Consider the following 237197-nt stretch of genomic DNA (forward strand, 5'->3'; position numbering starts at 1 on the left):
GAAATACTTTGAATTATTCAAATTCCCATTCGCTGCAAGCGAATAACATTGCAGCCGGTGATTTGAAATGTTGTTGAATTAATTATGACATTTTGTTAAATTCCCTTTTGTCTCGGCTTATGTCAGATTTTTATTTTGAAGGCCTCGACTAAAGCAGAGAGGAGAGATGAGTCAGATTAGTCAGCCTGAGTGGCCCCAGACTTCCCCGTGCCTGCCAGCCCCCGCGAGGCCGGGGGAAGCGATGGCGCTTGCATGCTAAATTGCTCGACGGTGGAAGCCGAAGCTTCCTTGCGAAGCCCTGTTCTTCTGACTCGCCTGCCGTAGCCTTTCGTGGGGCATCAGGGTCACGTACGCACGGCTGTGATAGATCAGCTAAAGCTAGCAACGGAGAAAAGGTAAATCCATGTAGGCAATGGGGGCGCGTCTAAAGGTGAAGTTCTTGAGACGGCTGCATCAGTCTCGTGGCTCTCCCGAAAACGGCAGACTCACGTCTCCGTCTGCTGCCTCGGCCGCCCCTCCCGTGCTGGTGGGCCAGCGTAAGGGTTCATCTGACCCCGTGGTGAGATGGTGCAGGGGGCTAAACTTGTTGCAGTGAACCAAGACATCCAGAACGGGTTTTCTGCTAAGTTAGCTCCATGAATCAGCTCCCGGTGCCAGCGTCAGGAGCCAGGAGAGAGGAAATGAAACAACTGCTGCCAAAAAAGGCAGCGCAAGCCATTACGTTGGCTCAGTCAAAGCCATGCCCTTAGCCTAAGGAGATTTATAGGAGGTCTGATGTGATGTTGCATACGCTATGAAAAGCCGAGATCCATCTGTTGCTTCAGCCTTGTAAATCTAGAGGCTCCTTAAATGTTAATAATAGCTTATTCGCTTACATAAGAACAACGTCTGAGCAATGGCGTTAGCCCTACATTTACACCCCATATATGACTTAGACACAGACGTTGTGAACGCCTGTGATATGGCCCATGCCCAAGAAGCAAACCAAACGTGCTACCCCAAGGGCTGCAGCCGTGATGGAGAATATACACTGGGAAAGGGAATTACCCCCTTTTCTGATAACAGGCCTGTCACAGCCTTTTTAGGATGCCGGATATTGGTCTGAAACATTTCAAGTCTAAGCTGAAAGCAACTTCTTCCCTTGCCTGTATCCCAAAGCTTATTTTTACGTCATCCCTCTAACTTTGTTTTTCTCTGCTGTAATTCAGAGCAAGCCGTGTATGGGAATGGAGGAGCAGTCAGCTTGGAAGAGGTACCCAGTTCCTTCCCTAGGTGATGGAGTTTGGAAGGCAAGTGGGTTGCTGTCCCAGAATGGATAGCCATATACTTACACATGGAAGGACAAAAGATTCACGTCTTCCAGTTTCTTGCCATCCCCTATTCTTGTAATGAGTAGTCCAAGTTTAATTTCAGGGGTTTGTGTTCAGTTTCTGTTTTAGTTATGCTAAGTGATACACTAACTTCAATACGCTACACGGATGCTCTTTTTTACTTGGACTACCTATGCCTAATGTTATATTTGATTAATTTTAGATTATGAGAGAGCTATTGCTCTAGTATAAATCTCCCTGAGACACTAGTTTTTATTTAAAAGGCAAATGCATTTGTTTTGTCACTGCATTCTTTTCAGCAGTTTACTACGTGGGAACAAAATTTATCTCTCACGGATCAGACAAGTGGTTCTTGCATAATTTTATATATCCTTTTATATGCCGCTCATTAAACTTGAAACACCTTTTGATGAGAGAGCAAATCAATGGGCTAAACAGTAATTATCTCCTACAAATCACTGTTCTTGACAGAATAAGGCGTGTTTACCATTTAGTCACCCATGTTTGCTGGCAGCCACTTCATGATAAAACAGAACGCTGTTTTTTTCAAGGTACAATTCAAAGATAAGCAGTTCTTTAGGCAGAACTTCAAGAGCTTGGTATGAAAGGTTTAAGCAAAAAGAAAAGTGAATTTATATTTTGGGGCTTAGAAAAAAAGGCTCAGGCTGAAACCAAGAGCAATTACAAACCTCTGCTGAAAAAATCAGTGCATGCTCATCACCTTGATGCTTGCAGGCAGATTAAATAATAATAATAATAATACTCTCAGCTCAACAGCAGGTGCCCACATGAGGGAAAAAAGCAATCTTCCCCCAGGATTTCGGTCTCCGGACTAACCGCCACCTGCCGTCTTTTGACAGAGGAGTTATCCCTGGACCACTGCGTTTGCATTGTGTCTCTCGTGTAGACGTCAAGGCATAACACAGGACAAAAACATCGTGAATTTAGCAGAAGTACCAATTCAGATAAGTACAGGCTCAGCTGCTGCTAAATTGGCAATTATAACTGGAGAGTCTCCACTCCCCCGCCATCGTCATTATCGGCGCTGCAAGTTTTGCCTCAGTTCAGCAGGAACGCGGTTGTGTAAGCTCTCATTTGTCTCCTGTCTGACAGCTTGCAGTGATTTTGCTCAGCTGTACTGGTGAACTGCAGTAAGTGGAAGAGCTCCAACCACCAGGAGCGTAAGAGAGGGATTAGCCAAAATCTCCCATTCCTATGTAGCTGGAAAATGGGAAGATAAACTATAAAAGAAGGACTGAAGCAAAACATAACATCAGATCATTTTCCCAAATACTGCACGTGTTCAGGATTGCAAATTCAGGTCCAACTATCTTTATCGCTGACCTTTAAAAATCAACTTTTCAGCACAACCAGAGCTCCTGGCAGCAGCAGTAGAAGCCGGAATGAGAAACAAAGTGCTAGCTGGTACTAGCATTTTACGGGCTGAGGGTCCTAGATCCGTTTTCAGATAATACCGAATTTCGCATTCCAGCATCCCTTCTAGGCTTACATTGCTGCCACAGCTGTGCTAAGGAGGGATGATCTCGTTTTAGCCATGATACGAACTCTGTACCTGTTTTCTCCCAGGCAGTTGGGATGGTTTTCAGGATCCTGCCATAATGCTCTCATTATTTTGCAGACTCGGCGGCTGACCTGGCCTCTGTAAAATTGTTGCGCTGCCGTCTGCCTGCATTTTGTTCTCAGAGCCTTGTAATGCACTACTAAAGATAGAGGTTTTCTTTATAAAAATACCGTACCTGCTGGAAAAAAAATGTGCATGAAAGTCGTCTTCTAGTAGAGCAGACTATATTCAACCCCATTCATCTTTGAAGCAAACAGCTAGCTCAGGTATCTGCATTTAGGTTGTGCTTTCACCGTACAGCGATGGCAGAGGGCACCCTGTGCCTTTTATGTCTTTGATGCCCCAGCATGACTCATGGGCCTTTCCTGTGTCCCAGGACAACCAGACTTGGCTTCACCCCCAGAAGGAGAGGTACAGCGCTGCCAGCCTGGCCCCAGTACAGTGTAATTACTTGCAAGCCAGCCCAAAGCTCTTTAGTTCTCCAGTGCCCCAAGAAGGGACCCAGGATGCAGGTGGGCAGTAAGCAGGCACTGTCTCAGGTCTGCACAGCTTTTTTTTTTTTTTTTTTTGGAAGTATCCCGGCACCCGGCAACCAGGTGGGAAGTGGAAGAAGGAGCAAGATGCAGGACAGTTTGAAATACCAAGTGGCACAGCCACAGCTCATGCTGGCACAGGTTGCTGTATGTGCGGTTGCTCACGCAGCAAAGACCATACATGAGCTGTGTAACTGCATTGTGAACCACCTTCACTTGGACCTGCAAAATCACCCAGCTGTGCACAGAGCTGTCAAACGTGCTCAAGAAACCGCCTCCTCCACTGGGATGGGCGGCGTATGCCATCAAGTGGCTGCTTTGTTTCTAGAGACAGAAAAGGGAGTTTGTTTGCAGTTCCTGGACTGCAAAATCAGTTTGCGCAGCCTGAGGTGACTCTGCAGTCACTGCCTCGACCATCCCTTGCACGCCAGTCGTTAGCTGGTTTTGTTTCAGCAGATGTTACTGCCTTTTCCTGAAATAGCTAAGTGGGTCTTCACACTCGCCAGGTTTTCAGCGTGCACGGCTATGCCTGCCGGGGTCAAGCGCCTGCTTGGCAGGGAGACGTGCCCCAGCCGGGTGAGAGCCCTGCGCAAGCTGACCAGAGCCGGGCTCGAAAGGCAGGACGGCTCACGCCATAGGCGCCACTCTGCTCTCTCCCTTATGTTTTGATATCAGTGTTGAGCAAAAAGGAAGACCTTTTCTTTGTGTATGTAGGGGGTTATAAACCTATTACATGTTTCCATTTTTAATGTTAATATATTTTAAAAGATTAAATAGGGAACTACATGCACTCTACAAAACATAGCACCAAGTTCAGCTGTTAAGAGTACCAGAATTTAATTTCGATGTACGCGCTCCCCATCCTTCTGCTTCCATGTGTTTTGGACAAAAGAGTATCAAGTCATGTTACTCTGTTTAGTTCCTCCTCAAGGGTTTCTATAGTCGATTAGTACAGAAAAAGACTTGACTTAAAAAAAAAAGAAAAGTTATAAAGCTCATTCAAGACCATCTAATTGCATCTCAGAAGTGCCATAATGAGGAAAGAACCTTCTCTGGGAACACAGGAAACATTAGGATGCAAAAATACACCACTCACTCTTGGAGCACCATGTGGTATATAACTGTGGCACATACTTGATTTATGCCAGTTACATTTTAATGTATTTATTTACTTTCTGAATGGAGCATAAGTGTCACATTGAATTCAGCTTGCTTAGCCTTTTGTACCTTTCCTGCAGTACACAGTGTCACAAGCCTTGTTCTTTCAAAAACAGAATGTAACTTAAAAAAAAAAAAAAAACCTAAAAAAACACCATCCAAGCTGCACCTCATGGCTGAATACACTCAGTTCCTCTTGGTCGTGCTCCTGTGTGTGCAAACATGCTTTCACATTGCACTGCCTGCCACTCATAAGAATATATTTTGGGTGCAAGAAAAGGATTACGTGGCTTCTTTCCCTTTCTAGATGATTATGCAACCACCAGAAGGGATGAATTCAAGTCTTAGGCACTGCTTTTGAAAACACACTGCTAATTTGTTCTTGAGGAATATCCAGATGCAGTTAATTATCCTGTAATGAGGCTCCTCCTAGAGCTGACCATCTCACAGGCTTTTGAAGATGCCCAGTTTATTATACAGAATGATTTGACATTCTTTAAACTCTTTATATGTGGATACCACAAATGATTGTATTCATCAATGAATAGACAGGAAGGAAAACATTGCAGGTGAGTTTTTTTGCAATTTAATTATTGTGGTAACAAGGACAAATAGGATAACTATGGAAGATGCATTTTGCTTGTCAGCTACAGGTTTTCAAATAATTATTACATGAAGTTTGAATGCCAGCTATGATAAACAAGACCTTTGGCCCCCCCATTTTGAAAGAAAGAAGCTATAAAGTTAGTTAATACCTATTTATCATGCAGTTTTGGGAGGTGTCAGCAGTATTGTTTCCCATTCTAACTCCTCCTATGGTTGTGCTATCTGCAATTGCAGTTTCCATGCAGGCATTCTTCCCTATCTCAGTGCTTTGCTTAAAAGACTGAGGCATGGAGAGCTGAGTGCTACAAGCCATATGATGTTGATCTTTGGATAAGATGTACTCTTGAGATTCATACTTGGACGAGAAAGGCCCCATGATACTCAGATTCTTAGAGGCAAAATGATCCCGAACATACGGGCCAAATTACAGGTTGTGTTGCTCAAATCCACCTCTAAAACTTCTCCATAGATTCCACTAGTAAAACTATTTTATGTTTTTCTTGGTCCTAATCTGTAGATTAGGACAAAATACGTCTGTGGGCTGCTAATGACTCTACCCTTAAGTGTAATGTGAAGGGATTCCAATACGCAGCATATGTGATTTAGCTCAGCAAGAACTTAAAAGCTTGGAGCAGGAGTTACTGCGACTGTCTGTGATCACCTATTCTGGCTATCCAAGATACCTTAAGATCTGAAGGCAGAAGGAATACGTTTTCTGTCATTTGGCATCTAAGTAGCTATGTAAAAATAAATGTATTACAAATATATATGTAATTAGTTTTGCAATGTAATAACTAGGAAAGCTCCCAATTTTGAGCCCCTTTAGGAAAGGGAACAACTCTGTTCTTTAAGAAGAGAGCTCAGCAAAGAAAGGCAAGCATGCAGACTTTTGAAACTACATGTGAATTTTCTCTATATACTGTCAGTTTGCATTTTCATCCATCCTTGAAATGAGAGTACCATGAGCAAGCAAACCTGATTAACATTAAGGTGACATGTGACTTAAATACCTAGTACATTTTCTGTATCTGTGATAGGAGACTAGGCTTGATAATGCGGGAAGTCCACATGCAGTGCATGGTGTTTAATTTATATTAAGTGGAAAGCACTTTAATTTTTATACTACCTTGAAATTTAACAGTGCTCTAGGGTAGCGAGCCCTGCAGTTAAAAGACTCGGTTGCTGTTTCAAAAGAAACCACTGACAGAATGGAAAATCATTACTTTGCATTTAAAAGACACTATGCAACCAAAAAAAAAAAAAAAACCCTGAAACCTTCGTTTAATGACGCTGAGACTGAATTATCCTCATAGGATAATTTTCTGTGCCCCTCTCAGAAACCAGAAGAAATACTACTAGCTGTTCTTAGCTTGGTAGTGAGGGAATTTGGTCCAAGTCTCAGATTCAGTGCATCAAAAAGGCATTTTTTCCTACCTCTCACATGATCCTAACATAAGTATGTATTCCTTCAGTTCCCCTCCCCCCAGCCCAAAAGGCTTTCATCATGCTTCTGCAACACTTCTCTTCCAGAGGGAGACATAATGTTATGTATACTTAACCAACATCTGTCTTGGATTAAAAAAGAAAAAAGAAATAGAAATGCAGTTGTACTGGAAGAGGAGGACTCTCCTCCTGCACTATGGTCTCATTCCTTGAAACTGAGTAATGCTGCAAACTGGTGCAAGGCACTAGCAACGTACAAACAGAGAATTACCCATGGCATCTTAATGGGGAAAGATATAAGGGAGATAAGGCTGTAGAGATTTTATCAAGTATCAAACTAATCAAATGCTTCAGAAACAGCTGGAGTTTTATCAGGGGAAAAAGTGCTTCTGATTCTGTGCTACCTTGGGGTGCATTAACTGTGCAAAGTGACTGGAAAGTTAGTACCAGAAGGCTCTTCCAGAGGTAAGAAAGGGAAGGGTGGCTCACACACTAGCCCTTTTTCTTTAATCTACCTAGTGAGTAGGGATGTTAACTTGTAATAAAGCCTGGAGAAGAAGGGCAGCTATTCACAGAATAGTCCTTAGACATATGGTAAATACTGAGATGAGTGTGTTGCTTTATCAGCTCCTGCTGGCTACAGCAAAGTGTTACTGAAGTGTATTAAGAGTGGAAGGGTAACTGAGAAAATAAAAACACCCAAAACAGCTGAGATTTTGCATGCTGTAGCACTGACAGTGGTCTGAAACTACAAGTAAGCCCCATAATAAAAAAATAATTAAAAAAATAAGCATAGTACTTTCTATGGAGGCCCACTGCCTAGGCAATTGCTTTTCCATGGCTTAGTCATCCAGTATTAAATGAGGTGCCTGCAAGATATGTTTTGACAGGTGCTGCTGAGCTGTTTAGTTGAGGCAGTTTCAAGTCATGTCTCCTATTTGCTTTTAGTGATTCTGCAATGGCATTTTTCTCCTGAACTTTGTATAGTACAACCAGAAATAACTCCTTTCTGCTCATAATACTCAGAGGTGCAAAAGCAATTAAATATCCAGAGCATACAAATAACTAACTAGCCAGAATGGATGAAAAGGCCTCAAACTTTCTTGAGCTATAAGGGCCAAGATTTAGCAGAGATTGTTCATCCCTATTTACAGAACGTTCCTTAGCACATAAAGTTTTTTTTTTACTTGCAATAATAGTCTCCTTGGACACATTCTGTAACTGTTCCCCTTCTGGGAAGTGAGCTACAGTACTCAAGCTCTTCAAAAAGCCCTGAAATGAATTAATAAAATCGACCTTGGACTTCTGCAAATCAGTAAAGCAGAAAGAATTCGAATGTGACAAAGTTGCCCAGGATTTCAACCAAATTTTTGGGTACAGTGACCATTCTAATAGAACAAGCTACTAAACAGTAATGCAGAAAAAGTCCCAGCCTCTGGAAGTAGTCAAAATGCTGCATCAATGCCTGCAGGAATTGAAAACCAACTCATTAAGGAACACTGGCTTCCGATTTCCCCAAATTATGCTAGAAATTGTGGAAACAGATTAGAAGAATCTTCCTCCAAAATCACACTAAATGCAATACTAATGGGAGAAGATGGGTCTTTTCAATCTGCAGGGTTAGAAGAAGGCAGTTCAGTTACTGAGTGGCTGTGAGAATACAAAGATGATGCACTGCCAGATGCAGTGATGGATTCTGAGAAGAGTACGTAGCGTGAGTCTCACAAAAGGAAATACCAAAGAGAAGGTGTGGTTTCTTGAAGCATTTGAAAACTTGTTCAGTTTTTCAGAAGACTCAGGTAGAAACAGAAGCATAGGTTGCCAGTAAGTCACAATAACTGAAGAGTCAAAGATCTCAGTTTAGGGAAACAAAGCTAAAAGCAAGCAAGACGGCAACAGCTGAATTTCTCAAATGTTAAAATGAAAAAAAAGAAATGAAGCCATTTAGATTAGTAAAGGAAGTAGATAATTAACATTACATTGCCTTAATGTTTTTAGGTCATTTTAAATACTGCCTGCATTAAATTCTATTGAGTTGACAATACTGTAGATGGAGCTGATCCTGTCCTGAGGCAGCAGAAGGGGTTACATTATTGCTTCAGTCCTAGCCAGAACCACTTTGAACATATTGCTATTCACATGACCTTATCTATAGCCAGGAAGACTTTTAGTAAGATTAAAAAAAAAAAAAAAAAAAAAAAAAAAAAAACTGGAATTAAACAAAGACTTCTAAAAAATCTAGGACAAAGCCTAGTTTTCCAAGAACAGTTCTTCTCCCCAGTTTTCTCAGGCACTAGTTAATGGTCACCCTCCTTGAAACTTCTTTCAATCTTACAACTGCCATCCCAATGAAGTAAGTAGCTGCGCGTGTCCCTCTCTTTTGAGAATACAGGAGGAAAATGAAGGTGGTGAACGACACTTTCATGCTAAAACAGAATCGCTTCCAATGTGATCACTATTCAAAAATAGAGAACTTTTTCCTCAAACTGTACAAGAACAAGCTGATACTGGACTACTTTTGGGGGTTTGGATAGTAAGTTTGTTTTCACGCTGTGCAGAACAGGGAAGTTACTTTGCAAGGATGTAGAGGAAAGGGGTTGTTAGTGAGAGGACAAAAACTGTCCAGATCATTTTGCAGAATTTCTTAGCTTTGACCTGTGATCAGATCTCATTTTTCTTCTCCTGAGCAACCCCCACACCCCAGCATGTTTTAAAAACAGTATCAGTATCAACAGCAGTTGCAAACTAGAAGAGAATTACAAGACCAGGCATGTTAGTGCAACTGGCATTTATACTTTAAAATGGAAAGCAGGAATTGGTAGCACTGCATTTCAATAAAACAGATAGCATGACATACTCAGTGACGCATTAAACAAGTTTGACCTAGTTCTTCAAGAAAGGAAACCCGAAGAGAGGGTGGCACGGACGTTGAACATTAAATACAAGGTTCCACAAGCAAGATTACTGGTGTACTGGGAAATGGATCAGTGACTTTTGTACTTTTGTGTCTCCCAGTTATTGCCATCAGTAAAACCATTATACAAACAACAGGACATTTTTAATGGATAAAAAGTCTTCTAAAAAGAAACTAATAAAAAGAAAAAGCTACTCCAGGAATCTGGAGCCTCAAACACCTATTCCACAAGCTAGCAGCTGTCCAAGTTGCACAGCGTGTGTTTAGGGAAAGGGAAACCTCACAGCAGCTACCGTAAGCATGATCTAAGTGAAGTTCTAGTCAAAACTGTGTCCTCAGTAAAGATAGGTAATTCTGACTGAGGTCAATGAGGTCTAAGCATATCTTTAAATACACGCACAGAACTATTCCAGCGGCTTTCCAGGAGTGAGGCCTTGAATAGCTACACAGTTTGATCCTTCCCCAATAACCAAGAGACAGCTAACTTCTGAGAAAGGACTGCAGATGAGGTAGGAGTTTGTATAATGCATACCAGGTAACTCAAGTCAAATTGTTCCAGTTAGGAGGTTTTTCAGGGGAAGAGAGGAGGAAGGAAAGAACTATCATTCAAACAAAAGTAGTTTAAAATATAAAAAATACTTAGAGCTCCATCTAAATCTAAGAGTTTAAGATGGGGGAGGGGGAGGAGGGAGGAGGGGAAGCACATCCCATCTAATTACAGAATTAGAAATCAGAGTTTGTACCTAAACGCTGATGTGATGGAAGGCTAACAGAAACCAAGTTACACGGAAGAATGTGTACTGAGAAATGCTGGAGAACATTTACTGTTCCTTGCTCTAAAAGTAGTGGGACATGAATTAACCATTAACAAACACATACTTCCTGCAGCCAGTATTATCTTCCTTGATGAAAAGGGATCCATGTACTCTCCAAGTAAATTCTGCACATCAGCCAACCCAGACATATATGCAGTAACACCCAATCCCAGCTTTGTATTATCAGAAGTTTTTCATGTTACAACAATTGTTTTGCTTTAAATGACGATGTTTGAGAAATACATTTCCCTACATCATTTACTGGTCACTAGAGGGAAAAAGTATAATATACTTAAGTGTGAGCTTAAAGCCTTAAAATATTTTCTCCTTTATCCCCAAGATATTTGGGCTATCAACATAAAATTGATTATATAAATCCTTAAATATGTGTTAAAATGAAACATTTTTCATGCAGTAGTTCTGCTTTTGTTCAACTGACAAAATACACTAAAGAATGTAAAAAATATTTATTCAACCTAATTCAACATGACTATAGTTTGCAATACTAAAAACAAGATTTACAACATAGTAATCAAAGTAATGACCTTCTGTCACCCAGTCTAAACTGTTTTATAATTCATACAGTATTTTTGTAATTATATTTCACATTAGTTTCAATTTTCAGAGAAGACAATGAGCTTTCCCATTGAACAAGTTTCAAAACCACTAATGTGCATCATTCAATTCTTCATGAGACTTTAAAAAACAGTAATAAATTGGTTGGAAATATATACAGTGAAGACCACTGAAAAGATGTTCTCCAAATGAGGAATTCTGTAAGAAAAACGTATTACATTGTTTCAAGACTATCTTACAGAAAGCAGCAACTTTCAGAGGTTGCTGCTCTATATTTAAAGATTTAATATAAAAGTCAGCCCACTCTAAGACAAATATAATCAGCAGACTTACAAGATTATCGTAATTCTTCAGTTACAGCAAGAACCTCAAAGTATTTGATATGAATGTATAATTTTCAATACTTGCAATTTTGAATACTAGTTGGCAATTATATACATTTTTATACATTTCTAAAATATTACATTGCAGTATTTAACATAAACATACCATAGAAAAGGTACCGCATTTTGAATGTCACTAACATACATTATTGCAATCAAATATGAAGTCCACTCTGCATTTACTTCATTTCTGGTCAAAAACAATATTTACTTATGAATACTTCCACTGAGATATAATTATTACCTTTCTCCATGCATCTGTCATACTATCATGAACAAGAAAGAACGAACTTTGAGAAAAACAAACAAGGTTGCTGTAAAGCATGAACTTCAAATACTAAAACTAGGTTAAGTCTGGTATGACTATTAAATAGCTACATTATGTTTGTCAAAATTTAGCTTCTTGTAGTTTATTCCTGTTGAAGTTAAGTTCATAAATGTCAAATAACTGAAGTGCTAATGTCTCTCTCAGCAGACTACTCTGCACATATTGTAACAGTAAAGCTTGTTGTATAAATAAATTAGATTATTACACATTTAACATCTATCCTTTAGTCCTTTACAGAATGGAGCCAAGTTGTTGTCTTAAACTGTCTAGCCTGCAGGAATGCACCATACTCAAATTAGGGACCTCACAGTGTAGTGTAGCCCCCTCTAGCCAATGTACCTGGATTTATTTCCTTCTCTAGCCAATGTACCTGGATTTTATTTCCTTCCAGTAGAGCTGCAGGCATAGCAGGGGAGAGTCTAGTCCCGACAGAGCTGAGTTATGCACCCAGGTCTGGAAGTTTAGAAGGACGCCCTAGTCTGTCAGTTTAAATATAGCTTTAGTGTCCACTGCTGTTTCCTCACATTTCTGCTATTTTTACTTGTACAGATATTTACACAATCAAAAGGAACAGCAAATATACCTGCAATTACAAAACAACTGCTCTAATACCAAACTAATTACAAACTGAGTGGCTGAAATTCACTGCCCCATATAATTACTTTACTGTGAATGGGGGAAAAAAAAAAAAAAGCTATCCAGTACCAGTTACAAAACAGCAAAAGAGCCATGAGAAAGTAACACTAGGCACTGGTTAAGATACAACTGGACAGTAATAAAATAATCACCTAGAAGCCATGCTAATTTCAAAACCTAGTACTTATGTGGCTGAAGTTGACATATATGGACCCTCTAGAAAGTGATCCATCTTCTGTCCCTCTGGCCTGTCATTCAAATATTTTACACTCCCTGTTTCACATCATCAAGAAAAAAAACAAGGAAATCTTTATTGGCCGATAACCTGCAATTACTTCTCCTTGGCAATGACTCATGTTTCCTTTCAAAAAATTACCTTGTGTCAAGTGATGAACTGGACTGCCTGGGTATGAAAACACAGTATAGGAAAGGCATTTGGACAGAGCCTACATTTTTAATTAACTACACAATTTAAAATATTTTTTTGTTCTCTATAGTTGATGTTTTTTTTCATTCAGCATTTTGGCTCAAAGAATAATTCAGAAGCCTGTTGCCCAGCAGAAATACCCAAAAATAATGAAAACAAGTCACATTCTTAGGTTCAGTGGTTGCTGAAAGGATTTACCCTGCCACAAGACAGTGCTTTATTTTATTTAAAGAAAAAAAAAATAAGAGCAGCAACTTATCATAATTCTCCACTACTGTGCAATAACAATGGAATCAATACAACAAGGAAATATTAGGTGAATCTGTACAACATCTGGAGATCACAGCCTTATGCTCCTTCTTGCTCAGGATAATTTAGAATTTTGCGGTGAGCTTGGCGCAAATATTGCTGCTGTTTGAAGTAAACTTTAAAAGCTCCTTTTATAGCAACAAAAGCAATTCCACCCTGAAATAAAAAGAGATTTTGAAAACCTGCAAAGTTCAGTATCCTATCATTGCAAATTATCTTTTTAAGAATATCTGGTAAAAGACTGTTTATTTTCAAGCTAATTAGGACAATTCCAAATGAGTACCCACAGGCATAACATTTTCTGTCACAATGCAATATTAGAGAGGTTCATGTTACATAAAGGGATTACATACTGGGTCTATAAATCCATTCGAAAGCTTTTACTTGCTCAGGAGTTTGACAAATATTCTAATAATCAAAATCTATCCTATCTGAAGAACAAAAGTAAAATGCAGATACATATCTGTTCTTCTCCCCTTCTCTGAACAAATATTATACAAGGCATAAATATTATTAATTACCATTATACAATCAGACTGAAAAAGTCCACTTGCCAAAGGCAAGCATGGAATAAAATAAAACCTGTTTTTGTAAACCAGAAAGCTTTCTTTAAAAAAAGTTTCACCCTTATGTTTATCTAGAGCCTTCAAAATACAAACAGATGCTAGGCCGCCTTTAGTCTGCATCAGTGGCTGTAATATCACTACTTGTTCCATGGGGAAAATACAGAGGTAAAAAATGTGTTGGTATTGAAAGAGGGGGCTGAAGTGACAGCAAGACAAGCAGCGATACCACCATACTAAACTCAGGCTACTACTTTTTGGCAAGGCTACAAGCCCAAGAGGGTATTCACAAAGGGAGAGATACTTTCTCCTCTCCTTGCTCTTCCCCCTGCATTCAAGTTCTCTGGAGAGTTCATTTTTCCCTCCTTACTAAAATAAATAAAAAAGTGGATTCTTTCAAAGATTTAGTAATCAGAAGCTAATACGAAAAGCCTAATGATATAAACCCCAAGCCTTCCCTTGCACTGGTTGTTCTTAGAAGACACTAGTTTCTCAACTTCATTATCACCCTGAAATTACTATTAAGATCTGACTAGCACAGTACCAGATGCAGGTTTTAACCTTATCTAGAACTGAGATCCGTTTCTGTCATAGGGTGAGGTCAGTCGGTCTCACACACACAACACGATGCTTGTCCACTGCCAAGATAAGGAACCTTAAAAAACCCTACCATTAATGAAATGCCACTCTAAATTCTAGTTCCATTTGTGCTCCTTTTTACTTTTGTTCCCTTAAAACACACACAAAACTTAACTTTACATTCCTATAATGTTATTATAGCCACTTATGAAACAAACAATACTGAATCTTACCAAGATTGTCCTTTGTAAATTTGAATTAACACTGCTGAACATCAGCTTGCCAACTATCGTGGCGATAGTAGGGAAAACTAGAGCTCCACATAGGATACGAGTAGCAGAGACATGATCTGCTAAAGGGTTGGCCTCCGCTGGAATACGAGGAACAGGGCATCCAATGCCTAAAGGGATGAGGGTGGGGGAAGAAAAGATTACAGAGCCACTACCTCAAACAGAATATAGAAAGCACTAAAAAAAAACTGGCTTTGCTCTATATGAATAGCCTGTTTTAGTTACTTAATTTAATCACTTTTTAAGAACTAACCCTCTCCTCAGCAAATATTCTATTTCCATTAAATGACTGTGCTCCTTTTTAGTTTCAAACAAAGCCATGATTTACAGTAGCTTGCAGCAGCTAGCTGCTCCCCAGCTGCAGGGAGGAGAGGAGAAGCCTGATGGCCTTAATTGAAGCCATGTTTATGCCCCTCTCCTCCCTGCAGCTATGTATTCTACGAACGCAATCTAAATAGGCTGAACATTAAGTAGAGAGAAGGTATTATCACCCTTACTTAATAAGGGTGGAAACAACTTGCCTATACCCACCTCCTGAAGGCACACGCCCAAACTTGATATTCCCCTTTAAGTTTAATCACATTACCTGGAAATATGCTGTTCAAAATTTGTAGCTTATTAGAATATTTGCGCCATAGTCTGAGCACGTAGTCTTCCCATCGAATCATCTTGCCCAATATTAGCATGACTGGGATGGTGGGAAGTCCAATCAAAAGAAATAAAGGATCAGCTCTCTCCATGACATCAAGACCTTCTTTATGACCCACAACCTGGTAAATATGTAAGAAGTTTGCTGGGTAATTGACAAATATAGCAGAGATCATTACCAAACAAAGAATATACTTCTAAAAGTTTCTGGTTTGATTGGGACTGATCATGCATTTTAACTTAAACTGAGTACAGCAGCTAAAACAGTATATATTTTTTTATTTTATTTTTTTCTTTTGCATTCTATCAGTTTAAAGTTGGTGAGTTACCAACCCTAATTTGCAAGTCATTAGTTGCAACACAGTTCCCTACGATTTCAAGAAAAGATTCATGTGCTTCTGTGCCACCTGTATTTATGAGTAAAAGTTCAAACATATGAAATATAAAAATAAGGTTTTCCAAAATGCTAGGAAAACTTGCAACTTTAGAATGATTAATTCTACAATCAAAAAAAAAAATACTCAGATGTTACTATTTAAAGGATTAATTGATAGCAATTATCTCAGGACATTTTAATCAAAATCAATTTAATCAATTATTTAGAAATACCTGACACAGAGATCACAGTATTAAAAAATATTAGTTCTCTAAATAACGCAAAAAGAGGTAAATTTTTTCTACTGTAGCAGAAATAATAATAGAATGTCTTTACTTGCACCTTATTTGCAAACATGGTTAGTGCTACTATTTAAAGGAAATATTAGACTAGGTGATTACTTATGTGTCTAAAACCTTTCTACTTGCATAATAAAAATCAGACTTTGCAGTTTATAAAATGTATAAATTAATTACTTCAGAACAGTGCATTTTTTTTCCTAAAAAGTACGTATTTTTCACTTTAAATAAGCACAGTGAGCTTGTATGAAGCCAAACTGAGTATTAGACTAAATTCTCTTTGGTTCTATTTCAGTAATAAGGCAGGCTTGCAGAGGGCAACATTCTAATACTGCAGAAGGCTGGATAAGTTAAAGTTAGATTCAAGCACATATTTAGACACATAGTTATATGAAGTCTCAAAAGTAAATCTGATAAGCTGAGGAAAAAAAAGGTAGATATCTTCCAGCTTTGTCTCAAGATAAGAATTACTAAATGTAAACAGTCCTTGAAGCACTTCTGGAAAGAATGGGCTCTTTCATGACTTTTCCCATAAGAATCCAGGAAGACAAAACCACTAAAATAGTAATTATTCCATTTGTCAGGCACTGGATTTCCTGATGTGTTTTAATTGTCTTTTATTGCTGCTTATCGAGATATGCAAAAAACTATGAAGTCTGCTCTTGCATAGAACTTAGAACAGATGGTAAGAACACATGACAATAGCAAGACAGACAGACAGACAGACAGACAGACAGACAGACAGACAGACAGACAGACAGACAGACAGACAGACAGACAGACAGACAGACAGACAGACAGACAGACAGACAGACAGACAGACAGACAGACAGACAGACAGACAGACAGACAGACAGACAGACAGACAGACAGACAGACAGACAGACAGACAGACAGACAGACAGACAGACAGACAGACAGACAGACAGACAGACAGACAGACAACTTGGTACCAGGAATAGGTGGGACAGTGAGAAAGCAGATGGGTGACAGACCGACAGACAGACAGACAGACAACTTGGTACCAGGAATAGGTGGGACAGTGAGAAAGCAGATGGGTGACAGACCACAATATCTTCAGCCAGTACTTTAGCCTTGTTTTAAAAAACCTTCCATCTTTTCTTCTAAAATGGGAAGATGTTATTTACCACAGTTTCTATATATGTATAACAACTGATGTTGTTGTTGCCAAAAGATTATTCCTTCAGAGACAAATATTCAGCATTTGTTTTCCAGCTTCTTCACCATCTTCCCCCTAGATTTTCATGCTTGACTGCTATCCATTTCTTCCTCATAGACCTCTTCCATCAAAAACAATCAAAAAACAAAAAACGAACCACCCCAACTGCCTTGTCTTTCCTGCTTTAGAACATCATTTCTCTCAACATTGTCAGCATTCCCATATGATTTGTTACTGGCTTAGCCTACCACTGGAGCCACAATGCCAATTTCATGTTTTGTTTTTCTCTATTTGAAACTTAACCTATAAAAATAGCTTTTGTGCTTCTCTCTGGTCCTTCAATTGAAGGAGTCTGAAATGCATCAGGAAAGAAGTATTAAATCTAGCAAACAGAGTGGCAAAGAAATGGAACAGTTTCCCTCCTCTGCTTCCCTTCCACTCCCATCACTTTCCCCTCCTGCCCCAAATAACCTCCTTCCTTTTAAGCAGAAATAAGTTATCCTCTTACCCAGACTGCCATTCATATGATCAAAAGCCACATTAAATCAGAGGAAAATAGCTAACTCATCACACCTAAGATTTAACCAGCTGTCTAAACTAATGTAGACGTGAAGTTGTAACCATGCAGTTAAGTAGATCTACAACTTGCCCTTTCAGAAAGCCAGATTCTCATTTTAAAAGCAAATTAGCTACAGAATGGAGTGCTTATGTTTGCATTTGGTTACACAGTTTTACAGAAGCTAAAAAAGTCATAAAGGTTCCTACAGAAGAGGTTCAGTATAGCAGTGAGCAAGCAGATAAAGACAAGGACTGGCATACTTTACTAAATTCTGCATTTATTGCAATGTCCCTGTAAGGGCCACAACAAGAACAAAACATCCGATAAGGAAGACTCTTATGTATGTAATTTGGAGAATCATTCACTGGAATGGAGGAGGCATTAAAAGTCATTATCTGTGATTTTTATGCAGCCTGTTGACACTGGTCGCATTACTACCAGGCAGACTGCATCAGCTCAGCTGGGCTCCAGTTTAACTGGTTATCACATGCATTTCTGCTATGAGGTCATGTACAAACAGAACGAAATTGCACAAAATCTTGAGATGGAGGACTGGGAGAAGTAAATGGATGGACTACACAATTCAAGAGAAGAAGAAGAAAAAAAGAGTTCCGTGTGACTTATATGGATAAGCACTAGGTTGCATATTTAAATTTTACAACTGTGCAGTGGAATACTTAGTAGGATACAGATGCTTTTATTAATTCTATCTATAACTGAATTAGCATCAGAAGTACTTCTGTTTATGTTTTCATATAAACCACATGTTTTGGGCTTGATATAGGGAATCACAACTAAAAATGATAACTATGGTCCTTCTGTACAATCTGCGAAAACTCTGCCATGTTGTAGCTGAAGTAAGAAAGCCATGAACAAATCCTACCACAGACAGCAGTCTAGCACCTGTCAACACTATTTTTGTATTTAAAGGTCAACTTTACAAGAACACAAGCCGGAATTTTTTTTTCTTTGCTTTCAACTGACCATACAGGCTGAAGTACTTAAAAGAAACTAACCATTAATATGCAGTGTTTTGCATTTGTTGTTTTTGCACGAGTTACACCATTCAGAGCATGCACATTTTCTTGCACATAAAGAAAAAAATGCACATAAAAACATGCGCATAAGAAAAAAATGGTAGGTTTGTGAAAAATTCACTATGTCTCGACCCTTTGAAGGTTACCAGCAACTTCTTCTTTCCTTAGGTAAAGAAGAGATAGATCTTATGTCTATTCTGAAGAATTAGACACTCCCTTGGTTAGAGGCTAGACATTAACAGTAGAGGAGGGGTAATGGTTCACCAGCTTATTACTGTTGCTGGCTGTGCTGTGTGCAGTATTGAAATTCATTAGTGTAGACCTTTTCTTAATATGGTATGATCAGTTAAAAGTAAAAAGCTTTCTATCTGCCCATCTTGCGAATTCACTTGTTAACCATACTAAAAATGCTAAAAGCAGCTAAAGCATATTTTAAACCAAAAAGGAGGCTATTAATGGACTTTTAAATAAAAAGTCTGGCTTTCAGAAGTGATGAGTCAGATCTAGAGAATGGGGGAACATGTGTACCTGCATCACTGTCACAGCTCCATATGTAACAGCTGTCCAGTAGATAGAGCCCACCATTATTCCAGCTGCAGCAAACGGACATGCCTTTGAGATCAGCCGATCTGCAAGATCCAAAACGTAAACAACTGGACCTATGATAAAGGAGAAGTAAGGTTTCAAGATGTATATACAAACATACTGAAGAAAGCTCTCAGTATGTATCACTGCTAAGAAAGCATGACCTTGGCAAAATATGAGTCTGACATCCCACATATGCTGTTTAAGCGAGAACATGCAGTTAAGAAGCTAATGGACTAAACTCTTCACTTGCTCCTGCCTATTGTTTCAGTCATTGTAACATCCTTCTGAGAGATAAATATACTGGTCACAGCACTGGCTAACTTACACCACTGAAACTGAGTGGCTTCCTTTTTTATGTGTGCAAGCAGAAGGGGCCTAATCAGGCTAATCCTAGTAATTCCTTTGTTCTAAAAAGAAATTTTAAGTTTAGTGGCTTTTTTGTTTAAGATTGTGTTAGGTATTTCAGTTTTCAAAAGGAAGAAATACTAGGAAGTTAAAACATACTCCATATGCTGACCTTTGGTAGCTTTCTCACCCGAGAGAATTCTTTCCCTAGGACTTTATTCTGCTATGCAGGTTTAAAAAAAAAAAAAAAAAAAAAAAAAAGTGCAGTTTAGATGAAAGATTCCTTCTACTAGAAAAGGCTGCATTCAGTATTTTTAAGAGGACAACCTCTCAAATACTGGGGACACACACACACTTCTCTTGATGTTATTTAGTGCCTTTGACAGCATTCTATGAGTAGAGTTTCATTGCTTTATTTATGGTCAGCTGCACTTTCTGGACTTGCACAAAGCAAGACATATTGACCAACTCTGAGATCTGAGCGAGGCCATGCTCGTATCTTTTCTTTTGTTCGAAAGAGACAGCAAGAGCACCAGCAAAGCAGAGGCCAAAAGTCCAAGTGCTGGAAAGGCATGTACCAAAGTGAACAAGGAGGTTACCACAATCACATTCCATGTTACTTTCAGGTTTGTCAAAACAAACAAACAAAACCCTTCTAAATATCAGCAGAAAAAGTAATTTTTAATGTTTTATAACAAATACTTTAGGACAAACTATTAAATACCCTGTCAGAAAATAAACAAATACAGTTGATAAATACGCTAAGAATAGTTGTCTTGCCATCATGCTGCAGACATGATTCTACATAGAGACTGTCCTCCAACTCATACATTTGCATTTATAGTTGTTGTTAGCACTCTCCTACTTTTTTCTGCCAAAATCATTAATGAAAATATTAATGAAAACTCTTCTCAAAAGCAGGGTAAAGCCTTCTTTAAGTAACTAATCCTCCAGGTTTCTCATCACAGTTTACCCACTCCAGATGAGAATTCCTATACTACTTCCTAATCTGCCCTGGAGGGGAGGGAAAAAAAAAAGAGAGAGATTGTTGAACAAAGGTATTAAATGACTTACTGAAGTTCAGATATATTAGATGCACAAGAATTCCACTATATGAATTTCAGTCACCAGATTAGTGTACCATGATCTGTTTTGTAAGCATATCCTGAGTTGTATCACACTTCCCCCTGGCCTCTAATTAATCTATCCTTCAAAACTTGTTCTGACCTTGCCCAAGAACTGAAAAGATTAAGTTCCAAAGCTTTTGTCTTTTTAACTTTCTAAAAACATAGGTACTTGTTTTTGGCATTCTTCAAATATACAAAAATCACTTGCAGTTTAGTTCCTACCTTGAATACCTAGTACGTAATATTTTTTAGTGTGGTGGTAACTTAGCACCCTGGTCCCAAGAAGATTATTAACTGCCTATTTGAACTATCACATTTAGACAAAATGAATCAAAATCTATGCATTTAACATACAATCATCAAGTTTTGAAATTCCAAGTCTTCAGAAAATTACTTGTCAGCCAAGCTGACAAAACTGCAACTCCGATTTTGTGATTTAGTCGGTCCTTCCCTTTCAAGAAACCAGCTATAGGGGGGGATACTTTCAAAACAGCCAACTCTAGCCAGTCCAAGTCAGCCAAGGAAAACAAGCAACAAGAACAACTAATGTTCATTGCCACATTTGATCAGTACTAGTGTTCTTGTAAAGTACTCCCCATTTTTTTTTACGTTTTTAAAATGGATAGTGTAGGATTTTACATTTTGTTTGAACAGTGGTAACATCCGGAGACCTTACATAAGGACTGCAGCTTTTTTTTATTGGTATTTGTGCAAATACCATACTGAAGAGGGTGCAATTTAAACACATCTATATAATTTATATGCAATCTTGACAAAAGTAGTTGTAAACATGGCTGAGTACATTATGTACAGACTGTGTTGAGCAGTCCTAAGCAACTTGGACAGAACATTGTTCAGCATAGTCTCTATTCCAACTCCGCTGGAACTTCCAGTTTTTAACTTACTATTCATGTATTTTAAATTGGTTACTTTTCTGTGCATCTTCTAGTATCATGTGCATTCTTTGTTTCAGTAAAAACTATAGTTTTAAGGGCCTGAAGCATATTTGTTTGCTGTAAGACAGTAAGCACCTCACCAGCACTTGGCTTCCAATATGCCAGCCAACATAAGTTTAAGTAACTAACAAAGCTTAATTATACAGATAATTTATTCTCAAGTATCCTATTGTTGAATAAACAAGAAAAATAAGATTTCCAAAGAGGGAACATTTTAATAAAAAAAAAAATCTTGAACAGGCTGTTCAACTGTAGTGACAGTTGTTTAACTTTCCAGACTTAAAAAGTGCTGAGATATCTATCAATACGTGGAAAGTAGCACCAAGGTCATAACTGCAAGTACTAAGTGCACAGTAGTTTGCACATCCTGAAGGGTTCTCACAGTCACTGAAAAAGTTGTTGTTTAATTGCACTACTTGGAAGAACTCAGCAGATTCTTTTGGAGAAGGTGAAGACAGAGATTCAGGAAAAAAACATCCTATTCAGTGTGCCCTGAAGGGCCTCAAAATACTGAAGCTTGCCTTATACATCTTGGTAAGGTGGTATGCCAACAGCAGAAGTCTAACACACTAAAAATAATAAAATTGCAGCTACAGATACTAATCATTAAAGGAAGCAAGCTGCAGAATTATGCATATAATCTTGAGAGAAGACTACAAAAAAGAAAGGTCCAATAACAGATTTTTAAATAATCCTTTAGAGAGAAAGCAACAAGAAAGGGGAGCAGATATAGCCTTATCTTTTAAAGCAGCATTAAGGAAAAGGCAGGAAATTAAACATCACTAATTAACACACATGTTAAAGAAGGAAATGCAAAAATATTTTTCATATGGTAAACACTATCAGGCTTTAAAAGAGTTTTCTGCCATGCTTGGTTTTCTTCCTTTCTTATTAAATTAAGTATAATGATACTTAAGTTTTAAACAGTCATTTTTAAAATGGCAATAATATTTTGTTATGCAATAAAGAGAAGTTCTCAGATTAGAAGAGAAAAACCTGTTAAGAACATAGTTACTACCAGTTTCTTAAAACTAATATCCACTATCAAATTTAAAACAGAACTGTAACTTTAAAAGGATAAGATACTTCACTAGAGGGTTTGTTTTGAATTGTTAAATAAGACATCCACTACAGCTTAAAAACATATTTGTTATTATCTCATGTTAATATTACTTTAAAACTATAATCATAAATAAAAAAGCTGTGTTATGGAGTGCTCCTTCACAAAAAGCTATTTTTAGAAAATGTTCAGCAATACAGTACAAATGTCTTAATGTAAGTAAGTTTCTGAACCACGATACCTCAGGAAAACCTGGTTAGTTGTTTCATCCTCCCTATTTAAGTACTCAATTTCTTTAATGGCACAACTAGCAATGTCTTCAAAGTATACCTGCTGCAGCATGGAGAGAGACTATTGGCAAGATTGCCTGGAAACACTTCCTTGTTCTAACTCTGCCTGAGGTGACCTTGACTGACTTGTAGCCAAGTTGCAATACGACAGTTTGCGGTTACTAAAAACTGCTACAAAAGGGACAAGACTATCTCACTTCCTTAAGGGAATGGAGCTCATGACTGAGGTTGGACAAACCGGAATTCATTTCCCTGCTCTGTTACAGGTTTCTTGTATACACTTCTACAAGTTTGATAATTTTTATGCCCCTCTCATCTGTAAAATGGAGGCAGGTGTTACGAGGGAAAAATACATCAAAAGATTCTGAGATGCCTGCACACAAGAGCTGAAGAGTTCTGTGCAAGAATTTTAGGCTTTCTCAGAAGCTAGGAATATTAGCATTTGGGAGTTTTAGCTTTGAAATAAAATAAGACACAAATTGCAAGTACAAATTAAAAATGCCTGTTGTTGTCTACGTGCTTGTATCTTCTCCAAACTACAGTTGTTGGTTCCCCTTTTGCCCTTTGCCAAAATAAAATGCATAACTTCACCTAAGACAAAAGTAAGAATTTGAAACAGCTTCAAATTTTGTGATGTGTCCAGATATCAAACCAAATTTTATCCAAAGGAAAACTAAATACTATCACTTGATGCCTTCTTTACATTTGAAATTAAGACTCCTCTCAAGCTTATCCTTACAGCAAAACTGACTTGTGGATTGCTATATGAAGTACCTTGGTAGTAAGTTAACATGCTGTTTTATATTTTCTTGAGTATCACCAATTTACTGTTCCATATTTTCTTTACCATTATTCAGTGTTCCATCCTGTTAATACGTATCACCAGCCATATAAAATTTCCTCTCACCATGATTGTGTCAGGCCTTATAGTAGAAAAGAAGGCCCCATCCCAAAGAACTGACAGTGCAAGATATTTTCAATTGTTGTATTACAGAAAATGACATGCTGTAAAAAGTCTTCTTTGAAATTCCCTAAAATGTACTCACTCGCTATACAGCACTTTAAGTGCTATTTTAGTTTTAATCAAAATTTAAGTTCCCAGCTGTTGTGGTTATGGAAAGAACCTCATGGTGTGAGCAAAATACAGTACTGATGCAAAGATGAGTCAGGAACAACATCAGTATCGGATGGGAACTGACCCATTCATCTTTACTATATTTTCTGCTTAATGTACGGTTAAGATCATCTAGGAGTTAGAATGGCAGTTATTTCATCTTATATGCAAGAAACGAGAATCAAACTACTGTATAATTTACTCGCAGCAGCATTTTATTTTCTTGACCTAATCAATACACCCTGTAGAAAATATAGATGAATTGGGGCCCCACTGGAAAAATGGCAGCCACTCCTATTTTAAATATTTGCAATGTACTGTGCAGCATCCTCCTTAGCTTCTCATCTAAGTAGACTCTGGAAGATCTCCAACTCTTCTTTCACCTTGACAAACAGAGCTAGAAACTGCCTAACGACCAAGTAGGAATATTCTTACCTCTTGAATATAGAGCAATATTCACTCTTGAATACTTGCTAAGCAAAATAAAAATATGGTTGCAGGTAATGCAACACCTTGCTCAGCAAGATTCCTTCCTCTGAATTTCCTTTGATAACAGTTTCTCTGCAGGCTCAGAAAAATTCTGGGATGTTTTAATGTGCTAATGTGTCAATTGCTGAAAGTCCCCCTCTGCTCAACAAGGAAAAAAAGAACCACAATAACCATAAATTTAAATATAGGTCAGCCACTTAAGACTTACTGATACACCTAAGAAGTGGAATAATTTTTAGGATATAATTAACAAAGGCAACACAGAAGATGTGTGCAGAACACAAATTATTTCTATTTGGAAAACAGAATGGAGAAATTTTCAACAGAACTGACACAAAAAAAGCACAGAAAAAAAGGCAGGAACCATATAAAGAAACAACTCATTATATTTTGTTTAAATTTTAAGTGATACATTTCTTACCTAGCTTTGGAAATACTATTAAATATTCTGCATTGCACTGAGGACAAGCAACTCTAGCAGTACTGTTTCCTCTTTGCTTTTCATCCACCCAGCGCTGTAGACAAGTCTGATGAACCCATTTCGTAGAGCCCCTGCACCTGCAGGGTCTCACCCACTCTGCTGTCCGATCATCCTCATCAGTAGCAAAACAAACCCAGCAGCTTCTGTAATTACAGGAAGGAAAAAAAAGTCATACATATTTGTTGCTGCTTCTAAGCATTTAAAATAAATTTTCACAGGTGAAGCCATATTTAGAAAAACTGCACCTAGATGGGATTATGCTTGTTGATTCATTCTTAACCACCACAAATACAAACACTTTGTACCACAATCTTGTTTGCATGTTTATATAATCTTACAGACAGGTAAACAACTGCTTTTAATATATTTTGAATTACTAATTTAACTTTGAGTTAAATAACATTGAGGTTATAGTATTCAGTCTCTGAATAACTCATATGAAGAATTCATAGTTTTAAATGTTTTATCAGTATCTCCTTCTACACTAGATATTTTGCTAAGTTTTTTAATTAAAAAAATACAAAATCAATCCAGTAGGGGATCGGAGTTTGTTTAGAAAACAAACTCCAACGCACCCACATGATTAGAAAAGTTAATACAAATGATAGAGTGAAACACACTGATACCAGACTTAATAAAGATATTTAATTCATTCCCTCTCCGTTCAAAGTATTTCATTTAGAGAAATCAATATTAAAATAAATAAATTAAAAAGTACTTCAAGAATATTACTATTCTACACTACAGAAGGAAAATTCTGTTCTCTGAAGTATTATCTGGATATAGAATTAAAGTGTTTGAATTTTATATAATTTATTACCCAATTATCCCTTAGAAAAGGGTAAAATACAAGCATGAGAGGCTATGTGACCTGGCCTGAAGAGAGCAAATGCTAAGAATTCCCAGATATCTGCTCTGATGATTAGGCCAGATCGTTGGAGACTTCATAGCTTACAAAAGAAAGTGAAACATGGATCGAAACTAGCAAAATACCAAACATGCTGGCCCAGGAATTATTTAATTTTACAGTGAAATAACTTCCATAAATTCTATAAACATCCATAACTTCCATAAATTCCATACTGAGTTGTGAAGTTCAGAGATTAAACTAGAATCTAATGAATAACGATCCTCTTGCAAATCTAATCTACTTCAATATATCTAAAAGATTTTATATGAACAATTTCATAATTAAATCTTTATAAAAGCATATTCCAACAGCATCCCTATAATCTATCAAAATATGCTCTAATTAGAGATCATCTAGTAAATGAAGTTCTGCAGAATTATTTTAATGCTGAAGTTTTGTTCTCAAAACTTAAGCAATGTGATTAACATCAAACAGTAAAAGGCTTCTTATGCGTAACCACTAACAGATGGCAATTCAGACAGTGCCAGAGCATTTCTCAGCTTTTTACTACTAAACAAAAGAATGTTAAGATTCAAGAATAGTGATCAGGACTGTAGTTTCTATGTGGAAATGTGTTAGTGTGTTACAGTGGTTAATGATGCTTTTCCTCTCCCTCCCCTACCATTTGTTGTCGGTTATTAACCTTCCTCCAATGCCTTAAGTCCTCCCCTACAATCAAATTCTATCCTTGTTTCAGCTTCTCAACTCCTCCTCACTCTTATTCCCTCTCTCCTCCATATCTTTTGTTTCTGTCTGCCTCTTCTGCATCCCACTTCTAACCTTTGCCAGCATCTGGGAGCAGAAATTACAGCTTAGAAGTCCTCTTCAACCCCCATCTGCCAGTTCGTCACATACTACCTCTTGCAAGAAGTCAGAGTTGTAACTAAACAGGAGCATACTCGCTGAAGAAAGCATCACAAAACTTACCTGACAAATTTATACTCAAGTGTATATGTACACTTTCCTCTCCCTCTCTACCCCCTTAAAAAAAAAAACAAAAACAAAAAAACCCAAAAAAACCCACCACCCACTAGGCAAAACTTAGACGGAAATTATGTGCACAGCAAGAGACCAGAGCCACCGCCAAAGCAACAGTTACAGTAATTTAAAGGAATTTCACTTGTAAACAGCTGGGGGCTTTGTTTCGATTTTGGTTTTTTTTAACTAAAACTCGGGGTGGAGGGGGGGGGGATCCACAATCAGAAGCTTCAGATTTGAGCCTGACAAAGTTTGAGTAATGAAAAAATACAGTTGTCTGACAGTTTCCTTTTAAGACCTCGCTATTTTAGGCAGTATTCTATTTGTTAACTAAAACATTGTTTCTACAGAAAAAAGACTAACAATGTTTTCTTTATAGGAATAACTGTGCCTACAAAATATTTGCAAAAGATTTTTTTCGAAGAACTGACTCAATTTTATGATTTAGAGCTGCAGAAATCTACTGAAATTTAGTTGTAGTTGTGTGAAGAAGCAGAACATAGCCTGTAGTGACTTATGACTGGCACCTCTGGGAAACAAAACAACTTGAGATGCAGATTCCAGAGAGGACTCAAGGAAGAGAAACTGAAAATTAAACGATATAATAGATAAAATGGACATAGCAGATGTCATGTCCACACGTCCAGTTGTAAGTACAGAGCACATGATAGTAGATGCAAACTTGTATCTTCTAGCATTTGTGCTCTGAAACAGGAACTGCATCAGTTTGCATTCAGGATGACAGTTCAGTTTGAAGACTGACATGCTGAATCAAAACTGCAATTTGTTTCATTCATCTTAATATAAATATGTAAGTGAAGCCTGACTTTGGCTCCTTCTGCCCCCCCTCCCTTTTTTTTTTAAAGTCAGAATTCTAGTGTTATGCACTCTTTTTACCTTCATGCTGCCTGGATGCATGTATTGCTGTCCTAAATGAAAGGACACATTAACCCTCCTAAGTAGGAGGGGGAAAGATGGCTTAGCCACAAGTTAGTAAGAATCCAGATGAAAATGCCAAGACCACCACTAAAACATAAAATTATTACAAAGCATGGCAGACGTTTTCATTCATTGCACTAGATCAAGGACTTCTTGAGGAACTGAAGTTCTAACAAATTCTGTTAATGTTCTGTTTACATTGAGAAAAAAAGTTTACTGTAAGAACAAGCAATACAATACACTGCTACTGATAATCTTTCATTCTTCAGTTTTGTTCTTGGCTACCTTCAAAAGTAAACTTTCACTCATTCACACCACATCCTATTTGGATCTGCAACATCTCTAAATCTGTAACTTAGTAGTTTTGTAGTTGTTTTGAACTAAGGGCTTCACAATAGAGCTAGTTAGGTCTGTGGGCTGCAATAAGGCGAGATGCCACCCAGCCACATAAGCCTAGGGTCTATTCAAATAGTGAGGGATTTAAGCATGAACAGAATCCTGCTACACTGCAATTTTAACTAGTGAATTAGTCCATGAATACCCTGCAGATTAAATTCTGTTTGAATTTTTTGTTAAGGTTAAAAAGTCAAGAAAATATGTATCTTTTCTTTAATTGATTCATCCAATTTCTTGACAGGCAACTTATATCTGAAAACCAGAAAGACCCATGAAAAGAATAACAAAATCCTTTACAGACTTATACCTTTAGCAAGTCATGAATAATGAACAGCTAATTCCTTGTATTCTGTCATCAGCTTTATCTCCTTCTATTGACAGCAGCTGTAGCAGAAAGAGCTAAATAAAACCATTTCAAAACAAGTATCTTGGCTCTTGCCAGATTTTCCATTTTCTTGTACTGAATAAAATATGACCTTGATTCTACTACTGAATCAGGTTGCTACTCAGATAACCTGAAATAGAAAAGGCTGACAAGGTAGAACAAAGCATTGTTTCTGATAGAAACTCAAACCTTTTTCCTTGATGACTTTCTACAGAGCCAAATCAAACACTAATGTATTTTTCCACACTTTCTTGGCAAAAAGAAAAAAAAAGGGAAATATCATTACTTCAGCCTTGAACTTATAACTGCCTTTTAAATTCAGCTCCCTAGCACCTAAAGCTCTCCAGTCTCAAAAATGCTATTCTCACTCTGAGAATAAGTCATTTATTGCAACTGTTTCATTCTCTATCAAAGATGAACTCTTTTCAGGGCACTGTGTGTGTTAAGAGCAAAGCGTATGGAGAAGAAGTTGTATTAATACTAAAGATCCTACACTCCGAATGTTATATGACTAATCAAAAAAGCTTGTCCCAGTATCAAGCCAAGGCCTGCCTAAAAACAAATTTCTTCAAATTATGAGTTCTTCATCATTAAGGAAGCCACATACTCCTATGCCTGCTTGGAGCTATAGCTCCTAAACACCAGTAAGATACTCCAGTACCAACAGACATATCTAGAGACAGACTGCTTTCCTTTTTATTCGGTTAAACTGTTTCTCAAGGTTACTTCTTTCTCCCAAAGCAGTCTCAGATGAGAGATGGAATGGGATCTAATTCATGCTATTTAAATCAAATCTGCCTCAGTCTGTGGGAGCTGAATTAGTCATGACACAGCTTGGTTTTCAAGCAGGCACGAATGACTCTGTAAGCAATACAAAAAACACAATTTAAAAGCAATATGTTAATTATGTATTATTAGAGAAAAAAGTTCTCAGAAATCTTTAATGCCCTATAAGCACAGTGGATATCCTGGTATCCACAACACTTAAGGGAAGATGACTTATGAGACTGGGACAGCACTGCTATTTTATAGTGCTGCAAGAGATAAGGCAAAAGGTCTTGGATTTTTTTCCAGTGCTCGGTGGCACACATGTACTGTAAGTAAAAACAGAGAATTTCTCCTCTGAGAAGAAAACTGCTTTTTACGGTATCTAACACTTCATAACCATGAGAACTGCAAATCTGAACGTGCATGAAGTCCCCTAGAACTGTGAGCCAAGAAGCATTTTTGCTCCAATTACAGATCCCTCGTAAGATACAAGATATATCTTTTTAAGCAAACTTTTCTGCATTTCACTCACATAATACACACTTTCCCTCAAAGCAGCAGGAATTTGCTAATATCAGAGTAAAGCATCACTATTTTGCTAAGTAGTAACTGACTTATGGGCTTATTGCAATTGAATTTCATATCTGAAAGTGGGGGGGAAAAAAAGCAAGTACAACTGATATCAATGATAGCATGGCAAGCCAATGCAGTGAAGCGTGAAAGCACATCTTGGAAGAAATGAACTGAAAACAAGTTCAATACCTGGCCATAAAAAGGTACTGTTCCAAAGGATGACCCACAAATCTGCTGTTTGGAAGAGGGCAAGTCTTCACGAGCTTCTGTGATTAAGTATTTTATGCATAGTCTATGCCAACAGATAAAATATCATTGATGAGAAACAGTGTTAAATTTCCACTAAATTTGCCAACTATACTCTAAACACTATAAAATCACATGCAAGTGGGAAGACTGGAGTGTCAGAAGATCAGGAGAGCTATCTAGCAGAAGACAACATAGGTTGGCTGCTTTGGAGATGGTTAGGATTTTATGTATGGGAAAATAGCAAACTTTCTGCTCAAAAAGAAGGGAAATGTTGCACTGCAAATGCTATTGCTAATGCTTCCTTTTCCAGAGTTTGAACGATTTTGCAGGAGAAAGATTCTTACGCTGGAGGGCCAGTTTCTGGTCACGAGACTGCAAGCGTAGCCTGCACGTTCCTGATAAAGGCTGTGAAGTGGGGAATACTAGCTCATGTCCTGCCTCACAGAGATTAAAGTGCTAGAAGAGAAGGACTCAGCTGCAAAGTCTAAAGCAACGTGGCAACTTCAATAACAGAACGCATACAGACCCTATCCAGCACAATGCTAGAAGCTGGTTAGCAGACAAAGGCAGCAGCAGAATTATAAAGGGAGCACCACTATTTCTCCAATATTTCTCCTGGCCATCACTCACAGCATAAAACATTTTATTTTCAACACAAGTTCTGTCTATCAAACTCAAAAAAAAGAAAGAAAAGAAAGAAAAACACTGTCCTAAGTGTGGGGATCCCCCCACCACACACACACACAAGGAGCAGATTCCAGTGGGACATCAGTGTAAAGGTGGTAGTCTCAGAAGATGTGTCATTATGATTTCTGGGGGTCCTTTTTTAAAGCACTTTGATATGGCAGCCATATGCTAACCTGGATCATTAAACTAGAAAATGTGCTGTCTCTTGAAACAAAGTCTTAAAAGGGAAGTTTCTGAAGCTCATCTGTCCCAATACCCAATTCTGCTCTGCCTGGTCACCAATGATGTAATTCCAAGTAAATAAGAAGTTGCTAAGAATCTAGAAACAACAGTAAACAGACTTGACTATACAAGTAGCACTTTCACCAAAGGCGTCAGGAAAAGGTTAAATAGAGAGTATCAGACTAATGAGGTGAGTGTATGGCCACACAGAGCATCCGCATAAAGGCTCTGACTTCCTCCAACCACAGGATGGCGTTCTTTAAACTATTTTTTTTTTTTGAAGCTGTTGATAAAAGCCCATGAATGACTAAAAGACAGTAAGCACACAGTCATCAAATGCATAAAAACAAAACATGGAATAATAGAAGGTGTACCAGAAAGATCTGGTGATTACCGAAAGTTGAACTAAATTTGCTGATATATACACTCAACTATAGCTCCAACTAAGGAGAAATATTTTGAACTTGAGCTGACTGCACTATATAAAGGCAGACATGAGTAAAGGACAGTTCACAGAATCCTGCTGGCAACTTTCTAGCTTGTGGATAAAATTAAACGTTTGACTGCCAGCCGCTATCTATGATGCTGAATCATGCCATCACAAAGCTTTATAGGCTGCAGTGCTATGTTCAGCATAGGTATGTATGTATATATGTACATTACATATATATACACACACAATCTTGCACGATCAGACACAAACAGATCCGTTTAACACAACCTAGCTGCTGATCTAACACTCCTGGCTGCATATGAAAACTAACACGCATATGAAAACTAACACTGATCTTCCTTTAAACTCCCCCTTAAAAGAGGAAAAACAAAAACAAGAAGTTTACTACTATACCTCTCCTTGCTAATGCTAGAACTCTGCTAGAGAAGCTGCAGCTGTCCAATTCTGTTCCTAATTAGGAAGGTGACATTTTAGATTTCTTTTTAAAAAGCAAATAAAATAGGATTTCTTTGTCCACAGCAATTAATCCGCTCAGAGATATAGACAGTATGACAGTAACGCACATTATCTGTTCCAAATTAATACTGACTTTTTTCAGCACTATTTTAGTTTTGAAGTTTTATGAGATTGCTTTCTTATATTTATATCCTAAAAGTGTCCTAAACCATATTTGTCTAAGCTAGATCTGCTACTGCTCTGTTAAAATGAATTCATGGTAGAAATTTAAAAAGACTATTTTAGCAGTTCTAACGAATAATCACCATTAATGTTTTTAGGGCTATAAAAAAGCCAGATCATCTAATTCTGTATAGATGATTCTTAAAGTCAAAATATCTTTCTATTCAACTTCTCTTCCACTGTATGGCTTTGTATTATAGCTACACATATCCGTTGCACCAAGTTTCAGATTAAATTCATTTCATAACTGTGACTAGTTATCAGGAACAACCACATTAAAGAATAAAGCTCTATTTCCATACTACAGAAAGCAATCACTTAACTTGTTAAACCACTGTAGTATAATCTATTACAAACTTAAAAGGACCGTGAAATTGTGGTAGCAATTCCAGTTATTGGCACAGATTCTTGCATTTTAATTCTCTTGCTGTAATCAGTTTAGCAAGTCATGGGAACTAACTACTAACTTTTCTCTAGCAGCATGAAGTTTTTGAACATTTGAATTTTTCCATATCTAAATTTTTCCTTAACGTTTATTCTACTTTGCATTTCTGTTTGCATCACACCTTTAAATATGACCACAAATAATTAAAGAGAGATAATTAAGCAGATTATTAGAAACAACTAAAATTCAACTCAGATTACACAATTCATGCTGGTCGATATTAGCTGTATTACCTATCCCAAAAGAATCTATTATGACTTAAACTTGATATTAGCATGACACTAAAAGAATAATTTTAGAAAGAATATTTCAAATAAAAATCCAATCAAAGTAGATTTTATATATAGTTTAAATTACAGCTTTCATTAGCTGACTGTTTTGGTTTACATAATCTGTTTAGACATAATGTGATACAGTCTGCTTTGGGTCAAATTTTGTCTTTTCCTTTTTCAAAAAGCCTGCAAAGATTCTGGACATTAAAGATGTCACAGTGTTAACCAGAAAGATACTAAAACAATGTCCTGGCCAAATGCTGATAGCTATTTTGTTCTTCCAAACAAGTGTTTTAGTGTGGCTACAGTATTCTTCTTCAGTATCCACTGAAGAAAGAAAACCTAATTTACCTTCTTACTTCAACAGCGGAGAATGAGTACTACACACTAGTTGTTTCATCTGCTCTCAAAAAAACATAACGCTCTTTACAAATTTAATGCAGTACTTTAGGATAAATTAAATATGCCAAAAAGTGAAAGATAACAATACATGATTTGCCAAGGCTTGAATTTAGGGTTTTATTTTCTCTTGCAACAGATGACATCATTAACACTGATGACTTATACTGCTTTTTATGCTGGAATAATTATTCTCAAGATGATTCTTCTAAGCACACCCACATCCCCTGTCTGCCTTTCTAAACTGTCATTCTGATTCATGCTCTACTGACATACACTGACTTGGGAAAGCTGTTCAGTCTCCAGTTAAGGTTACATAGAAATACGTGAGCTAATTAGAACAAGTAGTTGGAGATATCAGTGAAAAAACATGTTTTTATTTTCTATGAGTTAAAAGAAAAAGTTTCAGGATTTTTCCATTTTGTTGTAACATACTAACTAGTTTATCCTTACCTGTTTAACAGCACCAATAATCCGAAATTAAAATATTAACAAAACCACAGTAATTTACCAGAAAGCTATTAGCTTTCCCAACCTTTATCTGCCTGATTGCCAACACTTCAATCATACACAAACTTTTGTTTCAGCACACACACCCATATAGCCCTGGGCTGTCAAAGCAAAGCAAATTAACAAAACCGGTGTAATGCCAAACGGCTGCTGAGCTGAAAAGGAGCCTTTACTTCTGCCCCTCTTCATATAAGATATTCCCCACAGATTGAGATATGATATATTCAAGCACTTTTAAGTTCTCATTGGGTTTTAGTTCCTAGCTTGTCAAGCTAGACTTTTCTGGTGGGTGGGGAAGGAGGAGAAAAAACAAAAAAAACCCAAAACACCAGCAAACCCACAAACATTACCTTTCATTCTGAACAAAATGAATTGTCATAAGCAGTTATCCAGGCACAGGCCTTTTGAAACAGCCTCAAAATTCACTTTTCTGAAAGACTATTTATTATTACCATACTCTCTCACTTTTCCAAAAGGAAAATCCAGGAAATCACCAAGGCTCAGGGGCCTTGCTAGCGGCCTTTAAATATAAGAACTTTATTGTTACATATATTTGTTTTATTTCTTAAAGGGGGAAACAAAAACAGAGCTGTTCCAAAACATTTCAAGGGTAAATTAGGTAAAACTACTGCTCACATATGATAAACACCTTATTATTAAAACATTACATATTTTACTAATTATCATCTCTAATAGATAATTAGCAGCTTGTAATACAACTCTAACAATTTAAGATACTGAGTGTCAGCTAGGGAGCAGTAACACCTGATTCCTACAGTCACATTCAGGAAGAAACCTAAGTGACTAATACCAGTAAACACCACCCACCCACATACGCAAATTACTTCCAAAACTGAAATATGGCTTGAACGTTATTTGAAAAGGAAGCTGAACAAATAATATGTATACATAGCAAAGAGGGAAGAATTCTCATAGCAGTAAGTCAATTCCTTAAACATTCAATTTTTTTAATAATGCAAACAGCACGCTAATTAAGGAAAACCATTTTCCTTAGCAATGCTTGACAAAAATATTGATAATCATGAATCTAGAAAGCAACAGAGGACATAAGACAACTAGCAAATTACATTTTAGAGTGTGTTTAAAATTACTTCCTTGGATGTTCCCTTAAACATCTTAATTATGTTTTAGTAATAAATTGCCTGTAATATTCACAACGTTGTATAGAAGTATGTCTGGAAGCACTGATGACGAGGAAAACGTAAAACAGAAGAAATTCCTTTAAGTCTTGGCTTCTGTCAATGTCTAACTGCAGAGCAGCAGAGTGTCAAGGCATAAATGAAGAAGTGTGAGGCTAGATCAGTTAGAATTCATATCCAGATATATACCCTGGCTGAAGAAAGAAAAGCACCTAGTGTGTTCAGGATACTTCAAAAACTCCAGATGGCAAGAAGGCTACATGTAGCTCACGATCACTGTTAACATGACCTACTGGTAAGGCAGAACACCCCACTTCTGACTGGCTGGAGTACCTGATTTATACACAAACAAGAGATTATTTAAAGGAGAATGGATTATTACTTGAGGATAACACAATAATTCTTAGTTCTAGCAATACTGCCAGATTTAATAACAGGAAGACAGCATTACTTAAATTCTTAAACCAGTCATCATTCCCTAGGAATATCTGTATTTCACCATGTGTTAAGGTTTGCTTTTTGACCGTTTCTGTGGTTTCCGACACATCAAATACACTTGCCAGATAACAGAAGTGTAGCAAAATAAGTAATCGTGTCTGTCAAAAACTTCAATCATTTGCAGCCTCCTTGGAAAACTATCTTCAGCTATACCCTTGATCATAGTCATCATGACCTGAATTCTACTCTATTTGGGAAGGAAAGAAAAGTCAAGATCATATGAGTCATTGTTTTCAGTAGCTCAGTCAATACCCTCTCCAGTTAGACATGACATAGTAACACTTAAACTACACCAGTGCACAGAAAAAGTTGCTAGAAAAAAAAAAAAAAATCAAGGACAATGTACAGAAAATTACTTCTTTGGCTGTCCTTCCTATAATTCTAAACAAAGACAGCTGAACAGAGGGTAGAGGAAGGTTTGTGTGAAAAATATCAATGCATGCAATAAAAAAATTGATCTGAAGCTCTAAAATACTGGAGGCTGTTTCTTAGTAAAAACATATTCAAAGTATGATAAGATGCTCTACTAAGATACTACTATAACTTAATTATACACAGAAGAGGTTCCCCAGACCATGTTTCACAGAAAGCAACTTTCCAACATCACAGAATTTAAAAATATCAGCATTAAGGCTAACCATGACATCAAAACAATGCTGCTTACAGCATATAGCTTCCTTGGTAATGCTGCTCATGGACCAAGGTTAAGAATCACTGCACAGTTGTTTCATTGCTGCAGATTTCTGTTATTAGCTGTGTCATTTGATTAGCAATAACTACATCCATTTTTCCCCCTCTAATAACCAAGATGATGATCTGTAAATCAAAGCAAGTGTTAGGTTGACTTAAAGGAATTTAACTACAACCTTTATTCCTTCAAATTCTGAGCCAAGGGACAACAAATGTTAAAGTACTTCATATCTCCTGTGGAGGATTTACTTTTCCGTAACAGAAGGTTAGCATTTACTTATTAGCTTCCTTAATCAAGCACTAACCATACTTATGTTTTCAGAGATCAGTATCAACATTTATAATCTGCTGTTTTAAACTGGAATGTTAAATACAACTGCTAGTCTTTAAGAAAAAAAGATTTAGTTTCCACCGAACAAGCATTAAACTGCTGTAAAATATTCTGGTTTGCATTTGGGAGGGAAGGGAGGGGAAGAGAGTTGCATCAGAAAATACCAGTACCGGTATTTGTGGTATACGTTACAAAGTAGTTGACAGATGTTACAAACATCAGAAGCAGCATATATACAGAATAGAGCAATTCTGAGGTGTCTAAAATTGTAACCATCTTGACATTAATCTGCTCCTATGACAAGCAAAAGGTAAAAGCCAAGAAATGCAAAGCTGAATTCCATTCAGCGTGCATTACGTGAACTCAAACTCCTGCAGCAATTCTTCAGTATCACACAGGTGATGTAAAAACACAAATTAATCTTTAGGCATGATATATTTAAAAATAAATATATTAACCTTGACTTAACCAGTTTAGAAACAAAGCTTAAGGCTACTTGCTTTACATTACATTCTTAGCACTTGGGTAAGATAATCATGAAACAAGAGTTTAATTTTTCTGCACGTGTACCTACTGAGTTTCATGGTTAAACTGACCATAGAGGGTAACCAGTTTGCCTGTTACGTTCTTCCAAGGAAGAGGAGGAGAAAAATAGGAAGTGCAGCCCTACAGCTGCAGGAACTGGCAGGAAAAGCCCAAAGCAAGCAAATTGCTTTGAATTCAGAGTTTATACAATAGAGACTATTCTTCAAGTTGATTCTCAGTTTGTAACTTATTTTTATTACAAAATTTAAAATAGGAGAGAGCAAAGCAAAAAAAGCTCTACAGAAGTCAATCATCTTATATCCTAATGTTTTCTTAACTAAAAGAACCAAACAATTTGAGATGCATCAAAATAAACCCTGTAAAAAGTTTCAATTTTTAAAGTTTTTTTTTTTTTTTTAATGCCAAGAAAAGATAACGTTAGGGCACTAATAGCTAAAGAGCAACAAAAACAACCACTCAATTTTGGCAGGCAGTGAAAATTAGGAAGGCTGCAGTCCATATAAACGTGAACGGAACTCCAAGATGTCTGATGACAGCATTAAGCAACTCTCCTCTGCACTCAGCAGAGCGGGCTCTGCATGACTCACCAGCAGAACAATCACAAGCACTCAGCACATGGCTTTCTGTAATTATATCCTTCACAGAAGGCTAACTTATGTTGGCACATTTTAGTCCAATATAAAATATCTACTTCTAAACAAAGTATTCAGATCCCAGGAGAAGCCATTTATAACAGGAGGAACACAAAAGAAAGTGATCAGAAAGTTATGTAGAACACATTATGGCTTTAAAACAAAGAGTCTAATTTTTTTTTTCTAGAAAGCTGGTGAAGAAATAATAATTATTTTTAAAATAGTTTGTTTCTTAGCCACTAAAAGCCAGATAGTTTTATCTGCACTCTTACTCTCTACCTTCACACTATATTAACATTTTCTTGTAAATATATACATCTTGAAAAAGAAATGCCTGACAAAGGGAGAATAAGGCACAGATACACAAATTAAAAACACTGAACAGTCCATAATGCTCATCAGCAATCAATCAACTAACAGCTTTGAAATGCTAACCATCCTTATACAAAAATTTGGTGTACTTGGAAAAGTTGTTTCCTACAAACATAAACATATACCAACATCCCATGGTTGGTCCTTAAATCAATTGGCATTTACTTATTATAGGGAAACTGTTATAGCAGACCAGTTTAATATTCATTTTTAATCTTAGCCAGTTAGGATAATTAGGATTTAAATTTTAAACAAATGAACAGCTAATCCCAGATTCAATACAAATTCGGGACAAGGCTTTTTTAACTGGCATGTAAGAACGGCAATTTTACTTGGAATTTTTCTTGTCCTATATTAATGTAATGCAGGAGGGTGCATAATTCTGCCCCTGAATGACTGGTACAAAAACCCTGAGCCTAAGCACTTCCACTGAACTAACAGTAAGATACTAAGTGTTCGTATTAGCATTAAAATAGTGGGAGAGAGCAAGACCTTTGAGAGAAAAGAAAAAGCCAAGATCTCAATCCAACTAGAGCAAAAGTTATCTTATTTTTAGCTAGAGAGTCCAGAACAGACTCTGGGGAAAAAAAAAGTGACGATTTGCTAGAATATATTGATGGACTGTACTGGCACCCCCAGTACAGCATGCTCACATCATGCAATGCAACTGGCATCTTAAAACTGTCTTGTCTCCCTGTTTAAACTGGGGCTGCATCTAGACCTAGTATCACAGAACCATTCAGGCTGGAAGGGACCACGGGGGTCTCTACTCCGACCTCCTGCCAAAGGCAGGGACAACACTGAATTCAGACCAGATTGTCAGAGCTTTCTCCAGCTGCATCCTGAAAACCTCCATGGACAGTGATTTTGCAGCCCCCTGGGCATCCTATTCCAATGCCTGATTGTCCTCCTAGTGAGCCCTCTCCTCCTCCCCAAACCCAATATAAAGTTGAAACCTTCTGATTAAATTTATGACCCTCACTTCTCATCATCCTTCCAGGAATCTCCATAAAAAGCCAGGCTCTGTCTTCTCAGCAACCTCCTCATAGGTATTAGAGGTCACTATTAGGTGTCCTAAAACCATCTCTTCTCCAGGCCACACAACCTCTTCTAGTAAGTCACATGCTCTAGCCCCTTGACCATCCTGTGTATCCTTAATTACAGTTTCATACAGAAATATTAACCAGAAGCAGTTTACTTAAAAGAACCTAACCACTCTGGATTGAGTCTCCTGTTGTTCTGCACTGAAGATGGATTTGCAGTTTGTGGGAAAACACAAATGCCTGTAAAAAATGAGCAAGTCATGTACTCTTTGGATAAAGACAAGTATTGCATCCTATGACAAACTTGTATTCACCTAGTTCTGCTGCTGGAAAAGTTGTATCACTTGCATACAACAAGGAATTCCCCACCCACTGCAGTAGAGTAAGATTTCAAACAGGTTAAGATGTCAGAAGCACCAAACAAACAAGTCCTAAGCTGGCATATTCACTACTTTAATCTTATTTATATAGAAGAAAACTAAATTCACCCTCTTCTCTTCCAAAATTAATATTCAGACCTTTTAACTGATCTTTTCCTGTGAATTATTATATGTAATTTTCAGATTATTGAAGACATTTACATTGATTGTCAAAAGTCTGACCTTTGGCAGGCGCTGTAAGATACCATGCCAAAGGAAACAATCACACCTAAGCATTAATATGGAGGTCTGAGAACTTTTATAAAGAAAATTTTAATAAATAGTACAGCTTTTTTACATAAAGCAGATACAGTACTTGAATAATAGTTGAATGCTTTTGTAACATACGTAAAATACTAAGACTTTTAGTACAGAAGATAAATAGTCTCTCAGGAGTTTCCCCACACTTACATTGGAGGGCCAACTGTCTGTCTGCAGTTGGAAGTTAACAGTTAAGCAGCAATTAAATTTAAAACACATAAGTTTGTTCCTAAGCATATCAAAGCTGATGTCAAAGATGGAAATACAATGTATATAAAATGACAGTAAAAAGGCTAAGATATTTTAGAAATTCATGCTGATAATTTTATACAACAGATGGGCAACAGGCATTCTACAGGTCTGCTATCAGTCTTGATTAATCATCTTTACCAATAAGCCACAGAAGAACTCAATCTACGCAAAACTTTTGGTGTAAAGAGAATCTGAATAACAAGGGGCGTATCTGGGATGAAGCAATAATGAAAGCGTCGACCTATTAAAAATAAATCAGTGCTGTTTTGAAATTTCATTCTTTAAATCCATTCTCAGATATATTGCAGATAAAAGCTTCAAAATAAGACTATAAAAGGGTTTCTATTAGTTTAACAAAATAAATAAATTTACAAATAAATAAGAAGTCTCACTTCAAGGCTGGTCTCTGTAATGCATGGATATTAATAGAAAGCTCTTTTAACCAGTTGTGTTGGTTGCTTTTTAAGATGTATATGGGCAGTTTCTTCAAATATAACTTTTTTATTATGTAATCAATGTCACAATGTATTGTTTATATGAGATTTCCCTAAGCAAGATACAAACCAACTAGCAGAGAATTTAAAACAGCAGCAAGAATGGAGAGTATCAAGAATAAAGGATAGCAATAGCTTGCCTGCCCAAAAAGAAACCTTGTCCAAGATGGGGATAATCTTGCTTGTTTCCTCCCTGTATCAGCTTCAGTTTCCTATCAGCTGCAGTGGAAACCCATTTCCTTTCTAGCAGGAATGAACCCAGCACAGCCCATCCTCTGTGGATGTGGACACTTTCTAAGCATGTAGATCCTACTCTAGAGGAACAACAGAAAGTCCGATACTTCTAATTGCTCACAGACTTCAACCGGAAGCCAGGGAAAGCCCTCTCCCAACAACAGTCTTCACCTCTGTTAAACTGTTCGTACTGTGTGGAAAGAAATCAATCAATTCCTTGGGGGCATGGCAATGAAGGGAGGCATACTTGATCAGCAGAAGTAGAATAAACAGACTGAAGAACTGCAGAGATGGTAAGCACTTTGAAAAAAGTAAAAATACTACACAAATCCTGTCCTTTAAAGTGTTTTCCACAGTTTATTCTGTATATCTTCTTTAGTTGAACTCCGTTCCTACAAAGGTTTATTCACATGTCAACATTAGTCAGTGAAACTACTTAAAAAGTGTCCAAAATCCAGTAGAAGGTTAGGGAGTTCCGAATAAAGGTTTTAAACCTAGAATCAAGGGCCACACAGCATTAATTACATTGCTGGGGTGCAGTATTAAGGTCTTAATCCTAACCCGTGACTTTGGTCCTGAAGTATCAAACAGTTAATAGTGCAAATAAACCCAAATCAGTGCCCACACTTCAGAAAAGGTAAAGGAAAAGATTCATACCAACACAAACAACAACACAGATGCCAACTGGAATAAAATCAGCAACTTAAAGTGATGTATAAAACCACTGCATATGTAGTAATAATAATAACCACCATAGAATCAGACCACAGTTCTGAAAACCAAGAGAACACATAAATCTGTTTCCTCCCCCCCCCCCCAAACTTTTGGCTCTCGTGCTAGCATCTTTCTGATAAATCACTGCTCTGGCAAAGAGGAAGCTTAGCTGCAACAGTATTCTCCTCTTGAAAGTACAAGTAATTTCTTAAACTGAAGTGCCAAACTTATTTTAATTGTTTGTGAAGTCTACCTGCAATTTCAGCTGAATTGTCTCGCTTAAAAAAGCAATGGCAAGGAGAGAGGACAAAAGAGCCATATGATGCGCTCTACTTTCTATCAAGGATGGTTGCATATCAACCATGGTTGAACTATCTACTAGCCATTCAGAGAAGGAAGCATGCTAATTTGAAAGTTAAGCCATACTAAAATTACTATTATACTGATTCTTGCAGCATGTACCTATAAAAACCTTCAACAGATTGTAACATTTTGACTAACATAAATAACAAAGGCAAAAATGATTGTGTTCTGCTCAGCTAAGCACTTTTTTTTTTTTTTTTTTTTTTTAAAAAGGAGGGCAAGGAGGTTGTTTGTCTTTACCTTATATAGTATAAGGAGCACTATATATCACTAACACACAACATGCTCAAAAAAATAAAACAGCGTCCCAAACCCCTAATATAACAAAATTACAAGGGCAATCCACAAATAATCCCACTGAAGTCAAGAGACTAAAGCTTATAAATATGAATACATTTTAGCATTGCTGCTCACACCAAATTAAGGCAGAAATAGCCAATGACATAGCTAGGGAAAAGGTGGTGTGTGGTTAAGCATTCATTTTTTGGAAGACAGCAAATTGACCATTTTCATCACAGAAAATAAATCAGAGACAATCAGATGACACATTTATCATAAATGTAATGATCTTAGAAAGAAAACAGAACACTAACAGCTTCAAAGATATTACTGTATTAATCAAATATTTACAGTGTCCAGGTTTTATATCAATAGGTAGCATTCAGCTAAAATGCAAACTGCAGGTGGACAGAATGGTCTTGCCACTGTCTTCATTTAAGTATATTATTAAACATGAACTTTTCAGATGTTGTCACTTCAAAAAGCAACAGCTCAACCAAAACACAAAAAAACCTGCACAGCATCATAAAGAGTAATGGTTATCAAAACAAATACAAGAAAACAAAAACAGCAGCTATGGCAATTCCCTCAAGTGTTCTGTAAGAAGGCTTAGCGGTACAGGATCATAGCCAACGGATGCCCTGGCAGTAACATGCAAGCTATTACAGAGAGCTATAAAATAGCAAACTGATAAGATGTAGCTATAGCCATTAAAAAAAATCCTGAATGTAAGCATTATTTCTGCTTAAAAATATGACTACAAAAACAGGAAAGTCAAATTGCATTTGACAAGTAAGTGACAAAGTCATTTTTATATTGATTAACAATATACAAAAAACCCTGCCAAATAATTCCAAATTTTAATTAAAATTCCTACCATTCTGCAATTTATGTACTAAACCCCTATGAACAAAGGGATTAAAATAATAAAATCTCACTATTTACACAGACCAAAAAACACTGCCTTCAAGTGCACACACTATTCCAGGAATATAGTCTTTTACCAAAGAATTCTGCATGCAGAATAGGTCAGTGTTTTAAGGGTATTATCTTAGCCTATTATTTAAAATGTGAGCTAGAAGAGTAGGTAACAGAGGGCTGGAAATCTCAGTTTTGAAGCCAGAAAGGATGATGATAATCAAATACTGCAGACAGAACTCCAGAAAGTGGTGCAACTTGATGGCCATGTCTATTTCTCATGCCTACTGTATTTATGTTGCAGCCAATTTTTCAGGTAAGTATAAAATTATTAGCTAGATATTTCAAGTATCAAACTCAGCTAGTTCTTTTCACAGGCCCACCTTAACAACTATTTATCCTTTTGTTAATAATGTGTTGTTTATTTCAAGACTGAAATTGTGTAGTAAAAATAAAGGAAGAGGGAGCACAAGCAATGCTAAAGAATGATGAATCCTAGGCAACAATTCTGAAATGCTATCAAGATACTCCTTACACTGGAGAAATCCAAATTGCTTTATTAAAGAAAATAGAAGTCATATGCATGTACAATCTAAGAGTCAAGAGAAGAAGCCAGATGTTCTCTCACACAAATAAATAATTTGCTATGAGAGCTCCGACTCTTGCATACAAAACTCTGCATACGTTCAGATCTGCAGCAACACCTTGCTCTTGATACAACAGTACATCGCCACTCTATGTAACCACCTAGGTACTAGAAAAGAAAATGAATCTTATCCCCCCCCCATTGACTTAACTCTTGGTTAAAAAAAAAAAAAAAAGAGGAAAAAAAAGTCTTCTGACTCACTGAAAAGCTGTTTTGTGCACCCTTCACTGAGAGATCTGAATCTGCTTTAACAGTATGTGGTTTGTGTGAAATTATAATCTACTAACTGCTATTTTTAAACTTTTGCTCATCTTTTTCCTACTCAGGAAAACATCTGCCTGCCATTAGCAATAAAGGTCTACCTGTCATTAGCAATAAAGGTAACAGGATGGAGAAAGAGGCACTGCAAAACTCTCAGTAGCCCTACAGAGTATCCATCCATAGGTTAGGTCCCCTAATGGGAAATACTGAAGGTTTATCTCAATGATCATTAAGTATGACCTGAAAGCAGTTACGTATGATCTTGAGAAATACCAAATGAACGAAAACTGCTTTCTTCTAACATAATCCCTCTCCAATAAACCCAAAGGGTAACAGGAGAAAAAAAAGAAATATTTGCACTGACTGCTTTTAGAGGTCTCAGTTACTTCAAAATCCTTCTACTGGTATTGTACTGCATTCTGAATTAAATTCAAATCCTTAGTAGTTGGCTTCTTACCACTCTGTTCACTGCTTCCCACACTACTACTGCTAAAATTTCTTAAACTGAGCCCAATGAATTCTTATGTGAAAGCTCCAGTCTTTCTTTTCATACTTTCCTTCATGCTTAAAACTCTTTTTCCCCCCCCCCCCCCACTGTCGTTGTTGCCCAGGTAGTAAGGCATGCTCTCCACCTGTTGCATATTATCAACTCTGTTATTCTAAGTTTACTGGATAACGCATTTGAAAAGGTCCAGGTATATGCACTGCAGTTTTGCAGAGCTGAAAGAAAGGATTAAGAATATTAATTGCATATCCACTAGGCCTAAGAATTAAAAGTACAGTAAACTGGTTTGGCCTCTACTTAAAAAGTTTCCCTTTTTTATTAAATATTCATTCTAAGTCTTTAATGACATTGTTCTTCAATTACTTCCCACACACCACTTGGTTTTAATAATTTTTAACACAATTTACTCCAATGTTGTCAATAACAATACTTTTTCTAGTATAGGCAATGCTCTAGAACCTCTTCAAGGACAGAAAAAAATGCAAAAAAAACCAGAAAAAGATGCTTTTAAAGTGTAAAGTCAAAAAAGTTTCAAAAATATCACAGAAAATTTAGATTTTTGCAGCCTCCTGCACGTCACGGTCCCAAACACTGATGTAAGCACCAGAGAAAGGCTTCTATTTTATCAATTAGCAATAATCAAGTTAAATCAATTCGCAGTTCACAACACATTAAGAATACCATCTCACAGACAGTTCCCAACAGACTAAACTAGGACTTCATGATATAATACTATAATAATAAACAGTAGGACACCCACTCGTGATCTCCCAGGCCTCTTAAAAATTGAAAACACACATCGTCAAGAGTACAAACTTCAAAAGGAAGATGAAAATTTTGGTTGCAGAAAAGTTGATTCTACATCACTCTTCCTGATCTTTTTCAAGACGTTCTTTTTTTACTTCCTACAAAAAACAACGCTACCATCCTCCTCCCACTTCATCCCTTAATTCCCTACATTCACAGGAGATATGCCAAACTGAATACTTTCCTGATAGTATCTCCAAAAATCCACCTCCTTCCTGTTACTTCTTGCAGACATTTATAGTCTCCTGAATGCTATCCTCTTTGACAGGCATCAATCTAGATTATAATCTAAATCACCCAGTTTCTCTCATGCTACTCCAATTTTTCTAAAATACAGACAATCAATTTTCTCTCTCTCCTCCCCCCCAACTCACTTTCATCCTCTATCTACATCAGACTGAAATTCCTCATCCTCACCTTAAAGGCTGTATACAGCTCTGCCCTGCCTCACATAGTTTACATCTCCATCACTTGCCTGATGATAGTCTGTATTTCACTAAATCCTTTTTCCTTAGAGGTGACCTGGAAAGAAGAAAAACACTGGGGTTTTTGCTTCCTTATGATGAAAGCTTGACCGGTTCATCAATAGAGGTTTGAATCTTGTTGGGTCTCCGCCTTCTGAAACACCAGTCTATCATACCTCCTGCAATAACATGCCATCAACCCTTATTTGTTTTTTTATAGGGTTGGGCTTTAAGATAACTCAAAATTGTACACTGGGTATCATCAACCCTCAGCACCACAGAGTGCCACATACTCAAACAGAAGCATAAAAAGTAAGTGTAATAAAGATATTTTAAGAGCAACTAAACATCAGTCCTCGCCTAGATTTAAGTCATAGCAGTTTATCTTAGAATATATATATATATATATATGTATATATTTTAAGCTGCACTCGAAAAGGCACTTCTGGTCTTTCTCCGAAGATCGTAAAGCCAACAGCAGAACACGCAAGGCCAGTTGATCCTACCTGCTCTTTTGCTGCCTTACCCTACGCGCATCTCAACGCTGCCATGCCCACAACATCTCCCACGCCCGCAGGAGCTGCGCAGCCCTCTGCGCACCTTCACCTCCCCTGCCACAAAACCCGCTCTAGGCCAGACGCGCCGCCTCCTTCCCAACCGCCCCCCCAGCAAACCCTTCCCGCCCGTCGACGGCCGCGGCGCCCCGACGGCCCCCCCGTACCTGTCCATGGTCTGCGGCAGGGCCAGGCCCGTCTCCTCGGACATGGCCGCCGCCGCCAGGCCACGCTTCCGCGGCGGCGGGGAGGAGCGGGCCGCGCCGCGGGCCGGGGCCTGGGGCAGGAGGGGGGCCGGCGCCGGGGAAGCGGCACGCTCGGCGCGCGGCGGGGGCAGGGCAGCGCGGCCGCCCCTCCCTCGGCAGGCGGGGACGAGGCGGGCGGGGGGCCGGTCGCTCAGGCGGGACGGGACGCGACGCGACGGGACGGGGCTGCGCGCGGTTGCTTTCGGCCGGGACCGCCGCCGCCGTGAGGGGGGGTGGGGGGGGGGCGGTGACTCCTCTGTGAGGTAAGAGCCAAGCGGCGGCCGTGGCGCCTCCCCAGTCGCCCAGTGCGCCTGCGCCAGGGCACAAGCCGCGGCGCCCGCAGCACGCTGGGAAATGTAGTCCTGGCGCCTCCGGGCGATTTAAAGGTCCCCCGGGGCGCGCGCCCCCCTCCCCCTTGCTCCCCGGCCCTCCCTATGCCTCTGCTCGCTGCTGCCGCTGAGTAGTCGCTGCTGGCACCGCTCGCGCGCGGGGCAGGTAGGGGACGCGGCGGGAGGGGGAAGGTCCCCCCGGCTCCGCTCCACGCCTGCGGCGGTGGGCGGTGGAGGAGGGGGAAGCGCCCTCGCGCCGCCGCCCGCCTTCTCGCGCCGCGACCGCTGCCCTGCGCGGCCCCTCCCCCCGCGCGTGAGGGGAGGCCACGCAACGGCCGCTCGCACCTCCTCGCGCGCGCAGGGAGGGAGGGAGGGAGGGAGGCGGCGGCCGAGGCCGGGCAGGAGCAGCCCCCCGCGGCGGGCCGGCAGGTGCAGGCGGCAGCCGCGAGGGCGGAGGGGCCGCTGCAGGTGCCCGGTCGCGGCGGCCGGGCTGCCAAGGAGGGCGGTGGCTGGCGCAGCGGAAGGGAAGGGAGCCCGTTTCCGCGGGTTTGTTGGCAGCGGGGAGGTAAAACGCCCCCCTGTGCCTGGCCCTCGGCACTGGGGACGGCCTGAGCCCCTCTGGGAGCAAGCGGGGTGAGGTGCAGGACGGCAGTGCGGGGGTAACCGTAACTCGGTATTTCAGTTCGTAGGTGTGCTTCCTAATGCGGGAGGGAAAAGAAAGAAAAAAACCCAAACTTCTAAAGTGCTTTTAAAATCTGTCGTATGCTCTGAAGTTGATGTGCAGCACCACAGTGTAAGAAATTGGAAATTTAGAATCTGAAAAGCATTTTGAGAACAAAGAGGCAGGTGGTGCCTGGAGAAAAGTTACATTCCTCCATCTCCGCCATGGGCGCGCAATGTCGCTCTCCCGCTCTTCACGGTCTGAGTGTAGCTCATTTACTTGTATGTAAAGGTTCTGCGTTATCTCATGTTCCCCAGGCGAGGGGTGATGTCATACTTTCCAGAGACAGTTAAGGCATTCCAGATTCTTGGGAAGCTTCGTTAGCAAAGATCAACTGTGGCCTTTCCTTTTCAGGTTGTATGACTCGTATACATATTTTTTTTAATAACTGGGCCTTGTAATGAGTTTTGTTACATGTAGCGAGTCCCTGATACCTCATGTAAGTTATAACCTGGTTATACTGTAATTAGTGCACAAGGTGGTAGTTTACCAGGCCCACCCCAGAAACAGGCATCTGCATCAATGTGCATCTGTTCTCCGTTGAGACAAGTAGCATTTGTTTGGTGGGTATACATGGCTGTAGTGATCAGGTAAAATAGGAAGCAATCTTTATGAATATCCTGAATTCTCTGACCCTGATGCCTTAGCTACAGAAAAATCACTCTGAGAGTCTGGAGGTGTTGTAAAAACGGGTGTGAAAAAGCAAAATATTGCAACATTGTCAGATTACAGAATAATATAAATGTAGAAGTTGGTCGCACAGTTGGAGTCCCTCAACTAAGAATGCATTAGACCTCGGTTTACGTACGTTATTTTAAGCTTCTACCGTTATTTTGTGTCTGACCTTATCTTTCCCAGATATTTTCCATTTATCCTTTCACAGCCTGATTTGGACTTTTAAGCTATGCTATATGTGTAGAGTGGGTGTGGGAGGCACTGTTCGCTTGTTTTTTAATTACGCAGTATCGTAAATGGGAATGCTGAAGTGGTTTCTAAGCGTATTTTATTGGAAGTATGTATAGAAGGCAGAAGGAAGATGTCAAACTGACGTGCTAGAAAATTTATTTGGTACTTACTCTGGGGACAGTGAAATTCAATTTTGCTTGTGCTGCTGAGAAGTCTTGGGCCTGCAGTGGCCTGGATACACCATACATGGATGGCTTCCTGGAAGAGAACCCAATACGCACTTTGCTGATTAGTCATACAGCTGTTTGTGAAATAGAAGAGGAATATTAGCTATCGGAGTTCCTGGTTTCTAATCTTGGTCTGGAATAAGTGCATTAGCTATTGACCAGAGCACTGATCAGACAAATTAGCTAAATACTTACGTTTTATGTATTTGTCCTCAAGCGTTACAAACTGGACATAAACCAGGGAAGCTGGTTTTATTCCTACGGTTATATGATTTGTGTAATTTCTGTATTTCTGTTTGGGAGATGGGAAGGATGTATTAGTTGCCTGCCATCTAGGATAAACCTATGAGGTTATGATCAGTAATAATGGCGGTGAACAATACTTACACAAGGAAATGTAACCACAACCCAGGATTACTTGGCTACTATACGAGGCTGAAGAATAGTGTGTGAGAAAGAAGGCTCCTTTGCTCTACCACTGACTGACAAGACAGGACAAAACTTGAATATCAGGTCAAATGGTAAACACTTAGCAGGCTTGTACCTCATATTTTTTGCAAACATTAAGCATAAAAAGTTCAGACCCGAAAGCATCCCATAAATAGCTTAAAAATCCTGAAATCTAAAAGCTGGTTTATGCCTCTGTATTGTTCCAGGGTTTGTTGCACAGCATTTTCAATTTGTCTGCTCATTGCAGAATCAAAGTGTGATATAAGAATACATACATAAGCAACTGTTTCTGCACTTTGCGAGAGCTTTCCTCATTGCCTGACAGAGCAGGAGTTGTCATTCCATCCTCATCTCTTCCCCCTAACAAGACCGGATATGCAGCTGCTCTGCTCAAATGCTTTCTTTATTCTCCCCAACAATCTTCCCCTTCAATTCACTTTCCCCCCCCTTTTTCTCTTCCTTTTCCTTACACTTTTTATTCTTTATGCTTCCTGCTTTGCATTAGCAATTTCCATTATAAAGCTCAGGTTGCTTCTTGCTGCTTTTGCATTTTTTAAATTATTGCTTCCCCTATTATTCCCTAATAAATTCCTCTTCCTTCCTTCTTTCTGTCTCCGAGATGTTCATTGCATTGTCTCACTCTGTCCTCTCTTGTCTTCACCTCGTAGTAGCTGCATTTGAGCCTAGTTAGACACAACTCTCCTGGGAACAGACTCCCTTTTGCCAATGCGAGTGAAGGAAAATGATTGCTACTAACTGAGATTAGACTGAGCTCAGCTTCACTGATACTAACAGGACATGGCAGCTATTTTGCATTAAACAAAACTTTTCATTAGAAGGCAAGTATAGTACTTGATGAAAACCACCAAAAATAATATAAGCTATTTAGCGCTTAGCCGAATTTAGGGCTCAATTTACTATCAGATTTATAAGTTGACAGGACATCTTTTAAAATACTAAATTGTTTGGTAACAAACTTATTCAGATTTAAGTTTAATGAAGAAGTTCATAAGCAAGTAATGTAACAATAAATATGGAGATAATATTAAACGTTTACCTAATCATTTCAGCAAGGCCTGACAAAGAGGCTGAATAATAAAGTAATGGTTCCTTAATACCTTTTGATGTGACAACACTGAGAGCGCTGGAATTATTCACTGTTTTCCGCAAAGTGAAGTAACCAGGCAATATGAAAGTATTAATTCTCTCTAGGCAATACTGCATTTTAACTGCTACGATAGCAATGTATAAAATAAATGACAAGATCAGTTAGGCATTTTATATTTACTTCATTCCTTTGTGAAAAGACAAGGAGCCCTCAATGAAACTATAATGAAGCAAATCTAACCTGAGAAAAATGCTTTTGCAGTAAAACTCAGTTTTTCAATAACATAATGCTTCCTTTTTAACCTTCAAGCTAGTTGGAATGTTCACTTTCTGGTAAAAAGACTAGCATAGCTTGTTAGTCGTAGTAGGCTTAAATTACTTAATAATGAATTCAAGGAAATAAGAATACACTGAGTGGATTTCAGAAAGTGAAAATACATTGAGTTAGCTTGGCTCATTTGAGCCTTTTTTACATTTGTTTCTTTGGAACTTGCCCAGGTCAAGTAATTCAGATATCAGATTGAATGAAGCGCTTGTGTTCTGATACAGCTGTTCTTATCATCTTTTTAGCTTTCAATTACTGAAGAGTTAACTGGTAGAAATAAAAATTATTTTTCTTTGAGTGGCTACTAATATAAAAAAGCTGCCTTTATACCTTGACTTTCTTGGTTATAAAGTGCTTTTCCATTTCTGGATGTACAGTAAGCACTCTGCTTTTCTTAATGTTTGATCTACAGAGTGAAGCTGTTCCCTGCGCAGAACTGACAGCAAGGCTCTGGTCCCTTCCACATGCATCCTCAAATCACCTGAAAAGCAATAATCCAGAAATAAAAAGGGACATAAAGGAATGGTATTCAGTGAACAGAGCCAGCCCTGTACTAGCTGGGATATTTCAATAAATGAGAAATTCTCAACTGCTGTAAGAAAGCAGTTTTCCTGGCCTTTAATGATTCAGAGTAGCACAAACAAGTCAGAGCAAGTGTTGAGAAACTCTTAATTACAACATCGACTTAAGGCACGCAGGCCATACAGTCCAACATAAACAGACTGTAGAAAGCAAAGGCCTGTTTTTCAGCAACCCATTTTCAACTCCCCTAATTTCTTTTTCTCAGCTTTAGTCATCTCTCTTTCATCTGTAAAGCAAAGTATATTTCATCCTTTGAACAATCAGCATGCAATTTTACAAAACACGGATGTTTTCACACTGCTGATTTCAATTATGTAACTTCCATACAAGCATTAGCACTTGGTCCGGAATAACCAGAAACTTAGCTATTCATGTATAAGACAGCAAACACAAGTGTCTGTAAACTGAATTCTGAAAGCTACACCTGACCTATATTAATCATCAAAATGTGAATGCATGATGAGAGGAATTCCTTTCAGGCCATGTACTGAAGTGGAGGTTGGAGATATGTGGATCGTGGCTGGTGGAAGGGAGGCAGCTGAAATGAGGAACTGCAGAGTACAGGGCAAATGGAATGTTAAATAGTAAATTTTCTGCCCCCTTTTTTTTCTCAGTAGGATTGCCAGGGTATTAACAATAATTTGGTATTGAAAAACAGTAATTTGGAAATCTGAAGCTATTCATATAGCACCATTTAATGCCTATGTACTGATTTTTATTTGTTTTAAAAAATATAAATGTCCTATTTGTGTATGAGCTTTGGAGTATGTTTTTAAAAATGATACTATAACAGACTAGTATTTTCCTCAGCTAAGAATCATGACACAGTCTCATCTGTAATAGCTGTAATCTTTTAATAGCTGGTATAAGCTTATAATTAATTTCTTGTACTAGAATAGTTTGGCTAGTGATCACTGTTCCAACTAGGTAGCTATTTGATCTGGGTTTATAAATTAATTAAACTATTAGAAGCTCTTATTTTATTATTGACTTCCAGCTCAGTCTGACAGATACTTGTTTTCCCCAGAGCTAGTGATTCAGACTGCAACACTTTTCCCTGGAGAGAGAGAGTGAGTCAGTGTGTGTTTGTGTGTATATGTTTTTCTCTTCGAGCCCCCTTCCTTGCAGGACGCTTGTTCTCACCACAGACCGCAGGGAAAAGCGTGCGTAGGTAAGACTTCAAACCCCATAATTCCGTGGGAGAGCATGCGCCCTGTCCTTCCAGTTGTCAAAGCGCTCTTGCCAGAGTGGTCGCCTATTTGTCATATACCAAATCCGAAAGAGGGAAATAAACACACTGTCATTTTATTGATCTTTAAATACAGAAAATCCAAAGGTAACTGTTCCTTAAGAATTTCTGCATTGACTGCGTGGGTTACTGCATGAAACGGAGCTGGTATTGCTTTGGGGATATAGATTTCCTGTACTGGATTGTAAATTTGCACAAGTACTTACACCAGCAAATAATCAAGAGGTACTGCATATTAGTCTAACATTAGACATTGGCTGGCCTGTCTTTCAAAGTCATTTATTATCCAGTGTTTTTCCATTCAGACTGGCTTCATTCATTAAAGGTAGGTCTTGACCTTGACGAGAGGGTTGAATTATGCAGAAATTTTACCTTTAAGAAGTAATATGAAAATGAATGTGGATTGCAGTCCTCAGGATAAAGTTCAAAAACAAATAGCTAGGTCAAGATACATATTTGAAACAACTGCTGTGGTAGCAACTATAGATAACTTGGTGACTAACTGATTTAAATATACTTTATTGACAACAGAATTTTAACGTTTCAGCTGCTATGTTTTTCTCCCTAAATATATTTTTATATTGATGTCTCAGAACCTGGAGAAGGATAAACATTGCGTTTTTCTCTCTGATGTGGAATCATCAGCAATTTTATGCAGCCTTAGGACTAACAGTGATTTTGATAGAAATGCAGCTAATGGAAAGCTACACAGAGCTTGGATTATTATGGCTTACTGCAGTATTGCTTTAAACTGCCTCACAAGGCTTTCTGCACCCCCAGCAGCAGCAGTGCTGCCCTTTTCAGTTGCAATAGTTTACTCCCTTCTTCTTAGGAACTTGCCGTAATGCTGTCTCACTATATAGTCTGTTCATAAACCCCTGTTGTTAGGCTTACATATTAAACAGGGAAATAATAGACAGCATGAGCAGTAACCTAACTGATAGCAGAAACCTGTCCTGACATTCATTTTTAATTAACAAATGTGTATGGCTTAGAAGAGAGAGAAAAAAAAAGTCTTATAGATAGACGTGGACCATCTGAAAACAGTTGATGTCAGAAAGTAGAGGGTCATTGACAACTTCCTGACACCCTTCTTAATCAATTTATAGATTTGGTTTAAGTTTACTTTGTTTCATTAAACAACATCGTATGATTAGCTCGACAGAAATGTGATTAGGTATCCAGCAATGACTATCTTTGACATGGTTACTCAATTAAAGTAAGGGATTTCGGCTCATTTAAAATACTTTTAAATTTATAATGATCTCTTTAATTGACTAAAAGTCTGCAAAATTTGGAGGTGCCTGTTCTGGTTTCATGCAATTGCTGTTCCTTGACATCTGTATATGCATTAGTGCTAATGTTTTGAAATAATATTTAAGTTTTATTATCTGACCCATTTTATATGAAGTACCTTTTCTAGCAGATGTAAGACTCAATCATGCTATATGCATTTGATTCTTAAAGTTTAAATTTATGCTTATGTATTGGTTTAGCAAATAAATAGCTTTGCTAATCTTCATTTTGTGCATATAAAGATGGCTTTTGAAATGCGGCATGTCTATATTTAAAATATTTTGATTTATCCTGTTTTTATTTTTTATTGTGAAAGCATCAGAAACTTCAGTCTCTAATACTATCTCCCAGATTTGCTCATTTTGATCTTAATCTTTCTATAAACAAATTACTCTCCTTATGATAGTTCATATAGGAAGGTAGTGAGTAGAAATACACTTAAGCAAAGGACTACTTTGATGTAAAATACCATTTTAAACAGAAGGGTTGCAAGGTCACTAAAGGCAAATATAACTGCACATCGGTGTGCATGAACTATCGCTACATCTTCTTTCCCCCCACCTCATCGTTATGATTGTTTCACATGCCTCTTAAGCAAACAGCAAGCTGTCTGGCAAAAAAAAGGCCAGAAAATGATAGTGCAGCTAAGAACTGCTTCCGTAATCAGCGCAAGATTTTGTGCGTGCTTTCTCTCTGTTAAATTTAAATAATTGAAAGCTTGTTTGTTAATTAAGGAAAATAGGCATCCGGCTCCTTTAAAGGTCCCCTAATAGAAAAGGGGTGGAGAAGAGCGAAGACTGGTGTCTTTTTAACCTTGCTGAAGGACGCAGCAGTATTTATTGACGTATGCAAATAACCAGGGGGAGGAGGTGGAGGAGGAGGAGGGTGCTTGGAAAAACAGGAACCAGAATCAGTTTCTCATTGCAGGGTGAGAGCTCTGAGTTCCGGTGTAAGAGAAAAGAGACGTGGCGAAATTGCTGTATATCTCTGCCCTATAAGCACATCTCTCATTTAAACTGAAGGGAAACAAGGCATCAAAAAGGGTGAAGCATCTTACAAAATATTTTAAAGGCAATCTGGCACGATCAAACGTTACATATTCCTAAATGGGGGAGGGGGAGATTACGGGTTTGCCTTGCAACTTGCTGTAGCATAGCACTAGCAATAGGACGAGATTTTTGGCAGGCAGATGATTAAAACAGCCTGGTTTGTAGTATGAATGACAATGTTAATAATCTGTCTTTGTGGTTTTTTCCCCTACTGTTTCAGCTGCGCAAACCATGCAGGATGATTTACTGATGGACAAAAGCAAAGCCCAGCCCCAGCAGCAGCGGCAGCAGCAGCAGCAGCAGCAGCAAGATCCAAACTCAGCAGAAGCCCCCTCTACGCCCATCTCGTCGGAGACACCCAAACCAGAAGACAGCAGCCCAGTGACTAGTATCGGCACATCAGCTCCTGCCCAAAATAGCAAGGAGAAGATGCAGATGGAGTCCCCCATTTTGCCTGGCTTGAGCTTTCACCAGCCTCAACAAGAACCTGCAGCCGGCACCTCCTTGTCTCCCTCCTTCGGCAGCACCTGGTCTACAGGGACCACAAACACGGTGGATGATAGCTTTTTCCAAGGGATTACTCCAGTCAATGGGACAATGCTTTTCCAGAATTTTCCACACCACGTCAACCCTGTGTTTGGTGGCACTTTCTCGCCTCAAATTGGCCTAGCTCAGACTCAACACCACCAACATCAGCAGCAGCAGCAGCAAGCTCAGCAGCAGCAGCAGCAGCGGAGGTCACCCGTGAGCCCTAATCAGGCACCTTTTGCCCAGAGAAATGCTGCTTACAGCCATCAGCCCATCATGACCAGCAAGCCGTCTTCCTCCTCTGCCTCCTCTTCTTCCTCCTCCAGCTGGAATAACCATCAAAACGCGGCTTGGAGTACGCCTTCCAACCCTTGGGGTGGGCTGCAGGCTGGTAGGGACCCTCGAAGGGCAGTTGGAGTGGGGGTTGGCGTGGGAGTGGGGGTCGGCGTACCCTCCCCCCTCAATCCCATTTCACCCCTTAAAAAACCATTCTCCAGCAATGTCATTGCCCCTCCGAAGTTCCCACGGGCTGCACCCTTAACTCCCAAATCCTGGATGGAAGACAACGCTTTCAGGACGGATAATGGCAACAATCTGTTGCCTTTTCAGGTAAATGAAATGCTACATGCACCTTCTACATGGTGACAGCTGTCACAGAGTTATTTTTACTGCAGGGGTTTATTTCATGTTACTGTTCTACCTGAGAGGCACCTCTGTAACTTATATCTGCACTAAATAGTCCCCCCATATGAAATCACTGGGGTTGATCCTAGGGAGTGCATACACGAAGATCCCAAATTCTGGCTTAAGGTTTAGAGTCTTATTTTTCTTGTAATTTGTTCTTAAATATCACCAGGGCTTTTCATTATTATTATTGTTGTTGTTATTAGCATTAGAAAGGTAGTAACCTTCATGGAAAACAGGTTTGGCAGACTTTGTTCTATTGGTGCTCTGTTTGTATAATTTTTTTTTCCACGTTCTCTCGTATGTGAGAAACAGGAGGAGACATTAAAATTGCTGGTTTCAGTTTTCTAAGAGCATGTTAATTTTAACCAGAGATGCTTCTTGACCAGAAATCTAGTAAATTATTTTATCACCGCTGAAATAACTAACTGTCCTTATGTTGTGTTGGGTGTAAGGGGGGCTTGTTTGCATAAGGTATACATATGAAGCCCTGTATTTGTCTGATCTGTATAGCCTTGGCGTTATATTGATGGTGTATGTTTTGAATACATCTAGAAGCAGCGTGGGTGTGTATGGAAAGAGTGGCGTATCTGTCCTTTCCAGTAAGGAAATGCCTAATACAACTGACGTGATTTAGAAATGGCAGGGAGGTATTGTATAAAATAAACCATTTTATGCTGTTCAAAATATTTGCAGAGAAAAGAGACAATAGGACACGACCTTCAGAGCCATATTGCAATGGAGTCTATTTACTAGCTACATAGCTCTGAAATATTTAAAGCTGCAGTGCCCTTCACTGTTTTTTTTTTTTTTTTTAATCTATGACGACAAAGCAGATCAATTGCAGCTGAAACTAGGCCACATAGAAGATTTGCAATTTTAATGCAGAATGGAACCTATCATGGTGTTAATTCCATTTTTAGATTGAAAAAAGGAGAGCATGCACTTGCAGTTAGATCTATGCAAGGTGAAGTGAATCTCAAATGTTTTCTAGGTTAGCTTTTGTAGTCTCAGACAAATAGAAATTTTCTGTTTTGGAATATAGTGAAATTATCTATATGCTTTCTCTTTCAGTAATAGCTTTTTCAACAAAGTATGAACTGTCAAACATTTTTAACCTGTTAGTACTATAAGGATGGTATCTAGATTGACAGTGTTAGGAACAAAGTAAAAAAAAAAAATTGCTTTAAGAGTTTGTTGGAGTACGATATATGCATTCCTGTGCACTTTCCAGTCCCATTCAAAGAGGGTATCTTATACTCAGCCCTGAAATTTCATTTTGCTGCTTCATTCTGTTTAAAGGGAGAGTTGCTAATTTTTTATTGGCTACCCTAAAAGAAGGCGGAGTGGCTCCTGGTAAGCTGCTGGTCAGTGTCCCTGTAGCACTGAAGTCTGGAGAAGGACTGTTCTTTAGAAATGATATGCCTGGTGAAACTGTTATGTTGCACAGACCCTAGTAGCACAAAAAATATTACATCTAGCTCCCGGTCATTTTTAGGAGTGGAAAATGTGTTTCAGTTTATGATTATTCCTTTACTGAAGTTCTCTAAACGTAAGGCTTCATGAATTCTGGTAAAGAATTTGTATTTATAGGAAAAATAACAGTAAATGGTTTTATATTTGTGGTTTGGCATAGCTTTAATGAATACACAACTTACATATTTTTTAATTTTCACAGATCAGAGCATTATTATGCTAGAATTATCTAGCAGCGAAAGTGACTAGAAACTGCCATAAATTAAACTGGCAGATATTTAGGGAAAAAAGATGATGTTTTTAAAGAAAAGTTCATTTGATTTCAAAATTAAGATTCTGAAAATCTAAGGTGTGAGCTGATACGTAAATTTGGAAACTTGTTTTCTTTGTGAATTTAAGCTGGTATTTTCCTGTTAAACTGAAAGCAAATACTTGGACTACTCTCATTACCATCTGGAATAAGACTCTGATTTCAGAGACTTGTGAAACTTGTACACTTTTCTTCCTAGTAGGCTCTTATTAACACAAAATACCCAATTTTGCTTGAGAGATTGTCGTCTGGCTTACTGCTCGTTGCTCTTATTCCTCACAGATTGCCAAGGGAGTCCTGAAACCATGCTATTGATTGCAGATAACTGTTCAGTTCACATTTATGTTGACAGAAACAAATTCATATAAGAGCTTAATATTTGTTTCCTGGCTTGTGTTTTCTTTCTTTCTTTCTTTCTTTTTTTTTCCTCTTCTAAAAGTTGGGCAATAAGTTGACACAGTAAGTCCTGCTTGTCAGCACTATCAAGTAATTTTGGCAGGTTTATCCATGTGCATCTGCTACCTTTCATAACTGCAGGTTTTTTGATTTTTTTCAGAAGTGTCTTCCAGTAAAATTGTCATCAATATGCTAATGCACGTTAGCAAGTTTTTGTACTAGACAGTTCTTTTCTCTTTTGTTGAAATTATAAGACACTTTCTAAATTTATGAATAGCATTTAATTACTTAAATATTGAGATATTTTGAAGGTAAAAATTGATATATTGAAGCTAAAGATGTTCTGAGTAACAAGAAAAATATCAATGGATTAATTGTTTGAATTAATGTCAATGATATTTTTAAATTCAGGTTTTTGTGGTAATCAAATTTTAAGCAGAAACTTCTATAATTAACGATTGTATTCTAAATCTATAGTATTTGTAGATAGCTGGTATCAGTTTCTGATAGAGCTAGTTCTAGAAAAAGCTGATAGAATTTGAGAATACTGCTCTAAGAGATACATATAAAATAATATGCTAAATGTCCTCTTCCCCTAAGTAATTAGAGTAGTATGTCGGTGCACCTTGTTTGTCAAAACCACTAAGGCATCTGTCCTGAGGAAATGGGTTGAATTATAGCAGTGTTTAGAATATCAGTTAGTAGGAATTTTGTTGGTATCTGAATTTTGAATGGTGTTGAAAGGCAACTAAAAATGCTTTGAAGTAGAAGTTTTTCATACAGTTACTGAGAAAAATTGATTGCACTTTAAAAAAAAAATCTAAAGGTACAAAGCTGATAGTTGGAAAGGAAAACAGAAAGAGTAATTGATATAGAATGAAATACAATGTATTAAATAAGAGTTGGAGATAAGATCACAGAAATAGATGTGGAACGAGGCCAGATATGAAACATAGGAAGGTGACCAGTTTGTTCTGCTCAATATTGTTCGGCTAGTGAGTGGTTCAGGCAAAGTTCCTCTGTTATGATTATCATGTGACAAGCAGTAGTATTGTACCATTAGGCCAGGTTGTCCTCATTTCTGGCTGTAAAATGGAGGAGCCGCCAAGTGCATTGGAGGCTGTCGTTACTGATTGTCCCTGGGACCAGGGCCACAGTTCAGTCCTTTCATACAGCAGAACGGTGGGGCTCAAGGGGAGCAGTTGTCATCTGCTTCTGAGTTGCTCCCAGAATTTTCTTTTCCTTCAGTTCTCTCAGGTAAATAGTATATTTCTTTTGGCCATATGATGATACTGGGATGCATCTTGTAGGGTTAGGAGGATTGATTGTGCCTGAAATAGATCGTTGGAAGCATGGATAAGAAATTCTCTTTACTGTGGAGAAGATAGAGAAGCAATTAAATGTTTGGAGACCAGAATGTTAATTAAGGAAGTCTATAATGTAAGTATTTAATAATATCACTATAACAAATAAAGTGACAGATTTCCCAGAAATTGTTCAGGTTTTGTTAGGTATGCTGCTTTCCTAACGTTCTTTAGAAACAAACCAAAATACACAATTGCAAGTTGTAAACTTAAAAAATGCATAGCAATATCTGAAGTTTCTGGCATATATCAAGTCATTCTTATTAGCTTTACTGATATATAGCAGAAATAAAGGAGTAGGGTATGTATTCTGAATGAAGATAGTTTTAACATGCTATGCTTTCAGGGAAGGCTGTTAATGACCCAGGAATTGGTGATAACTAGGTTGAGAAAGCTTTTGCACTGGGAATTTGTCTGAGTCCAGATAGAATTATATGCTAAATTTAGAAATAATATTTATCTTTGATATTTTATAGTGATACAAAATACAAATCCAAACACATAGCCAATGTGTGTATAAAAATATGTGTACATATGCATAAATACATGCTTATAGATAGATAGGTAGATATTCATTAGTAATATATCAGCAGGCACAAGTACTTTGTCATATGTTGTACTAAACATACTGTAGCTGTTTACTAAGTGAAATGGAGGGCAAGGAAATGGTCACTGTGTAATGTTTATAATTCCACTGTAATTTTCAGTTGATTAATAGAAAGCTCCTGAAGAAGCTATTTTCTTTAAATGTTTAAAGTCCTGTGATATTAGCCCATACTTAGCTGTCTCCATTCCAGTACAACTGATATTCAAAACAAATTATGCGTATACACACACACACACATGCACATGCACTAGACTAATGCATAGAATAATTTTTCTCTTAGCTTGGATTCTGAAACATTTGTGTTGACTTCTTTACAGAACTATGACCTGAATGCAGTTTACTTGTCATAGTTCTATTTCTTACTTAACACTAGAGTAACTTTAACTGCATAACAGGATATTGTATTTATAAAGTGCTGACTGAATCAAAATGAGTTCAAATATTGAAACATTCATGAGTTACAAATAAAAAAATTTCATATTCACATATGAGTAAAGGAGTTTTGCTGGCTAATAAATTGTTTAAAAGAATAGCCAGTCTAAATCTAGATTTTGTTGCATCCAAACATAGTTGGATGCAAGAAATCTATTTTGAAATTAATTTAAAAATATTTTTCTTTATTCTAAATTTGACATTCTGGGCTGCAGCTTCTTGACAGTTTAGAAGATAACCATACATAGTATCAATAACATTACTGGTATTTTGAAAACTATTTCTTAAAGTGTAAACTAATATTAATTTTTCTTATATGTTGATACACAAATGCTGAGGGCCTGTGACTTTCTGAAATAAACATATCTAAGTGCTATAGAAATAACTTAGTCTGCTTTTCTTTTTTTCACCCCTCTTTTCTTACATAGTTCTGATGTCATTCACTATTATTGTGATAAGTAGTCTGCTTACGAGTATTAAAATGTGAGAATGTGTGTTATGGTATCCTAGTAGTCTTTAGTTTATCAGGTACAACCAATGTACTGTCTACTAGCTTTAATAATTGTGAAAGATTTTACAGTTTTTGTTTGAGGTATTTAATTTGATTGAGTTTGAAATGTCTGCATTTTCAAATTAATTAAAGCACATTAACGTGGTATAGAAGGATAAGCACATTACTGTTTCACATTTAAAGTGTGATGATTTGAATACTAGTTGTTATTGTCTTGATTTTAAGTAACCAATTGAATCATAGACAAGCTCTTTACCAAAGTTAGTGAAGGTGAAGCGAAGGTGTGAATTCAGGATACAGCTGATATTCTGAACAAACTAAACTGTCACGGCTTCCTTTAAAATGTTAAACATTGTAATATAATACAATGAATAAATAATTTTATCATGAAGATTTGGTAACAGGATTATGTGTCTTTGCTCTGAGAGGTAAGGCAGAAGGCAAGGTGAAGGGCATGGCAATTTTTTTTTGCTGTTTCCCTCCTTTGATCATCTTCCCTGGTGTAGCTTTTTGCCTAGAGGCTGCTCTTGTGAATTGAATGTAGGAGGAAGAGAGAACTGGAAAATTAATATTTCCTGTTCAAGGTGATTTTCAAGGAGAAAATGAGTTTGCAGTTTGGATGATGATCGTTTCAGTTTCTTAGGTTTGGTAAAATAGCTCTTCTGTCCTGAAGATCACTCCAGAGTACTTCCTGTATGCAGCATGCCAAAGGGGAGTAAAAGATAGTAGTGCTTAGTTTGAAGTTATAAAGTGATGTTAAACTGTTCGCATCTGAATTCTGTTTGGACTGGGTAGACTACTGTGTTTTCAAAAACTTTTAAAGTAGGCTGGAGGGAAAAACATCATAACAAAACTATCCAGTGATTAACTTTCAGAGAGATCTAAGTCTTTCTGGCCTTTATTTTTCTTTTTCTTACTGATCACTTGAGGTCTTGTTACATATTTGAAAATACTATTCATAAGTGCGAGATGCTTGTCCTAGAAATTTAATCAAAACATTATTTCAAACTGGCACAAACTCCCACAGGAAATAAAGGCCTTTACAAACTTCACTGTTTTTTCCTGAAGTAAGCACGCTTCTTTGATTTTGCTTTTGTCATAGTAATATATATAATGTTATTTAAGGAGAAGGATCTGTTCCAGTCCTTTAGCATAATGGCAGTCTGCAGATTTTAGATACTGAACAAATCTCTTTTCTCTTCATCTTTCCTATTTCTCCCCCTCTGTGTCTCACCTACCAGAGTTTGATGTTAGTAAGTTTTTCTTGTATGTTTGTTGGTTGCATTTACCTACGGAAAAGGGAGCACCATTTTCTATATACATGAAAGGATTGTTTACTCATATTCCGTGTCTTCAAAACATCATATTTTTATTGTCAGAAGATATCACAAGCTAGGTAAAGAAATTCTGTATGATCTTCAAATTGGAGGAATGATAAAAGTAGGTATAAGAGTTACTGCCCTCTGGCAGGTGGGATCAGACTGTTGTACCTTTCTACTCTGTTGCAAGCACAGTTAAGTGTTTGGTTTCACAAAATGCTGCCCTGAGTAGTTCTCACCACTTCTCATCCCAACCTACTTGTTCACTAAGGTGGGGTGGAAATAAAATTTCAGAAAGGGCAGGAAACAGAGCTTTCTAATTCCTGTTTTCTCAGCATAAGGTCAGCTAAAATGTCCCTTTGGACTTTTTCTACTGCTATTTAGACTAGTAACTTCCCTTCTATAAGGAAACTTCCTAAATGTCTACATATGGTTAGGCATCCTCCCCCCCGCCCCAGCCCAGCAACAATAAGTGGCACATGTAGTGTGAGACAACTTAACAATGCCTTTTGCAAAGCTTTAGGCAAATCTCCCGTTCATATGAAAATCAGCATTTTATATGTAAATATACATGCAGTATACATGTACACACACATGTATCAAATCTATATCCGTATGAGTATAAACAGTTCATTTTCTCCAGAAAACGTTTCTAATAATATTCAATAACATCTGCTTTAGAACAACAGTGACAAAGTATGATTTACTAGTGTTAGAATTATTTGTATTTCTTTTGTATTTAGGCTACACTTCTTTTTCCAGCAACTATGCAAGTTGAAATATAATAGCTTTCCATTCTTGTTTTCTAACAAATATGTCTGAGTAATGTTTAGACTCTTCAGCCTTTAGGCTTTTGTAGCATTTTATACATTCTGTAACTAGATTTAAGTTTCCATGTTTTCTTTCATTATTTCTTCTTTATTTAAATTTTCCTCGTTTCATTTGGTAGAAATTGAACAGGGATTTGCAAAAGCATTGCTTTTAGGCAGTTGATATTGGAATACTGCATGTAATGATAATAAGCAGTGTCCCGAGATAAAGTGGTTAGATGAATATACTATTTTGTTTTTAGAAACAGGTTTTCACTTATGTTACCTTTTATATTATTATTTGTAACTTTTAGAATTAAAAAAATTAAAGTGGGGAAATATTGGGGAATACTTTATCTGTGCATCTTCAAACTTGGTCACATCTTTCATTTGCATATTTATAAACTTCAATTACGTACTTCTATCTTTTCCCATAAGTTCCCAATATAATTTTTAAAATACAGCTAATTGATACCTTCTTTTCTCTCATTTTTTTTTATTTGCCTTTTGTCTTTTTATTGCATGATTTTTCAGGCTCATCCTGGAGATAAAACTCTTACTTATTCGAGGATCTTATAGAAGCACTGTGCTGAACAGGATAGAAAATGACCTGCTTTGTCACGATAGTGTTATGAGGAGAAGGGGTGGTATAATTCTCATTCTACCGATTTAAATACACACAGAATTTGAAGAAGATATTCTCTTCTCAATGTTCAGTCTGAGAAGCCTAAATATTTAACATATATAGCTCTTTATTCAAAGCAGAGCCTCCATTGACTGTCTCTGAATTTAATGCTTCTGTGAATCTCAAATTAGTCACCAAAAATGAAGAAAACAAACTGTCACTTGTGAAAAATTTAAAGTTGCATGCCATTTACTGTTTAGGACTTAAGAACTCTTCATTAAAGAAGAGAAAAGAAGGGAAAAAATTATTTTCCTTAATCGTGAGACCCTCTTTTTCTTTAACCATCTATATCTTTCTCTACATCCTCCAAATTCTGTGAGAAATAATGTAGAGGTTCTGTAGACAAATAATTACTCAGAAGCATCACTGAAAAGATTTTTTCCAAGTGCTGGATGTGGGAGGGGAAAATGTTTCTGATCAAATAATTAGATTGCTATATTTTATTTATGCAAGGGGGTCATATTTCACAGGCAGTCTTACTTCTCTGCTTCCTGCATTTTTAGTGTTTGGCTTTGCAAAATTTAAAGTTCTTTTGAATTCCCTAGAGCTTAAGTAAAATGCTTACGCAAAACCACAAATTCTATTGCATGTTATGATGACATTCACATGATTCATCAGCCAAGCTGGAATCTTTTGATCAACTTTGCAGATTCTTCTTGAAGTAACAGAGTCAGTGAAAGTGAGTACAGAGCACACGCTGTCAATGAGTTTCAGAGGTGGTGGAGGTTTGGGATTCCTGCCGAGGTTTTGGGTGAAGCCTGATTTTGTGGGCATAGCCCCTTTTTCTTGTTTTGTTTAGCCTTGAACTGTTCACCTCTGCTCCTTTCAAACTTCCCCTCTACTTCTTTCTGTTCCTGCTTTTTGATCTCCTTTTTACTTAGGCTTCTCATTTGAGTTATCTTCCCTATTCCATTTTGTATGTCAAAGCTTAAAGTTACAAGGGAAGTCCCAATAAACCCCTGTAGTCATAAGCTGAATCATGTTCACTTACTCCTTTGGGAATGACTCCTGTGCAAACTCATTAGCTCAAGGAGTTTTAAGAGGGTTTAAATAAATTCAGGGAAAATGGGGTCTTTGGAAATGTTAGTTAAAAGTTCTGAATTTTAGAGATTTTAACCAAGTGATAATAAATGTGCAGTTAGTCTGAACATGCTGAACTGATTTTCTTTTCTTTTCCTCCCCACACCTGACTTCCAAAAAGTGTGATTTGGGATGGATTTTCACACAAACTGAGAGAAGAACACTTCTGACATTGAAACAGTATTTCTGAAAAATGAGAAAACTATTATGTCTTTAACATGGTCATTGTTTGTTTATGCAGTCTGCTTTTTTGGCTTAATCTTTGTAAGCGGATGTTCTGGTGAAATTCACCTTTCCTGCAAGCAAGAATTATTGTGAGAGGTGCCCATCTAAAGAGTCACCCAAAAAGGTTATTTCTGGCAACACTGTAAGCAACTTAGAGCTGACCTTTTAATGGGAAATGTCAGGCGACTTTCTAAAGTGACACTATCTATAATGTAACATGTTTCTGAATTGCTCTCTTCTACCTATAAAAGCAGCTCTTCAAGACAAAGACAATCATCCACTGAAGCTTTCTTATCTGTGTTCTCAGAGTGGTAGAGGCTTTTTTGCACATAAGGCTTGTTTCCCAAAGGTAATCTGTGGAATTTTGACTTCTTACGAAAGTTACTAAAAATAAAATATAAAAGGTAACAAACATTTTATTTTAAAACACACGAATGGTAAAATATTATTTTAGATTAAATGAAAATTCTTATTTCCTGTTTGGAAGTTTCTGTGTCATTCTACTTGAAACAGTGGAAGCCTTATGCTTTTGTTGCTGTTGTTTGTTAGCTATCAGCAGGCAAAAAATAAAAAATAACACAATGAAGGAGTTGCCATATTGCCTTGAATGATTATGTAATTCCTACGTGATAGGAATTAAAAAAGACAAGCCAGTGATTTTGACTTGATTCTTAGGGATGAAGTTTAAATCTTCACTGCATCATGGCTACTGCTACATTGTCACTACTAAATCTACACTATATATGTAGATGAACTAAATTTAGGAATGGGAACTGGAACCTGGAATCTCTAACTAATTTTTTTTAATTATTTTTCAGTTATTTCTTTAACTCTCAAAGTTTTTAGTGCTTATGCTTATTTTTTATTGTCCACAAAATGAAAGAAATTTTTATGAATTTATGTATATGCTCTAAATGCCTAATACCATGTTGTGAAGTATGAATTGCAGGTTTTTCCCTTTTTACAAGGTCTTTCTTAACATTCTAAAAGATCTTGTGAGTTTTCCTTTAATCTTCAACTAATGTTTATCTCCTCTAGTAACTCCTGATTTGATCTGACTCTGTTCCTATAAAACAATTTAAATAAGATTTGATTTTTTTTTTATTTCCAGATTTTACTTAGCTTGTAAAATGAGTAGTCATCATGATTCACTAAGACGTTCTCACTGGCATCTGACTGTGAATTGTCGTTTGATTTTATTTACATGTTATACAACTTGTGTAATTAACAATTCTTACTTTCAAAGCATTTAGACCATTAAACCAAAATGGCATGGAATAAGTAAATGCTAATTTTGATCTCCACTGACGCTTGATGCAGGCGTCAAATTCTCAGCTCAGCTATGCAGCGTGTTTTACTGTATACATATATTCTTATTCTCACTTAGGATGGTGTTCTTTGACAGAATTTTAGATTTTTGTAACCTATTTGAACAAATTCCTTTTCAGATGATATTTAAAATAGTATTTTTTTTAAACTTGTGTGTGTTTAGTTTGGCTTACAAAGCTGCACTATTAAATTACAAATATCTAAGAACAGTGCATAAATATACAAGCTCTACTCTCTTGATCTATTCAGTGTTAGTTCATCTCAGTTTTTCATGACTTCCTTCTGCTGACATGATCATCCAGTCATTCCTTTCCTCTTTTCTATTAATCTTTTTCTATTTATTTCTTTAAAAATTTCTATTTCTTTTGTATTAACCTAAAAATTCACCCTTCATGTTGCATTCAATTAAGTATTAGAAAGGCAGCATTGAGTTGAAAATTTTTATCTGAAAAATTTAACCCTTATTTACAAGCAGGCACTTGTGCTTCAGTTGAAGTAACATGTTTTTCTCGTGTTCAGTAACATTTTCTATCTCATATGCAAGTATGACAACTTCTTGAATTGCAGTTTCTTGTTGTGTATTATGATAGCACATTGATTGGGGTCAAAGGCATAGACCTGTTTCCCACCTTAATAAAAAGTTTACTTATGCTGAAGGAAGCTGTTCTCCAGAAAGGAAGTGTAATATAATAGCCTTTCTCCCTGACTGCAAGGAGGTGTATACCATTAATGGTCGCAACAACAGTTGTTTGAAAGGTGATTTGAAACAGTGTTTAAAGGAAGAGAGGGTAAAGTGCTATGTTCGCTCCAAAAAAGAGCTTTAAATATCCAGATATGCTGTTGCTATATCACGAGTCATAATTATTAGCATCCTTTTAAGAATAAAGAAAGCTCTTATGTATAAACATTTTCATTTGAATGAGTGTGTCCCTTATTGCTGTTTTTTTGTTTATTTGTTTTTTTATTAAGTTTCTAATGTGTTAAACACCGGGAACATGGTAGAGAGCAGCATGTGATAAGCGATCTCCCATTGATAATCATGAGATGTTCCATTCACCTTTCAGCTGTCAACAGAAGATGCTTCAGAAACCTTAAGTCTAATATATGAAACTACTGTATTCATTGTGGTCTCATAAGGAAGTATTATCTGTTGAGTAATATTCAGAGCTTTTCTTATGCAGATCCACTAATACAGTATTTTATTTTGTGAAGAAGATTTATTAGATACATTAATGAACTAACATGTGGGTAGCTAGTGTTACTACTGTTTGCTATGTGACCTTTGCACTAATTGCACATTTGTAAAGGGTTAATAAATGATTAGTGTATTAAGCAATTGTTAGGGTCCAGCATGTTAACAGATGGCTTATTACCAAATATAATACCTTCTACCTGATGTGCCTAGTAACCATTTCAGATGCATAATATTTGAGTCTGTCAAACATTTATAACATATGTTATGGCTTTGAAATTTTCTTTAGACTATTTATAAATACATGTTTTAATTTTAAAGTATGATAAGTGTAATAATCTCACCTAATATTTTGTCCTTTCAAATGATTCAATTATTTGTATATTCTCTGTAGGCTCATATTATTTCCTTCTGTGATATTTAAAAGAAAAAAAAATCAAAATAGTTAGTGAAACCACTCAGAGTAACAGGGCTTTTCTTAAAACTCACAAAGCCCCTAGTAGCAGATAACTGTGCCCTAGGTAGACTAAAGCAGGACAAGGGGGTGAAGGAAACTGGTCAGGGGAGAAAAAGTAGGATTTTTAACATGGAAAATGAAAGTGAAGGTGTGGTATGTTTATGAGTGGTATTCCAAGATGATAGTATGCCCATTCACTTTCTGCGGATGAGAATTTCTGCAGATAAAATCTTGCAAACTATAGGCTGGATTCCACATTTCAGTAATAAGGGTCCTCAGGTTGGTGGCTCCTGCTGCTTTTGACTGTTGGTAAATGAAGCTATACCTGTGACATCCAGGTAATAAAACTGACCTTAATTGTCAGCAGAACTTATCAAAACTTCTGTGAACAGTCTTACCTCCCTTGTTTAAATGGGAACACTCTCTTCTGACATGGTTTCACAAAGTAAAAATGAGAGATTACTTTATATAACCTGTTTTTTTCTTTTTAGGCAAGGGAGAAGTGACTTGCTGTGCACTGTTTAAAACAAGTTTAAAGCAGAATATTGTAAATGATACAGTTTGTATGAAAAGGTTCCATTTTTAGAGGGATTTGGAAGTTTTCCTGACATTTCAGTTGCATACTAGCCTTATATACTTTTTTTACTGGTGTAACTAAGTGTTTCAAAATATAGCTTAGTGGGAAATATAGAGGAAGGGGGATAAATAAAAAAAACAGATACAAGGAGAGTATCTCTTTATGGATACAAATGTGAGATGGATACAAAAACCAGCGCTAACTAGAAAGGCCGTGTTTCATACAGCCTGGAAATTGTTTGCCCTTTCACACCTATGTTTATACTTGTGGTTTACAGTTATCCTGAACTTAAATAATAAGCTCTTGTCTTTCTCCTTCCTGTGTCCTCCTTTCTGGTTGATGAGGTCCCAGTTTATAATGAAAATTGAGTCCCCGATGTCATGATCTTGTAGTTTGTGCTATTAAATGTCATAGTTCTTTGCTGCATTTCTTCAAATTCATCCAGTTCTTCCTATATGGTGATCTGATCTCCTGCATATTGATGATGTCTTGCAGATATTATTAGTGTGTTCCAGCTACCAACATTCCTGATGAATTTGGTGTCCATACTGGTCCTTCAGAAACTCCATTAGTAACCTTTCTTTAGCTGATTTCTCTGTTTACTACTATCACTTCTTTCCCATTTTATCATTTGCTTTCTTACCTGAATTACACAAATTCTCGTTTTTTCTCCATTTATATAGTAACTTTCCTTGTAGTTCTTTATAAAAGTCTAGATTGAAGTCCTCGTTAGAACAGCCATATCACCTTCAAGAACCAGAAATTGTACTCTGCAGGGTATTTCATCATGAATGTATGATGCTACATTTTTACCTTTAGCTCTACTTTTTCTTTTTTAAAGAGAAACACCCTTGTATTTCAATCATAAACACTAGAAATGGTGTTTGTCATCGGTGTGATAGTTTCATATGCTGCTTCAGTCACTGCAGTTCTTTATTTTGCTGGTCAGATATCCACATCACCCACACTCTTACTTCAACTAGCTTTAGTCATTCCACTAACTGTGCCTTCCTGACTCTGGCGCCTTCTGATATTGGTGCGTTCACATTGCTGTCTGTTATTCAGCTATGTGATGTTTCTTTGTCCCTGATCATACCCTTGTTTACCTGCTTTTTCCTCTTTGTGTATGAAGACTGATTATGGAAGCTATATTAATTTCTCCTGACTTCTCCTGATATTTTTCATTTAATTCTTTTATCAGCCTTGTTAGACTTTTTCCTAGGCATTTGTTGTCCAAGGTACTCATGTAAAACATGTTACAGTTTTCTTGAATGTGCTTCAGTGGTTGAACATCTCCTAGTTCCTTCCTTATAGTAACATTTCTTAAAGTACCTGTCAATCTTTATTACGAAAAAGGAGAATTATGTTGCAAATCCCATAGGCTTTTTTCTCACTCTTTTCCCTGTTTGGAGCAATCTTTACTAAATTCACTCTGTACTGAATCAATTTCAGCTGTCATAATATAAAAGGAAAATGTTTTCCTTGCTCATATAAATATCCTTTTCAATATCTGTTAGGAGTTAACATGAAAAAGCTTTCCTTTTGGTTAATTGTCCAACTGTATATGTACTTGTATATCTTGTGTGTGATTTCTGAACTATTCTACTTTAAATCCAAGTGTGCAGCAATAACTGTACTGCATAATCCATAGTTCTGACAGCATGTATATGCCTATGGCTTCTTCTCTTCTAAGAGGAAGAAATCATATTCATGTTGGCTGTTTTGCAGGATTGTAATGTGAATATTCGGGCACCTGGTATGTGAGATAGTTGCTCTTTTCCTGTTTGCCTCAGTCTCTTAGGTAATAACAGATGCAAGTATGCAAAGTGTGATTCAGCGAATATTTTTTTTTCACTTGTGTATTAATTTAAGATTCACTATTACAATGAACTTTACCATATATGGGATAATTCAGTACTTCCACTAGAGAAAATTCCATCTGCTTACAAAACTTAATCTGACATAGCGCCACAGTTAGAAAAGGATTGTCTTGTATCCCAATGGCTACACAGTAGTCTTCAACTCAGGTTTGACTGCAAGTGCCCAACTTGAGAGTAGTCTTATCTGCTTCCTATCTCCTTTGTAGTCCTATCTCTCTCCATTGTGAAAAGTTGGCTGAGACAGCTTGAAGTTTTGTGACAGACTTTGCCCTGGATATAGCCCCAGGTTGGAGAATGTTTGCTGCCTGACCATTCTCAAATATTCTTCAGGAAGAAGGTGGCAGAATGGATTTTTGTGTTTATCTCCTCAGTTTTTTTTATTAACCATTCTTGTGCCACTATTTGTCATGTATATTAATCATGCTATGAGAATATAAAGCCAGGTCCCAAGCTGTTGTTTACTGAGTATGTTTGGGACATGTTTTAGGTAATTCTGTGGGTAAAGTAATATCAGTAAATTACCTTGCCTTTTTTTCTTCTTCTTACTGAACAACTGTTCCCACTGTACTTATTTTCTTGGTTTCCTTTTAGAAGTAAAGGACTATTTGGCATTGAAATGGAAAAATTACTGTCCTCTAAGGACAGTTTTTCAAACAGTAGGTAAAGATCTTGTCCTGTATGAACAGATAAAGTGTCTCATCCCTTTTTGATTGAAATATTTAGCTGTAGTTCTGACATCTACAAGTTGCTTCACATAGGCAGTATTTCCTGAACACTGCAGAAATGGAACAGGAGGCTGGCTTGACATATGCCAGTCAGATATTATTTTAGTCGCATTGTTTTTAAAAGCACAATGAGTTTGAATGAGAGACAATATTTTGTTTGCCATAAGGCTTAAAAATTTCAGTGATGCTGTTTTTACCTAAGCAGTATATTCCATGTCAGTAATTATTAGTGAACATACACAAAATCACTGTTTCTGTCTCAGAGAAATCCTTTAGAGTCCTTGACTGTTGTAGCCATAGTAAACAAAGATGCTGGGCAATGGTACTCAGACTTCTGTTTATGACAGTTATTACTTGTATTATTTTCTACCTCCCATTTTGTCTCATTCTTGCATAATATTATGAGACAGACTGCTCATATTGTAATTTTTTTTTGAGACAATGACTTCTTTAAGTGATATGTTCCTAGCCTCTTGTACATTATGGGGTCCGGACCGCAAAGCTTGGTCCCTTGGACCCATTCATGCAGTAGCTTCCTTCTCTTCAACTGTTCGCAGTCTTTGGTGATTTGAAGTTAGGACTTCCCTTGTACACTGATTTAGCTAGCAGGGTGAATTCTTAGGTCAATGTCAGCCTTCCTTTGCAATGGGACATGGCACTGTTCTGCTGAACGCAAGACGTAGAAGCCCAAAGGTAACTTATTAATGCCGGGCTCTTGCACAGCAGGCCAATGAACCAGTTAAATTAGGTCATTTTAATAGCTCAAGGGTATAATGAATGGCCTTGTAAATCCTACTGCTGACATCTTTTTTTCCACTTGCTTGTTTTTGTGAATTGATGATCATCTTGGGTGTAGCTACTTTAATCCTACGTTTTAAAAGTGTTAAAACCGTTTGTTCCTGGAATCAGTAACTAGAATAAAAAGTGGAGGCATCAGCTTTTTGAGATGCATTCAGCAACTGGACTGATGGGCAGATTTTTATCTAAAACATGTTAACAAAATATAATGACCCATAAATGCTGTCAGTGAGTGCTCAGTCAATTGTAATGTCTACAGATAATTCCCTATAGTAGAGTAATGGGTGTAAGAATAATAGCTGTTTTGTTGGGTTTTTCTTTTTCTTTTCTTTTTTTTTTTTCTTTGTGGACTTGCATTGTCTAATTGTTTTGGGGGCAAAAGGAAGACATTTGAAATATGGAAGTGCGTTATGTTTCTGATGGATAGAAATAGGGTTCCCCATCGGAACATTAGGCTAGGTATTTTAAGCATTTGGCTAGGTGATTTACTGTCTTTGAATTTGAGATGGAGAAATAACATAAGAGTGATGTAAGTGGTAAGTGTGGCATATTATAGAAGTATGTAATGAAAGAATAACTAAGGATGCTTCAAATAACTCAGCAGCCTATTGCTTAAAGGAGCTCTGATGAGTAGATGAAAGAAGTGAACACTATAATATAAACAAGAGATAAATTAATTTATATCCAGCAGGGCCATATTGTAGTTTGTTCCCTGCAATTCCGAAATAGGAATCACCCAAACCACGGGAACAGTTAATGTATTCCTTTTGGTCTGGGCGGTAGCTACTATCTCTATTTAGGAAAAGGCAGGGTAAATTCCATAAATTTCTTCCCCACAGTTTGCAAGCAGATATTGAATGTTCCATAACTGGTCAGGATATTCTGTTTAAGTGGTTATGATGACAAGCCTTATGCCTATAAAACCTGAATATTTTAATATATATTTTAAATAGGTATTAAATCTGTGTGAAAAGGAAATCCTAATTCCAATGTAGAGTGAATTTTAAACTGAAGAATATAATTTAATACCTTTTTTTTTTGTAATTCTGTATAATGCCTGTTGTATCTTATCTTATTTCTGGGCTTTTTAGTTCATTTGGAAATAAAAATTGCAAACACTTCACTGAAAGGTTTTAGTTTCCTTGGAACTCTTTTTTAGAACTCAGAATTTGTAAACGGTTAATATTTGAATACAACCTTTACCAGTCTTGGTGGAAAAATTGCCTGATTAGGTCAAGTTTTCATAGTTTTTGGATTCACTCTAATTTCTTGCATAGAAACTGCAAAAATTTATATAATACAATACAGATTAAATATTATTAACTAGAATTCAGAAATAGTATTGTTCAAATAATATGGTAGTCCTTCTGTAATCTGTGTACGTTTAGATATTGTTTTATATTTGTATTAAATTTTCTCTTTCTTCTTCCAATCTTTTTCAACAAGCTACAGGGGGAAAAAAATCACCTTTTGCCTAGTAAACTTCTGAACACTTGCTAAAATAAAATGTGCTACAGTTGGTAGCAAGAGAAAAGACAAATATATGAAAAGTCCATGTCTTTCTTCCATGGGCGCTCCAAGAACAAGAATAACATAAGAAAAGAATTCCTTTTTTTCCCCAAAAAGGTACCTAATGAATCCTCCTTAATTTAATGCTATCCATAATTAACTGAGAAGATCAAAAAAGAAAGAGGAATTAAAATAAATTCTACTAGTACTTAGTACCAGTACCTGTACTGTAATGTTCTTTACCATGGGTTTAGAAAAATTTACCATGTTTTTCCCTCTTACCTACATTTTATCCCTCTTTATTTTATGTTTTTAAAAATCCATCAAATGGAAAAAAAATGCTGAAATTTGTGGTTATTCTAGTTCTGCCTGCATCTGTGTTGTCAGTCATGTTGTGATTGGCAGCATTCCAGTGCCAAGCTGCAAAGGAAGTAACACTTGCTATTTTAAAGTTTTTTAGATTCTTTTGCAAAATGATCGTTTTATTTTACCGTGTGACCATATTCTCCAGATTTCCTACCTTTTAAATGATTGCTTTCAGCTTTACTGAGGGTGCAAGTACAAGCAGAATTGTTACTCTAGAGGTTTAAGAGAGCTTCACAGCTGAAGCCTGCTAGGATCTGGAAGAAAGGCTCAGGGAATATTAGGAGCTTGCTGTACATGATTGTTCGTGTGCACCATCGTGGCAGATTGAGCATGTCCCAGGCCAAACTTCCATAGTATTTTTTTTGTGGTTGCTGTTCTTGCTGTTTTGGATTGGGATGCTGGAGTGAGATCAACTTGTTTTCCTTGTGCTGTTAGTCATAACACCTCTGGCAGGTGCTAGAACAGAGAGAGAGAAAGAGAATGAGAGCAAGCGCGCATGCAAGAGGTTGAGCTCAGTTTAAAGCGATGCTGGCATTTTACACTGTATTTATTCAGTTCTGCTTCCATTGACTTCAGCTTTAGTTGGCAATGCTTAGCAATCCTGTGCAGCCAAATCCAGATTTATGTCAGGCACAGAAAAATGAAACGCAGTGACCGTGGTGAAGAAGTTTGTATTGATAGGAAAGTTGTTTAAACCGTATGTATTTTAGCCATTCTCTGGAATCTCATCTCTTTCTTCTGATCTAAACCGTAGGCGTAATGTCCATAATCTGGTGGGTAGAAAATGTTCAGACTTCTGTGGGCCTAACTGGACTTTTGGTGTACTCCTATAAGCAGGAGTTCAGTGAGTGGAGACTATCTTGCTGCTTGGCAGAGTCAGGCTGCATTGTGCAGATACTGGTGCAGGCAGCATGAAAATGTAGAACACCATGAAATAAAGTACATGAAACTGAGATACTGTTCAGAATATAGGAAGCTTAGCAGGAAGTCAGTAGGTGGACTGAAATATATAGACACAAGGAATTTTTGGACTGTGTTGTTGGAATAGTCTAGGTACCTGAGTTTTGACATACTCGCATACTACAAAATGGGCAGACTGGATGTATCTCTCAACTCAGCATGTATTTTGTGTTCCAGATGCAGATGACCATGGCAACATGAATTCAGCATATGCATAAATATATATTTAAGGATTTTGAGTATGGATGCTAGCTTCGCTTGGACAGCATGTCCAACATTATAGATCCAAGAACTGGATGTAGCTAAGTTTTCTTCAGTTGATAACCCTCCTGCACTAAGGTGTCTACCATCCCTTCATTCAAGACTGTAGTCTCAACAATATCTTTGCAGTATCTTTAAGAGGAAAGATGATTTTCTGCCCTCCCTTTTGATGAAATCATGGACAAAATAAAGTGGGATATTGGATGCCATTTAAGTTCTTAGAAAATCTGTTAAGGAGTATTCTGCTGTGATGAGGTTTTTCTGCTGTGTAGCTAACTTTTTTTTTTCTTCTATCTCTGACTCTTCCTAAAGGTACCTTTCATCTTTGTGCAACTGGAAGGGTTTAATTCTATCCTTCAGCACACATGCAAGATATCTTTGTCTTTATATCCATCTGCTTTAGATAAAGAAAAATCTCCTAACACGTTCTCAGCTTGCTGTTCTCTTTAAAGTGAAAAGGAGTGACAGTGGGGGAAGGTTTGAACAGTAGAATTTTGTTTGAGAGGGCCATTAAAACCATGTCTAGTTCTAGAGCCTGTGACTGCCAAGAGACACCCCTGGCCAGGTTGGGCTGTTTGAAGTGAATACTGGTCCTGGTGAGAACAGCTGCTGATACTAGGAAGGTATTGCTGTTGTGACAGCAACAATTTTCCTCTTTATCCTATGCATTATTAGATTCCTGTCATGTTTTCTCAGGGTCAAACTTGTCCTTTGTGACTGTAGTTTTAAAAGTGGTTCCACTGCCATAACCCACTGCAGAGGCATAGGAAGAAGAAACAGTTTCAGTTCTTGGAGCAAAGTGCATGTTCTCCCTATCTCTGGCATGGAATATGTTGGCCATTTCCTTTTCTAGATCATCACTTCCAATTACTTTGGGCTGCCTGTTCAAGGTGAATGAGCTGGTGAAGAAGCTAGGCTGTATTAAGGTCCACTTAACATCTGTTATGGCCCTAGCTGTAGAGCTGGTCTTGTTTTATGTCGTCAAAATTTTCAGAGTTCTCAAAGGGATAGTTAAAATGTCTTTGTGTTAGGCATCTAGCATGCTGCATATACTTTAACCTGATTTTACATATTCTCATGGATTTCCCTCTTTGAACCCACTCAGTTCTTTGCCCCTCTATGAAGGTGGATTTTTTCAAAGATAGTGTCTTTAAAAACACGTGCAACACTACTTCTTAAAATGATGCCTGGGTTTTACTTTATTCAAGAGATGAACATTTAGCTCGCACTTCAAAGTTGGAGTCTGTTACTCTACATTCTCTCAAGGGTTTTACCTTTAGATTACTGTTACTCAACCTTTTGGAGATCTAGGCAGTTCATGTCCATTTCTGAATGAAGCCAAGGCCTGGCCTTTTTCAAAGAACACTGCCTTGATGCAATTTATTATCTTTTTTGTTGGTTTTTTTGGCACTTGTAGGGTGGAACCTTTTATTGTGATCACGATGCGGTTTGTAAGAGCCTAAGCAAACTCCAGTAGCATTGTGAGCCATGCTTGTCTCAACCTATGGTTTCCAGCTCTGAGGAACCCCATCCTTCTGCTCGCCAGACACTATGCCATCTCTGTCCCTGAAGGCCACTAGGTCTTAAGGTGTTTGGTAGGACAGTGACCGCTGTTACTGTTTGCATGAAGAATTCCAACCCTGTCCTCTACATTAATTAGGACAGGGCAAAATTTCCTGGAAACATCTGTAGTGTAAGTACATGCATATGGGCTGTCAATTAAAAAAAATTATTATGAATAGCTATCATGCAGGTACTCATAGTCCATGTAGCTGTATGCTCTTTTCTCATCCTTTACCTGCTCAGCCCTAGTCTGTGTATCTACTGGGAGGGGACTGAAGTAGTGCTGGGTATGCTTTGCCCTTACATGCCTATGCTCTGAGTTTGATGGGTACAGGACAAAGCATACCGTATTACAGGCTATGACAAAGGGAAAAGTTATTTTGATTTCAAATGATGGGATGTACATACATGTCAATTACATATTTCAGAGAACTCCAATTACTGCTAAGTAATCTTTGTTTTGTAATTAAGTTATTGTAACCTAACTTTAAGAACATCTTTTCCCTTCCTGGAATTTGCTGACGCATTGATTACACCTCAGCCATCTCCTGGAATAAACAACACAAGCGTCTGTCCCAGGGATAAACAGACTCCTTCAAAGCACAGTTTTGATTCATTACTGGAGCAGGGTCATTATATGCATTGGATGGAGACTGGAGACTTTTGAAAAATAATTATGTTTGTGTAATTAAAGACTAGCATAATACATATGCACAAAAGTGTAAAATTTAGGCAAAATGCAAACTATTTTATTTACTCATTTTCTTTATATGTCTTGACTCTGCAGTTATTGTTTGGCAGTTACCTTTTTTATTTAATTAACAGACAGATTATAGATACTATATATCTTGTGACATTTTTAATCAGCCTTACGGGTAAGATATTTAAAGGTAGAAACTTGATAGCTAACTTCATCTGGAGGTCCAGTCTTTATGATCCTTCAAAAATCTGATCCTGCATACTCATTTGTAATTTTTCATTATGTTTAACATACACATCTTTGAAGAAGACTATGCCATGCATGAATGCATAGGTAACAGTTCTTCAACTCAGCATATGAATAGGTCAGGGCTGGGGTTAAAAGTTTTGGCACTTGTATCTTCTCTGATCTTCTCTTAGCTATTTTTCATTTGTTCAACACTAGAGTATCGTAAGAACTGCAATATGCTGCCATATATGCTAGCAACAGGAAAGTAGCTGCTGTCTGTGCAGCGCAAAAGTATGATCCAGTACTGGCAGGCTGGACTGAATCTTCTGCTAGCTTAATGATTGCTGTGTAGCCAAAGGGCCTCATAGCTGGAGCTTTCTCTTTTATCCATAATTCAGTATATCTAAGCAGGTCTAGGGATGTCTGTCTCCTCTGGGCCCCGAGCTGATTTTCCAGACTTGCTGCATTTTCAAGCTGCTTTCCCAAGTTCTTTAGTCTGCTTCACCATTCTGTCACTTATATTTTGATTTCTGATCCTGGTCCTGGTCCCAGAACTTCCTTGCAAAGTTCTCATGTGCTACTGAGGACCTTTGTGAATTGTTTCTGTTGTTCTGATTGTTTGGCAGCAGATCTGGTAGTCTGTGGAAGTGATACGAAAGGCAAAACTGGGAGATGAAGCAGTATTAGTTTAGCAAACACAGAGAACCTGTTGATGCTGAGAACTAAGGAAACATCACCCTGTGTGTGTGCACAGTAGCACCAGACTTCTCAGAAAAAATTACTAAATTTAGGAAACAATCTTCAAATATAGTAGTGTATGCTTATTTTTTGCCTTAAAACATAACATGCACATGTTAATAAAATTAAATACAATTTATAGGCTGTGAACTCTTCTGAACTCACTCTTCCCAGCCTCCAAGATGGCAATCTCAGGAATGTTTAAAACTGGAATAAACTATCATTGTGGCAAAAGAAGCAATCCTGCCCTTTTGCTCTCCTGCCAGCGTTAGTTTTGCCAGCTCAGCTCTCTGGATAGTAAACCAGATCAGGGGACCTGACTGAAAAATACTTCCTTACCGCTAACTCCCTATTTTGGGATACAAGCTGTATGTTAGCTTTCATATTTTCCCTTCTAAAACATACTGTAGTCCAGTACTGTAAAACTTGGCTTACTCACAACACAATCTTTTAGATAAATATTTTAAAAGAAACAAATAGAAAAAGACAACTAAAATTCTTGTTTTGGGGCAATAGTATAGGTACTGTTTGAGTTATTGATATATCACAAGAATGGAAATCTTTACATACAATTTATGCTTTTTTTCTTTTGAATTTAGCTTTGCATTTGTTTTAAGAAAGTGAATATGAAATAAAAGCAACTCTTCCACTCTACTACACGCTACCAAACAGTGAGCTGCTTTAACTAAAGTAGATTTTTCTTTTAGATATGCCAGAAAAAAAATCAGCTTTTTTTTTTTCTTTCCTTTTTTTTTTTTTTTTTTTTTTTTTTTGGCAAGATCTACTTTAGATTACCTGGCATAAATTTTATTTCATGTTACATATATATGATTGTATACACACAACATACGTATTGATCAGTTTGAATATATCAAGAAGTACATTTTTATACCATATACAAATGTTGGCATTTTTACCAGCTGCAGAAAGCATAAAAATCAGAAACAATAACATCTGAATTAAATGATGAAAATCAGTGAGCTCACTTGAATGTTAATGTTTAATATAGCTTCTACCAGGAAAAAAAGATTCTTTGTACATAATGTTTGACTGCCACAAAATGCTCAGTAGAGGAAATAAATGCATGAAGGCAATAGTGCTACTCCACTTTTAGAAAATACAAAATTAGCATATTGTAGAAGGAAAGTTGGATTTTGGGTTTACAGTAGACTGTGGGAACATGAGATCTTTGGGAATAGGAAGAGCTGTATTTCAGAGAGGTTTCTGTAACTGTAAACATTTTATAATTTTGTTATTATTTTATTATTAAATTTTTATTTGGATCCTTGAATAGTAATGTTAAAAAAAAATCTTAATTATACCGGTTAATTCATACTCTCCTTCTGTTTTTTTTTTTTAACATGGCGTAAGAAAAAGAGTGTTCATGAGAAATAACGTGTATGCATTAAGACAAAACTTGAGCTACATTTTCTACTGATACTGCTACTCCTTGTCTAAGGATTTTAAATTTTATTCTTGCAAGCCAGGAGACTGAAGTAAGCAGTGTGTGGAAAAGATTCTTCCAGGAATTTTCTGGGTATAAATGTGACATTGAAGGTTTCGGCTTGCCCAGTGGAATTTATTAACTGTAGCATAACATAGCATATGAAGAAAAAATGAAAACTGTCATCTTTTACCTCCTTGTCCTTTACATTTTATTGATAGAAATGAGAATAAGAAAAATAATTTTTTTTGTTGTTTTGTTTTGTTTTTTTTTTTAAATTGTCTGACTAGAATAAGGGGACCATTCTATTATACTGACTCAGCACATACAGTACTCTAGATATTAGAGATTAGTGAATTCCCTGGTCCAGATGGCACAGGTAGATTGCTCCCTCCATAATATTATCAAGAGCTCTGTTTATCTGAAGTTTGAATAATGCTGGAACAGGATTTCTAGCTTTTACTTTAGATATTTTTCTATAGTATAATTGATCATATTGCTAAAACTTTTCCCTAATGTCAATCCTAATATTCCTTTGCTTGCTTTCATTCTGTTAAGTATGCTTACTTTTTTCTCACTTCCATTTTATTAAACTGTTTGGATAATTTACTCCTGCAGTTCCTTATCTATTAGTCCCTATCAGTGAAGTCATATACATGCGTTTTATCTATTAACCTTGCATGCTGAGGGAAATGAGGGGAAGAAGAGATTTTTTGTATACTTGAAAGGATTAGAATCTTCCCTGTAAAGCTTCCTAGGTTTTGTAGTTGTCCTTTGACCTCTTAAATTCTTCTCCATACTAGGTAAAATGTTAAAAAGCAATAGACTAAATATTTCACACACTCTCTTCTGAGTAGAATCATCTCCTAATCTTGTTAACATGAACAACACTTCAGCTTTCTCAGGTTATTTGTAAATTGGTTATATCTGTTTTTACCATACAAAATATAAAGATATTTAGGTCCTTAAGAATAAAGCTGAACTTTGAAATTGTTATTTTAATAGGAGACATGTTAAAAAGTTTTAAAAACAATTAAAATAACTCAAATGCAGCAATTTAAAAATCAGAAATTCAAACTAAACAAACCCTTACTCAGGTTTTTGAGTGAAAGTGCTGCATATCCTGTCTTGTTTTTGTCTTCCTTCTAGTGTACTTTCCTTAAACCTGTGAGGCTCATGTTAGACATTTGCGGAATCAGTCAGTACTTTCTGAGACAAATATGTTTGCTGGCTTCTTCAGCATCGCTTGCTTCTGCTCAGTGTTAAGGTAGCACTGTGTCAGAAGATGGATGAAGAAGCTGTAAAACAAACAAAAATCTCTGAAATCCTAAACAATTTAACTTCATCAGCATAAACTTTTAATACTGTTTTATTTTGAAGTTGTTATTTAAATTATTTTTTAAGTATTGATTGTACATATTTTTTAGAAATACTGAAAAGCCTCTCTGCATAGCTGTATTGGTGAAAGCGGTGGCTGCAAAATAAGGACTATCATTTTAACAATTGTAGATGTGTATTTGCTAATTTATTTTCTTGTTGATAGCACTTTTTATATTTTGCATGTTGGACTCCATGCTGGAGCTTTACAAAATAAGAAATGAGCCTGTGATAGAAAATGATTACTCTGTAACAGTCTTTCTTTCCTTCCTTTTGTTTTTTTCTTTTAGGACCGGAATAGGCCCTATGACACTTTTAACTTGCACTCTTTGGAAAATTCCTTAATGGATATGATAAGGACTGATCATGAGCCTCTGAAAGGTAAACACTACCCTCCCAGTGGCCCACCAATGAGTTTCGCTGATATAATGTGGAGGAATCATTTTACAGGTTAGGAATATTCATATGTCCATGCTTGCTTGGTGTTTAAACAAAAATCAGCTTTTCAGTATTGCTATAACCTTTTTGCTAATGAATGAGTTGTCAGTTATGTAAAACTTTTTCCCCATCTTAAGATAATGTTCTCTACTCTAGGAGAGTAAGGTGAAATGTCTATACATTTATTGTAAGTGCACAATCATAGTATTATCTAATAAGTCGCATTTCTGAAACTTACTTTCATTTTGTGTATTAGCAAATTGCTCAGCTGGGTCTCCTGCTGCAGTCATCCACTTCAGAAAATGTACAGTGAAACTGGAGTCCAGTCATTCTGTTCAATATCTTGTTCAAAATTAACATTACTTTTGGTTTTGGATCTCAGCTAATTTGTGGGGTCGTAAAACAACCACTTTATCATGCTAACTCCGTACAGTTGTTTCAGATTTGTTTTTATAAATGTATCTTGATTTGGATTTCACATGGCTAGAGGAGAGCCAACAAATGTTAGATTGTGTTAAGTGCTGGGAATTTTGGATTTCTTATGCTACAGGACTGTATCTATTCCATCAGTTGCAGCATTGCAGATTAAACTATTTATAGTACTTGCCTGACACTGAATAATGAAGAGTCGGGGCAGCTTTTCAATGAATAATTATTCTTAATTGATCTACACACTCATCTGTCTTAATCTTTCATTGGTTAAATTTCAAAACAGGTACACAGTCTTGCTCACAGGCTTGCTAAGTATTTTCCTGTGAGGACTGAAGTTAATAATAAACCATCTACAAAACAAGTTCTGAGCTACATATTATTCCCAAACTCTAACAAATCAGGACACTGGGCCCAATAGAGAAGAAATATGCTTTTGTATGCACTTCTTTATGCGTATACATAATATATACTCTTCTGGTAGGAGAATTGCCTCGTCTCTCCCCATCGTCATGTATATATTACTATGAAAAAACATTTCTTCTAGTTCATATGCCTCTTTCACCATCTTTCTGGGTAGGGAGTGCTTATACCATTCCAAACTGGATTCTGTACTCTCAGCTTTTTTAACCTGTGCTTTTCACTGTTATCCTGAACTTTCCTGTGTTACAGCCTTCATACTTTCAAGTCTTTAAGCGTTACTCAGCTGTCTAAAAGTTTGACCATAGTCCTCCAACAAAGGTGTTAACCTGAAGTTCATAAAAATCAAAGTCTACAAAATCGAGGTTTCTGCTGGAAATACATTTTATATGACTGATAATTTTCATTTGTCTATCTATCAAAAAAAAAAAAATCCAAATTGCTGTTACGGAGATTTAAGCATTCACTATGTCCCATTAACTTTGTTATAATCTAGCTAAATATATTTAAATATACAATCATTTTTTAAAAGCTGAATTTCCTTATGAAGCTGAGCAATAAAAAAAGAGGAAAACAGGATTAGAAGTTGTATTACTCTAGCAAAAGACTTTAAAATCATACCAGAGCCATTTTGCCTATACTTCTATCATTGTCTCTCTTAAACCACTTTTTAAATGTTTCAGATCAGAATCTTAGAGGCACACAAAATAGTAACGGATACAACTTTCTCATTCTTTTGTGTTGTTAGCTTATCCTATCAATAATTTGCAATAGTCAGCTGAGCTGTTTTTGTTTTATGTGCTGTGAGTGGCATATATCACAGCTGCAGCTCAGTGTGTCATAACACCATTTTATATTGAAATTTTGTTGATATCTCAATGCATGAGGTAAAAATGGAGTTCTTAGTTTTATTAAAATTCATGCTTCTCAAGCAAAATATCTTTTTCCCAAAAAATATTTTTATCTCTGGTAGGTTATCAATTTATGTAGGAGACTTATTAGTCTGAAGAGATATTAGAAAGCAGTAGCAACTGTTCTCCTCCTCCTCAAAGAGGAAAAGCAAACAATTGGGTATTAATTGTAAAATTTGAGTTAGTCTTTTCCATTTGCAAGTCGGGCTGTTAGCTTAATTTTCTCTCTACCAAAGGTTTCTGTCACTTGCTGAACGTCCTCTTTCCGACTTTGAGATTGTCTCGTTCAGTGCTGCCATCAGTTTTGTCCTTCCTGCCTTGTCACCTAGCTTTTTTCCAGCCTGCTGTCCAGTAACTGTTGGAGAATCCTTGCCTGCTCTTAGTTCTCTCTCTCTATCTCTGCCCAGCTGTTGTTTTTCCATTGATAGAGTTAATTCCCTCCCTTGCTTTCTTTTCCTCCTCCATTCAGCTGCAGGGCTGACTTTGCTAGCCCCCAGCTTTGGCCTGTTTTCGCACTATGCAGCGTGACTGGCAATATTCGTAGGAGTGGCTCTTTCAGGACAGATTCATTCTCTCCTCCAAGAAGAAGTGTCGTCTTCCTCTGTGTTAAACAGATCTACCTTATTATTTTAACTTAATCCTTCTCCTAAAAAACTAACCATTTCTCTGCCAACTTTCATCCACTCACATCATTCTCCTATTGTGTTTTCTCTGTTGTCTTTTCAAAGAAAATTGATACCTTGACTCTCCCCTTATAGGTATAACTTTCTCCTTTTCCCCTACCACAGATGCAGAAGGTTTTAATCTGCTGCCCTTCTCTGTACCTTCCTCAGATTTCACTTCATCTTGTATTGTAATCTCACTTTCTTATTTATCCCGCTCTCCTCTGGCCCTCCCCCTTACAGTATCAGCACATTTTAGTCTGCAAACACCTTGAGAAAATATGTGATCGACTATGCTTGGTTTTGCTTTGTCCAGCCATTGTCACCTTCCTCATTTATTTTCTCCTGAAAGCTTTTTGAATAAACTGTTTATATACTTCGGAAACTGGATTTTCAGTTCCTCATAGACATTCCAGTATGGATGCCTCTTGTACTAAATTGAACCTGCTCTTTCTGAAATATAGTAACTTAACCAAATGTCAGAGCTAGTTATCCGTCTTCGTTCTTCTTTTATAATCAACTATGTTTTGTTTTGTTTTTCTTGAAATCTTGCCTTCTTTTGTCATCTGTGACCATGTCCTCTTGTAGTTCTGTGCAGCTTTTTCTTGTATAGATAGTAGGTAGGACTACCACTAAAAGACCCAAATAGTTGAACAGAACAAACAAAAAAAAGTAACGAGGTGGCTTTCTCTCAAATTACTTATCTTTTTAATCATTCACCTTTTGGTAAATGAGCCCTGTTTTCTCAAACAGTTTTTGCTAGGAGTACTTGCATGTCACTTGACCTTACTAGTTTTAATACTTACCATAAAAGTTTTTAAACAGAAGAGATGAACAGATGAGTAGCAATGGCCTCTGTTTTTGAAAATAGATGGAAAGATTTAATTCTAACAAAAACTATGCATGTCTTGGAACCTATAATGCATGGTACAAAGCCAGCGCAGCTATTTCAGGACTGGGCAACAAAGTTTTCCACAAATGCATATTTTTAGAAGTACTTTCTGTGTATTTATTCATTAGTGAAATATTGCCTGTAGTGTGCCTGAACTTGGATACTTTGCTTGGAGCATAGCCCTTCTTAGTGTCATATGTGCACCCCCACATCCTAACAGATACCTGAAACAAAAAATAACAACTTTGCTTATAAGACAACAGCTCTAGATTAGAATATGAATGGAAGGGTTAACTTTAAAGATTCTGATATGAAGACAAGACTGAGATGGTTCTGGGATATTTTCTTCTCATTTGGAGGTAGATAAGTTGCTTGTGCTCTGCTTTGTTCTCTGGGGGTGGGGGGAAGAGGTTTGGGGGCATGAAAGGAAGTTTGTCATCTTGTTTGTAGTAGTTGAAGCTTCATAACTGCTCTGAAGCTGATGGGTGATCAGACTTTCTGTCCTGTGGGCCGTGGAAGTTGACAGTTTGTTTCAAGGCCACTGAAGCAGGTCACTTTTTTTTCTCTAAATGCTCCACTTGGCTTTGGGAGGGCATGTGCTTCAGTGGCTTTTTTTGGTGTTGCTTTCAAGTGGGGAACAGGAGAGACTGAAGGATTGTTAGTGCAGCAGAAACAAAATGATCTTCAGTCTCACAGTACTGAATTACTTGTATTGACATAGTGCTCACTCAGTCTGATTGGCGGGCTTACTTGGTCCTCTCCACCTAGGACCATTTAGTTCTTCCTGGGTGTTTCTTGCTGTATGAGAGAATTGATACCTAACTCTGAGGTTTCTGGACTTGGATAAATTAATAGCTTACCCTTCTATGCTGCAATTTATCTTGAGACCAGTCTTGGAGAAGGTTTTCAGTGTCAGCTCTTAAACTGTCTCTATCTGAAACTGTGGGGGTTTTTTTGTTTTGGTTTGTTTTTTTGGTTTTTTCCCCCTCAGCTTTTCCTGCTACTTAGGGATATCCTGCTGTAGGTTCATCTCTTGCTGCCATCATAGTCTGGGGATTGTGTAGCTTTACAAATTATTTTACTTTCTCAAGCCTTGAGAGCTAAAGACTGTAAACTATTTGTTTCATAATAATTTTTAAAAGTCTCATTTTCTTCCACTCCCAAGACAGTTAGACATCCCTACGCCTTTTCTCTGCTGTCAAAACCAATTTCAACATTTTTTTTCCCCTTTCAGTCAATACTCATAAATCCTTTCCTCTCTCAGAGAGGAGGAAAAAAAGAGGAAAAAGTACAATAAAGGAACTGATAAGATTCTTCCTGTTAGAGATGAATTATTGCATATGGCCATGGGCATCTGGTTGATTTGTGTGTCATTCATAACCAGGCCAGGCCTTGCAGAAGTGTAAATAATTTTCTAAGATGGCTTTCCTGAACTACCTGTCTTATTTATTCTCTGGGTTGCCGATAAAGTATATCATACGTTACAAAAATATTGGAGAGATTTTTTTGTTGAGTGAGGAAAGGACATATTTGCAATATTTTATGGCCTGTTGGTACTTATTATGCACTGCTTCTACCAAATGCTGCTGGGAAACAATGAATTATGAAAATAACTATGGGTATATGCTATTTATTACTGACTAAACCATTTTCTCTTTCCTACGTCAGTGTCTCCTGTCTATGGTGCAATATGTCAGTGTTGCAACATGTTTATCAGTGTCAAACTATTGCATTAGAATGCAAACAGAGGCATTTTGATCTATAAAAAAATATTTTGATTAGTAATAATTAGCAGCTGCCTTTGTTCTATTTTAAAATAGAGTATTTCATCTGTGTTAGATCATGTGCTGTACATGTGTTACTGACCAATCATGAAACTGAATAAAAATATAAAATTGAGGTGGGAAATCATAACCATTTGAAATATTTTTTAATGTACTGTTAGAGTAGATAGCTCTGTAATATTTGTTTTTCATTCGAAGTCAGAGTGAAAACAAACTTCATAATGTGCAAATCCCCAATGAAGCAGAAATTCTTAGTTTTTATGATGTATCAATGTGGCACATCTTCACGTATGACTGTTTGGAGGCAACACATGTACAAAGAGTTTCAATAGTAGGTTTTGTTAAAATTAATTTTACTGGATGGCAAACTCTAGAAGTGATACATAATGAATTTGTGCTAAATATGTGATACCATTTCAGTAGAGTACCCACTTGCTGACTAAGCATTTGTTGATTTGAGATTGTTTGAGACTGAATACGAATGTACAACCAGAGAGAGAAATAGTGTTTACGGGGAAACTTTTGATTTTGTTTTTCAGTAGTTACTATGACTACTACTATGTAAAATTTAAGATTTGTTTTTTAAAAGTAACTGAGCTATATTTTATGAGGTTTGAAAACTGTGAAGATTGTATGTGACTTAGGGAATATTGGAATACATGTAGAATAGATGTTTACTCTTCCATCTTGATCTTCATGTGCATGGTTTTGGTTCTGTGTGCTGAAGGTTTTGCACCTTCAGTGCATGGTTTTGTTCTGCTCTAGTTGTTTGTACTTTTTTTGGTTTTGGTTTTGTTTTTTTAAGCAGAGGTGTAAGCTTGCTGCGTGACCTGAGGAAGGTGAAGGTGAATGACCATAGTTGTGTTGCTAGTCAGCAGCTGAACACAAAGGTCATGCAAATAGGACAAATGTCATCTCAGCCCTAGAAATGGTGCCACCTAGGCGCAACTCTTTGTAACACTTTTGTTAGAAAAAGTGCACTGTAACAGCAGTTCTTAAAATCTTGATGCTCATCAGACTCCTTTCCGTAAATACACAGGAAAAATAGAGTGAGTAGACACATGTGTTTGCGCATCTATTTGTGCGTAAAATTAGGCCACCCGAGCTAATCCTTTTAAAGGAAACATACTCTATTTCCTTTGCATTTTAATCACTGCTTATACAAGAAAATCCTTCTTTAATCTTTGTGTCAGGACAGAATATGACCATTAAAGGATTCATATTTTTTTTTCCTTAAATTAAAAATAATGTTTACTTCAATGAACCTGTACTATGAGCATACTTCTTAATTCTGGTGCTGACATCAAGCATGTCCTTGTCTTTGACCTTCTGAATCTGTTTTCAGGAGGATTTTTTGCTGTTTTGTTTAGGGAGCTGGTGATGCAGATATCAATTTTTCCTTCTCTTTATTTCCGTTATTTCATTATGCTGTTGAGGGCTGGCCTCACATGTACCTAAAACTCTTTTCTTCTTTTTCTCCTTTCTCACTCCCCTCCATTCCCCCCCAGTTTTGGGAGTTTCGCATTTTTTAATGTGAACTGCTGGTGGAAATGATTGCTTTCATATTGGTTGATTTTTATCCCCCTCCTTTAGATTACCAGTATTCCTCTTTCAAGTACAGTTCTAGAGCTACATGTGGAATGGGTATATGTGTACAGATATTTGTCTACACTTTATAAGTAGAGCTAGATTTCCTTTTATATTCAACAGTTAAAATACTAATATTTTGAAAATATAACTGTTTTCAAGCTAAAAAAATATTTGTGCTATTTAAAGATATATAAGACATTTGTGTTTTATTGGAGCAACATAATTTGCTTATGAAGAATGCATTTCATGGTAATGTATAATATTGCATATATTACCATATTTTATAGGTTGCTTTCTCTACCGTTTGATGGCATGTATTTTTTTATTCAATGAGAAGAAGTTAGTATCAGCAAGCTTTATTACAGATTTTCGTAACTGATGATTAGACACGTCTGTTCACATTGCCTCAATATATATTCGCACAGTAAAAGTATATACTGTGTAAGCACAATAGATGTCCATCACTTCCTTTTGACAAACTATAATATTTTTGTTCTACTGAGTATGTTAGTTTGTAAAAGATCTGGGTCACAAACAGGCATTTACATTATATGTGTGACCAAAAGGGTGATACACTTAGAAAGAAAAAATAATAATAATAAAACAATAAGACACAAACTTCTTCATGGAGTTATTTTTTTATTTTTATAATTCTCTAATCATTCGTTATGGAAATACTAACAGACCCTTACTTATATGACTGTTGTTGTGGAAATTGTTTTGGGCCTGTACATTGAAGTGGTGTGGCATCAGTGTGAAGTGTCTATTTTTATTTTTGGGCAAAGAAGAGAGGGAATGATCTGTGGTCTACTCAGGTAAAAATGACTTAAATTGTTACCCTTCACCTGCTTTCTGGCCATTTGTGAACCCTGGAGCAGGGACTCATGGTTGAGGCAACAGCATTTGTTTGCTGGGTTGTGCTGTAAACTAGACTCCCTGTTTCAGATGTTTGAGGGCAGGGTGCCCATGCTTTGATTTTTGTACTTTGCACGTCTGAACTTCACTCTATACCACACTTGCTACCTGTTCCTCCAAATAACTATTGCAATTTTATATTGACTTTTGTTGGCACCAACTTTGAAATCATACTATAGAAGAGATAAGAATTATAAATACTTACGCAAATAAGAAAAGGACGTGTAGTCGACCTAGTCCTGTTGCCAGTTCCACTTGACCTGGGCACTGGAATCTCTAGTCTTGACTTGTAATTGGCATCAACAATGATCTTAAGAACTATGTGAGAGGAAGTTCTTATTCCCAGTAAGTTCAGACAGGTCAAAAGTAGGAACTAGCTTTGCTATTTTCTGGCAAAAGTCATGCCAAATACTAGTTGCTGTGTTAATATAAATGGTCAGTCCTGGTGAAAGCCATGAGATGTAACAGAGTGCAAGAAGTTTTACTGAGTATATAATCAAAAACGTTCCCTTGGAATAGTGACATCAAAATGATGCAAATAGCTAACTGTAATCTTAAAAATCCTTGACTGAGTGAATGTTGATGTCCAATAGCTGTTTAGGGTTTCACAAGTTAAAAAGAAACAAACAAAAAGATAAAAATGCACATAATGCACTTGAGAAGACAGGATGAGTACCATTCAGAAGTCTCTTAAAGCAGAAGTGTTACTTACAGACCTGGTTGGTGATGGGCATTTCCAAGTTACATTTCAGACAAAAGGAAAAATAATAGTAATAGCAGCACAAAAATATAATGATGAAATCAAAGATCAGTTTTACAGATAGCTGTAAACAGGTCACTAAAAAGAGGATTTTAAAGCCAAGATTAACGCGACCACTGTAGGCAAGCATGGCGCTGGACACTGTTCAAAAACTGTGATAGTGGTAAACCTGTGCCTGATATCCAGGATTGTCATTTTTGGAACTACGTTCTTTCTGAAAAATATTTATGTAATTTGAAATTATCTAGACAATTCAAAAAAGATTACCTGTTTTTCAAAGATTTAATAAAAATGTTCAAATGTGGGAAAAGTAGACTTCCTCAACTTGTTGGGAAGATTTAAAAATTGTTTCAGAATTGTGGCACTTTTCTACAAAGAAAGGGATGAGTTCAAACAGCAATGATTATACACACAATATCCATCATCAGTCACTGAGGTATGCCCTCTTAATAAAGTTTCTTTAGAAACATCTGGAACAGAGTAAAAGAAATGCATGTGGCAAAGCTAAGGAAAGAGAAGGATGTGTTTTCACCTGGCAGATGTGTTGTCCTGACTTTGAAAATAGGAAAAAATAGCAAACAATATTCACTGTAAAATTTGTAGGCCAAGAAAATATGGACAATTATTCTTTTATGTCTTAAGTCTTGAAATCAAGGTATGTTGTATATAGGCTTAATCTTTAGTTTATGATTTATTATAGTGGCACCAAATAAGGACATACAGTCTTTTCTATTTATCATTGTTATTGATGTTTTGTTAGGAGGAAGGAAAACTTGTATGACAGGAGTGCCTTATGGTTAGATAGGTTAGGTTTAGGTTGTTCCGGTGACATAGCACCCCCTTTTCAACCCGTATGCAAACAAACACCAAGGTATTGCATAGAGCAGAACAGTGGAACAAATCAGCTGAGGGACCTGAAACTCCTAGCTTCAAGTACTTGAAGCTTGAGTGGGCAAAGGAAGGTAAAATGTGAGTCACTTTGGCATTATCGTGCAAATCATTTTGAATATCTAGAAAGAAATAACTTGTCTGAATTGGGAAGGCAAAAAATGTGTTTGCTATCTTAACCATATTTACTTATTGAGAATTAAATTTATCTTCTGTTGAAAGCATTTCCACCTGACTTAAGTGACAATTGTAAATTGGCCAGAAGTATAGACAGAGCTCTGAAATGACTTTGAAAGCTAATGCATTAGGAAAATAGTAGATATAAATTCATCTCATTCATCTAAGTTAATATCCTGTTATTTCCAATATAATTCAGAAAAGACGCACGTACAAATGTATGTGCTTAGAGTACTTGAGATGTCCTCTAAGAATGAAGTTGAGGTGTCTGCCATGGCAGGCATGATATTGGACATGTAGCACCTAGGCAGTCCCCCCGGGCGAATCTGTCTGAATGCTGCTAGGAGAGAGAATTCAAGGAATGAGATGGCCTAGGCATCATGCAAAGAGCAGCCTGGGTTATACAAAAATGATTGAACCCTTGTCTGTAGTCTGAAATGCTTAAAGAGTAGAAGTATGGAATGGGATTCAATTTTCTTTCTTTTTCTTTTCTTTTTCTTTTCTTTTTTTTTTTTTTTGAGTTAGCAGTTGAAAAGGCTTATGTTTAAGAGTTTTCATTGCAGCCTAAGTACAGTAATAATTAGTGTGTTATAAAAGTATATAATTGAAAATATGTTCTGTAGACAGTTATGAAACCAAGACAAGCAAACTGAAAATGGCAGATGTACACTGAATACAAATATTGGGGACGTTGTTATTGGAAGGGTTCCTACTTATGACTTCAGTGAACTGCTGGAGTCTGTAACTTCTGCGCTTTAACTTACGTGCATTTCTGCTTTTTGTGCCTAAGGTTCTTGAAGAGTAGAAATTTTATCCGGATATTTCATATTAAAGCTATAATTGGAAATGTGTACTTACGTAGACTTCGTAGAGGTCTAGGTAGCATACATGTGCTTTTCCCTTAAAATGATTGTTTACAATAGTCATGTCTATGTTTAACCCAAATATTTTCTTCAAAGTACGTGTTTCTAACTGCATTTTGCAGTTTTATGCTGCACCTTTATATAAATTAATAATTTTGGTTTTGTGCTCTCTACTTGTTCCTTAGATAATTATGCATTTCTGTCACCTGCATATGGCTTGTTTTTTCAATTGAATAATTTATAAAGTATTCAAATAATGTATTTAACATGAAAGGCTATATAATAAGGTAACTAATTCTCTTATGATTGGTGCATTACCAGCCTGTTTGAATGCTTTTGATACAAGTGTGTTTTGATAGTATTTCATTAATTTGTTGCTATGGAATTGGAGGTTCTCTGAAGATGCACAGAATTATCGTGCGCTGTCGCTTAGCTCATACGAGAACATGTGCTGCTTGTGCTGCTCTGTGTTTTCTGCTCCTCTTAAAAGATAGCGCTGACAAGAACAGTTTAAAAATAGCAGGCCAAGGGCAGGTGATAAAATGTCATGCAAGCAGCACCTGGCTCACTGACTGCCTGGAGGGAGAAAAAACCCAAGCCCAGATGTCACAGATACAGTTCTATTTCTGTAACTGGTCAAACAGCAGAATTTCAGCTTCAGCAGAAGAAGAGAGAAGAGGCAACCCCCAAGCAGTCTGCGTTCATATTTTACTCTAGTTATTTCATAGCAGTCCCCTCTTTTCTATTCCAAGTATTAATTTACAAGTATAGGTTAATCTCTAAAAATACCTGTAACCTCATACTCATTAATATGCTGTTAAGCAAGGGGAACTGCTATCAATCTGACAATGTTTTTGGGATATTTAGCACAGGCACATGCTAACTGAAATAATGGCAGTTTTAATGGTTCTGCAGTGTAAGATTAATGCAAAAATATATTGTGATCTATAGGCAATTATGTCTGTAACTAGGAATTTTGAAATACTTAATGAAAATCTCAGAAGTTTTGTCTGAGGAGTTGGAAACTAAAATGGAAATGTTATTTACCTTTCTTTTCCCGTTGCCCTGTTTTCTGGAGGTGCTGTTTCCTTTGTTATCCTCTTACTGTGGGGGCACTTTTTTCTGAAGGAATGAGAAATTCATCATATGAAGAAAATACATTAGTTTTTTTTTAAACTGCTTGTGACTTGGTTTCATAAGTGTCCTGAAACTTCTTGTTACGTCTGTTCAGAAAGAGTATTAATTGCAGCACGACAGTCACTGCGACTTCAAGTAGAAGGCTTTAATTTTTTGGTAGGAACTGAAAATATTGGACAAGAAGAAACTAGAAGATTGGCCTCAGTTCCGTTCTGTGAAAGCGTATTTGTTAAAACTTGGCTTGGTTAGAAATAGGGAAGGGATTTTATGCTAGAGGAACTTACTGGTAATATTGTTTCTTTAGTATAAGAGTGGATCTTGAGCTCCCAGGTTCAAGTGCCCATGTATTAAAAAAAAAAAAAAAAAGCCTTCTACATCCTCAGCACCCAAACTTAACCCCAAATCTAACGATAGAGACGGTATATGAAATGGATTACAACGCTTGTAAGTAACTTAAATATATAAAGGAAATAATTTTTAAGTGGCCATAATGATCCTTTTTTAATCCTTTTCCAAGCAAGGACTAATATCCATTGCAACTTTAAATTTATGTGTAGGGTTTTTAATTAAGAAATTCCTAGTTTCCTCAGGGTGTTTTTTAATACTTCAGCTTCAGTATCTAAGAAACCAAGACTAATCTGAACAGTAATAGAATTAGCTCATTTCTTGCTTTGAAAGTGAGCAGATTTTTGTGGACTAAGTCTCCTTTCAAACAAAATAACTGTATGAATTTCTTTCCATTTTCGGTTCCCGAAGTCACTAGAGATCTTTTCAGCCAACCTTTCAACAGTTAAATCTCACCTGAGAAAATTGGTGCTATTTTGCATCTCTCTAGCTCCTGGGAAACTGGTGTCAGACCAGCAGGGCTTATTTCAATTTCACGGAGAACCCTTTTTATATTATAGCCTCATGTTAAGGGTCAGGAATAAATTATTCCTAGACCCATGTGTACTTTTTCAAAGTACATATGAATGTCTGTACTCTATCAGACCAAAGCTCCCTCCAGCCCAGTATCTTGTCTCAAACAGTGAGCAACAGCAGCTTCTTAAGGACAAATATAAAAATGGAGTAAGCACTCCCAATCTCCAGTGATCTGTAACTCAAGGACTTCTGGTGTCACAGGTAGTATAGAAAATAGTGATTTATTGTTACCATTACAATTATGTATACTTTTTAATGCTGTACGCTTTATTTGAAGCCTAAAATAAATAGCAAAACTGCAGCAAGCAGAAGGTTGAGCTATGAAGCCCTATTTTGAGAGGGTAAACATACTCTTTTCCTAGTACAAAGTAAAAGGATGTACTAAAAATATTTATTTCATTGTTTATTTTGTGATTTTATCAGTATTTTAACTACGTAATATAAAAGCTACTACGGTGTTAAATATCTTAAATGTGTACTTGTGGGATGTTATCTTTTATAGATGGAAGTTTCAGCTACCCTGACCATTCATCCCTTTTGGCAGTCTTTAATATTCATGAATTTAATTTAGTCTTGAAATAAAAATATTAAAAACAACTTTTATTTACATTCCAGGGCGTATGGGAATAAACTTCCATCATCCAGGAACAGATAATATTATGGCTCTTAATAGTAAGTAGTTAATATCTAATGACTAATATTGTCATGTTAAATATTCTTTCTCATATGTATATGTATATGTAGCTGTACCGTCAAAGACAAAAATGTATATTAATAATAGTTGAAGTTTATGTGCACTATCTTAAAATAACTTTCATAAATCAATTATCTCTGATTTTGTCGTAGGACTGGTGATTGAATACTTTGTGTGGCTGTATGTGCTCCACTGGAGCCTTCGTAACATCTGCTCTAGATAGTATTGCGCAACAAGTTTCTGTTCCTTCTTTTGTGTGCACGCATGTGTGTGCGCACGCACGTGCTGAATCTGTAACTTTAATTTCCAGTCTCTCTCCAGACATACTTCTTTTTGTTGGGATGTGTTGTTACAGCTTTTGCATAAAATTGCATTGACTGATGGCATTTAGTTTCTTGGTTTCCCTTGATTTTTCCGAAGAAATTGTCATTGTCACATATTTATAATCTGAAGAAAAGATAGAGGTTTATGGAAATGTTCAGCAAACTTTTCTAGGTTTTTTTAATCTGCAGTGAGCTTACATCTCCACAAAAAAATTTCTATAAGTATTTTGAAATGTAAGTATTTGCTTAGAATGTTGTATTAGTCAGATGTATTAGCATTAGTTTACTAACTTCTTTATAATTTGCTTTTTTTAATGGTTTATAATTTCTTTTACTTTTGCACTGTCTGTATAAGTCATGCTGTGTATTGTTGAAAGCTTCAGATTTTTAGATTCTTGTAATTAGATTTTGTGTACTACCAAACAGGATTAAGAATTAATTTTATAAATTTTAAAAATAGAAAATTTCTAATAGAAATTTTCAAGGAAATAAGCAGTTGAGCAAGATTTAACTTTTAAGCTTTAGGCATTTAATGCCAGTTTTTAGAACGTATAAAACTTACTGTTAGTGCTCTTTTTCTTAGCTTTACATAGTTAATGACATGACATTTTTGCAGTTTCTCTTGTCAGAAGTATCACATATGCCATGTTTTGTTATTAGGCTCATGATATTATTTGAAGTCAGGTAATTAATTGGGAGAAATGCTCCATGTAATTAGAGATATTATTGAATGGGAAAGCTGGTCAAGTGTGTGTGGGTGTAAATAAGTTCTACACAGTACAGTCTGCTGTGCTTTGACATGAATTCTGGTCTCAGAATGTATTTTTTGTTTTTATGTGGGCATTTCAATAAGCTGATTTCAATAGTAATAGAATTGTGAAGGTGGGAGATTTTGTTTGATTTTGAGTTTTTAAAAACAATTGATCTCTGTTATAGAATATGTAGCAGTATTTCTTACAGCGTAGGGATTTTTTTGAAAGATGGGATAAAAGTGAGTTGTCCTAAAATGAAACATCTCTGATTTTATATAATATGGTAGCTTTTTGTGTGAGTTTTTCATTCCGAAGTGGATGAATGTATTCTATTCTGATTTCTTTCAGTGATAGATAAATTTTAGAAGAAGCTGCCTTTTTAATGGAAACAAAATTTAAGAAAATTGAATTTCTTACTCCCTGTCTAATCCCTTTGAAATTTTACAGGCAGCTCTGTAATTTGGTTGTAAAAATAAAGATCATTCCTCACTATAGACCTGGTATAGGGCTAAAAGAGTGGTATAAATAACCGATAGTCCTAAACAAAACACGTTTATACATTTCTAGGATGTAAAATATTATGGGATTATTGAAATATTAACTGTTTACAGACTTGGAATCATAAACATACAATTTATGCAAAATAGTAGCACTTGTTCTTTTGAGTAAAATTCAGCAGAAAGCTCTAAATAAGCACTTTTGCATTTCCCCTCTCCTGCATCTCTTCTGCCTCTCGTGCTTTACTAGATTAGGCCAAACCGTTTTTGGTCATTACTAAGAGCCCAGAAGCTAGATTTATTGTACTATGAAACCATTGTTTTTTGGTCTTAAATCTCTGATGATTTAAAGGTTTGTGAAGATTTAAGATCAAAAAGCAAGTGTTCAGGTGCATAGGCTTAGAAATTACTTGCAGTTTATCATGTAAATCTTTTATACACGGCTAAAAGTGACAAATTTAGAACTATGTAACTCCTGTGTGATCCATGTTCTTTGCCATGGTGAAATACACTAAGAGAAGGTAGCCCAAGAAGAAATATTCTTTCTGCTGCCAGCTGCAGTTTGGGTAAAGAAAATTTCCCAAAAGAGATTTCAGCCCAGTAATTTTTGGAAAAAATTAGAGAACTTACATGACTTACTCAAATGATGATAATGCTTGCAATATCTATAGGTAATTTCTATGCAACTAAACACTGGCTGCTGAATCCACAAAACCCAACCTTCACATTCTCTCCATAGTCACTACATAAGCCTTTTCCTCTTTTCCTGCTAAGAAACAGTAGTAATCCCCAAGACTTGTTGTTCAAAGCTCATTTTATCACTAATGGTGTATGCAATCTTTCTGAAGTTACATGGCAATCTAGGTTCATGCATACAGCAATACAAAACTTTACTCAACAAGTTGGGCAAGAGGGGAGGTTTTTTTAGGTGGTCTTCATCTCTTTAACTCCTTCTTATCCTTCATGGCAGCACTTCCAACTGTGCTGTAGCTGTTATTCTTATTTATTGATTACAGCCTTTTGAAACAAGGGATTTTTCTAACTGACCATGATGGCTAGAATTGTTGGGGTTGCTCTGATTGAGGGTGGGCATTACTTACTGTTTAACTGACCTTAAAATCTTGAATGCTTAGTAGACAGGGCTTAGTGCAGAGTGTACTACCACCATTTTGTTCATCACTATATGAAGCTATAAGTCATCATTATCTCAAAATACTGAGTTCTTGAAATAATAAAATCCGTGGGATAGAGAAGAGTACTTGTAAATGTGTAGATTATTATGAATGCAATTTTTGTTGTTAATAGTGTCGTGCTTGTGTGTATATACACATAAACACACACATATATGTGTATAAGCATGTTTATAGAGTAATGGTGCTTAAAGTTTGAAACGAGAATTAGGCTTTGGTTGAGGAATGTGCTGCAGAAAATATTCAGGGAGACCTGAGCCTAATCCTGAAGAGTTTATAAACAAAAGCAAGATCAGAATATTCAGATTGGAAGCACTGAGACAAAAAGCTAATGTTTTTGAATATATTAACTCTTGAAGAACTTGTTCATACCAAATCTGATTTCATTTTTGTAAATATACATGCACTACTTTGTCCTTGATTACTATTTACACAAGAAGTCTGTGTTTAATAGTAGATAACTAGTTTTAATCTTTAGAACAATTCTACTCTCTCATAAAAGAAAAGTTAACAAATAATGTCACTACTTGATTAAAAACACTATTTCAATTAATATATCATTGATCTTGAGATACAAGAATTTTTTATAAAGAGAACTTTTAGATACAGCAGCTTATTAGATGAATGCGATACTGTAATTTCTAGCAGAAATGTGGCATAAATAGCATTATTGATTTTTTTATTTGCGTAGATTTGTTACGAACTTGAAGAAACCAAGTATTGAGTGGGGCACTTTTAGTTAATATTTACAGTACTAATTAAAATGGAAAATAATTTAATTTGCTTTGCCTAAATGAACTCTATGGTTTCCTCTGTCCCTTTCCCTTCCTAGCATTTGCTCCCATTTGCAAACAAACATTTCTGTAGCTATTGCTTTTGTCATGGGACACTGGGTTTTCTTTCGAGTTAATACACGCTCTTTTAATTACATACATTATGACTAAGTGATCAGCATGAACACATAATCAGCTGTATGCCAGTTGGTGGGCTCTCTCCAGTGCTTCTTGCGAACCCCAGAAAGCCAACAGCAAACTTTAGTGGGAGGGTGGTATAAGAGGTGAAAAGGGAGAAGGGGAATAAACTAGTGTGTGTGTAATCTTCCCCAAGGAAGCACAGGACTGTGTTGCTGGGGTCTCATAGTAAAAATGAGTTTACACTAAAAGTAGATTAAAAAAACAAAACAAAACTTGTGAACTGCTAGAATGTTTTTCCTAAAGTTCCTATATGCAGTGACTTTGCATTGCTGTTGGGCTTCAAATGTTCCATCTGCTACCGCTGCTAATTCTTATCTCATCTGAAAATGTATCATCTGCGAGGCCTGATACTGTTTGCTCTCCATCTGACTGTCTTTGCTTTTTTCATAGAAGTGTCATTTAATTGTTTGTTCTGAATAAAATAGATTGAGAAATATATTAAGGTAATATTTTGGGGCACATTTTAGATGTTTGTGTAGAGATTTTGTTTTTGTTAATATAAATAATAGTTATGCAGGGAAGTGTTCATGCTGTAACGGAAAATGTAGTGTCAGGCAAACAATTTAATTTTGTATTTCCTTACTTCTGTGGCTTTTAAAATTGCTTTGTCTCCTTGAGATCTGTTGTACTTGGCTCTTCATATCTTCTGATGTATTGTTTTCAAACATATAATGTTTGGATATAACAAAGTTTCTGAAATATGATCTTGTGTTTAAATCTTTTGCCAACGTCATTGACATACCTTGAAATGAGCAGTTCTTAATAGAAAGTTTATTGAATTATTTTTGTCTTGCAAAATTTTTTATTGGCGGTGTACTAGTTGACAAAAGCATGTTTTTTGTAGTGATAATATTCTGAGTAAATGTTCAGCTAAATTGCTGGAGGCATTTATCACCTCTAATAGTTTTCTCTCTGTTTTTTTTTTTTTCTTTCTCCTGAGTAGAATTTAAGCTAGTAAAGGTTTTACTGAGTAGAGGTCCAAAAGTTCATGCCTGAATTTGTTGTAAAGTTTTGGATGAAGTCTATCTGGAATGCGTTTAGCCCTCCATCTCTGTGAAATTATTGACTGGACTTGGTACTTGATTTCTGCCCAAGGAGATTGGTACCTTCTTATTGAAATTCACTGAGGTCTTTAGCTCAGTTATCAAGTCAGGTTACTAATCTGTTGCTGATTCATTTTCACGTAGGGAATATTAGAAAGGAATAAAAGATGCTGAGAAATCTAATAAGATTTGCAAAGCCAGACCTAGTTTAACTGTGAAGAGATCAGAGTTTTTCATTGGAGGAATGGTGGAATAGCAAAGGGGTTCATGAGAGTCCCACAGTGTGTGAACTGTCACTTTATACACAGCCTTGTTAGGGTTTTCAGAGCTGGCTATACAAACCCTTGTTAGGAGTGATAGAGTTAGCACTGATCCTGCCTTGGGAGGGTAAAATGGGCTAGTTGATATCTCAGTCCCTTCTATATATGTTTAATAAAACATTAAAAAGAAAAGAAAAATATGGGGGTCAGCAATTAGACATCATTTTCTCTTCTTTCTCCCCATCAAGTTCTTATAATAGCATCTGCATTTTCTGAGGTCTGATTTGGCTGTTACTGAGAGCAATATCTCTTATTAGTGACTGCTAAAACTGCTTTTTCTAGGAGAGGAAGATTTCTTAACTTTTCTTCCTTTTAATCCCACTTTCTAGCTCTTTACTACCTTATTTGTTTTTCCACTGCTCTTCCTGCTTCACAGCCTCAGCAATGTGCATTCCTTTTTTTGTGTGTGAACCTCTCTATTGTGAGTGAGTCCCATTTGTTTCTGCAGCATTTATGATCAGGACTTGCCAAGCTTTTCCATAACCTTTATGCATGATGCTAGAAGTGGGGGGACTTGCAGTCAAGGATTAGATTCAGTAGATTGGAAGCAATATGAAGGAAGTTCCTGTCAACCTGGCTGTTAAGAGCGTGAGCTTTATCGTTAATCTACTTTTAAAACTAAAACAAAGAAATGAAAATAGATAAGCCTTCCCTCCCACACAGATCTAGACCACTAAACGTGCTGGAGGAATAAAGGCCTAAACTGTTGGAAGACAAAATAGTTTTGAGTATCAAATGTCAGAATAAAGAGATGTTTTGCAGTTCACATGTGTTGATGGAGTGTTTGAGGTCCACTGTGTGGGCCTTAAACTGCATACAGCTTGCAAGTAGATTGTGTTTTTACCAGTAATGGGATTCAGCTTGTATAACTGGTGGCATGCCAATATATACTGGCAGGGAGATTGTTGGAACGCTTGCACTGCCAGCATTGGAAAGAAGTGAACCAGAAGGGGCTGTTGAGGCTGATATCACCAAATTATCCCAACACTCATCTGCACATCCAGCCTATCTGTCAGTGGAGATTGAGAACCATCTTTTGAACCGCACAAAAATTCATCCCAATCTCCAAATTAATTCTTTCTTTCAAAAACCTCTTTTAAAAGGTGGAGGACAGAAGTCTTGTCCTTTGTGAAGTTATTCCCTGGGGCAGCTTCTCTAGCCGTACAAAAAGGGAAAGAAAGAGCAATATTTTCTTAAACAAATTGTTCTGTTGCATTGTTCATCACTAAAAGTAGCCCCCCAAATCTCCAGCACTGAAGCATGCTGAAGTAAAAATAATTTAAAATACTATCATGCACAAAGTGGAGAGGATGCTCTACAAATGACAGAAGAATATATAGGAAACCTTTTTTGGAGGCAAATAGGTTTCTGTGCACATAGAGCTCAGTACAAACACACTGATGCAAAAAACACAGAAGTTAATATACTGAACAATGTTTATTCTTTATTCCTCCAAATATAGTTCTTATTTTTCCACATGTTTACACATTTGACCTGCTCGGTTTTATCATGCTACATTCCTTTATCAGCTTGTTTCTTCTCTAGTTAAAATTCAGAAATTGTTAGCCAAAGAACAATATTTTATTTGCAGTACATTTATGCTGTTTTTATTAAGCATCTGCCTGATTTTTGTACGCGAACTGTTCTTGTCAACCTTGACTGCTATTTTAGTTGGTAAGAAATGTTGAATTGATTCTAAACTGTTTATGAACATATAATTTTATTACTTTGCAACCAAATAAGTTACCCAAGCCATTTCAACTTTGGCTACCGCCTGTCATGCGCATCCACTTTTTAAATAGAACTTTCCTTACCTATCTCTCAGTGTTTTTCTCATGTTTTGACAGTTCATTAAACAATCTTGACCATATTCAATTTTTCATATTCAAGTTTAAGAGAAGTCTAGTACTTTACAAAGATACAATATTCATATATGTAATCTCTGAAATTTATGATAACCCAAATGCAGTCTTTGAAGCAGATGACAGAAATTCTGGCTATGTTGCATGTACTTCTAGCATCTGGGTTTCTTGTTAAATACAAATACTTGTTCATGGTCTGAATATTTTAACGGTATAAAGGCAGAATTCCTAGATCGTTCTGTTCATTTGCTCTTTACTGTTAGTTTAACAAAAAGAGCTCTTCACTGAGTTCAAGTCATGTGTTACAGAGATATTGTTATAGCAAAGATACGTTGTGTAATTACACTTGGTTCTATCACCTTCTCTGAGTTCATTAATTCATTTTTCCCCGGAATTGTATTTCATTCGTAAACTTCCAGATCTCTGAAGAACTTCAGAGACTAACTATTCAAAACAAAAAGCCTGACATATTTTCCTTTCCAAATTTAGAATGTTATTGCATAACTCATACTGTCCTAAAGCAAGTATTGTTCTGAACTGCTGACTGCTTCAAGTCAAATGAGTTTTCCAAGTTAGAAATAAGATACCAGCAGTCTATAAATCAAGGAGGTTCCCAGTCTTGTCAAATAAGCTTTTCTTTAACCCTTCTAGCCCCAAATTTCAATCTTGAAATGTTGACTTTTTTTTTTCATAGAGATAATGCTATTTTATTAATATTTAAGAAGTGTCTCTAAGATTTTGGGGAAATGTGTATTTTTGATATTGTGGACATATCATTGCATGAACAAGATAAGGCTTAGTATCAACAGTGAAGAAAAATTGTTTTTAACATTCTCAAAATACTTTCTATTAAGTCTTCTATGAAATGGAACAATGTAAATAAATGATGTTCCTTATGTCTGCATTTGAATTTACCTGATCAGGTTCACTTTTAGCTTTGTTATGGAAATAGCTTAGATCTAGTTCTTTTGAGCTAGCAGTTTTTGGATTCACGAATTTATAATTCCGTTGAAATGTTAACCATCTATTTAATCATGTACAAGGTGCAGATCCAGTCCCGTATTATAATAAAGAAATGAAAAAAAAATCAGAAAAGAAGTCTCTGTGAAAACAGAAGGTTTAACTTATAGAACAGATGATTAACTTACAATTCACTATCTGCTTTAGCATATAAAGTCTTATGACTTAGACATTTTAGTTTGTCTAAAATAAACCAAATTTTTAAAGGCTGTACCTAACCAGTCAAAATTATTTTCACAGTTCAACATGCTCTAGTAGTATTATAATAAATATGTTTTCTTTTTTTAATTGACTCAGTTTCTCCAGTAAAGACCATCATGCACTGTTCAGGTTCTAGCACAAATTAAAAAAAATTAATCCTGTCCATGTCTCTGCTGAATTCTGTAAAGAGCAGCTTGCAGAGCTTGTGGGTTTTATATTGCTGTTAGAATCTGATTAAAAGACAGGTCAACAAAATTAATATGGCAATATTATCTCCTGTATGAACACACTAGAAGTACATTGGCTTGTCTACAGATTTAAGATCAGATTTTTAATAAGGTCTGATGCATTTGAAAAACCTTCTCCAGAAGGTTCTCTGTCATAAGTTATTAATATGACCATAATGAAGCTGCTGAAAGCTTTTGATCTGTTTGACATAGGTGACAAGTACTCAAGTTTCTACAGAGATAATTTTCTTAACGATAATGATTTTAACATGTTAAATAAATACCAGCTCCATGTGATTGGCTTCATTAAAAATTGTTTTAAGAATGTGCTTGTGTTTCAGTGAAACTTGTTAATTGTTTTACCAACTTTCTCCCATGTGTAGCTAGCTGTTTTCCCAGGAAAGCTCTTCCCCACAGTTTCTAATCCATAAAAATTAAACTCTTAACTAGAATTGACAAAAACAGAATGGATACTCCTTGCTTCACATGACTAACATCTGTTGTCTCCAGAAGATCTAGTAAGGTGTTTTATGTTTTACAAGTGCTTCTTAACTTAAAAGGCTTGGTTCATAGGGATATTGAGCTGTAAAATATTATTATGCCTTCTTGTACTGATGTACTGTGACAGCGTTTAATTGAGCCATGTCAGGTGACGCACAATTCTAGGTTGAATATTCATGTAGTCATCACTGCTATTTATTTTTGCCAAGTGCCACTAATTTTTATTTTCTATTGCCTTATGACTGAAATCTATTGTGAAAAATGTGTGCCACAAGCTGTATACTAGGAGATTAAAGAAGTTGAGACACTTCAGTCTGAGGAGGAGAACACTGAGGGTGGATGCGATGGAGCCTTACAAAATCATGAAGGTGGTGGGTGAGGGAAAAGTAGAACTGCTGTTCACCACAGCCCGCAGCACCAGAACTGAGACATGTTTGGTGAAACTTCTAGTAGATCCATTTAAAACCCACAAAAGAGAGTGCTTCTGTAGTTTACTTTTGGGACTTGCTGCCACAGCAACTTGTGGAAGGATGATACCAGCAGGTTCAAAAAGGCACTAGACAGATCATGAGCGAAAGGCCTTGTGGGCAGATATTAGAAGTAAGCAGGAGTGTGCCTCCTAACATCTTTAATCCAATCCCTCTGGATGCTAAGGGAATAGAGAGGAAGATACCACTGACAGTGGCCAGTCTGACATGTTCTTTCTAGTGCCACTCTTGAAGACAGAATATTTGTCTGGATGGACCCTTGGGCTTACCCAGTAAGACATTTCCTATGAGTTCTTACAGGTGTTCTAGCTGAGCTATATGGTTCGTGTCTACGTATTCTGGGTACATATGTACATACAGTAGGCACATATACATATACTAGGTAATGCCTAGTCTATGAGAATGTTTTAGTTGAAGTCCTTTCTTTTCTATAGCTATTTGCTTGGTTTTATCTCTTTCAAATAAATTGCAGAAAACCTGCCTTGCTATTAATAATTCTGGGAAATCGTTTGTGTAGTTCTGGCATTTATTTGCATGTTTTGCTTCCATCACACTGATGTCCCCTTCTGTGTTGGAACCCTCCAACTTAAGCAATATGGAAATAATCAAACTTGTTCCCAGTCTTGGTAGTGAGTTAGAAAAAAGCTGGTTTTCTGGTTAATACATGATGTGAAATGCACTGCTGCTTGACTGGGTTGTTCTTGGTTTTCAGGATATATGTACACTGAGCAAGAGTAACTTTAAACAACAGAGTAACTTCTCTCATCTACATAATTTCTTTTTTCTTGCCAACATCGTCACATGTGGATGTGCTCGTCCTCTGACTTTCCAGGACCAGGGGCCAGGGTTTGTTAGGTCACTCTTTCCTTCTGAATGCTTGAGGGCTATCTTGTGTAGATGTGTACTTCAGTGTATGTCCTGTGTTGTGCTGCTATGCCCATCTCATAAACCGCATTATCTCAAAACTCTTTGGAGGTAAAATTCATAAACTTCATAAAATCTTGCAAATGCTTTTTTATGCCAAAGATAGATCCCCTCCCTCCCTTGACTGCCAGATATGACTTTGCCAAATTCAAGCTTTTAAACTACTACTTTTTCATCAGTTTCATATAGCTTTCCTTGAGATGCAGTTAACATTGCAGCATTTCAGTTTAGTATATTTTGTTTTATTGAAACAATGGGTAATCTTAGTTGCAGACTTTTGAGAATTCCAGGATTACCAGAAGATAAAAAATGATGTATTGCACCTTTCTATTTGTGTGCATGCAATTTAGAACACGGTGGTTATGTAGCTTTATTCTACCTGTTGGAGTTGAAGAAAACTGCAGAGGGATGGAGAAATATTAACACAGTCATGATCATTCAGTGAGGTTCAGAGTTGCACAACTGATAGGTGTCTGCTTGCAACTATCAGTTTAAATGTGAAATTCTTGGTAAATACATTCATTGGTTCTTAAAGTAGCTACGTTTTCATGAACGCTATAATGTTCCCTAAGGTACCTGGGAAGGAATCACTTGTGTGTGTTGAATTTTGAAACCATTCAGGAGATGGTTTTCTGTGCAAACAGGGGTTCCTGTTTGGCACCAAAAGTAGTGGCTGTCATCAGGGGTGGGTACAATTTTGGGAGCTCCCAATCTTTTTTTCTTTTGTCTTGTTTGAATTGCCTGTGGGAAAGCAACTATTTAGATATAAAACACTTGTAATCTCACTATTTGTTAATAGTGCAATCAGTTTCTTGGTTCCCAGCTGTCTTCATTCAAGAATAATTTCTAAGTTGTTTATTTTCTAAAATATTTTCTCAAACTGGAGGTGGTATGAAATTTATCTGATGAACTATTTCTTCTATTATGTTTGTTGTGCCTTGAACTTTGAGTTACAAACTAGATGGGTGTCCTTGATTAATTTGTTGTGCATTCTATGTAAGTGACAGAAGAAAGTGCATGTTGACATTCCCAAATTGCCTTGTTGCATATCTTTTAGCTTTTTAGAAAAAGTAATATTTTAATGTAATCACAGGATAAAACTGAGTTTAGTGTTTAAATGTGACATAATGTTTTTAAATAAGCAAAAGCTGACTATGCTGTCTTCCTGTTAAAGTGGATTCCAGTATTTTTCCCCTAGAATTTACAGATGGTTGTAAATATACCTTCAGTTAAAAAGTTTTCTAGACATAAAGATTAAGTGTGTGAGTGCATGTATAACGTAAAAGTGATGGGTTATTCTAAAATTTACAGAAGTCTTTGGTAAATTTCTACCGTCATGTAGTCTAATTTTGTTCAGAGCCTAAATGCTTCCATTAAACATATGACGCTTTCTTTTCTTAATAGAAATACAGAACTCTTTTTCATATTATACTGAAATAATACTTCTAATTTGTAGATTGATAGCATTCCGTTTCAGAAACCTCTCTCAAATACATAGCTCTTGAAAGGTATAATACTTATACCTTGACGCATACTTATATTTTGGTGTATGGGCATTCAGGAAGACGACTTGCTACCTGAGGTCTAACAGTGATTCTTTGCCATCATAATAACTAACGAAATACAGCTTTAGCAATAACTGGAAAGGAGGAATATTCATTTTATTCTTGCTGCAAAGCCAACTCTCGTATTAATTCTCCGTATCACTTGTGCAAGCAGCAGAATCTGTTTCAGAGCTTACAGACTTCCTCACTGTGGCTAAATGGTTGTTCACACAGGTAAACTCCTTCCAGTGTCCTCATTTAAACAAAAACTTTAAAGCAGTTCTTTATTATAGGCCTTAAGAATCTTTTTTTAATCTTTCTAATGCAACACTTATGTAGTTGCTCTGTTGTGGCCCCACTGACAGGAGGAAAAAAAAAAAGACATAGTATGTGGTGTTTGAGACTGTATTTCTTCAGGTCTGGTGGATGAAATTATGTGGGTAGAAGAGAGGTTACTAGTGCATGTGGGGAGGGAGCCCCAGCCTTGCTCGAGGTGGCCCTCCTGGCCGCTCAGTGGTGACAGCCAGGGCGCCGGTCAGCAGATGGGCAGCTCTAAGCCACAGCTGAGCTGCTGTGCAATTGCAGGCCCGACAGAGGTAGGCAGGCAAAACCCAAGGGTATAGTGAGGCATCTCAGGACATGTGGTTGAAGGGGGAAACTAGAGATACGGGAAGGATGGAAGGTTGTACGGTAGGGGGCACTTGGTGTGTAGAAGGGGGAGAAGGAACTGGATGAAGTGGGTTGAGGGATTATAGGGGGAGCTGCAGGAATCCCAAGGAAGACCTGTTGACCTCGGCAGGTCCTGAAGGCATTGGGCTGGGTGTGGAAAGAAGAGATGGGTTTGGGAGAGGGCAGGAACACAAATGGTATTGCAGTGGGGAGAGAAGGAGCAAAACCAGGCTCTATTAGTTACTCTCTGGGCTTGCTTTCTGTTGAAAAACTCAGCATGACTCTTAGCCAGGCATTTGATTACCTGGGAAGGCCACAGATATTTTTTGTAATATTGAGGTCCCTGTGTAGTATAAATATGCTATTTTCCAGATTATTTTCTTGTATTCTAAAACTTCAGAATACAAAGTGCTGCTTTTTGCATTTCTGTTTACATCATCAAATATTTTGTTACTCTGTGGCTTACTTCTGCACTTGTACAACATTGTGGATTTTGCCATTGATGAATGTCATATTGAAATGGTATATTAATCCTGATAGTTATTAAAAAAAATTGTCAATCTGTTTTTATTAGTCTGAACATACTGGATATTGAGTTTATGATTTTGATAGGATTTTAGCGTTTACAGATGGCTAGTTATTTAACTTGAAAAATAATTGGAAAATATGTTATCCACAAGCTGATTGATAAAATGAGAAATGAATTATTTTAATTAGGATGATGGTGTTTACTGTCTATTAAAACCATAATCCTAAATTCTTTTATACTATTATAAGTCTCATGTGCCTGATTTATTTTTTTTTAATTACTTTGATATATAGAAAACTTGCACAGCAGGTATGTTCTTTTTTTTCCCCCCCCTGGCTGTGTCATCTTCAAACTTTTTCTCTTGTCTTGGGTTGTTTGAAATTCATCTTGAACTTTTGAAAATGTATTTTCTTTCTTTATGGTGGGAGGGAGAAAGAGAAGAAGTAGAAGCTACATTTTCTTTGCTTTTGGAGCTAAATCTAATGACAGCTATACCGACAATTTTCTTCTGTGTTTACATGCAGCCAGGAGCTATGGGCGGAGAAGAGGTAAAAGTATTTACTAAATGTTTTATTTGCTGAATAGTGGGAGAAATAAATATTTAGTTTTCTTATGATGTTACCAATTTTAACATTATTTGGTTGATCAATTGCTTCTTATAAATCAATCTGATATTCTTTATTTGCAAAATATCTCCATTTAATAGCAGCTTAAAACAATGATGATTTTGAACAGGTAACTTCAAATGTTTTACTATTGCTAGTGAATTGACAGATGAGTGAATGTGTAAAGATTCTTTTTCATTATACATATTTATGAGTTTAAATGTGTAGTGTTCTGAAAAGGATTGTTTTCAGACTTTTTTTTTGTAAGTGTGATGTTTAACTAGTTCATTGAACACTTCAAAAATATTTTTTTCTTAGATGAAACATCTTTTCTTTCACTGAATATTACACTCAGCTATTACATTGGATTGCCTTTGGGACATTGTGAATACCAATAATAATAATTGTCCTCAGCACTGAATATTGATAATCAAAAGGAAAAAGACATAACATTTGACTGAGCACATTTTAACTGTATTCCATCATTTAGGCAACCCTTAAAAAATAAAAACAGATTGAAAATATTTTACAAATGTAGTACAGTGCTGCATGTAAGTTTGTTTTGAGAGATTAGTGGACATGGCAATAACAAGCTTAATGACCACTAAAAAAGCTACTAATTTATCTCACTTTTAGGTACTATGTTGCAGCTTACACAGTTTTTACTGAGAAAATAACAGTGAGCATTGCAGCTTTTAATACTTAGTATTGGGCAGTACTATCCGCTTGGGTACTTTGGCATTAAATTCATTGTATCTTCTTTTTCATTTATGAAAGAAACAAATGAAAAATGTATTTTTTGTGACAGCTAAGCATATGTTTTGTATCACTTTGAAGGACTTTTTTGCCTTGTTACAGTCTAGAGCTTGCATCAAATTTGTGAGGAAGCTTGGAGACAAAATCAGCCATTCAAGCAAGTTGATAGCCTAGAAGTAGCTTGTAGTTTGCACATATATATGGATTGAGGAGTAGTAGGCTGTACAGGCTGTACTGATACAGTTTTTAATATAGAATTTGAACTATTTCTGTTCAAAACTAAATATTTGTAGTGTTTCCTCAATAGCAAAAATAATTTAAAAAACCCACCTTCTAGTATTTTTAAAATGAAGTTTTTTGTGGCCCTCCTCCCCTGCCCATCTTTTCAGAGAACAGGCTGTTGTTACAGATGTTGAAAGCATCCTAATGCTTCTACTTCTTTAGTGCTTCCGTGATACTGAAACAAATGGGAAACACTGTAGAGTATAAAATATTGTATCCTCTCCATGAATGGGAACACCGATTAATTTCATTTATAGATTGTGGCAAACATTTCCAGCTTGATCAAATGACACCAAAGTGGGGGAGAATTTGGAAATCAGTTGGACATGATTAACTTCTTGCAACTCATGTTTACTTGTAGAAGTGCAATACAGTAATGTAGCAGTAATTGTGATGGATACAAGGTAGGCTGTAAAATGAGCATCTCATGCAGATTGTAGTGATGACAAAACAGGGCAAGCAAGTTCTGAATGTGTTGGACTTTCAGTATTTTTTTACTCTGCCAAAAAGCATGTTTCGCTCCATAATAATTTTTTCTGTGTAAAATTGTCTTTTCTACAGTAACAAATAGATTTTGTTTTCTTTTTTGTGTGTTGTCATCTATGTTAGGGATTTTGTGACTTGCCCTACTCATATAATATTTGTGGTGTTCATGCTTTTTTCATTACCTTGAATTTTATAATATTGTTTTGCGCGTTCTTACCTTAGGTGTGAAATTCTACCATAGTCTGTTTAAAAAGATTTGTTTGTCAAATGGTCTCTTGTTTCCCTCTTAATTATTGTTTTTACCATTTGCGTTGTGATAATACCCAGAGTACCTGGAGGCAGATCTGGGCAGGGACTCATTTTAGTGTTTATTATAGTTGAGAATATGAGTTAGTGTTTGATTTTATCATTGTGACTAAGCATCTTCAGTGAGAAGAGGCTTTGTCAGAAGTTTCTTGTGGTTTGCAATAACCTATCTGCTCTCTACTTGATCCTGTTTTCTTTGAGTAAAGAGGTGAGCCTTTTCTTTGTAGATTTGCTGCTTAGAGCTGCTGAATCATGCTCTTTTCAGTATCTTGTTTTTAATGTTTTCAACCAGTTTATCAGGTACAGACGTATAAGCACAGCCATGGAAAAGCAGCCCAATATTTTTTCTCCTACGCTGACAACATGTACATGCCAGGGGAAGGGAGGTGGCATATAAAAAGAGGGCATTTAGTAATGCCTTCCTATAATACTCCCCAGAGATTTGTCTCTGGGGATTTTTTGAGTTGGTGTCTCAAGATTTATTGCTCCAGAATGCGTTTTTCTTCTGTTCATGCTCATTCCATTTTCTGAACCCATGTAAACTTCTTAGCATCCTAAAAAGCCTGTGGCAGGGGGTTCCACAGTCTGATTTGTGTGTTTTTTATACTTTTGAGCCTTGTCATGTACTGATCGCATTTGATGTATTTTAGTTTCTTCTTATTGGGAGAGACAGTGAACAATCATTCTGTATTCCCTTTTCTCCAGGCATTTTATTATTTTAAATACGTGTATACTTTAATTATAAAGTTTTAGATCATCTCTTGTATTTACTTAAGAGGAGTATAATGCTTGCAGACTGGCAAGCATCTTGCATAAGAGGTGGTATCTTGTTTTTGTTAGCATGTATACTTTTTTTTCTTTTTGATATGTCAACTTGTATTAATGGCTAATAACTTTTTTATTAACCCATAATTTGAAGGTAAGTTTGTGGGGAAAATAAATTAGAAGAGATTATTTAGCTTCTTAACAATGTCCTTCTCTTATGGATATTTCAAATCACCTACTTTTCAAGGGGTTTTCTGATTTGATATTCTTACCCTAATTATTTCTCTCATGCATGTGCTCTTACACTAAAATGTGTATGTGCATATATGTGCATGATGTACCCATGTGTTCCTGAGCAATTCATCAAGAATAGTCTTTCATGTTTTATGTGATAAAACTGCCATTTCTGACAACTAGTTGTTCTAGACTTTGACAAGCAGCATCTCAAAATCCTTTTTTGATTGTGGCGTTTGCCATGTTTTTATTTGGGTGCTTACAAGCACAGTAATGTAGTGCTTCAGTAGATTTTGCATCTATAATCTCTGTCAACATTGTGCACTCAATATATTCTAATCCTTTTCTCGTACCTGGTCTTTCTAAAAATTCAAGCTGGCGTTCATTGTCTGTCAGAACATCTTTCCTGCATTTTGGTTGTTCGTCTGTTCTCCATAAATAGGATTGCTGCTTCCTTTTGTAATCTGCCCTTTGCTACTGAAGACTCTATTACTGATACTCCAAGTATATGCTTTTTTTTTTTTTTTTTTTTTTTTACTATAGTGTGCCATTGCATATCTTGATTTTTCTCCTTGCTCCCATTTTTTCTTTCCTGTACTTCCATATATTATTAATACCAATATATAGCTTAACTCTTCCTTAGCTCTTGCTGGAAGTTGCTTTCATGTGGTCTGTTATCTTTGAATTTAATTATGTGCCCTGCTATTTATATTTTTAATTAAATCCACTATAAACTGTTTGTATCATTTAATTATATTTCCATCCCTGGGAGCAATCCTCCACGATATGAGGGGACAATTAGCCTTTTCAGAGTCGAGATGGGGTTTCCATCTGTACATCTTTCTATATTACAGGATTTATTTTTCAGCTCAGGTATAGGGAGTTAAATTCTGAAGTTGGCAGGTTCTACAGTACTCCTTATATAAAGCCTTTGAATACTTCTTTACTCTTCCTATCTTCTGGATTAATGAGTCTGTTCTTAAGGTAATGTGTGCGTACTTGGGCAATAACAACAAGTTAATTGCATCAGGTGATAACAAATAAATTATTTACTTTTTATCAATGAAGTGAGTAGCAGTCATTTATGTTGCTTTGTGTTTGTTCATTACTGAAAGTATGTTTTAACACTGAGTAACAGCTTAACAGTTTGTCTTAGTTAACAACTTTTTTCCTCGGGTAGAATGTAAGCTTTTGGTGTTTTTTTTAGTAAGTCTTTTAAAGATTGTATCGTATTAGCTAAGCTGCTTGCTTCACCTGCGTGTGTAGCATCAACTATACAAAGCTTCTGTATGCTTATTTTGCTGTCTGCCCCTCTGCTCTGCTCAGACTGGGCCTCTCTGATCCTGGGAGGAGGAAGCGATGCAGCCCTTGTGGCTAGGAACCTGAAAGCACTCCGAAGGAGACTGTCCCACAGTGTGCTGCAGTAGCTCGAGTGATCTGCTCTTTAAGATCATTCCTTTAAGATCTGTTCTTGAAGATTTAAATCTCAGAATTGGTTTGAAATAGAAATCTTACAAAGGTTCTCTCTGTGGCTATGGCACACAGTTTAATTGGATAATATGTTGGTTTTCATTTGTTAGCTGTTCACAAGAATTTCTATTTTAAAGCTAAATTAGGTTTGTTGTCTACTAAGGATAATATAGTTATATACTTGGAAAAATATAAGCAATACTAATGAACATCATTTGGATAACTGAGCCACTTAATTGAGCCCTTTAATGCAAATTCTGGTAAAGCAAAACAGAACTTTAAAAAAGGAAATTGTAACACTGAAGTTTTTACTGAAAGATTTATTTCTCTAGAAAATAGCTTTAACTATAGATACTACAAAATCTGTTACAGGTCGGTCTTCACTCTTTCCTTTTGAAGATGGCTTCCTAGACGACAGTCACGGTGATCAGTCTTTATCGTCGGGTCTCAGCTCTCCAACACGCTGTCAGAATGGTGAAAGAGTGGAACGCTATTCTAGAAAGGTGTTTGTTGGAGGTCTTCCTCCTGACATTGATGAAGGTACTGTGAATAAGTTACGATGGTGGTGGGAATTGGCGTTCTTATAATTACTTAGGAAAGGTCAGATTTTTATAAAACAGGTGTATTTTCCCAGGTATGTCATTTGTAGTGGTTGTGGCATTATTTAAAACAAACCAACCCCCCAGCACCTGAAAACTTACTTGATGTTCTTTTGTACTGTAGATCAGAAGAGACAAAGACAGAAGTGCCTGCACAGCAGGTCTTCTAATCTGCACAAGTGGCATGTGTGTCCGCATACATACAGTGGGAAAACTGAAAAAGGGAACTTAGTGTGTGCTGTCATTCCTCTGCAGTCTATCCCTTTTCTTTTTAAAAGTTGTGGGTACTCTAAGGACCTTGTTAATGCAGTCCTCAGCATAATAATAAATTGGGCTTTAATTAATCAGCTGTCATATCCAACAGAAGTACAGTGATTCAGTTGACAAATGCAGGCCATTTAATATAGTTACAAAATAATAACTAGCTTAGTAGGGATAGTCAGTTTTTTTTTTTCAATCTGTATCTGCTTTCGTTGTATGTGCCAACCCCCTCCCCAAGCCCTAAACTAAAATCATGACAATTTTGTTATATATTTTGCATATTATAGCAGGAATCCACCACTATCTAGCTTCAATCAGTGTATGTAGGGAATTTGAGGATGCCTAAAGGCATCTCTGTATCTGATTTTCTGCTAAATCTAAAAGCTTAAACCAGTTTTAATAAAGAAATAGCCTTAAAAGCCATGATGTATATGGTTTAGCCTTACTAAGCCTAAACGATGCACAGTTTCAATAAAGAAACAGTATGGGTTGGCCAGCCTATGGTTCACGAACAGCTCGAATGCAGTTCCCATGTCATGTAATGAGTTGCAGGGCTGTTGGAACAAGGACTGCTGCTGGGTAATCTCAATCCCCAGCTGTAGGAAGAAGCAAGCCAACAGGTACTACTGACATGAACACTGCTGGGTCACTGAAAAACAAAATACACACTCAGCCTTATCCTACAAGGAAGTAATGTGGCCACTTGGGAGTTATTACCTTCTTCCATGAGAGATCTACTCCAGTAACACCTTTTTCCTTCAGCTCCTGAGTTACAGGGTACGTGTTTTGTAGCTCTAGCCATCTGATGTGCAGCTTGTGGGGTCAGATAAATTGACCACATCTCAAATTGCAATCAAAAAGTTGGGAAACCACTTCCTTTCTCTTCAAACTTTTTTCCTGATGGTTTGTTGCTCAGATTTATCTAGCATCACCTTAGACACAACTTTAAACTGATTCTTTCTTTAAAATTCATCAACAAATGTATTTAGAAAAAAAGATTCTTTTAACAGAAGTTGAAAATGCTTTTTTCTGAAACATCTGCATGTAAAACAAAATTGTCCTGTAGAATGGTTTGAGAGGTGTTTTCCTTGGTGTTTTTAAAATGATGCTTCAAAAGCAAAGAAATAACTTGTTAGTTCAAGGCAGATTCTCAGAGGGGACTGGGGAAGCTGAAGTCACCACAGTCACGTCATCTGATGCAGCCTGTGTTCTAGGTCAGGCAACAAGGAGTGGCCATGCTGATATGTAGCTCTTCCATCAGTCCCGTGTGGCTGCATCTGACCCAGCTTCGTGGCTATTATTAGAAATAGACCACAGCTGAAGTATATTTGCTTTTGATAGATCATGTTTGCATTTAATCCTGCTGCAAACCTGCATTAATGGAAGGCAAAACCATTTTTAAGCAGCAAAATACAGCACGGAGGTGAAAGAATATTTAGACACTTTATACATATATTATTTCAGTTTTCCCTGTTCTTTAAAGATATGGAAAACCACCTGTAATGCTTTTTTTAAGTTAGAATGTTCATTTTGCCACTGTCAGTCTTTAGATTCTCTCTAAGGTGCCTCATTTGTTTTTTGTAGATGAGATCACTGCCAGCTTTCGTAGGTTTGGACCTCTTGTGGTGGACTGGCCTCACAAAGCTGAAAGCAAGTCATATTTTCCACCTAAAGGTAATTAGCTTAAAATACATTTATGCAGACTGTTCTGGTAAAAGAAAACTATTCCTGCAATGTGGTGATCCATAACAAAGAAAGGATTTGATGAATTCTTTCTCTTTAGTAAGCGTATTTTTAGGAGTTGTCATGATGGGAGAAACACAATTCAGTGAACAAGATGGGGTCTTGTGTATGCACTTTTTCAGCAGTGAGAAGAGTTCAGCCTAGAATCCATGAACTGGGCCTTAATTTATACTAGGTTTACTTTAGAAGGAAAGTTACAAACATTTCCTAATGCTGACTCTGCAGTGTGTTATTTTTGTCGAAACTATAGGAATGATAGTGTAAACAAAATTTTTTCACGGCCTGAAACTTGCTGGTGGATTGGGTACATGGTATTTTATCAGGAAACATGAGTCCACTAAGCTGTGATCCTGCTCAGAACCAAAATGTGTGTATCAGCGGTTAGCTGGGTGCTGACCTGCAGCAATGGGTTCTGCTAAGAGACAGCAGAATCCCCAAGGGCTAGCGTTACGCTCCATGATCACCGAGTTTCTAGTTTGGAGTTACTTGTTTCAGGGTGACCCAAAGCGTAGGGGGGACAATTGCATATCTGTCAGCAAAATACTATGCAGGCATGTTTTGGGTGAGGAAAAAGTAGGTTTTGGGGAAACCGTTTGGGAGAGTTGCTTGGTTAATGCCAATTGATTCTTCCATGAATTTGTAAATACTGTAGAGTATATGTTCTGTTCTCAGTCAAGCTTGCATGTTGTATACTGTTTGAGAAGTTGCTTATGATCTGAAACAGTAGCATAAAATTAGGCACAGAATTTCTGATCTGTATGTTGATATTTTTCCACTCTCACTGGTCCTGAAAACTCTTAATTGCTCCTTAGGGTCACTGCTTAATTTGGCAGAACAATGGAGTGTTCAGCCAATGAACTAGCAAATCCTACAATACTTTTATGGATATATTTTGACCATAAAAAACAACCACCAACAAAAACCCACTATATTTATCTGGAAGCTTAAGTGCCTGAGGCAAGGTAGCCTTGTAACAACTGCTTCCCCTGTAAACACTACTTAGGGCACTTCACTTGAAAACAGAACAAAAAACATACATGCGCCTTCTTTCCTGTTCCTCTCTCAAAACCCAGCCTTCCTGTCCATAGTTATTATGCAACATCTGTTCTTGAATAAATAAAACATTAGCATATATTTCCAAGCATAGTTGGTAAATTACAGTGTTTTCCTTTTTTTGTTTTTATAGTCTTTAGGGTCTTTCTGGCTAGGAAATTGTGACTGCACCTTCACTTAGAAGTTTGAAAAACAGTAATAAAAGTAGCTTCTGCTTGTCCCTAATATCTCCTAGTCCTATCCAGTTTGTTTACTTGTTCTTATTAATTTAGTAAGTAACTATATATTTATGGCAGATCAGCATGGGACTTCTAATTAGGACTGAATTTGTTCTGCATCCAACAGTGGACTAGTTAAGCCTTGCCAAACTTGTAGAAATGTTTTTGAGTAAGAGCTATTTTAGCAGAAGACAAGGGAATGCAGCCTCTCTCCTATTTTTGTCATGATTCTAATATAGGAAACAGCTTTCAAAGCCCCTGCCAGTTGCCCTGAATGTCTGTCTGAAAGTGCTAAACAACAGTCAATCCCAACTGTTCCAGATTTATTTATAACTGACTTCTGAGTTATCAATCAGGGCTTCAGCATCATACGTCCTGCATTCCTGTCTTTGAGATTCACTTACAGTCATGTTCAGCGTGGTAGGTCAAATATAGTTGATTGACTGTGATCCCATGTAGATAGTATCTGCATAGAAGATAGAAATGTTATTACTTGGAGTCAGTGGGTGAAGTCTGACCATATATTATGAATATTTTGTTCTCTTTGTTCTATGTTATATATAAGAAGAATACTTTTTTCCTAAAGTTATGGAATTACTGACAGAAATACTACAATAAAATGCCTCCATTTCTGCTTTTGATTAGAAACTCCTTTAGAACTAAAACAGACTTTTTAAAACTTTTTTTTATTTTAAGCTGTTCTGACTTATTTTTCTTTTAAAAAAAATACAGTAAAATGAAAAGGATATTTGAAATTATCCTTGGGTACAAAATTCAGTGAGACAATTTATTTGGAAGTTAAGTACCCCCCAATTAAAATGTCCTCTCCCTTCTTTTTCTCTAGTATCTTCTCTTCCATGTCACATTGCTAATGTGCAAATTCTCTGATATTTTGAATATGATTCTTTCAAATGGAATAGCTGAAAATCAGTCCAGAAAAAAAGACACATTAAATTATATAGGAGAGAAAGAGTTATCTTTTGTGCTCTAGCAATCTCAAAGGAAAACAAAAAATTGGACTGTAGGAATGCAGTGGGAAGATGCGGAGGCTAATCTTTGTTTACCCATTAATAAAGTCTGAGCTCCGAAGTTTCTCCCACTTACTTGAGCCTGCCCTACTGGCAGTAAAAGTGAACCCTGCTCTTTTCTGAAAATTTGTTCTCACCTCCAGCCAGACTTTAGTGCCCATTTGATGGGCAGCCTTTTTCATTACTCCTTTACTTCTGTGGGGTCAAGCCAGTGGATTCTTACAACAACTTCTGATTTTTGTTTGCTTTGGTAAGCATTCAGCTCCAGGTTTGGAGCAGACAGACTCAGTAGTTTATGCCAGAGGTCAGCATAGTCGGTTGAGTTTTACACTGGGTTTCTGTCTTCATAGTTGCATCCAGCTGATGTCATCCTTTACAGGCCGGAGTGTATTAATAGAGAGTCATAGTATCTACATAGGTTTTTCAAGAAAAATGCTGTGCCCTATTGGCATAACTTACTGAATTTGTGTTTACTATGGCGGTGCAATATATGAATTCCCTGTAGTTGCACTATATTGGGGACATTTTGTTGGTACTCTGCACTTGTTAGTTACTCCCAGCATACATGTGGAGCTCTCCTAGGAATGGAAAGCTGCAGGAACTTTTAGTTGTGGCTAATCCAATCAAGTATGAAATCTGAAAGATTAAAATAAAATGTTGCTTACCAGTCCAGTGACCTTTATTTTCTGTGAGTGGTTTATCTGGTTAGTTTAGTGACAAGTCAGGCCATAGGTGTGTAGTCAATCTGGATCCAGCAAGTCTTATTATCCAATTTATTAGCTGGTACGCTTGATTAACTTAACAGTGTCATATAAGCTACTTTCAGGACTAGCTGGGGTCCAGAAACGTTCCTGTGGTGTTAAGCTTGAACAAAGAAGGTTCCTGAATTCAGTGTCCTGAGCAGGATGGTGTCACTGGCCCTGTGTAGTCACCACAGCCCCACTTAGGCGCATTATCTCAAACTCACTGCTGGACCTGATGGACTTAACCTGGTTCTGTGTAAAATATGCTAGACTGCATCTCCAGCCTGGTGAGCTACACAAAGGCTTGTTTCAGTACAGCACTAAGGCTCTGATTTTTGTTTTGTGCATTTGTGGGTGCTTTTGCTGGACCTTGGTGGATTGCAGATCAACGTGGATGTGTCTGCACCATGTTCCCCAAGCACATTGCCTACTATTTTATTATCCAGGTTTTCCTGTTTTCCCAGATACCTAGCTCTTCACTACCCTGACTGTATCTTGCCTGACATGACAAAATACTTTGCTTGCATGTGTGCGTGTGCGTGCGTGTGCGTGCGTGCGTGTGTGTGTGCGTGCGTGTGTGCGTGTGTGTGAGAGGCAGAGGTCTGGCTTGGTCAATGTTAAGATTTTGGGGTATTAAAACACAAACCCCAAATCATCTGATAGCGCAAACAGCGCTTTTGGGATGCAGCTGGTTGCCAGCAAGCAGAATATTTGGATTGCTGAGAGAAGGTGGTACTGGTGACACCCAGCTGTTTTGTCACTAAAAGTGCAGATTATGCACTTGGGCAAGAGAAGTTGTTAACAGCTGACAATGTGTATAAGAGGTTGCTATTTCTAGTTCTGAGCATCTGTATTATTGCCTTATCATTTCATTTTACCCCTTCCCTTATGCACTGAAAAGCTTAGCAACATGTTTTTATGTTGGTGTCATCCATGAAGTGATGTTAGTGCTTGCTTCTGAATAAGGCCAATTTATTACGGTTGCCTTGAAGAGTCTTCAGATGACTTACTTCGGCATCTGTTTGGATATGTTAGTAACGAACTGGCAAAATTATAAATGTCATGTGCTGGTCTTGGGTAAGCAGATGCCCAGTTTATAATGTGTTTACTTGGCTTTCACCACAGAGTTTTGGGAATTAAATGTGGTTTGTGGTTAAGTATTTTTTTTCTAAGTACCTATGAAATGTCAAGAAATAATGAAATAGGCTCTAATGAGCGTTATTGAACGCAGTTACACATTACTGTGATACAGTCTTCTTAGTTTGGGCATCTCATTTCGCTCTGGCAAAATCCAGATAATTCATATTTAATTAAAATATACATTGATGTTTTTGACCATTTGCTGGTCTACTGAGCTGAGCAATGTTTATGCTAACTACAGTTAATTTTTCTTATTTTTTAATAAAAAGATGGTGCCAACTGTTTCAAAAACATTCTCCTTTTATTTTTTTAACAGATTGCAAGCTTTAAAATGTCTGTTTTTTATCTTTACTGTTTTTTTTCTTTGCAATAACTATTATTTTTCCAGAAATTATTAAGTGCATGACTCATTTTAAAACAACAAAACTATGCAGGAGTCTTCCTCTGCTCCTTTCCATTTAGAAGGACTGATTTTTTGGATAAAAATGAGATACAGAGCAAGAAAATGAAGCACAGCATTGCTTAGAGATAGGGTGCATTTGAAAAGGGAGGAATGATTTGATATTACGGCTGATTTAGATGTGAGGTGCAACAGATGGTCTGATCCTCTCATATTTACCCTGTTCTTCAGTTAGTTACTCTCTTATCTGACAAAAATAAACATACTCATCCATACTGCTCCCAAGAGGACACTAAGGGTGAAAATCAATGACAAAATCTCATGAAGAAGAAAATATCATATGTAAAATTGCACAGAATAACATTGTGAGGTTACTGTCATGCTTTAATTTAGAACAAATGGTGGGACAGACCATATAAGCATTCCTGATATTCTCTAAGGTAGCGTTAGATGGAACGACCGTTGCTGGTAGCCTTCCGACTGATCTGGATTTCATGGGTGAGCCTGATTTGCCTGGGTCATTCTGTTGTCTCCTTAGTGGGGTGGTAGCTTCTGCCAGAGGAGCAGTAGCGAACAGTTGTAAGGAGAAAGTATGGTGTTATAATTTTATCAGCTACGTTCAGTGAAGATACGTGATTTGTCCTAACAGAGCAATCTGTTTTACTGAAACTAATTATTTTGGCCTAAATGATCTAATAACATACCATTAAAATGCAGCACAAAATGCCTAGCCAATTTCTTTTTTTTCATATTTAAAAAGCTGAAGTTAGTGGTTATAGCATTTACTAGAATGGAAACTTGAAATTCCTTATCCAGAAATACACTGCATGGTAAATAGCGATGCAAAAATCTTCTTTAAACTTTGCTTACCTGTATATGTTCCACTGCACACGTGTGTATGAGATCAGTCTTTTACCCACTGCTGTCTGAGGCTGTGTACCTGATTTGCAGGCCCTGTGTCTTCCAGCACAGCAGGGCAGCATAAACCCAAAGCAACACAACTCGCAAAATGTGTGGTAGAAAACTGCAGTACATACTGATCTGCTTTCCCGTAACTGAGTAATTTGAGGGTTTTATTTTTTTTAGTACAGAATTATCTTTTAGGCTTTCGATGAATTTTCTTTAAGCCTTCCTTTGCCCAATTTTCTGTCTGTCTTGTGATAAATGATTGAGGTAGTAAGCCTTCCTGGTGAACTGATAATGATGATTTTAAAATGTCTGACTTTGAGACTGCTGTGCCAGTTATCAAAGAACAACCAAGAACCTTGTTTCATGTAGGACAATCTCTGTCCCTAATACTATGCCATTTGCTGTTTCTTTTTCTAAGGGTAAATGAGACGCTGATGAAATGAAATACAGAAATATTTGTGAGGAATCAAGCCTAGGCAGAACAAATCTGATTCGGAGGTAGCTTTGCAGAATTGGTCTCTCCCAGCTTCCATGTTTTTTTCAACAAATGCTGGTTTTTTTCAGAATTGATAGATTGCAAGAGAATTTTTTTTAACCCTGAAGAAACCACAATTTTTTGGCAAGCATTTGTTGTGCCTTCTTCGGTCAGCATCTTCTGATGCCTGAGGAAGGAATGACCAGATCTCTCCAGATGGGCTTTAGCACTCATAGTCGCCACAGGAGTTGGCAGTAAAGACTATATGACTATAGTAACCAAGCAAGTAACTAAGGCTATTTATTATGAGAACATCATGATTGTAGCCAAATATTCCTCAGGTAGTAGTTCAGGTTGTTCCTGAAAACCCTGTTTTGAGTGCCAGAATTGCGCAAATTTAGAAGGGATGGGTGCTGCTGAATTCAAGAATGGAATTTCAGTTTCTGGGCTCTAGTCACAAAACAGTAAATGCAAGTTGTAGCAACTTCCATCTTCCTTGTTAGTGTAAAGCAAATGCTCTTACTAGAGAGAAGTTTTGCTTTTCCAAAACATTTTCCCTTTTGGCCTGCTTTGCTCCTTTATGTGGCATCAGAAAGCTTTTTCCAATCAAGAGATCACAAATTTGATGCTCACAGTAATTTCATTGGTTCCTTTTCAGCACTTTTTTGGGGGGTGGGGGATGAGGTGGGAGGAGCAGGGATGGGGCTGCAAGTCTGATAGTCAGTGGCTCTCAAAAATGGTGCTTCAGGGTTTCTCATTCCTCTGATTTCTGCCAGTGTTCCTTTTTCTATAAGAAATTGTCTTGTAACACCATATGCTTGACAAGACTCCTGTCATTTTCCTGAGTGGAGTAGTCTCTTGTGAGATTTTTAGGTAATGGGACCAAAGCCCATTATTTTCTGACTATTACCCAAAAGATGGCTGTTGTCCAAATTCAGATCTCTGTTCTATCAATAAATTTGTTCTTTTTTTTTCCTCTCTCCCCCCTTGTCTGGTTCTCAAGAAATTGTGGTTGACTTTTAGTCTACAGGACACTGGCCAGAGCACTGTGCAGACTGATTTTTTTTCAAAGTTGTTAAGATGTCTCTGATCGGCTGGAATATGTCCTGAACAGATTCTTGGTTACTCACCAGTGTCCTGGCATTTTCAGCAGTTTGTCTGTTCAGATGAATAACGTTTTTAGGATCAACAATCATATCATATTGGATAATACATTGTCTGTGTACTGTACGAACAGACAAATAAAGGACTAACTTTTCCAGATTTCTAAAGAAATGTGCATTTAGGGCTAGCGAGTCATATAGCAAATAAATTTGGTAGCTTTCCATCATCTAGGTTCCTATTCGTTGCTCAAGCAGATATTTAAGCAGGAAAAGTTCTCTTGTATCCCTTGGAAGTGGGAGGTCAAGGACTGCAATATTGCTCAGTAGCTTTTTCAGAGCATGTTGTTAAAATGATTAATTTAACTGATAAACTTATTTGTTATCCACACGACAATGAAGATTTTAGTACTTGGTATCTGAAGATGATACAAGTCTACAGTTTTTTATGGCTGCAGTTCTAATTCAGTGAAGAAACTACTTGTTTTTATACTCTTCACTGCTGTGTTAGTCCCCAGAGTTTCCAGAAAGAGCTGCCAAAGCAAATCCCATGTGATGTTTGTGATTCCAGCCTAGGGTGCGCATCTGTCAAGTAACCTCTTTCCTATCTGAGCCTATCAGAAAGTGCTTTATATAGTCAAGGGACTGAATGCATTTAACCATCAAGCAGCTACATTTTTACAGCACCGGCAATAAGTTGCTAGAAAAATTTTATGGTCATCACTGTTCAGAGGTCGTTCAGAGTTTTTGATAGAGAGGAAAAATATCTTTACTAAAACACAGATGTCAATATGGAAGGCTGTTTTGCTGTATTAAAAATCGCACTTAATTCCAGACTAACTCTGTTGGATTATTTGATTAAAGATGACAGGGAATTCTGGTAACTCAGCGTTCTTCTGGCCAGTATCATCAAAAGGCCTTGAACTTCCCACAGAAAAATTTCAGGTTTCTAGGAGACCTAATCGATGTGTTTGTAGTGATTAAAGGACTTTTTGAAGTCCTTTTGACTTTTTTCAAAAAAAAATCACTTTTGAAGCCCGTGCCGTAGTGTGTAGTCTATGTGTTACTTTTCTATTAAAATGTGTTTTATGTCTCTCAGTTTCGCTGTGACTGATCTGCTACGTAATACCTTTTACGAGGAGCGAAACTCAGGCCACCAATATTGGTTCTGGCAAAGCCAGTTCTGAAGCTCATCTGCATCACATCTGCAGCTCCTGATAGTTTTTTTCATAAGCCTTATGACTCCTTGGGGAAAACTAAAGGTCACGCGTTACAGTTGCATCACTTTCTCTTTCCAGACACGGTCTTCCCACAAATCGTCTAGACTCTTCTCTGTTGGTCATATACCTAAGAGGCTTGTTTTCCTTCACTCACTGCCTGGATGGGTTAAGATTGCAATAGGATTTCTTATACTGGGACTTGTCTCAAGGGGGCTTCTGTTTCCAAAATCCAAAGAGTAGCTGGCTGTAGTTTGGTTCATGCATTTGCTAGTAACTGCTAGCGATCATAAGCTTTAAATCAGGAGGTTCTGTTTAAACAGTGATTCCAAACATCCACTTGCTGGGAAGATAAACTAACTGCTGCAGTTAAGTTTGTTTGGACAGATGCTCAAATAAGAGAATCAAATAAGAATTGACTGGGAATTTTCAATAAGACTTCTCTATATATACAGGCCTCATATATTTTACTCTATTGTTGTGAAGTTGTTACCTGCAGTAAAACTTCTTGAAATTCTGTCTTCTTTGAACATACTGCAGACCTAAATCAAATGGAAACTAGACAAGTGTTTAAGTGATGCAGTAATCTGAAGAACTGATATTGGCCAAAAAAATGTATTTCAGAGAAGTTTACTGATGTCCCTTTTGTATAGAAATAGGAAATCTTGAAGCTATTCCATATTAACAAATGTGTTCTTTTTATGTTTTTTGTTATGAATATTTTATGTACCCTTAGATTTTTCAGGGTATGTCTTGGGTGTTCAGTAGTCTGTGGTATATGGATAACTGATGCTGACTAACATGCCAATTAAGTAGTTTAATTTTTTGATTTATTGGGCAATTCATGTTAATAAAGCTAGACTTAGAGCCGATCACTGGTTCTAAATCTTAATGTTTGTAAAGATGATATCCAAGAGAGGGAGGAACCCTATGAATTTAACTTCTAGTAATAAGATGAATCAGCTACCACAATCAGGGACAGGTTTAAGTTCTGAATTTTAACTGCTTTTGCTCCTACTCTGGGAGATGAAGATCCTCTTTAGAAGAAAGATTTGTATTTAGTGAAACAGAAGTACATAGAATTTGGTGGCTGACTCCACCAGATTTCCTAAAAAGGAGCACTGAATCCAATGCTTTTGGGGGAATATGCATCTCTCTGTCATTTTTGTGGATGGTAAATAAATTTATTAGATGGTTATACGGTATACAAGTTGAATGTAATATACCAACAGTGTAGGTATACCAATTACACTGTTTATATCAAACTGAGTCATTGAGTAGTTAGTTACACATCGCCCATGGCTGCCTCTGGCAGTAAATGCTCAGTTGGGTGGGGGGTGTCTCACTGGATTTGTAGCTACTATAAGGTGTCTGTATGGGGAATGAAGAAGAAGAGGGAAGAAGGTATGAGTTCTGATTGTGAAGTCCCTTATTGATAATCTATTAAAATGATGAATGGATATGGTAGCTAAAATGAGATATATTAAATAATTCTATGTAGCTGTTTATACTGTAATTTTTCCTAGGATAATGGCTGAAAGACTTTTAGACTGAAAAATACATTTCTCCTTGACTGTTGTCACTTCATAGTACACAAATGAAAAAAAAAAAATACTGCTGATTCTGATTTTCATGACTGCCTGTTAATAATATCTGGCTAAATTCTCTTTCAAACGAGTTTCTTCATTTTCAGTTAGTCTGTGGCAGGTTCTGGCAGCAGCAGTAGTCAAATAACATTGTTCCCAACCTAAAACCATTGCTTTGGACTATGCAGGAAAAATAATGTAATATCTTGGAATGAAAAAAGTAATTTGGAAAGGAGAATGCAGATGAGATTAAAGGTGTGTAAATTCCATTCTGAGGAAACAGTGAATACATTGGTAATGTACATGGATGCATATGTGGACAAAAATGATAACTGTTTGAGATAAAGCTGTGTTCTCTTTAGTTGCTGTGAACCTTAAACTTTTTCTTGTAGTCACCTTTATTAAACAAAATCAATATAAAAGGCCTATTAATATTTAAACAGCAATGTGCATTACTTATAATGTAGTTCCCCCTTCAAACGCTTAGAAAGAAACAATGCATCAGAGGGATTCTATTATATTGTATAGCTACTCTAGATACACATTGCTTTCACAATACAGTGACAGAACTCAAGTATTCATATTAAATATTCCGTATGCAACTGGAAAGGGAATCACTGTTCAAGAAAACAAATCACTGAAACTTCCATATATTGTGGAAAATAGGTTGTGAAAAACAAAGAAAAGTCTGGAATTTATCTTTTCGTAATGTAAATGTTTATTCTTTTTTTTAATGCATGAGGGGTTGCTCAACATTGTACTAAATTCTTTGCTAGCTATTTATACAGTCTGAAATTTGTATATTTATCAAACATCTATTCTCTCCTCCCCCAAAAGCTCAAAACACAGTATTTCCCTTTCTTACTCTTAATACTTGTTTTTCAAAGCAGAAAAGGTGCATTTGTAACACTTAGTGTGTAAAATGACTATTTTTTTCAAATATTTGCTCAGGTAAATGTTACTGCTGTATGACTAGCATGCCAATATATATGCAGAACCCCAGCTCTCAACCTCCCTTAGTGTATTAATGATGTAATAAGGGATACAGAAAGCCTAACATTAGAAAAGGAGAGACATCTGACATTGACACACAATCTTTATTTTTATCGTCAGGAAAGGTCAGTAAAGCCCTTCTTAATTGAAGTCTCCCAGAAATAACCACTGATCCTACTTTAGCACAGAGATGTTTGTTGCCAAAATAGATTTTGTGGAAATTGTTTTAGATCAGCGGAATTTTAGTTCATTAAAGGAGAATAAAATCTAGGGATTTTTTGTAAATCAGGGTTTCTAGCCATTATTTGAAAACCACTAATGACCAGCAGACTAAAAAAGGTTTAAGGCTGCAAAAATACAGTGGAGATTTGGAGATATGTTCAAAGTACAGAAAAAGATACATTTCAGTCACTTATTTGTAGGAAATAACCAGACTGCTTTTGCCAAATAAAAGCAGTAAATAATTCAGCCTGATTCTCATTAACTGCTTCTAAAACCGAGTAAATTTTACTGAGAGCCTGCTTTTTTTCATAAACTTTCTTTTTTTCCCCATCAAATCTAAATTCTGCTCTTATTAAATGTTGCTTTTCTGTTTTTAAATGTGAATATAGGGGTTGATCTTCGAGTATTGTGGGCCCCAAGATAAAAATCATCCTTTGAATAGTGGTCTTGTGAGGACTTCATAATATTTTGGGCTTTGCTAATAGTTTTGTAACATTTTGTGTTTTGCTAATAATTTATGTAGCACCAAATTCTTCTTTCAAATTACTGAAATAAGTTGAAGGGAAAGATTGAGGCAAGGAGGGAGATGAGAAAGATGAGAACTGGTGTGCAATTTCCATTTAATGATGTGAAAATCCTAATGTTTTAGCGAGTTTGATAAACCCAACAGATTTTTGTAAAATGTACCATTCCGATCCCCCAGAAAGAGGCATGCTCTCACTAAACAGAAACTATTTTTTTTGAGAGAGAAATGTATGTTATGCAACTGCGAGTAATTGAGTTTTGGAAAAATCTTCCGTCATTAAGGTCTTCAAGCTGCATCTTTTCTATCTAGTTAAAAAAGACAAGCGACCTGAGCAACTAGGACATGAAAATAACCCCCCCATGAGTGACTCTCCAAGCCTGCTCCTGGCCAGGAACTCACTGAAGCAGAAGCTGACAAATTGACTATTTGATTAAAAGACAAAAAGTCAAAGCCCAGCACTGAAGCTGTGCTGTCAGCAATAAAGTCCCTTCTGTTAACAGAAACTGCTGACAGCCTATCTTTTATGGAAACAAGTAATTGCAATTTAGGGGTGTTTTACTTTAGCTAAGTCGTAAAAACAGAACCAAAAAGCCCTCCCCAAACCATTTATTTCAAAGGTTTTCAACATGGTAAGATTAGATTGTTGAAAATGCCAACATACAAAATCTACTCTGAATGCTGTAAGAGAAATACAGATATCTCTTACTCTAAGCCAAAAGTGCTTGATTCTTTCCACTGTTTTCTCTAATCCTAAATTAGACGTATGAATCTCTTTGGTTACCAGTGTGCCAGAAAAGAACAAAAATTTTCTTTCTGCTGTTTTTCATTCTTTTCAAGTCCTGAATTATTCTGCACAGTATCCTCAATTAACACTTACTAAGTTTAGGTAAAATAAAATGCAGAGACATGAAACTGAAAATCACATCTTTATCTATAACAACCTCGGAAGTTAAACTTTCTCAAACTTCGAATTGTTTCCACAGATTACTTGGTCTGAATGTGTTTGACACATTGTGGGTACGGTTTTATTTCTGCTGATACATGCCATTCCCCTGGATCTGTAGCTTTGGTGTCTGAGTATTTGTAAATGACACAGCTAAAACTGAATGGTGATCAGACTAGGGGAGAATTCAAGCAGTAAGTTCCATTCATGAAGCCTTTAACCTATCAAATGCTCAAATGTAGTATTTCTTTACATTAAGACAACTCTTACTATTTTGCAGGTATTTTTATTTCCCTAGTAATTTATCCTCGTATATAAACTATGGTGCCAGTCTCGTGTCTGTGCAAAAAGAAGCAGGAGAGACTGGTCTCGGATATGGGAGATTGATGCTTCTAATGCTGAAAAGTTGGTTACGAAGGTTCTTTAGCACAAATAAAACAAACTAGTTTCTGCTAGGTTTTTGGCCCCTAGATGAACAATGGATAAAATTCAGGGTGCTGTTTTGATGGGATTAGAATGAGTAATGCCGAGTTACCTTATAATCAAAGTCCTAGTCTTCTCTAAGGTTTGGGCTTTCGAAGCAACACTCTTATTTAGGTGAAGATAAGCCTGTAGGGTAAAGGATGTAGAACATAGCCTGTTTCAACAACTGCAGGAACAAAATGTGCTTTTCCTGTTTTTTTTCCCCTCAGAATTATCATGCCAAGCATCTGCATTCTGTCTTAAGAAATGTTTTGCAACCTCAGTTCCTCTCTAGGAACAGTCCTAAACTCCCTGTGAAGTACAGATTATCTGCTCATAGAAAGTCAGAATCACAGGAAATCAGGAAATGTCCCATGGACTTCTTAGTTGATGTAGGTGACGTTGGGTCTTAAGTTTTCATTTTTTGAATGAAGCCACTTTTTAGTACATAGCAGTACTGAGTACTGCATGTACCACTGGCTGTAATAAGGTCTGTTTCCTTTGTTCTTTAAAAAATAAAAATCTAAAAAACCATGTCATTGAAAAGGGGAGATACTGTGAAACTGAATGAAAAAATTTCTTAATTAAAAATTATTAACTTCAGCTAAAAAGCAGCCTGGATTTTTTTTCTCTTTTTTTTTTGGGGGGGGGGGGGGGATCTTTGTTTTCTTTCCCTGAAGATCACGTGATCTTTTTTTTTAATCATGCTTGACACCATGCTTGGAGGGGAAGTGGAAATCAAACTATTGATTAATATTTATCTAGAGTTCTTCTATATTAATTTTGCTTGGAGTAGAAATAGAAATTGGCTTATTTAGCAAATAAGAAAAATAAACATTTTCTTCAAACCTGAAAACTCATCTTTTTTCAACCATCTGCTCAGAGTTAAAGCAGCAGCAGCAGACCTGACCCATGTATGACGAAAATGAACTTCTTTGCCCAGAGCAGTTGCCATTTATATTGCACTTGAAAAGTGAAATTGACAAATTCAATGTTGAATTTGGTTATGCTTTGTTACTTATGTAGGTAAATGCATGTTATTTCATGCTGCTGACCCAGTAAGCTTCACAAAAATAGCTCTTGCCTCATCAAAAATTTAATCTTTGTCATATGATCGATTCATGTAACTACTATTCTAACTATAATAAACAAAACTGTATGTTATAGCATTTCTTTTATTTGTTCATACCCTTTAATTCTGATTCATACCTGCTATGGATCATGTTGCAGTCTGAAGTCCGAAGTTTTAAAATGGCTGTGACCTTTGAAAGAAGAGACAAGCCTATAAATTTGCTGTTGTGATGTTTTAAACTAGCGTAGAAGTAAAACGACAGATAACTGAAAAGACAGGCTTTAGTCCCCTTGTGGAATATTCTCCTTTCAGTAAAAACAAAACAAATCCCCTGCATTTTAATGTTTTCTTCAGTACAGGTGGGGAAGAATAGTTCTATTACTGAGCAAACTGAGATGCTATATGTATACTGTTCTTCCATAAGCAGTCAAAGTCTTCAAGTAGTGATGACTAGCTAATCCTTTCTAGTGCTTGGCATGTTATAGAATTGTTGAAAGGCCTTTGTAAATCTTGAGTTCTATATATTCACTACAGCACAACTGAAATGGTATCCTCTCCTTTCAGCACTGAAATGAAGGGAAATGTTGGGGCAGCTCTCCCCTATGTCAGAAATAATGTTTGTCATCATAGAGCAAAAAGACTTTTTTTTATTTTTCCATTTAAACTGGAGATGCGGAGGGAAAAAAATCATCTTCATAATGTTTATTACAAACAAGCAAGTTGCTATTTCCCCCCCCCCCTTTTTTTTTCTGGTGATATGGGAAGACCCAAGTTAGTTTCTGTTCTGTTGGCAATCTCAGTGATGTGGACTATTTAATAGTAAAATTGGGATTATGATATAATCACGCAATTTATTTCACAGAGGCTACTGAGACAGAACCTCAGTTTTCATTCTGTGCTCTTCCATGCGATATACTTGCTTAATAACTTTTCTTGATATGCATCTTGTCTTCCATTTAACTAAGTAAGTTCCATTTAATTGCCATATGGATTCAGGATCACAACTATTTTTCACAATTGTGGAACTGAGGATATGAACTACATACTGTTAATTAAAAACAAACAAACAACCAAACCGGTCTTTTAATGTGGCATACGGGGAATTTCTTAAATATCACATTACTCAGATTTGGTCTAGTACTCATGAAAAACATGTAAAATGAATAGGAGTCTAGCTGTCAAATGTTAAACTATTTACATTTCTTATGCATCCTTTTTTTAGACAAAGAAACCAGCTGACAGTGTCATACACTGCCACTTAAAATTAGTCTGACTAAAGAAATTCATCTTTGCAGCCCTGACTAATACATAATTTCACTGTTCTTCTGCAGTAGCTAAGTGAGATTACAGTCCTTTCTATTTTGAGGTTTCTTAAGCATTTAAAGCCTTTGATGTCTTTTGAAAATCCAGTCATGTCGCTGCAATGTTAAAAAGAAAGTCTGCATTTTTTTAATACCTTGGATTTTTATTTTTCAAACATCAATTTCATTTTTAATAGTCATTTCATCTCTGGATTTAGAAATGTGTTTTATTCATGTTCAAAGCATTTTCTAATAAGATTACTAAGGGTGACTTTGAGCAATGACCCTTTGTCATCACATTAACTGATTTAGAAATTTGGTTCAAAATGTTTCTAAGTGTTCCTTTATTGTGGGCTTTTAAAAGAAATGTATTCCAAAAGTTCTAGTAAATACAACTGTAATTCAATTCAAAATTATTTTTAAGAGTCCAGAAAAAAAATGGAGTGAAGAAAGTGTTATTTATAGTTCAAGAAAAAAAGTTAAGTCCACTTAAATCTACTTTTTGAGTATAAAACTGTATAAAAATAACTCCTCACATGGAACAAGAACGTTAATTTTCTTTGTCAGATTAACTCCCATCATATTTTTTACGTAATAATATAAGGCAGAAATATATTGAAATGTTATATATGAGATATCTTAAGTAGATGGTAGATTTATTGTAATCTCGGAACTAAGTCAGGGGCCCACAAAACACCAAGAGACGCTGTCTAAACTTTCAGAAGACAGAATGAAAGAAAATGTTCTTCAAAGGTAATTTAACTTTTTTTGAGTTTAAGTCGTCTTTTCATTTTTGTGTATGAGATTAAATATACGTGGCTATTCAAAGACTGTGCAAAGGGACGAGGGAGAAAGTCCTAATCTTCTCTGCCTTAGTTGTGCAGCTCAACAGCACTGTCATAGAAGTGATAACACAGTTATCACACAGGCCCCTTGGCATATGATTTCTGTACCTCATTTTGTAAAGTGGGCTGAATTTTGGTACAGTATGTACCTGAGTTCAGTGTAGGAAATCAATAGATGATATACAGACCTCTGACATGGATATTCAAATGTAGTCTTTGATCTTATATATAATACTTCATTACAATTTTTTTCTATATTTGAAAAGTAACCCTGATTCTAAAAGCCAGAAGTAGGTTAATCTTTCTCTACTGGTTATATAACACTGAATCCTAAAATGCTGGCTTTATATGAAAAGACACAGCTCATGGTTGACATATTTGAAAAGCAAGTTATATATTCTCTCAAATGCAAAGATTTAAAGCACTTATGAATTACTTCTAGTGTCTAGAAGCTGAGCATAAAATGGTAAACTTCTGATAATATAAAGAGATGGGACTAATTCACAATTAACTGAAATCTTTGAAACTCTTCTGACTGAATTAAATCTAAAGTTCATTTAAGCATGAGATCTGCCCGGCTTCTCTGTTGACACCTTTCTGAAATATTCCTTTATCATTAAATAACTGGAGACTGTTCACACAACCTTAGCAATTAATGACTTAAATTGAAAGGAGTATAAAAATGTTAGCACACCAAGCTTCCTTCCTACCTTGTCCCATGGATTATGAAACACAATCAATGATTTAATTTTGCTCCACCAAACTTTGTGCCTAATGATTCAGCTCTACAAGGAAGGTGTTAGCAGGTTCAAAAGAAAAAAAGAAAAGCTATATGTTTTTAACTCTTTCATTGTTGAATGTTCTGAAATGCAGTCAAAATCTTTTTCTGGTGAGCCATGAAAGGCATGAAGTAGACCATTTTAACTTTGAGAAATATTTTGGTCCAGACAAGATGACAGTCTTCTCTGATAAACTCTACCAGCTAGGGCTTGCCAAGTTCAATGATGCCTACAAGCCCCTAAGTTTATTTTCTCCCTTGCTGATATACTTAATACACATTTTACCCTAATAAAGGTTCAAGAGAAGTTCTTCTCACTTTGATTAAACTGAGCAAGTACAGGCAGAACATGATGCACTTTTTCGCTATAATTCTAAAATGGTGGCCTGTAATTTGTACCAGCACACCATTTTTATCATAAAAGTATGAATATCAAGATTCTGCCATTAAGAGAAAGGCAGAAAGAACAACCTAACTGTTCTATCTAGCGTATTGTTTTGAAGAGCTCACTGGAGTCTTACTACAAAACGTGCTATCTGTAATACAGAAAGGTTCCTATCATTAGAGAAGAGATGCCTTTGATGACAGTAAGTGAAATGCATCTTCCCGACTTTCCAGGCCAGCAAAAATACATCTTCAACAGTAATTACAGGCAGTAGTGACATCAGATGGTAGTCCCAAGCATATCTTGCCCTTCAAGGGACAATCTTATTCGAAGCTTGTGGGACACAAGTTTATGTGCCAGACTTTCCCATTTGTTCATGGCAAGGGTAAGTGAAATTAGACCACCTGGACAAAATACCCTTTCACATGGAAATTGTCACTGTTAAGATGTTGGAATGGCACGCGTACAAAGCAGCTCAGCTCTTATACTGCTTTTCATAAAATAACCAATGATCCTTGAACTCACGGATGAAAAGCTCCTAGGCCGTGCTTGAGAATGTAGGAAATTAATCTTCTCTTCATCTTCCTGCTACTGTAGCCCTTTAAAAGTTGTAGTGACTTTTTCTGCAGCTAAGAATGTAGTCTTTTTATAGTGGATTGCAAAGTGGAGTGCTTATGGTCAGCACCACAGTGTTGTGTTGTGTCAACAGCCAGGATTGTTTCTGCTGTGCCAAGAAGCCTTCATCTCTGTATACAGGATGTTCAGCCATTGTCATGTACCTTGCTTTTCTTTTCTTCTGGGGGTTCAAATATGTTGTCTCTTTAACTTTGTGGAGATCTCCATCACAGGGAATAATCCTTCGAACTCTCAAAATTTTACTGTCCAGTTGGATAAGAAAGGTTCACTGATGAACATGCTACCAGAGCATGCTTCCAAGATACTGCTGTAGAGGATTAAAAATTTGAAATACATCAATTCCCTAGGTAGAGGCCTGGGGAAATACAGAGCTGTGTTAACTTACTAAAGCTCCCAGCTGGTGCTAGCCCCAGGTTAGAAAACTGAATTCTGACTAACCCGGACTGCCCTTGTAATCTAGCAGCCAAAGAGAATTAACAAGTATTTGTTTGGTTAATTTTAACTGGCTCATGAATATGATGATCACACCATTTACTATATCCCCAAATGGCTGCCAGCTCCAACTGCTACAGCTGTAACCTTTTACTGTGACCTAAAAGACTTGACATGGGTTCACAGACGAAAGAAGAATCCCAAGCTGATGTCCAGAATTTTACTAAAGAGTTAGGTCTTAATACACATTTCCCAACTTCAATTTTATGCTAAAGGAGTTTCAGATATATTGCTGGTTTAAGATTATAAAAGTCTGAAATGGACAAACTTTTGTTTTCTAGAATTCAAATCTCAGGGCAAGTTCAGAAGAGAAAGCCTAAATCTTTAAATACATTGCAAAAATGTTCTTTTACAGTATGTATAAACATAAATGTATTCTTATTATTTGGGTTCAATAATACTTTAATGATCTGTACTGCATTTTCTATGAGTTTGTCTCACAAGACATTTATAATAAAATATATAAAAAGGATTGGCCTGAACTACAAAAAGTGATCAATTGGTTTTAGAGGTGGAGTATCATGGTGGTCTTTTCCAAGTGTCTAGTTGTCTGATTGGGGCATTTTGTAAAACTGAAAAAACAGCTAAAGAAAAGAAACTCTAATTTAAATAATAAAAGTTTTGCTCCAATGATCAAATATATTCAGAAGGGACAGTATAGAATGACAAGATAAAACAAGTGCATGGATGGAAAATAAAATGAAGCTAAAAGTGACAGTGATTGCTAGTGAATTATTTTCTTAATCTCTTAGTTAATTAAAGGTAATTAGTTTTATAAAGTCTAAAACTAAAACGCTTAAGTGTTTTTTTTAATATCTTTTGGGGACTTTTTTAAAGTATTGCGTCTCACCTTTTACTGGGACTGGCATCTTTAATCTGCTCCAACTGCAGGTATGCAAGTTGTTCCATGTTTGCTAGAGAGAGTGATGACGATTAAGCAGTTTTGTTTTCTTGGGGAGGTCAAGCTCTCTGGACTTGTTCTGGACAATAAATAACTATGTTAATGCAAACTTCTATTGGCCTCTAAAAAACAAACATAGCTCTACAGAATTTAATGTTTTTAACTCCATAGAATTTAATGTTCTTTGCAAACTCACATAGGACTAGAGATAATAGGGTAAAAGCTAATTTGTTAGACAGTAACTTGAAAGAGGAAAGCAGTTTTTCAGTATCTTGCTAAATTTTTTTTTATAAATCATAATTGTGTAGCATTTGTCTAAAAAGACAGGCTAAATAATCACTCAATACTTACTGCAAAACTTCTTGTGCCTCACTACTATTTTAACAGCAGACAGACTGTGTAAAGTTATCCCAAAGGTTGTCATAATCTGAGTACAGTATATCATGGTGTATGTGGGCAGCGAGTGTGTGTCACGAGTCTTAGGCAGATAAAGTCCAGCAGTCCCTGCTTAAACTCCAGCTGCCTCTAATTGCTGCATGCTCTGAAAAGAGGCAGCCTGTAAGACACGCAAGGGCGAAATTAAAAAGGTCAAAGCCAATAGATTCACGTTCAGGGAGAAAAATAAATTGCACTGATTATGGAGCAAGAGAGTAATGCATGCTCTATAGAAAATCCTCCCAAATGGGCAGCTGCATTTTAGACTAGCAGCCAGTCTTTAGACAGTTTTCTTAGCGTAGCCTGTGCTACATTCGTTCACTTCTGAGGCAGCAAAAACATGGATCGCTTGGGTCAAATCTTAAGTCAAACATAACATTAAGTAAAACTGAAGAAAGCTGTCTTTTGTCACCTGCATTCAGAAGAGCACCTGGATGCTACATACACTTAGTTTTACTGGCTAAATTAGAGTCTTGCTGACTTGCTTGGAGGCATTTTTACTGGATAATTTCTTTCTTTTGAACTGCTGTATTTAAATATAAATAACAACAGCAGGTCTTTGTCTCACAATAAAACACAACAAACACCATTCTTTTTTGTTCACACTTATTATTTCTTGCATTTTTTCTATACAGAGTTAAATAGATGAATATGGAAACATTCTCCTTTTTGTAAATTTAAACTAATAGCTATTTTAAGGTTTACTTTATACTGTACAAAGTTTGTCTTATTTCTTGGAGTACTCAGCGAAAGGTACCATCTGATTTAGAATGTGTGACGGGGTCTTATTAACAGCATGTCTGTAACTTGTAAGGTCAGAGGTTTCCAAATCACTGATCTCTCATTGCATGATAACCTTTGTTTGGAATTGCTTTGTTTTCAGCAGAAAGGGGAGCACATTTGCAGAATTTTTTGAATATTCTTACATGGAAAAGATTTCAGAATTTTAAAACCACCTATGAAAATGTAAAATCTTGTTATATGTGACAGATATAAAATTTCATCCTATTATATGTACTCAAGGAAACTTTGCTTAGAAATAAAATGTACTTACAAAATAAAGATGTAGTATGACTAAATAATAATAATTAATATTAATTTTATTTTGTTGTGTGTTAACAATCTATTCGTCTGTCTACCTGTCCGCTTTTTGGGTGTCAGTGTCTGAACTGTAAGATGATAGTCATTGACACCAGCACAAAAATAGCTCAGATACAGTTGGATAGTAAGAAATCCTTATTTACCAGCCTATATTCTCACTGCTTAAAATCATTATCAAATAAAGACATTCATACCCAGAAAGCATTCTCTTCTCCATTACAAAATCAATACTGCATGCACTAATTAAATAAAAATAAGTGAGGGCATGATATACTGGGTGAATTTATTTTACGAAAACAAAGCCTTAACAGTTTTTTGTAATTTTTTAGATTTTACTCACTCTTTAAGGTTGTTGTCTTTATTGAAAAAATGCTTTAAAAATTAATCTGATTTTCTTTTTTTGCCTTTGTCCTTTCCAAGGTTATGCCTTCTTGCTGTTCCAGGAGGAAAGCTCTGTACAAGCCCTGATAGATGCCTGTCTGGAAGAAGATGGGAAACTTTACCTGTGTGTGTCAAGTCCCACAATTAAGGACAAACCAGTAAGTAGCTTACGCCATGACACTTATGCTGGCTGCTAACCTACTTGCTGTTACTCCTTTCAGTTAATAAATAAATAAATAATTACTTATAGTTAATTGGCTCATCCATTTCCTGTTGCTGTCCTTTCTGTTTCATTATATTGACTTTTTGTATCAGCATAACATGGTTTTAACATTTGCTTCTTTTTGATAACTGCCATGTTCAGTTAACTTTTATATTTGGTATTTCTGGTAATGTCATAAGAGTATGCATCCTTTCACAATGTTTAGCCATAAAAGAGAATCAGATTAAGGTTTTTCCTTCTATCCTATTTGAAAGAAATGAAAACCTGACACAATAAATGTGCGAAATAAAACATAATAAAAATGCAAAATGAAGAAACTTAAACAATAAAAAATCCAGATAACTTTAGATATCCCCTGTACTTCATTAGGCTTCCTCCCCCTCCCCCTTCCTGAATTTGATGCCTAAGCAATTATAATTTAGGCAGGTCGAATTTAGCTTACATAAATTACACAGTAAAAACATGTATGGAGACACTATTGCAGAATAGAAGACATGCTAACCTGTTTCTATGTTCACATTTCTAGCTTTCTTTATTACTAGCCTTTTGGGGCTATGGATACATGCAGATTAGATAAAAACTCTGAAAAAACATAGATTAGATTAAAAAAAAAAAAAAAAATAAAAGTGCCTGTTTGGTGAAGTAGCAACTTCCTAAGAATAAGCAGTAGAGAGTAGGATAAGTAGTATCAGTATGTTAAAACTATACTTGTAATAGAATAGGTAATATTCTCCTTACCCAAATAGATATCAGGGAATAACTATACACATTTAGCAACTCCCTCATCATCTACAGGCCATATGCAAAAATATTTATCAGGATTTCCTATTTAAACATTTAATGGAAAAAACTAAAATGTTGCTGCCAGTCCTGCAAACACTTAAGTTTACTAGGATCTATTTCCTTAAGTCAGATGTGTGCTTAAAGTCTCAGTCATTTATCTAATTGTAATGATTACAACCTACTTCATATATGATCCTTTTAAAGAAACGTTGATCTGCGATGCCTTTTTAAAACACATTATTAAAGAGCTTGCATAGGTAACTGAACAGCCAATATTACAGCGCTGTGATTGTGCTTACGTGCTTTCTGGGATCAGTAAATGGAAGGACAAACAGCTTTATCCAAAAGTACTCTGAGCAGTTTTTGTTCTGTACAGTCTGAAGATACCTTCTCAACTGTGTTGCTTGCTGCTGAACAGAAGTAAGCAGGCACGCTTTTTAAAAACTCCTTTTGTATTCAAGCACAGAAATTAATTTTATCTGCTCTCCCCATTTGTATCAGTGCTTTAAAATCTGTGGATCACTGTGTGTGATTACAGGAAAGCCAGATGCCCAAACTGCACCTGTAATAGCATACAGCTGGTAAAATGTTCTGAAAGTCCTTTCACAGATTTCTTATTATAATGGCAGTTAGAGGCAGGGAATTAATAAGGTAGAAGAGTTTGCTATGATGAAATTTAACTCAAGCCTGGCCTCTAGAGGTGATAAATGAATTGTCCACCTTCTTTCAAACACTTAGACAAGCTATGTTCTTGAATTGTTTTGATGGTTATACCACCAATTTACTGCTTTTGGTTTTAATATAATTTCAATTACAGAAAGATTAGGCAGTTATTTTATCACTTCTTATTGAATTGTCAAGTTCCCCTACTAAAAACAGTTTTTATTGCTCTTTTCAGGTGCAAATTCGACCATGGAACCTAAGTGACAGTGACTTTGTGATGGATGGGTCTCAGCCTTTGGACCCAAGAAAAACTATCTTTGTTGGAGGAGTTCCGCGGCCCCTCCGAGCTGGTGAGTAGAAGAAAAATGCAGGGCATGTAATGCAGGGTTTGAGATCAAGCAGAAATGATGAGAAAAGATACAAAATATATGTAAAAGAAACAGAGCAGAAAATATACCTTGCTTTTCCAAATACCCTATCTCACCTTCTTCCAGGAAGAAGGTTGTAATCATTACAACAGCTTCCTCTGTCTACAAAATACAAAATCTGTAATAAACTTTTGGTCTTTTAAATGGATTACTGATTAGTATACTCACTAGAAACGATCCTCCCGAAGACTCAAGCTTGAGTAATGTCCAGAACTTGCCTTATTTTTCTTAATAACCCTATTCGAACCCTAACCCTGATTTTCTGGCTGAGCCATAGGTGAGTTCCCTACCCTTGGTCCAGAATACAGACTTCTCCGAGCCCCTTTGCAGCTACCTTCAACTGCAGCTCCTCCCTTTCTCTTTCTCCCAATCCTAATCTTAACCCTAATTCTCTTGGAGAGCTGTAGACAAGGTACCCAGCCATTGCTCAGAGAAAGATGTCTCCCAGCCCAGGTTTCTCAGCAACCCCTAATTTCTTCCCATCTTAAATAAGGCAAAACTGTAAGAGAGGGCAATTAAGTAAATAGTCATAATTAAACATTACCTCATTTCTAACTACAGCATTTTTAAAAAATGTGTCCCCTTTAGCCTCTCTTAGCTTGTTTATGCATTATATTTGAAAACTGATGCCTTTAAATCGTGAACTTTTTCAAGATAGACAAGGAGAGTTTCCAGTTTTTCTTTCTTTTAGCTTTCAAAATCTGATACAGGAGTTTGGTCTAAGAGTTTGAACACGGCAGTTTTGCCCCTGCAAACCATATATGTTCTTTGCCCATTGCTGAGAGTATCTTATTGGAACTAGTATTTTAAATGTTCTTGATGTGCAGTCCATAGTGTTGCTTTCTGGGACCACTACCTAAGTGATGGTTACAAATCATTAGAAAGTAAGAGAATCTACTAGTCACGAGGCTGTGTGATCATTTTCCCTTACTATCTGTTTGGAGCAGGAGTTGCATCTAGCTTGGTAGAGTGAGGCAAGACTTTCGTTTGCTCATTGCAAATGGACAAATTAGCATATGGTCTTCCTTTAATATGACACACATTTTATTTATACACACATGCATACTTAGTTTAATAACTGTGTCTGTTTTATGATTAATGAACTAATTCGGTGCTAATTACAAGGATTTAAAAATTTAGTATACTTTCTTTTTCACTTCATTTTGGATAGCTAAATTTAGACTTGCTCTACTAAAAGTGTTTTGATGCATTAACAGAACAAAAATGCTTGACTTGGCAAGGGCCTGTAGAGGTCCCAGTATCTTGTTCTGTGACGGTTTGTCCTTCACCCAACAAATTTGTCTATCAACTTCTACAGAGAACTTAGATTTGAATGCTCAGTGACTCTAAATCCTTGCACAATTTACATGCTGTATGTGAATTTGTGCATGTGTGTGCATGTATTTCTGTATATATAAAACATACAAACTATATGTTTATAGATAAATATGAGAGCATGTGTAAACTATTCCACTTCCTTCAGTTCTTTCTCTTAATCTTCCTGTATGCTTCCTCAGCCACAGTCAACTTGTTGTATTTTATGAATGTTATTTAAAGCTGCTTTAAAAGTTGCTAGTGTGAGAAAGAGCAGAAAATCATTTTAAGATTTAATGAATTAAATTTTAATCCAGTTGATGATATACAAAAATACTTAGTTAAACTGGGCCCAAAATTTAGGCTTCCTAAAGTATAACTTTTAAAGTTTCACCAAGTTTTGTTTTAAACGTAAAATACTTCCCTACTGTGTTTTCAGCCTCCTAGTATGTAAGCTAAAAGATCAGATTCTAACTGCAGGAGTATCCGTACGTGGCCTACAAGTTAGCTAGCATTATCAAGTCTGGGGTTGGGGAGTGAGGGAGACCCTGAATACCTGATCCTGAATATCACAGTTTCAATCGACCAGTTCACCCATATGATAAATTCTTCGCTTGATATTGACCTCATATATACACTGACTATCTAATATTTTCACACTTCCATCACACTAAGTTTCTTGTTACAGATTCTGTTTTTTTGCCTTTATATTTTAGTGTAATTCCGCTGGGGGATGATTCTGTCTGCTGTTAAAATCAACATTTAGGTTTAGCTATTTTATTTTGCTATTTTAGGCTTTTGCAGATAAGTACGCTAAGACAAATAGAGCTTTTTTTCTTATGCAAATGAAAAAGTATTATTTATGTTGAATACGTAATATTTAACAATTGCATTCTTGCAGTTGAATTGGCAATGATTATGGACCGTTTATATGGAGGTGTCTGCTATGCGGGCATTGATACAGACCCAGAGCTGAAGTATCCAAAAGGTGCTGGCAGAGTGGCTTTCTCCAATCAGCAGAGCTATATTGCTGCTATCAGTGCTCGCTTTGTCCAGCTCCAACATAATGACATTGATAAACGGGTAAGTAAAAAAGCATGGAATGGAATGATAGCTACTGACAAAACTGTACAGAAATGAAGAGAAATCCTTATATTAATACCATGTGAGAGGACACTGTAACCTCTGTTCTTCAGATGACGTTTGTTAACTATTTAAAAGCTTATTTAAGTGGCCAAAGCAGAGTGAAAATGATGGACCTTAAACATCTTAATTGTATAGCACTAAAACCAGAAAAGTGGGCTGTCAGCTGTTGTTTGTTCTTGTTTTGAATTCTGAAGGTCATATGTACAATTTTGCAGCTTCCTTCTCCTCTAGATGTTTGGTCATTGCATATCAAGAGCTTTTAGTTAGTGGCTGCTATACTGCTTGTGGCATTTATGCTATTATTGGGCAGCATTCTCCCTCTGCAATACATGTCTAGACTGAGGTTCCTAAATGGGAACCTCATGGGGTCGTCATTGTAACAGCCAGTGCTGACCTCGAAGGTCTTCATCATTTAACTAAAACAGATGCAGCAGATGCTTCACAGGCCAAAGAGGGGAAGAACAAGTTGTTGCTTTTCAGTCCATACAAAATCCTGGGTTCTAAACAGCTTTCCCAAGCACAGAGTGAAACTAGTATTTCATGAAATCTGAATTGAAGACATTAAAAGAAACTATTATTTATTTTCCAAGAGGTTTTTTTTTTCTTTGGACCCTCTGACTTTGCCTCTAATTGCATGTGCAAGTAACACCTTTGTTTTTGAGAACTCAGCATTTAGAATTACTTAAAAGAACACAGAGTGTGCACAGCCATTACAGATTATTAAAATAAGGATGGCTGCTGTTCTGTTTAATCTGACATAGGTTATTTATTGAAGAGGCAGCTTGACAGGTATTGGGAATGTTTGTATGTGCAATATGTATTTAAAAACACACCTGCAGAGTCTAAGCTCTTTTACTTTCTTGTTGAAAGTCTGAACTGAACAACTTCTCAAATTAGATGAGGTTATGGAGTTAGCCCTCAAACTATTTTTCTGTGGTGCCACTATACCTTATGATTTAACTAAGACAAGGCTGTTCCTAAATATTTCTTGTCCAAGGAATTGTGAAAATTTTTAATGAGAGACTGTTCTGGTGAGACTAATTTTGGATTCTAAATCAGATTGAGCCCTCTGAGATTTATATAGTATCTTCCATGATTAAAACCTTGTTTTCTTTTAAGTGTTAAAATATACCACCAAATTATGCTAGCTGTTAGTTGTTTCCATCAGCCAGTACTTTTCCCAGATGGCTAATTGACAATCTAAGCTTACCTAATTATCTTTTGTCTGTTTTCAAGGTGTTTAAAGTAGTTTTATCTGTGAGTTTGAAGTGCAAATTCTCCTAATTCTGTCCTTAAATGCTAGTTTTTAAACCTAATGGTGATTATTAAAATTCCTGAATTGTACAGCATACATTCTTAAAATTATTTTCACTAGTAATCCAAACGAGAAAAGGAGAGAGAGAGAATCTATTCCAAACCTTCACAATTCATGCTTTGGAAATGTGAGGAGGCAGGTATTTAGAGATGTGCTGGACTTTGGATCTGCTTTCTTCCAATTTTGTTTGAGACAATGCAATTTTATTTTACGTGATGCTTCTAAACCTAGTGATAGGGTATCTGATATACAGAATGGCAGTTATTCAGACTTTGTTCCACATAATACTAGTAGTACAGTGTGATTTAAAAGGTTTTTGTTTTTTTTTTTAATTTTAGCAGTTCCAGCAGTTCCATAGCCAAGAAATATAATTCATTAGATCAGCTTTACTTCAAAAGAGTAAGATTTGTTAAAATGTGATCAGGATAAGCAGGAGTAAAATTTACCGTAACGTTTTCTTGTACAATAAATACCTTTATTGTTTTTCAACTTAATATTGCATACTGTGTTTCCTAAATACTGTATGTATTTAAACTACTTGCTGGAGTAAAGTTTTCCTTGCATTATACAATTTTTCCAGAGATTAACACCTGTGCATAACAATATGTATATTCCAGCTTTTTTAGCTGTACCTAGGCCACTTTATGCATGACATCATAGACACATAAGAATTATATGTGCATAAACTACAGATTTCCCCAGAATGAATAAATAACGCTGCTCTGCAGGCTATTTGTACTTGATGGCAACCTCATAGTTGCTTATGGAGCATCTTATTCCATTTCTAGAACTAGAAAATTTTAGATAATGATTTTTGCCAGCATAATGCAGAGTATTTAATACAAACTGCATTTAATCTTGTTTAATTTGAATCTTCTGTTCAATCGTTAGTCTTGTCATGCATTTTGCAGTTCACAAAACAAAACAAAACAAAACAAAGCTCTGAAACTGCCTGCACCTCTGACCTTTAAAAATACCTTCCTACAAGCTGCTCCCTCTCCCCCACCACCATAACAACCATATTCACAGCTCTGGATGTTACTTTCAGAGCAGAAAAATTCCTTGAGACGCTGTTTTTACAGTACTTCCCTCTTAGTTCTTTCACACACCTAACTTCTCCAAGAAGTGCTGGCTAGTTATCAAAGTGCACCTTGTACCTACCACCCCTCTGGGTTATTCCAGCATCAGCTGCAAACCTTCAGCACAGTGTCCGAAGAATCACCATACCGCTCCTTCTGCTCACACTTAGCCAATCTGTGTCATCTTCTCACAGTTCTCTCTCTTCTTCCTGGTGCAGGTGGAAGTGAAGCCATATGTGCTGGATGATCAGATGTGTGATGAATGCCAGGGCACTCGCTGTGGTGGAAAATTTGCTCCATTCTTTTGTGCCAACGTTACCTGTTTGCAGTATTACTGTGAATACTGCTGGGCAAGCATACACTCTCGTGCTGGGCGAGAGTTCCACAAACCACTGGTAAAGGAGGGAGGCGACCGGCCCCGCCACGTCCCGTTCCGCTGGAGCTGAACCCCAGGCCTAACCCAGCAACACGTACTGGAGTAGATAAAATCGAGGGAAAAGAGAGCGCTGCCTCAGGGCTTAGTGTTCTGGAAATCTGTGCATTCGTCCTCGACTTTAATGAAGATATGGGTCTTTTTATTACTATTATTATTATTTACAGTCACATTACTGAACTCAGTGTCCAGTATAATACAAACCGGCAGAGTGTAACTGTACTGATTTTGCACTTTGATTCACACAAACATCTGCTTGGTACCTTAATTTCCTACACAAGACTTGTCACTAGTGACATTATGTAGACTGCCATTCTCATCAACCTTCACTGGGTTGATGTGTATGTGATGAAGATTTTTTATTATAATTATTTTTATTTTTAAACTGGAGCATGCACTTATTTTCAGAAATTTAGACTTGCCCCTAGCAGATGACTTACCAAAGGTAATATTCACAAGTAGGTGGCAGATGTAGCAAAAACTTACTTAAACAGATATTCAGCAATCATTAGTTTGGGTCATTTAGAGTAGTAATAACCCTTAAAGAAAATAAGCCTTTAGTTGCTCTCCATTTTGACTTGTAAGGATGATACCTCATAAGCTGGATCAGACTTTTTTCTTTTGTTTTGCTGAGGGTTTTTTTTTTGTTAGGTCTTTTAGTGTTATGTAAATGTATGCTGCAATAGCTTTTGCTGCTATTAAAATGGTATTACTAATACCATAATACTCTATTCAGGCTAGGGTATCAATTAAAAAATGAATATGTGATTAAAATAGTGATGGCTGCTGAAAGGAGATCAGTATAGCATACAGAAAAGCTTCCAAGGAAGGTCAATATTTTGACTGCATGTTTACTTAATCAGGTTGCTGCATGCAATAAATTTTATATATGTCTAATATAAAACCTGCCCACAATGCACAAATTATGAACCTATGTAGGCTAAAACATATTCAGTAACAAAAAAAAATTGATTACTGACTGGAGGAAGGCATGCCTCAGTAAATGTAATGCTTCTGAAATTAGGATCAGCCCATTACAGAATGACCTATATTACAACAAATATTAAAAACTAGCTGTAGGATATTCTTAAAACAAATTTGTGGATGGTAGATGAAGTACTTTGCGGTGCTCTGTTATATATTGTGCAATTTATTTTATATAGTAAAGTGATTATGTCTAGTACTGTGATCAAACTTAACTGTTAAAGCCTCTGTATCCAACATTAACACATTTTTGACAGTTCATAACAGGTACATAAACAGGAATGAGCTCTTAGTTACAATCTCTCTCCTAATGCTTGCATCCTTTACGTAGCTGCAGACCTTGTCCAGAAAACCAAAGAGCTCATACTAGCGTACATACACTACCAATTAGATAGTCTGTCAAACTAAGAAACTAGGCACATTTTAAGAAAGTTAGGAAAAAAGGGGTGCTAAAGAAATGTCTGCATATAAAAGTTAACATGAGATGTCTGCTCTGTGGATGTGGCGTTATCTCTCTAATCCCTGGATGTATCCTGTGAAGCTTGAATACAATTAAGACCTGCTAACACAGTGGACATTTTTTTAGCATGAACTATGGGGCTGCAGATAGCTTATAATTATAAACACACTTGGTATACTAATGATTGTGAGAATGTGTACACTATTTTTTTTTTCATTTTCCTCCTTTGATTTTTGCAGTTCTGGGGACAATCTGACTGGATATGACACCGCATAGTAGATTTAAATGTCTGGGTTTTGTTTGTTGTGATGTCCTTGTTTGTGTCTAATTTAGTAAGTTGTTTTTTCCCAATGTTTAGTTGCGAGTATTGGCTTTGAAAGGAACTTTTCTGTTTTTGGAAAAAAAAAAGAAAAAATAGTTTTTTACTGGTTTAAAATGCTTATTATAATTATCCCTTTCAACGTTACTTCTGGGCATTTTTGTGATATTGCTTTTCCCAGCCCAGGTGTCTTTTCTGTTTTTTTCATCTGTACAAGACATTTTGTTATGCACTACTTTTTGTATCTAGACAGTTTTCAACAGTCGGCTGATGATTTTTTTTAAAGAAAAAGGCATGCTTTCTGACTGACATGATCTTTTGCAATACCTCAATTTTGAAATATAGGAAAGAAAATGATATTTTCTAAGTAAGTTTATTCAGAAAAATATATATTAATTTAATTCTGCAAGAAAAATGATTTAACAGATGGGTAACTTTATTTTTTTCATGCTTATTTGAGTTTTTTTGAAAATGAAGAAGTTAGAGCTTTATAACTGTAATATTAAAGATCATAGCTAACCTACAGAAATCTACCTAATTATGTGAAAGAAGTAAACCTTTTTGAAGAAAACCCCCTCTTTCATGTAGAAACATACCCCCAGAGAGAAAGAGAGTGAGAGAGAGAGAGAGAAAAAACGAGCGAGAGAGAGAGAGAAGCTGGAAAATGTACAATATAGCATAATGTTGGATTAAAACTAAAACAAAGTTATCATAAAGAACAGTTGTAAACATAAACTCCATTTGGTGCTGAAAGTTGTGAATAGAAGGTGAAAAAATATTTTCCCTTAATTTGTATATTTATAATCAGTGTGATTATGCACGACTGACCAGAATTGTGAGAGTTCTTCTGTTTGTATTTTTTTAAAGAGAACTTTTTTTAGTTTATTAAATTATAACATGCTCCCTTTTGTTTTGTAAATGAATGTGCCCCTGAGTTGTTAATATGTTATATTAAAAGAGGGTCCTTCAAAAAAAGTTATTTTTTAAAATATGGAGTTCTGAACTGCAACTTGACTTAAGAAGCCCCTGGGTACAACAGGTCCTATTGTGGCCTTTTCTGATGTGAGACTTGAACTAGTCGATTTTTTTGAAGGCTAACCTAACCTCGACTATTTGTTGTTATGTGCAATACTGTTTGTACTGTTTGTATAAAAAAAAAGAAAAATGAAAAGAAAAAAGGCATAAATCTTTATTGCAGATTTATTTTCATTGCAGACTTTAGACATTGTGATTCACTAAAATCATTTTTCTACTGTCAAATATGTACCTTTTCTTCATGCTGGTATTTTTTCAATAGTAATGTAGCCTTTGTACTGAGACAAATTTTCATTGTTATTTTTAGAAAGATTTTTTGCTAAGAAAAAAATTAAACATATTTACATATTTTTCATTTTTATTTCGTATTTTCTTTAAGGAGTGCTTTCTCAACCATTAATATAGTTGTTTCTGGGAGAGACTTTCATATCTGGTCAATGTCATTAATATTATTTTGTATTTTTACTTGGAATAAATTAATTTTATGATGCTAATTCTTTAAAAGTTTATTTTTTTCATTTTCAGTTATTTTTGAAGCTAAAATCTTTGTAATATTGTTACTAAAGTGTCTAGTTTTTTGAAATGCAAAGCTTTATGTATTAACTTGCTGATGTGGTTTACAATAGTGTGGCAATGATGAAAATGGTTGGTTATGTAAAGTGATTGGAAAATTGTAACAAAGAATTGGGCAATAAAATGACAGAATGAAGCAGAAAAAAATGTGATATTTTGAAAAGCCTTTTCCTTTATCAAAATGATTTAGGGAGATAATAGGGATGTCACAGTACCAGTTCGCTGTCTAGATTTATACACCACCAGTGTTGATTAACTACTATTGCCTTTATAATGAACTAAATCTATTGAAACAATGGGTTTATGACCCTGCCCATTCAGCATAATGCTCCATTACTTTTTCTTGTCATGAACTTATATAAACTCTCTTTTCAATAGTCTTAGATTGAACCTCCTAAAATATATATTCTTCATTGTATTTTGCCACCATGTTATTTATTTAATTAAATTGACCCTTTCCTGCACAACTTCCTTCTTGCATACATTTTTCAGTGGCGGCATGGAGCAGACTATAGGTTCCCACATCATTTCCTAATGAAGTTACCACAAAGGGTGGTAGCTGCCTAGTTAATGCAAAAGTAATGTACGTCCATTTTCTGGTAGCAATGCAGTAACCCATATTGCCACCACGTCTGAACATTTGTTCAGCTTCTTTGTCTTTCTCCGTTCTTCTCTGCCTCTCTTGTGTCTTTGTCCCTTTTTTTTTTCTTTTCTATTGGCAATATCAACTGCCAGTATCAAACATCTTTCACTTCACCTCCACTTACACCACCTTTATTTCCCCATGCAGCCAGAAGAACCCCCTTCCTGAAGCCAGGCAGGCTCTGCTCTGGCACCTAAAACAATCCAGACTAAAACTGGTGTTGCGTAAACAGGGCATACAATGACTTTCTCTAGATAAAAGTTATTTCAGCAAGTTATTGATGACCTTTTAGGCTAACTTATGCTAGAGTGTTAGGGGGGGCTCATCTATAACTTGTAGAAAGAAATGTGTCCAGAGTTGGCCTATTGTGTATCCTCTGTGTGTTCAGTTCTGTAAGTAATGTATAGACTAGATCAAATAGTGAAGTAAAATTTAGACTCAAATTAGGTACTACTGGTTGGAATGTACACAAATTGCAAACAAAGGAGATTAAGGAATGAAGAGGGAATAAAAAATTCCTGCTAAGTGGTACAAAGTTTATGCTTATATTTCTGCCTACATGCTTGTATTTTATAGCCTGCTAGCAAGGCATGGGCTAAAACAAATTGTATTGCAAATATGCAGTTAGCAAATAACTTTGCTGATTTCACTATCTGTTAGAGTAGTTTAAAAAAAAAAAGGGAAAAAAGAAAAAAAAAAAAAAAAAAGAAATGGCGCCTAACTGGGAAATGCTCCCATGTTAATATTTCAGTATTGTGACATCTCTACTTGCAAGGTATGAGTGAAAGATTAGTCACAGATTTGTAGAAATGTCTCTTTTGTTTAATCTGGCTTGTATGTAGTTGCTTTTTATGCTGGTTTGTATGATGTCAGCTAACCCCCTTTTTCTTTTCCTTTCCTTTTCTTTTTTTCTAAACCAGACAAACTTTCTTCTTAATCTCTGCTGCTATAGTGTTCTATCATACCACAGAGTATTTTATATTCATGTTAGTGACTACTCTATACCCCAAATGGGTAGCTGGTCAGAAAAGTACATTGGTCACGTAATTCTGGCACACTCAAATTTACATGAGAAAAAGTTCAGCAGTAAGTAGAAAACCAGGGTGCTAATAAGAGGTAATTTCGGCTATTTTTTTTTTCTGGATGTAGTTCTGTTGGGGTATAAAGTATTAGATATTTGTAATTTTACTGTCAAAATAATGGACATAACTTTTAGAGCATTCACAGCTAAGATCTCTGTACTTGTTTTTCAACTAATTTTAAATGTACTGTATCTTTTATTACATGTTCTCTTAGATTGTTTTTGCTAGTAATTCTAACAAAGCTTCTTCCTTCTTGGCTTGGACTAATGCTTGTATGGAACTGCAGTACTGTGACTAAACATGGAGCTCAATGCTGCTATTGCTTACAACTGCTTAAACTTTGTAGTTTGGACTTTATTTTTTTTCTGTAATAACTTATTAAATATAGTTGTATGAAGTACTGATATTTGTCATCCTTTGCACATGCTAAGGAAATCTTGGGACATGCATTATCGGAATGTAAACTAGCTGCAAAAAACCCTAAATCTTGTACAGGAAAACTGTTTGTACAAGTTAAAGTTAAGCAAATATATACCTACTCACATGCACACAAACTATCTTTTCTAGTTATATTATAATATAAGTGTACAGTTCACTCATGTTCTCTTTAAAGTGGAAAGGTCACCCTTAGTTTGTTTCTTATATATAAGCTGAAGGTAAATACCAAAATATATAGTATGAAAATATTTCTGAGAATGTAGTTTTTCCCACCAAATACAGTAGCAAGTGCCTTGAAAAAAGGAACTTTGAATTGCTCTGTATTTAACAAAAGCTGCCGGCTAATTTATACTGCACTTTTTTTGTTGGCAGTTTTACAATGACTGCAGGCTAGAGGTTGGACTATTGGTTAAAAAAAACTACACCACTGGTTTCTAATGGTTTCTATTTTAAGACTAGGAGACAGTTAAAGCTCAGCAAAATAGCTGTTTGGAACAATGCAGAATACTGCCTTGAAAAACTCTGAATTCTACTCTGACTGAGGCAAGTGAAGAACATAAAAATTGTGTGCGCTGTGTCACTGCTTTCTCTCAGCATCTACATAAAAACAGCTCAACAACACTGCTGGAACTGCCAGCACTAAAAATTACAGGCTGAGTTCACTGTATGCATTTTACTTAAATGAGAACTGCCTAGGATTATTCTAGGAATTAAATGCCCTTTGGAAAGTGTCCGAGAAGCTGATGAGGTTGTGTGTGCCAACTAACTATTGTGCATGCTCCCTTACGGTATGGAGCCTTGTGGCTTGTGTTACACTGTTTCATCCTAACCCATGCAACCCTGTATGCAATAGCTCATATGCGAGAAAGCTCTTTCTTGGATGCCAGAAAACAGACAGAATACTCAGACATTAACTTGTTTGAAACAGGTAGTAAATAACCATCATTTTCAGGAGAATGGTCTACTGACTGGTCTTTCAGGAATACTAGCATAAGTGGTTTTAGGAGACAGTGTGAGCTGTAATAGGAATTCCAGGGGTAAATAAATGTATGAGAACTTTTAGGCTTCTGGGTCCTACAGAGTGAAACTTGAGAAGGGAGTCCTTCTAAAGGTCTTCCCATTAATGACTGGTAGACTGCTTGCTGTACCCTTTAACCCTACAATATTCCTGCATAAGCTGTGCATTCTGCGTCCATCTGGACACAACCTGGGTTGACCCCAGTCCCCTATTAGAGATGGCAATTCTGGGAGGAAGCACAGCCTTGCTGCAGCTTCTGATCCCCAACTCCTGCATTTCCGCAGCAGATGAAGCAAGCCCTACCACCTGTAAGGTACCAGCACTGACAACTCTTCTTCAGCTGCTGGTAGCAGTTGACACCAGCACTGACTTAATTTAAACCAATGCATTTACTTAAATCGGTACAAAAGGCTGCATGAGGCCTTCTGGTTTGTATGATGTGTTATTTTCACTAGGCTTAAACTAACCCAAAATAAATACCTATATGACTACTGCAGCTGGTGTATTAAACCTGTTTAGGCAACCTCCTAAGCTAAACCAGTAAAACTTTTTGTAGTCAAGCCCAAGCAACATGTCACCCTTTGTACAGACCTGTGGAAAGGCCAAAGCTTAGATCTTAAAAACCATAATCTGCTTTCCTCATTATTTAAATGCAAGTACTAAACATGATTCACATGAAGAACTGATGCATGGTGCATGATCCTGGAGGTCACAGGAGACTGTGGTTTAAAGTAAATAACCGAACTTGTTTATGCAAATATTACTATCTTCTTGTAAAACTCTTATACCATTCAATTCTATTATGAATTCAAGACAAAGCTGCACATACCAGCTGGCTGTTCAAATGAATTTTCTCAACTTGTAGGAAGACTTTTTTCTCCCCAACGCTAAGCTGGGTTTTGTAAAGTCCAAACATTAGGATTGGCCAAGCTGTAAAAAAAAAACAAAAAAAACCCAACCCAAAGCAAAAAAAAAAAAAGCAAAAAATAGACTGTTTTGTCTAGTTATCTTTTTCTGGTGCTGTAACTATCCTTTAGTGAATTGGTAGTTACTTTTTACTGGGGCTAGGGAAGCCATACTTTTCCAAGACATAAATCAAAGAAATAAATGTAAATTCCAATGGAAGGAAAGGTGCTCATGAGAATATGACATTCCAAGTGCTGAATGTCTTCATGGCAGTCACGTTAAAAGAAGCTGTTTACCCCTATTTCCATAGTATTTTCAAGTTAATGAAATTTAGTTTATTTTGGGATGACAAACTGTATGTTTAGCAATTTGAGAAGGAAATACGGCAAAAGCCTATAAATCTCCCCCCATCCCTTCTTTTTCTGTTTTCAAAGAAGAAATATAGTATCAGTGAGCATAAAGTCATACTGCAGGCCCTTGGCAATACTAAGGGCAGAACGGACACAGCCTGACCCACAGCATCACAGCTTACCAGCGTGACCCTGCCCATCATTACCTACCCTGCCTTGGTTTAAAAATCTCAAGCCCGTCAGTGGCATCGTAGGTAGCTGGAGGCTAAATCAGTAAAAACAGCTATCCATTTGCAACTTTTAGATACTTGTGAGTGACACTTTTTTGCTACCAACTTTCTAAAAGAAAAATCCTTGTTGAGCTACCACCTAGCACCACTTGTGCCTATGTTTTTGCAAAAAGGAATGTGTAAAACTACTTGTGTCTTAATGCTTCTGAATCGTTCAATAACCCAAGATCCATCTAGAACTGCTCCCTGTCTCTTTACCTGCAGGCCTAAACACAGAAAGCACTTGCAAACACAGTTATTGGACCAAGTTTCACATGTACTACAGTCCCATTGAAACAAATATTTGAAAAAGAGATGGAACTGATTATTTCACATGCAAAATAATTCAGCCAAATACTGCCCAAAAAATCCCCTCTACGATACAACTCATGATCTCATCTTTCCTCCAAATCTTTGTGTTTCAAAGTTACAGAAAGGTCTTTAATCTGATCCTGTCATATTAAAGGGCGACATACGCATGACTTGGGTCAAACCAAAAACACACACGAAATTCTAACGGAAGGGCAAAATCTTGTTCAGAATGTAACTAACTCCTCCAACTCTGCCTTGCATCACAGACTCACAGCATACACACGTGCCAGAAACACCCTGCTAAGCTTTCTGCCCCTACCTTTCTTATTTCTGAGTAGGCTCACATGTTATGGTTTGGGCTTTCCTCCAATTTCATCAATGGTCTCAAATCTATGAATGGCTGAGAGGCAGTGGTAACATTTCTTTGCTCCATTTCCACCAGGTTTAACCTGTCATATAGCACCAAAGTAATGTTGGAATGTCAGCTGATGTTGCACAGTGGGATAATCTACCTAAAGCAAACATTTGTCAGGGTAAAATGCAGTGTAGTTGCAACTTACTCTTGAAGGTAACAATTTCTATTTAAAACACACAGCTAAAACAGCGTATATTTCTAGGGTTTTTTTTTTCCCCCCATGATCACTACCTGTTGTATAACTTGTCACAGCTCAAGACTGGACATTTTTACTACTGAACACGTACATTTGCACCCATTGATTCTGCTGCTTGCAGTGACAGAAAGGAAGCACCAAACATAAATGAACATAAGCAAAAAAACATCTTACTACAGAAGAACTTTCTATGCATGCTACAAAATGCAAATTCCTTTAGACTTTATCCAACAAACATGTCACTGAAAAATAACAACCTCCTTATACACTGAACACATGGATATGAAATCATTCGCTAATCCAAACAGTATGCAATATCAAAGGCCAAAATAGTGCATAAAAGATAAAGGATAGAATATTGTTCCCATTAATTCAAAGATGGAAGTCTCAGACTTCAGCGGGACACCATTTCACAAGAGAAATGTCTGAACTTTCACCAATTCCCCTCTACTCTAGCTTTGGTCAAAATGTTAGTATTACTTGGGTTACTCTCTTAGGATACAATCTAGCTAAATATGCTCCAGTTCAGAAACTGCCTAAACCATTACTTTCTAGTCACTGATAAACTTACTCATTTGCATCTAAAGAGTTGCGAGCATACACTAGCAAAGGGGAGGGGAGGAAGGGTGGGGAAAGGTTGAGTTGTCCATTTTACCTCCATTTTAATTAACATTTTAACTAGAACAATTTCAGTCACTCTGGCAGAGTAAGTAGGAGTATTTGATACACACTGCAACATAAACAGATAGGGTACATCTCAGGAACAGTGTTACGGCAGAATCCAGAACCAAGAGCCCCCTCCTTCCCAAGTGAGTGTTCAAACCTCTCAATTAGGAAATCGTTTCTTTGCTCTCATTCCTTGTTCTCACCCTCTTAACCTAGTGAGTCTTGAATTGTTTTATGTTACATGGAACAGCTCCAACACGAAACAGTGAGACACGCCCCCCGCCCCCAGCCTCAAGCAGCTGCATACAAGCCAATTCCACAGCCAAGAGCACGAAACTCTGTGTGTGATAATTTACCACAAGAAGCAACTGAATTAGCCAATGTAGAACTTTATATTAAAGCATCCAGTTTGCCTCTACTGCTTGAGCTACCTTGGGTATCTCTACCCCACATTTACTGTACAGGTGCCTAACCTGGGGACACGGACTACGCTCTGGCCACCATGCACTAGGCAACGAGACATAGTGATGTTCAACTTCACAAGACCTACATAACCTTGTGGATTAAGCTTTGTGAACTTGACCCTTTTTTCCTCTTCTCAGTTGAGTGGATTTGCTTATCTGTTACAACTTTTATATTCAGGTCCTCATGTTGCTTTATTCAAAGATGTTAAGTACCGATACCTGACGACAGCAGAAATAATATACTCCAATAAGTACTCAATAAACAGCTACTACACAATGACACTGAGGCCTCAAAGTGCTGAATAAACTGCATACTATGTGCTAAAATATGAAACAAGTGATTGCAAACACCCCCCCACACACACACGAAGACCAAAAAAGCAAATCCAGAGCTAGAACACTCTAGCACTTTTCAGTCAAGAGAGTTTAAAGGCAGGGAATTTCCACTGCTTTATGGCTATGTAATGAAAGCACTGTTCCACAACACATGGGATGTAAAGATGATAAAATTTTAATAGACTCTTTTTAATTAAAACAAAGTAAAAGTCCATAATTGTGATTCTAGGACACACTTTCTCGATGATCAGCCAGCAAGAAGGAAATGTTTTGTTCTGGAAAAGTCCCTAAGGCATCAGGAAAATTCAGTGCTAAAAATCCTTCAATGGTACTACTTCACTCACTACCCTGAAAAAAGTCTAATATAGACTATGTAGCCAGAAGGCCAAAAGAGAGTCGTGAGGAGATATGAGTTGCTAAATCTGCACATTTTTACACCATTATATAACTCAATAACTGTGTCTAACTTATTGGTGTGTTAATGGCTGTTGATAGCTGATCCTCGGTGATGCTAAATGTCATATAAAACAAGAAAGAAAACGGAAAACAAATACAATCCTCTTAATTTGTCAGACCATTCAGATAGGAGATGGGGAAAAAAATCTCAAATTCACATCCATCCCATGAGTCAGGCCTCCACTGTACAGAACAGAGTAAGAGTAGTAAAGTCGGGGGGAAGATGAATTTCTCCCACAGTTAAGCCTCTTGTTGACACTAACTACCTGAGTCATCAAGAAGGAGTTTATAGAAAACATAATTCAGTAGTGTGCTTTTGACAGAGCAACTACAGCCCTGAACTGAAGTTGCCTGCTCTAGAGGACAATAATTCCTGTTAGGAAGAGAATTTTAAGGAAGACCATCAAGTCTTGTTCTTGATTTCTTGTTTCTGAATGACACATGAGGCCAGATGGGTGACAATGGCCTTTCCGCTGAGAACAAGAGTGATGCCAGAAATAGAAAAACACTAGACCATAGTCTCATTTTGTTCTTTTAAATGCTATTCAAACCCATGCTCTCCTAACCTAATTTAGGTAGAATTTAAAAGTATATTTATACAAGCTTTTCCACTCTGGAAACTGCCTTCACTTGCTGAAATTATGTTCTGCAGTAATTAAGCTGTATATTATATATTGCAGTTACTGTCTCTGAGCAAAACCAGTTTGGGCTAAGCCTGTCTGCTTTTGATCCCAGTTTCCTAATTATTATGGATCAACCTCTCCACTTGTGTGCCTGTCAAGTGTGAAGGGTTCACCGGGATTGGTTGTGTCAGGTCTTTTCACAGGAGAATTAAGCTGCACTCATAATGTTGCCGGAGCTAAGGCAGAGTCAGCAAATGGCAGTGCCTTTCTATCACCGAGTCCTCCTAAATCATGCTCAGAAGCAGGGATGCAACAGAAATAGCATTAGCTAGAAATGAGGACTTCGTATCAAATACTCAAACTGAATCTCTGCCCAATTCCTGAGCCAATCCCAAATGCATTGTCAGATTAGAAACTGTTTTGGTTTTTGTCCTCTGGTTTGGTGATTCTTGCAGAAACAGCGTTGTGTGAAACCAGCTGGCCCCAGGAAAGGCTGTCAGTGTGCTGCAGAGTCAGCTGCAATCTGCAAGTTCTGAAAAGTTTGTCCTCTCAGCTTCCCAGCGCTCAGGCTGTACATCTGAGCCAGGGCACATGTGACTGTGAATCTGCCCAGCTCCTACTAAAATGAGTTCTCCCTGGCTATCCCCAGCACACATACTGTTCTGGAAGTCTGAGGCTGTCATCACCAGCTGTACCCCTGCTTGGGCTCCTGAGGCCCTTCTGCAACTCCTCCTATTACCAAGCCTGCTATAGCCTCATCCTGTCAGTGAGACAAGGCAATCTGTGAAGATGTTGCTTCTCTCTGGATCTGAAGAGCTTAACGTATCTTCTGAGGCATCAGAAGGTGACTGATATCACCTGCAAGTTCTACCTCTCCCTATGAGCACAGCCCTATCCACGCTCTAGACCCTTACACACTTCTCTCTTTAGAGGACCTTGACTGCTAAGGGTGAAGAGGAGCCTTAACTGCAGGACTGCACAGCCGAGGAAAGGAGAGGGCAATACCAGGCTGCGCCGTGTGACCCAGCCTACAGAGCTACACGCTCACATTTATTCTACAGAAGCCATGAAAACCTGTCCGAAACTGTTCCCCAATTCTTGCTGTTTGTTTAGAGAGATTTGTGCTGCACCTGGGAACAGCAGTGGATTTTTCTGAGATGACACTAGCTGCAGCTGACAGCACTCCCCAGCTACCTGTGGCTTCTCACATTTCCTGGAGGAACAGCTGAAGCTGTGGCCTAGAGCTAGGAAGAAAGAACTAAGCTGGCTAGGGCGCAGGGGGGAAGGCGGTCCATCTAGCCAGTCCATCTCTGATCTGAAAGTGCCTTCTGTAGTTAGAGATGACTGAAAGGCCCAAGCAGTCCTGCAGGAGCTTAGGAGCTGCCTATACTGACCAGCCAGTGACCCGTATAATTCCACATCTCATCGCAGGGAGCTGCCACTCCCAAATGCCTAAGCAGGAGACAGAAGAAATCTCATTTTGGCAACTATGGAACACCACTGAGAGGACAAGAGGCAATGGGCACATACTAAAATAAAGGAAATTCCACTTGAACACAAGAAAATACTTCTTTACGGTGAGGGTGGTTGAACACTGAAGCAGGTTGCCCAGAGAGGTTGTGGAATCTCCATCCTTGGAGATATTCAAAATCCAGCTGGACACAGTCCTGGGCAGCCTCTTCTAGCTGACCCTGCCTGAGCAGGGAGAGGTTGGACCAGATGATTTCCAGAAGTTCCTTCCAACCCCAACTATTCTATGATTCTGTGAACTTGCCCCTTTGAACTTGAATAGCAGGATTTCTCTGGAATACGTTAGAAATTCAAGAAGAAAAGAGATACCACGGCTTCAATGTAACATTTCTTTCCAGATACGTGTATGAAAGTGGCATATATGGTCCATGTTTTGGAAAACCTAGCACTGGACAAGATTCTTGTGAAGAGCAGGCTTGTGTCCCAAAACTCCAATGGTACAGTCAAAACCAGTTTTGAAAACAGGATAGAGTTAAATATAAATTTAATGAAATAACAGGTAAGTTTTACCTGATGCACTTGGCTGGTAAACAGCGAAAGCACAGCCTTACAGAAAAATAGTGTTCTGTTGCTTTTGCTTCTTCCATGTTTGTCTGGGCCAGCCAGGACAGTCTGTTCTTTGAAGGAAGGATGTGGTTAAGATGGAAGAGAAAGGCCTGCACTGTAATGCACTGCTCCTTCCCTATTATAGGTTGATTCTTCCACAGCCAGGGAAGAGGTGGCAGATGGCACAGAGACATTTCCTTGTGCAAGTGAGTACAAAAAGTTATTTGATGCATCACTGTTCAGAGGAAGACACTCCCTCATTCTTCTAAATTAGCGTGTAGTAAAATGGATGACCCATTTTTAGAAAAATCAGGACAGGTTAATGGTTAGATTTAGATAAATTCTCTATATACAAATGTCCCAAACAGTCATTCCTCTCCCTGGAGAGTTGAGCTGCTACACTTTTTCCATTACAGGCCTGAACTCTATTCATCTCATGTATATCATGGAGCTGATGTAGCTTCATGTACTGTGTTAGTTTATAGGAGCTTACACATCTCTTTCTTAATCCACATGCAAAAGCAATTTCATTTTTAACATGTCTGTTTCTCCATGTTTACCAATGCACATGTGTCTGCAACTTTGTACATGGTTATGTTAGTGATAGCGGAACCCTACTCAGTTCTTATTCTGTACTGCCTCCACTTAGGCTTTATAAACTTCTGAACTTTGTGGAACAGGTATCCAATCACATAAAAGCCTTTAAAAAAACTCTGGCAAATAACCAGGTTGCACTGTCTCTCATTAGCAGGCACCATTTTGAGGGTTTGTTGTTTCCATAATGGTCTGTTTTATGCACATACTGCAATGCTAGTTTTAGAAATATATATGGCTTTGCCTCTCTAAGTTACTCATAGTGAGTTTATTCCCATCGAGTTATCTGTCCAATGAATAAGCGATAGATCCTCACAGGATGCTAGCTAAAGCAGATTTGTTGTTTCTGCTGACAGAACAAAGCTGGCTACCACCTTTCTACCACAAGAAAATAAAGCAGAAAACGCTGTTAAATCTGGAGGAAGACCCTCGGGACTCAAACTCTGAACACTTATAGGAGCTAGAAATTCCCCAGTCAGCAATGCATTTAAACATAAGCCTGACTGACTGGAACTACTTATGTGCTTAAAATTATATACACACTGAAGTAACTGCAAAATTTGGGCCAACAGCTAGATCTGACATAGCTAAGCTGAGCTATTCCCTAACCCAGTATGTACCACTGTTTCTGCTGTTGAACCTGAACAAATATCTGCACCATTAATGAGTAACTGGAGCCCTTCACCAAAATTCTGTGAAGGAGCTAGTGGTAACCATTAAACTAGACAATCGTCTACCTGTCTTGGCAGTGGACACAGATCCTGTAGGTATCCTGTCTTTGCAGTATATCAGAGCCAGATGTATCCTGCAGAAAAAGGACCTGGCCACTATTCCTTTCAGATGACTGTGTCCATGCTTCCAAAGCACACTCTCATGAGACCTGGGACAACTAGGTTCCAAACCTAACTCTGGAATGAGGATATGAACCTCAGACAGAAGAGACTTCCTCTGGCTTATTATCTGTTGAGGCAGCTAAATCCTTTCATCTGCATTTGTTCCTGGCTGATGTAGTGACACTCCATTCAAATGGTTTCTAAGAATACCTCATGAATCATTTAGAGTGCCTGCCACATAATTCAGGGCTGTGCAGCAACGCACAGGGAATTAGCCCTTCATTTCCATTTGTGGCCCTCAGAAGAGATACTCATTACTTCAGCAGTTCATTGCAGTGAAAAATCTAATATTTGCCCTTTTTTAAATCAAGTGAGTAGGTAAAAATCCACGGTTAGTGGATTAGGCAGAGTCTGCAGACAGAGTCAGGAGTTTGTCTGACATGTTCATATTTATTAACAGTGATTGTGAATTCCTCCTTCTGTCAATATGAGAGAAATAAGAGGAACGGAGACAGTTTCTGAGGTCACTGCTGCAAACGCCTTTGAAGGCAAAACTATTGGTGTGGAAAACCTTTAGTACTGTGTTAATCATATTCCACTGTAGAGCCAGATTAAAAAAATAAAAAGGGATGGAATTAAAAATTGAAGTCCAAAACCATTCCTGAAAACTCCTACTCAGCTGCCACATAACCTTGAAGCTGTGTGAACTCTGCAGCTGATTAAGTTGCCTAATGCTACCTGTGCACAGGCCCAGAACGGCCCTTGTCTTGGCAAAGCTGAGCAGGTCAGTATACAGCACAAAATCCAGACAGCAAGTGCTCTTATAGGCTTCCATTGCACACTTCCACTTTGTATTACCAAGCCAGAAGCTTCACCCTCCACCTCACAAGATATCAGAAAGAATTTTAGCTCCATTGACTTGTTCAGGAAGAAAGAAAGAAAGAAAGAAAAAAGTAGATGACTACAGGGACCCAGACGTGCAAATTCCAAGTGACATTCCTACATGCTAAAGAAGGGCAAGATCTCAGACGTATTGCTGTCTACAGCACTTCCTGCTGGCTAGCTCCAGTGACCTTACCTTGCCAAGTATGAACTGTCCTTGACATCGTGCAGGTTTCGAGTTCTCCAGCTGGCACCACGTACCTAACAACTTAATATAGATGTACCTCGCCTAATGGATTTATTAGATCTTACCTCTATCTATACACACTGTAGGCAAGTGAATAATGAACAATGCTTAAGGATTAGGAGCTCTAATGGCCTGGTAAAAAAAAATTATTTCTCAAATAATTTAAATTACTAGCAGTGCATTTTAGTGAACTAGAAGAGTAATTACAACCGTCCGCTCTGATGGTACCAACAGACTATCTAAATCTGGGCCACTCCCATGATAAAAATATTTACTATAATGATTACAGAGGATATTTTGGCAGCCACTAAGCTTCTGAGTGAACACATACACACTACAACTTTAGCATTCAATCTGTAGCTCAACTAGTGACACTCCCTATGTTAAAAGCTCTTTGTACCCAGAAGCGGGGTGAAATAAACTGTATGTGCCTTTAAATGAGCCTTTCTATGACTGTATCAGTCACACTGTCAATTTTGGTGAGGTTTCACGCCCCACTTTGGTGGGGCTTCCTTTAGTGTTTAAAACAAAGAAATTAAAGGCCAAAGTAATTCCAACAGTGACTGTCTTCGCAGGTGCTCTGCATCACAGCTTAGCACTTGCATCAGTGAGAAAGAATTTCTGAGTGCACTTAGCTTCCCTCCTCCAGGCCCATGAGATCAGGGCTGACTTATATCAGTGCATGTCCAGTTACTGTATCTTCTGCTTTGTGGCTCTGGCTGCTGCTGGTCCTGGCTAAGAGGTTTCTGCTCCCTTGATATTTAATCCTACCCTTCTGTCAGAGTTTCACCCATCTCAGGTCTGTCAGCTCAGCTCTTCATCTAATTACTACAAAATGCAGTCCGACTCTAAAAAAAGTCTGTTTTAAAAAACAGATTAAAAAGAGTAGATCAACTGGTAGAACTGAGGTGACAGGAACTTATGGAGAGAAAAAGGTTACAAGAGGCAATTAGACCAGACCTCTTAACTGACTTCAGCAGTCACCCGCACTGTGCCCTGAGACCAACTGCTCTTTGGGGGAAGAACAGCCTTTTTGTGCAGGGTTTGTGTGTTGCCTTGCTCTTCTCTATGCTGACTGGGGCTTTCAAGTGCTATTGTGATAAAAATAATAAAACCTAATATAAAGGAGGGAATGGAAGATTTATATGGTTCTTCAAAGTACAGCCTACTTTGATTTGTTGTTTTTTTACAGCCCAAGTATTACCACATTGTCACCTCCTCTCCCTCAAGGCACTTGGCAGTTAAATTCTGTAAGTAATCATCAGTCAGCATCCTGGGAGGAGGGGTTGGGAGGGGGGGAGAGGGCCTTTCCTGAACACCTCCTGTGCTTTGAGTGCTGAAGTATGTAGGTATCAATAAAGCTATTTTGATTTTCAGCCAAATGCAATCTAACTGCTCACAATCCAGCTACTTCAAGACCTGCCACAATTGTGGAAGTACTCTGAACATTTACAATATTTGTAAAAAAATCTGGTCTCCTTTCTAAGACAATATTCATTAGTTGTTGGAAAAAACAGTAAAATTTCCTCCTTCTCAGGCCAGACTATGACTTCCCATTCAAAGCCCGTGTTGCTAATTGTCTTTGAAATTATTTATGTTTCTTCAGCGTCTATGGGCCTCAACTTAAAGCAGAGCTCTACTGGGCCTGGTGTTATATAAAACACAGAAACAGACTCTGTGCTTAAGTGCTTTCAGTCTAAGTAGGCAAAAGGAAACAGAGCATGTAAGAGGAACAGAAGGACCAAAAATAAAAAGTGACTTGCCTAAGATCATACAACAAATCTGGAATTCATTGACTCTCACCTGCATATCTGTTATCCATATACTCAGCCCATTTTTCAAAAGAAAAAAACAAATCTGTCTCTGCCTTTTCTCCACTGCAGAAAACATTTGTTGGTGCCTATTAATTTTGACACTTGGCAACTACAAGGACTTAAGAAGCTTTAATTGCTAGTTCTTTCCACCGTGTGAAGAACTGAGTTTCAAAGTCTAATCTCAGTTTGGTAGGACTGTGTTGGGTTTATTTCTGTTACACTTGTTTCTTCTTTTAACCAACTCCCTATTCCCAGCACTAAATTTTAATAGGTCCATGCTTCAAAGACACAGCTATGATGTTCAATAAAGACTATAGCAACATTCAAACAAAACTTCTATTTTGTACAACACAAAAGGCTTCTTCTCAAAAATATCCCATTATATACATACTCATTTTCAGCTGAGGCTGAATTAGTCAAAACCTACTCAATGTACTTACGTTAACACTACAAACCCCTCTGGATTGCAAATCAGATTGGCAGATATAGGAAAAGGCTAGCTCAGACACTAGGAACAATTCAGGCATCCAAGCTCAAAACAGTTATGACTCAGTCTGGCTTGATTTCTGGTAGACAGATTAAAATGCATTGTTTGTACCAAATAAAGCATGAATAATAGTATGCCCTTTGTCTGACTGTTGCACTGCACTGCTGCTAGAGCTGTAGGAGACAATCCCCCCTACTGGTAATACTCACAAAGACACATTACCTTCAGTTTCCTGTTCATAACAGATTTTATGGTGGAGCAAGCCTGGATCCAATGATGCAGAAGACTGTTCAAGTAGCTCTCAGCTTCTCTTTATCTTGCCAAGTTCTAGGCTCAATATGGTGAGGTCATAGCTGGACTGTTCCTATTCTTCAAATTGCTCTGATCCAACCACTCTATTTAAGAAATGATAACAAAGTGTTGTTCTTATTAGTGCATTTGATGCATTACATTCTAAAGGATATGACTCTGACCCCTGTACTGACCTTTTTTATTCCGCTTTATTCTAACAAGAGCAGCTAACAAGGCTGGCTACCTCACTGCGGGCCAAACGGCTATAAGAGCGCATTATCATTTATTCAGTCCACTGGGCAGGATGCCGTCATCTTTCTGAAACAATAAGGATATTTTTAATTTATACTGAAAAGAAGCTAAATAGAAACTCAAGTGATGTAATTTGGGGAAAACAAACTCCTTTCTGTTTGTCTAGTTTCTGTATGCATTGGACAGTCAAGAGGAGATCTTTAAAGAACTCCAGGTAAGTAACCGGTCAGTTGCATTACCAGGACTTTTTCTGCATTTTAGCCAATGAAGGTTTTGCTTAAAAGTGCATGAAAAGTCCTTGATGAGGAGACAAAATTATAGTCTCACATATAGAGGAGCACATTAAATGCTTGACCAGAATGAGAGCAGTTACCTGATACTCTCACACACTCCCTCTCTCACATTCTCTGCTCCTTATGGAACTGCAATTGCTTTGCGCTGTGGCAGTCTCGGGATAGAGAGCAGTCCCGCACAGAAGCAAGCATAACCTGCAACTCAGAAGTGAGTTTGCATGCCTTTACATTAAAATAGCTGAGCAAGCAACCTTGTCAGTAAAAAGAAAAACAGAAGGACCAGCACTGCCATTTCCCCCTAGCTCTCAAGCTGTGCTCTACAAGAAAGACAGCAACTGTTTATCAGATATTCTTCTCCTGTCATCCTCATAGGAAGAGAAGCAACTGATTTCTGCATCCAGCTTTGGTTTAAGTGAGACAAAGATATAGAACTGTTCAGAAAGAAAGATTTACAGGCATATGGGAAAACAGAAATTAAGCAGCTAGAAAATATCAATATCGGTGCAGTGCTGGGACCAAACAAGCTAACTGAACTGCTGCTGTACTTTGTGTAGAGACCTGCTTTTTCTGAACCACGGATCAGTTAGTGTACCCTCCATTCCCTCTCAATGCAAAAAGCTGATAATTATACCACCGGTGATTGCATAAAACTGCAGCACCTCACTACACCTCCTCCTGGGACATAAAGTCTTAAACTTTCTAGCTTCCAAAGTTTTATTTTAACAGAATCCACCTACTTTTTTTTTCTAGTTATGTTTCAGAAACTCAGACTGCAAGAACACATTGTTTAGGCAATGCAGAGTACCTCCAGCAGTAACACAGCATATAGGGACTACTTCAGAAAACTTAATTATTGGGTTGGAATTTTCAATACATCTCTGAGAACATAATCTCTCACAATTTTGGTCCTGACTGTGTTGCCACCTACTAACACATAGAAAGAGTCACTGAAGTGGAACTGCTTTTTAGTCTCACCATGATTAACACCTGCCACAGGAGATGTAAATTCCCCAGCAGCTGTGTCATTAGAGCAAGGTCGATTTTTTTTCCAGCGATGACTAAAATAAGAAGCAGTAAAAGACATGGGAGGCAACATCTCTTTTCATTTTTCTCTTCTTTTTCCATTTCCCAAACACAAGAGATTTTTTTTTCTTTCAGAATTTGCTTTTGAAACTTCAATTGCTGAGGGAGAAATTTGTTGCAACAATCTTAAAGCAATCTCCGCTCCAGTGCTTCATGTGCTCTCTCAAATCTATACTACCTTAACTACAACCTCTGCATCAGTAAGTACTTCCTAAAATGTAATTCATAGCTGATGAAACGCTTGCTGGAGGTCTGCAGAGAACTGGCTGATTACATGATCCCAACAGCTTTTTGCTGCTCAGTAATTAACCTGACTAAATACATGAAAATACCTTATTTCTAGATATCACATTTCCAAGCAGGCAATGGCTGCAGTTTCCCCAAGAACTGTAATCAGTCACCCATGGGACGCAATGAGGTAGAATTCAGCATTGCCAACTTTCACATATTTAGGAGGTTGCGCCTGCTTTTTTTCCACAGTAAAGCTCTGCTAAAATCATAAAGTTTACACAAGATCCTTGAATTTCCAGCTACATTTCTAGTTCTCATACTGCCAAAAAAAAAAAAAAATTGAAAACATGATGCCGAACGTATCTGTCATTTTGTGAACTGTGCTATTTTAAAACTGACTTCTGATTCTGGGGAAGGAAGAAGTTGGGGTATTTGGGAATAACAAAACTTCATGTCCATGTTATAAAAACAAAAACTTGTATCCATGCTATAAAAAATTATTCTAGTGAATACGTTAAGGTATGAGGTTGTTGTAGTTATAGACAGATCTTGATGTTTCTCAGGTGCTTTGAACTTAAGTGCCGATGTATACAAAGTTATGACACACACAGCTACTATGCACCTGAATCCTCTCAGTATGGGAGAGGTCTTCTGTTCTTATGTCCTCAGCTTCAAACACTCCTAATTAGCAGCTGTCTCCAATCTTTTAATGAGTCTGTGACATCACTTAATTTTGAAGCCACTTGGTGTTTAGACAGCCTTTCCCATTTTAATGCGAGTTAAATTAGAGCTCAACTTTTACTCATCTCCTGAGTTTCCCAGCTGTGAATAATCCTCACAGCAGTGATTTTCCTGGTATTTGTTACCTGGGCCATGCTGCTAAATTGCTACTACCTGTCCTAACAAACCCTTCAACTGGGCAGGCTGACAACTGTCTAAACACAAAATGAAAGGGAAAACAGCAACAAACTCTCCTAAGCTTATCTGTATGGTGCTAAAAACAGGCTGCACCATCACTCCTAATAATTTTCAGGGATTAATTAAAGGATAATGTTTGCTGCAGAGGAGTTTATGAGGCAATAAATAGCTTTTGCAGCTGATTAAATGCCAAAGCAAAGCTGATCAAGACATCCGATAATTGCAAGAGCCATTTAGTGCCTAGAATACCTCTCTGCCATGGATGCGGGTCTGGCTGTACGATGTACCAACTGCAGACTAATGAAATACAGAGGAAGCCTCCCGGCCTCTAGAGACGCTGAGGGCTGGCATATGCCTCGAACAGACGAACACATGCAAATACTCTTTATCAGACATGCAACTCGGCCTCAAATCCAGGTTGATCCTCACTGTTCAAGGAACAAACAGCAACAAAATGTACGTTAAAATAACTGCGCTGCTCTCCGGACCCTTCAGCAGCGCCCAACCGCCATCGCGGGCTGCTTGTCACCAGCCGCACGTCCTCCACCGGCAGGGCCGCCAGGCCAGCAGAAACCCCCGGCAGACCGGCAACGCCAGCAGCTTCCCCTAGGCACTTTCCTGCCGGACTCGAGGCGGGGGACAGCGGCTCCTCCGGCCCGGCCCGGCGCGGCGCGCAGGCGGGCAGCGGCGCCATCTTACCCCGCTGGGCGCCGGCGCCGCTCCGCGCTCCCCGCCGCTTTCGGGAAGCCCCAAAGCAGCGTCGCCACAGCCGGGGCGGGGGACGAACTCCCCGACGGCCCCCCGCGAGCCCGCCATGCGTTCCCGGGTCTGTAAAACGTTTTTCCATCGGCGGCTCCTGAGGGGCAAAGGCAGGATGGCCCGCGCCGGCAGCCTCCAGTCCCCCCGCGGCGGGGGCGGAACCGCCGCCACCTTCTGGAAGGATCCAGGGGCTGAGCCCGGCCGGGCGGCGCGGGCAGCGTTTGCGGCCTCCTCCGAGTCACGGCGGAGGTGAAGGAATATAAGCTTTAAGCTTCAACGCCAAGAGAAAGCCGGTACACTCTGATTTTGAGGCTTTTTTTCTTTTCTTTTTGAAGGTGGAGGCAGGCAGCCCGCTGCATCCTCACCACCAGGGTCGGGCAGGGGACTCAGATCTCTTCCACAGAGGAGCTGTGGTGGCTCCAGGAGCTGTGACCACGCGTGGTCCTGCTCGGTGGAGGACCATTTTGTGGAGCAGAGAAACACCCCGGACCGAGCCAGGGAAAGTGGGGTGATGGCCTGTGCGGCTGGTGTCCCTCTCCCTTCCCCCTCCCTGACCCCAGGGGAGCCCATGTCAGCCGTCAGGGGATTTTTATACCCTTACGGCCTTGTTCGTAGTGCTGCGTTTCAGCTGGTAAGTAAGAACAGGCACAGCCAAAGTAGTGAGGTAACTGTGAGAACACGCAGTTCTGCATTTTATAAACAATAATTAATTACTGCTGAGCCAGCCAGGAGACGCCTGAAATGCTGATCACATCTTGCAGCTCTTATCAGGACAGCAAAGCAAGCGGGAGTATCGACTCTGAAATCTGCCCTGTTGTCCTCTCCGACTCTCAGATGAGCTGGTAATTTAACTGATAGGATGCCTAAACGGGTGAGCGTTGAATTAATCCTAAACAAAGGCAAACACCACTGGGCAGGGATGGGACTGTTGCTTTGGTTGGTGTGCATCATGTTCCTCTGTGCGGTCTCTTATAAATACAGTTGTTTTGACTTTATGCACAGTTAAGAACTTGGCCTATGTTTATACAGGAATCCAGCGCTCCAGAATGACCAGTAAATAGCAGTTCAGTACTTCCAGCTTGGTTGACAAGCTTGCTTTGCCGTCTTTTGTGAGCGGTGACGCTTGCAAGATAGAGGCACCGAGGGTGAACAGTTGCAAGTGTCACTGAAGTTGTTTCCTAATTTGGGCTAAGTGGAGATGTTGGCAGTGTGGAGGAATAGGTCAGACTATAGTTAAGCTTCTTCCTGAAGCCACGCTTGTTTTTGTAGCACAGGGTCAGTTTTGCTCCTCCTAACTGAAATAGGTCCAATTCTACGGAGAGACTGGAGTTAGAATGTGTTGCTAAGTGGGTTGATGTCTTTTTAATGGCCTTCTGCTCTAGCAGAGAGATCATATACAATTCAATCTTTTTTTTTCAAGCTCTGTTTACCAGCTTGTGAAAATAGTTACATTTGAACAAATGCATTAACTCTACCCATGGCTTAAAGTTACAGATTTCAATTTGAATTCTTTATTTGTAGGATGCCAGGCTGCGATAGTGAAATTGCCATAAATGCAGCATGAGTAATCCCAGACAGGGTCAGAATACGAAAATGTGCATCTGGAGAGGAAAATATTTATTCAAAAAGAAATAACATACAGAATCAGTAGCAAAAAATGTACCACAGCTAACCAGTCAATTTATTTGCTGCTGGTTACTGATAAGTATTCCTGTTTTCTTGATGGAGTATCTACACAGCCAGCCTGTGTAAGCTATGAAGTGTAATTACTCTGACATACGGGAAATCTCTGGCAGGCATAGACTTGGCATAAACAATGCAGCATCGCCCCTGCAAAGGCCCCTGGAACTGGAGCGTATTGGCGACGTGGCCAGCATGTTCCGATAGCTCAGCTATTTCTGAGTCTGTGACTGAACTGCAGATTAGTTCAATTTACAGTGTTGCTGGAACAGCCCTCTGGCAGCAGCCCGCACATTACTCTGCCTTTCTTCCCGTTCTGGCAGACCACCCTTCCTTCCTGTTCCTGCAGTTTTCATACATGAGTCTGAATTTACGGGTTTGAAGTTGCTACTCTCTGTATATATTTCCTTCCCTCACTTAGAAAGGGAAATGGAGCAATAAGTAGTATGTGGGAGTCCTTTAGTATGTAGGATTCTCCTCTTAGAACTTAGCAAATCTTGGTCTGAATTTTACTTTAGGCAATCAGTTAATGCTAAATTAATGACAGATACTCGACATTTAGCTTTGTTAGCTACCCAAATGATGTAGTGCTAAAAAATGGCCCACTATCAAAGCTTTGTATCCGTTGAATAGCACAAGTAGTCAGTCTTGGCTTGACTTACAGCTCACGATGGATAGAAGGTGTATGTGTGTTTGGGATGAGGGAAGCTGGCTATTTCCACTGTCTATACTATTGCATGGCTTACAAGATAGATGAGTTACACTTGGAAAATTAGTAATGGATTTTGCAAATTTGCAAATAGCTATTTGCAAATATTGCAAATAGCCCTGCCTAGTGAGACAACCCCACGTGAAAGAGAATACGAAGAAGTAATACAAGAATTTCTGTGGTACAAGAAGACCAAAACTATTAGGGTCTCTAATATTCTAGTGAGGAGAGAACTTTTGGGGGATTAGGACTGTGTCTCAAGTTGCCATGATTCGAGTGTGTGGCTTTTTTAAGGTGGGGGGGGAGGGAAACATAACAAAGTTTGTAAATCCATGTTTGAGTTCCCTAATATGATCTGGCTTCAAGCAGTTTGTATTTTCAGCTATTCCTTACTTCCACTGGAAATATTCAGTATTTAGCATTAGAATTTGCATGGTCTTTCACATACTCAGATACTGAAAAGGATTTAAGTGGCTATTTTTAGTCAGTGTAAATTCAGTCTTAGCCCTGCTAGAGTAAGTAGCGGATCTGCTAACTTGTTCAGAGAGTCTTGGGCTGTTCATCTAACTTCGGCCTCTGAAAACCAGCTGCTCATCCCATTCAGCTGTACATTCCCCTAGTTTATTTCAGAGAGCGATCAGTGGTGCACCAGTCTTGAGGGTTAGCTCTGGAGCCTGCCGTTGTATCTTTGATGCAGAATTACAGCGGTGTGCGAGGATGAGACGTTCTGGGTGAGGATACTTGAAGGCGGCACCTCATGCGGCTGGCATGGCAGTGATAGTGCTTGGAGAGGCAACAGGATTCATCGAACTGGAAGGGATCTAACTGATCACAGAAGAATCTGTCAGAGTCTGTAGAGATGACACTTTGTAGCTCAGTCTTTTCCCATAAAGCCCCAGGAGTAGTATTTGAAATGCCTGTTTTTGATAGTTGTCTTCTCTTTACTTGAAAGTAAGTAATTTTCAAACTTAAGTTCAGTGGCTGGTATGCTTGTTGGTTAATCAGGGTATGGGCATCTTATCCTGCCTTCATGGAAGACTGAGGAAGTAGCCTCATCATGTGACTCTAATTATTTTTGAATGGTCATAATGAAACAACCCTACCTTTAGCTTTAATATTGTGATATCCTTGCCTGGAAAGCGCTAGGTAAAAGTTGAAGAAATTATGCATGCTGTTCCTCAATAGTGTACATTCAGCTTCTTAGGTCAAGCACTCAGAGGAAAAGAAATGCCAGAAGAAAACTTAATTTGGCTCTGTTGTGCAAGTACATTATGACCACACACAGTTCCTCCTCCTTAATCCTGTTTGCTTAGTGAGATCAATGTTTTGTTTTCTTATTTGTCAAATATGGCCTTAAGCCCTTATCATTCCTCTTACTGCACAGAATTCAAACCTTCCTCTGAAGATGGAGTTCTGTTTTCTTTTAATGGCTGCTTCTAGTGCTAATCACTATAGTATCTGTTATCTTAGTTTTTATAAAGCCTTTGTGAGATGAGGAGGTGACATTACTCTGCATAGCTTAGTCTTCCTTTGTAAAAGTAGTAAAAAGACCAACCTATGAAACTTGGGTTCTTGACATAAATGGCAGTGACCTATTTGTATACTGATGACTATGAAAATTAACAAATCATTGTTCCCAAAGACTTCTGTTGTAAGTGATAGCCCTCCTCCTATGTTGCTGCTCTTCACTCCATCCAACCATGCTAATAGAGATCTTAATTTTACTGAGTCTCATGAGACTGACTGAATGATTTTCTTTAAAGCTCATTTAAACTGAAAGTACTGAATCTAATTAAAATACATTGCACAGCTCTACAGATAAGTGAAGCAATAGATTTTTAAGCGGTCAGAATGTTTTGGTTCACATATGCTATTTTGTGCAGATGAAATGTTGATTAGGTACAACTTCAGCTGAGATGTAAAGTTGCAAGTTAGGGTCCTTAGGTCTGTACAGGAAGCTGACAAAAGATGTCTTAACCTTGGCAAAGGACAGCTGTTAGAATTACTGTGTTGTCTTCTTGCATATTTATTGCAGCTTGGCATAAAAAAACCCAGGATCCTGATGGGCTTCAATAGACTTAGTAGGAAAGACCAAAAGGAGCTTTCTGAATTAATAAAAACAGAGCTGGGGGTTTTTTTTCAAAAGAAGCAGGAGCCAAAAATGAGATGCCTTAGATCACCTAAGGTTGTTTCCTACAATGGATAGCACTTGTTCTCTCTGTCTCTCTTTTTTTAAATGACAAGGTAGGTCATCTCTATCCCCTGAAGAAACTGTTTCAGAGCAAATCAGAGCACATCTCAGTAGCTAGGAGTAATTTCTGATTGGTCAACAGATTTCATTAAGTCGTGCTAGGATAGACTATGTACCTTAGGCCATATAACTACATTTCTCATGTTGAGGTGTATGTGCCTGAGTAGTCTTTGTTCATCTTCACTTATCCATGTTTAACTCTTCTATATTTCTGTAGAAAGTAAGTTTCTTTTCAAACCTTTTGCTGTGCGTTCTTCTTGCAAGCAGTGTGAAGAAAAAAGGTGCAGACAGCCATTTCAAGGTTCTGGTTGTATGTCTTACAAATACATAAATAATTGTATGTACTAAAAAACAACTATGGTTCCCTGCAGTAATTGCTGGAAGCATGTCCAGTTGTGGAGTTCATCAGAGATCATCAGGCATAAGCTTTTCATATAAAACATAGTAATAATACCTTTTAGTTGCTGAAACACTTGCACCTTAGAAGCATATTTCTCTGACCCTGACCAAGGGCAAATACAGTTCATAATTTCCTCTTTGTACAGGACTGCAGGGGCTGTTACATCCAAACTTGAACAACTGATCTTAGTATTTCAGCAGGTTCACATTGCTGATTGGACTACTGAAATGTTTTTCTTTAGAAGATAAGAGGCTTCATTAAAGAAAAATTTTACAGAAAGCCATTCTTAAGATTTTGATTGTTTCAGGGACATGCAGTTGTTACTCTCAGGGTAACCAACCTCTGATTAACTGCTAAATTTTGCATGAAACTAATAAAGAAAAGGGAGAGAGCTACAGAAATGGAGATACTTCACGGTTTCAGCATGCTATTGAGGGAGGGACTTTTTTAAAAAATATATATAAATGAGATCTATTTCAACACAGTATATTTAAGATACATAGGAGATGTATCTTAGATACATAGAAGTAAAGATACATAGGAGTCAGGCACAAATCTTCTACTGTCTCTGTTAAATCAAAGGTATTGTTAGATTTGACTTCCAAGAAACAACAAAAAATTATTTTTTATTGATCTCTGTTCATTAGGCTTAGAGAAGACTGGAGGCTTACTCTAAATCTGTGGACTCTTTTCTTGAAATGTGCTCCCATGTTGAACACCCCCCCCCACCTCCCCTCCTTATTGCCAACAAAAAGCTCTTACTATACATGCACACTGTACAAGGAAGAAATGGATCCCCCCATCTAGGGGCAGGCCCAAAATCACTGCGGAGTGCTGTCATCGTCCTGGAGGGGAATAGTTTCATCAGCCTCACACCAATGGAAATCTTCTTTGTTGGGCAGAATCCCCCCCTTCAGCCAGGTTTGCCTCTGATTTTGCCTGCCAGAGTAGCAACCAAAGCCTGATCCCTGAACAGTAGGTCAGCCTTAGAAATAAACAGCATAACTGAACAGGTATCTCCAGATCTACCGTAGAGGAGAATATTAAAGAACTAGTGAAGTCACTACAACGTAAGAGCCAGCTAATACATTTTCTCACAGGAATCCAAAGGTCAAGTCTCTTGTTAGGGAAACCTTGAAGAATGCAGATGAATCATCTCTACAACCTTGCTTATACTCAGCAAGCTGCCCTTGAAGTAACTTACTTAAACATGATTTAAAAGCTGAATTAATTTTTACTATAAACTGTCCCCATGCTTGGCTTAGACTAAAGAAAAAGCTTTTGATTACAAAGCACTTTATCACCGCTGCCAAGTCAGTTATTGCTGTGGTCTTTAAACGCTTGAAATCTCTCCCTATGCCAAAACTATATTTAGCACTGCATGCCTAGCTCTATTTAATGCTGCATTATTTGCCATTTTTGTCCAGGTTAATCAAATCTTATATGTGTGAAAGTATTTTCCTCAGAGAAGTTCTCCACCATTTCTTAAAGTTGTCCTACTTCTGCTTGAATTGAGACCATGCTATAAAGATGAGTAACCTGTAGAGCGATGTGAGGGAAGGAAAAAAAACCCACTATGTCATCACTAATGGTAAGTTTATGATTTTGGCACTGGCCATTCCCAGGTCAGGCCAAAAAGCATGATACTACTTAACTCAGTGTGGAATTATAGCTCCATCTTAAAACATTTATCCTGATTAGCTAGCATATCCTTTCTTTGAGGGCTAGGGGAATCAAATCACCAGAGCAAAATACCACACATCAACAATGTTGCACATACAAAGTGCCAGGAAAGATGCTTCCCACAACAGCACAAGACACTCCGAGCATGTCTCAGGGATTGATGATTTGGACCTACTGAAGCAAGCTTTGTTATGGGAAGAAGTTTGCAACCCAGTAAATCGTTCTAGGTTGGGTTTAATCAACCTGGAGAAGTTCTCGATGAAAATAGGAGCTTAGTAAGGTTAGCATCTTACGCTATTTAGTTTCTGCTAAACCACTGCTTATAGTGGGCTTTTTAAACAGAAAATCTTTTTCTCTTCTGATGTTGCTTTCAGAAACAAAAAGTTGCTGCCTCAAAGTACAGAACTATGACTTTTCTTATGTGAATCTCAACCCAAAAATTTTCTTCAGGAGCTGTGCACAAAGGAGAGCTTCAGTCAGTCAGTTTAGGACTTTATTCCAATTCAGGGGGAAAAAAATCCTGTAGGAATAGTAAGCAAGTCATTACTTTTAGAGCATCCTTCTTGACCCGGACACAGCAGATAGCCTTTGTTACTAGAGATCAAGCTGAAGCCATAGTATTCTCTTTTTTGGAAACAACAGCTTTTGTCTTTAAATGTGGTAGTTCTAAGATGAAACAGAAGTTTCTAGAGGCATCTAGTGTTAGGGGCTAAGGGAAAAGACTAAACAAATGAGTTAAGCTATCATGACTAAATTAAAATCACACCTAGAATCTTTAGCTTTTTATTTTGGCAAGTTTGAAATTAGTAATACCACTCTCCAAAAGCGCTGCAGAACAGGATAGAGTAGTATACTTAACTATAATAGCAGAAAGAAAGCAGCTTCTTACTGAGGTGGGCTATAAAGACAACACACATGGAAAAAGACAGACTTGTCAGATTGAATTCTCAGTTTACAAGTATGATAGACATTTCAGAAAGCATCTGTATGCAGACTTTGCAGAAAAGGGTTTTTCCATTTAGTTTCAAGTCATAGAATAAAGTCTGACTGAAAAGCAGCATTACCCATACAGTTATTTCAGAACAGTTCCTCTTGCCCAGAATGCAGCAGCTAGTAAGGGGTGCTTAGTTTTCAGAAATAAGCAAACTTTGGATCTGGGACTACATCATTTTCTGGAGGCCCAGCTTTGGTGACTGTTAGTGTTCTTTTGATGCCACTAAAGAACAGAAATAAACTAAAACTTCAAAGAAAGTTGCCTCCATTTGCCAAACTTTGGGCATACATGGTTCTGCTCACTGTACTTTTCTGGGGCCTGCAACATGATCAAAATTGCAGCTGATTCAAGGTTTAGGCTGTGTTTTCATTAGCAAATACAATACTGCAATAGGATCAGAGCTACAGGGCAAAACAATTGATGCCGAGAACCTGACATTCCGATATATTTGAATACCCATTAAACAGGCTGAGTGCATTCGGAGGCATTCTGAGTGTATCTCTTGCTTTAGTTTCATTGTAAAGGAATCCAGTTGGTGCACTGAAAATACTCTGCACTGCAAGCCAGACCAGGCTAAATCTGCTTGCTTAGAAATCACAGCTAACCTCTTAGTCAAATATTAAGATAACTAAAAGTGTTGTATATACAGACTTAGTGCTGTGTTCCTGCTGATTTCCATTTTGACAGCATTAATTCACAGAACGCTTAAGATCAGTATGTACACCTAATAATCCTGAAATGATTATTCTGTTTTTCCCCTGCTTCCCTGCACTTTCTAGGTGCAGGAGTCCTTCTAATGTCATATCTAAGAAAGCCATCACTAAGAGTATTATGGTTGCATAGCAACCTCAGTGCAGTAACTAACTACTTTAAAGCAGTCCTATGAAACTGCAGCTTAGCTGTATATTTCTTTTCCAATGGGAGCATTGCAGGAGTCAACATTTTCCAACTACTGCAACCAATAAAACTCTGGAAGAACAACATATGCAATGGTTTTATTACTAAATAAAAGCTTCTTTATTCAAATATCTTATTTCTGGGCACTATCACCAGATTACTGCACCAAGTTACCTTAAGTTACCTAGTATTCACACATGATAATTTGTCTGCTTGCAGAACAGCAAGCCCCATCCTACATCTACCCCTTGGATTATCAGAGTTGAAAGTACTACAGAAATACTCTGTGCATGAATGATGAAGGTGACATGCAGTTAAAGTGAAGTAATGTAGTGCTAGTAATCCAGCTGTAATTCCCCAAAGCATTAGTCCTTTACCTGTTCAGCTACAGGGAAAAATGTTCTCTACAGAAAAACTAACGTGGACATACACAACATACAAGTTACATACTCCCAGTTTTGTTTATTTTCATGGAATGCTAATTTAGTTACAGTATGGCAGTTCATAACTACTGAAATGTGACATGAATTCATCTCCAATGCTGCAGAACAGTCTTGATTTATATATATTTTTTGTTTTAAAACAATCTTATTTTACATAGTTGAGGTCTCTGGTGGTTTTTAAGCTCTGATGCTTAAGCACACAGCAGGCTACAAACCTTAGATTTTATATTTATACATATATTCTGTGTATTCAGACAACCGCTGTAAGTTATCTATAATTTAATATTTATAAAAGTGCATATACTGGTACATATGCACATCTAGAAACACACTTTTACTACTGCCTCCCTTTTATAAAAAGCTGCTTAATATACAGCCATATTATTCTCACTCACTGCTATAAAGTCCTTTACTATCTTTGTTACATGATTTCAACTATTGAATTCCCTCAAACTGAATGTAGGTATTTCTATGTATATGTTTTCCTAAAAAAAAATCCTCCCCATTCCTTTAAGTTTTAAATCATGCATTAGTTTAGTAAACAGTCACTTTAGCACGGATTTTAGAATCCTAGACAGTGTAAAATCTACTTCTGGAAAATGTCTGTCTCTATATTTAATTTTTTTTTTTTTAGTTACAAAAAAATATAGAATTGAAACATACTGAATACATGCATCTCTCAAAGTGGCTATACTTTAGCCTTATAGATAAATTAAAAAAGTACACCCCTGTTAACAGGATGCAAACATGGCCTCAAATAGACCATTACCTGTATAACTCATTACATTAAAAAGTTCAAGTCAACTGTTCTCTCAAGATGATGTCAAAAGACTGAAGAGCATAATGTATTTATATTTAATATACAAAGGTGGGTACACATACCTAGTGCCATTTAGTCAACATTTTCAAGGCTTCTAGGCTTTGCCTCTGGTGATGCAAGTCCTGAAATGATCTGAATGAAAGTTTAAGTTGAAACTTTTTTTTTAATACATCTTAAAAGCAAGTTTTGTTTAAAAGAAAAAAATGTACACTGGACAACCTGAAGTACTCACTGAAACATCTGTACAAAACTTCTAGATAAAGAAAGAAATAATGGTGGACTTGTTTCAAACAGAAGTAACACTTGTTAACATGTAAAAACCTGCCTTGTTTTATTCCTCTACCCAGTAAGAATTTGCAGCTGTTCAGAACAAGTAAAACTGAAACCACCTCACAATGTTTACATTTAAAGTTCTTTTATACAGTGCAAATGTTTAAGACAGAGTAACTCCCCAGTGAAACAGGTGACACTATTGAGTGCCAGTCTTTTGAAGATTCTTCTTTCAATAAGTCTATTTACACATTAAGCTAACGGTTCACTATATATGCTTTGAAGTTTGCTGAATATCAGCAGAAAAATACGTGAACTAGCAGCAGTTGTATTAAGAATATATGATGGTTACTTTAATGAATGCATAAAGTTTTCAAGACTGTATTCAGTGTCATACTGCTCTTGATCCCATAGTTCTCCAAGGTTTTCGAGTACTGATTTCATTGATGCTTTCCCAGAAGAGGTAGAGGTATCTGCTTTTTCAGTTTTTCCATCCTTCAGAAAAAAGGACAAAACACCACCAAATAAAAAACCAGCATACATATACACACAGATACATACACACACACACTTAATAAAAACTTTTTCAGAAATACTTACTGATCATGACCACTTATTCTTAGCTTCCCTTTATGTATCATTGCTACAGAATTCTCAGTCTGATGATTAATTTTGGAAAATATCACTTCCCTTCCCCCTGTTTTTCCAGGAGCTGCCTACAGTTCATCATTCCACTTCAAGTGTTCATCTGATTAAGTTTCACATCTCAAAGCAAAGCTTTTCCCTGAAGTTATTGTCTATTTTTAGGTTTTTTGGGTTTTTTTTTTGTTTTTTTTTTTTGCACAGATGGTTCTTTACCTTGTCAAGAGTGAACAGATCAAGAAGCTGTTCTGTTCCCATGCTTTGTAGGCTAGTATTTTCTTGGCTAATCACTGTATTTGCAATATTCATTTTGAACTTCTGAAGACCCATAATCTTCTCCTCCAGAGTTCCCCTAGTTATCAGGCGATATACATTAACAACACGTTTCTGGGGGGAAGAAAAAAAAGTAGTAACATTTAGAAAAAAAGCATCTTAAATATTCCAGAAGGCATAACCTTTTATTGTTCATTGCAGACAGCCCAGTAGCAGTTTGGCTTGGAGTTACCCTTCAATAAGCATACTAAGTTTGGTTGATACTAGGTAAGAAGAATGAGTATGAGACTGTGCCAGCATATGGCAGAGGCCAGCTGCAATTCTGTCTGTGCTTGAGGAGTTAGAAGTTAGCTGCCCTGTACACCTTTGGAGTGAGAGACTGTAGAAGCTGTCACTCTTCCCCTATCCAGGCAACAGTCCTGTGGGGCTTCCCTTCATTTTCTTGTCTCAGTTGCATCTCTTTCTCTATTGAAGGATTATTCTTCCTGGCCTCTCCTCAGCAGCTCAGGACATACAGAGGATGGGAGAGGCACAGGCACACCAAGTTTGGGGATCAGATAAGAAAACAGACCCTTCAACATCTGACATTTGCAGACAATAATGAAAAACCCAAAATGACACACAACCAGCAGGAATGAAAAGTAAGTGGAAACTACAGAAGGTCACTTGTATTACATGCACATAACCCTATCCAAGTTCAAAGCAGCAGGAGTTCAGTAAGAAAGCTTATGGGAAATTAAGAGTTTTTCACCTGTCCAATACGATGTGCCCGATCCATGGCTTGCAGGTCTCTCATTGGGTTCCAGTCATGTTCCACAAAGACTACTGTATCAGCCCCTGTTAAGTTAAGTCCCAATCCACCAACATGTGTGGTAAGCAAAAGAACATCTATAGATGGGTCATTATTAAACCTGCAGTTAAGAATGGAAAAGGAAGTCAAGCATGATAAAATTCATTAAATACTGTAATTTCAAAATTGCTTTGAAGTTCTCCTGTTGTAGTATTCAACAGTAGCTGATATACTAATAAAAGGTATAAAAGCATTAAGGAATTAATTACTAAGTTACTAACTCCTAAATGGACACTAGCTTGCAGCACCTCTAGGACTTCTGCCCACTAGAAGGAAAAAAATGTGATAAAAATTTTACAGTTGGTCCCAAAGTTAAATACATCTTAGTCACAAATGAACAAAGTTATACATTTCCTTAAAATTGTTTTCCAGCTTTCATCATGAAAGTTAAAATTAATGTTTATTTTCTTATATTAATACATGCCACGAACACCAAGGTTCAGATTTACTTCTTAACACAGTTAATGACAAGACAGGGCACAGGCTACAGCTGCTTGCAGTTTTGCTTTCCTGTGGGACCAAGACCTTCATAGTGTTAACTTCATAAATTATGTTGGGACCACAGTGCAATCGCCTTAGTTTTACCAGATTGCCAAGGATCCCAACCTGATGGGATCAGCCATTTTCTCTCCAGTTCTGGAGGTACTTAGAAGTGTCTGACAGGGAGGCATCCCACAGTTTGGGGCAAAAGTACAAGGGAATATGAACAGAGCATTTGGACTCTAGCAACAGAATGAAACATCCTCTCTGAATAGGCCAGCTTTCCCCTCCCCCCCCCCCCAAATGGTTTGAGGGACTCTAAGCTAGATGCCCACTGAACAGCCTGGAAAACAGATGTTTGGTTGGCCAAAGCTAGATGACATGTGCATATGAACTAGGCAAGATTCCTAGGAAAGGCACAATTACAGTTACTTTGGCCTTGTTAAATCATCACAAGAGAGCACGGTTCATAATTTTTCTATGGTTAGTGTGTCTGAATTAACCTGATCCTCAGGACATCATGAGTATGAAAAATAAAAAGTACCAAGGGGGAGAAAAAGGAGCAGTTATTGCAGCACTAAACTAACTAACTGATGGTATTTTTAGTTGTGTATGTATGCAGGTAACTCTTCCCACCTGCTGTCCACTTATTTTATACATGACTACCCAAAAGCAGCAGCACACTGAAAATGCAAAGTACCATATTTTGCCAGTTTCTTCCCTATCCTAAACCTTGGTAAGTTTTGTCTTCTCAGAAATACTACATACTATGGTCAGGGAAGAGAGACACACTATGGCAGCCTGGTTTGGTGGTTAAGGAAATCTATAGTAATTTTATGCTTCAGCTAATAACACTGCTGGTGGCATTTTGCACCAAAAACCCCTGCAAGTTCTCGGACACTTCAGTCTTCTCATTTGTTCTAGCTAAATAATGACATTTGTGTCTAATTCCTCTTTCAGTAAGAATTAAGCTTCCAAGGATCCAGGTCCACATGTCAAGGAACATACTACAGCAGAACAGTAGATATGTTCACATATCATAAGTTATTTTTATTTGCTCTGACTCATTTTTTTTTTCCTTTTTTAAAGGATTCTTCCTCCAACAAGGGATACATTGTCTTAAAAGAAAGTTAAGATCCTCTGATATAACCAGAGAGAAGAGCAAAGACTGCAAAATAAAACTGTAATCATCTCCAGGATCAGCATGATGAACAATGGATAGCACAAACACTAAGTTAATGCATTTGTCTTTTAACATAAAGCTCTTCATGTGCCAGTTGTCATAGGAGTACCCAAATATTCAAATTTTGTTTGCAATTTGGTACTGTCTTTAGTAAGTAAAGTAATACAGGAAGACCAACTACTTACTATTTTCTTCATCAACCATAACATACTATGTTTTTAAAGAGACATACTTAACTTTCAAAAACACGCAGTACTTCAGTTCTGATAGAGTCTTCTGCTAATAAGCTTTTATATATTCAAGTGATTTAAACTAAGTTACACAGTGATGATCTGACAGTCAGTCACATCAGTCTACATCAGTCATATTTACTAAATTTTGTATTTCCATATATATAAAATGTCCCATGAGACAGGAATAATTTTGTGCCATATAAGTAATATAGTTCATTATAGTTGGCCTTATATTGGCCACGAGGGGACAAGCTTACCGTGACACAATGGAATGCCTCTGACCAGCAGGTATGCTGCCGTCTAATCGTAAATATGTAACTGAGGGCAAATGAGGTTTGAGAAGGTCATGCTCCACTATATCCAGCATGCTCTTGAGCTGACAGAAGATAAGTATTCTGTGCTGGGCCACAACAGCTTCAGTGCCACTCTCTGAAGATCCACTGTTCCCCAAACCACAGTCTAGCAGCAGCTTAAAGTAGAAAAAACATTGAAGTGTGTTGTCAAAATAACAATAGCTTTCATGTAAATATTGACATTGATGGACTGTCTAAAGTCTAAAGAAAAAAAACATTAAGTTACAGGAAAAAAGTCTGTAAGTGATGGTCACTCAAAAAAGCACAGCAGGAAGTTTGACTCCACTGTCAAACTACAAAGAATTTTAAATTTGATAAAGAATTTTTTTCATCTTGTTTAATCTACAAGAGAATTTATATCTGTAATGCAATCTAACTTCATAAAGCTAATAATCTGTGTAATAAATAGGAGAAAAGTTTTCCTGTAAGGAGAGAGACGAATAAAAAACAGTAAAAAAGTTTTTGACAAGGCAGCAAAATTATGTAAACACCATCATCCCCCAAATTAGAGAGAGAAAAGCCTGTTGATGCAAGCTTGTGTCCTCCCCCACCCAGTCTGAGTTTCTTCAGATACAGGAGAATAGAAGAAAAAAGCAAGAAACTTGTACTTTGTTTCAGCTGCCACATTTTAAGGTAGGTTTTCAAATTGGTAGAGTCTTAAATAAAACCTTCCAAACCATAACATCAGTAGAGACACGCATTTATGAAGTTTAGGGTGCAACATGCAAGTCTACTTACTTGTTTTAAAGCAGACAGTTTAGGTGCATGCTGGATATCTCGAAGGGATGAATTATGGGCCGCAAGTTGTTCTGTAATTCTTTTATGTTCTGGATGCTGAGTTGTTAACACTAATGCTGGATGGTTGCATAGCTTCCGTAAATATTGCAATGCCTGCAGTTATTTAGAAAAAGACGTTCAGAGAAATGGTTAGCAACAATGTAGCTGCAGAAATGGGGAGAACAAAATTGATCCCAAGCATGGAGGCCACGTGGCCACATTCCACAAGTTAGACTTTGATTTTCATTCAAATAGAGTCATGCCTTAAAACAAAGCAGCAAAAGCCCCACCACAGTATTTCAAACTGAAAGCCAGCAACTGTTAGGATTATAATAATCTTGGTTCCTGCTGCAGGAGCTCTGCAGAGCCTTTCAGATAATTATTGCCTCCAAGTACCAAGACTTAACTTGCAAATTTTACAAGACCATGAACCTTCGTAAACTCTTCTGTTCATGCTACTTTTAGAATCTTAATTCTGCACTGTAACAACTGATACGATCAAGATTTTTTCCCTCTAGTTTTGATGTTTTGCACTTCTGATAGTCAATTCTAATTTGAGTAGTATGAGATTCACAAAACAGCTGAATGCTAGTTGAGCAGAACATATTATTAAAAAGATTTAGTAGTTTTATATCACTGTTAAGACATGAAAATATAATTTGAGCGTAATACCTCTACATCACCTTCCAGACAGGGTGATTCAAAGCCATGAGTATTTCACTTAATACAGCCACAACTGTATAAACAAGCTAATTCTTTTAGTCTTCAGTTTTAATTAAACCAAGAAATATCATTAACAGAAATAAATGAACAAAGCAGTAAAAATTACTGAAGAAGTCTACCTGAAATACATGACCAGTAGCTTTCAACTTTGGTTTTTCAGTTTCTTCAGTCAGCGAAATTGAAGAAACTGTTTCATCAATATCACATTTGGCACGAGACTTGGCAAAGTCTTCATAAAGCTGAACCTGTAGATTAGGCACCAGATAAACAATTGAGTATGTGTTTTCCCCAAGAGAAAGATAAGAGAACTAGATATTTTTAAAAATTAGTTCCAAGTTCAAATTCTGAATCATCTTAAATCAAGAAAGCTATATGTAGCACAAGATCAACTTTAATGGTAGAATCAATTGCAAGTTATTTTCTTTCAGCTTAGAGAGTATTTAAGAATTTGCAGATGACTTGTAGAAACATGCCAGAAATTAAGCCAAGGAAATGTTCTGTTACTACCATCCTGAAATTAGTTTTTAAACGAAAAAAATTTCTGTTCTGAAGCCCTGGACAATGTCAAGGCTGACATTAAATTGACCCAGGAATACACAGCTGCAAGTGGCTCCTTTGTGGTCTTAACTGTGCTGAAAAACAGCCATTTCTTACTCATACCTGTAAAGGACTGAGAATACAGTAATAGTCTTGAATAATTTTGGGTGGAAGATCTTGCAGTACATCCTCTTTCATTCTCCTTAACAGGAATGGCAGAACTTGGCGGTGCAGTGCTTCCATTGCAAGAACGCCTAGTGGAAGGAACAGAAACAGTAAGTACTTCAGAGAGAATAATTACTTTGAAATATTCAGCACAGAATATATCTGATATACTAATACTGACCACGCTTACTATATTCACTAGGAGTTCTCAATTAAAGGAAAGAGACAAGAAAAAGATTTGCAGTTTGATCCTTACCAGCCTCTTGTTCACGACTGGAGCTTCGGGCATCTCTACTTGCCAATATTGGTTTGCCATAACGAGCTGCAAACTGGCGTTCAGTACCCAAAAATCCTGGCATAAGGAAGTCAAACAATGACCACAACTCTAAGACGTTGTTCTGAACATAAAAGAAACATTTGTTAAATTATTTTCAAAACTAATTAATTGTTCCAAATCATCAGGAACATTCCCATACATTCAACACTACTTGTAAAATGCCACAGACACCAAAAAAAATTTTGAACACCTGGAACTCAGTGGGTCTTTCATCACCCTAAGTTACAGGAAGATGTGTGAACAGTAACACATAAATGGACTTTCTACTGTGTCCGATGTCTTCGGGCACACCCCAAGTTCTTCTGGACAATAAAACCCAGGAGAACTCCAGTGGGCTCAGTCCTAGATTAGACAGATACTCCAGAGACAAGTCATAATAGGAGGAAGCCCAAAAATCTAAAGTTCTTAAAAGTCAAAATTACTGCTAACTTCACTAGCGTGAAGCATAAGAAAATGCTCTCGCCCCTTCCCTGCCTGCTATTTAAAAGCAAAAAAGTGGTAGAGAAACTCTCATTTGGAACTTTTCAGCCCCATTAGCACCATGGATCCTGTACCCATTTCCCTGCATATAGGCACAGAGAGGAAGGAAAAAGACAGTTTCAAGCATTTAGTAAGGAAAGGCTTATTTTACAAGCTGTACTCTGAACAAAACAACTCTGATAAATACAATAAATTTGACTGCGAAAGACCTCCCTTGCTTGTTTTCTACTACTTGCCCAACTCCCTGGGGGAGAAAGGAAGAAAAAAAGAAGAAAAAAGGACAGCAGTTTACCTGGATTGGTGTCCCAGAAAGAATTATCCTGTAATTGGCAGTCAGCTGTTTTACTGCTTTTGACAATTTTGTCTTTCCATTTTTTATTACATGGCCTTCATCAAGAATGCAGTAATTAAACTTAATATTTCTAGAAATAAGAACATAGACTGAAGTAGCATCAAAAATTCCAAAGACTATTAAAAACCTCAGAAAACAGACCAACTCTTACCTGAAGAAATCAATGTCATTTCTCACAACATCATATGAAGCCACTATGAGATTGTGTCTTTTCACCTGGTGTTGTAATCTTAGGGGAAAAAAAAAAAAAGAGGAAAACACATAGCTGAAGTGTTCCTTACATGCATGTTTTTATTTCAGTCTTTAAAGGTATAAGTTTTACCATGCCCATAAACTATGCTTCAGTAGTGAAATGAACTGTGAAGTTGTTTGGGCGATACTTTAAGTGATAAATGCAAACTGCGTTACCTTGCTCTTTCAGTAGGAGGTCCTGTATAATGCAAAGGATTAAGATACTCTTTTGAGCAAAATTTTCCCACTTCATCCACCCAGTGTCCTGTAAGTGTGGGAGGGCACACTACCAAGGAGGGAAGAGGAACACTGTCCACCAGTTTTGTTCTTGCATATTCTTGAGCCCTTTAAGAATATTAGAACATGTTAATTTTTTTCCTCAAAAACCTGTCTTTAGAAGTTCTTAAGCTAGAATGTTATTTGTTTAAGCTTACCTGAGGCAATGATCTCCTGCAAGAATACAAATGGATTGTAAAGTTTTTCCTAAACCCATATCATCACAGAGAATTCCATGAAGTTTGTATTTATTGAGAAATGCCAACCAGTTTACTCCGTCCTGAAACAAGAGTTAAAAAAACTGTCTCAGAGGAATTAAAAACTAGTCTTCCTAGCTAAGCTTCCCTTCAAATCCATCATTGCCAAACTATGACTTCACTTCCCCCACTCCAGACTCTTCACATAACACATTCCCAAAATGCAGTTACAGGTGTACATAACTACTACTCAGGACCTGTCCATAAGTGGCAAAAATCTAAAGACTACCATAAATGCATCCACTACAGCTCATTCACTCAAATCGAAGAGGAATAAAGGGAGAAACCTAACAAATGCCAAACAGCACAACCAAGCCCGGCCCTGCAGTTGTGAAGTGCCCCAGTCAAGTAAAACACAGCCCATTGGTCATTCCCTGAGAAAAGGAGCAGAATCTAGAGAAATCGGCATAAAGGAAATTTTTACTTAACTCCTTCTTTACACAGGGAGGGTCCCCCTTTACAGAGGGAAAGGACAAATGTATACCGTTCAGATTAAAAAAGAAAACATGAACTCCTGCTCTTCCATAAAATCCCATCAGATTGGAACTTACTGTTTTTAAAATAAAAGCGCGAGTTGTTACCTGCTGATATTTTCTGAGCTCTGCTTTGATTGGTACTGGAATTTTATAGTTTTCCAGTTTTTTTCCATCCAATAATTGCTCTAGGAAGTGGCGTTCTTTAGCTTTCATTCGGATTAATTCTTCAGACATGTTTGGTGGATCTGGAATGCCAGCCTAGAATAATGTTTTTGAACAAGCAATCAGAGCTAGAGTACTTAAATCTCACACAGACAGTGCAAAGTAAAACCTCATACTAGCTTAGACCTTTTAAACAAATGGCAAAGATCTACAATCTTTTCGATTTTATAAATCAAAGTTTTGTGCTATACTTGCTTGATTCCTTGCAGATCAGTTCCTCCAGAGTTTTATCAGGCACAAGACAAATTCTGCCCCAAAGGAAGAAATGAAAAGCTTGATAAACTTGTATACAAGAGGGGAAATCCTGGTCAGGCTCATAAGATGACAAAAACTGAGCTATTCCACCTTTAGTTAGAGTTTCATCAATTGGCTAGAAGAGACTTTGACACCTGTTTCTCCTTAGCCACAATCTACTGCATGAAGTTAGCATGCATAAGAAAGAATACAAACAGCTGGAAATTCCACCTATCAGAATTGTATCTAAAAATGATACTGAAACCTAAAGAATATAAAACATACAGCTGGAGACTATTTCGGGGGGGGGGGGGGGGCAGGGGGTGGTGGGGAACAGCAAAAAACACCCCTGCCCTTGGGGTTTGTAGCAACTCATTTTGACTCCCCGGATGCTTCCCATGCCAGGCCAGAAGCCCAGAGAACCCATCTGGGGACTGAATATGCTCAGACATTCTTGCTCACTAATAACACACAGCAGCAGTGGCGGCACTGTTACAACACACATGCTCAACCTAGCTGTTTTCACGACCACCTCCATCTTTAGCTAGCTGTTCTTCAAACCTCAAGTTACTAATCCCTGAGGGAGAGCTCCCAGCTGAGAGGGAGCACTCTTAAGTCTTCACCAATTCCACCGTGTATACGGTCAAAGGAAGGGAGAACTAACTCAGGTTTCAGATGTTGGGGGTGTTCCAATAAGGTATTTAAATATATACATACACACACAACCCCCTGCCTGTTCAGCCTCTCTACCCTCCCTTCTAAAATAATTTTAGATCTTTAACTGGCACAGTATTCATGCTTATTTGCTTCAAGGTAGTTTATAAAAAGTAGTTTATAAACAAATTTTAGGTAGTTTATAGAAAGCCAGCAGCACACACAGAGCTCTAGACACCAGATACACTCTTTGTTTTGTTACTAAGCTTTAAGCCATGTTTCATGGAAAAAAATCCAAACAGAGTGGCAAGTTATTTATCATTTAATCATACAACAACAATTACTGAAAACTAAGATTTTGGTCTTTTAAAACATCTACAAGACTACTCCAACAAGTTTGCTCATTTAAAAAGGTAAAATTGCATCCATAAGTACTACTCCCAACACTCTCCTCTACGCACCGCTAAACTCTCACAATTGCATGTTAAAAATGAGACTTGAGCAGCACCATAAATAAAATACAAGAACCTAAAAGAAATACAGAAGGTGCATCTGAGCAGCCAGACTGCTGTAGACAAGTTCTCAGGTGTTTGGACTTTGTTTTTACATTCGAAGTTCTGTTTGCTCAATTCTAGCTTCACATGAACATCACATTTAATGCACAAGTCTTTATACTAAAGTGTTAATAAAGTATTAAATTCTGTCATGTTTGAAAATGCTAACAGAAAGCATTTCAAAACAAAACTGGAACAAATGCATCTCCAAACATGTCTAATGAAGCCTGCACTATTTCATTTTACTCAAGTTTTTAAAAGTGTCCTTTAATTTATTTTGTGCTTTACAAGAAAGAATTTCGTGTTTAGTCAAACTGCACGCCAAGGATACTGAATTAAACTTCATTAGTTTTCTCTTAAATGTTATCTAACTAGCATTATACTTGACCTAGGGTCGCTATACAATATTTATTAAATGATCCTATTTATGTATTTATAACCCTTATAACATAAGGTCAGACATTCAATAGATACTTGAATCTATCTTGTGTCCTTATACACACAGTCATTACATTCCCTCCAATAAAGTCAGAACAGTTTGTTCTGCATAGCAGGAAGGGGGCCAGAGAAGTGTTTGTCATTTGTATATTCTATACTTTATTACTGTATTTCCATACTTCTACTCAAGGCTAACATTTAAGAAATGAAAAGACAGTTTTATGCTGATGTATATTCTTCTCTAATGCAACCATGAGCTCATAAAACTGTAAAGTAGTACAGTACATGACACTGGGTTTAATGGGAAAGGCAGCAAGGGGAATACAGGAAGGTGGAGAGAGTGGGAGAACTCAAGTGAAATAGCCAAACTGCCAAGACAAGGACCAAAAGCAAAATATGGCAAAATTTTGTTGCATGTTTGAAGTAGCAATTTATTAAATAACCTTTTCAGGAAATTTTAGGGCCTGGAAGAAAGGATGCAAACAGTAACAGTTAAGTGACAAATGGGATCAAAAGTGTTCTTTAATAAAAGGAAGCCAAAAATTTTTTTGATAATAAGTGAGGAAAAAAATTAAAGCAGAGCATTAGTTTTGTCTATAGAAGCTTTCTAATTAATAATCTTATTCCAGTCTCAAAGAAAGACTCCATTAAAAAACAAAACAAAACAAAAACCCAAAACACCCTCCGTTAAAAAGTGTACTTCCCTAGTCCCTATCAATCTACTCCCTATTCTACGTTCACTGAGATAACTCAAACTCCTCTACAATTATTGATTTAAGTTCCTTGTTTGGCCTTGCATTTAAGTTTGCTAGCATTCGGGAGGATGCCACGCTTCTGAGAATTCTGACAGAACAAGCCTCAATTGCAGTGGTAAAAGCGTCCTTGCATCTGTGATATAAGGTGGGGTGGACTTAGGAGATGGAGAAACGTTTCTGCCAATATTTCTATCAATTGCTGAAAAATGGCTTTGTAGGTAATAGAAACAGCAAGTCGAAGTGTAGGTATTTATGAACAAAATTGGCACCCGCTAAGCGGCAACATGCATCAGCACTTTGAATGTGATCTGTTTGTACTCACCCTTCTGAATGAGGCCACAGAATAAATAACAAAAGGTTTCTGCAACTGCTGTCAGCCTGCTGTGGCTCAAAGCCTGCACTGCTGAAAGCTCCAATATTGAAGAGGGAGGTCAAACCCATGGGATCTATCCTAACATCCTAACTATCCTATCTATCCTATCTGTCCTAATTTGGAGAACTACAATTGCCTTTCACTGAAAGGAATATAACAACCTGTAGAAGGTGGTCAAGTATTTCTCTTTGAATTTTGTCTTTTATGATTAGGATCTATTTTATGATAATGGAACGGGTCTCCAGAAATGTCCAGAAAATACAGCTCTAACGAAGGACTAGTGTAATAGCAGCCTACTTTAGGAGAACCTTAGACAATCTTAGGGATGAGTTTAACTAGTTTCTTTTATATTTACACCTATAATTGAGCTCACAGTTTAAAGAGAATAAAATTGACACTAAATATAGCAATTGGAGGTGAACAAAGCAATCCAGTATGCACAAGTCCCTTAGGATAGCTCACAACAAAACCAAGTACAAGTGTATCCAAATAAGACAAGCCAATAAGTGTAAATGCCTGCACATAACATTGTGTTCAACGTGAAGCTCTAAAGCCAAAAACCTTGATCTACAGCTTCTTCCAGATTATACCATGTGATGCCTGCATCTTTTGAAAATGCTGACCTCCAACTGGAAAGTGCTTTTTAAATAGGGGTTGTCAGAATTAAGTCCCGATAGATAATACTCTCAATATATGGTTCAGGAGAAACTAGATGTAGATGACCCACGGGTTCATAGCCTCATTACAGTGGCAGTTTGGCCAAATGATTTGATCTCCATGAGAGATGGAGATAATCTCAGAAATACTTGCAACAGCCATACAAGTGGATTAAGCATTCATACAAACTACCTTTGCTGGTTAGTTTACAACACTAGTATCCCTGTACAATCCAGATATTCCACGTTCCTTCTTTCTCATTCAGTTACATGTAAGGAACCTGTAGAAACTAAGCTCTTTAGGTACTTAAGTTAGTTAGATTATGAGTTTTCACACATGCCCCCCACACACACTCTTGTGCTTAGTTCATTTTGGGGAATGCAATCAATGAGATTAAATCAAGGTAATGATACCAAGCCTACATGGGGTAAGGAAATCCTGGTAGTTATCTCCTTATCTACATACAACACCACAAATGCATTAACATATTTTCATAAGGAAGTGCTGTGCAGTATGAAAGAGTACCAAGTCAAGCAGGACCAAGGATCTCAAAACTGCAGGACAAATCCATTCAGCCTTCCTGAATGAAGATAACTGTGGTGCTCTACAAAGCTGTCTCAGTGCACATGAGATGAATGTCATTGGCAGCATAGGAATCAAGAACAATAACCTCTACTCCAAGGACAAGAGGTAAAGTCTAACAAGTGTGACATTGGTATTAAGGCTGTTGTTCATACTGTGTCAGAAGCAGTAAGCTATAACAACGTATAGATTCCAGAGTATGTTTAGGTGTGTAGTTGTCTCATACTCTATGATTTGAAGCACTAAAGATGGGGTGAAGAGAAGAAACATACATATTTCTTCACATAAAATAGGAAATAAATGTTTGTAATCATACACCAAACATGACAGCTAACCCAATGTGCATGAATGCCATGCATCTGGCAGCCCCATGAAAGCTCTGTTTTTCCCCTCAAAACATACTGGTATATTCTCTCATTTTTAATCTTTGGAGGTCCTGGTAAACAGCAAGTTGGACATGAGCCAGCAACATGCCCTTGTGGCAAAGGCAGCCAATGGCATCCTGGGCTGATTTAGGTAGAGCATTGCCAGCAGGCAGAAGGAGGTGATCCTCCCTCTCTACTCAGCACCAGTGAGGTCACATCTGGAGTGCTGGGTCCAGCGCTGGGCTCTCCAGGACAAGAGAGATATGCAGCCGCTGCAGCATGTCCAGTGAAAGGCTACTAAAATGATTAAGAGACTGGAGGACCTGTCGCATGAGGAAAAGCTGAGAGATCTGGGACTTTACAGCCTGGAGAAGAGAAGGCTTGGGGGGGGGGGGGGGAGGAGGGGGGAGCGTGGATCTCGTCCATGTGTACAAGTATCTGAAGAGACGATGTAAAGACAATGGAGCCAGACTCTTCTCAGTGGTACCCAGCGATAGGACGGGAGGCAACAGGCACAAACTGAAACACAGGAAGGTCTGTCTGAAAATACATAAAAGCTCCTTTACTGTGAGGGTGACTGAGCACTAAAACAGGTTGTCCAGAGAGGTTGTGGAGTCTCCATCCTTGGAGATGCTCAAAAGCTGTCTGGATACAGTCCTGGGCAGCCTGCTCTATGTGACCCTGTTTGAGCAGGAAGTTTGGACCAGATGATCTCCAGAGGTCCCTTCCAATCTCAACCGTTCTCTCATTTTGTATCTACTTCAGATCACTCTTGATGTGTGTGTACTTAATAGCTTAATATTTGATACTGAACTTCCTTAACAATAAATCAGTTAATATTAAGGAAATCATTGAGTAACTACTACCAAAAAAACCCATGAACTCACTCTGCATGTGTATGCAATTAATAAAGCAAGTATTCTACAAAGAGATACTCAGATTCTATTAAAAGCACTTAAATTTTTTCTAAGCAGCATGGATCCCACAGTACTCCATATTTAAAGGCATCTAAAAAGGGCCATTGGTGTGAATGGCACTGGAATGAATAGCAGCATGCTAATAAGGTTGTTCACTTAGAAATTCATATCTACTTTGCTTCACTTTCAACAACTTACAGTGCAAGCACACAGGAAAAAAAATCAATTTAAGGCAGGTTGCTAATTATTAGATTAAGGTTCTATTAGGCTAAAAAACTGAGGTAAGAGATGCTAAACCCCTTAAATTCAAAGTTTTCTATTAAAACATGCAAATGAATTCTGAACTGTCTTCTATTACCATCTACTGGTGAAAACAAGTTACACACAAGCCTTGTGCTCTTTGAAGTGCAATATTAGAAAGTGTCTGAATAATGCAAGTTGTAGTAGGAGTGAGAGGATTTTTAGTTTTAAAAAGAGCTAAGATTATGTGACGACGTACTCATTTCCACACTCTATTACTGCCATCTCATTATTCCTTTTAAATCAGTGTATTGGTTTGTATGCATTTCTCCTGGCCAGATATGATACAAGCATTCTCAGGAAGAACATGCATACAGCCCCTTAAGAATTTTAAGCAAAAACATGAGTAAGAGCAGCATTAAACACAAATTAGTGAATATACATTAATTCAACTGCGTACATGAAGTTAGAAACTACTTTTAGAATAAAAGCAGTTTTACTCTAGCTAGCAGAGGGTTCAATTTTACTCCTTTAAATAGAAAGGATCCCTGTTTGGTTATCTGATATGGACTGAACATGTATTAAAACAGAGTTAATTATTCAGCAGTTAAAGAGCCAAAAACTTTGGCTTTGCGAAAAGTGAATACAGAAGAGTTCACAAATTCAGCATACTTACAACTTCAGCTTACCTCAAGAGGCATTAGTCTAATCAGTGTTGCAAAGCACTGAGTGGCCATGAAACGCACACTGTCTGTCTGGTCACTCATCCTACCCAGAACTGGAACAACTAGAAGAACAATATATGGAACAATACCAACATCCAACTGTTCCATTACACCTGGATTAGTTATTAAGGAAATAGGGTTTTTTTTGTTTGTTTTTTAACAACCGGTTCGGGATTATCAGACATCAATACATACCTGGCTGATTTCATGCTCAATAGGTAAGTCATTAATACATTATATTTGGATGAACAAGATTTATACTACCAAAGCAAAGGGAAAAGCTAGTCTTGTCTACACAGTTACATTCTGAATCATTTCTCTCCCTCCCTCCCCCCGAAATGCTTATTAGGGACAGCCCAGTGAATTCCATGGTTCAAGAAAACACACACCCTGGTCACCCGCTCCCTCCCCTCCCTTCAGTTTCTTAATTTCTGTTCAAGGATTTCAAGTTTAAACTAAAGCAAGTCACTGACATTTTCAAGGGTAAAGACTTAGGTAGGCTACACAGATCCCGCACCACCCCCCGCCCGCAATCTTTAACCATTCGAACACGCACATCAACAAGAGTCAGAAAAACAGTTTCAACTGCAAAAAAATATATATATTTTTTTAAAAAATTACATGGCAAAAATACATTAGAATCCACGACTTCTGTTCCACTCTCCTCAGTAACACGTCTGTCTAGCAGCAGGGAACAAGTGCTTTCTAATTGAAGTAAGACTCAGTGAATTTACTTACAGATAAAAACCTCTCTTACCACTGAATGTTCTGTCTATGTTCTAGCAGAGTCCGAGTGTACACATTTGAAAAAGTTTATCCTAGCTTCAGTAATGATAAAGTTATTCTCATACACAACACTCAGTTTCTTTGATAAACCTATGAATTATCAGTGTATTTTTGTGGCAGTAAGTATTTCTTCGTTGTTTTTCAATTTCAGTGGCTTTCAATTTAATTCATTATCTTGTTCTCATAGCCAGCAACGTGGAAAAAAATACTGAATTATCCCCACCAAAGCCTCACTTGATAATAAAGGCAATAGAAATGAAAGTTCTTCACACTTCTTGCCTACAGTAGGAAAACTAACGTTTTGCTTTATTCCCATTTCCATTATTTTTCAGGCAAAAGACCCCTCCCTCCCTAAATTATGTAACAGAAAACAGGTTTCTGCATTTTTGAAGAAGCAAGAAAGGATACATGCAAGTGCTTCAATTGCACCTTCTTGTTTGGTGTTGTCATCTATTGCTCCCAACCATGGCAGAACTTTCTCTAGAAAAATGTTCATTGTTTCCATGGTAGCTATTTTGCTCATAACACCTACACAACGAGCAGCCATGTGTCTCACTGCAGTGCTGGGATGTTGAAGGCACATGTAGAGATGAGGCAAATGCTGTATTAACTAAATAGAAGAGGGTGGGAGAGGAAAAAGTGGTTAATATCAGCTATAAATAAGTTACTGAACCATTTTAAAGTAGTGTTTAAACCTCTACTGTCTCCCAAGAAATGCCTAAAATATCTCCTTCACAAGATCTAGTTGTTTAGGACTGAAAAGTTGTTTCAGAAGACAAATTACTATAAACCTCCAGTATGCTTAGACTTTGAACGAGTATTATTCCTCAATACAGTGAAAACTCGGTGAGTAATAGAATGTTTCAGGTTTTAGTCAAAATGCAAATTAAATAAATCCTCCATAGTTAAGTGTTTCGGACTGTAAAAAATAGAGTACTAGGCACTCAGAACTTTTTACAAGGACATCATTGCTTAAATACAGATATAAAACAGCTTTAAAATAATTTCTTCTAGCAATGAAATTCATCCTAGGCTCTTCCCACTTAAGTTCAGGCAGATGAATTACCCATGTTGGGAGTCTATTAACTCTGGCTGCTGAGAAAGACACCCAGGAGGAAATTCAGCCCTTCCTGTGGGTGGGTGGGTGCGGGGGTGTCTTTTTCAATCAGCACAGACAACTATGCTCCTACAGCAGGCAACTTAAACAGATGATCTAGTTTTTCCTAACACAAAAGTCCCTCCTGAACTGCCGTTACCTCCTATATACAAAGATCAATCCAAACACCTATTCTGCCCAGAAACATGCAACAGCAAGCTACAATAACTAACAAACAAGTATAGGAGCATAGGGCAAACAGAGAATAACAGTACTTTCTCAATATATTCTTCCACTCTCTGTGGCAAGGTACTCCTGAGCTAGGAAATGGTGTGGGGGGGGTGCTTAATATCCTATGAGATTTTTTTCCATGAAATTTTTCAGCTTTCTGAACCTATGCACTCTATTAGCATCCCTCCCTCCCAAAATCTTGTAGGTATTCACTAGACATCACATGAAGAAAATCTTTCCATGTCTTATACCAATTTCACTTAGAATTGAGTTTATCAAAATATATGAAACAACTGTTTCATATGAATCATCTTCAACTACACAATATCTTACAGCCATTCCTTATCCCCATCCTTTCCCATCTCCTTTTCAGATGGAGTTCTGCCCTATCTCTTCCTTGTACTGGCCTTTTCATGTATTTCATCTTTGTCAGCCTGTTGCCCTTCTCTGCACCTCTTGCGTCGCTACTACATTTATTTCAAAATATAGCCCTTTAGATGGACTAGTATTGAAAACTGTTCAGGATGCAGGCGTAATGGTGCTTTTCTTGCTGTTTGTTTCTTAACTTCCTATTGGCTCCTTAACCACGGTTTTATATTCAGCTGATACTTTTGCAAAACTATTGCGACTCAGTTTCCCAAGTGGAAATTGTTAGTCCAGAGCCCACCGCCACAGAAAAGATGGAGTCTTTTGCATCGAGTAGTGGTGTGTTGGAAGAATCTATACCTTTATCTATTTCATTTTGCCTGCCATTTTATCATCTCATCATTCCATTTTTGTTCAAGTTTTCTTTCCTGATAAAGAGTAAATGTCTGCTCCAAGCTTGTCAGATTAAGTAATCACCATACTACCCTGAAGGCATTGATTCTTTTGTCTGCCCCTCTTACAGTTTCTTTAATAGCTTTAGTTTTCCTTATTTTTCTTTTAAGTTCACTGCAGTAGACTTTTGGACTTATGTTGCTCCTACAAGGATGTGAACTCTAAATGCATTACAACACTGGCAGAGAGAAGCTGTTCTTACACAGCACAAATTCAAAACCAGGAACCAAACACTGCTTAAGACTAAAGAACCGTATTTTCCCAATCAGCAGTTCAAGAAGCAGTTATTAATTACATTTATCCTTTGAATCATGTCTTAACAACATGTCTTAACAGACCTTATCTGGTCTGCTTGGAAGTAACTGAAGTATCTCATTATTTTTGCATTACTTCTGCAGGGAGCCTTTCTGATCTCCTTCAGCCTGTTACACAACAGTCAGGTTGTATAACAATACTACACACGTTCCCCATTCTGTCTATGCAAACTACCTGTCAGTCTACTAGAAATCAACCCATTTTAGTCAGCCACAAAGCAGCACAGTATCTTTGTTAGTAATCTAACATAGTAAACATTAATAATGGAGAGAAAGCATCCTCATATAATCAGTCTGCTCTCCAGATTTAGGAAATCTGGAATTAGAATGTAACAGAGTTGAGAAGCTTACTGCAATATAGCACAACAGCATTAAGTAATACCATAACTTGAATTTTGGACACAATCATGTTTCAGCATCTCATCCAGAAAAGGATAAAGTCAAGTCTAAATTGTAGGTGTTAGTTTGCTGCTTGGGGTTTATTCTACAACCAGTACAAGCAAATACAGAATTTAATATCCCTTAGGACACAGCAAATAATAGTTCCAAACCATTTAAGAGCAAACTGCTGAAAATAGAAGGCTACATCTGCAGTTCTTAAAACCATGATACAGGTCTTTGAGAACAGGCAGACTATCAAGTGCAAAAAGAAAACACAACCTGATCAAAGTTAGACAAAGGTCTAAGAAATCCCCCCCAAAACCTCAAACATCCAAAACAGCAGCAACAAACAGACTGAAACATTTTCATATGAAAATTGCTTTGGATTATGATTACCAGAGGATGAAGCTGAAAATCCATTGAAGCTGCTGTTGTTTCAAAAACCTGTAAAGAATTTACGAGCTCCTGGGCAGGAGCATCTCCTTTTTCCAATAAAGACTTTCGATCTGTTAAGAACAAAAAAGGTGTTCAGATTACGATAAACATAATGCCACCAGCCCTCCCGACTCCCAACTCTATCAGAATTGCAATTACCAAAATTGTTTGTGTGAATGTTGTTCCTTAACGAACCAACCATAGCATCCCAGAGATGTGGCAATCCCGTTGCCATTTCAGCACCAAAGTGTTTAGCTATAGTTGATAAGGCAAACTCAGCTCCTCTTCTCTGTACAACATAGGGTTTCTGAGCCTAGAATTCAACAATGCAACAAAGTAGTGACATCAGATGCATCTAATAACAAAGCCCATCTTGTTATTTCAAGCAAGTTTCCTTTATTAAACAAATATACAAGACAATCAAAATTAAATTTCTAAACAGTAGCATATAATATTTGGTAGGAGTGCTATCAGATTACTAACAAAAATCAGCCTGAGAAAAAGGTATTTTTGTAGTCAGAAATCTGTCCAAAAAAATGCTGCATAAGCCCAAAGCTGGAAAATTACTCTGGATTTTGCAGGGAGGGGAAACAAACCACACTACACACTGTTGGCTTCTCCAGATAATTCCAGAAGATATTCAAGCATGCTCACATTGTTTATTGTTATACAGGCATTTGATTTTGACCATTTTTACAGCTTCCTACAACACATTTGCTAGCTGATTTTTTTTCCTTTATAAGTTGTTTGCTTCCCTTTTTATCTTCATAAATAGACCGTTAAGAGCATGGGGGTTTTCATTAAGTAGTATAAGTTTGGGGATGTAACTCATGATGACAGATTCATTTCAGCAAGTAGTTCTCCAATTGCAATGATTCCAGAACCTCAGACTCCCAGTACAGGGCACCCAACAACAGTAACATGTTAGCAAACATCTCCAAAAGTAATGCTGGATTTGTTATTCAGCCCCTCTCCTGCTCCCATCCTCTTCAGAAGCATAAAAATCTGGTGAGCAGTATCCCAGCACCAGACAACTGAGGTATCTATTTCACTTTTCATAAATTCAACGTTGCTTGAGTCAAATATGCACTTTTCCTCCTCTTCATTTTCAAGGGCTTAGGAAAGCGCTAGGTTTAACTTGCTTCAGAGTAAATAATTTTTTTTGGTGGGTATTCAAAAAGTCTTTTGTTAAAAAAAAAAAAGAGTGAATTTAAAAGAACTGGATCGTGTAGAAAAACAGTGTTTGTTGGACCTTTGCCTAGATGATAATATTTGTAAGGGAACAAAATAGCTATTGAAGCAATTCAAAACTGGATTTTGTGATAAACAAGACCTGGCCATGACTATCAAAGATATTTTAAACTGAAGTTATGAACTAAAATTTGTAAAGTTAAAGTTCTTTAATCTTCCTCATTACTTGAGAACTGGCTGCCAGCTTAATAGATTCCTTTTTTCACCCTTTCTGTAGTGAGTCATGAGTAAAAAATAAGGTAAAGACTTTTAAAACAAGTTGTTAAGATTCAGTGCAACAAGAACAAAATCCAACACGCTTCAGGAATCACAGTCCTGAGAAGGCACTTACTAAAACATTCTGAAGTTTTATATGAATAGAACAGTGACATAAAGAGTTTAGTGTATCAAGTGCGAAAGTCACATATATCCCAAAGCCAGTCATATTTCAAGAGCAGTTTCTGATCCCTCGGAGTTTCCATTGTTCAACAAGACAATCAACACTAATGTTGGTATCAGGACACAATCATAGTGCAGTTTGAGTAAATCCATTTGTGTGGATTTATACCAAGATATTCATATCCTGTACTAAATGTAAAACAATGCAAAAGTATTTAGCTTTCTGTAACGACACTTTGAAGATTTAAAACAAGTTGTCACTGTTAACTAGCATACGCTGCTTTCCTCACGGAGTTTTATCTTAACTCAGTTCTCACAGAAAAATCCTGGACAGCTGTATTGTAATGTTACTGACTGCAGTGAATTTAAACACTGATGAGGGTGGGAGTGAGGGAGAGAAAATGCAGATGTAAGTTTTTGAACTTTACCTCATCAAGCTCAGTAGGAATACTTCCGCCACTGCCTGTGGGGAGATCTGCAATTGGGGCTTTTGGAGCTTTTGGAGTAGGACCTCGCCGACTTGTGATGGCAAAAGCAGCTTTCTGGTGTCTGTACAGCGTAATTATTCCCCTGTGCTTAGTAACAGTATGATGCATCCCATCTTTATCAGAGTTGGGCCCTAAAGGAGAAGAGAGAAGTTGACAATTTAAGCTACAGTTTAAAGCGTAGGGGGAAGTCACAGCCACCTACAAGTCATCTGCAGATATTAACTTGCTTTCACAAACAATGGATAAGCATCATTGTCCTCAGGGATGGAGAGTGTAAAGAGTAGGGTTACTTTGTTAAGAGCACATTAGAGACGTGGCAAGAAAGTTTAAGTGTGTGAATTGCCACATGAATTCCAATTAAGTGGAAGGCAAAGTAAAATTTCACAGTCAAATATGAAACCTCTGCACAAGTTTTACAGAAAACAGCACATGTTCTAACATTTAAATGAACCTGTTTTGTCTTTTAAAAATAGTTCAAAACTTCTATAGTAAAACAAAAGCAAATGTCATCAGTATCTTTTAAAATGCACTTGTTAATGTTTCTACTTATACTAAACAGCTTTCATTCATCCAATCCATAGATTTTTTGCAATAGATAACCATTTAAAAGAATGTATGACGATAACAGAGTATCCTCATCTTTTGCCATCTTACAATGAGCCTGTAAGATACAACCTGAGTCAGATATATTCCATGGCGGGGGGGAACAAACCCACAAGTAAACCCTTTCTAACAGGCCACTCTACTTTTCACATTCAATTTCAATGAAAAGCTTCATACAGAACATAGATGAAATGCAATCATAAGTGGATAGTGATAACTGAACAAAAATAACTGAAATTTGGAACTAAGGTCTTTCATACAGAAAGCTTCTGAAAATTAAGACCACCATTAAGCTACACAGTACACAACTGTAACAGACACCTGCATAAAATAACAATTACTAATAAATGAAGATTCAATTATATAAGTTATAAAACACTTTGAAAGCAAGACCATATAAATACTCATTTTTAACAGTTCAGAGACAAGCACATGTATATTTTAAGAAGCCTGACAGTCTTAAGATATCATACCTTTTGAATTTTCATGGCTGCCCTGAGGCTGTGCAGGACATGCTGCTAATGGGGTAAGATGGGGATCCACACAGAGGGAGCTGCAGAGATTTTTTATAATCTTCGAGTTGGGGCAAGGAGACCTTAGCGTACTCTGTTGAAGTAACTTAGCTATACATGAAGCCACATAATTTTGTACCAATGTATTCTCTTCCTTTTTAATAGCTTCCATTAAGGGTTTTATAACAGGATTTAATTTTTCTGGAAGTTGCTGCAAGTTCACAACTGCACATGCTGTAAAAGTATGGACTCGCAGATGCAACACTTGCCATTCTTGATTTGTTTCGTTAACAGTCATCTGAACTTGCTGTCTTTTGCTATCCAACTGCTGTAGAATTTTAGGACTCAGAGTAAAGGATGATGTCACTTCATTGAAAACAGAAGTAACCTAAAAAAAGGAAGAAAGTTACAAGACTTTCATTTAGGGTAGAAACCGGATATCCTCTGAACACTGCAGTTTGCAAAGCAGAACATGAGTCACTTCAGCCAGATATTTTCATCTTCATTTTTCCCAGCAAGTAACAGGAAATGCAGTTTCTGGAATCTTGAACTGCAGCTCAATGGGAGAACAGGACACACTATAAACATTTCAAGACTAGATTTTCAAAGCTAAAAGGAGATTGGGTACTCCCTCAGGTTTAGATTGCCCTATAGCCACAGGATAAATCCACATAAGCAACACGGTATCATGGAATGCTGAACTTACTCTAACAATAGGACACATGGGCTCTTAAGTATAGGAAAGATGGCAGCTTTTGAGAAGATTAGCGTAAGCTTTTATTTACTTTTTACTTCAAATGTTGAAGTCTTAACTATCAGAACCCAACTTGCAAATTATATAATTATAGTACTAGCCTATTAAAGAGGATATTGCAACCTGCACATGTAACAATTTTTTCCTTCAAATTCTGTGGTTTGATAATGCATTTCTGTCCTTGTGTGGCAAGCTACAAGCGAATAATCTAATTTAGCACAAAATTATTCTGACACCAGATACCAGGTAACTTTGCAAGTCTGGAGTATTACAGACAGTTATTCATCGCTGAATTAAAAATTAGTCATTGTCTAAGAACCAGTGATTATGTTCTGATCAAACTCAACCAGTGATTATGTTCTGATCAAACTCAACCAAAGGAAGACAGAAGCACTACATTTCCCAAAGATCAAGATTCCAGATGACTAGCAAGAATATTTTAGAGAAAAAACAGATGTTTCCCCCTCAAATTCCAGGAGTTGAATGAATCAAAGAACCCCAAGTCCACTATAAAGAACAAACTTTTTGGCCTGTTCAGTTTCAATTAAACCAAAAGAAACTAAAGACATCACGTCTTTGCTTTCTCAGAAAGAATAACTTTCTTTATACTTCTACTTTTAAGAGATGCTGCATCTATCTTAGAAACAGAGGCCAAAAATCCAAAGAAGGAATAAGATACCCTAAAAGGCTTAGGTCTACTACTAGACATTGAATGTAGAAGTCTTACTGAAATCTTAACCCCTTTGCTGTATAAGGTTGTGCTATATTGGGGGGAGGGAGAGAAGGCAAAGAAATTAAGTGATTTTTCACAGCAGAACAACATACTATTCAGTCCAAGTGTAGTTCAAGAGGGCTGTTGAAACAATTTTTACAAGTGTAAAGTATTTTTAAAACACAGTACTTGCCAAAGAGATGCAAGTTCCCAGAGAGTGACTGAGCTCTGAAGGTCCATCTTCCCCAATTCAAAGGTTTTGCTTTCCATTAGAAACAGATCATCCATGTTATATGCATTAAATTATTACTATAGACAGGATTTTAACTCATTATCCCCTCAGCTCTCATACCAAAATATCCTTCACAATTTAAGCTCCCTGATCTATTCAGGTTAATATTTAACAGTTCTGGAATACTGAAGGATATTCTGAGATATCGGAAAACTACTATTTGGTATTGATTCAGCATTAAGGAGAAACAGGACAACCTAGGAAATAATAGATTAGCTAGCCTGACAATGATCCTGGATAAAACAGAAAACTAATAAGGAGTTAAGTATCTGCCCAACATTTTTTTTATGGAAACAGGGTCTTTTAATTATTTATTTCTTTTTATATGACAAGTAACAAAAGTGATTTTAATGGGCTGCTGTGAAGCCAAATGCTATCGATGGTTTTCATTGTTCAAGAAGCAAAACCACTATGGATAAAATTTATAGGTAAGGGACTGCTCTTTATGACTACTGTATCTTCCCCATTAGCAAAGAAGTAAACATCTGGCTTGCTTGGCCAGCTGTGCTTATTCAGTTATATGTTTTAGAACAAGCAGTGTAGACAAAATGCTTTATTCTATAGATAATCTCAATTCAACTACACATGACCTTAATGACTGGAACGACCAAGGGATGCAGAGAACAGGAAGAGCAAAGAGGAAAAGAGCTGGTTTTGTATCCAACTCACAAAGACTGATACTACAAGGTAGAACAGGTTTGGTGCTCATATAAAACAAAACAAAAAAGTGAACAAAAAGCCCAGACACATTTCAAAAGTTGAAAACAGTGCAGAGGGCAACCACAGAAAATAGCAAGTAGCTATAGTATGCATCTTCTGAAGTCTTCAAATCCAGAATGGCTATCTTTTGTAAAAACATGCATTAATCATGACACCTTATTAGGTGACTCGAGAGTAAACTATTTTTGGTATAACATAAACAGCATGGGGGGGTGTGTGTGTGGAGAATTAAGTATCTGTTACACATCTCATATCAAAGGAAGTGCAAAGTCACCACCATCTGGTTTTTGAATAATTATGCTGAAGGTGTCTTTCAAAACAAGACCAGATTTGAATGAAGGATAGGTATGCCTCTACTTACCAACTCATTAGCTTGATCTATTGTAAATACACTAGAGTTTACTCTGTTCCCAATGTCAATATGTGCATCAGCTAACAATGAGATGAGTTGTTTACATTCATTCTGCATTCGTGTAAAAGGAACAGCAATTTCATCATAATAGAGGTGTTCAGAAAGGACTCCAAGTAAACGAGGCTGCACACAAATGGCCACAGTTTTACACTCCTAAAAACAGAAAGAGAAATGTAATCCATATTTCTTAGTAATCGCATCATTCCTTTTGTTCAAGTTTTGGGCAAGAAAGAGTGGATTCTAGCTACTGAAACAGTCTCCAGGGGGACCATGAACTTTAACCCAGAGTGTTAAAGGTGATGAACAAAACCTTCAGTCTACCACCAGAAAAGAAGTGATAGTGAACATCAGGAAAACAGTCACAGAAACAAGAAGTGTTGAACTTAGACAAATAATATGCATCTTGAATAGACATATTTGTAACAGAAAAGTGAACATAATTACCAATTCATAGTTCTGACAGTTGGCTTTTAGCTACTGAACAGAATAATTTATTCTTTCATTGTCTCACTATTCGGATTTTTATCATTTTGATATATAAATACCATTTTAACTTTTCTACTGAAAAGTTACTTCAAACTAAAGTAGTGGATGACAAGCTGTGGATTAAGTTAGTAAGTCAAACTTATTTTTGCTGCAAAAACATCCTACCTTTTGCAAGGCTGCCCACTCACAAATTACTAATGCAACACTAATCCTCTGCAAGGCAGATTTAGAATTCAAATGGAAGAGCAGTAGCTGAGCGAGTGATTCAGCTGGCTTTATTTCTTGAGTAACAGTATTTACACCTGGGTCACAAATACAGCAACAAAGTGCTCCCAGCAACCTGACAAAGGGAGAAAATTATTACTCCAACATTGTAACTACTCAGCAGTTAATGATTGAAAATGAAGATGCCAAGAAAACCAAAAACAGAAAACCCTACATACTTAGATTTTAGCAAAAACAATATTTAACAGTAAAGAGATATTGCTTTTAAATATTTTTTTCCAGATTTCTAGTAAACTGACTTTGCTGCCATCATCCGAGCTCGCATGACAACATAATCTCTGGTCGCTGGATCTTCTGCAATGCTCTCTGCCCCAGCAATATATTCCTGAATCACTTCCTTATTCTGGGTTTGACCTTGACGCAGCTTAGTGCTTGCTTTTTCCTACGACAAAAATTTGGGAGAAGTTTAAAATAATCGTGTTTGTAAAAGAAAAAAAGGAATTCATATTCCATAACATTTTCAATAACCATCATACCCTGCAAAGACTGGACTAACCCAGAATGTTTCTTTTACTTGTACATTAAACTAATCCTCAACACGTAGCTCATAAACATTCAGCATCTTCTCAGAAATAAAGTAATGATTTTAGACTTAACTCAATCCTTCAAACAGAAGTTGAGGAAGTTACTGTACCTAAGCAACCACCTAGAAGACTTATACAAGAAGGAACCTACAAGAAGCACACTATATAACAGAACTGAATTCTCACAGACAACCTGACAGAAAGGTAAGAGAACTACTATTCTCTATGGACTTGTGTGCACATGTTATCTAGTAGGTAAACCTCATCTGTAGGGCAACACCACTCCTCTCTAACACCTTCAGAAGCAGTCTTTCTATATTAGCGTATGGCTAATCATTTTCCTGCTTTCCCCAGAAGAGTCTGTGAGGTTATATTTCACTTACTTTTGACCTGGTTTTCACTTCTAACAACATGTTTAAGTCAATAGGCAAATGGGATGGTTGCATCATTAAGCAGAGCCAGGCTCCCATCCATGGGCAAGCAGCTGCAACCACATATTGTACAGATGCCTTGTTTAACAGTTCCAACCATACCTGGAAAGAAACATATAAGAGTGGTAAGTTTGTGGTTTACACATCACAGATGTGCTGATCAAGTGCTAAGAACCATCCTACCCCCTCTAGTTTATGCTAAAACATCTCACAGGCAGACTACAAAACAGACTCTTCTTTATCTGCACAAGAGGGAGGATATAAAAGAACTGGATGCACAAACAGTATGGATCTAAGTGATAAGCCAAGCATATACCTTGTGAATAAGATCCAGAATTTCTTGGTTGCTTTCTAGGATACAAAACTGAAATATGTGTCTCAACATGTCTTGCAGAATTGGAGTTAGCCATGCTGAAGAGCTCTGAAACAAGGACATAATAATTGAGAAGATTCTAATGCACATCATAACACAACACTAGCGACTAATTCTTACCTGGTCTTGGGTAGACAGCAGGGTGAATAATGTTTCCAGTGCTGCTTTTCGCACAGAAGATATAGTATGATGCAAGAATGGCCACACACGTGGGACCAAAACTGTGAGTGACTGCTGAATACTGGTACATGAAGAGATGTAGAGGCAGTGAGAAGGAAAAAACATAAATTAATTCTCTGTCATCAGTTAGAAAATTTTGTTTGAAAGAAAGAGCCTTCAAAAAAAAAAAAAAAAAGCATTATTGTATATGCTAGGTGATTTTAAGTCACATATCAAGTTACTACAGCTTGAACACTTAAAATAGTTTGAGTCCATGTCATTTTGCAGAAAATGCTGTTTCCTCTTACCAATAGAGAGCAGTAGTTCATTCAAACATGTACTCATAGTTTCCTAAATTATACTTCCTTCATCCATTTAGAAAAAAGTGTTTTCAGTTATGAGTTTATTTTTATGTAGTTATGAGTTAAGATGCAAGCTTGTTTAACTAGTTCTATCGTATGCAAACTCACACATCAACTAATCAGAGTTGTATCACAGAGGGGGTGACAAAGCATCTACCTTCAGCATAGGTGCTGTAAGTTCACTATATGAATTATGAGAAATATGGTAACATATTAGCATGCAATTCTTTTAGCTGGATAGAGTTCCTAATAAAGATGAACTTAGCATTGTCTTCAAATTGAAATAAGTTCTGAGAAGCTAACAATTACTGCCCTGGGCAATTAAGGCCTAATTCGTTAGAATACAAAGACTTAGTATTAGGAGTAAAAAAGCAAGGTTTGCCTTGGGAAAAGAGGCAAAAAGAGTTCCCTGCCATATATACCAAAGGCTTAAAAACATCTTCCCTCTGGTTTCTTCAGTGAACATTACAGTAACTTTTTTTGGCAGATTTCCTTCCTCTCCCCCCCCCCCTCCACCCTTGTCCTTTTTGGAAAAGAAGTCAGATTAATTCAATCTGTTGTTTATCTTCATCAGTCATAGAACAACTGGCTGTACTATCAGTGCACCTTTTCAGGTTGGTAGCTTTCTTTGGCACTATTCCAGCAGCAGTGTTGCACAGGTACACTCATTTGTTCTAAAATAAGCAGTTTTATCACTTGTCAAATTCCAAACAAGGAGTGGACAAATGAAAAGGACTTTGTGGACAGGACCACCACGTGACTGGCTATTTTAGTAAAGGATATCATCTCCAACACAAATGAACAAAATAATAGTCACACATAAGCAATACCTGCTCCCTTTTAATTATTTTGCTGACTACTACTAACTTAAGGGAAGTAGAAGTATTGTCTTAACCTTCACTCTGAGAAGCGAGAGTAAAATTAAAATACTGATTTAAACCAAGCACTTCCTTGGCATGTGATTTGAGAGCAAACCCACAATACTGAAGCAATACTAATCAAAAACAGTTACCTGCATTTTCGGACCTGAGGATAAGTTAGAAGGGAAGAAAGAAGGATCATGATACTGTTCGTGGAAGCTGTCAAGTCATCCAACTCCAGAAGCGCATCCCACAATGTATTAAGAATAAAAGGCACCTAGACAAACAAGCACAAGAGGTTATGGTATAAAACCAGAAAAAAAAATGCAAGTGCTCACATTTTCTTCTTTCAGATTAAAAGTGAACTTGTCAAGCAGAATTTATGGAAAACAATTCAGTCACCTTCTGAGACTGAAGGTGAACCAGGCTTTCCACTACTGGTACTAAAGATGCTGCAGCAACAGCTCGGACATCATCATCTAGATCCTGGAGACCTTCAATTATTGCAGGCAAGACTTTAGGCAATAAAGTGTTGATCATATCCTGCCAAAAATGATCAAAGATAATTTTAAACTGGAAAAAATGTACAATAAACAAAACAATTAAGATGTACTCTGAGTCTGTGACTAAACCTGTTCATTATATAAGCAGAAACTATAGGCCCAAGAATATAGTTTGAATATTCAAAGTTACCATTCATGAAGTAAAATCTAATTTAGATTTTAAAGGAACTTTAACTTAGCCTAAAAACTGTGAAAACAAAGCCTAAGGTTTGCAGAATAATACAATGAACAGACCAAACCTCTTGTAACACTCAGCTATGTCAACATAGCACATAAAAGTACAATCATAACCAGATATGCACAGTCTGGTTTTAATCTGTTCTGTCCAAGTAACTGTTAATGAAGTTATAACACTACAACTCTGCTATATACCTGCAGAATTCTGCAACTTGGATATAAAGATACATTCACACACCTTCAACCACATGAGACAGCAGTGCAAGCAAGTTTGCCTTGTCATATCTAGCCATTGTGCAGGCACATACTCAACTTTGAACGTTCTGTTCCGTTTTTTGCGCTTTCCATACCAAAGCTCTCCAGTTTATCATGAGGGTTATTACCTGACGCACTGCCAAAGCATACTTTATTCCCAGGAGACCACCATGTCTCACTTCCCACTGTTCCTGTGTAAGCAGCTTCAGGAGAACATCCACAGTTTTATGAACTCCAGTGTCATTCATATGTTTCAATACTACTCCCAAAGTCTGCGCACAAGTCTCACGTACTGGTGCTACAACCTAGGATAAAGTAAATGATGAAACAGGTATGAAACCTCACTTAGAAGTAAACCCATATGAGTAGAGGCAGGTGAGCAGAACTGCTACCCAAGGTGGAAATCAGCTACTTTGTAATAAGCATCTGCCTGCAGTTACAGCAGGCACATGCAGCAGCACTGCACAAAGCATAGCTCATCTGCTGCAAAGTTATCTCCCACAGAAGCCTGCTCATCCACCTATTCAGAGTCACTTACTTCATCTGACACAAAGTCTCCAAATCTGTCCAATGCAAACACACAAAGAAGTCTAATAACCAAGTCTTCTAGCCACTCCTGATGCTGCTGAATCATCTGTAAGGAGAGAGAAGTTGAACACCTTGACTGTATTTATTCATAAAGGACTTGCTTTAGCTAAAATCATGTTAAAGAGATATCGCAATGTGTATTTAAATTGATTGACTATCATCTTCTGTTGCACAGATGGCCAATGCAGAACAGTCACTACTAATTCAGCATGACCTGACTTACTGAAAACATCAGTGGGTTTTTGCTTATTCTTGAAACGTAGTATATATCAGCAGACTAGAGAGCGCTCTATAAAGAAAATAGGTACTTTTACCCCTACACAGTACACACAGGTGAAGTCATCCAGATAATCTGCCTTGAGTAATGCCAATGTATCCTAGACACATCAATTAATACTTGTTCAAAAAATATTTACAAATAAACACAAACTATGAGGTAGTATTTCTCACAGCTGTGGGAGCTCCAGTGAAAGAAACTCCTTTTTCAACCTCTCAGTCTCCTCCAGATTTAACAAAGCAATTTAGACCAAGCCTGTCTTGAGGCTCCGGCCTCTGCTGGTTAGAGCCCCCTGCTGGTTAGAGCCCCCATATCTTTGTAACTCAGAGCAGAAGCACCATAGATTGAACTATTCAGACATCACCTTTCTCACCTCCACTGATTTTCAAGGGGAATGATCATCTAGGAAACCATCATTTTAATAAACCCAACTTCCATCATGTTAGAGATTTCATACTCCAATGCATGTCAAAGAGTTACAACATGCATGTAGCAGGCACAGCAGTCTGAGGCTAACCTAAAGGGCATAGTCTCTTTCCATAAATAGTCAAGAAATTGATTAGAGTGCCTTATTCTTGCAACATGTGTTATTAAACTACTCTGCAATCTCCAAGGAACAAATACAGCTCCACACAGAAGCAAGGAGAGAGTAACTTGTGCTTGTCCTATACAAAAAGTATGCTGAAGTGGCTCAGTATACCTCTGGTAAATATATCTCTTCATCCTCCTATGCTGTCTATATCATAAGCTCCCACAATGCAACTTTGCAGCTGCAATAACCAAATCTCGCTCTGGAGGTAAGAGTTTGTCTATGCTTTCCAGCTGCTTTTACAGCGCTGAAGTCAGTATGAACCGAAATCTGATTCCATATGAGTTATTACTGTCAGGAAATTAAGTATCAGTCTCCATGTATTTAAAAGGAAAATACTTTTTCAGGAGCTGAATACTACTTCTTGCAATAAGAGCGCAAACAGACTGATAGAATCAGCTTAGTATATAAGCGACAGAATTACACAGTGCAAGACACCTTGGCTGAATCTAGAGTTACATAACCAACTTATATTGTAAATTTTGTTTCAGCACACCTTTAGCATGACCTGAAACTAGTATTTTCCAGTAGGGAAGTTAACATTTAATGAATGTACACACACAATCTACATATTAATAGCTGCTTATATGTAGCTTGTTTTTGTAGGCGTTTTCAAGAGAATTTAACATTTTATCACTGGATACAGTTATGTGGTCCATATACTCTGAGCAGATAAATCTCATGGCCTATTATTCCCTTCAAATCACCCACTTCCTGCAAAGCTTCAGTGTTTTAAATTACTTTTAGAAAAGACACTAAAGAAACCTGTTAAATCTACAGAACTAGAAATTTACCTCTTCTAAAGAGCTGTCTCCCATTTTACCACCACTTTTACCATGAGCTTTAAGTATCTCTCTTAGCCCAGTACCTGCACCATGTCGAACCTAGAAAAATGAAAAAGAATTAAAAATAAGTCAATTTAAATATTTAGAAACAGAAAATAAAACACACACTGGGGAGACTGAAGACACTGCAAGCAATTCAAAATATCAATATTTTTTCTCTTAACACACACAGTTTCAAGTGATATAGTTAGTGGTACTTCATAAATTTGTGGGAAAAGGTAGTATTTTATTAGATCAAAAGCTATACTTGGGAAAAGGATTTTTTTGACACTAGATTTGTGAAATATTTATATAGAAAGGAAAGTCTGTGGACAAATGATATTAAGAATTGCCTCTGTTCTCCAATACAGAAGATACAGCTATCATATGTGCAGTAATGTAGCTGAGGAAGACAGTTTTCATTTAGTTTTACCTCACTACGTTATAGAACACTAGCTTTCAGGGACAGATCAACCCAGAAGATATTACACACTGGTATGTTTTTTCTGGATGAAGTCTTCTTACCCTTATCAATCCTTCATCAGTTAAAAAAGCATTAAAATATTTAGAGGTCTCCTAATTTGAGTTTGTCATATAAAAACAGGGAGAAACACTTTTAGGTATCTACTTTGTAACATAAATACTAAAAGCCTTTACCTCTACCTCCACCGGCACAAATATTCCAACTCTAATTGTCATGGCATTACTACCCTCCAAAGCACTCATTTCCTAAGCACAGTTGCAGCAACAGCCTCCTTACAATGATCGGTTTTCAAATACATAAAAAACTGACAGTTTTAAGTGCAGGACTAATCTAAACCTTAAAAAGCATGTCCACTAACCCAGACTATGCTTCTTGCAGAGAAGAAAATGGTTATAAAAATGTAAATCCTATAATTAAACCACCAAAAAAGCAAAACCACAGGGGATGAACATACACATTGCTCCAACTGTTGGAGAAGATCTTCCTTTTTGCGCAAGAGCAGTTTCTTTTGGAGACCCAACAAGGAACACATCATATGATGTGCTGAGTTTTCATAAAGCCCAGAGCTCTAGATCAGCAGATCTCAAAAGCATGTGAGCACCAGCTCACGGAAAACGTTCCATATTTGAAGTAAAGCTAAAATACAAGTACCAAAAAGCAAAGTCCAAAACCAAAAGGAATCTTTCACCGAATCCAAAGTGTGGTTCATCATCTCAAACGAACACATAGAATGAAATCTCTGGCCCAAGAAGCAGAGATGATTCTGTTGCCTCCACCTCTATTACTGAGCATAACAATCAGCTTGTACCAATCTCAAAAACTAAATAAGATACTCTGGCAGCTGGCTTCCGGACCACTGCAATTTTTGACTTTAGGGGAAGGGAGGGGCATAAGGGGGTGCTCAGAGACAAACTCTTTCTATTAAGTTTATAAGCTAAAGGAAAGCAGTCCTCTTCGCAGTAGACTTTGTATTTCCTAAACAGAGCTCCAAGTATTTTGGTACATCTGCAGAGCAAATTCCTGAGAATTATTATTCTGCATAGCTCACATGTATATCCAAACCTGCCTTATTTGGCCAGATATTAAAAAAATAACTAATAATCAGAAGAGAACAAGTTATAGGGGAAAACAAATTAAAGCCACTTGCATGTTCCCAAACATAAGCAGTTGAATGCACTAAGAAGAAGAATTAATGCGCCTGTGGGCTACAAAGAACAGATATTACAGCACATCGGTAGAAAAATGTGCTAAAGGCATATCTGTTTCTGGTGTTTTTGGTATCAGACTAGAGATAATCGGCTAAACAAGAAAAGCCTGTGCAATAGCCACACTGATGACTGCAAAAGCAAAATTCTGAACTGTTTTCTCCTTGAGGGGCCTTTACATAGGCTCGAGCAAAATTTACACTGTATTTGCTATGAAGCATACTTCATATACATGCATGGTACTAAAAAATTATCATACTTCACAATACTCCACCTCCCCTGCCACCAGCCAGAAATGAGTGGCTGGTAGTTCCTCCAAGAATCAGAATCTCTCAGATGAAGCACAATTATATAAAACATACACTTCTCCATATGCACAGCCGAGCAGCTGTTGGTAAAAGCTATAAGCAAGCCAATAAAACAGAGCCACAGCACCTAGTCTTAAAATCTTAATTGCTCATAATACACTGATCATTTGTTTATATGTCAGAGATTGCTTATGAGCTAGTTTTGGCTGACAAAACGTTCCTTTTCTGGCTTGTAAACTTTTGAGCCTCCGCAAATGCAAAACAGCAGCAGGAAAGACAACTGTATAAAGGAAATACAGTTTCCTTTACACCTGTACAGAAATACAGGACTCATCTCACCTGACTTTAGCTGTCTATAAGCTAGCCAAGTAGCCTCAACTGGTCACCCAGGCTGCCTCAAGACATGGCAAGAGGCTGCCACAAGGCAATTTTAAAAACACGTGTTTTAAGGTAGTTTAACCTGTTTTTCACCCAGAACATACCATAATAACGATTCTGTATTGATCTACTTCCTTAAGATGTACACAGGCCGCATATCAAACGTACTAACAAGGCTTTGAGAATGCCTGCATCCCACAAAGACGCAAGTGGACTTTAGCTTCAAATGCCATCCGCTTGCTTTCAAATAAGACAATGCTTATTAGTTCAGATGCAATGATGTGCCTCATGAATATAATTACCCTTTTTCTGGACCCAGAATAACTGTGCTTGCTGTATATGATCTATTTCTGTGCTTCCAAGTTTGAGGTCAGCATAAGCAGAGCCAACTTGGTATCACTGAACCTGTCATATAAGCATGCCTAAGCATGATATACTTGGTGTTAACATTTAATCTTTCAAAACATCAACTTTATTACAAAATTAATATTAGTTGGCAATAGTTACTTCCATCTGCTGCTGCTCAAGGAAGCTCATTGTTAGCTACTTTGTTATTTTTGTCTAGGAGAGATATCAAAGTGGGTAGAAGACTAAGAGGATTGAATAAAAAGGGTGAGTAGAACAGTTTTCAACTCTTGAAAGCAAGTTATCTAGGCCATCAAATGTACAATTTTTGCAACTGATTATTTAACACTGTTCTTAAATTTTTCTTTTTCATAAAGGAAAAGGAAAAAAGACTTGTAACCTATCCTCTGTTAGTGAAAGTGAATTTTGCCTTTTCTAACTTTAGACAAATGTGTCACTGTTTTCAGCAGACTTGCACAGTACTCTTCCAGCTCTTGAGAAATTCAAAACATTTTTAATTGCTTAATCCTTCCAGCCATAGATTCATGCCCTTTTATTTTCCTCAGATTTCAATACTTGCAAAGTTCTCATTTGTATTCACTGCTACCAAGATCTTTCCCACTCTCCACTTGCATATACACTTCCCCTTTAAATGAATCTTAAAAAAAATAAATAAATAAATAAATAAAAATCAGATTTGTCTTGACTACATCAATCTGTATTTGTGATTGGCATAGTTTTTGATATCTATCAAAATGTTCTTAAATCCTATACATACAGTTTTTGTACTTCTGTTTAGATCTACTCTAGATTACTTTTTTTTTTTTTTTTAATCTTTAACTACACCTTAAAATACTGCACATAAATCTTACCTCCCAGGATGGGTTAAAGAGATCATTGCACACCTCTTCACAAAAGCTTTCCAGAGGCCATTCATTTGCCTAAATTTACATTAAAAACACAAGTATGAGATTAATGGAGTCAGTGATCAGGGAAAGCTTCTTAAATTGCATGCCACTTAGATAAGCAAAGATAACAAAGGCCTCCAAAAGCTTGATTATTCAGTTCTGCCCAATAACAAATTAAAATAAAGTAACTTATTCCACACTTCAAAAAGTTTACTGATTGGCACTGGAGCTTATAAAAGGCGTACGAAGTTTGTCTGTTGGTAGCGTAACCTCTTCCCTAGCCTAATTTTGATGCTCTGGAAGTAGTCGGTCTCCCTTTAGCAACCACACTTAGAAAATTAAGCAAAACTTCTTGTCCTTCCCAGTGATTCTTTATCAACTTTGCCTTTAAAAGGCAGAATAGGCAAATCTTACTTTGAAAATACACAACATAAGCAAATTGGGTCACTTTGATCCAGTAATAAACACTATCCTTTTCAAAATGTATTCCATGCTTCTGAAAACCAAAAGGAGCATAACCACTATCCCCAAGATTTCCTATGAGGAAACTGGCATGGCTATGGAAAGGAAGTTAGTAAAGATGCTAACTTCAGGAACTTCACACCATCATAAAGGCAAGACAAGGTATTTAAAAGGCTAGGAACTAGCAGCTACTCAGCCTTAACTTATTAAGAAAGATTAATGATAAGGGATTTTTTCCAATCACTGCTTTGTAAATAAGAATTTAGTTACTAAGCTATGTCTGGGAATTTTTTTTTTTTTTTTTTTTTTTTTAAACAGACAAGAGTTTATTATTTCTTCAAAATAAACTTCTATGGACCGGTTGCATTCTACTACAGCATTTCTTACAATATTTCAGATTTTTGGTCTAGTGAAGTAAATGTGAGTTTTTCACCAAGGTGTTGTTTAAATCCTCAGTTAAAGGTAAAACTTAATTCTCAATTAAGCCTAATTATAGTAGGGCAAAGATTAAACAAAATGTACATGACCATTCACATCAAATTGTTTATGATTCAGTGTGATCTCTTATTATCTTCACCTGCTTAGCACAGTTTTTACAGTCTAATGTCCAAAGGCACCTACATTTAAGATTGATACTAGTATGACACCTGTCATCTGCCTGCTCAGGTCCATTTGGGTCAAACTGCTACCAATGAATTAGATATGTTTTCTCTCAATGCTATTTCCCATTTGAAGCACACTTGCTTCATTACATGCAAAATGAAATTGGCAATGACATTATTTATGCCTCCATTTCTCATAATACTAGAACAAGTAAACAACAACTCATTCAGGATTAGAATAACTGGGACCGTGAAGAAATCTTATTTTATGTTACTCTTAACATTAGCAGACATTATCATTCAATTCTTTAATACCAAACAGTACCTCTTCTGGAGCGTTTTCTACCAATGTTTTTGAGTCTGTGGCAGGTTGGTTGATGACAACATTTGCAACTTTTCTTCTCTTTTCTTCTGGTTCCCCATCAGTGCTATCATTGCTAAAAAGGAACAAATACAAGTTTATGAACTGAAAGTATGTTTTAAGGGAAGTAATTACTCCTACAACTGAAGTCTCAGAAATAGTAACATGTGGCAGGAATACAAAAGAAGTTTGATTAATACCTTCTGAAATATACAGTATAGGTAGAAGTTATATGTAAAAAAAAATTCAGTCAGGCAACAGCAGAATGCCATCCCAAGTTTACAATCTTTCTCAGCCTTTTCAAAAAAAAAAAAAAGTGAAATTCTCGGGGAGGGGTGCGGAGGACAGTTTCACCCCCCAAAAATAGTTCATTGCTCATTAAAAATGTAGTAGGTATAATAACATGCCACTATAAACTACAGTGAAAAAAGAAACATACATAGGAAAGCTGTATCTGAAATTTTTAATCATCATCTTCATAAATCCCCCATTTTCATGCAGTATTCTCAAGCCATATATAATAGGGACAAAACAGAAATTTCTAAGAATAATCTCCCACTATTTCAAGATTCCTACAAAGTTAAGTCCTTAATAAAGTCTCTACCGGGAATAAGTATGGCACAAGTGTTTTGCCATCAGTGCAATTAACATGCATAAGACTAAGAGCCAAAGACTGTAGGAAGTTTTTCAGACAAACCAAATTATAACCCTTGCTTAACAGAAATCAGAGTAAAACAGTTCACTATTATACCTCTTCTCATTAGCTTCCACTGCATCTCTGGATCTTTGCTTGGCAAATAGCTTAGCCATTCTTTTGGCTTTGTTCTTTTGTCTACTGCTCATACCAGCTCGAAACTCTGAGTCAATTAACTCAGCAGCCTGAAGAGTCTGAAAAAGAAATTATTCCTTGTCAACTCTTCTTACAATGAAGGTCCTGAAAAAATCCCCAAACCCACAGCACTCTCAACCTCCCCAAGCCACCCTCCATGATTTGAAATTCAGACCTGCAGTTTAAGACCAGATAAGACTAATGCACAACTATGGCATTTAAGAGTTCAGGAAGCCAAAACATACCATATTTAAAGTTGAGCATTATACTTAAAATACAAGGAATTGCAAATACAGAAGTACAAATAAAGCACTGTGTTATTCCCTTGCAGACAAACAGCCCAAGGTTTTACCTACAGGTTGTTTGTTAACAAGTGAAACTGAAGAAGGAGAATAGTCCAAATCTTCATCATTGAAGAGGTCTTCGGTATTCATCCCAATTGCAGCACCCATATCAAGGCCAAGTTTCTTTTGTAACAGTTTCCTCTGTCGTGCTATCCTCTCTTTAGGATCAATTTCGCCTAGAAGTTTAAAACATAAGATGCGTCAGACTTCCAACTAGATATATTATTGAAGATTTGCTCAATGAAATAATATAACAAAACCAAAAGCTGCACAGAATTAAGTTGTATTTGGATAATGCATGACTAGAATGTTTTAATCTCAGACTGATTCCTAAAAAGACCTTTTTTGCTGTTGAAGCTATACTGCTGCTTGAAGCAACACTGTTTTTTAACAGAAAAAAATAGCTCCCATGAAATTCTCTCCACAGAAGTAAAAAATTTAGATCTTCTGTATTTTAGGGAAGTAGGAGGAGAGAATTCACACATTAAAAAAAACATCCAACAACTGGATCAAGAACTGGCATTTGTTATTGAGCACATACATCCTCACTGGATTTTCAGATTTGGCAGCTTGGGATTTGTTTGTTTGTTTTCTTTTAATGTTGTTTCTTTTTTTCTTTGTAAGATTTTTTTCATCTCCAAAAGTTTGTTTTCTGTCAGAAACTAGATACTTAAGAAATTACAAGCAGCAGCAAAAAGCCTGAACTGATACTCAGTCCAGTATTACAGAATGGTCGAGGTTGGAAGGGACCTCTGGAGAGCATCTAGTCCAACCCTCCTGCTCAAGCAGGGTCACCTAGAGCACATTTCCAAGGATTGTCTCCAGACAGCTTCTGAGCATCTCCAAGGAAGGAGACTCCACAACCTCTCCGGGCAACCTGTTCCAGTGCTCTACTACCCTCACAGTAAAGAATTTTTTCCCTCATGTTTAATACTGTATTTCTGTATTAAGTTCAGATTTTTTTTTTTTTTTTGAAAACCTGAACCTCTACCTTCTTTAGAAACATTCTTTCTTGTCAGATGCACAGGACCTAACTGCTTCCTTCCCTTTTGCCCAGACTAGAAATACCCCAAAGAAATGGAGACTGAGGCATAAACACAATTTTCCTAGGGTACTAGGGCCTGTTCAAAACCTAATCCTCAAACTTTGTGTCAGGCAAGGCTCATTTAAGAAGTTAAGATCTTAGCAGCCGCCTCAAGAAACTTGTGAAGCTTAAATGAACACCTGAAGTACTTAATACCTAGATTTTGAGTGAACACAAGAACAGAGGATTTTAGTGCCCTAGCAGGATAAACTCGCCAAGTGAGTTTGCTACATATAAACCAGAACTTGTAGCTTATAGGTCGGTCAGGCTTCACAGTATTTTTGCATGTGGTATGGAAACCAATCAGAAGTTTGGCTTTTTTTAGTCACTAATGCCTTTGTAACTATGCGTCCAAAGGGCTACTGAAAAGCAATTAAGAGAATCGATTCCTATTCTGTTATCCATTGAAGGATTTTCACAGAAATTCATAAGTAGGTGACCAATACTGACAGAAATTTTGGGTATACACCATGTTTGAGATATCATGTCAATAACCCACTTGGGTATTTTTCGTTGTAGCATTTAAGTGGCAAATAAGGAAATACAAACAACTTCCATTCCCTAGAATATTTTACTTTCCTTGCACAAGTTCACCTTATGAAAAAGCTGCCAAAGACTAAGTCCACAAATTCATTACGTGCCTTGCTTTATACATCCATTCATGCTGGAAACTCACTTAAAGGAAAACAGCTAGAAAATGCAGAAGAGAAAACAGCCTATGTACATTTCCCCACCAGTTAAAAAAAGCAAGAACTAAAGTCATAGCTCATTTTCATTCATATGATTTACAGTAGCATGTGTTGTGAAGCACTGGGATAAGTACCACACTTAAAAACAGCTAAAATGCCATATTCCATCTAATTGATTTCTGAACAGGTGGGATTTTATTAGAAGAGATGAGATTTGTAGAACACCTTATTAACCTAGCATAAAAGGTGGCAAGCAATAAAACAGTTGTGAAGCTTAACAGACAGGATACGGCCTGAACATCAGGAACCATGGGTTGTGTTCCTTCCGGAGCTAGCAATCTTCTGTGTACCCTGCACAGAATGAATCATGCTCAGGGAACAAGTGAATCAAAGCTATGAAGTCAGAGTGGCTTCCTACCTATAGCACCATTTCATTTGGTGCAGAAACTGGAAGGTGGACTGGAAGTACAGCAGGGCGGTAGGGTAAGGAAAGAACAAGAGCCTTGTAGATTAAAATAATTCAATGCCATTTTACGGCTATAACCCAATCCTCTCCACTGAAGAGCTCCAGAAAGATACCAGACAAGTCACTTGAAACAAGAAATACCTCACACACACACAGTGCATATTCTACATTTCTTATGAGCCTTAAGAGAGACCAAAAGTGCAAGCATTCTAACAGAAAAGCACAAGATCTCTTAAGAGAAACCATAACTTAACTGATACTAGGTAAGTTTTATTTTATGTTCTCTTTATGTCTCTTTGAAGAAAAAGATTATTCTACCTCTTTTCCACCAGGACACTGAACTAAGTGTCTGTAAAAGCACTCAAATGTCACAACTATAAGCACTAGAGGAAAGCCTGTATTATGCTATAAACAAGGCCAGTAACCACTGTCTGGAAGGAAACAAAATAGTAAACATTTCATTCTGTGTAGCATTGAATGCAAGCCCTATAAAGAAGAGTGGTTAATTAACAAATATTAAGCATCTTAACATGTACTGAATGTTTTAAATATTTGACCATCCAACCTCAAAAGCTTTACCACAGTATTTGTGCCATCACGCTATATTAGAAGCCTTCATGCCTTTTAATAAGCCATATTCTGCTAATTATATTTGGGAACATTGTTCTAATCAAGAGCAAGTCATTTATACTTCCTGAGCCCCTTAAAAAACAGGGCTACAGAAATTCGACAGCAGCCTTTGACATTGCTTTCTCTGCTCCCCTTCTTTAGTATATGCACACTAATTCTAATAAGAAAAAAAAATTAATCTCAATGTCTTACCATTGAGACTCTCAAAGAAAGTTATGTAGCCATAATTCACTCCTCTAACTCAAGAAAGAAAATATAAGCAACCAGTTATGTTGGAGCATGTTTCCTTCCTGTTATTTCCCAGCATTCCACAAAGCCATGCATGACCAGACAAAGAACATCGCCAACACAAACTTTTTCAATGCACTAGATTTTTCTCATCTGCAAGTCAAATATAAAGATATACCTGATTTATCATCTTGGACTTCAAACTCTGCACCAGCGGATCCAAGAAGAGATGCACCATGTTTTAACAATCGACATATATCAAATCTGTCAAAACGTAACCGATCAGTTGAAGGCAAATCTTCCATAGGACTTTCTGAGCCTGGTTCTAGACAGACATGGAAAATAATATTAACGAAAGTGTGATGAAAGTTGTTTTCAGTCAAAGTGTAGGCAGAAGAGAAAGGAGATGAGGAAGAAGAAATAATCTCTCCCCCAAAGGGATGACCAGACATACAGCATTCTGATACCCATAATTTAAAGGCTCCACTTCACAAAGAAAGGCTGAAAAATCTCAGTGCATTTAACTGAGCAAAAACCCAACCAAACAAAAAACCCTCATGCTTCTAATATTTTTTCCCTCAACAAATTTCACTTAAGATTTTTGGACACTGACATGCAATTAAAGATTTTCTCTGTACATATATATGGCCAGCTTGCAGTTTGAGCTACATATGGCTTACAAATAGTTCAAACACAAGTATCATGCCAACACTATATCATATGACCAACAGCAAGGCATCCCTGGAATGGAAGCTGGAAAGTAGTCTTTACTGGTATGGGAAGGAGCCAGCTATCAAAGGCTACTGAGGACTAGTTTATCAGCTCTTCTCAAATCCAGCTGCAGACACAGCAGTTAATACTATCACAGAAGAGAGCTGCTCCTCACAAGGTGTCTATCATATCCTTCTTATGAATTCACTTTCAAAGCATCCCTCCTCTCAGCCTTAGCCACACGCAGCTTAGCATCCAAAAAGACTTGCCACTCCTTTATTATCCAGCATGCTCACATCCCGAATTGTAATCGGCAGTATAAAATACAGTTGTTGCCTACCAAAAAAAGATTCTAACATTAGTTTGATATGATGCCCCAACATATTTATGGAAGTTTGTTGACTTACAGTAAATGAGTTCAATTACATGCAAAACACTTCATACAAAATGAATGCCTAAATTTCTTCAGACCTAAAGAAAAAGTTAGCATTTCATAAAACATACATAAAAAGAAAAATGATTTGCAGCAAGCCAAAGAACTGAAATATTACTAAGCAGACTACTGTAAAACACATTTAAATAGTATATCAAATTTAAGTGAAATCAAAAACAGAAACAAAGGCCTACACAGCCAGTCAGCTGTGTTAAATGCTACCTGTTTCTCAAATATACATAACTACTTCTACAGCTTCAAATGTGAGAGGCAGATACGTGAGAACTGGGCAGTATGTATTAACCTGTCATTAAAAATAGCCACTGTGCTTGAAGACTGATAGGTTGCCTCTAAAATCCCATGTGCAGAGAGAGTTTTAGAAGTAATCCTGGGAACTACAGACTGGTGAATCAGACTTCCATCCTTGGTAAGATGGTGGAGTCTATAAATAAAGCTATTGAGTTTATGGATAAACATGATTTACTGGAAAACAGTCAGCATGGCTCATGGAAAAAAACCCTCTCTAACCTGATTATCAATGTCCTCAAAGAAATCCAACAGGTGGATAGAGTGGATACAGTGGAGATGCATATATATATATATATATATAAAAAATAGCATTAACATTTGCATAGATGTATTTACATATATAAGGTATATACATATAAAATGTATATACATGTACGTATAAAAATATGCATATATCCCCTCCTCAAGAGCCTTTGGCAGAATTTCATACCAAAAACTGAAGGAACTAAGTGACCACAGAATTGGGGAAAAGGTCCTTTTATGGACTGAAAGCTAGTTAAAGAATAGAAAGCAAGGAATAGGGCATAATGGTCACTTTTCAAGATGACTAAAAGTCAGGGATTAATGCTGAAACCAGTTCTATTCAGTGTTTTAAGCAATAAGAAGCAGATTTCACTATGCACACACTTCCCCCAACCATGTTCGTTACACTAAGCTTTCAGGTAACCAAATGTCACAGTGGCAGTAAGGTACCGAGAAGGACTCTCAGAACTGAGTGATGGGCAGAGATAGCAGATAAGCTGCAACATCAGGAACTTAAATCATGCCTACACAATGCTGAATTCAAAACTGACAGTTAACACTCAATAAAGATCTTGGAGACGCTTTTGACAGTTTTCTGTATTTACCAGCTTACTGCGCAGTGACAGCCAAAACAACCAAATAAATCTTGGCCATCGTCAGGAAGGACACTAAAAATGAGACAAGAGTATCTCATTTTGCCGCTATATATAAATATCAGAAATCTGGATGTTGGTGCACTATGAGCAGTTCCATACTGTGCATCTTGAAGAGGATATAAGAGTGGGAGAAAGCATGGAAAAGGGCAAATAAAGTCATCCAAAAGACAGCATAGCTGCCTTGTGAGGAGAGACTAAAGATGCTGCAGTTCTTCAGCTTGGAGAGGAGAAAACTGTTGGAGGGGAGAAATATGATGGAAGTTTACAAAAATCATGAAGGCAAATGCAGAAGTTACCAAATTTTACAGTACTAGAACCAAGAGACAGTGAATGATACAAGTATGAGATTAGCTTAAAATAGACAAGGAAATTTTTTAGTTAAGAAACGACAAGAAGATTCATGAATTTCTGGAACCTGTGCCACAGAAAATTGTGAACGCAGACAGTATCAACAGGTTCAAAAAGGAATTAGACAAAATCACTGACAATAGGTCCATAAGTAAGCTGCTAAAAGCAGTGGCAGAGCTATACCCTCTAACATCCCTAACACAATTCCAGATGCAGAATGAATATAAGCAGAATAGACTGCAGCAAGTGACCATTTCAACTCCCTTAGAAAGGTGATACAAGCAGGGGAACAGAACAAAGGAGAAAAGTGTCTGCAAAATATAACAAAGTTAACTGGTTAAAAGTTCTATTGCTTCACCAATTATTCCTTTTAAGCGCAAAAGTAAAAGTTTCTGAGAGTACAGAGCACATGCGTAAGAATCTTAGGAGAAGCAAAGGTCAAGCACATTGCTGTAACTGAATATGAACATCTAAAGCCAAAGAGATCTACTGCAGTTCACGCACACCCAATGCTCATAAAAACAGAATAGCACAGTTTCCTTGAGAAGACTCATCAGTCAGGTTGCATCAGATACACAATCAATTCTATACAATTCATTTAAGAAGCACCTTGTTTTGATCTTGGAGTTGGATTCCACTCAGGTACATTTTTCACTATTGCTTCAACAGCCTGGCCAGCTGCAATACGAGTATCCCAGTTCGTACTTCTCAAATATACTAATACCTTTAAAGAGAGATTGTACAATGAATTAGGTCTTAAAAAAATATTTAAGATCAGCTAAAAATGTGCTTGTAGAACATCCATAGGCTGTTAAACACTATATAAAATACACTTAATGCTATGGATTAAGCCAATATTTAAAACACAGCAAAAAACAAAGGACAAGAATACAAGAGAACCATGAGCAGCCTTTACTATTCATTCACATCGCTTAGCCATGAGCCTTGCGATAGCAAGACAGTAAGAACTTTTAAGATGTATTAAGTCCCATCAGCCAAGTTTAGCAAAACCTTCCTTTTTAAGAGGCAGGCTATTTCCTCCAAGCACTGAGCTAAGCTTGAAACTGTTGTTGCTTTCTAAAAGGAAGTGCTCAAAAAGATTAATAGACCTGAAAACTTCCAAGTAATTTTATTGAAGGAGGACAACATGGGTCACCTTTAGCAACATATGCTTCTCTAAACTAATTTAGCACTATGCCTCGAACCTGGAAAAACTATTTCTTTCACTGAAAGTGGTTTGATATTCATGACTCCTTGGCCACTCTGTTGATAGCACCAATTGCTGTGAGGGCACCTGTTCAATAAGAACAGAATTGAGGTCACTCAGTCGTTTCCAGCTGTCAGACAAACTATTTTTGGTGGTTTTACTGGACTTGGCCAGATTCAAGTCTTTAACTAATGGAAATCTGTTTCCATTTTCCAGCCCTTTTAAAGACATGCAGCCTCCTATATTTTTAGCCCTATATCATACAAGTAACAATCTTTAAAGGCAGGAGCAGAAATTTTAAGAAGCAATAGAGCTCCTCTTCATAGATTAAAAACTGAACTTACAGCAAACAGGAATATCAATATGAAGTACAAAGGGAAACCTGACTTGCATAACCATCTCAGAGGCTGACAAAGCAGCAGGCTTAACAGAAGCGGTCTCCTAATTTTCTTCAGTCGTCTGTTTTCAGAGAGTACTGCAAAAGACTACACTTTTTGCCTCTTCTTCCCACAGAACACACGCCCCATAAAACTAGTTTATTCTTACAGTTAAAGTGCTGATAGCATGTTAAAAAAAAAAGGGGGGGTGAGAGAGAGAGGGAGAGAGAGAGATAGAGAGTGAGAGATGCTTACTTTAGATAAGAGATTGTTCAGTTCATGAGGATGCAGTTTCACTACTTCCCCAAGTTGCTGCGCAGCTGCTTTTCTTGTTACTGGCGTTGTACCGGTGTCCAGTAAAATAAAGAGACGATCAAGCCTAAATATGATTGACAAAAAAGTTAGGCTATTTATAGTTCAGCTGCCCCTTTCTATTAATATATCCCCAGATTTTCCAGCTTATCTAATGCAAATGAAGTGTTTGCCTGAAGACTGTCAATACACAGGCTGAGAAACATTTAATTTTCCAACAGTAAGTGTACCTGTTCTAAAAGCGCATTGAAACAGAGAAATTAACAAAGAAAAATTGTTAAAAAGATTACTTTAAGAATTCTGCAAAGTACAGGAAAATAAATGAAATGGGTCCCTGTTTTGTCCCGAGAAAGGACACTTCCGTTCTTGAAAAACTGTTAGGCTGTAAGCAGTCTTCAACGACAAGTTTCATCTAACAGAGAAAACAGCTCTCAACTCCTCATTTTGTGAATTATCTTTTCTTTTGAAGATACAGCCTGTGATCTGTAACACAAGGCTCTGCTTTTTCAAGATACCGCAAATTTTTACTTTTCACCTATTTTCTCCCTAGCTCCCTGGAGTATACAAGACCAACCCAGTTGTTTTATTTACAGTTTTGAAATAAATCTGATACCCCTGGCCTTCCAATGAAATATATAGGAATTTAGCTAGCAGATCAGCATGCACAGTAACACTGGATTAGTTAAAAATACCCAGATAAAAGTTACCCATTCTGAAAATAATTTTCTTCTTTAGAATTACTGCACAAGCAAGCAAAGAAGTATTTAAATAAAAAAGTTAGGCTATTCAGATTATTAAATCAATGTCAAAAGTGACAAGTCTTTCATAACTGTTTCAATTTTAAGTCAAGAAGTTAGAATTCTCTTTACAAAGTTCCTACCTTATCCATTAGCTTACTGGGCAGTACGGTGTCACTACTGAATACAACTCTAGAATCCATCCAGGTAGTGCAATCAGAACTGTACCTTCTAGACTTAAAATTAACAATAACCGGAGTAGTATTTTTATGGTAGCAAACGAAGCTGGAATTTATGCAGCAAGGAAGCTTGCCTAAATCAGTCTAATGAATTGAGGATACAGATAACCTGACAGCTCCTCTTCCTGAGGAAAACATACTTTAGGTTTGAACAAATACATGAAAAGGATGAATATTTTTCATGTTAATCTATTGCTACTTACTTTTCACCAAAATTGTATTTAACTTTAATTCCAAAACTTAACACCCTTTCTCTAACATCACTGCATTTTATATTTTCTTTGACACCTTTAAACTTCGCTTATTCCCGAGTCTCTACAACAGTGCCTCAAGAGAACAGCTGTGCTACAGAGCCAACACAATAATGTTGCAAAAATATAAATATTTGTAAAACCCAAACCTTCTAAAAGCTGGAGGTACCAGGCTAAATATTAATTTAATAAAGTTTTTTTTCCAACTTAAAATCATTGTAATATTTTAGACACATCTCTGACATTTTTTGGCTTTGAAATAATTCTCTCCCTACCATTAAAATAGGTGGGCCCATTTCAATTTCTCTAGACAAAACTGAAATTCCAATTGCTACGATTTACTAGTTAGTTAATTGTTCTAAACTTGCATAAAAATCAAAAGCCAAACATTTCTAACAATGATTTTGTGGGGTTAGGAAGTAGAGGAGGGAAAACAAAAGCTTTATAGAACCAGGTCTTCCAAATCTCTAATACTGGACTAATCAGGAAGAAAATACCAGTTACTTAGGTACTTGGTTACTTACCAGTATTCTTCCTTAATAAGTTTCTAAGAGTAATAACACAACCTAGTTTACAGCACTCAGTACTATTCAGTATAAAATACAGTAGCTTGCAGAGCTACCAGAGCTTGCTTTAGTGTGCTTATTCTCTCATTCTTAAACTCACCATTTTCAGTCTTCGTCTCTCCATAAAACATCCATGTACCATATCCTCAAAAAGTCTGCTAAGTAATGCTACCCATTCCTTTAACTACAAGAGAATCTTTTTTCATCTCCAAATTCAAGCAGAACGCACAACTTAGACCACTTCCTCTGCTAGAACTCATGTGTCAAAACAGGAGGAAACCACTATAACGGCCCACCCTTAAAACCCTTCAGTTTACTAGTTTTGTAACTAAGATTGGAGTTAATCTGCACCTATAACCTACAACTTTTGATGCTATATTACTTAAAAATACAGAAGACTAACTGTAATATGCTTAGTCTGTAACACACGTGATTTTAAATTGTAATATGCTTAATTTCCACAGGCAATGCAAAATAAAACAAAAGCATCCTTCTACTATCTGACATCAATACAGGAAGATTTCAGCTTTTAAACCCCAGCAAAAGCCATGGGAACACAACTGGCAGATAAAGCCAACATCATCAGGCTAAGAATACTCTTGGCCTGATCACCCCTCCCTCCCCCAACTTCCCTGATACACAATTACCAAGCACTTAATATTAGGGGGAGTTAAATTAACATTTTTAAAGACTTTTAAATTAACAGAATGAAAAAAACCTAGAATTCTAAAGAAATCAGTTTTGAGGATCTATAATGAGAGGAAAAAATGAATTTGATAAATTCTGACAAGCTTTTGATTTGCAAAATAAACTAACAGTCTTAGTCTAAGCTAGTTCTTAAAGCCGAAGAGAACTAAAACAGTTTTCAAATGGGGTGTGGTTACTGCCTCACATGCTAGACAGTGCTGTAAGTATAGCATAGTGTGGCTCACACAACTCAAAATATAATACAGAAGTCAGATTCATTATGGTGGGTAAACAGTGAAATGCTCTACAACACAGACAAAAATCTATATTATCTTAAGAAAGGGTTCAACACAGGCTATCAGAAACTGTTCTAAACACATGGAAATCACAGTAATCCCTAGGTTTCTCATGTCTGCCTTAGGGGAAGAAAAAAACTAAAGCAAAAACAAAAGAGAGGTACGCATTTTTATGAAAGAAACTCAAATACTAATGAATGCTAAATGAAATGGATCTCTAAGATAGTTCTCCTGCACATTAACTCTGCTGTAATTAGTTGAATCTCAAATTAAAAATAAAATCTTTCACTTCACTCGTAAGCAATAGTTTAGGCAATGCTTGTGACTGCCACCATCCAATTCAGAGTCATCTACATCTCACTGACGGGAAAGCAATCATAATCTACCTCTATATGAACTCATGCCATATAAGCTCATTGCAAAACACTTTTTCAGAAAGGTAGATACCTTTTTATTATTTGAAAAGCCTGAGATTTCTAATTACTGCATCTTGCTGAAGTATAATCTGTAGGAAAGAACCTGGAGCAGCAATTCAAAACTCTTAGTAAATTCTTATGAACAGTTCATAAGTACTGCATTCAAATTAAGTTTTTTTTTCTTTTAATAAATACCACATGAGCTTTTACACCAGTAGAGTTCAGAGATTTTTCTGACACAGAGGCACCAATTCGGGTGCTTAAAAACAGGCATCTAGTAGCTCTTGAGACACTTCAGAATGAGTCATCCACATGGGGTTGGCAGACATAACACAGGACATACAGGAGATCCTTGTCCTTCTGAAGTTGCAAGAATACACTATACCACCTAAATGGGCACAAAACACCTAGATTAGACAAGGGAATCCTCCCCACGCAAATATGCCAAGTCATCAAAATCAGAACACTGCATTAAAGCACACTAGCTTTGATACAGCTGACCAAGGTTTGAATTCTTACCTCCAGCATAGAACTGCCTGAGACACATAGTCAGGAATAACCAATAGCTCTGTGATTAGGACATAAATGGGAATGAGGAATAGCCATCCCAAATTGGACCAGACTCTTCCACCACTTGGCTACTGCCACTCTGAAACAGTTTCTCTAACAGTCCTCTCAGAAGGATAGTTGGCAAAAAGAAAGTGTAATAGCAAACCATTCATTTGAACTGCTATTTACCAGAATAGCTAGGTTGGCTAGGTTAAGGGGAAATCTCTCTAATCAACACTATCATGCAGAATGACTATGCATACAGATTTCATTTAGTTAACTAATGGAGGTTTGTGAATAAAACTTCACAAACTTTATCACTTCCTCCCTCCCAATCATTAAACAAGTCTGCTGCTCTTTCAGTACATTATTCCAACAAAGGCTACAGAATTTAAAAAAAAAAAAAAAAAAAAAAAAAAGACAAACATGAGAACAAATACTTTCAAAAGAGCCACAACTAACTCAGCAGCAGTCTCCAGATAGAGCACTGTGATTTCATGTTCTAGTCATCGCTTTCTGATCAGTTTTGTACACATCACATTAAACTAAAGAAACAGCCCCGGGAGCAATAGCTGCACCCAGACACATTAGGCAAATGCCCCAATCAATGACCTGTTCTAGTTTTTGTGCTAATCTTCAATTCCTTGCTGCCTAAAGGTGCGTCTCCAAGAGGGGTGTCCTCCATTTGAAGAGGCATCTATCCTAATTTTTGATATGAAGCTTATGGCACTATGCTGGAAATCAAAGGCCATGGATTTGAAAGCCCTTCAATTAAAGAAACATTAGAAAACTAATAGCAGGAAAGCTAATGACCAGGCCAAGATATGGAGATTATCAACGCTACCTCCAAAAACGTTCTAAAAGAAAATGTATGCAACAATTTTACAAAGTATGAAAAGGACAGTGAACTGATCAGTCCTGTCAATGAAGTGATCAGGTTGGATTCTTCAGTTGTATCTGTACCAGTAAGTTCAACACGCCTGGGAGAAGTCCCACACAGTAAAGGCCAACTGGTACAGAACAGCTCACATCTAGGTTAGCACACTCTCCAAGCTATCAAAATTGGGTGACTGTATAAAAAATCCTGGCGGGGTGGTCCCTGGAACACTCTAACCAGAATTGTCTCAGAAAGCCGCTAGCTGGCACCTGTCAAAAGGCAAGGAAACACTCAAAGAGTTTAATGGTATAAGTCACATTCCATGACACAGGTACATCCCAGGCACTTTCTTAGTATGGAAATAGCCCAGAAACTTAGGAAACTTCATTAAACAAAAATTTAGACTAGGCAGGGGTTTTTAGAGATGACATCACTGTGAAATTCAGCCTAACTTCTAATGTATATGCAATAGCTTTTTTGTTGACCTGACAATCCCTTGTTCAGAGCAGTGTTTCATCATTTGGTCAAATCCCAACTTGGTCAGCTTCGTGATTCAAAAAACCCATACACCTACTAAAGCATTTGAAGTGTTAAATAGCTAAGCTTTCCAATATACAATTAGCAAGCAAGAGAAAAATCACTGAACAGATTTCAGAACAAAAACATAGGAGGATAGACACAAAGAATGGATTGTGATTTTGCTTCTTATACAGGGGAAATGTGGAATAAGTAGTTATGAAGATAGGGCTGCAGACAAGAGAGAAATCCTTGTTTCCTACAAAACATGGAATTAAATCGGCTCCCTCAAACCGGTCACAATATTACACACTGCATTTTCCACTGTCCTCCATCAAAAAAGCTGAACAACAAAAATGAAGAACACAGTTACTGATCTCATACGGTAATAGAGGGACCCCACCCAATATATGGGGATCAGAGACTATAACAATGAACATGTGTAGAACTACACTGACAGTGTTAACAGATTCTTACTTTCTAACTTTATTATACAACCTAATGTTTTAAAAGACAGTAGTAGAATAAGTCACAAGATAGTGATATGTATATATACACAAATGGTAGAACTAACATAATTCTATATAGAATGTATATTGCATATAATGTATACTTCATAGCATTAATTATATAGTAGTAACAAATAAAATTTTTATATGTATCTACAGTCAACGATGGAACACACATTTCATCCCAACTTGCCCACCCTTTCACTTCAAAAGTTTTTTCAGAACTAAATGAAGTACATATAAACAATTATTACAAACATAATGAGAAAGAAGAGACAGCACAAGAAATTCAAACAGCTGTAAGGATACACAACTACAATACAAAATGTGTATCAACAAGTGAGACAGAATGCCTTGGTAAAAATTCCTATTTTAGCTGCTGGAATGGGTTACAGTTCTTATCAGGACAAGATTCGTGGTTTCAACTTTCATGCCAGTCTGTTAGGTGTCTTGAGAAATTTTACAGCTCTATCTCATTTGGCCAGTAGTACACACACCACTCTACTTTCCCCCCTCACCATGCCTGCGTGGGCACTCCCTCTCCCTAACAGCACTGGGGAAGGCAGGTCCACTGTTCAAGTCTTGGAACAAATCTCCAGTAAGGGGAGAGGTACACTTTTTTCCCCTCCTCTTGAGAGGGAACTCCTGCAATCTCATCAGGTAGCGTACCTGCTCTATTCTGATGATTAGCAGCAGAGTAGGTATGATGCAGATTACAAGCACTGGTGAAGGAGAAAAATGGAGAGTCATCATATTTTAATCAACATGCATAAGCCTTTAAGTAGCAGGGAAAATACACTTCTTGTTCAGTTTACTTCTTATCTTTCAAGCAAGAACCACCATGAAATAATGGCTTCTGAAGGTGCTAGAAGGTAAGCCCACTCTTTAGAAAAAAAGTCTGCAATAACCCCAAAATAATGCTTCCAAAGGTATGTGTAAGTTCTAACAGAGGCTTTGGATAATTTAGGTAGCATGTAAGAAATTCGAACTGGTGTTAATGTAGTATTAAACTTGAAATTTTAGATAAGTAATGACGCCACAGAATGCAGCTATTTGTTCTTGGGAAGTCACAACCCTACACTTTAAATGCTGAGAGCAACATACGAGGCATACTTATTCGAACTTGCTTATTTTTAATGCATGTATTTTTCCTGGAGCTTTACTACAATAGCCTTCCAACATTATTTTTTTTTCCTGCCTTTTAAATCAGAAAGCGGATTCCCAGCCTACATGCCTGGTTTTGCATAAATTGAGAAAGGAAAATACTGAAAACTCTAGAAGCTAGAATTAAGTTCATATGGACCAAATCCAGAAGAGCTTGCAACAGCAAGTTGTTACACTCTCCCATATTCATTTAGGGAAGTGCCTTGAAATTCCCCTGAGGAGACTGTCTTCAAGATAAAAAAGATATTTCAGAGTGAACTTAAAGATACACCTATTCAGGTTAAATTATCTATGTTTTAAAAACATATGGTTTCCTTCATACTGTAAAGACTCAAAAATGAGAAAGCCATTATTAGTGGTTTTGGCGTTCAAATAGTGATACATGAGGTGCCTTTGAACACCCAAAAGAAACTGAAAGCAATTTTTCCTCTAATGATTAGTTGAGTTCATTTGTGTGTGAATACTGAGATTAGAAATTGAAAGGTACTATCAACAGAATCATCTACTGAAACGCAATCATTCTCAGTAATCTCAGAACAATATATTTGTTGCCATTTTCAGTAAATTGGTACTGTTATTTTTTCCATCTAAACTATCTCCAAAAGATTACTAATGAGCCATTGCATTTATGCACTTGGACTGTATGCATACTTAGTAGGAATGAAGATGAAGCAAAACCTCTCACTTCCTTTACTTCTCAGTTCCACTGAGAGGAACTATTTTTTTTCCTTTTTTTATTAGCTGTGTAAATTTATACTTCTTTATATATACTTTAAGACTGGAGACAGAAAAAAATGCCTATGAGGTTAGCTTGTGCATTCATAGAAAGAAAAATCAACCTTCCCACCCACCAACACATATTTTTGGAGAGGATGATTTTTTTTTAAATGAAGAGCATATATAAAGAAGTGAGCATTAAAAAAAAAAAAAAAAACTATTCCACAAAATCTTTTGATATGAGGTATCTACTGTTCTGCTTTTAGATGTATTCTCTAATGTATCATCATAGAAATGTTACATAGGAATAGGTTTTCTGTCTATAGAACAGCAGAATCTGATAGAACAAGCATGTATACATTATGCAGATTAAAGTGTCAGAAGCCATTAAGCTGACCTTATTAATAGCAGAACTGCAAACTCCCGATCTAGTTTTAGATTTCAAAGCATTTCTTACATTTGTTCAGATCTTTTTGAACAACTATGATTTTAACAAAGGCTTCAACTTGCCAAACAGCAGAAACTAAACTTTACTAGGAAAGCAGCCACTTGAAAATGTACTGTTTTTAGAATGTAAAAACCCACCTCCAAAAATAGTTTTTAAATGAGGTTTCAATACACAACTAACACTGATGAAGTTTTTGGTTAATATCAGTTAAGGGCTGGTATGCACTCAAAGACTACGGTCCTTGGAGAAAGATTAATTTCAATAAACTTGCTTCTCCCTCACTTCTCACAGCTGTATAATTAGAATCACTCAACAATGAAAGATGATGTTGGCTCTTTAAAAATATAAGAGGTAACTGTAACTATCCAGAGGACAAGTTCAGATCTCTACAATTAAATGGAACCGGTAGAGAAGCTAACAACCACACCCTCTGCCAAAAAAAAAAAAAAAAAAAAAAAAAAAAAGCAGTTTTGCAGTATATAAGTGTACAAAGCAAGTATCTATGATAAGTCTGAAAGAAAAGGATCTTAGAAGTTCTACATTCTGAAATAGAAGCTATTGATGACAAGCTTTTTCTATTTACAAATTCAATACTGACAGTATAATGTCAGGGTTCCTGTAGTCTACCAGCTGAAAGGTTCATTTGTCAAGAGAGTTGCTGTATAAATTCAAAAGAACATAGACAGATTTTGCTGCATGTATTAAAGGAACATGTCTAAGGCCAGATTTATACAGTATCACTTCTGAAAATAATAGGAAGTTTGAAGATCTCCAGAAATAACTAAGGTGTTATAGTGTTCCAAAATACGTAATTCTTTTACATGATTTACATGTGGAATTGAAACAATTCCACCATCAGGTCAAAGACTCACAAATATTGTGGCACTTCTATTAAAGCTCCGCACCTTACGTTCAACTTGTGTCACAGTTTCGACCTTAAAAGTATACACTAAAGCAATGTGTATCGCACATGACCATTAAGAAGACAAGCAATTTTTTTTGTGCTTCACGCCAAAGCTTAAGACTGATCCTTGTTCAAAACGGAAATTAGTTTTCATGCCAGTTACCAGACCAGAACAGGTGTATCTACATCTTTGCATAAAGCACTACTGCTTTCCACTAAAGCAGTGTGATTTTATAGAAATATAGAAACACTGGTAACTAGATTTGAAACTAATCTTCACAGTAGACACAACACAACCTCGGAATACAATTTACTCAGCTATATCTTGATATTCCAGTTAGCCCCCATGCCACATGTACCTTAGCATAATTATTTAAGTAGATTGCCCCAGATATAATGGAATAAGAATATTACTCTATTTTACATGATGGCTTACATTAGTATTTTAATATACTTGTTAGTCTTGTTAAAGCAATCTCTTGCTGTTTTCAAGCTTTTATGGACAGCTCAGGAAAAAACTCCCCAATACATAAACAAATTGATACTAAAAGGGCAGAATAAGATACAGGGATATTTTGCATAAGCTTCCAAGCTTCTCAAACCAAAGCATCTGCTACTAGAAATCTTAAAAGGCATATTGCTACCGTAAGCTTTCACTAGCAATTGATTTTCATTATGTGCACCTTTATTCTGCTACAAAAAACAGTGAACTTTTTGTGCTATAGTCTCAATATACCACTTCATAAATAGAATTTACTTCTGTTACAGCACTTCAGAAGTGCATAGATACCACCAACATGTGACTTGAGGCTAATCTATCATAAGGTTAATTTGGATTTATGGTTTCAACTATTCTGTTTGGAAGCTTAAGGTGCCCATTTCACAAAAAAGATGACAAGAATTTGTACTCACTATTTTTATAAGACAGCTCCATTATGATACGCCTCTATATCGGTGAATAGTTTAAGCCCTGGCACACCCTACCGCACATGTGTGTAAGCAGATACTACCCAACATCTTGAGGCAGAGCCAGGACACACGAAGTGCTTTTCTCCATGAAAGCCTGCTTTATTTTTGTTACTTTGCAAGTAATAGCTCTGAAAACAGCAGGGTTTCTTGACAGTTTAGGGGGACTCGGTATCATCACACCCGATTCCTGGCAGTTTATCTTGACCAAGGAGTGGCCAACAGGACCAAGGCGCCGCAAGCAAAAGGGAGCCTGCAAAACCCCAGGAGGGCCTAGCCGAGCCCAGGGGGGCCGAGGGAGCTCCCCGCGCGCCGGGCACGGCAGTTACCGCGGCCGGGAGCCAAACGCGGGCCCCAGAGCGTGCAGCCGCCCCCGCGGCCCAGCGGGGCGGCCTAGGCCGCCGAGGAGCGGCGAGGCCCCGGCGAGGCCCCCGAGGCGAGCGGGGCCCCGGGCACCTCTCTCCCCTTCCTTCCCCTCCCCACCCACCCACCCCCACAGCGAGGCCAGGGCCGCCCGGCCGCGCTGCCGGCCCTCCTTCCCCCGCCCTTCCCTGCTCCTACCGACCTGGAGACGGCCATGGCCGCCAGAGCCGGGCCTCGCGGGGGGCGAGCGGCGGGGCAGCAGCGGGGGCCGGCGCCGCTCTCCCGGGCAGCGGAGCGGAGCGCAGGGCCTAGCTCGGGCCTCTCGGGCGCCGCACCCGGCCTCGGCCCCGCCGGCGATCCGCAGGGAGCGGCTGAGCGCAGTTGGGAGCAGCAACGGTCGGGGTCTGGCTCCCCCCGGGGGGGCAGCAGCGGCGCGGCCAGGAGCGGTGCGCAGCCCTCGGAGCGCGGGTTAAAGCCTCTATTCCCCCATCGCCGGGGCGAAGCCCAATGCCTGGTTTTATACGAGCAGCCATCTTGTATTTATTCCCTTCCTCCATGATAGCCGCTTCCTGATTGGCAAGAGCGTTCGGCCGCAGCCAATAGAAAGCGCGCTTCTAAGAGCTGGGAGGGAGGGCTCATAGAGCGCCCGGACTGAGCAGGATCTGCCATGGAGCCTGCCGAGCCGGCTGGGGCGGGGGCCCGCAGGCCTCCGGCGGGCCGTACCACTTGCGCGTGGGGGGAGGGAAGGCTACACAACGAGCGCACCCTACTCTTCTTCCCCAAGCAGGGAGAGAGGCGCAAGAAGGTGAAATAATCGCCTTTTCTTGCCAGTTTCCCTCGTCGGTGAAGATTTCTGTCTGCTAGTCTGGTGGAGAGGAAGACTGCGAACTGCTTGAACTCCCGCCACCCCTCATGGACGAGGTGAGCTGCCCCTCGGCCTTCGCCCCGCGCTATGGCGCAGGCGGCGTGGCCGCTCGGCCCCGCGGCGACTACAGCTCCCGGCGTGCTTAGCGTGGGGACGGCGGCCCGAGCGGGCGGCCGCTGCGGCCTCGCGCCTGCTGAGGAAGCGGCCGTTGGGACCGGCGCTGCGTGCCGCGGCCGCCGCCGCCCCGCGCTCCTGTGAGGAACCGGGAACGACCCCAGGAGCCGGCGCCGCGGGCAGCCGCGTACCGGGGGCCCTAGCCAGGCCGGGTCCGCGCCCCGTCGAGGCAGCCTGCCCCGCGGCTACGTGCAGCCGTGTGGTAACGGCGCCGCCCGCGAACGAGCGAGGGAACAGCTGCGCTGCTGCGCCGCAGCTCGGCGCCTTCGCAGCTGGCTCTGAAAACCGCAGCGTTTTCTTCCACTTTCTGCCGTTTTCTTCTTCGTTGGTGCAGCCAGCACTTTTCCCCCAGCCCGCCTGAGCTCTTCAAGCAGCATTTAAAGCAGAACTGGACTTAAAGGTCACCAGTAATCCCACGCAGCAGTCCCCTCCACCAGTCGTGTGCCCTACGCAGATTGCCAGAGTTTCCTGTAACACCTGGGGAGGAACACCAAACTTTCAAATGCAGGCTATCAGCTCCAATCAGATCTAGAGAAATACAAATGAAGATATTAATTAGAAGAGTATTTGAATAATCGTTTAAATTAATGATCACATGGGTGTAAATTTAGCTGATGTATATAAACTTTCATGTGGTAGGGAGAAAGCAATTTTTATTTTCTGTAATAGGCGTAAACTAGCATAAATACATGAATTTGCATAATACTGTATGATAACATTGTTTCATCCAAAGCCCACTGTGGTGCATTCTGTTGTTAATTTCATACCAAATTATTCTACAGATATTTCTCCTCTCTCCCAGCTTTTCCGCTGAATGGTACAACATACAATTTGCCTTTACCTCTAGTAGTTAATTCTGCATATATGTATTCACCCCCACGAACAGGTGCATATTCCAAATACACATACTAATTCCATCTGCAGATTCACCATCCTTTTATAGTTCTATAATCAAGACATACTGCTACGTAATATTTCTATCTCTTTATATATGCACATGGGTCCAGCTTGTAACAACAACCTGAAATTAATTTGCTAGAATTCAAAATGGAGGAAGGCCTATATCTGAATCTTCCAAAAGGGCCTGCTCCCATGCGTATAAACACTGGGAAGCAGAATACCGCGTCCTTGTCTTCTTCCTCTGCCGTCCTTTGGTGAGAGACTCTATTGTGGCTAGGAGCTGGTCTTCAGAAGCACCCAACACCATCAGTATGAGTCAGCCCAAGGCCTCCACATCACAGAATGTGGCCAGAGCAAACCGCAGACTTCATTTTCTGTGGTAGAAACAGCTTTTGGCACAATACTAGACTTACAGGCCCAGATAATGCATTTTCTCCTCCCTGTCATTGCTTTCATCTAATAACTTCTTTCAGGGAATAGCTGTTGACACCTCTTAGTCCTTACAAAAAACCCTCCTGCCCACCCAGGTCAGTAACCAGAGATCCATGGACTGCAAACAACACTCTTGCTAATGCTGTCAGCCACTGCCCTTTCTCCACAGTTGGATGGTCTGGGGATTATCTTGAGGTACCTCCTCCTCTCCCATATGTTCTGCAGCTTGAAAAACACTGTGGTATGCTACACCCCTTCTAGTTTTTCACCATGAAATCAAAACCACAAACAATAAATGCATGTAATAACATAGTAACACATAACAGCACTGAAGTCAGTGACTGTACTTTGCAAACTTGGTACTGCTCAGCGGAGGTAGTGGGCAAATCTAAAATTTTGAAATGTCCAACCCATCACCAACACAATCCCCTCTTGCAACCTGCTGTAACGCAATATTACAAAAACTGCAGCGGGTTTTGTTGGAGGCCAAGAGCCTCTTACTGAAGCACTGCAAAACTACCCCCACCTTCCTCTCTGCCATCACATGACCAGGGAGTACGCCTCTCTGAACCCACAACTAAGATGTCTCTCATCATGTGTTGCAGGCGCATCCAGAGGTTGGAGAGTGAAAGTAGTCTCTAACTCATGATCCAAGGCGTGCGTGGCGTACATGCCTCTCCCACATGTGTTCATTTTTGCACATGATGGGGTGCTTGCAGTTTGGCCACGTAATGGGGAGAAGCAGCAGGGATTTAGGGTTGGGAGCAGCAGGGAGCAAGCTGAGAGTGAATAAATTGTTCTTGCATGTTAGATGCTGTTGACAGGGGCCTACAGCAAACATCCTTGATAATATTTGCTTGTTTGTTTAGCTAGGAATCATCAGTCATTCTCTCCTGCCATGGGTGTTATTGAAGTGACCCTCAGGTGCTATTTCCAATACCCATGCAATTCTAACATCCTATTTCTTCTTAGGTTCCTTGAAAATATTTTGTGCACTGTTTTAACAGCAGTCAAGGCCGAGTGCCTGTCAAGCATGAAATAAAATTTGTTTTGAACAAGTCCATAGTGCTTATACTGTCTGATTAAAAAAATAAGTGCAGTGAAAATATTGATGGCGGGTCTTATGGACAGAGTACTGGCTAAAATTATGATAAACTGCAGTCCAAGCTAAGCAATCTGCAAAAGACAGAAAGAATGATCTGTTACTTACTTAATAGCAGGCATTCTGGACTGAAGCACAATTCATTTACGTTTCATACCATATATTTTTGTGTTTTGATGTAACATTTATGTACGGCAGATCCTTACTTAATTGTTCACCTATTTCTTCTGCTCAATCTTTTTCCTATAACCTATGAAAACTACTACTTCTTTATGTACTCATCTCTTGACCTGCTCCATAAGTCAATTGTTTTTGCACATTTGTTTTCTTTTGACTGATTTTTCAAGGCGTATCTACACATTTTCTTCCATTTCTTTTTGCATACATGAAAAGAAGCCTCCCTGCAAATCTGCTGTGTGCCAGTATGCTCTCTCAAACTTGCTCCTAAATTAAATAAAAATTTTAATCAGTTGGTATGTTTTGATCATTACTTCTTGCACTGATCTCAATTATTTTTATTCCAAGTTCCTCCTCCTATCAATTGTATCCACCTGTGAACTCTTATTACTCAGTCTGCAGATTCATAGCAACTGAAACTTTGTTATGTATGCCTACAAAGCCTAAGAAAAAATGGTGCACCCTTCAGGTGCTACAGCTGTGCAAATAATAGATGACAGAGGCAAAGAGTTCTATTAGAATTCCTCCTAATTAGACCTGATATATCATAATCTTCTACATGTTCTAGT

At 37.5% G+C, this 237197-nt stretch overlaps 3 protein-coding genes and 2 long non-coding RNA genes across 13 annotated transcripts; 1 reads left to right on the plus strand and 4 right to left on the minus strand.

Annotated features, from left to right (window-relative positions):
- Positions 1 to 10834: 10834 nt before the first annotated feature.
- Positions 10835 to 46810, minus strand: MARCHF5 (membrane associated ring-CH-type finger 5). 2 transcript variants are annotated; one of them, XM_026094162.2, is made up of 6 exons: positions 46498 to 46810; positions 24963 to 25165; positions 19101 to 19231; positions 15060 to 15243; positions 14417 to 14583; positions 10835 to 13197 (listed from the first exon to the last, which is right to left on the minus strand). In XM_026094162.2, the coding sequence occupies exons 1-6, from the start codon at positions 46539 to 46541 to the stop codon at positions 13081 to 13083; spliced, it is 846 nt and encodes a 281-aa protein (XP_025949947.1). In that variant the 5' UTR covers positions 46542 to 46810; the 3' UTR covers positions 10835 to 13080. The 2 variants fall into 2 exon arrangements, with proteins under 2 accessions (XP_025949947.1, XP_064370131.1); XM_064514061.1 differs by lacking the exon at positions 46498 to 46810 and adding an exon at positions 30161 to 30183.
- A 92-nt stretch (positions 46811 to 46902) lies between these two features.
- CPEB3 (cytoplasmic polyadenylation element binding protein 3) lies at positions 46903 to 149620 on the plus strand. 6 transcript variants are annotated; one of them, XM_026094130.2, is made up of 11 exons: positions 46903 to 47070; positions 55037 to 55953; positions 81637 to 81796; positions 94749 to 94805; positions 108416 to 108439; positions 113168 to 113335; positions 115240 to 115329; positions 136780 to 136898; positions 138645 to 138759; positions 141053 to 141234; positions 143910 to 149620. In XM_026094130.2, exons 2-11 carry the CDS (start codon positions 55048 to 55050, stop codon positions 144135 to 144137), a joined length of 2049 nt encoding a protein of 682 aa, XP_025949915.1. In that variant the 5' UTR covers positions 46903 to 47070; positions 55037 to 55047; the 3' UTR covers positions 144138 to 149620. The 6 variants fall into 6 exon arrangements, with proteins under 6 accessions (XP_025949915.1, XP_025949911.1, XP_064370130.1 ...); XM_026094126.2 differs by lacking the exon at positions 46903 to 47070 and adding an exon at positions 47481 to 54695; XM_026094129.2 differs by lacking the exon at positions 46903 to 47070 and adding an exon at positions 54651 to 54810.
- LOC112979730 (uncharacterized) lies at positions 113329 to 134930 on the minus strand. Its single transcript, XR_003258256.2, has 5 exons — positions 134773 to 134930; positions 129623 to 133737; positions 128487 to 128560; positions 117074 to 117135; positions 113329 to 115026 (listed from the first exon to the last, which is right to left on the minus strand). It is a non-coding gene; the product is annotated as an uncharacterized LOC112979730 (long non-coding RNA).
- Positions 149621 to 162488: 12868 nt separating the features above from the next.
- LOC135328807 (uncharacterized) lies at positions 162489 to 166564 on the minus strand. The gene is made up of 3 exons (XR_010389845.1): positions 166370 to 166564; positions 163088 to 163211; positions 162489 to 162997 (listed from the first exon to the last, which is right to left on the minus strand). It is a non-coding gene; the product is annotated as an uncharacterized LOC135328807 (long non-coding RNA).
- Positions 166565 to 175481: 8917 nt separating this feature from the next.
- BTAF1 (B-TFIID TATA-box binding protein associated factor 1) lies at positions 175482 to 233664 on the minus strand. 3 transcript variants are annotated; one of them, XM_026094131.2, is made up of 38 exons: positions 233181 to 233659; positions 222717 to 222840; positions 221487 to 221601; positions 218356 to 218502; positions 215093 to 215256; positions 214659 to 214795; positions 213872 to 213983; positions 212447 to 212515; positions 208825 to 208914; positions 207115 to 207210; positions 206705 to 206881; positions 205984 to 206124; positions 205734 to 205858; positions 204321 to 204441; positions 204144 to 204248; positions 203780 to 203929; positions 203112 to 203254; positions 202753 to 202927; positions 202051 to 202254; positions 199173 to 199599; positions 198037 to 198227; positions 196139 to 196292; positions 195941 to 196050; positions 193112 to 193313; positions 191882 to 192030; positions 185307 to 185459; positions 184627 to 184748; positions 184370 to 184537; positions 184113 to 184190; positions 183902 to 184031; positions 183049 to 183190; positions 182751 to 182881; positions 182210 to 182335; positions 181329 to 181481; positions 180495 to 180706; positions 178243 to 178402; positions 177435 to 177605; positions 175482 to 177071 (listed from the first exon to the last, which is right to left on the minus strand). In XM_026094131.2, the coding sequence occupies exons 1-38, from the start codon at positions 233192 to 233194 to the stop codon at positions 176925 to 176927; spliced, it is 5535 nt and encodes a 1844-aa protein (XP_025949916.1). In that variant the 5' UTR covers positions 233195 to 233659; the 3' UTR covers positions 175482 to 176924. The 3 variants fall into 3 exon arrangements, 2 of the variants coding, with proteins under 2 accessions (XP_025949916.1, XP_025949918.1); XM_026094133.2 differs by lacking the exons at positions 218356 to 218502; positions 221487 to 221601; positions 222717 to 222840; positions 233181 to 233659 and having other exon boundaries at positions 215089 to 215220; XR_010389732.1 differs by lacking the exons at positions 175482 to 177071; positions 177435 to 177605; positions 178243 to 178402; positions 180495 to 180706; positions 181329 to 181481 and having other exon boundaries at positions 183049 to 183144; positions 233181 to 233664.
- Positions 233665 to 237197: the final 3533 nt, after the last annotated feature.

The sequence above is a fragment of the Dromaius novaehollandiae genome, chromosome 6 (assembly GCF_036370855.1).
Source record: "Dromaius novaehollandiae isolate bDroNov1 chromosome 6, bDroNov1.hap1, whole genome shotgun sequence".
NCBI classification, from domain to species: domain Eukaryota; kingdom Metazoa; phylum Chordata; class Aves; order Casuariiformes; family Dromaiidae; genus Dromaius; species Dromaius novaehollandiae.

Coding starts and splice junctions, on each gene's coding strand:
- CPEB3 (XM_026094126.2), top strand. CDS start 54,614: ATGCAAATAACCAGGGGGAGGAGGTGGAGGAGGAGGAGGGTGCTTGGA. Junction 113,336..115,239: donor TCCTCCTGACATTGATGAAG/GTACTGTGAATA, acceptor TGTTTTTTGTAG/ATGAGATCACTGCCAGCTTT. Junction 141,235..143,909: donor ATAATGACATTGATAAACGG/GTAAGTAAAAAA, acceptor TTCCTGGTGCAG/GTGGAAGTGAAGCCATATGT.
- BTAF1 (XM_026094131.2), bottom strand. Junction 214,796..215,092: donor CACTTGTTAACAAACAACCT/GTAGGTAAAACC, acceptor TTTCTTTTTCAG/ACTCTTCAGGCTGCTGAGTT. Junction 212,516..213,871: donor TAGAAAACGCTCCAGAAGAG/GTACTGTTTGGT, acceptor ATGTAAATTTAG/GCAAATGAATGGCCTCTGGA.
- MARCHF5 (XM_026094162.2), bottom strand. CDS start 46,541: ATGTCCGAGGAGACGGGCCTGGCCCTGCCGCAGACCATGGACAG. Junction 19,232..24,962: donor AATAGTATTTCCAAAGCTAG/GTAAGAAATGTA, acceptor CCTTTATCATAG/GTCCAGTTGTTTACGTTTTG. Junction 13,198..14,416: donor ATTTACAAAGGACAATCTTG/GTAAGATTCAGT, acceptor TTTTTATTTCAG/GGTGGAATTGCTTTTGTTGC.